The sequence below is a fragment of the Ascaphus truei genome, chromosome 5, assembly GCF_040206685.1.
Source record: "Ascaphus truei isolate aAscTru1 chromosome 5, aAscTru1.hap1, whole genome shotgun sequence".
Lineage (NCBI taxonomy): Eukaryota > Metazoa > Chordata > Amphibia > Anura > Ascaphidae > Ascaphus > Ascaphus truei.
In genome coordinates this window covers 290,014,045-290,249,044 of record NC_134487.1, presented here as the reverse complement: position 1 = coordinate 290,249,044, position 235,000 = coordinate 290,014,045, and the positions used below count along the sequence as shown (strand labels likewise).

General features: G+C 43.6%; 1 protein-coding gene across 3 annotated transcripts; it reads right to left on the bottom strand.

Moving 5' to 3' along the window:
• Window positions 1-29,935: 29,935 nt before the first annotated feature.
• CHRM2 (cholinergic receptor muscarinic 2) lies at window positions 29,936-156,577 on the bottom strand. 3 transcript variants are annotated; one of them, XM_075602588.1, is made up of 3 exons: window positions 155,833-156,577; window positions 155,369-155,495; window positions 29,936-35,168 (listed from the first exon to the last, which is right to left on the bottom strand). In XM_075602588.1, the coding sequence occupies exon 3, from the start codon at window positions 35,113-35,115 to the stop codon at window positions 33,697-33,699; it is 1,419 nt and encodes a 472-aa protein (XP_075458703.1). In that variant the 5' UTR covers window positions 35,116-35,168; window positions 155,369-155,495; window positions 155,833-156,577; the 3' UTR covers window positions 29,936-33,696. The 3 variants fall into 3 exon arrangements, with proteins under 3 accessions (XP_075458703.1, XP_075458705.1, XP_075458704.1); XM_075602590.1 differs by having other exon boundaries at window positions 155,369-155,396; XM_075602589.1 differs by lacking the exon at window positions 155,369-155,495 and having other exon boundaries at window positions 155,833-156,576.
• Between the last annotated feature and the right edge of the window lie 78,423 nt (window positions 156,578-235,000).

Genomic DNA, 235,000 nt, shown 5'->3' with positions numbered 1-235,000 from the left:
CGTCCTTCTCTCCCTCCGCCGCCGGCTACTGTCCTCTGCCGCTGCCGAGCTTTGCTGCAGGATGCCGTCCTTCTCTCTCTCCGCCGCCGTCTGCTGTCCTCTGCCGCTGCCGAGCTTCGCTGCAGGATGCCGTCCTTCTCTCTCTCCGCCGCCGGCTGCTGTCCTCTGCCGCTGCCGAGCTTCGCTGCAGGATGCCGTCCTTCTCTCCCTCCGCTGCCGGCTGCTGACCTTCGCTATATATCCATACATACATACTGTATACATATATACATACAGTATATATAAAAAAATATATATATATATAAATATATATATATGTTCTTCAGTATTTATTGATACCTTTTTTTTATTTGGACCAACAATTTGTGTCATGGGACAAGCTTTCAAGAGTTTTCCTCTTCCTCAGGTCAAGCAATACCATAAATATATACGCACATAAACATGCGCACACAGTGTATATGTTTGCGTGTGCGCATGTTTATGTGTGCGTGTGCGCATGTTTGTGTGCGTGTGCATATGTGTGCGTGTGCGCATGTATATGTGCGTGTACGCATGTATACGTGTGTGCATGTTTGTGTGTGTATATATGTGCGTTTGCGCATGTTTATGTGCGCATGTATACGTGTGTGCATGTTTATGTGTACGTGTGCGCATGTTTATGTGTGCGTGTGCGCATGTTTGTGTGCGTGTGCGCATGTATGTGTGCGTGAGCGCATGTATGTGTGTATGTGTGCGTGTGCGCATGTATACGTGTGTGCATGTATGTGTGCGTGTGCACGTGTATGTGTGCGCGTGCGCATGTATATGCGTGCGTGTGCATATATATCTATATCATACAAACACTCACAAAGGGGGTAAGCGCGGCCCTCCTACCCCAGCCGCCAAAGCTCCCTTACCCCCTCGCCGCTCCCTCCCCCCCCCCCGCCCGCTCCCTTACCCCCCCCCCCCCGCCCGCTCCCTTACCCCCCCGGCCGCCAACTCCCCAGCCGCTGGGGGGCCAAGCAGCCTCGGATCTGCGCCAGTCCCACTCTCCACCACCTCTCACTCCCGTTGTGTGTGTGTGTGTGTGTGTAGGGACATTTTACTCCTGCCAACAATTTGTGCCTCACTTTCACCCCACCCTACCCCTGCCCTTCACCCCCCCTACCCCTGCCCTTCACCCCCCTCTACCCCTGCCCTTCACCCCCCCTACTACCCCTGCTCTTCACCCCCCCTAACCCTGACCTTCACCCACCCCTACCCTTCACCCACCCCTACCCCTGCCCTTCACCCCCCCCCCCACGCCTGCCCTTTGACTGACGCACGCACACACCCTGACTGACGCACACACCCTGAGTGACGCACGCACACACCCTGAGTGACGCACGCACAGACCCTGACTGACGCACGCACACACCCTGACTGACGCACGCACACACACCCTGACTGGCGTACGCACACAAACCCTGACTGGCGCACGCACACAAACCCTGACTGGCGCACGCACACAAACCCTGACAGCCACACGTACACACACTGACAGCCGCACGCACACACCCTGACTGACGCACGCACACACCCTGACTGACGCACGCACACACCCTGACTGACGCACGCACACACCCTGACTGACGCACGCACACACCCTGACTGACGCACGCACACACACTGACGCACGCACACACACACACACTGACTGATTGACGCACTGACTGACACACACACATACATACTGACGCACGCACACAACCCCTCACAGCCGCATGCACACAACCCCTCACAGCCACACGCACACATACACAGACTGACGCGAGCACACACACACACACACACTGACTGCTGCACACACACCCACTGACTGCTGCACACACACACACTGACTGCTGCACAAACACACACACACACACTGACACACACACACACACACACACTGACACAAACAAACACACACACACACACACTGACACACACACACTGACACACACACACACTGACTGACACACACACACACACTGACTGACGCACGCGCGCACACCCCCACACCCTCGCGCGCACACACACAGACTGACGCGCGCGCGCACACACACAATGAATGGTACACACATACACTGACACACACACACACTGACACTGACACACACACACACACACTGACACTGACACACACACACACACACACACACTGACACACACACACACTGACACACACACACACACACACACTGACACACACACACACACACACACACTGACTGACACACACTGACTGACACACACACACACACTGACTGACACACACACACTTACTGACGCGCGCACACCCACACACCCACACACTGACTGAATGACTGACTGACTGCCGCACGCACACACTGACTGACTGAGGCACACACACACACGCACACACTGACTGTGTGTGTGTGCGTCAGTCAGTCTGTGTGTGTGTGTTTGTGTTTCTGCGTCAGACTCACTGACGCGCGCGCGCACACACACTGACTGACTGACGCACACACAATGACTGACGCACACACACTGCATGAAGCTGTAAAGGAGGGAGGGGGGGAACTGGATTGATGTGAATGGGGGACAAACAGAGAGAGGGGGAGGGGTGAGGAGAGAGAGAGGAGCGGGAACATTACATCCCGGGCAACGCCGGGTCACTCAGCTAGTATAAAATAAACGTAAAGAGAGGGTGCATACCATTCAATGATGGATACAAAAAAAGGAACAACAGGACAGTCACTCTTATACTCCCAGAAAGTGAATATATATATCATTTACGTGAATCACTATCCGTATTTGAAGTGTGTGTGTATATAAATATATATATACATACAAATGAGCATACAGTAATATTTCCATTTGCTATTTGCCTTGCTATGGAGGGTTTTTGTCACTTTTTTACTCACATAACTTCACATATACATACATATATAATATATATATACATACATATATAATATATATATATATATATATATATATATATATATATATATATATATATATATATATATATGCAGTGGAAGTGTATTGTGTGTATTTACCTACACACTCACTCCACATTTCAGTAACATACATATACATCTAAATAATATTCACATATACACGTTTGCTATAAATGGAATTATTACAATTTTACATTATATACACGTGCAATGAATGGAATAAACACTGTAATAAGTTTGAAATCGCCTATCCGAGCTGCTATGCATGGCTGATCCCTTTTCTCCAGCTTCCTTGAATGTACTACTGTATGAGGAAGATCATGTGACCAGATGCTAGTGCACGTTTAGAGAGAGGGAGGGCAGTGCTGACAAAGGGGTGTGCCTGGGTTTGTGACAGGCCATGAAGGGGCAGTGCCTAAGCAAATGCTTGTTAAAATAGAATACAAGAAAATTGGTCTTTCAAAGTTGTTTTTTTTAAAACCGAAAATGCTAAAAGTATTTTTTCTTACTACAGAACTGATTTATTAAAAAAAACACACATGCAGGATATAGACTGAACTGCAGCTTTAAGGGGGAGGGCAGGGGGGGGGAGTCTATTTATTGCAAAGTATTGGCTGTTATGGTTTTTTGGCCACACAATTGGTAGAGGCCCCGTATGGGGCATTGGGTGCCAGTGACGCTGCCATTTTTAAAACGTCTGAATCAATAATGGAGGAGATACATGCACCCCATATCTGGGCCTGTAACTCGGGAAGCAGGGGGTCCCCGAAGCTGAAACCAATGCGGTTCAGCTCAGGAGACCCCCTGCATATGTACACTATTAAAATTTATATGTATACTGTACGGTTGATCGCCTGTAAGAGCCGTGCATGGAGACGCAGCGTCTCCATACAGATCTGATAGCCATAAATTGGCCTGTATCTCGGGAAGCAGGGGGTCCCCGGACCTAAAACCAAAGCTGTTCAGCTCCAGAGACACCGTGCACATCTACACTATGAATAAAACACACATATCAATAAACAATCATTCCTTACCTTTGCGGCTATCCGCTATGGTAACGAAGCAGCATGAATGTATTTTTAATAATAGTGTACTGTGAGCAGAGGGTCCCCTGAGCTGAACCGCATTGATTTGTGGATCAGGGACCCCCTGCTTCCCGAGTTACAGACCCCGGTATGTGTCATCGGGTGCCAGTGTCGCCGCCATCTTTATAGCATCCCATACGCGAAGTGCCCGCTATAAATATGGCGGCGACACTGGCACCGATGCCCCAAACCGGGGCCTGTAACTCGGGAAGCAGGGGGTCCCTGAACCACAAATCAATGCGGTTCTGCTCAGGAGACCCCCTGCTCCCGCACAATATTATTAAAATACATTAATGCTGTTTCATTACCATAGCAGATATCCGCTAAGGCAATGAAGGGGTTAAGGCATAATAGCATGTTTATTGGGGACAATTACCCCAATAAACATTGCAATAAACAACATACACCCCCTGTGCCCCCAACAACCCCTATACCCACAGTACATATATTACATTTTTGGGATGCACAGCAATGATACTATAGGCCAGCGGTGGCCCTCGGGTGTTCCCCACAGGCCTGCAGTACCAATTCTGTTCCCCCCCCCCAAATTAAACAACACATAAATACTTTTCAATAAATACCTCCCCCCCCTACCACATACAGTACAGTAATGTGCAATATGACTATTATCCAGATATGGATAATAGATTATTTGCCCATTATGAAACACATAAAACATGCATAAATAAAAACATGAAATGCTAATCTTAAAATCACCACATTGCATCTTACAATTAAACCAGCAGATAGACAAATGTATATCAAATTGCATTGAGTATGTTTGTATCACAATTGCATTGAGTGTGTACATGATGCAATTAATGTGTGCATCATGTAACACTACGCAAAATCAATTTCAAAATAAAATACACTATGCTAGCCACTATACATACAATGCAAGCCACAAATTAAAATAGAAACAAAGCAAGTAAACATAAATACATTTACCATCAATCAATTTCCTACATCAATTACAATACAATCCCAATCAATTATACAATTCACTATTCAATTCCTAAATACAAACCAATGAGAAAATAATTCTTATTCAAAGTAACCCCCATCATACAAATATAACTACCAGAAATAAGCCATTATTCAACAGCAAGACCCTGAAATATACTCCTGCAAAGAGCAATAAAAATAACATTGAACTAAATACAAATGACATTACACACACAACAATGTAGAAATAAAGCAGCTAAATACATTTGAAATACATGAAAAAAACATCAACATTTGCAAATCAATCAATTATTATCCCTGTATGTCTATCCATATATATAAACATAACATACAGGGGCAATACAAGAGCATACAAAACAATGCATTTCCATCAAAAAAAATCACATAGAATACACCCATTCAGTGTCCCTGAATGTATGTATATCCATAGGGACATAGATCAATTCAGGGGCATTAAATGGGAAAAAAAAAACATGAATAAAAAATCAAAAAAAAAAACCTGTAAAAGTTAAAATAATAAACTTTTCTTTTGTTTACTTACCATTGGATGCCCACTCACCGAAATCCAGGTGAACTGGAAGCTCTCGAACCAATCCAAAGGTAACCATAAAAAAATAAACACTTACAATCCACGTGTGTCTTCTGTTCTTATATTTGTAATCCATGTCGTCAAAGGGGGGCTTCATCTGTAATCTGTAATCTGTATTCTTCTTTCTGTCTTCTTCTATCTGTAGGAGGCCCGTCCTCCTCGGCGTCTGGCTTCAAAATGAGACGACATAGGCTTTTAAAGTCCTATGACGTCACATTTTCATCAAATGGTTCCCACGGCCCAATCAGTGATTTGGGGGGGGGGGGGGGGGGGAGCAATGATGACGTCATTTAAAGGCAATGACGCCAGCCAATCAGAATGGCTGAGCTTCAATTGCCTTTAAGATGATGTCATGAAAACAAAGATGGCAGGCGACACATGGTACGGTAGCCAATCAGAGCGTGGGAACAAAATCCCAACTCTGATTGGCTGAAGCAAAGCCTCTGTCACATGGTCTACCAGAGCCAATCAGAGTTGGGATTTCGTTCCCACGCTCTGATTGGCTACCGTACCATGTGTCGCCTGCCATCTTTGTTTTCATGACGTCATCTTAAAGGCAATTGAAGCTCAGTCATTCTGATTGGCTGGCGTCATTGCCTTTAAATGACGTCATTATTCCCCCCCCCACCCCCCCCCACCCCCAAATCACATGGTTTTCACGGCCCAATCAGGGCCGTGGGAACCATTTGAAGAAAATGTGACGTCATAGGCCTATAAAAGCCTATGTCGTCTCATTTTGAAGCCAGACGCCGAGAAGGACGGACCTCCTACAGATAGAAGAGGACCAGGGCGTGGTGCTAGAAGAGAAGAAGACCCGGAAGAAGACAGAAGAAAGAAGAATACAGATTACAGATGAAGCCCCCCTTTGACGACATGGATTACAAATAGAAGACACACGTGGATTGTAAGTGTTTATTATTTTATGGTTACCTTTGGATTGGTTCGAGAGCTTCCGGTTCACCTGGATTTCGGTGAGTGGGCATCTAATGGTAAGTAAACAAAAGAAAAGTTTATTATTTTAACTTTTACAGGGTTTTTTGATTTTTTATTCATGTTTTTTTTTTCCATTTAATGCCCCTGAATTGATCTATGTCCCTATGGATATACATACATTCAGGGACACTGAATGGGTGTATTCTATGTGATTATTTTTTTATGTAAATGCATTGTTTTGTATGCTCTTGTATTGCCCCTGTATGTTATGTTTATATATATGGATAGACATGCAGGGATAATAATTGATTGATTTGCAAACGTTGATGTTTTTTTCATGTATTTCAAATGTATTTAGCTGCTTTATTTCTACATTGTTGTGTGTGTAATGTCATTTGTATTTAGTTCAATGTCATTTTTATTGCTCTTTGCAGGAGTATATTTCAGGGTCTTGCTTTTGAATAATGGCTTATTTCTGGTAGTTAGATTTGTATGATGGGAGTTACTTTGAATTAGAATTATTTTCTCATTGGTTTGTATTTAGGAATTGAATAGTGAATTGTATAATTGATTGGGATTGTATTGTAATTGATGTAGGAAATTGATTGATGGTAAATGTATTTATGTTTACTTGCTTTGTTTCTATTTTAATTTGTGGCTTGCATTGTATGTATAGTGGCTAGCATAGTGTATTTTATTTTGAAATTGATTTTGCATAGTGTTACATGATGCACACATTAATTGCATCATGTACACACTCAATGCAATTGTGATACAAACATACTCAATGCAATTTGATATACATTTGTCTAGCTGCTGGTTTCATTGTAAGATGCAATGTGGTGATTTGAAGATTAACATTTCATGTTTTTATATATGCATGTTTTATGTGTTTCATAATGGGCAAATAATCTATTATCCATATCTGGATAATAGTCATATTGCACATTACTGTACTGTATGTGTGTGTGTGTGGGGTGGGGGGGGTGTATTTATGTATTTAAATAGATAGGACAGGTTTATTTTTTTTTACATACAGGGTTGGTTCCTTTTGATCTGCGGGACCTTTGGAGACCACCTCAGGTCTCCTCGGGCTTCTCACGGGTAAACGGCTGGCGTGTCCACGGGGGACACCTGCGGGGAAGAACCGGTGGCCCCATCTGTGGGGGCACTGTGGACCCTTGGGCCCCCAGACCCCGTGGGAACCACCAGAGGCCCCTCAGACACCTGTGGGTCTTACCCGGGGGCCCCCAGACAGCCGTGGGCCTACCCGTGGGGATCCCATTGTGGCCCACGGTGACCCGCGGTAACCACCTGGTGGACCACGGCGCCTGGCGGGGACCACCCGTAGGCCTCCAGACCCTGTTTGAAACATGGTGCTGGGCTACTGTAGGTCTGTGAGGTGACCCCCGTGGGCCTAGTGTATTAACCCTGCGTTTGTAAAATAATAAATCATGTATTTATGGGGGGCACACGGGGTGGGTTATGTATTTAATAAATATAATGATGTTTATTGTGGGGCTGTGTATTGTTTTTATTGTGGGTACTGGGGGTGGGGGAAGGGGGTATTGGCCCCAAGGGTATGTGGGTAGGCCTCCCTCCTTGGTAGTGGCTGAGGGTGGTTAGGCCTCACGGGGAGGGTAGTGGGGGAGGGTATTTAGGCCTCCCGAGTGGTGGGTGAGGATGGGTTAACCCCTTAATGACTGTAGCGGTTAATAACCGCTATGGTGATTAAGGAGTTAGGGGACATTACATTGGCTTTTGTTATTCTTGTTTATGTTTTGCAGCATCGGAGGGGGCATGGACGGTGATGAAGAAGAGGATTTCCTTCATCGTGGCAGCCGGACAAGGGTGAGTGCAATATGTATTGAATGTTTTTATTATTCTTTATGTATTTTAAATGGACAAATGCACTATTATCCATTTGTGGATAATAGTAATTTTGCACATTACTAGACTGTATGTGTTAGGGGGGGGGTGTATTTTTTTTAATAAGTATTTGTGTTTTGTAATTATTTTTGGGGGGCACTGAATTGGTACTGCAGGCCCGCGGGGACACCTGCAGGTAACACCCGAGGGCCACCGCCGGCCTATAGTATCATTGCTGTGCATATACTGTATGTACTGCATGTTAGGGGGGTATAGGGGTTGTTGGTGTAATATATATATATATATTTATTGTGGGGCTGTTGTGTGTGTATTTTTTTTATTGTGGGTAGCGGGGGTGAGTGAAGGGGATATTAGCCCCAACGGTGGTTGTTTAGGGCTTGGGGGTGGCTAGCGGGAGGGTTTAACCCCTTCATGACCGTAGCGGTATTAACCGCTAAGGTAATGAATGGGTTAAGTCTACCCGCAACCCCCCTGCAAGCCCTAAACAGCCACCAAGGGCCAAATACCCCTTTCACCCACCCCTGCTACCCACAATAAACCTGGCACGGCTGGTTAACCCCATCATTGCCTTAACGGTTAACCGCTAAGGTAATGAAGTGGGCTTTAAATGCATTTTTCCTACCTCGAATGCATGCCGGGGGGCTCCGGTGCTGGTATTAATGGGTATCAGCTCCGGAGACCCCCGGCATCAATCCCAGGCAGGAAAAGGCCAGAATATTTTCTAAGTGCCGTTCCGCCGCTCATCAGCAGCCTCTCCTCAGCAACTTGCCAACTTTTTGGGCCGAGACGGATTGCCGTAAAAATCTCAATTCTAGAGTGGCGAGTAGCGGCGCAAAGCTACTCGCCACTACTAGAATTGAGCGGGTTTCAAAACATGGCTAGTTGCAGCGCAAAGTGCCATTTCGGCGCGCCAATGGCAGAAAAAAAAAAAACGCCAACAAACTTGGTGTTTTTTTTTGCTTTTCGCAAAGTTTTCGGGGCTTACTGAATCGTGGTATGCATTTTTGGCGCAAAACGGGCGAAAGGTTTCTTTGCGCCGCTTACTGCATGAGGCCCTATGTATCACAGTATCCTGGTTTCAAAACAGAAGCAAAAACTGTGGATCGGATTTATCAACGAAGAAAGGTTAGGATTTAATGGGACTTTTTGCATTACTAAATAGGGTGTATTTTTTTTTCTGCTCCTATTTTGCAGCCAGGAGACTTGGTTACATAGACCCCTTGGGCCCTGATCCACAAAAGGGTGCTAAGCTTTAGCACTCCTTTATTCCCATTAATGTGAATGGAAGTAAAAGTATGCTAAATCTTAGCACCCTTTTGTTTATCTGGGCCTTAGGGTCTGAGGTTGAAATGAAGCCCACACTTTTGGGTATTCCAGGGCATCACATCACCATGCCACGACTTGAGCATGAGCCTACTCTGACATTCTTGTGGCCCTACTTTGGTCTAAAGAGCTACTGTACAACTGTGATTGGCAAAAGACCCATACAAAAAGCCTTAACCTTGCACCCTCCTCACACGTCCTTCTGCTGTGGTATTCTTGTAAAAATGCTGTTTCAGTCCCTCCTACCAATGTGACATACAGTAGATGGGGCATCTTCTATCCTCCACCTACTCTACCAGTACATCATTTCACTCAGACACCAGGAACATTTCAGTCACGTTGCTGTGTCCCCTCTTTCATTTCAAGGTCTGTTAGAAATCAATAGCTATTTGGAGGACAGTGGTTTATTATTTCTCGCAAGAAAACCCAAGGGGTGTTTGGGCAACCTTTTACATTACACTGTGCACTGTGCCACTTAAACACAACAACAGCGGGGGACCTTTGGCAAGGTGCTGCAGATTCGTATAATGAAACGGGTTAAAGGGTGAGGCATTAGCCAATCAGGATGAATGCATGGAATAAACGATTAACCAATCAGGGTTGGATGACTGAAAGTCTGCATTAACCATGTTAAGTAATTCAATCCCTTTGCGGTCTTGGGTTCAGCAACTTATGACAAAAAGGGTTTACGCTGCATATGAGTAATAAGCCTTCTGCAGAGAGACTATAAAATTGCATCAGTAAGCAGGGATTTATAAACAGCAACTTAAAGCTGCAGTTCAGGCAATATCCTGCATGTGTGTTTTTTTTTTAATAAATCAGTTCTGTAGTAAGAAAAAATACTTTTAGCATTTTCTGTTTTAAAAAACAACAACTTTGAAAGACCAATTTTCTTGTATTCTATTTCAACAAGCATGCTTGTTCCTATAGCAACGATTAACATTCCCCATATTTAAAGATGTCGCCAAACTTTGCCAATCAATAGACGGGGAACAAATTGACCGGCAGCTATGCAGTTTTTTTTTAGTAGAGTTGCACAACTGAAACTATTGAAGTAAAAAAAAAAACTAAAAAAAAAAAAACGGGAGCCTGACCTGCAGTTTTAACATGTTTGCTCTGTGTTGTACTGTAGGTAGTACAACGCATCTTAACCAGCAAACAAACAAAATTGTGCTCCATGGTATTTTAAATAAATTGCTGTGGGTGAAGTGGGCAAAGTTACATACAACATGTCCAGTTTTCTCAATTTGCAATCATTTTCATGTAATTACAAATCTGCTGCTGCAGAGAGCACAAGGGGCTTTGTGTTAAGGTCTCCAGGAAGCAAAACGGGGGCAGATAAATTCTATTTATCTAAGCATAGTAAATAAAAGCTTATAGGGGTCCATGTTAAAATCAATGAGAAAAAGGTGACACTGTGCTCATTTGCATGTCATTACCCAGAATCCTTGGCTGTGGGGGAAACATTGCATGCTAAGAGATAGTGGGGGAAAGCAGCGTTGCAGACCTGTCTGAGACATATGAATGTGCTCACAAGTGATCGTTTTATTTTCTGTGACAAGTGTTTCGAGTAAATGACGATCCAGGCACTCGGACTTTGCAAAAAGGTGATTTATTACAGCTAAGAAACCAACGTTTCGACTGCCACGCTGTCTTATAAAGGTGGCTGCTCTCACCTTGATAAAGACAGCGTGGCAGCCGAAACGTTGGTTTCTTAGCTGTAATAAATCACCTTTTTGCAAAGTCCGAGTGCCTGAATCATCTTCCTTATCTTGTACATTTATGGGACCTGCAGGACATTCCCTGATTCTGTGAGCACCGGCAGCTGACTTTTGGTTTTGCAAGTAAGATGTGTGCCAGTTATATCTCTATGGATTTAGAGTAAATGACCCCATTCAAGTTCCCAGCGTGTCTAAAAATACTATGATTAGTTTCTGCTATTTGCAAAAATTAACAATTTTTACTGATTATACTTTGTGGAATTGTGTCCTATTATTGGTTACCAACATTGTCCTCACTTACCCACACGTGACCCGTTAGTTGCTAGGCAGCAAATGCTTTCTAAGCTATAGACGTCTGAGAGTTATTCCCTATGACAATGAAACATAGAAGAGTGGGGTGTTCATCGTATAGGAAGAGATAATGAATGAGGGTGTATATTGATGTACTGGCAGGGTTACCATCTTTTGCCCAAAACATGAAACTGACGAAGAAGTGTAGGCTTCATGTTGCATGAATTAAGAATTAGAAAGTGATTCATTATAGTGGAAATGTGGCTTTTATGCCGCATTAGATGTGAAAGAGAAGGTCACAATTGCTTTTGCTTCTGATTTAGATTTACCTTGAAGTCTTACAACTCTTCCAAGGAGGAGACAACTAGAACCTCAAGTCCAAATGGTAAAGATGGATCTGAGATTGAGGTCCACAGGAGTTCTTTACTAGTCTGCCACGTGCAAAATCTGTGCAACATCTGTAGAGAAAACAGCACCGCATTTATAAAATAAATAAAATAATCTCCAATTGGTTTCAATGTGATTTATTTCCTTAGATCAATCTGAATGGTTTGTATGAAGCTACAAGTTGTCCATTTTTTAGGACAAAAACCGGCACCACGTGTATAATGGAAAGAAATCCTATTGCTTCCAAATATACATTTAATGTTTTGCCCCAGATCTGCCTAGATACATGTATTTATTTATAACAACATTTTATATAGCTCCCTTATCCAGGGCGCTCTACATTTAGTAAAACATTGGTGGGGTTATACTGTATATGGAACATTTTACATGATGGGTATAGAGTTATTGTTAAAATGTCTTTGTGGTGGGCAGAGGTGGGAAAATTATGGCCGGCCTATGGGTTAGATGCATTGAGAGCTTACTTGGTTGGTGGGCATGGGTGGGAACAGTATGGTCGGGCTATGGGTTGGGTGCATTGAGAGCTTGCTTGGTTGGTGGGCAGGGGTGGGAACATTATGGTCGGGCTATGGGTTAGATGCATTGAGAGCTTGCTTGGTTGGTGGGCCGGGGTGGGAACATTATGGCCAGGCTATGGGTTAGATGCATTGAGAGCTTGCTTGGTTGGTGGGCAGGGGTGGGAACAGTATGGTCGGGCTATGGGTTGGGTGCATTGAGAGCTTGCTTGGTTGGCAGGGGTTGGGGTCATTTAGTCATTTAGACTAACATAGATACATACTGTAAAGATCTATAATATCAAAGTCTCTTGACCGCAGAAATGGGGCAAAACAGAAGCAAAAGAAAAAGCTCCAGATTTTCCAAAGAAAACAAATCCCATTGAAAACACATGAATTGTTTCTTCTGATGAATTTGGTGCTGTCTTGTTTGAATTAGTGTTGCCCCAGTTTCGAAGGTGGGAGCCTGTGATAAGTAGACCATAGACCCCAGGTATTTGGGAGTTGCAATAATGCTCTGTTATCCATTAATACAGGGGTGTGCAAAGTTTGAGCTGCGCTCCCCTGTGTGCCAACCCCAGCACTCGCGCCCCCCCTCTGTGACCCCGCGGGTTACGTTATGTCACGTGACCCCACAGCGTCATTTGACGCACGTTACCATGACGCGTCACATCACATAATAACAATAATATGTTCTTGTATAGCGCTGCTAGTTTTACATAGCGCTTTACAGAGACTTTTTTCAGGCACAGGTCCTTGTCCCGTGGAGCTTACAATCATGAAAATGATGCCGCGTAGTCATGGCTGAATCCCGGTGAGTTGAGGTTGCAGAGGCCTGGCGCGGTCCCCTGACACTGTGCATGCAATGTCTTGTATATAATGTAAACCCTGTTCACTTATGTAACTGTGTTTGTAACCATGTATTATTTGTCATTTTAACTCTGTGCCCAGGACATACATGAAACGAGAGGTAACTCTCAATGTATTACTTCCTGGTAAAACATTTTATAAATAAAAATAAATACATTTCATTTAAATGCCTCGGGGAAGAGCGCAAGGCCTCTGCAACCGCGCCCCCCCAAAAAAATCCCGCACCCCCCAGTTTGCGCACCCGTGCATTAATATCAGCATGACATCACTACATGGAGAAATAAGAATGATGCTTTATTGTACTCAGTAGGGCTGCATTTACTAAACAATGCTAGCAGCTTTGCCTGTGCTGCTGCCTTTGAAGTGTATGTCAGCAGCGCAAATGTCAAAATCCGCCGTTCCTCGGCACTTAGCTGTTGCGGCCGCTGCCTTACCTGCCGCCCCCCCTCCTCCTTCTAAACCGTCATTTGACGCAGCCATCACCAACATGAAGTCACATGGTGTCATGTCGCCATGGTAACGCGACGTCATTTGACGTCGGTTCAGAAGGGGAAGCAGGGTGGCGTCAGGTAAGGAGGCGGCCGCAACAGCTAAATTACTTCCTATCAGGCCGGCGAGTGCAGAAAAAGTATACGGGCACGGACTTTTTTTCCCGCCCAAAAAAAATTGCCGCTCTAGGCAAGGGCCTAATGAGAAATCCCCCTCTGTATGTCAGTAATTATGCTAATCCTCTCCCATGGTTTGGGGGGGGGGGAGGGGGGAGAATCTGGCCTTTGCGTCTTTGTTTTCTGTTAAAGGTCAATGGAGTGAAATGATCTATTTACTAAGGTTTCCCTGCTACAAAAGTGGCGCAACAAAACCGTACCAGAGTGATCCAGCAGAAGGAATCCTGCGGAAAGCCATTGGATTCTCTCCTTGGATAAAACTGCTATCGTTTTTTGCACCAAAGTTGTCATCGTTTTGCAGTGAGAAGACTTTGATAAACCGCCCCCAAATTTACACTTTAATGTTGTTTGAGGTTTGAGATTTTTTAATGTACCTTCGATGCTTTTGGATAAGACAAAAATCCTGCTTCTCCCAGCCGGTGCATTTTGTTATATCTCCCTTATTTGTTTATCAAAAAGTCACATAGCATATGAGGTTGAAAGAAAGATCTACATAATGTGGATGCATTATGAATGCTCATTTGCACGTGATTACCCAGAAGCCATGGCTGCAGTGGAATCACAGTTTGCTGTGGGATTATGAGGTGAAACTGGTTTGAGGGACCTGTCAGAAATACATGAATTTCCTCATACGTGTGCTGGGGTTTTTTTGCACTGATTTTCCAACCTTAATGCTCGCATTATTATGTATAATTTACAGTAGCTTGGTACCTAGCGCTTACACAAGCCTCTCAGAATACCCGAGAACAGTTCCGCTCCGGGTGGTAATGCAGAGCTGGCTGCATCTGGCCCCCAAACTTCTGCTTCTGGACTTTGTCCAGGTCTCCTACATTGCATTTAGCCCGCTGGCACCTTCTGTACGGATACAGAAAATCAGCACATTTTTAGCTGCTTCCAGGCCTGTGAAATAAAAGCGCAGTTTCTTTCTTCTCCTCCTGTGAGCAGCCCCAAAGCCATAATCAACTGAGACGCAAGGCCTGGAATCCATCTTTGCTTGTAACGAGTCGAGCTGCGCAGAGGGGAGAACGTTAGCAGGGTGTCAGCCTCTTCAAGCGAAAAGGACAAGCCCACACTGCCAGTCGTGGTAAAGCAGGCAAATAATGGTATGTGGCATAAATATTGCACCTGAGTGTAAAAAGTTAATAATAGTTTGCAGGCATTATGCAGCCTGGTGACCAGAACTAAATACGCACAGGTTAATTAGAATTACTGCAGGAAGGTTTTTGGTGCAGAGAGTGTGCCCATTGACTTTTATACCTTTCAAAACACTCCTCTATACAACACGTGGTGAGACTCCCATGAGCATACCTGGCACATATGCAAATTTGGATGTACTTTGCATATTCAACTTTAACAGACTTTAGAAAACATGCAAAGTTAGGGCAAACATCTCACTAACAGCCGTTCGTTAATGCAATGCTCTATATGTGAGAAAACATTACATGACTGATATCAGCAGCAGGAAGGACCAAATCGTTGCTGGCGTTTATTTGGAGATCACCTCACCGCAGGGGAATCTCGCCGCCGGCCGCTTTGCCGCAAAAGTAAATCTCTAACCTCACCCCTTACCATATAACCCCCTAATCATAACACCCTAATACTAACGCTACCCCCAACCTAAAAACCTTAACCCCTTACCCTAATCCCCTACCCTAAAAATATTAACCCCCTTACCCTAAACCCCTACTCTAAAAACCTTAACCCCTTACCCTAATCCCCTACCCTAAATATTAACCCCCTTACCCTAAACCCCTACTCTAAAAACATTAACCCCTTACTCTAATCCCCTATGCTAAAGACCTAACCCCTTACACTAAAGCCCCTTTCCTTAACCCCCTACCCTGACCGCTAAAACCCCTTAAATTAACTTAACTTATTGGCGAAACGGCCGGCGGCTGAGCCTCCAGCAGTGAACCATCTGCGCCGAAGGGTCTCTCGGCTGCCAAATGCCGGCGGAGACTCGGTAGCGGAGAGATGGCCGCGGCCAGATGTTCGATTCCAAGAAAACATGCCTTAATGTCATTAGCCTCCGAAGATGTATGGTAAGGCTGAACAGGACGACTTAACGCTGTGCGGATCGGCGCCCGTGTTGGTACCTCTGATTTTTATTGATTAACACACAATAGGTCTGGCTTTTACTTCCCCAATTTGACGGTTGCTGGACTTTGTCCAACTTCCCTCCTGGAAATTTCCATCCGAAATGTAGAAGAAGAAAAAAAATCAGCGTATTTTTAGCTACTTTTTAAATCTCTGAAAGAAAACCCGAGTTTGTTTCTCCTGGTGTGGGCAGCCCTGAGGTTATAATTAACTGATACACAGGAATAGAGCTTTGCTTTGATGGAGTCAAGTTGCGAAAAGGCTTTAAGAAATGTGTTGACAATGCTGTGATCATCTCAAGAGCTTGTTTGTTTATTTCAGTTTACTGTATGAACAAACCAAAACCCACAGACAGAAAGGCCCCTTTCGAGGGGTTAAAAGCATAGTCAGGCTGTGGTAGACTTGAATGCCAGAGTCTTAGCCAAATTTGGCTCCTGAGTTGGACACAGTGATGCAGAGTGGGGGCACTCAGGAGCAAGGCTTTTCAGTTCCTCTAAGGGCTGGGACCCGCTGCGCGGGCGGCTGCACTGGCTTTAACCACCAGCAGGGGAATCCTCCCGAGCCGGTCCCGGTCCCCCCTGGCTGCACAGCTCACTACACGCTGTGACGCGTCAGCCGCTAGGGGATACAAGAGAATTGTAATCCCTAGCTTCGACGCGTCACGTGGTGTGGCTGTGAGCCAATGAGGAGGGGAGGCTTCGGGAAGATGAGAGGCTTCGGGGAGCGGGGAGGAGTGTGGAGGGAAAGCAGCATGAGTGCCTGTCTGTGTGTGTGTCTGAGTGCCTATATGTGTTTGTGTATGTGTGTGCCTGAGTGCGTGAGTGCCTGCCTGTGTGTGTGTGTGTGAGAGTGCCTGCGTGTGTGTATGAGTGTGTGTGTTGCTTGTGATTCCATTTTGATCAGCAGCTCCAGCCCGAGCCCGTGGAGGGAGGGAGGGGGGGGAGAGTAGCGGGTCCCTCCGCTTAAGCCACGCCCCCTCCCGCTCAAGCCTCCCACTTCCGCCCACCTCCCGCTCCCGCTCCCTACAGACCGCATATCGCGGTCTGTGTCTGTCAGGCCCCGCCTGTCTGCAGTGCGGGAGCGCTGACGGAGGGAGCGGGGCCTTAGCCTAAGGGACAGTTTACAACTTTTGGGCCAGAACATGATGTGTATGTTTTAAACATTGATGCTGGGGATTGAATGAAAGCGTTTGACAAAATGCATACTGACCAAATGTTCCTGTTAGGCTAAGGCCCCGCTCCCTCAGTCAGCGCGCCCGCACTGCAGACAGGCGGAGCGCTGACAGACACAGACCGCGATATGCGGTCTGTAGGGAACGGGAGCCGGGGCGGGAGTGGGAGGGGGGGGCGTGGTTTGAGCGGAGGGACCAGCTACTCCCCCCCCTCCCTCCACGGGCTCCCGCCCCCGCCGTTGATTGGCTCATCAGCGCACCACGTGACGCGTCACCGCTCGGGATCACAATTTTCTTGCATCCCCTGGCGGCTGACGCGTCACAGCGCGTAGTGAGCCAGCAGTGAGGGGGGACTGGGACCGGCTCGGGAGGTTTCCCCTGCTGGTGGGGAACGCTCACGCGGCCGCCCGCGCCGCCGGGCGCAGCGGGTCCCAGCCCTAAGTCAACACTACCCGATACTTCTAACCCATATTCAATAAGTGGTCTTCTCCTTCACCTTGCTTACTTAAATGGAGTTGAAAGCTTCCAATGCAAGGGGAAGACAGCTTCACAACTTACTAACTAAGGGCCTTGGCCATATTTAGAAAACATATACTTTGTCGGTTTTGTTCTCAACCCAAGGCAAGTCCATGGACACTGAAGAGATCATTCTTTGACCGCATCCATTGTTACAGCGCAATCAAAATCATGTGCCTCTATGAGGCTGTCCTGAGAGCGCGTGACCAAAAGCTTCAGTGCTCACGAGGATGGCCGGATCACGTGAGCGGTTTGCCCAATGAGGGGGGCCAACCAGCTCCTGTGATGTCACAGCCATGACACGTCCCCTCGTCGTATCCAACTAGAGGCCATAAATCGCTTAAGCTAAAGGTAAGCGTGAAGCCACTCGGACCCTCCATGGAAGTGGCCTTATTTAATTCCCATAGTTTCCTGGAACGTTTTTGGAAGAAAAGCTGCCCTGCTCATATTGCATTGTAAAGGGCCATGCTTAAATGGAGTATTTTTAAAGGTAGAGTACCCTGCATCTGCAATGCTGTGGGTAAAGCTATAGTACTCACACAAGTACTGGCTATTATTATCAACCCAAGAATAGCTATAATTAGGGAAGGCCTGTGTAGCTGATGAAGGTGGAGGTATTTTCTCCCACTCTAAATGCAAGATTTAACTTTTTACATGTCAGCGTGGTGCTATTTTAAAATTGCTGGCAGCTACATTGTTCATATTTCTATAGATACATTAGCAGCTAAAGAGAAAAAAAGTTGGTGATATAGTGAGAAAGCTTGTATATGGCAGAAATGTACTGAGGAAGTTGCATGTGTATTCAACTTTATGTGGAGTTTCCTACAGAAAAAAAATATATAATGCCCCAAAGAAGGAGGAACATGTATGTACAGATGTAGCCTGCATTATTGCAACCCGTGGCACGCTGCATCAGAACATACACAGCGCGCCAGCGGGAGAAGCATCCACTGTTTTGAATCAGTCACATGTGAGAAGGGGCGGAGCTGTCACGGTACTTCCCATACGGGAACACGCCACAGGTTGCAATAATGTTAGCTACATCTGTATCACCAGTGTCAGGTGTCCATTCTAGTACAGGTAGCAAAGGTAGTGTATAGCTGCTCAAGTACTAGAAAGTACACAATGTTAAGTACTTAAGTCAAGTTTGAATAAGCTGAAATAGTGGCCTCCCTTCTGAGTGGGTGTTATAAACAATACAATATTGAATGGGTCTGTGACCGAGCGGCCTGTAGACGAGGTCAGATCAGATTCCACACATGCAATTTTTAGGGTAAACCAAACATGAATGATTCCACAAAACAGCAACCAAACAGTAAGGCCCCTTTAAGGCACAACATAAATCATAAAATAAATACCAATTCCCGTTAGGGAAAATAACTACACTTTGCTGCAGCCCTTTCTAACGACAGCTGGCCAACTAAACTGGTTACCAACTCCAAAACATATAAACAATATTAGCAAGACAGGGAACAATATTGAACGTCTTATCTGACATTGATGCTGGTCCGGTGTCTCCGATTTCTCTAGCTGCAAGCTTTGAAGTCTTGCTGCTCCCAGGAAGTCTTTTGCCCTTCTTTGTGTGCAGGCTTCTCTGGTGTGTGAGGCTTTGGGTTCCTCATGGTTGCCAGTCAAAATCTTCTGGTAAACCAGCCTAGATCCCTGCGGGATCCTCCTAACAGACTCCAAACAGGGACATTGACAGGTTCTCATGTCCTGCCTTTTATACCTGTTCAATCAGGAGTTTCAGAAACACCCTGTATGAAACCCGACACCAGTGCAGTTTCCTGCCCTGTAAAGGGAGTTTAATCTCTTGACCCTCCTGAATAGGTTATTTGATTGTCTGTAGAGGTAAATGTGTGCAAACTCTAAATGTATCAACACTCCTATAACCTCATAAGGGTACCCATAAATGCAGTACTTCAGTAAGACACCATTTAGTATTTGAGAGCCAGGGCTGCTATGGCAGAAAACAGACAGACGAAAAGACAGACATGGATGTGAGAAGTTGTAAATAAAAAATAAAAACGCGCCTGGGGCGAGTGCATTTTGCCCGCTGTCGAGTGCTTACCAGCGGCTTAGTACGGCATCTCCCGGCATTCTCCTGCAACTCCTGTGTTTCATTCTGCAAATCCTATTAAAATGGCTGTGCGCCGTCAAATGGTGCCGCGTTGCCATGACAACAGGACGCCATGTGACATCATGTTGTCACATAGCATCCCGTTTTCATGGCAACGCGGCGTCATTTCACACCACACAGCCATTTTCACGGGAGTTGGAGGGTGAGACACAGAAGTTGCAGGAAAATTCTGGGAGACGCCGCACAACGCTGCCGCACCCCGCCGCCGGTAAGCACTTGACAGCGGGTGGGGGTATGAGTGGGAGGGGGGTTAAATTTTTGGGGGAAGAGCGACATTTTTTACAATTTCTCGAGCTATATATATATATATATAATGGAAATACAGTATTACTGTGTGCTCATTTACATATCTTAGCCAGGTCTGCAACCCTGCCTTTAACCATTATCGCCCAGCATACATTGCTTCCACTGCAGCAAGGGATTATGGGAAATTACATGCGATTGAGCACACAGTGCCACCTTTTGCTTCAAATCCATTTTGACATGGACACCTATAAGCTTATGCTTGCTGCATTGCACAGCTTTGAGCACAGCCTGGGTTAAGATGCATTGCCAGTAAACCCATCCACAGACAGCAGTTCCGACCTCAATGGGTCTCATCAGTGTGAGGTTCGTTATACTGGCTATGCAATTTGAAGCTTAGGATAGGTAACCACCACAAATTAGATGGGTAAAATAAGTGACAAAAACACATCCACCGTACAGCATATAGCAAATGGAAATATATGACCCCGCTTATAGTGATGGCGACAGTCAAAACAAATGCATTGAATCCGTCGCGTGCACTTATAGTAAGAGCGACGTGACAGCTTGCTTGCGATCGCTGGAAGTCAATTCAGTTTGATTTTGTCAGTGACTGCAGCGTGACGTCGCCATCGCATCGCTGTCACTGTCGCCGGCACTATAAGCGCGGCCTTACTGTGTGTGCTCATTTGCATGTCTTAGACAGATCTGCAACCCTGCCTTTCACCATTATCGTCCAGCATATAGTGCTTCCACTGCAGCATATATATATATATATATATATATACAGTGTTTGACAATTAATTATAACTACTCGCCCGTGGCGAGTGGATTTAGGCCGCTGGCGAGCCGTTGCTGCGGCTCTATGAATTCCCCTGCTCGCGCCAATTTTTTTTTATTTTAAATAAATATGTTTGGGTTAACGCGGGGAAGAGGGCCGGCAGGCAGCGCTGGGTTAGCCCCTTCCCCCGATCTCCTCCCCCTCCTGATCTCCTCCCCCTCCTGTCCCTGATCTCCTCCCCCCCCTGCCCCCAATCCCCGCTTGCTGCCCTGTGGTGTCCGCCACCTTTTCTGCACAGAGGTACCGGTAAGTACCTCTCATGCCTCCCCCCATGTCTCTCATACCCTCATGCCTCGCCCCTTGTCTCTGGTGTGTTACTTTATATTTAGCCCCTGTGGCGGCTGCTAGCACCTCTCACCGTGGCTGCATCCACAGGGAGGAGGAGGAGTGGGGGAGAGAGACTGTTCCCTTGGCGCTCCCTTGCCTCCCACCGCTCCCTTGCCTCCTGCCGCTTGGCAGTCCCTTGCCTCCCATGGGAACACCACCAGGGATGTGGGAGATGGCCGCGGGGGGAGGGGGGGTTGTGTTGCGCGGCTGTGCACGTGGGTGCCATGCCTCAATTTCCTTCCATGCCTCCCTGCCATGAGGCGAATCCCCCCCCCCCTGGGACTGTGTGTGTGTGACTGTGTGTGTGTTACTGTGTGTGTGTGTGTGTGTGTGTGTGTGTTTGTGACTGAGTGTGTGTGTGACTGTGTGTGTGTGACTGTGTGTGTGTGACTGAGTGTGTGTGTGTGTGACTGAGTGTGTGCGTTTGACTGAGTGTGTGTGTGTTTGACTGAGTGTGTGTGTGTTTGACTGAGTGTGTGTGTGTGTGACTGAGTGTGTGTGACTGAGTGCGTGTGTGTGACTGAGTGTGTGTGTGTGTGTGTGTGACTGAGTGTGCATGTGTGTGACTGAGTGTGCATGTGTGTGACTGAATGTGCATGTGTGTGACTGAGTGTGCGTGTGTGTGACTGAGTGTGCTTGTGTGTGACTGAGTGCGTATGTGTGCCTGAGTGTGCCTGAGTGTGCCTGAGTGTGTGTGTGTGACTGAGTGTGTGTGTGTGTGTGTGTGTGTGTGTGTGTGTGTGTGTGTGTGTGTGTGTGTGTGTGTGTGTGTGTGTGTGTGTGTGTGTGTGTGTGTGTGTGTGTGACTGAGTGACTGTGCCTGTTTGACTGAGTGTGTGTGAGTGACTGAGTGACTGTGGGTGACTGAGTGGCTGTGTGTTACTAAGTGACTGTGTGAGACAGTGTGTGTGTGTGTGTACAGACACCCACCCACACCCACCATCACCTGCCCACCCAAAGTCACGTCAACGTCACCTGCTCACAGTCAGTCACCGTCACCCAGTCACCCACCTCCTGACCCTCCCTCTCTCTCTCGGTCACTCTCTGCCACTCTCTCTCTCTCACCCTCTCTCTGTCTCTCTCACCCTCTCTCTGTCTCTCTCTCTCTTACCCTCTCTCTGTCTCTCTCTCTCACCCTCTCTCTGTCTGTTACCCTCTCTCTCTCTGTCTCTCTCTCTCTCTCACCCTCTCTCACCCTCTCTCTCACCCTCTCTCACCCTCTCTCACCCTCTCTCACCCTCTCTCTCTCACCCTCTCTCTCACCCTCTCTCTGTCTCTCTCTCACCCTCTCTCTGTCTCTCTCTCACCCTCTCTCTGTCTCTCTCACCCTCTCTCTGTCTCTCTCACCCTCTCTCTGTCTCTCTCTCTCACCCTGTCTCTGTCTCTCTTTCTCACCCACACTCTGTGTCTCTCTCTCTCACCCACACTCTCTCTGTCTCTCACCCACACTCTCTCTGTCTCTCATCCACTCTCTCTGTCTCTCACCCACACTCTCTCTGTCTCTCACCCACACTCTCTCTGTCTCTCACCCACACTCTCTCTGTCTCTCACCCACACTCTCTCTGTCTTTCACCCACTCTCTCTCTGTCTCACACTCTGGATCTGGATATCTTATTTACCCTGTATATCTTAACTGCCCTATACTACACCGAAATAACTTATACTGCCTTTTTCCAGATCTGACTCAAGCTTCACACAGGAGTCATCGGAACCCCCCCTATCCCAGAAGACAGGTAGGGAACACCTCCCCTCCAATGTATAACATTGCGGGAATGAGGGAACCTGGACATTGAGGGACTGCGGATCAGGTAAGATCCCAGGCGGGATTGCTGCTTTAGATATTGGGAAGTGGGGGCATCCAGACACTAGTTATGGGGTGAAGGAAACGAGTCATTCACATCTGACTTTTTTTTCTAGATCCGACATTTACACACACACACACACACACACACACACACACACACACACACACACACACACACACACACACACACACACACACACACACACACACACACACACACACACACACACACACACGTAACAAGGACTAATTGTAGTATAATGTAATACAATAAATAAACGTATGTCACAAACTAATGTTCTTACTAGGAATTTATTTAATTTATGTATTTTTTTAAAAGCGGGACTAAGGGCGTGGTTGGGGGCAGGACTAGGGCGGGGTTGGGGGCGGGACTAGGTGGCGAGTAGATTTTTTTGGTTCGGCGAGAAGATTTTTGGGTGATTTGTCAAGCACTGTATATATATATATTTTTTTTAAACAGGGCCGGCTGGGAGTTTGGCAGGGCACGGTGCACTGTGTGTGTGGGTACCTCTCACCACCTCCAGAGCCGGCATTGCTTCCTGCTACCACGCATAGCCACGTGATGAGCGGGGCCTCTTGCACGCCCTCGCGTCGTGATGTCACATCGTCAAGGCAAATGCATCGTCGCCTTACTTCTGGGGAGATACCGGCACTTACAGAGAACTGCGCTCTCCCACAGCCATCACGGTATTAATGTCGGGCTGGTGAATTTAGCCACCACAACATTTAAATGGTGATTACGGAGACTGTGCCGGGAAAGAGCGCGGGGCTCCGTGCATTTGCACTGACGGAACCACCAACAAACCGGACGTTGTGCGATCAGGCAGTAACCCACGGAATCTCTGAGTGACTGGATTGGCAGTAATACACTTTAGAGCATAACCCCCTTGGTCGAGGGGGAGAATTAGGTTTGAGGAGACGAAAACAAGTGTTGGCTCTTTAACCACATTGGCACTAACGGGGTTAAGACAGGGTCTTCATTTTCTGTAATACGCAGAAGCTTTGAACGTGACGGCACATGGGGGGTTGAGACAGGCATTAGCAAAATTGTGTCCTCAGTTTGCATCGTTGTTGGCTTTGGTGAGAATAAAATAGCAAAGAAGACAAAAAATTAAACAGCTTCCAACTAATATAAACAGGAGATACATCAAAAACTGCACCCACAAGAGCATAAAAAGCCACACAGAACCCGAGTGATTGGACATTCATTTTATATATATATTTACACTTTAATAATCCTACGCTATTTGTATTACACAAACGGTTTTATTTATTGTAATCATTTCTGTACATGGCAGAGATATTGTGTCAACCAAGTTAAAACACACTACATTATACCTACAGATATTTACAACAAAAAAAATTACTTCTAGCAAATGATTAACCACGCACCTTATAAATGGCACCATAAGTTAAACAATACATTCCAAAGGTAATGTCCCTACAACCCACGGGGCAATGTATCAAGCCCACTTTAATAATGACATGCAGTCAGTCAGTAATATGCTTTACTCCGTTGCTTAGCATCTGCTTTACATGTAGAAAGAAACACTTTGTTACTGGTGACCGGAGGATAGGAGCTGTATTAAGTCTGGGGAGGATGGGAGATCATTGCACGTGGAGATGCCTTTCAACACTTTTATTTGTCAGAAGGTCCACAGCTCTAGGGCCTGAGATATGTTGGGCCAGCTGATCGCTACAGTAGCGTTATGTTCCAGACAGACCCTCCAATATCAGGAACAGAAGTGCTTTACAATCTGAAGCTGTTCTGAGAGCTGTGGGCACAAGCCCCTAGAGACAAGCTGGAGAGTTTCAATGAATGCTCCATCATGTTCACTGAATGTAATTAGGGCCACCAGTGTGTTGACCCATGTGATGTTTATTGAGAGCCATAAGGGAAAACATAAGATTAAGGGACCAAAATGAAACGTATGGGAAGATTATGCATAGCTTAGAGGTTAGCTTTGATGTGGCAGTGGCAGTGCCTTGTAATGATAAGCAAGTCACGTTATGTCCCCGTGCCTAAGCCACCAAAATGAGATTGGGCAGAGGCTTGCTGTCTTTGTGTACCTGTGAAATTGTATGTACTGTCTTCCGTACACTATCAGAGCTCTGCAAGGAACAACAGTAATAATATAATGCACACAACCTTACCACTGTCTTCCTTAAGTGTAACCGCCTGTGACATTTGTTTCAAATATCCGCCACTTTCTCGCAGAAGTGTTAGTAATGAGAATTGGGTCACTCAATGCTTTTGTTTTTCACATTATACAGTATGTGAGAAGGAAACGTGAGGTGACTGGAAAGATTGTGTGCAGCTGCATCTACTAACTGCTGAATTGTACACCTCTGCCACCAAAGAGGTTACATGGGAAAAGAGACTCACGTTTTTGATATGAATAGATATCTACATGATGATTTTTTTTTTAATCTGGTCCTTTGGAACACTGTATATATATATATACGTTTGGCACGAGTTTCTGAGGCATACAAGATTAGTAGCAGTTCAGACCAGCAGTGACACCAAGGAGACGCACATTAATAGACACAGTTATTACACGTGTTACTTATACCATTGACCAGTCTGGTGTGATATGTTGTCATATGTCTTCATACACTATACCAGCCTTATCCTAAGATCCTATAGCAGGGGTGGGATACTCCAGGATACGAACAGGTCAGATTTTCAGGATATCCATGCTTCAGTACAGATAACCCTGCTTCAGCACAAGTGGCCCAATCAGTGGCTCAGCCTGAGCCACTGATTGAGCCACCTGTACTGAAACAGGGATATCCTAAAAACCTGACCTGTCGGTGGCCTTTGAAGACTGGAGTATCCGGCCCCTGCCTTTTGGGGTTTTATTGTGATATGCTATATCATCACAGAGGCTACATGCCCAGTATACACCTGTATTTGTTTTAACCTTCTCACTGCCAGATGGGTCAGCAAGGCATTGTGCTGAAATTCATTGCTGGCTGTTTTGGTTGCAAAGGGGCTAAGAAACCTGTAAACATCGCCTATTGCCCCTTTTACATGTCTCTAAATACCCCCTAAAATCACCTGCTCACGCAGTTTGATACAGGGGGGTCTATTTATCAAACTCTCCCAGCTGCAGAACTGCTCCAAATGTATCACAGCAAAAAATGTGATTGTATCTTATGAGACGTTTTTCCTTTAAATCTAGTCTTGTCCCAGATTTGGGATTGCGAGACTTTGACATACAACTCCCAGAGTGCCTTGGGATACTGTAATTGAGATACCCATGTTGTAAATGAATCTATCCTGCACCTTTTGGATGCCAGAACTATCCACCTGGGAGCACAAACCATACGATAGGGGGGATTCACAAACTCTGATAAGGGTTATTGGAGCTTGATTGGAATAACTACTGTACCATTTAGGTCAAACAGCAGTAACCTCCGGATCCAGCTCTGAAGCTCCTTATCGGAGCTTTGTTATTCCCAGCATTAGAACCCCCCCCCACCCCTCCATACCACCACCCATACCTACTTCCCATCCCCAAACCTATCCACTTCCCATCCCCCAATTCATTAGCTGCTTTTAGTGAGAACAAATACCCAATTTTCATACCTATGGCTGCTAGGAAACCAGATTAACTGAAGATAGAAGAGGGGGGGGGGGTACTATTCATGAATCAAGATTAACCGTGGCACCTACTACATAACCTTGATCCTCAACTGAAATAACTCACTGTCAAAAAAGATACTAAAGTATCACTCCCCCCCCGCCCCCCCATGTACAAACTTTGCCATCTACTTGCATATCACCAGCAGTGGCCCATTGGGAAAGCCTGGATAATTAAAACAAGTTATAGATACATAATACTGCAATATATTCTAATTTTCGGTATTTCTACATTATTCTTTTTGGATGGATTGTACTTTTAAATGAAGAGAGGACATGTTAGGACCCAACTGGAAGGTCCCGTGTGAATCCTCTGGAAATGAATCAATCCTTCAATACTATGGCCCAGATCCACAGAAAGGTGCTAAACATTAGCACTCCTTTACTGCCATTCATATACCTGCGAGCTGAGGCGTGTTAGAGCTTAGCACTCCTTTACCGCCATTCATATACCTGGGAGCTGAGGCGTGTTAGAGCTTAGCACTCCTTTACCGCCATTCATATACCTGGGAGCTGAGGCGTGTTAGAGCTTAGCACTCCTTTACCACCATTCATATACCTGGGAGCTGAGGCATGTTAGAGCTTAGCACTCTTTTGCGGATCTGGGTCTTAATTGGCTGAACTATGGGGGACATGTGGGACATGTGCTGAGTTGTCCCTTCTGCTTTGCAATGTGTACTCTGTATCTGACACTCGTGGGATTACAGGCGGCATCAATACTAAAAACTATTTTTGTTTGATAAAAAAACAGCCAGCTTCAATAATAATGATAACAATTATGAAAGGTAACTTCAGCTGAATTTGTGGCCCTGTCTTTATTCAATATGCTGTGAAGATGTGTTCCTCTAGTTAGTGAATATTCTAATTAAATTCATTCAATGAGCTTCTTCTTCAGCACAGGTATGACGTCCTCACAAATAAACTAGGGTACTGGAAACTCTACCTCTACAACTAATTATCAGCATTTCTCCTGGTTTCATTTGTGTTCAGATTTTAAGTATCTTAATCGTATTTTCTTACAAATTATATTTACAGATGTAGCCAGCCTTATTGCCCCTGTTCATATACTGCAGATTATAGGCTAAACAGGAGGGTATTATTGAAAGGCTGCATGCTAATTTGGTGCCTCACCGGATCCCCCCTCCTCCTTCCTCCCATTCAGACATCTGCCAGGCCCAGTAAATCCCCATCATCTCACATTCAGATGACCGCTTAGCCTGTGGACCACCCATCGCTCAAGAGTATGGAAGGTTAGATAGCAGAGGGGGGAAGGGGGGGTCCCGGTGGGTCCAGGGGGAAGGTGATTCTGAAGTGGCATGTTAGTGTAGAAGGGGGGAGAAGACTAATAAAAAAAATACAAATAAATCTAATTAAAAATGAAGCCTATCATACTATCATAGTCATCGTTCACTCAGGACAGGATCAATGTAGGTTAAACTCGTCTGGGCATTAATGGCTAGGTAATGCCCTATCCTTAGGGGATCATTACTTTAATATCAGAGTTTCCATGGGGCTCAATTGCAAAGCTGGCACAGAATATCACAACATAACCCACTATGTCACAACCAGAAGGAACAACGAAGCCGACGTCTGTAATAATTGTGCAGCCCACCTTAAACTCTGGCGCCCTGCTGTGCATTGAAAGCAAGGGGTTAGGAGGAGGTTTTTTTCCTTTAATCAAAGTCCCCCCCACTGGCAAACGGGGGGGGGGGGGGGGCAAAAAAACTGCCACAGACTTAAGAAGATTCCTATTAAAGCCAATAGCATTTTCTGTTTTGATAAACCTGATGCAGGGTTTGCCCCCATTTGGCAGCCGGGAGAATTTGTAAATAATCCCCTAAAAGATAAGGAAGACTCAGGTTATTTACCTGAGACCGGAGGTTACTTGTCCAAGTCTCCCGGGTGCAACACGGGGGGGCAAAAAAAGCAGCAGCATTGCCAAAGGAAAGTAATCCCATTGAAATAAGTGTTATTTTTGCCATGATTTTTTTTGCTCAAGTATTGCACCTGGGAATCTTTGATTAATAGACCCCCTATGGAAGAGCAGCAATAGGCTATAGGGTCCTATTTACTAAGCAGCGTTAAGCCAAATAGTTCCTCACGTCAGCATTTCTTAGTAAATACGGTTAAATAGCACTTGGCAGGAAAGTGGCAATTTCATTTAAAAGCATCGCGTTGGGACACATTGCGATTGATGCAGAATGTGATCAGATGGATATTAAATGCGTTCTGGGAGGTTGTGCAACACAACAAGTCCTGGTGATTGATTGGTGTGGATGGGATTCTGAGACACCAGGAAAGAGATTTCATATCAGCTCTTTGGTTGTTCAGGTGGCAGATATTAGATAATGTGACTAGCTCTGATAGGAGATTGCATGTGATCTATTACTGTCATATAACACTGCTAACAAATATACTCTAGAAACAGCAGCACCACATGCATTTTAAGGTAATGAACATAGCTTCCAAAATGTTTTGTAACTGTTTTACATGTATAATTATCAATGGTTTATCAGACGATATATTTTTTGGCTTTGTTGTTCTCCAGGGAAACGTTCCCACGTAAAACCCTGATTTAAATATACCGTAGCAGGTGGGACATCCATGAAGCTGGAAAGCTGTACTTTGCAGTTAAGCTCTTCAGTTGCAGAAGGCTGTGTAATGCAAGGCTAGCTCCTTTAGCAATGATGGAGTTAAACTGAAGCAAAGGGACATGTTAAATATACAGTATATAAAATGGTCTTGAAAACCTAGAAGTGGTATGGGTGGGTGCATAGTGATAAGTCCGTATGCCAAAAAGATGGAAAACTGCATAGTACTAATAGTCCGAAAATAACATGCACTCACCAATGCTTCAAGATTTAATATACAGGGTGCCCATAAATTAGTCACCCTATTATAATAAGCCTTAATAAATTAGTTATTTTAGGAGCTATCTTAAAACGTTTTTTTGGCAATTAATAACACAACTCGAGAAATGTTTGTTTTAATGAAGTAGACAACCACAGTTCAATCAATACTTCAGTAAACCACAATTCAGTGAACGTCCACGTGAGTCCCATCAGTAGCGTGCAGAGCATCAAGGCGATAGATGATTTCGTTCCAAACATTAAGAAGCATGTCTTGCGTGATGGAAGCGAAATAAAGAAAAAAAAATGTCTTGAGTCGTGTTATTAATTACCGCAAACCGTCTAAAGCTCCTATTAAAATTAATTTATTAAGGCTTATAATGGGGTGAATCATTTATGGACACCCTGTAGTTCAAGCAATAATTTTGGCCTTGATAAGGGCCCTGTCTTGGCCAAAATGTTGACTGGACTACATTAAATCTTGCCGCATTGGTGTGTGCATGTTATTTTTGGACTATAAATATACAGTATGTAAATGTATATTATTATTGATATTATTATATTATCGAGATACTGCATGTTGTATTGGTTTTTTTTTGTACTGCTTTATCACTTCATACGTCAGCTTGACACGTAGGAGGGGTTATAGGATTAATTTGGGGAGACACACCCCAACACGTATTTTAGTGGGCTGTATAAAATTATACAACTACTAGTTTCACTTTTATTTTTTTTATTTTCCCCATTTATTTGCTTAAAAAAAAAAAATAGACGCAACAGGAAGTGGAGAAAAGCTCTCAGCTTCTCAGCAGGAAGTTTGATTGACAAGAACCTTAACGCATGTACTAAACGCACTTTTTGGAAACTTGCTACACAGCCCATATTGACTTGGGATCTTGCACAAAGGCTCTTACAACACTCTCGGTAGATGAGGGCTTTATCTCAGACACTCTGAGCAGCTTATTATTCATTACTGCTAGAAAAGGTGGTTGCTGTTTTAGCAAGACTGTTAGTATACTTCTGTAACTAGGAATGTTCCATATTCTGTTCTGTGACCTCTACATACTGTACAACTTCGAGAACCGATTACAGCTACAGATGTCTTGCTGGCAAATGTACATATGACCGTTATCAGTACGGTGGCCTGTACAGTATAATAAGTGGTAGAAATGTGATTTATTTGGTTACGATATTGATTACATGTTTATCCTGTTTATACCCTCTTGGGTCCGAGGGGCAGCGTGCATTGCTTTGCAATGTTTTGGCTAGATCAGGGGTGGGCAACTCCAGTCCTCAGAAGCCACCAACAGGTCAGGTTTTCAGAATATCTCTGCTTCAGCACAGGTGGTGCAGTCAAAGACTGAGCCACTGATTGAGCCACCTGTGCTCACGCAGGGAAATCCTGAAAACCTGACCTATTGGTGGTCCTTGATGTTGGAACCTCTGGCAGTGAAAGGATTTTATGCATTTGAGGAGCTAATGGCTGAAAATAACAAGTCTAACATTAGAAAAAGTAATAATAATAAAAGCGTGCATGCATCCTTCACCAATCAAGAAGTGTTAGGATTTTGGACACAAACCGTGTACGGTTTGAACGTTCCATTAAAGGAGGATTTCAGATGCTATATTATTTTATCCTGCTTATGCGATTAATCTTCATCATGCCATGTTGCCTCTGCGTGACTTGGGTTTGTTGCGCCTGCTTGGGGTTGGCAGCTATATACAGTGCAATGCAAATGCACACTTTTGGAGATCAGTTTGGAAGACTAGTAACCATGACGAGGAATTCCTGATCCGCATGTTGATACAAATGTCAGTTTATCAATGGTTCCCTCCCCCCCCCATTGGAAGTTACAGTTGTGATGTCACTATAATGATTTTCCATGTACAAGACACTGCTTTCTGGATTAGTGTGCGCATTTGCATGTCAGTACCCAGAATCCCTGGCTGCAGTGGAAGCACTGTTTGCTTAGCGATAATGGGGAAAGACAGGGTTGCAGACCTGCCACAGACATGTGAATGTGCTCACAATGGTATTTTTATTTACTGGACTAGTGTGTAGAAGTGACAGACTGTCTTTAAAAATAATCAATTAATGCACACGCAGCCCACTGTTTTTTGAAACTAGCTCCATTATATATATTTTGCCCATATAAGCAGTATCTAATAATGAGCCATATTAAGAAAGAGCCAGCAGCTGTGCCAAATGGAAAGATATAAGGAAAATCACTGAGCTAGACAAAGGACTATGGTTTCTTGTATCAGGAAAAATAGCCCTGTTCATCAGCCTTGTGAGTAATTTGTGTTCGCTCAGAATTACATTATGCCACATAGTAACAAAATAAATTTTCATCAGTCTAAACAACTATGCTGAAACATATTAAATATTTCTTCTAAGAAAGTAACAATACATTTAATTTATGGGTTCACAAAGTGAATCCAGTAAAAGAGTTAGGAAATATTGCTTATTTTACTATAGGTATTAGCAGAAAATTACAGAGGGGACTACAGTATACTTGCTGCCAAATGTCAATGAATTCCTTAGCTCAGCCTAAATCTCACACACACACATTATAAATACAATGTGAATAGCTAACCTGCAGTCACATCACTGTTCCATCTGCTGTGTCATGTTAGAATGCATGTTATAAAATATGGTGACTGTTGCCAAGAGGTCTCCTCTGGCCTTTTCTGTTAACCCAGTGTTTGAACATGTCGTGCTCTTTGAACTCATGGCTAATTCGGTTGGCGAGTTTTTCTTCCTTTGTAAGGCTTTGTAATTCAAGTCTGGAAATCTTATACCAACTGATTTACAAACATGAGAGCATTTTTTCTTGCCTCCTTCCTACCGATGATCATCTACAGTATTTCAAGGGTGACCAACTCAAGTCCTCAAGTGCCACCAACAGGTCAGGTTTTAAGGCTACCCCTGCTTCAGCAGAGGTGGCTTAGTCAGCGGCTCAGTCGAAGACTGAGTCTCTGGTTGAGCCACCTGTGCCGAAGCAGGGACTGATTGAGCCACCTTTGCTGAAGCAGGGATGCCCTTAAAACCTGACTTCAAATTACATCATCCCAATAAATGTCAATGAAAGTTGAAGAGATCTCCTGCATTTTCCCCCTGCCTCTGTTTGCAGCTTTCATGTGTATGAGTTACCTGGGTGTACATAGTGGTGGGTAATTATTGAAAAAGGAGGCTGCATAAAGGCTTTTACCATGTACTGTGAACACACAACTTTATATGTTTTAATTGCTTGGCTAGTTTTTTTCCAGGAAGCTCTAAGCCCTGCGTGACAGATGGGCTAATAGTTGAGATATATCGATAGACAGTCACTAAAAACACATAGGCACAGAAGAACCAGTTTTAACGCTATGAGAAAGGTCAAAATTCTGCTTAAAACTTGGGTATTATCAGCATTTCAGTGTCTCAAGTGGAGATATCTCAGAAGTCACCCAGTGAATTTTGACCTTAGAAAACGAAGCAATATAAAGTTAGCTTGCATTTGTTCAATTCTTTATCTTGATTTCCCCTAAGCCCTGCAATGTTTGTTTGATATAATGTGCCTCCTGTAGACAGCAAGACACATACACATGTAAATATTAGTAATACAGATATGGAAATATAGTGGACCCCAAAAGCCCTTTGGAGTTTTCAGATCAAAAAGCATGAAACTGTCCCCGAGCTCACATCTTCCTGCTGTATCAAACAGTCCCTGCTATCTCCTCCTCAATGGTTTGAAAAGTTCTAAGTGCAGCTCTTACAGGTGGAAATGATCCACAGGTCTGTGTCAGAACAAGGTCTCTAGATTGCACATTCCATGTTCGAATGTAAAGTGCTATGGCATAATATTTAAATGGCAGATCTCCTTTCTCCTTCTGCTTCGTTTACCTCGCTGAACCTATGTTTTTGTACTGACACATTAAGAGGTGTTTAAAGGTTTTCTTAAAGGTGGTATTGCAGAGCGCATAGCAAGCAGGGTTGATGGTACTGTTGATATAGCAAAGCCAGTAGCCAATTGTCCACACTGTGTTGGGCACACACACTGCACAAAATGTGTTGATTAAAACCATTACATTATATGGTGTCCAGGTGATAATGAATGCTAGGAGAATAGCCAAGATAGTCCTTGTCACCTTCTTTTCTCTGGAAGGAGGAAGCTTCTTTTTGGCTGGCTGTTTTGTCATCTTTACAATTTTACGTGCTACAATGTTCTGCTGGTCTTCTCCATTCCGACCATTGGCTCCTGGAACAATCTCCACAGTGGTGCCACTGGTAGTGCCACAATCACCCTTCTGAGACTTTGTGACTATTCGTATACAAGTAAGTTTGGAATTCTCCATTTTTGGATGGGCCTTAGAACCCGAAGCCTGTGGGGCATCTTTGGCAGCTCCATCTTCCTTTGTGGTTGAAGCTACAACGCTTATGGATGTAGAATCATTTGAGATCTCTTTTTCCTCTCCTTCTGTTTGAACACAGTTCTCTGTCGTAGAACTGCCAGTGGTTTTGCCATTCTGAATTTTGCTGTGGTCCACACCATCTTCAGTGCCGGAGACATTGTTATTGTTTGGTTTCACTATTTTCCCTTGCACAAGGCTTGGCGAAATGGTGTCATGATTGGGGGCTGGTTCCTTTTTGCCCTTTTTTATCCTACTCTTGCTGGCCCGAGATATCTGCCAGTACAAACCCATCATAATAATGACTGGTAGATAGAAGGCTGCGATAGCGGTGCCAAAAGTGACTGCGGCATTTGAGAAGAACTGAATATAGCACTCGCCCTCTGGAACAGTTCTTCCACCGACAATGAATTGCCAGAAAAGTATTGCGGGTGCCCACAAGATGAAAGACAGCACCCACGCTGCGGCAATCATCATGCCTGCCATCTTGGTGGTTCGCCTCACTGGATATGTCAGCGGTTTGGTAACGCAGAAGTATCTGTCAAAGCTGATAATGAGGAGGTTCATGACCGAGGCATTGCTGACTACGTAATCCAGAGCCAGCCACAAGTCACACACAACAGGGCCTACAGGCCAGTAACCAATCACAGTGTACAGAGTGTAAAGGTTCATGGAAAATACCCCAATAATTAAGTCAGCACAAGCTAAGCTGAACAGAAAATAGTTGTTGATTGTCTGTAGGTGTCGGTTGACCTTGATAGATACCATGACCAAGATGTTTCCGATGACGGTCACCAAGCTGAGGGATCCAGCCACAATGACAATGAAGACCACTTCCACTGTTTTGTAAGGGCTCCCCATCATGGTCTTATTCTCAGAGGACACGTTGAATAGGCTTGAGTTATTCATGTCTGCGTCTCAGACCAACAGCTAGTTGACTACTTTCTAGTTACCATTTATACCTGTGAAAAAGAAGAAAATGCATTACACACCAAGGACTTTTTCTAGTGCAAAGAAAAATACAACAGCAGCAAGAAAAAAAAAAGAAGCCAAGAACACAACCAAAAAGCAGAAGTCAACAATGGGATGAAGCTCTTTGCTGGTGGATCACTCTGTGTGTAAGGAACTTGAACAAAATTTATTGAAGGTGCTTCCATTGTTACATAGTTACATAGTTACATAGTAGATGAGGTTAAAAAAAGACGTACGTCCATCAAGTTCAACCTATGCTAAATTTAGACAACAGATACTTTATTCTATATCTATACTTACTTATTGATCCAGAGGAAGGCAAACAAAAAACCCCATTAAGGGGAAAAATTAATTCCTTCCTGACTCCAAGAATTGGCAATCGGATTAATCCCTGGATCAACATCCTTCCCATATTTACTTATTTGGTATATCCCTGTATACCTTTCCCATCTCAAAAGATGTCCAACCTTTTTTTTAACAAATCTATTGTATCTGACATCACAGTCTCCATGGGTAATGAATTCCACATTTTAACTGCCCTTACTGTAAAGAACCCTTTCCTTTGTTGCTGCTGAAATTTCCTTTCCTCCAACCTTAAGGGATGCCCCCGAGTCCTTTGTACTGCCCTCGGGATGAATAGTTCTTTTGAAAGCTCCTTGTATTGTCCCTGAATATATTTGTATATAGTTATCATATCCCATCTTAGACGCCTCTTTTCTAATGTAAATAAATCTAGTTTAGCTAGCCTCTCCTCATAAGTTAGAATGTCCATCCCCTTTATTAATTTGGTGGCTCTTCTCTGCACTCTCTCTAGTTCCATAATGTCTTTTCTTAGGATTGGTGCCCAAAATTGTACTCCATATTCAAGTTGTTGTTCATTTTAAACACAAATTGTCCTACATTTTACATATGTTGTTTATAGTACTGTGTGCTACAGAATACTTGCGTACCCAGCAACCAATGCAATCAAAAATTATCATTTCCATTGCAGTTCAACTTTGGAACATGACGCTAAATGAAGGGGCTACTGATGTTTACTCAGCTGTTTTACAGAGACTGGGGAACCACTCAAATTGATGGCTTATCAATATCCAACTATCTCTACTGGTATTTTATTAGTGAATACCTACTGTACATTATTTTATTGTTCACTCACACAATGCATGTATTTGAGGACATACTGTAGGGAAGAGGTTACTGCTTGGCTTATGCTGCTCAGTCCTATTGTATCCCATCCGTATCGTAACCATTCCTAGGTATTGATCCCAGTGACATTCACAATAATAATCTCCTTTAGCTCAAACACAACAGTGAGTACTGATAACATCTATAAGCTCCTAAAGAGCAGTGGTTAAAGTCTCATGATACTGGATTGCACTTTGTACAACTTCTTTTTCTTTACAACCAAATTGAACACCCTTCATTTTTTTTTTATATAAAACTCCATGTTTTTCACAAAAGGATTTCCAAATCACAGGTATTTGGATATAATGTATACAAATTAGAGATGTGTGAATTTTTGCAAACCAAGCAACATTTTCCATTTTTGGGGGATGAAAATCTTGACAAAGCAAATTTGAAGACATTTGCAGAACTGGGGTTACGTCAATTAGCTACATTTGATTTTATTTATTTATACAAATGTTTTACCAGGAAGTAATACATTGAGAGTTACCTCTCGTTTTCATGTCTGTCCTGGGCATAGAGTTAAGACAAATAATACATGGTTACAAACACAGTTACATAAATGAACAGGGTATATATTATATACAAGACATTATATATATATATATATATATATATATATATATATATATATATATATACATATACATATATACACACACAAGACATGGCCTCTATATACTACAATTTTTGCAAAAAATATGTCAAAAGTCCCAGATTTTTGCAGTAATTGGTCAACAACCTACATTGGGAACTTTTGCGAAAAATAATGAGAAAACGAGAAGCAAATTTAAAGAAATTCACAATCTCCAATAAAAACCATCAACCGTTTACAATGGCACTCTTGTGAATTGGTTACCTACTTTTGGGATCAATGCTCTCCCTGGCAATCAATCTATTTTCTGCCACTGCCTTTAAGGGAAAACTGGGTTGAAATAGAAGTGAGTTCTCTTACTCGACCACTGAAATATATTAGGATTTTTTCAGAGAGAGAACATATATACAATATACAAATCTATTCTGTACTAAAAATCAGCAGTCTCCCTGATCCTGAGAAACGTGGCATGACAATGACGAGGAGAACTGGGCAGCTCTTTCTCCTGACTATTTTTTTTTTTTATTACTTAAATTTTTATTGGAGATTTTTTTTTTCATACAAAACAAAAATTAACAAAACATATAACATATAAAAGGGGGGATAGGGGAGGGAGGGAAGGGATAGCATTTGTAAAAATATAGCATTGCACACAACAATTTAATTGTCACATATATCACTCTGTTCCAAGTATTCTAATGTATATAGGGGGATATACCTGCATGGCGAAACCAAGGAGCCCAAATCTCAGAGAATTGTGAGGTCGAGCCGTTCAGATAGGCTGAGAGTTTTTCCATATAAACTATTTTTGTTATTTATTTGGTTTAAGGATGGGGGGGCAGGTTGTTTCCAATTTTTGGCTATTGTACACCGTGTAGCATTTAACATTTGGGCTAGTACTCTAGCTTTTTTTTGGGGAATAATGGCCATTGGCTTGCCTAGCAATATATATACTGGGTCATGTGGAACAGTGATTTCTAGGATCTTGTGTATTAAGGTGAACACTTCCGTCCATGTTTGTTGGATTTTGGGACATGACCAGAATATATGCAGAATATTCCCCACTTCACCACAACCACGCCAGCACAGAGGGGAAACACCTGGGAGAAAAGAGTGCAGCCTGGCAGGAGTCATATACCATCTGAATATTAACTTGTAAATATTCTCTTTTATTACAACGCACGATGAATTTTTAGAGGCAGCTTCCCAGATGTCTTTCCAAGTATCGAGATCTATACAGACGTTAAGATCTTTTTCCCAGGATACCATATATTTATTGGGGGTTGGTTGCTCTTGATAGAGGATAAACTTTGATATATTCTGGAGGTAATGCCCTTTGTGTGGGACTGGTGTAGGCACCAGTCCTCAAACAGAGTTAAAGCATGGGGTTGGCTTGATTTGTAGACTGATTGGATATAATGCCTAACCTGGAGAAATCTGAAAAAAATCGGAAGTGGGGATGTCGTGATTCGTTTGTAAAGAAGCGAATGGGGGGACTTTCCCTTGAGTGAGAATATCCTTGACTCTCGTGAGTCCTTTTTGAACTCAGGTATGGGAGATCGGGTTTTCTGTGTAAAAAGGAAGGGAGGGGTCCGAGAATAGGGGTTGCATGAGGGAAGGGGTACCAGTTAGTTGAAACTTGGATTTCATCGAGTCCCAGAGATTACAGGCAAAGGATATCACCGGGTTCTTGAAACTCTCGGGTGGTCTAGACTTTTTGTTGAGCCAGAGAAGATTTTTTATTTTGCATGGGGAACACATCAAATCCTCTATCTCGACCCACCTCCTTTCGGTTGGGTTTGAATGCCAGCTAACAAGTTGCCCTAATTGAGCTGCTCTATAGTAGTTTTGTAAGTTCGGAAGAGCTAAGCCTCCTTCTAATTTGGACTTATAAAGAATATTTTTGCGGATTCTGGGTCGCCTGTTTTGCCAGACAAATTTCAAAATTTTCTTCTGAATATTATTTAGATCTTTCTGACAGATTTTAACCGGGAGAGTTTGAAAGAGGTAGAGGAGTCGAGGTAAAATGTTCATTTTAATAGTGTTTATTCTCCCAAACCAGGATATTATATATGGGTTCCAATTGGCTAAGTCCTTGACTATCTGGTCAAAAAAGGGTTTAAAAATTGCGTTGTATAAAGTTGAATAATTTTTTGTTAGTTGAACCCCTAGATATTTAATATGGTTCGCGTTCCATTTAAAGTCAAAATTTAGTTGGAGTAATTTTACTAATTCTTTAGGGAGGTTTAAACTAAGGGCCATGGATTTGGAATGATTAATTTTATAACCTGAAAGTGAGCCGAATTCTGATAGAACATGAAAAAGGTTAGGGAGGGATGTGAGAGGTTTTGAAAGTGTCAATAGTATATCGTCTGCAAAAAGAGCTATTTTTAATTCTTCCTGGCCAACAGAAATACCCGTAATATTGGGGTTCATCCTTATCTGGCATGCTAATGGTTCTATGGCTAAGGCAAACAACAAAGGTGAGAGCGGACAACCCTGCCTGGTTCCATTTAATATTGAAAAGGGGTCAGACAGAGAGCTGTTCGTCCTCACAGTGGCCGTTGGTGTGGAGTATAGTGTGTTTATACTATTTAAAATTTTGGCTGTGAATCCCATCTGCGAAAGCGTAGCCGACATAAACTGCCAATCTAATCGATCGAACGCTTTTTCAGCGTCTGAAGAGAGTAATAGAGATGGGCACTTTGTGAGATTTGCTACGTGTATTAGATTCACTGTCCTCCTTGTGTTATCAAGGGCTTGTCTGCCCAGGACAAACCCCACCTGGTCCGGATGAACCAATTTAGGGAGGATACTATTTAATCTGTTGGCCAGGATCTTTGCGTATAGTTTTAGATCTGTATTTAACAGCGAAATAGGTCTGTAGCTAGAGCACAGCAGAGGATCTTTCCCCTCTTTGGGGATTACCACTATGGTAGCTTGAAGCATGTCTCTAGGAGGGGGAACGCCTAGTATCATCTCATTGAATACTTTGGTAAGAAATGGGAGGAGAGTTGTGGAATATTTCTTGTAATAAAGATTAGAGAATCCATCCGGACCTGGGGCCTTCCCAATTTTCAGGGATTTTTCTCCTGACTATTTTAATCAGTACATGCAGGACTTGGGCGCACTGTAAGCCAGCCTGTATTATAACCTATTTCCCAAACTAGTCTAGTGTAAGGTGAAGGCGAGAGAATTCAGCTGCCCCTGGCTGAGTGCCGGCTCTAGCCCCTTCAACAGAGCTCCTGACAGATAGTTCAGATGCATGTTCATAAGGGAGCCAAAAACATTACGTAGCCAACACTTTCACAACATGAGCCATGCTAATGAGGTTCCGTGGACACTGCATTTCAGTTCTCAGAAGTCCTCTAGTGACCTTCAGCTCACCTTTACAAGCTCTCATCTCCACTTGGAATAATTAAATGTGCAGTGAAGGCTGATATAATGATGAAACTGTCTCCTTTGCCCACAAACTGCAGGCTTCCTTTAGCAGGTATCATTATGCCAAATGGGAATTTTAGAAAGCACTGTACAGGAGTTTAAAGGGTACAGCTATTAATTCTCCATTGTAATTTTTTGAGAACACATAGGAACTGTTAATATCTATGCATTTGTTTTGATTGTTTAAATTTAGAAGTATTTAGAGCAATAATTATTCTCACTTATGCAAATGTGTTGTAAGCCAACACAAGCAGATATCCCCTGAAGGGAAAGAAAGGAATGTAAAAGAAAAAGGGCTTTTTCAAAGTCTAATACAATTTTTTTTTTAAAACTGTATTTCTAGAAATGGGCAATTGTGTCAAAGTTTGAGCTGTGAATTTTTATCAGGTTTTCTAACAAAATTCAATTTGCAGACGGATATTCACAGACGACTTGGACAGTAAAAAAATTCAGACGAATGTTCCTGAAACCTCCATGGTTTTCTCTTCACCCAAATGTTGCACCATCCACCCTACAAATGTGTAGGCATTCACTTTGTCAGAGTGGGAGAGGTATATGTATTCCCTCAAACCAGCCTTCAAACAACACGTGGAGAGACACCTGTGCTCCAATAGGAGTACACCTGGGATATATGCAAATAGATATGCAAAGTATATTGTAATGACTCCTATTCGCGTATGGGCCAGATATCCCATTTGTACTTCTGGGCGAATCGAATGCATAAACATTCCCAATGAAATGTGCGGTGGCGACCAGCGGTATTGCATACACACAAAGGTACTGTGAGGGGAAGTCACTTTTTAGACCCAAGCCGTGAATATCCACCGCATGCGAAGGAACGCCATATTCGCTGCAAATTCTAATGTCAGCGTAAGATTCGCCCATCTCTGACTGCAACTAAGAATTCCAACATACAGTGTAAGCTACTGTATCACGGAGCTGCCCAACATACTGTGTCAGGGCTGCAGACAGATTTCCCGGGGCCCAGGACTAGAGTTGCATCCGGGCCTCTCCCCCCCCCACCCATTTCACACCTCACAAGCCCCCTCTATTTCCCACCCTCTACCCATGTATTTCTCTCCTTTCTTTCTCACTCACTCTCCCCCACTCCCGACACGCATGTATTTCTCTCCCCTGCGTCTCACTCTTACTCCCTCTTTCCTCAATCCCTCCCCCGCCTCTCTCTCACTCGCCCCTACCTTCCATCAATTACCCCATTGACTCAATCCCCCCCACAAAATACATACCAAAAACTCCCACCCCCCTAGATGCATATAAGCCCACCCCGCAATACATAATAAAAATACCCCGCCCCCGCCAATACATATTAAAAATGCCCCCGCCAATACATATGAATAAGGCCCCCACCAATACATATTGAAAAGACCCAACCGCCCCAATGCATATTAAAAAGAACCCCGCCGCCCCAATACATTTTAAAAAGACCCCCGCCACCTCAATACATTTTTTAAAGATGCCCACCACCTCAATACATTTTTAAAAGACCCGCACCGTCCCAATACATTTTAAAAAGACCCTCACCCCCAATACATATAAAAAAAAACACCCACCCCCCAATACATATTAAACCCCCCCCCCCCAATACATATGAGAAAAAACAGACGTACCGAAGACTTGTGGGGGGGCCTGCACCAGCACCACTACCAGGCGACAGCAGAGGAGCCTGCTGCAGACGGCCCGCGGAGGACAGACTCGGTGCCGGGAAGGTGGGGCAGGGCAAAGGATGCCGGTAGGGTCTGGTGGGGGGGGGGGGGGGGGGAGAGGGGTGGAGAGAGGTTTCCGGTAGGGGGGGGCAAAGAATGCCTATGGCCCGGGTGGCTTTGAGGGAGGGAAGACACATGGGGGGCCTGCAGTCTCCCGACATTGACACATGGCTGGCAGGGGGCCCGGGCCCCCTTACTCACCAGGCCTGGGACACCAACACCGGCTGCCCCCCCCCTGTCGGCGGCACTGTACAGTGTAAGCTACTGTACCACAGAGCTACCCAACATACAGTGTAAAGCTTTATTACAAATTGAACATTAATCTCACTCCCCCCCATTCCTTACCTGGGCCTTCTATCTCACAACACCCACCAGGGTTTAATCAGCCCTGCGTTAATTATAGACATGGTGATACACTACTACTGCTTGAAGTTTTTCAGTCAGGCCAAGCGTTAATTTTAACTGCGCTGTGGATTAAAATGACAGAAATCCATTTACACAGAAGTTGTCACCCCCACACCTCCCCCAGTGCCCCTCATTTTGAACATTTGACAGATCATCCCATGTGCAGTGGCAATTTTTCAAAGAAAAACCTCTCTCTGCCTCTGCCATCGTCTGCTCTTAATACATGTATACAGGCATTGGGATTTGCAGCTCATCATAGCTGCTGACTTTGGCTCTTAAGGGGTTATAATGGTGTAAAGCCTTAGTGTATCTGTTACACTAGAACCGAGTGTTGGCATAATACTAGAACACAGGGCTCTTCCAGACTGTGTGGTTTTGTAGAGTAGTCCAACCACAGTGAGGAATTGCTGAGCTCGTAACTATTATGATTTTGAACGGGGTTTGAATATATAGGGCTATTTCCAAATGGCCCTACTTATGGTTGTCTCCCATCTACAGAAATAGGTTGGGTTTAACTAATTTTTCCCTGTTCATACAGCCATGAAATGGACCCCAAAAATCTATGAATCCAGAGGAGACATACCTCTTTAGCCTCGTAGGTGGGGTTTCCTGGGAGACTGAAGGCCTTGAAGACAATGTTGATTTGGAAATAAAAACAATGCTTTTTTTACATCATGTGTGGCAATATGTGACATATTTGTGCCTCGGATGTCTTCATAGCAGGTTCTTGTATGTTTGTGTCTTGTACATGTGCTCATTCCCAGGTTTGTAATGGCTGGCAGGTCTTGTGGGTGAATACATGCTATGACCTTATGCTTTAAGGCAGAAGCAAAGAAATTGACAATAGATTTTCACTCTTTTACTCGCTCCCTCTGGCTATTCTATTTATTTGCTCTAAAAACTTGAACATACTGTATGTTGGTTTATACTGTTACTCCCTTTTCTCTAGGGCCTGAGAGCACGGTTTTGATTTTTTGCACACAGACACTAGTCCCAAAAGAAGAGTTTGGTTTGGACTAAACTCTGCTCTGATGTGTCGGTTGGGATAGGATTTTGGTGTCTGTCCAGGTTGGTGCTTTGTTTGACTCAGTTGGAATGGGCTCTGTGTGTAGGGAGGCACTAAATGCTTAAAGAATTTGAAAGGATGATGTATCTTTTCTTCCACATCTGTTCATGACATCATGAATTTAAAGGTCTTTTGACCCCTATTCAATAAACTGTTAAGCGTCTTCCCATTGCAGCAGAAGAGTTTTGGTCCATTAAAATGAATCAGACTTAAATGTACGGGCCTTTTTGTACTGTTGCTGTACGTTCTAATAGCCATATTAATCTGTGTATATATGTTGTGTAGTATTATAGCTTCTAATAGATCAACATGGGAATTATTCATGGATTAAAATCATAACATTTAGACCGTCTCTTCTTGCAGAGAAGACCTTGTGCTGGTTTTCTATTTGTGTGAAAATATTAGGCACAATAGCCATAACATAATGAATAAATATAGTATAATACTATAAAATTACTAACTGATTAAATAATTTAATTAAAATAAGAATGTGTCGTTTTCAGTATTATTTATGAATTGTATTCACCTTTACCACTTTTGCTGGGAGGCGATGCATTAAACACATGTTTTTTCTTACAGGGAACTGAAAGGGGTCCTTCTAATCCTGCTGCTCCGACCATATGAGAACCAAAGGGCACGGGAACAATGTATGGAAAAGTGGAATGTTTTTGTTGCCATTGAAATTGTGTGTACAACAGGATAAATTACATTTGTACTCCCCGGGGAGGAACTGGTCTCTCGCTTTCAATGCCAACTATTCCCCCCCCCCCTCCCCATGCTTGTCCCTCACATGAATGATTTATGAACCTGCTTTCTTGGGATCTTGCAGGGTTTCTGAATTCATAGGGCTAGAATCCCATTGCTCCATTACATCAGGGCTCGTAACGTGACGTTACCCAACACAGAAATGGATGATATGTGCCCTGAGTTAACATTGTATCAACAAAGCCAATTGTATGCAAAAACATCTGAACTGTATCTCATTGGTATACCGATGTTAGTGTTGCATAATATTGCTTTATTTTCCGATACGTGACGTTATGCCAGCCTTGACTTTACTCCTATCAAGACCCTGAAATAGTTTTTTTTTTTGCTGTGGTGGAAAGTGAAACATTACACCTAATTGTGGCGTTACACCCAACCACATACAGCACAAACAGTGTTTCAGTGACTGGATAGGAGTAACCCCAGGTTTAGGTATAATGTAAATAACGTAACGCCTTAACCTTAACAGACTTTAGTTGTGGTCAATGTTATAATACTGCCTTCTTTGCATAGAAATGTCACCTTATCACTCACGTCTCTGTTAGAGTTAACACAATGCTCTGTACAGGAGAAACTTTGCTTATCGTTATTGTCCTTCAAATATACCCCATTAGTCTTAACGTGACGTTTGGTATGCTCCATATTCAGGCACTTAACTGAGCTTAGTGGATCTGGACATCGGTGCAGTACTAAGGAAGATAGAAACCTAGAATGACAGTCATTGCTTTATTTTACTTCAGCTGCATAAATGCAAGGTTGGTTAAATGTGGCTGTAATTTGAACTATTAGATACATTAAAGTCTTTATCATCAATGCAGCAAAAAATATACAGCAGCACTTTTTTTTGTATAAGTTATGGTGGGTAAAAAGGGACACAAATACGCCAACGTACCTTGAAAATATTTGTTCGTTTACCTACAGCAAATAAAAATACCACCTGTGAGCACATTCACATGTCTCAGACAGGTCTGCAACTCTGCTTACCTCCTAGCATACAGTGTTTTCCCGGCAGCCAGGGATTCTGGGTAATGACATGCCCATTTTGACATTGACCCCTATAAGCTTATGCCTGCTGCATTACCCAGAATGCTACTTACGTGTAGCATCCTGTTTTCATGCAAATATACAGCACTGCATCTACTTGTCTGTGATGGACGTATTTTATGAAGTGATTGGTAATACTGGCTACATATCATTTGCTCTTTGGTTTCTATGAAACCCCTGTAGATCAGATTGTGTTACTAAAAGGATCATGCTCATCAACACTGTCTGTTCATGGAAAATTCTTTAAAAAAAAAGTCCTGCAAAATGTAAAACTGTTCTAATAACTCCCGACGAAGCACACAGGGCGAAACGCGTAGAGATCACGAGGGGCTGCGAAATGAGCATTCATTGGTGGTGAGCAATACCGGCAGCAAAGGGGGAAGTCAAAGTGAGACGGAGCATCACGAGTCCGGACCTGTACCATCTTTGCCTGTGGCTGTACTCCCAGACGTCCCAGTTCAGCCCATTACCCAGATAGCTGTAAGTTTATTCGTTTGTCATTGTATTGTATTGTTATGTATAGCTCCCTATGATCTTTTTTATTATAAATGCTACTGCTTCTCAGTGCGCCTCTACGCTTTTTCTTTATCCTGTTCTAATATTTCCCTGAAAAAACCCTGTGCAGTGTGAGTCAATAGAAGATGAATTGTAGTAAACAAGTACACCATATCACTGAAATATAACGCAGAAAAATTCCAGATTAAGTGGCTGTAGTATTAGGACATTATTAATCACGTTTATTTGTAAAGTGCCAACATATTCCTCGTTGCATTATATTGTGTCAGCTACATTTCTGTGCACTAAATAATATGCATTTTCATTGGTTTGCAATTAAAATGGATACTTTGCATTTTCATATGTTAAATTAAATGACAGCCACTGGAAACGACACAAAAGCTGCATGAACAGGAGAGAAAAAAAAAACACAGGGATATTTCCAAAATAATTGGCGTGTCCTCGTAGGATGCGATGAAAGGGATCGGTTTACTGAGAGTATCTCAGAGACGTGGTGCTTAAAAAGAATCCCCGTTTACATATCCCCAGGGTGCTTGTTTCATATGTCATTTTTTTTTTTATTTGACATTAGAAGAAGCATGAATTCCATTCAACTGAAATGCGGAAACATGCATCATAAGAGAGGTTTATTATTTCACGCCTGCAGACAGCCACGTTTTATGAGGCCTTCAAGATTTAACTAAGCCTGCACTGCTCAAAGCAAACATCAACAGGGAAAAGGTGTCTGAACAAATGTGATTATGTCCAAAACACTGCAGCCGAAAACCGACACCAGTGCAATCACAGGTATTACACACAGTCTGACCCAGAGTAGCTCGATACCACTATTAAAGCAGCAGTCCAAGCATTATCCTACATGTGTTTTTTTAAAATAAATCAGTTCTGTACTATGAGAAAATACTTGTAGCATTAAAAAAAATGTTTTAAAGACATTTTTAATGTTTCTAATGTAGGAAGCATTTCCAAAATGACAGCCCCCTTCCCCTTCTGATAGGCTTCTGGCTCTTGCGACCCACCCTCTCTCTAGCAGTGCACCAATTGTATCTAGTAACTGCCCAGTCAATCATATTCCAGGAACTACATTGTCCAGAATGCTGTGCAAGAACTGAATTAAATAACCCGGAGCAAGCGATCGATAACAGGAGAACGGATCGATCTGCAGCTTAGCTAACCACTTGTCAGTGTGCAGATTGTATTGATGCGCACATATTGAATGTGGAAAAAATATATTTTTTCTTTAAAAAACGGCAGCTTGAACTGCAGCTTTAACTCTCTCCTGTTTTTAAATTATTCATGCAATTCGTATTTAAAGTAGTGTTATTGGTCCCGGAAGTGTTAGCTTGTTAAAGATTGTGATACATTTTTGGGGAGTTACATAGCTACATAGTAGATGAGGTTGAAAAAATACATATGTTCATCAAGTTCAACCTATGCTAAATTTAGACGACAACTACTTATTCTATATTTTATTTACAGTATTTTGATCCAGAGGAAGGCAAACAAAAAAAACCCAGCAAAACATTATATTATTATGTCTCATAAGGGGAACATTTAAATTCCTTCCTCACTCCAGTAATGGCAATCCGATAACTCCCTGGATCAACATCCTTCCCATGTTTACTTATTTGGTATATCCCTGTATACCTTTCCTTACTAAAAAGGATGTCAAATCTTTTTTTGAATGTATTTATTGTATCTGCCATCACAGTCTCCATGGGTAACGAATTCCACATTGTAACTGCCCTTACTGTAAAGGACCCTTTCCTTTGTTGGAGTTCGTCATATGTAGAATTATAGAGAACAGATCTTTCTAAACCTCACGGGTCTCTTCTTCATGTGCGCTGAATAAACTTGAAGAACCCCAAATACTGGCCCAATAAATAGTATCATATTTACGGAATCTGCTTGAAGAGGAGACCTGTGAGGTTTGGAAAGCTCTGTACACTGTAACTCCAACTATAAAGCACTTTTGCATTGGTCCTTAAAAGGTAACGCAACCTACAATGCATTTAAATGAATCCTAAGAAATGGGATTTTCGTTACGCATTTGAAAAAAAAAAAAACGTAAAACTTGCCATAGCACTAACACAAACCATAAGGCAGTTTTTTGGTACGGCAGTGCCGGATTTCCCAGAAGGCTTGGGGCAGCAACGTTTCAGTTTTTTCCCATATACAGAGACCCCGCTCTCTTCCCACTGATTGCCACGGAGAGTGTGGGGCCCCTCTAATGGTCTCTTACCTTCTCCTTCGCACCCTGCCTTCTGTAGCACACACTGCCATGTCACATGGCGACGCGTTGTTATGACAACGTGATGTCGCATTGTCGTGGAAACATGGCGTTGCGGCGCTGCAGGAGGAGGCGGCAAAAAGGTAAGTGCATATCGCCGGCAGCATTTTAAATCCGCCACTGGGTCCTGGCTGCAAACGGGGGGCAAAAATGGGGCTAATAATAGCATTAGACTTGTCAAATAAATGAGTTTAACATATTCCCTTTGATAAATCCGGTGCTGTTTTTTGCACTAATTTGCCATTTCGAAATGGATAGACTGAATATACCTGTTTACCTTTACCACGTGGTATGAGCTCAACGTCTTTCATTCTCACAGAACCAAATTCTCATAATACAACAGAAGTCTCTGAAGTGTCATCTTCCCTGTTCCTATGATATTAGGAGTCGAGTCGGTTGCCCAATTTCCATGAACGTGTTCGCAAAGGGCTGTGTTTATGGGGGAATACCGTTTCAACCCTTATTCTCTCTCTCTCTTTGCGTCTCTCACTCACTAAGCTCCCCAAAGTCACATGGGAGCATGAAGCCAATGAAGACTTGGAAGATAATCGCGGTCACCAACATCACTGCTGAGACCTTGGAAAAATTCTACCACCCAAACTCAAAGGGGATCTAGGAAAATGAAGCCAATTAAATGTAGCTTTAGTAATGAGCCCCCTCTAGTGTGAGACGCAAGGAACTGTCGTTTGTACAGAACAGATCATGATACCCAGGCAGGAAATGGCTCTATTATGGCTGGGCAGTGGAAAGGCAGATTCTGCATTAGACAACACTTTAGCTCAGGGATGGGCTACTCCAGTCCTCAAGGGCCACCAACAGGTCAGGTTTTCAGGATATCCCTGCTTCAGCACAGGTGGCTCCATCAGTGGCTCAGTTGAGGCTTGGAGTTGCTCACCCCTGCTTTAGCTGGTCAATAGCCCTACTGAAATTGTTCAACGCACAAACGCGTACAACTGTAGTTCTGTATGGCCTGTAATAGTCTGGTAACATAGTTAGACGTGCTGATGTCATTTCCCAATATTCTTCCCCTAGAACTGGTTTTTATATCCAGATGACACTTTTGACGCCCAATTTGGTTAAACTGCTGTTTGGTAATAATGCATCATGCAGCATGACTGGATTGTAAACCTGTATTGATGCTAGAAATAGGTATATATTTGTTTCTAGCTGTGATGTCTCCAAGAAGATGTAGTTATACTGAAGACTGTAACTAATTGCCACATCTAAAGAGATGACTAGGGCCACACATTTCATGGCCAACGACATCTAAGGAGAACTTTCATGCTGGTCCAGTTAACCTCCAATACATCTAAAAGCTCTTCTACCAACTTAAAGAGCTGACCCCTTAGGAAAATAAAGGGCTACATCACTGTGTCACCACTGCATGAGCAAAGGTCAATGTTTCATGTTTTATATGACATGAACAGGTCGACTCTCAAGAACTAGCTACTGCTTCTTTCTGGTATACATAACGTCATGTAACAATAAGTCAGCGTGGCTGGGGTCCTTCTCGTTCTCATGGGAAAGAATGCTTGGCCAAAGAATCGTTTCCCTCTTGTTAACCAGCACTGCGTATATATAATATGTGCAATTGACTGGTGTCAACGTGGAGTTGTGTGCAGATTGACATGGAATGCTTATTTTATTTGCTTCATCTGTGCCCCAGATTCCGACTTGATGAAGCTGCATTAAGCAATGAGTGGGCTAATGCCTTCTGAAACGTAATCGTGTTTATTATTCCAGCTCTCCCTTCTCCTCCCTCATGATGCTGATGGATACTGTTCCTGCTAACTGACATATGCCAGAGCAATGACCTCGGTAGAAGATGGTGTCATGTATTTTTAGGTTTGTTGCCTTAAGGGGTAACCAGTCTCTTTTATCGTAGTGTTGGCAGACATCACGCTACAGAACAAAGTAGTGGGCGAAAAGACAGGCTCCCTCATGCCTTTATTTCTTGGTACAGACTGTTGTGCGCTGTTCTGTTTGATAAATGCAAACAGAACTCAGTTGGCAACAATAGACTAAAGTCTCATGAGAGTAAATACTGTTACACTGTGTTCTAGTTGTTGTATTTGACTTGGGGGGGAAATTGACACTTTGTAGGTTGTCATAAAGTTTAATGAATCAAACATGATGTTTTATTGACAGATCTGGAAATGAGCTTTTGACTAATGCAGCTCAACATGTATAGCTAAGAGTCTTCTTCTAGATTGTCTAAAGCCGCTCTTTTTCGGATGGAAATTGCCATGGATATCAAAGGGGATTAAAGACGAAAACGTCCTCGACGGCCGTTTCGGATAATATTGAATCACCCCTTATGTGGATTGTGCATATCAAAGCTAGAAATAGTGTTTCACAGAGAAAAATACATGCTACAAGAATAGTCTGTGTGTTGGATCATGTAACAGTGGAGAGGGTGGAGTTCAATGCAGAGGTTGGATTTTGTTTAGGATAGGTACAAGGGAACCAACCCCAAGTACAGAAATAAGATGGAAATTAAATTTGTTTTAAAGTTTGTAATTTACAGGGGGAAAAGGGGGGTAATATATTGCCCAAATGTCATTTACTTACCTTCCATTTCTACATTTGGAGAATTCTTCAGGTGTGAATTTTAGCTAAAAGGACACCATGGATTTGTACATAAGCAACAAGTAGCAGCACAACTGCACATATTTGGAAAATATGGATTATATTTGGATAATATGGCAGGGTATTAGGTTTATATTATTAAGAGTAAAACTTTCCAAAACTTACGGGTGAAAGGATTGCTCTCTTTAAAGCTGCAGTTCAGTTAATATCCTGCATGTGTGTTTTTTTTTAATAAATCAGCTCTGTAGTAAGAAAAAATATTTTTAGCATTTTCTGTTTTTAAAAAAACAACTTTGAAAGACCAATTTTCTTGTATTCTATTTTAACAGCCATTTGCTAAGGCACTGCCCCTTCATGTCCTGTCACAAGCCCTGGCACACCCCTTTGTCAGCCCCGCCCTCCCTCTAGCACATGTCAGTGCAGGAGTGCTCATGAATATTCATGAGCTTCCACTGAGTGACAGAGGCAGAATATAAACATATGCCAGCTCTAATGATGTCACCAAATTTCGCCTATCAATACATGGAGAACGAATTGACCTGCAGCTATACAGTTCTATAGGTAATTAGAGATTGCCCACATGAAACTATTGAAGTAAAAAAATAAAAAAATAAAAAAAAGACTGAACTGCAGCTTTAACAATCGTTGTGCGTTACCAACAGTTAAATATTATGGGCCATGTTTAGTAAGTGATGCTAATCCACAAGACACCATCCAGCACAGAAACAGGCAAACAGAATGTATTACCCACATTAATCAGAACGCCAACATTTCAACACACACAGTAGGGGTCTTCCTCAGATCATTGGTGTTCTGATTAATGTGAGTTATACATGGTGTTGGCTTACTTTATTTTGCTGCCCTGCTGCCTTTCTTACTTGATCGATTGTACATAGGGAAGTGTGGCACTTGAAATGTATAGTAATGCAGCTGGTGCCTGATTGATTACTTCAGCTTTACTTTTGTAGGGTGTCAGAGAAGGTGATCCAGGAGGAAGACAAACACAGGTGTAGGGGCAGCGCCAACATCTAGATCAGTGTTTTTAACTAGGGTTCCCAGGGTATCCCTAATGGGTTCCATGAATTTTTAAGGTAATTTAAATATGTTACTAAATACAGAAGAGTTTACAATGCATATGATCTCGGACGCGCTATTAGAGAGGGTTGGGGTTCCTTACAATGCATCTGATCTCAGACACGCTATTAGAGAGGGTTGGGGTTCCTTACAATGCATCTGATTTCAGGTGCGCTATTAGAGAGGGTTGGGGTTCCTTACAATGCATCTGATCTCAGACACGCTATTAGAGAGGGTTGGGGTTCCTTACAATGCATCTGATCTCAGACACGCTATTAGAGAGGGTTGGGGTTCCTTACAATGCATCTGATCTCAGATGCGCTATTAGAGAGGGTTGGGGTTCCTTACAATGCATCTGATCTCAGACACGCTATTAGAGAGGGTTGGGGTTCCTTACAATGCATCTGATCTCAGACACGCTATTAGAGAGGGTTGGGGTACCTTACAATGCATCTGATCTCAGACACGCTATTAGAGAGGGTTGGGGTTCCTTACAATGCATCTGATCTCAGACGCGCTATTAGAGAGGGTTGAGGTTCCTTACAATGCATCTGATCTCAGACGCGCTATTAGAGGGAGTTGGGGTTCCTTACAATGCATCTGATCTCAGATGCGCTATTAGAGAGGGTTGGGGTTCCTTACAATGCATCTGATCTCAGATGCGCTATTAGAGAGGGTTGGGGTTCCTTACAATGCATCTGATCTCAGACACGCTATTAGAGAGGGTTGGGGTTCCTTACAATGCATCTGATCTCAGACACGCTATTAGAGAGGGTTGGGGTTCCTTACAATGCATCTGATCTCAGACGCGCTATTAGAGAGGGTTGGGGTTCCTTACAATGCATCTGATCTCAGACGCGCTATTAGAGAGGGTTGGGGTTCTACAGAATTTCACAATATCATTATAGGATTCCTTAACCAAAAAAAGGTTGGAAACCACTGATCTTGATCATTTGCTCAAAAATCGGGTTGTCTCCATGCAATACAATCAACTACTTTAGAAATGTCTCTTTACAAAACATACAATAACTATTTAATAATTGGGGAAGGAACAACGTTATTTCTTATGAAAAAAAAAGTGCTGTGCGTCGTGTTATCATCTAAGAAAACCGTAAAATAAGACCGCTACGGGTAAAAAGAAAGGATGGAATCACAGTAGAAATTATAAGACTTTTTTTCAAACCACAAAAGTGTTTTCTTAAAGCGGCAGTGAAGGGCGCCATGAATTACAGACATGTGCAAAACACCAAAAGTTGGGGAATTTTGGACATAAACAGTTTGATAAAAAATATGAAAATTCCCCAGAAACCACCAACGGTAAACATGTTACTAAGTGAACCCCTTAAAACCAACTTTCATAAAAGCATTGGTGAATAATGGCAATAACTGACGCATATTGGTGAATTTTGCTAATATACTGTATGCATTGACCCCAAATCTGTTGGCAATTTTATTAGAGGGGCCTGCTGTGTATTAAAAGCATGTGTTCTGCGCAATACTGTATGTATGAATAATGTTCCCATTCTCCATCCAAAGGTATCGGAAACTGCACATACTTCCCATTCACTGGTAAAACGCTGCTCTCAACGTTAGGCTTGAAACACCAATGAGATGCAGATTATGATTTCAAAGATGTAATGTACGTGCACTCATTACTTAAATATAAGGTTCTGGAGCTTGCTGGGTTATTGCAACTGTTGTTTGGAGGTTTGGCCCCTCCTCCCCAGGATTTAAAGCTCCCCCCACCCCACTTTCCATTTAGCCGTTTTTATCATGTCCCTGCCTATCACAGACCCAGTTTGGTTTTTCTCTCTCCAGCAAAAAAAAGAGAGGTATATGAGAATTGTACCAGGTAGTGTTAGGACCTGCAGACTGGTTATGCCTTGATGTTGGCTGCAGCCTTATAACGCTCTGGCCAAAGGGTTTAACGAAATGACCCTTAGGCTGCGCTTATAGTGCCGGCGATGGTGACAGCGACGTGACATCGCGTCAAAACAAATGCATTGTCACCGTCGCGTGCGCTTATAGTAAGCGCGACACGACGGTGCAACGGTTTGGTCGCGATCGCTGGAAGTCATCTCAATTTGATTTTTCCAGCGACCGCAGCCTGAGATCGCCGTCACTATAAGCGCAGCCTGACGTCGCCGTCACTATAAGCGCAGCTTGACGTCGCCGTCACTATAAGCGCAGCCTTTAACTCATGAGCAGATTAGCACTGAAGTATTGTATTATACAGTATGTTGTGTCACTTTGTATGTTGTGCTGGACCTTTCTGTTTTTGTTATTCCTTAAATATGCACTCAATATAAAATCAAATTGGGCATTCACACATAGGAATCCCAATTTTAATACAATGCAGAAAAATACAGCTTTAAAAGACTGAATTTGTTTTAACACCAGTGGGGTTTATGTATCAAGACAACTTGGGAACAAAACTGAATTTTGCTTCAATGTATCAAGATCTTGGCTTCAGTTTTGCTCTATGCATACCACCTAGTGCAGAGGTGGGGGGGGGGGGGGGGGGGGGGGGTGAGGGGGGGGGCATCTCCAGTCCTTGAGGGCCACCAACATGTCAGGTTTTCAGGATATCCCTGCTTCAGCACAGGTGGCTCAATCAATATCTCAGGATATCCTGAAAACCTGACCTGTTGGTGGCCCTTGTGGAATGGAGTTGTCCAGCCCTGACCTGGTGACTTGCGCAGGGTCAGTCGTAGGAGTCATATGATATACAGATTTACGATGAGATATCAAATTCTGCGCTTACGTGTCATTTTTCCTCCCTCTAATCCATGTCCAAAAAGTTTCAGTTAGCAAAGCTCTTTGGATTCTAACACTGCACCACATGTAGGAAACGGTTTCTCACGTGTGACACAACTGGCCTCGAAAACTGGAGCAGTGCGTCTAAACACACATTCCTTCGCATTAATGTATAGGTGCCAGTAGTCTATAAAGGAGCCTAAAAAAAAAAAAAGAGCGAAATAAATGCAATTATAATCAATTACAATACACGACTATATACATATACATAGATACCTTTTTTTTGTCTTAGTACTTTATTATTTTTGGCCAATTCCACAGAGCTGGCAAAAAAAGAAAGAACTCGGCTTCCTAAAACAGGTTTGATTTGTGACTATTTCATTTTTTCTGTGTCCTGAAAAACAAATGCCTTTCACTTCAACAGAAACATAGAACCACATGGCTCGTCTAGTCGGCTCATTCTTACCCGCCATGAAACCTCAGACCCTATTACAACTTTTGATATCTGTAACAATTAGGATCGGCGTGTGTCACTCCCTGGCTGTGTTTCCCTTTACCACCTCAGTTGCGAAGCTAATCCTGGAATCCACAGCCCTTTCTGTGAAGAAGTACCTCATGACATTGACCATATATATGTTATTGTCCCTCCACACTATTAAGCGCTGGGGTTCTCAACTCAGGTCCTCAAGCCCCACCCCAGCCCCCGCCCCCAACTGGTCAGGTTTGCAGGATATCCCAGTTTCAACACAGGTGGATCAATCAGTCCCAGCTTCAACACAGGTGGATCAATCAGTCCCTGCTTCAGCAATGGTGGCTCAATCTTCGACTGAGCCACCTGTGCTGAATGTGGGATATCCGGAAAACCTGACCTGTTGGGGGAGGGGCGGGGGCTTGAGGCCTGGAGTTGAGCCCCCCAGCATTAGACCATGCGGTAACTTTACTTCCTAGGTGGGATTTACATTCATGGATTAAGGGATTTCGGCCACAATTTACTTAGCGGTGTAATGCCATAAGGCAACTTTCAGCACCGGAGAACACGTCACGTGAATGTGCCATAAGGGGTCTTATTGCATAGCACTGCTCAGTGAATATGGGACTGTAAGCTCCTTCATCCTTGAGCTATTACGTGTGCCAGTGTGAGTTATGCGCCTGCAACAAAGCTCAGTATTTCTCAAAGATCAATGTATTGGTTTGCACAGGGAAAGCTTGCCAGCTTCATGCAGAGGCAGCATTGCAGCACAGCATCCTGCGTTGCAGCACAGCATACTGCGTTGCAGCACAGCATCCTGCGTTGCAGCACAGCATCCAGCGTTGCAGCACAGCATCCTGCGTTGCAGCACAGCATCCTGCGTTGCAGCCCAGCATCCTGCGTTGCAGCACAGCATCCTGCGTTGCAGCACAGCATCCTGCGTTGCAGCACAGCATCCAGCGTTGCATAGCAGTGTCTCACGCGGGTAGCTCTTCCATCGGACTCCATACCATTTTAGGCTATCTTACAAACCTCTGCAAAGACGCAGATTGCAAAGTTCCAGCCAAGAGTCCCAGAAAACCAACCCCGTATCAGTGCGTGTTATTTTCTATGCAAGTGAAACAATATTAATCTTAATGTGTTATAACTTGGGGAGCTACGTGCAGTACAAAGCATCGCTATAAGTGATTGTGATGTGAAGCAGACGCACAGAAGAGTAGCAGGTGAAGGTGGGCACTTTCATTGGTGTTTTGGTTAAAAAATATTTTTCTCTGTTTTAGTTTGACAAAACTTGATTGGTTTGGGGTTTGGATTTTTTTAATAAAATTATTAAATACAAAATAGAATTTTGGTTGAAAAAAAGAAAAGAAAAAGCAGCCAAATCTAAGTGTAACCCTCCATGCCCGGCTATAATGGATTTACATAGAGTGGAAGTACATACATGGCAATGTACAGTCTCTCTGGGTCGGTGTAGGCTGGGCGTGGATATGTAGGTAGGATTAGGATGGGCGCCAGGAACTTTTATAGTACAAACAGAGCTTTATTCACATCCGTATATAAGGCTCATCATACAAGGACAGACTTCACGTTAGACATATGAACTGGTAGCAAATCATAAAGTTACTTTGTGCTTTTTCCCCTGGTAGGTCTCTCTCCTACACTGGGGAGGTACTTATGCTTGGTTTCCCTTAGCATTGGTTAGATTGGCAATCTCCTGCATTGCGTCAATAGTGCCGCATATCAAGCGGGCCCCTGTTGGGAATACACTCTGCTTTCTGGGAACAGTATCCCCTTACTGTGTACTGCATACTTGGTCCATGCATATTGGATTAGGCGTTTACCAAGAACCGATCCCATTATACCCCCTCACTGCCACCTACCTGTGGAACTCGCACTCAGAATATGCCAAGCATCTTCTCCCCCCCAACTACAAGTCAAAGCTGAGAATAAGCCTGGAAGAAGCATTTCAGTAGCCTGGACACATGGCTACCGCCCCACATTGACTACAGCTATTAACCACCATCACGGTCAAACACTGCCATCACTTACTCCTTCCACTACTTTCTCTGTGCGATTCCCAATATGCTACTTAGATTGTAAGCTTCCCAGGATAGGACCTATTTTTCATATCATGTTTGAATCTCTTATTCTATTATAATACCCTACATTATCTATTATAATTTCCCACATTCTCCTGTAAAGTGCCTTGTACATTGCTTGAGCATATACAGTATATATATATACACACATACACATACTTTGGCAGTGTGCCTACAACTGTAACCACTCAATGGAACTCCACTACAGGCCTGTCTAGTGCTGGAAGGGTTAACGTGAAGAGCATTTGAAGAACGGAGATCATGGTTGGTGCGTTGGTGCTTTGATAAAGTTCCAGACCATTTACTGCTGTTAAACAATTCATGTTTAATCCCTTTCTCAAGCATCGCTTTCTCTCTCCCGTCTCGCGTGAAGGGCAAACAGCCCTGCTGTAATTCTGCATCTCACAAAATGTTTTATGGGGGTGAAGGGAAGCATGTGGTAGCTCGAAATAACTGATTCTTCTTTCGTATTCAATATGCTGGGACGCTGTTAACCACATGTTGCTTTCTGCTCACTGGAATGAAGGTTAATGCACATGCAACTTGGTTTTCCCATATTGAATAAGCGTCTCCGACACATCACCATGCATCTTAGATTGTAAGCTCTTCCGGGAAGGGACTCTTTTTTCCTATTGTTTTGTCTGAAGCACTTCTTCCCATTGTGTTATATTATGTTATTGTACAGCGCTATGTCCCTGGATGGCGCTATGTAAATAAAGATATACCTACATTGCACCTTTCTGCACTAGAGACATACTGATACAAATCAGATACATTAGGATTTTGGGGGGTGTAGTAGATTTTGGAACATGGCAAAAATTGCTTCTTGGACACTTTGATGCCTTGTACATCGGGGATCATTTGACAAAGTTTCCTGGCTGAAAAACTTGCCCATAGCTAGTGCTAATAATTTATCTAAGATCTTTATCAGATTTACAAAATGAAAAATCCTATTGATTTTAATGGGATAACGTTTGTTGACGAATCTGGAGCAAATTTTTGCCTTAGTTTTACAGCCAGAAGACTTTGATAAAGAGTCCCCATAGACACCAGTATCCTTACCCAAGGCCAGGTGTCTCAAACTCAGTCTTCAAGGGCCACCAACAGGCTTTTATGGATTTACCTGCTTCAGCACAGGTGGCTCAATCAGTTTGCCACTTGTGCTGAAGCAGGGATATCCATAAAACCTGGCCTGGTGGTGGCCCCTTGAGGACTGAGTTTGAGACCCCCGAAGAAGATGATGGCTTTCACAGAACATCGAATAGAAGTTCCTTCCCTATATTCACTAAAGGTCTATGTATGAAAATATTGGCACCCCCAGTGTTGAACACCAATTTTATTTAGCAACCTACTCACTAGTGATAAAGCCGTAATAAGGGCCCTTTTACCATGGTGATATTTCACCAATATATTGAAAGCCACATATGCAAATGAGTACTTAACACCAAAAGACTTATTCACATGCTACTAACTAAACTCACCTGGTAATATCGGTTTACTGCCAAATTATATATAATACCAATCTTTATAACCTGCCCCAGGCTGGCGTTAAGCTGATCTTGCCTATGTATATAGGTACCAAAAACATAGATTGTAAGCTCATCTGGGCAGGGACTGTGTCTGACAATCCTATGTGCTGCGTACTGTGCGCTGTACTGTCATTGTGACGGTCTTTGCGTCCCGTTGGGAGAAAAGCGCTATATGAAATAAAGTTATTATTATTATCTAATAGTCAATATATACTTTGGCAGGATAAGACCAGCCAACCTAGATAAGGTGATAACAATATCCAATATTAAAATTGCAGAACATATTACCCCTTACAAGAACAAATGGCCAGCTAGTAATGGTTAACCCACGACTAACTGGCTACATGGAATACTATAGGCTTATTATTTGCACATATGGATGTTAAGCTTTTTGTCTTTTATTTTTAGAGTGTTTATGTTCTATGTTAACACTTTTGGTGCCTGAAGACATTCCTTTGCAATGCAATTGTTAACCTCAGTCATCAAGGGATTCAATCGTCTTTCACCATAGGGTTTTCAAGGGAATGCTATGGCATAACCCTATCGGAAAAAATATGACATCTCGCACCACCCGACAATTGTATCATAAATGCTATTTAACCGCTTATTTGTATCACTAGTGTTATTTACCGGAGACTTGACCCATTTTTCATGCATGCAAATGAGCTGTATATTGCAACCCCTTTATGAATCAATAATTCATAGTGAATACAGTGGTAATTCCCAATAATATTACAGTGATCCCATTTTTTAATAACATTTTTTTAATGCGCTATATCAGCCTTTACTGCATCCAGCCCTTTGTCAACAAGCAAAGCACAGGGAATTCATGTTAAAAGAAACGAGCCATTATTCATGTTAGAGGGCGAGTTGTTCTTTCTTTTACTGTGAATGATGACTTTGTGAGCTGCAACTATAAACCCCAGAGTTTAATTTCCCCCAGAATCACTATGCGGCCAGAAAGGCCAGCAATGCATCGCACGCTGGGGAGACCGAAATCTCCCAGCTGCAAGCATGGGGCGGTACTGGTGCAAGAGACTACAGTAGGTATATCAAAGGACTAGACGCCCGTCTTAAAGTCCCCCAAAGTCACCCACCTCACTGATCCAATCGCCTCCACTGTCCCCACTGTCAAACCCATCACCATGCCACCGACAAGACTAAATCCAGAGACCTGACCCCAACCCCAGCCCAGAAAATAAGCAAGCTGTCAATGCATCTAACCCGAGGGCGGCCAACTCCAGTCCTCAAGGGCCACCGACAGTTCAGGTTTTCAGGATATTCCTGCGTCAGCAAAGTTGGCTCAATCAGTGGCTCAGTTGTTGACTGGACAACTTGAGTCCTCAAGGACCACAAACAGGTCAGGGTTTACGGATATCCCTGCTTCAGCACAGGTGGCTCAATCAGTGGCTCACTTTATTTGCGCTCGTTTTTCAACCTATAAACTTTGATAAATGAACCACCAAATATGCCAGATGTAGCCAAGGTTATTACACCGACTGCTGCATCATGGTGGGATATCGTGCGTTATTCCTGCAATTGAATTGTATAGAACATCTGTGATATTCTACATAATGAGCACGATACATTTGGACTCCTTGACCTCAGGGAGAAGGAGCGGCTCAGTGAGTAAAGACACCGACTAGCACTGTGTTTGAAGCAGGGGAGCCTGGTTCAATTCCCAGTGCCGGCTCCTTGTGACTGTGCGTGAGTCACTTTATCTACCTGTGCCTCAGGCACCTAAATCATAGATTGTAAGCTCTATGGGGCAGGGACTGTGTCTGCAAAATGTCTCTGTAAAATTAGCAGTTATTATTATTAAAGTCCAGTTAGGAGTTCATACCTAAAAATCAGGCAAGAAAGCAGCAACTAGTTTAGGGATCAGATCTGAATTGGGGGCATCCAGTTCTAGCCCACATTATTACTAGAGATGGGGGAATGTGTCCAATCTCGGTCCGCAAAGAATTAAACACATTTTTGTAAACATTCGCCAATCCGCGAATATTAATCGTCGCGGTTTTCCAATAAGAGACCAGCACGAACGCGCGGAAATCTGACGAAGATTTCATTCGCTTGAAAAAAAAAAAACATTATTTTTTCCCCTTTCCATTTAACAAATGTTTCCAACAATTCTTCACGGAAAATGTATGTACAGTATGTGTGTCTTTATTTATATAACGCCATTAATGTACACAGCGCTTCACAGCAGTAAAACACGTGACAATCATATACATAACAAATCATACAGATAACACATAATGACAAGAAGCGCTTCAGACATAAAAGTAACATTTAGGAAAAGGATTCCCTGCCCAGAAGAGCTTACAATCTAATTGTGAGAAAAGCGAATACTTTGCTCCAACGAATAATAAAAACCCTGCGGGTTTGTCTGGACTTGCGAATAAATGCGTTATTTGCAGTGGATTCATCCCGGTGTAAACCCGTCCCATCTCTAGTTATTGCCCCTGTTAGCACGTAATAATGCAGTAAATACTGCATGTGTTAAGGAGATAATCCCCGCGTCCCCAATGTGTTCAGTGATGCATGCAGTAAATCTTGCAGTAGTAACGCAGTAACGTATCGCATTGCGGTAACGGTGCCATTATGTCTGTTACATCAGTAGCACCAATTTAAGCAGAAAAGCTCACATCAGCAGTATCCGTAGTGCATTACAGTACATAAGCATTTGTAGGTCTGTATGCATCCATCCACCAGTGAGTGGGTGCATTTTAATACATGTACGTCACTGTATATGTCAGTGATGTGTCTGTTTTTAGACTGGTGCATGGACTTTTTTGGGGGAAGGGGGGGAATATTTATTGATACTACCTCAAAACGGAGGTGTCCCTCTGAGTTGATCTGTGGTGTCCTGATATCTGCACACCCCTCGGTTAATGAGATATAATTTTGCTGGGCGGACACGGTATAGTCGCGGGGTCAGGCTCACTCCAGTGGTTGAGTGACCGCGGATCAGCTAGGAGGACCTTCAGGTTTATGTGAAATAATAATAAAAGTAAAGGCACACAGTGGGGACTGCTGCTTAAATGTGTATATTGTACATCAGTGTGTCTACTGTACACATGTATGTCAGGTAGCCAGACGTACTGGCCCAGTAAAAGCAGCGGCTGCCTGCAGGTTTTCTGTTCTGCTGAATAGGACCCCCCCCACAGAGAATTTCTCACCGCCGGGGGAAGCCGTGGGATCCAGACCATGGGTTCTCCCAGCACCAAGGACACTGAGGTTGGCTACATCTCTACATCTGTGCTAAAGTGCGTTGGGGAACTTGTGCAGTGGTTAAAGCGCCTCTGGTTCACATATTAGGGTTCCTAAGTTAGCGGCTACAAATGGCCCCAAATGGCATTGGGATCAGCAAATCACTGGGATTCAAATTTGTGATGACCAAATATCTGCTCTGTCTGATTCATCTCTGAGAAGTGGCTATTCTCATACGTTCTTCAAACAACTGGTTTGCATGTCAATATTTATTTCAGATAGCAACCTACTGGATCTTTTCACAGGATAGTGTGTGATTGAGATGAAAAAGGGGAATACAGGCAGTTTTGTACAGCGTACATAAAACAAGTCAACTTCTTCTTTAACCCCTTATGTGCTTTATAATGCCCCTCTGGTGGCCAAAAAGTTAAGAATATTACATAGTGACCAAGTAAGATTCATGTGTAAACTTAGATTGTAAGCTCTTTGGGGCAGGGAATCATTTTCCTGGTGTTACTTTTAAAGCACTTATTCCCATTATATGCTATATTATTAGGGTACGTGTATTAGAGCTATGTACATGAATGGCGCTATAGAAATAAAGATATACATACTTACACTGATTTTAATAGGCAATTGTCCCCTTGCGTAGAATTTGGAGTACAATCTGTACATGCTACTTAAAGGATTAAGTTGCCCACCATAGGCTGCATAATCTTTAATGCTCTTTAAATTATTAAATTAAAAGTCCAGCCTTAATTTAATCTCAAGCAGTGCGCGAGGATCCTGGCATTTAAACCCTGTACCGGTTCATTACTTGACAATGGGGATTGAAACAGAATTGGAGATATCTGAATCAGTGGAGATTTATGGGCTAAAATCATTCTTGGATTCCAATGCTGTAAGAGCCGGTAAGAGCAGTGCAATGCATTCCAAGGCCCTCTGGCAATAGACAGCTCCTGACACTGGCCTTGGTGGTGGGATTGAAAGAAGTGTGTTTCTGCACCACAGAGTTTACAGTCTAAGGGCTGTTATATACAGCAGGCGGCCGTGCGGCCCTATGGGAACACGCGTGCACGTGCCGCAGGCTTTTCCTGTATATAGTGCCGGGAGCTGCAGGTAATGTATATATGTGTGTATGTGTGAGTATATGTGTGTGCGTGGGTTGTGTGAGTGAAAGGAAGTGCTAGATAAAGTTTTTTTTTCTTTAAAAAAATCTTAATAAATATATATTTTTTTACTTCTGCAATCATTAACACACACAGACACACGCACGCACGCACGCACGCACGCACACTTCCTCATCTCTCCCTGCCGTGCGCGCGCGGCCCTTCTATAGAAAGGCTGACTAATGTCAGCCAACTAAAAATCTGTGCCCGGCACTATAGAACGTGCCTAAAGGATGCAATGGAAGACATACAGAAACACAGAAATATAGGGGGGGGGGGGATTGAAAGGTACTTTAATTAGGCATCTCAGTGGGGTTATGGCAATGGGGGCATGTGTTTGGTACGAGGGTGGATTTTACGTGAGCTGTGAAGAAGAGTGGGGAAGGTCGTTGCAAACACCAATAGAGAGTGAGCTTGTGACAGGGACTAGGAAGCAAGAAAAGCTACAGGTGTGAACTAAAATAAGAGGGTATACACCAAGGGCCACCAACAGGTCAGGTTTTCAGGATATCCCTGATTCAGCACAGGTGGCTCATTCAGTGGTTCAGTCTTTGACTGAGCCATCTGTGCTGAAGCAGGGATATCCTGAAAACCTGACCTACTGGTGGCCCTTGAGGATTTGAGTTTCCCAACCGTGACATACCGTGTGCACTAGAAGGGCACACACAGTAGTTTGACTTGTATTCTTATATAATACATGCATCAAATGTAAGAGACTTAGGCTAAGGCCCCGCTCCCTCAGTCAGCGCGCCCGCACTGCAGACAGGCGGGGCGCTGACAGACACAGACCGCGATATGCGGTCTGTAGGGAGCGGGAGGTGGGCGGGGGGGGCGTGGCTTGAGCGGAGGGACCCTCTACTCCCCCCCCCTCCCTCCATGGGCTCGGGCTGCAGGAGGGAGCTGCTGCGGGCTGCTGTAAGGTAAGCAGCTCCCTCCCCCTTCTAACACACACACACACACACCCTTGAGTAGGAAGCTGCCTGATGACAGTTCCCGCTCCCGCCTCTGCCGCTGATTGGCTCATCAGCGCACCACGTGACGCGTCACCGCTCGGGATCACAATTTTCTTGAATCCCCTGCCGGCTGACACGTCACAGCGTGTAGTGAGCCGTCAGCGAGGGGGACTGGGACCGGCTCAGAAGGATTCCCCTGCTGGTGGGGAACGCTTGCGCGGCCGTCCGCGCCGCCGAGCGCAGCGGGTCCCAGCCCTTACTGTACTAATCGTGCGACACAGATCTGTGCAGTTTATGCCCTGACACAGAATTTGATTTCCCCAATTGCTGTAGATCTCGTAACCGCTCTTATTGGCATTCTCCAAATCCGAAGCCAAATGGCACAGAGCAAAATACCTGGAGACATCTGGATTTAGTCTCAATCTGCTCAATGGGAGTTTCTCTGCGATAGTGACCCGATCTGCACTATTTTAGGCTAATGAATAACGTCAATAATTCTAGTTGGTATCACATGCCTCTGTAGCATTGTACCTTGTTGCCTCCTCAAATACATAATCACCTGGGGAAAAAAAGCGAACCCTTCTTTGCTATGCAAGGTGTTTGCAGACCTCTCAAGGGGTTAAGAAGATGCAGAATAAGAAGGGGTTAAGAAGATGCAGAATAAACTCTGAAGTTGGCTGGATTTTATTTACAGAGGGATGGTCAGATTTGTGGCTGCCTCGATCATGCTCTAAATAAAGCAGCATCCATCACACCAACCACCCAAAAATTCCAACGTCCACTTCACACCAAACCCAGAAAGTTATCAGTGCCGTGGGATTTGCCGGGCTGAGGACTGCGCTAGCTGTTGAGAGTTTGATGGCCGTGGCTCCAGTGAATTGGCATATCTCGGGGGGGAGGGGGGGTGGTGCTGCTCTGTATGCAGATTACATGTTAAGACAATTAGAACGTCTCCGAGTCTTGGCTCCTCTCCAAGTGAGTTCCCTACCACTGTCATTCGGAAAGAAAAAAAGGTAGAAGAGAGGTTGCGGGAGGAGATAAAGTCTATACATTGGGCGTCTATGTATGGAGTGGTAAAAAGCAGCTTTTTTTTGCCATTAAAAGTGATGCAAAAAGGTTTATGTGTTAAGTCTGCAATCATGGGGGTAAGAAAATGGTGCAGAAAGATCACTATCACCAAAATGTAGGGTTTTTCGACCTACAATAAATTCTATATTAAATTAAACTGGATACATAGCGGATTCCCCGGAAACAAAAAGAAAACTGCACAAATGTATCACAGCAAACATTTGTACTGCTTCCTGCGGGACCTTTTTGTTTGATAAATCTGGTACAGTTTGCTTGGTATAGCTCAGGAGTGGCCAACTCCAGTCCTCAAAGACCACCAACAGGTCAGGTCAGTCTTCGACTGAGCCACTGATTGAGCCTCTTGTGCTGAAGCAGGGATATCCTTAAAACCTGACCTGTTGGTGGCCATTGAGGACCGCAGTTTGCCACCCCTGGTCTAGTTTTAGACCCCCTTTTTTTGTTGGTGGTGCAGTGGGGACACTGAGAAATAATCCTATGAAAGGATTATGGGGATTAGGTATCAGTCTCCAGACAGCAACAACTCAATAATGTTACATAAAACAACACCAGATTCAAATCAATGGGATACTATTCTCTGATAAATCTGATGCTGCTTTTTCCTCCAGTTTTGCAACGATAAGACTTTGCTGAACAACTCCAAAGAGAAGTGTTGGGGTCAATGCAAGAAGATACTCGGCACCCATTTATGGTTGGCTGCATCAGCTCTGGGACAGTAAGGGGATGGAGTTTAGCAACAGACAAACGCATTCAATTCTGCATCTCGATTCATTATTGTTCCTTTTAATTAGATTAAGAAAACCTCTATCGGGTCTGCAGTCACGTAAATATCCGAGGCTAAATATCTACATTAAATAAGAGATTTTAACCTGCAAGAAAACCAGTCGTGAAGAGGTTAATCCCTTTTTTTATTTGCAGCCTGTTTTTCTGCGCGGCGAAGCTGCATTATTATAACATTGCACAAACTTTTAATGAATCGGATAAAATTCAATTACCGAGGTTTCGTTTCGCCCACAGGCTAATTGCTGCTTTTTGTTTTATTCTGCATCTGTTTGGCCTCCATAATTAGTAATCCGTCTACACAGGGCATGCCTAGGGAACACCTGCTTGGATCGGATTGTGACAGGAGCCTTCCTGGGTGATAATTTGTGGGTGATATCTCACTTCCAAGTACTATACCTGGGATCAAGTCTCTAATACAGGTTTAGTCCCTTAGACTGATCTTCCAGTTATTTCTTTTTTTATAGCATCTAAAACAGGGGTGGTCAGTGTCAGATTTCCCTTTTGGCCCGGGCCTAGGGCAGGTAAAATGTGTGGGGTGGCGCCAAAATTTTTCGCTTCCATTTGCATTTGCAGCGCTCGTAGGCCAATCGGACCTAATGGGAAGGACTTACCTACCTGGGCCGGACACCTCCGTTCTGCCACCCTGCTTCTCCTTCAAAATCGAGCGGCAAATGCGCCGCGGATGTCACAAATGACGTCGCATGGCGTCTCATTGCCATGGCAACCATGAAGGTTCAATGTAAAATTATGTCACGACGCCGCGTTACTATGGTGGCATCCGCAGCGTCATTTGACGCTGGATTCTGAAGGCGAAGCAGGGTGGCAGGCACAGGCAGGTGCCTAAGGGCGGCGGATTTGTAAATCCGTCTCTGGCGGTGGTCGAAGACTGAGCCACCTGTGCTGAAGCAGGGGTATCCCTAATACCTGGCCTGCTGGTGGCCCATGAGGACTGGAGTTGGCCTTCCCTGCTCTAAAACTTGTTCTAAATAGAATAACAGAAGTGGACTGGATGAATAGAACCATAAAACAGAATTTCACTTGGATGAAAAGCTTACGATCCATCTCAAAGTTGGAAACAAAATCCAATACGGGTCGAAAATTCCATCTGTCTGCAGCCTCAATGGGCGATGGTTCTAGAGATGGGTTCACATTGTAAAGCTATCATTCTGACCTCGTTTGGAAGTTGTTCAATGGTAGCTTTAAAGCAGCAACTATACCCCATAAGCCTAAATGAGAGGAACTCACATAAGATGAAACGTTTTTCTATTGGGTAAAGGACAATCAGTCCTGTTCGTTCCGATTTGCCAGCTTCAAAAGGGCCAATTGTTGATGAGGATGGAAAATGGACAATGGTCACTGGATTGGAAAAATAGTCTGATGTGCAGGCGTGATGGATTTTTTGGGGGGGGGGTAGTGGAAGATATGCACATTCAATTATTTGACTGAGAAATCAGTGTGAGAATCTTTGTAATGCATTCTGTATCATTCAGTACCTGTTAGCTGCAAGTGGCTGAGAAATGAATATTATATGTTGCAAACCAGCGCTGCTTAGCACTGCAAGCTGATCTAAAAATGTTACAGGCGATTGCTCCCTTTGTTCTTTCCAACTCATAAAGGAATCCCCTACAGAAGAATGGAAGGTGTATGGAGAGGGCTGAAAGCATTTATTGATTTGGATGGCCTTGGCTTTTCTCTTACCTACTATAGAATATGTATGGCGTTCACAGTCAGAGTGCCAGAGAAGGAGGGGCAGGTGGTGGTTTCAGCTAAATGCTAGCAGAAGGAGCAATGCTGGTATTCAGGTATAAAAGTCATTAGCCGCGCTGCAGTAAAAAAAGGACTGAAAGCCTGGGGTGATAGCACTACTTGCCCACATGACAAATACAGTATAGAGTAGACATTAGCCTTTCAATGGGGAACAATCAATGCTCCCTCTGCATTGCATGAGAAATCCTTGTTTTCATTGATTTAAAAATGTTTTAATGGCATAATACAGAATGGAATAAGTAAATACTTTACTAAAATGGATAAGGATACAATACTACTTTGGAATGATTCAAGGTATATGTAAGCAAAGAAAAGTATCCCAATTAAAAGCCCTTTCAGACAGACCATGTTCTAAGCAATGCTCTGCAGAACGACACTGATTCAACGAAATACTGTTTGGACACTGTATAGCAGGGGGTGCTCAGCTCCAGGCCTCAAGCTTCACCCAGCAGGAGAATAGGAGACCGGCAGGAGGAGAGAGCGTGACGCGACGCCCGCGCAGCAGCATCACTGTTCCTGCGTCCCTGGAACTCCACACAGCATCTGCCACACGTGGGGACGCCAGAGAGAGAGCTCCGGTCACCATCTTGGATCCACAGAAAGTGTTTCCAGTCCTACTGCTTTCAAATATCCTTTATTGTGTGAGTAGGGTAACGATTTTACCCCCCCCCCCCCGGATTGGTGTGTGACACCCTCCAGAATCCTGCATTAGTTGTCAATAAATAGCTTTTTTTATTATTTTCTGTCTGGCTTGTTGTTGTTGTGAGTCTGTCTTGTATGTTATATGTTGTTAGTGTTATATGTTTTTATGTCCACAATACTAACATACTGCACTATAATCTTCTCTCTTTATTTTTTCATATATCACGTCTCGTCTTGGAGAGAACCTGCATTTTGTTCATCATCCATCACCATTACTAAAGGACTATGTTGTGGACTGTTCACCATATGGTTTGAATATTTTCACTATTTCAATTGGCGCCGACATTATCTTTTTTCTTTCCATGCTAAGTTACTGACTGTACAGTTAGTCTTTGTCTGGCTGCCACTGTTTATCAACTGTCCCAATAGGGGTTTGTGATTTTTAGCGCTGTTTTGCACCGTCTTTTCTGTTTTTAGGATATCCCTGCTTCAGCGCAGATGGCTCAATCACCCCCTGCTGTATAGCACTAGCTGGGATTTTCAGATGCGATCAAATAATGTTTGTGTCTCGTCTGCCTTATTCAATTATGCGATTACAAAAACTATACATTCCCCAGATGGAATAATGCTGCATCTCCGTGCTGTTAATTTCAGGGATACCCATCAGATAACAGGACAGGTCTTGCTGTGACCCATTCTTCTCGGGTGCACTTGTCTCCTGCAGCATGTAGCAGAATTTCTATTTCCAGTCAGACTGAGAATCCAAAATAGGGAACCAGCTCCAACTTAATTACATTGATTGATTAATTAAACCTCAATGAGCATAGCATTAAAGAGTTGTTGGCAGTTACCAGGCTAAACTAGTTAATTATTTCCCCCAAACGCTTTAGTAACAGAATGCCCAGCCTATGGTTTCTATTGATGATAACCACACACCACTGTTCCCCTTTGTATATAGTCCTGTGGTCAGTTAGAGCTGAATTATATCCATCAGAACCATTTCCTTAGCTCTCATTTTTACTACAGGGAGAAAATCTTGGAGCATTGAAAACATCTTGACATTGCAGCTCCAAAAAGTACTTATCACCTACAGTACCTGGGTATTGCAGCAGTCATTACTTAGCTTAAACAAACGAAACAGAATAAATTCTCAGTGCTGTATTTCCACGGTAGGGTCAGAGCTAGGATTCGGATTAGCGTAGAGTTTAGGGATAGCACAAGATTTCGGATTGGAGCTAGTTAGTCTTAGCATTAGTGCTAATGTTACTGCATAAGGCTAGGGTATTATGTAGGGTTAGAGTAACAGTGCAGTTTGCCTAGCTCTTGAGTTGTCAGTACTGGGGTGTGGCACTGGGGTGTGGTGCTAGGGGGGGGGGGGCAACTCCAGTTTTCAAGGGCCACCAACAGGTCTTCGACTAAGCCACCTGTGCTGAAGCAGGGATATCCTGAAAACCTGACCTGTTGGTTTTCCTTGAGGCCTGGAGTTGCTCAGCCCTGTGCTAGAGTACTGTTAGCGTTCACCGTTGCTCTGGGACAAACCATTTTCGATTGGCTCGAGGAGTTTTGCTATTAATCACTGTTCGCAAAATGTACAAATATTCGCAGATTTCTGTGTTTCGTTTCCCTTTATAAAAATACCACGGACATGGGATAAACTCCTTGTCAAGAGCGTTTAATGGTCGGTCACTGTGCATGAAAATAGCTTCAGTTCGTAAAAAAAAAAAAAATCAATTAAAAAAAATCAATTAAAAAAAATCACTTATTTCAAAAGACATTTTGGCCATATTTTCCGAGGTGTACTAAGCCATTAAGAAAGTCCAGGGACTGGTTAGTAAATATGTCCCTTCATCTCTTCACTGCCAGAGACCTTCAATACGGTGTTATTAAATCAGAAATCCATTCATACATTACAGCAGGGGTGGCCAACTCCAGTCCACAAGGGACACCAACAGGCCAGATATTAAGGATATCCCTGCTTCAGCACAGGTGGCTCAATCAGTGGTTCAGTCATTCTGACTGAGCCTCTTGTACTGAAGCAGGGATATCCTGAAATCCTGACCTGTTGGTGGCCCTTGAGGACTGGAGTTGCCCACCCCTGCATTACAGACATTAGATGTCTCTTCTGCTACACCCGAATTATTCAGAGTGATGCTTCAAATGCGCCGGAGTTCCCCCCACCAGCACCTGTTAAAACGTCAGTTTCCGGAATACCCTTTTACATCCCTTCTTCATGCACCTTGAGCTGTAACAGCCCTGCACGGAGGATGTCCCACTCACCAGCAACCTTTGTGCTGTATCTCTGCAGCGAGAGCAGGGGAATAGGAGATCTTCAAAGTAGAGGCGGCTTCATTAAGATTCCTGACACGTCCCAGTGCTATGGTCACAGTCTCCATTACCACAAATAACTCACTTCATAGATACATTATTGTTGCTGTAATGGAAACAGTTTGACCTTGGCACCTGAGGTCTGTGTGATTTAGATCCTGAAGCTTCTTTTATTCGGTGAGGAGCCGAGATGCCAGCGCCCTTTGTATAAGCCAATACACCTTCCAATGAAAAGCAGAGCAGTGTGACAGGGAAAAGATGACAGAATGTTAAACATGCCGTAAATATACCCCACCCGGAGTTAATTAGGGCTTTTGAACATAAGGATCGCTGGCTTCCCTTCCGTCTCCGTTTAAAGGTGCAGTTGCAGAGTAGGACACACAAAAAAAGACACAGTACAAATAACATTTATTTTCCATTTTTATTCTGACCAAACCATTGGAAATCATTCAGTGGTTTTAGGCTTCGTGATACACTGTGCATTTATTTGTACTAAAAATGGAGGCCATTGGGGTTTTCTTAAAATTGCCCCGATCACTGCAGGTTTGGGAATTTTGTTGGGTGCGTCCAACCGTTCCATATTTTCTCTTATGTAGCCCATGACAAAAAGTAGCCCGTATTGTGTACAATATTTGTTATTAAGATTTTGGGCCTTAATACGTAAAGCTAATAATATTTTTCTATATCCCAAGGTGACCAGCCTACACAATAAATAACGTGTCATGGACGCTCTATGGTTTGTTGTTTCAGTATAGGTTGTTACACGGGATTTCCCCTTTGAAGGCGACCCATGTTATTTTTTTAACCAGTATTTGTATGTTATCTGAGAATGACATGGAGTATATGCACCAAAGAGCTTACAATCTATTTTGATTCTAGAAATGAAATCGGTGACTTGCCTAAGGTCACAAAGCTGATGCTGGGATTTCAACCAGGTTCTGTGATTCAGAAGCAGTTCATTTACCCCCTACACCTCTCATCCCCTTCTGGAAGCTAAAACAATATATTGATTTTCTTAATTACACATGCATACCTGAAACAATCTTTCCTTGGTTTTCTTATTTATCACAACTCAATTGATTGTATGAACCTATGAGTACGCACATACATAGGCAGTTTCATGTGAGGCAGGGCGCTCACTTAAGACCGAGGCATATATAGTCTCTCTGTAACACATGCTTATGAGCCTTCGATATGAGCAAAGCATGGTCGGAAGGGTCATTAGCTTATTATGATAGTAACTGCACTGGGCTTTGCCTGGAGACACGTGAGCTAAGCAAATTCAAATGCAACTGCTGCTATGGCATCCATAATGGTGATTTTTTTTAAAGGGTCTATATAAAAAAATAAGATAAACATTTCACCTGAACCAGGTCCAATCACTCAATTTTCTGTCACAGTACATAACCCTGCCTGTCTCCCAAGCACACTGCCTAGGTGAAATATTTTCTCCCTCCCTCTCCTCTCATGTTCATGTGGTTGCTAAATCTTGCCAATTTTTTTCCTCTGCAACATTGCCACAATGCGCTCCCTGTTGCTCCAAAGCTAAAACTCTCAGGCATGCCCTCATTCTCTCCCAACTTGACTATTGCAACCTTCTCCTCTCTGGAATTCTTGCCTCCTGACTCATACCCTACAATCTGTCCAAAATGCTGCTATGAAGTTATCTCTGTTCCAGGTCTCTCTCTGCCTCTTTCTTCCTTAGATGCTTTTAGTGGCTCACCATCAAACTATACAATTCTACTTCTCTCCTTCAAGGCTCAAAATTCTTCTATGCCTTCTTACATCTCAGCTCTAATCTCTGGCTATACCCTTCTACACTGAAGGCTGTCTCCTCTCAGCTTCAATCGTCCCTACAGCAGTCTCATGTGTCAAACCTTTCTGACTTTTGGCTCCCCACCTGTGGAACTCAGTATTCACCAATCCACATCCCAACCCATCTGCAAGCAGGGGAGGGTTGGCAAGGGGGTCATTGCCCCCCTGACTGGTCAGAATGAAACAATTCGGGCCGGTGGAGGAGAGGAGCAGGGTCTGTGCGGAGCTCATCGACCCCAGCCATACTTGGCCCTGCTTAGCTCACCGAAACTCCTCCTCTGTGTGTGTATGTGCATGTGTGTGTCACGCCTGACATCTCACCTCCTCAGACTTGCTTAAGGCTGAGTCCATAGAGACTTCAGCGTGCGGAGGCGCGCGGAGGCTGAGGGAAAGCGGGTGCTTTCCCTGGCCTTAGACCGCGCACCGTCCGTGGGCGTGTCGGGGGGGGGAGGGGGGAACCGCTCACGTGACCGGCCCTGCGCTGCGGCGAGCTCAGAAAATGAAAGATTTGTTAAGACACACGCTTCCGCAAGCGTGCGGAAGTGTGCGCGAGCCCCTGCTAAAGCCGCTCTCATTGCGGCTGCAGGGGCTCACTGCCGAGCAGCAGTGCGTCTCAGCACGGGTCAGCACCTAAGCGCTGACCATGCCCGAGGCCTAAGGCTACGCCTTGTACTCCTGATGCACTCACCTGCCCCTCCAATAAATCCTATACTGCACTTGCCCCTATTGTATTCTGTACAACTACAGTATACCACTATCTCCATTAGATTATAAACTTCCTAGGGCAGGGACCCCCTAATTCCTATTGTTTACCTTCCTATCTGTATATTATCTTCCTCCACTGCCTGTATTATAATTCTGTTAAGTGCTGTGTGCATTGGTGGTGCTATATAAATAAGCATAAACATACAGCACATATACAGAAGTGTGCACATATATAGGGGTTGGTGTAGCCCAAGTATACCTGGTTCAAAACTAGTGTAAATATTACATTAGCTATATCAAAGAAAAACACAGTTTTGTAAGGAATAGGATTTAATGTTAAAGAAATCTGGTGCTGTATTTTGCACCAGTGCTCCCGGCTGAAAACTTTGATATATCACCCCATAATAAAGCAATAACGTAGGAATTGGGACAATACATTTACAAACCAACAATAATATAACAGCGCACATAGCAATACAACTGGGGCTTATAGAACTGAATGGGTTAACTGGGTTCAAATCTCAACACAACGACATTACATATCTTCCCATCTCTGTTTTTTTCTTATGACTGTAATTCCCATCACATCTCAATTACCATTAACCCCCCTTTCCCCCCCCCCTTCCCCCCCCCCCCCCCCCCGCCTCTGACAAATGCAGGAGAAACCAGGAGACTGGCAGCATTCTCCCTTCACCCCATAAGTAGGCAAAAAATAAATAGGAGATAACTACATTTTAGTGGCTCGGGAAATGGAGCGGGTGAGTAACAAAGAACCCTAACTGCATGGATGAATTTAGATTTGATATGAAAAAGAAATGCAGGGGAAGAATAGTGTAATAAGCATGTCACATGCAATCCAGACATCAGTTAGAAGTGCTGTCATCCACGGGCTAAGGGAAACTCGGCATCATTATACAGTGTTGTGTGTTGATATTCAGGATTTCATTTTCTGTCACACAGAAAATTGCAGGAAAGTTACAATATTACAATGTTACGCAAACCGAAGGAGATCCGGGTTTTGTGACAACGCTTTAAAATTTGAAACCAGGAAGGAATCCTTCGTAACGACACCGACGAGACGTGCTTTTTCTTCCCTTCCTTATTCTCCCTTAAATGGAATTCCATCAATTACGTGGCTCGCCGTTTGACAACTGCATTAGGGGAGCGATCAGGAGAAACGCAAACTCAATAAATGCAAGTGAGACTGGTGACAGAGCAAGGTTTGAGGGTGGGAGATGGAGAGGGAGGTAAAGGATGGAACGAGGCAAGAGCCCCCCAAAGCATCAGCATAAAAAATATATATATACTGTATGCACCTCCCGTCAATTCCCTGACAGCTCTCTCTGTCTCTGTGTATTTTCATCGCTCTGTGCAGGAGGCGAGAGAGATTCCATCTTACTCACGGAGACTCAATTAATTGAGGAAAAAAATGACAACAGTCTCTGTATAACGAGCGGAATAATAAGACCGGGAAGGAGTCAGCCACATTACATTTTTTCGATTAAGTTCTCTGCAATGTTGAGAGTTCTGGATTTGACAGCCACAACGAGTCCCTGTACAGAAGAGCTTACACTCTAATACTAATCCCTGAAGCGCAGGGGGGGGAAATAACAACATGTAATGTACCAGGGAGCAGGTATTTAAAATGTGAATAAAAAAGCACTTATCTATGAGTGAGATTCCATTGAAGAATATTAGAAAACTGATATTATACATCCGTGAGACTGATCCCCAAACCAGTGACACTCATAAATAATTAGGAAGTGTGGATGACGTAGGTCTAATGCCCTAGAAAGCAGCTTCTCTCATTTGGGTCCTTTATCTAAAAAGGTTGTGAAGCTGCATCTCTGCTATAATAGATTTTAGTCCCATTTCTTTCTTTTTTAATTATTATTATTATTATCTTCTATTATTTGTATGGCACCAACATATTCCCCAGTGCGGTACAGTGTGAGAGGGAGGACAATAACATTCTATGAAAAGATTACATCTATTTTAAGATAAAGTGAGATAAGAGGAAAGAGCTCCCTGCCCCATAGGAGCTTAAAATCTAGAACAGGGGTTGGCCAACTCCAGTCCTCAAGGGCCAACAACAGGTCAGGTTTTAAGGATATCCCTGCTTCTGCACAGAATGACTGAGCCAGTTATTGAGCTGAAGCAGGGACATCCCTAAGACCTGGTCTGTTGGTGATCCTGGAGGACTGGGGTTGGCCACCCATGGTCTAGATCTAGAAGGTAGGGATTGGAGGCAAAGAATAGCATGTGTGAGTTTCTTAGTAAGGGTTTGGCCATCAACATCAGGACTCTTAATATATGGTTCAAGAATGAAAATAAAAGGAAGGAGTCAAGGGAGTGTTGGATAGGTCTGCTTAAAAAAGTATGTTTAAGGAACGTTTAAACGTCTGTACTGTGGGGGAGAGTCTGATTGTGCGTTGTAGAGAATCCCAGAGTTGGGGGGCAGCATGGGAGAAGTCTTGGAGTCAGAGCAGAACGTAGACTGCGTGTAGGAGATGAGGTCAGAGATGTAGAGGATCGGTGTTATGTATAGCTATGTAGGGTCTTGATTTTGACTTTCTTTAAATGAAGCTGAACTCTTCTCTTGCACGGGGAAGACATCTTTTCAGCATATTGAATAGGGACCTTTGAGTGAGTGATAGGCAGTGTAAGGCAGCCTCTCTTATTTGAAGCTCACTCACAGTCACACTGATTCCCAGTCTCATTCACTGAAGTTAAAATGTATGACATTAGAATTCGAAGGCTAAGGCCGCAGTATTTGCTTCTGCACGCGCGCCTGGTGACCTGGTGGCACGTGCACAGATTACAGCCGCAATCTGCGGTCTGTAGGGGAGCTATGAGATGCGTGGGGGGGAAGGGGGGGAGGGGGGGAGGGGTGTGGCCCTGATGTGGTGCGCGGCCATGGCTGCCCTTCTCGGGCTCCTTGTTCTCGGGCTCCCTGCTCTCGGGCTCCTTGTTCTCGGGCTCCCTGCTCTCGGGCTCCTTGTTCTCGGGCTCCCTGCTCTCAGGCTCCCTGCTCTCGCTCCCTGCTATCGGGCTTCCTGCTCTCGCTCCCTAGTCTCGGGCTCCTTGTTCTCGGGCTCCCTGCTCTCGGGCTCCCTGCTCTCGGGCTCCTTGTTCTCGGGCACCCTGCTCTCTGGCTCGTTGTTCTCAGGCTCCCTGCTCTCGGGCTCCTTGTTCTCGGGCTCCCTGCTCTCGGGCTCCTTGTTCTTGGGCTCCTTGTTCTCGGGCTCCCTGCTCTCGGGCTCCCTGCTCTCGGGCTCCCTGGTCTCGCTCCCTGCTCTCTGGCTCCTTGTTCTTGGGCTCCCTGCTCTCGGGCTCCTTGTTCTCGGGCTCCCTGCTCTCGGGCTCCCTGGTCTCGCTCCCTGCTCTCTGGCTCCTTGTTCTCGGGCACCCTGCTCTCGGGCTCCCTGCTCTCAGGCTCCCTGCTCTCGCTCCCTGTTCTCGGGCTCCCTGCTCTCGGGCTCCCTGGTCTCACTCCCTGCACTCGGGCTCCCTGTTCTTGGGCTCCCTGCTCTCGGGCTCCTTGTTCTCGGGCTCCCTGCTCTCAGGCTCCCTGCTCTCGCTCCCTGCTCTCTGGCTCCTTGTTCTCGGGCTCCCTGCTCTCGGGCTCCTTGTTCTCGGGCTCCTTGTTCTCGGGCTCCCTGCTCTCGGGCTCCTTGTTCTCGGGCTCCTTGTTCTCGGGCTCCCTGCTCTCTGGCTCCTTGTTCTCGGGCTCCCTGCTCTCGGGCTCCCTGGTCTCGCTCCCTGCTCTCTGGCTCCTTGTTCTCGGGCTCCCTGCTCTCGGGCTCCTTGTTCTCGGGCTCCCTGCTCTCGGGCTACCTGGTCTCGCTCCCTGCTTTCTGGCTCCTTGTTCTCGGGCTCCCTGCTCTCGGGCTCCTTGTTCTCAGGCTCCTTGTTCTCGGGCTCCCTGCTCTCGGGCTCCTTGTTCTCGGGCTCCCTGCTCTCAGACTCCCTGCTCTCGGGCTCCCTGCTCTCAGGCCCCTTGTTCTCGGGCTCCTTGTTCTCGGGCTCCTTGTTCTCGGGCTCCTTGTTCTCAGGCTCCCTGTTCTCAGGCTCCCTGCTCTCGGGCTCCTTGTTCTCTGGCTCCCTGCTCTCGGGCTCCCTGTTCTCGGGCTCCCTGTTCTCAGGCTCCCTGCTCTTGGGTTCCTTGTTCTCGGGCTCCTTGTTCTCGGGCTCCTTGTTCTCGGGCTCCCTGCTCCCGGGTTCCTTGTTCTCGGGCTCCCTGTTCTCGGGCTCCCTGCTCTCAGGCTCCCTGTTCTCGGGCTCCCTGCTCTCGGGCTCCCTGTTCTCTGGCTCCCTGCTCTCAGACTCCCTGCTCTCGGGCTCCCTGCTCTCGGGCTCCTTGTTCTCGGGCTCCCTGCTCTCGGGCTCCCTGCTCTCAGACTCCCTGCTCTCTTGCTCCCTGCTCTCGGGCTCCTTGTTCTCGGGCTCCCTGCTCTCGAGCTCCATGTTCTCAGGCTCCCTGCTCCAGAGGTGGAGAAGTACACTATATTTTTTTATTTTTATCATTTACAGCTTTGCAGTCTCATACCATTAAGTGTTTGTTCTGACTACATGTACTGGATTTGTTTGTACTTTCCACTATTACGATTTTTCGATGCATTGGTTTATTAAATATTTTTCTCGTACATTACCATGTGTTTGTCCTGTTTCTGAGAGTATATTTGTACCCCTGTGAGAAATGAGTCTTGTTTTGAGTGCGGAGGATACTTTTCTGTACTAAAGTTGGAATTGTTCCATTCAATTGTATTTTTCTGTATCTGAACCTCTGATTCTAACCATTTTTGTCTCCGGACCTCAACAGTTAATGCCTCAAGTGCCAAATTAGATTGGTCATCTTTACATTTTCATTTTACCGGTACTGGGCCGCTTACGGTATTAGTATTATATAGATGGGGCCACAGTAATGCCAGGCACAAGGACCTAGTGGTAAAGGCGATAGGTGAAGGTCTTTCAGAGATGATGAATCCGGGTTTAAACGCCAGTGTTGAGTCCTTTCCTCTCTCTTTTACAGGCCTAACAATAATAGTTATTAAGCTTTTATAGGGCACACACTGTATCATGAAAAGAAACAACAGTATTTTGCTAGCTACATTAGTGTGTGCTTACTCATTCTCTGCACGTGTAGCAAGTGAATGGGAGAATAAAGCAGCCCCCCAATTTTATGGGCCAGTGAGATGTCAGAGACCCCATCAGGAACCTAACAAAGGCTACGAATATACCAGCTCTGGCTGTGCGTGCGCGATCTCGTGACGTCATCATTGCGATGCGTCCAAGTGGCATGTGCGCTGAAGGCAGCCGGAGGAGACAGGGAGGCGTGGCGGAGGCGTGGCTGTCAGCGGTTCGCCCTCATTGGATGAACCGCTCACGTGACATGTCCGTCGCCTGCTGAAAACAAAATCCAAGGTCTGTTCTGCTGTCTGCCGCGCTGCAGTTCCTGCCCGCGCCCGCGGTATGTAAACATTCATTGGATTGTTGCAATTTGATTTTGAGGCGCGCACCGCTGGCCTCTTTGGGTATCATCACAGCTTAAAGGGTCTATATCTCAAGGTAAAAGAGGAGCTATGCTGAAGCAGAATAAATACACCATGTGTATCACAGAAAAGAAAGTCCAATTTAGGATTTTTTCTGTGATACACCTTTTTCAGTTTATTTGCCCCCAAATATCTTTTTCTGTGCCTTTATGCCTAGGGGTCCAGGATTCTGGAATCTAGAGGAGCAGAGACCACCTCTGGCTTCTTCCTATTCTGCATTGCTGCTGCAGATGTGTATCTAACACGTCCTCCCCACCGGGGTGTGTGCCATAGCGGGAATAATATATGAGATGCAGTAAATTACAAGAAAATAATTCCATTAACAGGTTTTGTCACATTGGCTTTGCTCTCGCAGTTTATTAAATGTCACACTTGGCCGAGATGAAATGATAATCTTGCCTCACTGCTGCGAATCTTATTTTATATCAACCGGGAATAAAAATGCGTAGGATTTATTTTGTACGGCACGTGCAGCGTTTTCCCTCATACAAATGGGGTTCAGTTAGTAACATTAAAAATAAAAAAGCTGCGTGTGCTGTGCACGCGCATAGTAAGTGAAACTTCTATGACTTTTGTCACAGAAATTGACTTATAACGCGCGTGCTCGGCACACATGTGTCAGTCAGTGTATGTGTCAGTGAGTGAGTGTGTATGTGTGTCAGTCAGAGAGAATGTATGTGTGTTTGTTTGTGAGTGTGTGCATGTGTGTCAGTCAGTGTGTGCATGTGTGTCAGTCAGTGTGTGCATGTGTGTCAGTCAGTGTGTGCATGTGTGTCAGTGTGTGCATGTGTGTCAGTGTGTGCATGTGTGTCAGTCAGTGTGTGCGTGTGTGTCAGTCAATATGTGCGTGTGTGTCAGTCAATGTGTGTGTGTGTGTCAGTCAATGTATGTCTCTCTTTCGCTCTGTGTTGTGTGAATGTCTCTGTGTCGGTCAGTGTGTGTGTGTCTGTGTGTGTCAGTCAGTGTGTGTGTGTGTGTTGTCAGTCAGTCAGTGTGTGTGTGTGCATGCGTCAGTCAGTGTGTGCGTGTGTCAGTGTGTGTGAGTGCGTGCGTCAGTCAGTGTGTGTGTGCGTGCGTCAGTGTGTGCGTGTGTCAATCAGTGTGTGCGTGCGTGCGTCAGTCAGTGTGTGCGTGCGTGCGTCAGTCAGTGTGTGTGCGTGTGTCAGTCAGTGTGTGTGCGTGCGTCAGTCAGTGTGTGTGTGTGTGCCAGTCAGTGTGTGTGCGTGTGCGTGTCAGTCAGTGTGTGTGCGTGTGCGTCAGTCAGTGTGTGTGTGTGTCAGTCAGTGTGTGTGCGTGTGAGAGTGTCAGTCAGTGTGAGAGTGTCAGCCAGTGTGAGTGTCAGTCAGTGTGAGAGTGTCAGTCAGTGTGAGTGTCAGTCAGCGTGAGAGTGTCAGTCAGTGTGAGAGTATCAGTCAGTGTGAGAGTGTCAATGTCTCTCTCTCTCTGCGTTGTGTGTGTATGTCTCTCTCTCTGCGTTGTGTGTGTATGTCTCTCTCTCTGCGTTGTGTGTGTATGTCTCTCTCTCTGCGTTGTGTGTGTATGTCTCTCTCTCTGCGTTGTGTGTGTATGTCTCTCTCTCTGCGTTCTGTGTGTATGTCTCCCTCTCTCTGCGTTGTGTGTATGTCTCGTTGTGTTGTGTGCCCCCTCCCCCCCTCACGCAAATTCTGCACACCCCCCCCCATCGCACGCAAATTCTGGACCCCCCCCCCCTCGCACACAAATTCTGGACCCCCCCCCCCCCCACTCGCACGCAAATTCTGGACGACCCCCCCCCCCCTCGCACGCAAATTCTGGACGACCCCCCCCCTCGCACGCAAATTCTGGACCCCCCCCTCGCACGCAAATTCTGGACCCCCCCCCCCCCTCGCACGCAAATTCTGCGGGGTACATGCGCCCGGCACGGGCGTGAGTGACCGAGCCCCTGTGCCGCGCGGGTTGCGCCCGGGTTTGCGCCGTGTGCCAGTGGAGGGCTGAATGGCGCCGCTGCCAATGGGCGTTAGGACTAGGAGCGTGTGGGGGGAACGACGCCGCTGCCAGCCGCTTCTGCGCATGTGTGGCGTCCGTCAGTGGCACCATCACAACTGCGCATGCGCGGCATGGCAGCGGGCGGGGACCAGAGTTACAGCGGCCGTGGAACCATTAGGAGCGGCGGCTATCGCCGCCGCATGTCATATGTCAGCAGCCGGGGGTGTGTTGGGGTGGGGGGTGCGGCGATTAGGAGCGGGGCCGGCGTCTATCGCCGCTGCCGCCGCCGCATGTGACAGGGGACGTGTGAGCGGAGCGGCGTCCATTACGTGACGTCACTTCCGTTTCACATTTCGCCCCCCATCTATTCAGTTTTGTCCCATCAGGACTAGGTGCCACAAAAGAAGTTTCACTTCAAAAAGTGGTGAAAATGCCCCAAATCCTACATACTGCTTAAAATGTGGCATTTTCCAGCAAGATTCAATAATGGTTATAAAGGTAATTATTCAACCCCAGTGTATATTACAGAGTTTGCTCCGAAACAAAAAGCACTCTGATTTTTTTGATTTGCCTTACGACCAAACCAGGTGCTGACTCTGAAATCCATCGCTTGGGGTCATTCCCGAAAACATGTTTTTTTCACAGAGGATTTTCATATTGGGTATTCCTTTATAGTATAACATGCAGAGACTCAGTGTATATACTAGGGTTGCCAGGTGTCCAGTATTGAAACGGACTGTCCTGTATTTGGACGCTCTGTCAAGTAAAATATTAGAGGTAATACTGGACATGTATGTGTCCGGTATTACCTCTCTGGACATAGTGACCTGACCGGCTTGGGGTGGGGTGCAGAATTTTCAGGAGCAGGGAGAGTGCAGGGCTGTTGCTAGGGGCTGGGCAGCTTCCTCCATCCTGATTGGCTGCTGCTGGGTAATGCAGCCAATCAGGAGGAGGTGTCAGGAGTCTGAGGGTGGGGTCAAGGAGAGGATGAAACAGCATGGAGCTGAGAGAGAGGTGAGAGGGGTGTGTGTGTGTGTGTGTGTCCCGAGCTTGTCGCACCTATCACCATTGTGTGCAGTATTGTTGGAGACGCCTCCTGGTAACTATATATTATATCAGCTCCCAGTGTTACATTCACAATCTGGTTTGGTTATGAAGCAAAACCAATCCCTATTATTCGGAGAGCTTCCAAATGCTAGTAACTCGCCAGTGTTCACAAGCGACTCACCAATCTTTTTTAATTCAGACCTTGAAATAGGAATTGGGGAAGGGGGGGGGGGGGTGGAAGGGGGCTCTTTTTTCCTTGTTAATAGAACAAACAAATTCTGGTCAGAGAAAACCAGAAAACCAAAGATCCCCTTATATTTGCACTGTAATAAACCAAAGAATGAGGTATAGTTACATCAGCAAATTGATCATTTACATCGATTTACTTGTGAAATGAATCACATGGGCAAGATGATGCATAATGTGCACGAAGAGAATGGTCAAAATCCTCAAATGTAATGAAAACAATAAAAGTTTATTAATTATGTGCTAAATATTTACAAAGTGAAATCTAAAAACACATGTGGTGAGATTATGAGCCACGGGTATAGCATCGATAGGCACCCAAGAGAAATCTACTGGTGTCTAATTGTATCCTGTTTTCAAAACTCAATTAGTTCAGTATTGTCCCTAAATTAGATACAATGTAGAAGATTATCTCACTTGGGTGTATAGCATATAGACAGAGTCAAAAAGGCATTTAAATAATCACACAGCTTGTCGTAGGACAAATCACCTCGAGCGTACTGTATCCTTGTGCATGTACTTAATTATACAATGGCAACAGATATAGTAATATAGAGATTCATTTCTAGTCTATGTAAGTTACCAATTTGCTGATTTAACTATTCCTCATTCTTTGGTTTATTAAAGTAGAGTGCATAAGAGTTCCTAAAACATTCTACAGACGGATTTTATAAAACATGGGATCCTTGGCTGGGGCACAAAATGTAACCCCAAATTTAATACAAAACAGTCAAACAGAAAACCGAAACGGTCGTGGGGAGGAGGTGTCCCCCCCCCCTTCTTTCCCTCCACCTCCTCCTTGATAAATAGGTTTCATTAGTGGTTTTACTTAAACATACAGTAATGCTTCTACAATACTGAAGAGGCTGGAATAAAAAAAATGAAATAATCACACAATCAAGCTCTAGTCTTGTAAGCATGATATAGTCTTTAAGCTGCAGAGCAAATGCTTCTGGTGGTCTGGGTACACTAATAATGACTTCATAATTACAGTATAGTGAGTGGTACGCAGCACATGGGATTGTTGCACACAGATCCCTGCCCAGGTGAGCTTACAATCTATGTTTTTGGTGCCTAGGGCACAGGGAGAAACGGTTGCTTGTCCAGGGTCACAGGGAGCTGACACTGGGAATTGAGCCAGGCTCAACATGATGCAAGCTCAGTTTCTAGTCAGTATCGCTATGCATTGAGCCACATCTTCAGCCCAGTAAGGGCTGTTAGTACTGTATGTCCTCTTGGAACTGTACCAACTGCAATCAGTTTGTCATATGGAAAATCCAAGTCAATGGGAGTTTGTGTTGTAGTGCCCGCTCTGCACTATTGCATTTTAGTGAATAACCCTTAAATATTTAACTTTTAGCTTCTTCCCTTTGGAAAAGTATCTCAAAGTTATAGACTGTTGCAGTTAGCATCTTGCACAGCTAAGCCTAGGTTACCAATGTAGAAAACCAGAAACCCATATATTATTATTATTATTTTTTAGCATGAATAAGATTGAAGACCTTTAAGAAAGAGAAAGGAAGGGGATTTGCATTCTGCTTTTGTACTATTTAGGGAAACTAAGAGGTAAGCAAGGGACAATCCCAATGCACCGGGACACAGGGCCCTGTCAATGTGATGGATTTTTAATTCTGCGTAGCTAGCAGTTGAGCCAAGCAATTAATAACTTCTGTGTAGCTAGCCTACAGGTCTTGGTCACCAAGGCAGGCTGCTGCATGGTCATCACCATGCCTCTACTGTATAACTCATGGTAAGCACTGTACTTGGAACTCAGCAGAGTGGTCAGTCCATTGCCAACATGGTCTTGAAGGACAGGAACACAAAGCAGGTCATCCATCAAGAACTAAGGAGGATTTTGTTGCAGGTAAAATGGGACAAAGACATTAGCCATATATGCAAAAATGGATACAATATATCTCAGTAAATATGTTTCTTGCTAACACCTCCAACCTCACCACTCACCCAACAAGCTAGGAGAGCCAACTGGATACAAAATATATTCATCTGTTCTAACTAAAATACATGTCTCATAAGGGGAAGAATTTAGGGTGATATGTATAAAAAAATGCAATTTGCTTCAGAACACGCAGCAAATATTTCCATTGGCATCAATTTGCACTAAAGGCATGTTCTATGAAGCCTGTTAATCTTGTTTTTGCATTTAAGAAAAAGAACGCCACCTCAACCAGAAAGGTAAATAATCTGCACAGGTGCGGATTTTAATCTCATTATAATATTGCACTGTCTCTCTCCTCCGCTATCTGCTCCTATATCCCCCTTCCCCCTCGGTGTCAATTTAAAGGCACAATCAGGCCTGCTGCAGACTAGAGAAGAATGCCCTTAATAGACGTTGTTACACATGAGCTGAGAATACAAAGCAAAGTCAGCGCAGTGAGGCACTCAATGAACTAACTAGCATCAGTTAAATTAAACATTAAAACGTTAAATTCCACGCTGGGACTCACATACAATCTCCCTCTTAGGATCTTAGAAAGTTGCTACTAAAGCAAAAAACGTATCTTGTCCCAGCTCGCACATAAAGGTATCAGGCACAAAAGAGTGAAGGTTGGCATTAGATTAATGAAGAAACGGTTATTTTGCACATGCATCTCGTTTCAACTGTTTTGACCAGATGTATGATCCGGCCATTAATTGGTTGCAGAAGTGGTGTTTTTGTAAGGAAAAAAGAATTTCGATTTAAGTGTAGCCCTGGCTGGTTTTGGGCTACCTGTCTGCCCTCCTCCTGGCAGTAAGCCCTACTAGAGCAGGCTCGCCAGGAGTAATCATGGGCTTTCCCCACTCCTATGCAGCTTCAGTGAGTCACACAGGAGGCGGTGCAACTAGGCCTTGTGTCCAATCAGCGACTCAGGCTTGCTTCCTGCTTTATCTGTACTTAAGGAGCTGCACTTCCTGATTTAATCAGTTTGCCTCTACCTTTGAGAGAGGCCAGTCTACGCAAACCTGTGGGCGGGAGACTATTCCTCCTACTCCACCAGGGAGTAGGGGAAGAGCAAGGACTGCTCCTGGTGCCCTTGGCTGGGAGTGAAGGTCCAGTGACATCCAGGGGGTGAAGGCCTAAGCTCTATTGATGGTTGCTGTGTTATGCTGATTGGAGTCTGCAGTGTACAATAAAATGTTCCTGTTTCACCATACCTTCCGCCTGAGACTGCAATCTATCAGGGGAAGGAAGAGAACTCTCCTGCAGGAGATTGCTCCCCTCATGCCAGGGGCCTGCAAGAGATGGAGGCGATGCCACTGTGAATACAATGTCAGTCTATACCCCAGAAGCCTGTTCTGATATCCCCTACCACCATGCAGGAGACTCAGATCAACTGTGAGCAAGCAGGTATGCACCACCACACTCCATGTAGCAGCAACATCTCCCAGGCGGGGGGGGGGGGGGATATGGGCCACATTTGGAGGCGCTGCTGAGTTGATCAGGACATGCTTTCAGCAAATGCAGAAAGGGGCCAAGACCCCTGATGGGATAATGCCAGGGACCCTTGGGCACCCATACTCCATTTGGGAACAGTAGGGCAAGGGGTAAACCCAAAAGTGCGTGGAAAGCTCCTGGGTACCTAGTAGACAGAGTGTGTGGAGAAAGGGGGAATCCCCACTGGGCTAGCCCAGTGAGGGGTACGTAAATCCCAAAACCTTTCTTTTCATGGATGGTGTTGGGGCGCCCCCTGGTGACGTTTAGCATCAGGGTGTGTGTAGACCCATCACTTATTATTTCTATGTTGGGGGCTCTTAGCAGGGCTACGTGTCCTGGGAGTGTGTACCCCAATAGTTGTGAGCTGCCTTTAAAGGATCCCATGTTGCATTAGGCCGATATCAGGGCCCCGATAGCGAATCTGGCCATAAGATGAACGATCTGAAGGTGGCCATACTCAAAGGTAATCTTAGAATGCCGAAAGAGAGACAGTTGCATGAATACAAATTTATGCAACTGTTCGGAACACTTAGCAGTTTCATGTGTCACTACCCTGCCACAAGAGAATTCTCTTCCCATGAGTGCTAAAGACCATGTCTATACATACTGCGCAATATGAATGTACACACAGTTGTCTCTTACACATTCATGAGTAGAATGTAATTCTATCCCTATATACCAATATGGACCACATAGTATCTACACAAATTAATAGTAATGCAACACCCTCTTACATTTCTACACCTTCCCACAACATTGGTATACACTCCCACACACCTTTTGTTAAGCACTGTGTACACTGTGGACGCTTTATAAATTTATATTTACACACACACACACACACACACACACACACACACACACACACACACACACACACACACACACACACACACACACACACACACACACACACACACACACACACACACACACTCACACTCACACTCACACTCACACACACTCACACACCACTAACATTCAGGGACCATTTAACACCTTAAGTCATAAATCGCATACTGCACAGGGGGGAGGGATAGGCTTCAGTCAGATACATTCCAGGATGCATTGTTTTTAAGTACCAACCTTTCTTCCTTTATTCATTGTAACACCACTGGAAGAAGAGATCAGTGATCTCGAAAGCTCGCACAAATAAAAGCATTTTGTTAGCCACAGAACACTATCGTCTATTCGTTTTGAGATATATACATATACATATACATATATATATATATATATATATATATATATACATATACATATACATATACATATACATATATATATATATACATATACATATACATATACATATACATATACATATACATATACATATACATATACATATACATATACATATACATATATATATATATATATATATATATATATATATATATATATATATATATATATATATATATACTAGCTGAGAGACCCGGCGTTGCCCGGGTTGTAAATGCGTAATAGGTAGTATTATTTAGAAATGGTGGAACAATAGGTGACTATTTGGAGGGGATGGGAGGGGGGAAAAGTGGACAGGAGGGGGGGAGAGTGGACAGGGGGGGAGAGTGGACAGGAAGGGGGGGAGAGTGGACAGGAGGGGGGGGAGAGTGGACAGGGGGGGGGAGAGTGGACAGGAGGGGGGGTGACAGTGGACAGGAGGGGGGGGAGAGTGGACAGGGGGGGGGAGAGTGGACAGGGGTCGGAGAGTGGACAGGAGGGGGGTGACAGTGGACAGGAGGGGGGGTGACAGTGGCCAGGAGGGGGGGTGACAGTGGACAGGAGGGGGGGCAGTGGACAGGAGGGGGGGGCAGTGGACAGGAGGGGGGTTGGTTTGGTTTAAATTGACTGGTCCCTCCTCTCCACTCCCCCTGTATCTTTCTCCGCTCCTGACCCCCCCCCACCCCCACCCCCCATGTGTAGCTCCGGTCCCCACTCTACAGTGTCTGAGACAATGTGTAACACACACACACACGCACACAGACACACACACAGACACAGACACACACACACACACACTCAGTCACTCAGTCACACACTCACACACTCACACACTCACACACACTGACCTCTCCTTCTGGCCGCCGCCATGTTAGTTAGTCCACGAGGGAGGAAGGGGTCCCTCCTTCCGCCGCCATCTTAGGTGCCGCGTGGCAGCGGTAGGCTGCCCTGGCCAATGCCTGTCCCCGCGCCAGGGAGGTGAGCGGGAGGTGAGCGGGAGGTGAGGGGAGGTGAGTGGAGGGTGAGGGGAGGTGAGTGGAGGGAGCGGGAGGTGGGTGGAGGGAGCGGGAGGTGAGTGGAGGCAGCGGCAGGCTGCCCTGCCCACTGCCTGTCCCCGCGCCGGGGAGGGAGTTGAGCGGGAGGGAGGTTAGGTGCCGCGTGGCAGCGGTAGGCTGCCCTTGCCAATGCCTGTCCCTGCGCCAGGGAGGTGAGCGGGAGGTGAGGGGAGGTGAGCGGGAGGTGAGGGGAGGTGAGCGGGAGGTGGGTGGAGGGAGTGGGAGGTGAGTGGAGGCAGCGGCAGGCTGCCCTGCCCACTGCCTGTCCCCTCGCCGGGGAGGGAGTTGAGCGGCCCCGCGCCGGGGAGGGAGTTGAGCGGGAGGGAGGTGAATGGAGAGGGAGGTGAATGGAGAGGGAGGTGAATGGAGCGGGAGGTGGAGGGAGTTGAGCGGGAGGGAGGTGAGTGGAGCGGGAGGTGGAGGGAGGTGAGTGGAGAGGGAGGTGAGTGTGATGGGGGGGGTGAGAGGACAGAGAGAGGTGTGTGTGTGTGTGTGTGTGTGTGTGTGTGTGTCCCTGTGTGTCCTTTGGCCCGTCACTCCGCCTCAGGCCAATGAGAGGTGTGCGGGGGCGGGCGACCCAAGGGACCAATGAGATTTCCCCTAGGGACACCGGACATCCAGGCAGGCAGGCAAACATACAGTGCTTTCACTAATATAGTATAAGATACACACACAAAAGCTGTGATTCAAGATTTTTGGACCCTGATAAAGATTCCTATTTAGAACAAACATATATATATATATATGTTTGTTCTAAATAGGAATCTTTATCAGGGTCCAAAAATCTTGAATCACAGCTTTTTTTTATATATATACAGTATACACACACAGATGCAGCCACCAGTATTAGAACACTTACCTAGGAAATTCTTGGAGATTCTGGGGCAGCCTCACAGTAAATGCCTCAATATTGCCTCAACATTTCTGTGAGATTCTTAATGGCCCATTGGATGAACACAGCTGGTGGTCCCTGCAGTCACATTCAAACTGAATGGGACTGCAGGGACCCCTGCTCTGTTAATCCCATGGGCCATTAAGAATCTCACAGAAATATTGAGGCAATATTGACGCATTTACTGTGAGGCCTCGGGCATGGTCAGCGCTTAGGCGCTGACCCGTGCTGAGGCGCGCTTACGCTTGCCAGTGAGCCCTTGCAGCCGCAATGAGAGCGGCTTTAGCAGGGGCTCGCGCACGCTTCCGCAAGCGTGCGGAAGCGTGGGTCTTAGAAGAATTTTAAATTCAAGCGCTCAAGGGAGCGCAGGGCCGAGCACGTTAGCGGTTCGCCCAATGAGGGCGAACCAGCTCTGTGACATCACAGCCCCCCCGACACGCCCCCGGACAGCGCACGGACCAAGGCCAGGTAAAGCACCCGCTTTCCCTCAGCCTCCGCGCGCCTCAGCATGGCTGCAGTCCTATGGATGCAGCCTGAGACTGCCCCAGAATCTCCCAGGCAAGAGTTCTAATACTCGTGGCTGCATCTGTATATATAGTCGTGTACAGTGTCTCTGGAAAGCTTATACTTGGAACGTTATAAATATTACTTATTCGGGTGTCCACTGTATTATTTCCTTGAACTGTTGCGATACATTATACAGTACATTGATATAACACCTCTGTGCTTGAAAAATGACCCCATTCAAAGCAAAGGAAGATGCTGTAGATAGAGCATGAGTGCTGGACGATGCTGTTGTCAGTTATTGATTTGCTAAATACAGAAGGGAATAGGATTTGAGTTGAGCGAATGTTGCATTCTCTGCACTCGACCGCTGTTTTACAGGAATGGAATAATTTGTAATGACAGATGTACTTAGGGGGGGGAATGGGACTATTTATCAGCCTACTTGTGGCAAAACTATTGCATTACTATTATACACACAGCAACAATATCTATCTCTATATCTCTATCTCTCTCTCTCTCTCTCTCTCTATCTATCTATCTATCTATCTATCTATCTATCTATCTATCTATCTATCTATCTATCTCTCTCTCTCTCTCTCTCTCTCTCTCTCTCTCTCTCTATCTCTCTCTCTCTCTCTCTCTCTATCTATCTATCTTGATAGGGGAAAAAAGACACTCCCAGGAACTGTAAATAGTGAACAAATGTTTTTTATTTCATAGATCAACGTTACAGTCCCATTGTAAAGTCCTTCTCAAGATGCTGCGGTGCTGCAATGGGACCAAAACGTTGATCTATGGATTATCTTCCATATCATGAATTGAGTAGAAATAGCCGTGTTTGTCCAGTTGCGATATTGCAGACATAGGGGGCTATGCACTAAGCTCCGATAAGTCACTTTTAGAGCGCAAAGTGCTCTTCGATCGTGCTTTTTGGCTCAACCCGATGCACTAAGCAACGCAAACAGGCACTTTGCGCTCTAAAAATGACTTTTTTCAGGGATTTTTTCTAAGTCCAACTTTGCTCGATCGCAGCCCTGTTTGCGTGAAATTCTGCCCTTAAGCGGGATGCACTAAGCAATGCAACCTTAGCAAACGCGAAAGTTGCGTTGATTAGAACATGTCAGGTCAGAGTAGACGCAAAGAAATCTGGACTTAGAAAAAATTCTGGCTTTTTATTTTTGCATGCGCAAAACCCATACAGCAGGCCGGCGGGTGTCCCCGGCTGACCCCGCGGGGGTCCCGACGGAGCCGGGGGTTGTGCGGGTGTCCCCGGCTGACCCCGCGGGGGTCCGGGGGTCCCCGGCTCACCAAGCAGGGGTCCCTGCGGGAGTCCGGGAGTCCCCGCGGCTGTCCCGGGGTCCCCGCGGGAGTCCCGGGGTACCCGCGGGCCTGCGGTACCAATGTTGCACCTCCAAAAATAAAAACAACAATTCTAACTAAATACACCCCCCTAACACATACAATACACTAATGGCCAAAATTACTATTATCCAAATATGGATAATAATGCATTTGGCCATTTTAAATACATAAACATTACAATAAATACAGCCAAAACATATTACACTTACCTTTTACAGGCACCCACAATGAAGGCCGTCTTCATCCTCATCTTAATCCTGCCCATGACCCCTCCGGTGCTGCAAAACATGCACAACAATTACAATAGCCAATGTAATGTCCCCTAACCCCTTAATCACCATAGTGGTTACTAACCGCTACAGTCATTAAGGGGTTAACCCACCCTCACCCACCACTCGGGAAGCCTACATACCCTCCCACTCTAACCCCCCACCCCGTGAGGCCTAACCACCCTCACCCACTACCCACAAGGGAGGCCTACCCACATACCCTTGGGGCCAATACACCCCCCCCCCCCAACACATACAGTACAATAATGTGCAAAATAACTATTATCCAGATATGGATAATATATTATTTGCCCATTATTAAACACATAAAACATCCACAAATCAAAACATGCATTTTTAATCTTAAAATCACCACATTGCATGTTACAATAAATCCAGCAGCCATTGCAAATATAAAAAAAAACAAATTGCAGCTACACAAATGTCTATGAAATGTCACACAATTGCATAGTGTGTACATGATGCAATTAATCTGTGCATCATATAACACAAGCAAAATATATGTAACAATAACATACACTATGAACAATGTCCCCTAACCACCAATGCCATCCTGAAAATCAATTAGAAACTAACCAACATCAATACAATTAGCATCAATCAATTAATCAATTTCCGCAAACAATTAAAATACAATACAAATCAATTATACAATTCCCTATTCAATTGCTAAAGCCGAACCATTGCCAAAACAATTCTAATTTAAAGTAACCACCATCATTCTAATCTTACTACCATAAAGAAGCCTTTAGCTAAATACAAATGACATTATTAACTACAATGACAAAATAAAGATGCTAAATACATTATCCATACATGAAAAGAATATAAACATGAGCCGAACAATCAATTATTATCCCTGTATGTCTATCCATACAGATAGATAAACATAACATACAGGGGCAATAATACAGCATAAAATACAAAGCATTTACATACAAAAATCACATACAATACACCCATTCAGTGTCCGTGAATGTATTATATACATAGATACATTAACGGGCATTAAATGGTACTGAAAAAATAAAAGACATGAATCAAAAATCAGAAAAACCTATAAAAGTAAAAATAATAAACTTTTCTTTTGTTTACTCACCATTAGATGTCCACTCACCGAAATCCAAGCGACACGGAAGCACAGGAACCAATCCACAGGTAAGCCATAAAATTAAAACCATAACAAATCTACTGTCTGTGTCTTCTTTCTTCTTTTGGGTCTTTTGGGGTCTTCTTCCGTCTTTTGGGGTCTTCTCCGGCTTCTTCCGTCTTCTTCCAGCTTCTTCCATCTTCTTACGCCACGCCTTTCTTCTCTTCTTAGGAGGGGAGATGTTCCCTCCTCTGCGACTAGCTTCAAAATGAGGCGACATAGGCTTTTATAGGCCTATGACGTCACATTTTGGTCAAATGTTTCCCACAATCCTGATTGGGCCGTGAAAAACATGTGATTTGGCCGACCAAAAAAAAAATGATGGCGTCATTTAAAGGCAATGAAAGCACATCCAATCAGAATGGCTTTGTTTCAATTGCCTTTAAGATGACGTCATTAAAAGAAACATGGCCGGTCTCACATGGTACGGTAGCCAATCAGAGCGTGGGAACTCCATCCCAACTCTGATTGGCTCTAGTACCATGTGACAGGCTTTCAAAGACGTCACATCCGTTCTCCCCCAAGCCTATGTCACATGGTCTACTAGAGCCAATCAGAGATGGGATGGAGTTCCCACGCTCTGATTGGCTACGGTGCCATGTGAGACCGGCCATGTTTCTTTTAATGACGTCATCTTAAAGGCAATTGAAGCAAAGCCATTCTGATTGGCTGTGCTTTCATTGCCTTTAAATCGACGTCATCATTTTTTTTTTGGTCTGCCGCTACGGCAATGAATTATTGTTTATTGTTATGTGTGTTTTAATACTAGTGTAGATGTGCAGTGGGTCTCCTGAGCTGAACCGCATTGGTTTCAGGTCCGAGGACCCCCTACTTCAGGATATACAGGCCCCTTTATGGGGTGCCGGTATCCCCTGCAGAATGTAAATAACCCGGTCACGTGACGCGGGAGCTTTAAACTGCAGGGGATACCGGCACCCCATAATGAGGCCTATATCTCCTGAAGTAGGGCGTCCTCGGACCTGAAACCAATGCGGTTCAGCTCGGGAGACCCCCTGCTCATGTACACTATTATTAAAATGTATTTATTTAGTGTACGATCACCTGTAACTTTCTTGCATGGAGATAGCAAATCTCCATGCAAATGTTACATGCGGCTTTTTTTCCTATCAGCTAGCATACAGAAAGATTCAGAACGCTAGCAGGGGGAAAAAAAGCAAACCGGACGCTGTGGCTGTTTTGAGCTATTTTGAGCAGGTACGTTAAAAAATGGCCTCAAGGCCTTAGTGCATCGCGTCCCATGCTTCACTTTTTAACAAACCTGCTTTTTGGCCAAATCAGAACGCAAAGCCATTGAGCTTAATGCATAGCCCCCTAAATGAGTACTTCAGTATTAGAAGATACCTTTTTTTATTTGGACTAATAATAGATATTATAAGACAAGCTTTCCAGAGTTCTCCTCTCTTCCTCAGGTCAGCGTTACTGATTTACAAAATATTCCATGAGTTAAACACAGATGTAAAAAAACAAACAAACAAGGCAGATGATGTACTATAGGAAAGGAAGGGCAGAGAGAACAGTAAGCAGACAGGGCAAAAAATGGATGAAAGGGGCAGTGAGACCAGGCATACATCAGCAGTGTGAAGGGGATGGGGTGCAGGGGGGAGAGGGGTGATTGGTAAAATTAGATCTGTGTTAGACTGTTATCTTGTTTTTTTTTTACATTGTTGTTTAACTCAGGGTTGCGCAAACTGGGGGGTGCAAGAATTTCTAGGCGGGACGCGGCGGTTACAGAGGCCCCACGCTCTTCCCCAAGGCATTTAAATTAAATGCCGGGGGAGGCGTGATGCCTCTGTAACTCACTTACCTGCTCTCAGCCGGCTCTTCAGCGACGCGTCGCCATGGCAATGCGGCGTCATTTGACACCGGGTCCTTGTAGAGGGGGGCTGGGGGGGCGGGGGGGGGGCGCTGCAGCTGGGGGGAGGGCGCTGCGGCTGCCAGGCAAGAGGGCGCAGCTGAGGAAGTTTGCGCACCCTTGTTTTAACTCATGGAATATTCTGTAAATCAGTATTGCTGTCAATCTCAATTGTTAGTCCAAATAAAAAAGGGATCACCTAATACTGTAGTACTCATTTACTCTGCACTATCGCAACTGGACTAACACGGCTATTCTCCCATGGGACTGGGTGGCTGGGGTGTGGGGGTTAGATATTCCGTATTAGCATGGTGTAAAAGGGAGGGAACTTTTTATGCGTGTGTTTATGAATATACTGCATTCATGTTTTATTATTTTATCGCCATTACCCCTTAGTATAAATAAACCTACCGCTCTCCCTTTTGCTGGTTACAATGGTCTGCGGTTTATTTGTAAGTTCAAAGAGTTTCTTGGAGGTTGGCACATGGCTCACACCCCCGATGATGCCCCAGGTGGCAGCACTGAAGCGCAAAAGTGAATAAGAGTGTAATCAGAGACGAGAGCTGAAGGGCGCTTTACCCCTAAGACAAAGACCCCAGGAGCTATTAAAGGGTGACCCACTTGGCATGGTATAACAGCTGCGTTTCCCGTTCTAGGTGGAAGTGGGCATTACATTGAATAAGGGGCGATAGTCTCCTCTGTGTTTTAACTCTATGCAGTTTCAGTTGCTATTCCCGTGCAGTCAGAGCCCTGCAAAGGATAAGAGGAAGATCAAATGATTATTATGTGGGGATGACTTATAAAAAGGGATTTTAGCATATGTTTGTAACAGGGGCTGCACCTTTAACCAGCACTGCCAAGGCGCCTGGGTTCCCTCTACAGAAGCTGACGGCATTAAGCTCTTGCCTGTCCTTCTGTAATCACTTAAATCCTCTTTCAGCCTCATTTGCACACACGCAGCATTAGTGCGAGGTGATTGATGCGATTGTTGGACTTGCCTGAGCAGTTAGTGCTTGGTAAATGGGGATTGAAGCAGGGAAAGCTTAGGAACACATGGTGACAGTGAAAGGACAGGAGGGCCTTTCTCAAATGGTCTAGGAATTTGGTTGTGACTGTTTTGCCACAACCATATGGCTGCCGGCGCTGTGCTGCCCCTCACCCCGTTGGTAGCTGCCACCGCCGGCCACTATGCCGCTAAGGTAAGTGCCTTACCCTAAATCCCCCTACCCTACCGCTAAAACCCTTAAATTAACCCGCTACCCTAAGCACTAAAACCCCTTAAATGAACCTCCTACCCTAAATGCTAAAACGCCTTAAATGAACCCCCTACCCTAAACAGTAATAAAACTTACCTTAGAAGCAGCCGGCAGCGGAGATTTCTGCGGTGGATCGGTTGCGGTGGCGGGGTGAGTCGCAGCAAAGCGCCGGCGGCCGTTTGGTCACGGCAAAACGGCTATGACGAAATGTCCCGTTCCATATCTCAGAACACTCATTGGAGGTATGGTGTGTTACTGTGTGGGATACTGAAAGCACAGCTCTGTGAATACGCTCCCGGGCGAACAGCCTACAGATGTGCCCGTGTTCTTTGTGATTTCATTTTCTTTATAAGCCCTTTGCTGACGCTCAATGCGTTTCAGGTCTTGCTAAAGGATTAATAAAAACAGGCCCCCAAATAAATTCAACATAACAGATTTTATATATATATATATATATATATATATATATATATTTTTATATATATATATATATATATATATATATATATATACATATACATATACATATACATATACATATACATATACATATACATATACATATACACAGTGGTTGACAAATCACCAAAAAATCTACTCGCCACACAAAAAAATCTACTCGCCACCTAGTACCAAACGTGTGCTGCTTGGGCCAATATTTACTAGCCCGGGGGTTAAATCCACTCGCCCGGGGCGAGCAAATGTATAGGTTTGTCGAACACTGCATATACATATACATATATATATATATATATATATATATATATGTGTGTGTGTGTGTTTCTTATTACAGAAGTTCTGATCGTTTCTGCAGTACGGCACATAGAATTTCTCATGCACAATCAGCTAATTCCCCCAAAGCTCGTACAAAGCAGACCCCTAACTTAACCCCCCCTCTCATATGTTTCCTCGTGGTCTGCCCCCACTCCTAAATTGCACATCCTGCGTCTTTGTGGGCCACAATGCAGATGAGTAGAGAAGATGGGGGAATGTTGGGACTTGGAATGACTGCACAGGAGGGGGGCACTGTTGCTTTCTCTGGCAAGCCACTCCAGCCCTGCACTCGCTTGTAGGAGAAGCCTTTATAACTCAATGAAAACTTAGCATTTCCCTCAACCCATTGTCAACTCAGTGGAAAATGAATCAATCTTACACGTCGGTGTTCCTAATCTTTGTGAAAAGTGTTTTCGTATCTTGGCCGGTATGTTTGGGAGGGAGGAGAACAATAATTTGAGAGTGGCGACATACATCCCAATGGGGCCTGGATTAAAATTGGCTGCAAACCTCACCCAAACCTATTAACAACTTGTGGGATACATTTTTAAAGGAAAACTATCCACACGGGTGGGAAACCGTTTCAGGGAATAGTACAATGTTTATCACACTTTTTTTTGGGGGGGGGGGGGCATTATCATAAAATAAGCACCGTATCAAAAATACTTTTTTTTTTTTTCTTAGCACCGCTGTATAAGCGGCAGCTATGTTAAACTCATGAATTATTAAACTCTGAAAATACGCTGCCCTATACAAATGAATAAACACATCCCGGTAGGAAGAATAAATGTACTTATTACTTAAAAAAAAAGTGTAGTTTAAAAATTGAAAATGTAAGGCGCTAATGTGTGGTATCTACAGAAAAAGGTTTCTTAAAGTAATAAATAAAAAAAGTGTATATTAAAACAACTAACCTTGTCAGGTGAATGGCTCACTAGTGGAGTTCTGCAGCTGGGGTGATAGGGGACTCTAACCCCCTAGAAAGGGATACAATAGATAGGAAAACCATGGCACATGAGTTTAGGTATCTGGCAATGGTATTTGTATTACAAGCAAATGTCGGTAGACCGAGGTTCCTGAAGATAAAGCATATGAAATCTTATATTTGCATAGCAAATATTTCCATTTATTAAAATACAGAAATAAAATAAAGTTGTTATAGAGTATATAATATATCAATTTATCAAACACAAATGTGTACACCTGAACCTTGATTAAGCTTAATCAATATACCTGAAGACATTTAAATAGAAATAAGATATCCTGTGTGCAACTAAAGTCCAGAAAAACTCAATATGACGCTAGAACTGGAAAGAGGTATGTCCACAGAGAATGATTTTCTCAAATTGCATCTATTGTAAGTCTAATATGTAATGATTAAATCCTTGTACAGATGCAGCCACGAGTATCCGAACACTTGCCTTGGAAAATCTGGGACAATCTCCCAGTAATGTTGCAACATTTCTGTGAGATTTCTGCAGACAGACTAATGGCCCATCGGATTAACACAGCAGGGGTTCTTGCAGTCCCATTCAGTTTGAATGGGACTGCCAGGGACCCCTGCTGTGTTAATCCGATGGGCCATTAGTCTGTCTGCAGAAATCTTACAGAAATGTTGCAGCATTAGTGGGAGATTGCCCCAGATTTTCCAAGGCGAGAGTTCGGATACTCGTGGCTGCATCTGTATTTGGAATTTGCACTACGACTTATAGGTAGTAAAGATCAGTCTAAAAGTGGAACAGGATTTACAACATCTCTATTAGCACTGATGTGATTAGACCATTGCAGTGAGGTGATCCTCCTTGATTGAAGGTAATATCAGTTATACAATGGCATATGACACTCTCTAGGTGATTCGTGCATGGAAAAGGTTTATTTTTTATTTTTTTTAACTTTTTGGTAAATTCTTCTATATAAGTGATAGCTTCTCACCAGAAGGTATATGAATGTCACCTCTGCTTAGGTTATCCAAATCTTAGAAACAAGCAAAAAAATTGGAGCACACAAAAGGTTTTGATGGTGTCAAAAGACTTCCAAGTGTATTAGTACATCAGAGTCAGTACAGGTAACGTTTCTGGACACCAGGTCCCTTCCTCAGACCGAACACTAGGAAGGGACCTGGTGTCCAGAAACGTTACCTGTACTGACTCTGATGTACTAATACACTTGGAAGTCTTTTGACACCATCAAAACCTTTTGTGTGCTCCTTCTGTTTTTTTTGCTTGTTACTGTTACGTAGGATCCAGCTTTGGGACGCCGGGATCAACAGGAGGTAAGCACCAAAAGGGATTTTTTTGTTTAATTTGTTTAAAGCAGTGGTGTGCCATCTATACCTTCTTCTATACTGGTATCCAAATCTTAGAGTTGTTTTTAGAAAGTAGTGTCACCGTGTCCGGGGCGTGCTTTCTGCTCGTAGCCTTGCCATGGCGACGCGTCAATAGCCCTTCTGAATCTCGGTAAGGAATAGGTTGCAGAGGCCTCACGCGATCCCCCGGCATTTCATTTACATGCCGTGGGGATGAGCGTGGGGCCTCTGCAACCATCGGCCCCCCTACAAAAGTCTCCTGCTGCCCTTGGAGGGCGTGCCCCCCAGTTTGCTAGCCCCTGTCTTTAGTCATAAATCGCATAGTGCACAGGGGGGAGGGATAGGCTTCAGTCACAGATACATCCCAGGATGCACTGTTTTTAAGTAAAACCTTTGCTTGCATTATCCATTGTAACATCGCCGGAAGAAGAGATCAGTGGATCTCAAAAGCTCGCACAATTAAAAGCATTTAGTCAGCCACAGAACAGTATCGTCTATTCATTTTTTATTTTATATATACACATACATACACACACTATATATATATATATATATATATATATATATATATATATATGCAAATATAGCTGTATGCTCATCTGCATGTCTTAGGCAGGTCTGCAACCCCACCTTTCCCCATTATCACCCAGCATACAGCACTTCCACTGCAGCAAGGGATTCTGGGAAATGACATGCAAATGAGCACACAGTGTCACTTTTTGCCTCAATAACCATTTTTAACATGGTTCCCTATAGGCTTAAGCTTGCTGCATGGTCACAGCTTTGAGCACAGCCAGGGTTAAGGTGCATACCCAGAAAACCACCCACAGACAGCTGTTTCGACCTTGATGGGTCTCATCAGTGTGGGGTTGATTTTACTGGGAATGCAAGAGAGGCTTATGGGATAGGCCAAACCATAATACTGAGTTAAGTTATGGTGAGTAAAAAAAGTGACAAAAACCCTCCACAGGAAAGCAAATATGCAAATATAGCTGTATGCTCATCTGCATGTCTTAGGCAGGTCTGCAACCCCGCCTTTCCCCATTATCACCCAGCATACAGCTATATATATATATATATATATATATATATAAAATATATATATATATATATATATATATATCCACACACACGTAAAGAGATGAAGATGCATTTGGACCCAGTTTTGACCTGAATATTTTACCATACATGTCTTCCGCACTTGACTGCTTCTCACTGACACCCCAAGCTTCCTGTCTTGCCTTTATTTCATCATTGCAAGTGCTTCCAAATGGACAACAGACAAGCCACCTCGCTCCCAGACCATTCAGTATGTGCTTCACGTAGGCACATCAGCAGCAAAGTGGAGAGAGCAGGGATCCTGTAATTCTGGGTAAGGACAGCAGAACACAGCTCAATCAATACAGACACGCTGCTTCTGTAAACCAGTCATATTCCTTTGCACATTTTCTTTCTGTTTCCAAGGGTGCTGCAGCTGCTCTTCACCAAGCAAAGGGATTCATACCACACCACAAAAACCATCTCCAAGCAACATTATGTATCAAGATGGTGCAATTTGATTCTTCACGTGTTAAAATAATTTGTCACTTGTGTCAATCTGTTCTGTTGCCAAGAGTAAAAAACTTATTTGACTTTCTTATGTCAGACGCTGATTGCGTAGTCTCCGAGGTTAATGTAGGGTCGCCACATTTAAATTTGTATCATACGGGATGCCGAAATCCAGTTTGAAAGTACGACGTCATAATGAGTCATGAAGGATTTGTAAATGCTTGCAGTTAAATGGTATCTCCCACTTGACCAATATATTGTTTGGTTTTTATCATCTCTGCGCTTGGCCGGGCGGGGGAACGACGCACACTGAGTAACGCCTATAGGGGCGGGTGTCATGGTGTTGAGATGACCAGGCAGTGTCCTAACTTTATTATTTTAATAATTTACTACGGTGACATCTATCACAAAAGGTAACTATTACACTCAAGTAGAAACCTATTATGTTTTTAGAACCGGTTTGATTACGGTCATTTTAAGCTCAAACATTTCCCGTCAAGAAACTCAAATATGGAACAATAATGCGTCCCGACAGACCTTTCCGGACAACGGACAGGTTAATGAAATAAGTGACAATTCCGTATACGTACAATTCCAGACGTCCGGCAACCCTAGGTTAATGGCACTTGAGAACTGGCAGATTTCACTGACGAAAATTATTAGGAAAAAGGTGACTTTTCCCTTATAGTTTTCTTTATCTGAATTACTGGTGCAAAGTTTGTCCCATGATAGTATTATTACACGGAGCGTCTGCTAATCACACCCCTGGCATGAGCAGTTTATACAAAGAATCTTGATACATTGACACAAAGGCATGCAACATAAAATTAAGCCTTGACATTAATTTAATGCCCCGTGCCCAAATAACCCCTGTTGTATGTAATTAATTTCTGCAATTTTAGTAGGAAGTTTCAGAAAAAAGTCATAGACAAAGGCTGAGTCCCCGGCGGCCACAGCTGTGCGTGTCAGAGCGTCTGGCGGCGCGTGCACAGGTAAAAGCCACCATCTGCGGACTAGGAGTAGTGATGGGATGCGCGGGGGGTGCGGCCATGAGGGGATACGCAGCCATGATGGACAGACGGGGGCGCGGCCATGACGGGGCGTGCGACCATGACAGTCTACACTATCTGCGCAACAATTGGTTGCTAGTCAACCATGTGACCGCGTCGCTGCAGGGAAAGACAAAATCCTTGTCTTCCCTTCCAGTGGTTGCGTCATCGCGCTTTGCGCGCCCATGAACACACGGCGGCTGGGGTCTGCCCATAGAGGGCAGTGCTCTGGTGTGGCGCGCACGCCGTAGGTCGCGCAGCAGCGGCCACAGGGACTTTAGGCTAAGTCCCCAGTGGCCACGGCTGCGCGCACGACGGTGTGCGTGCCGCACACAAGGCACAGCCCTTTATGGGGCAGGCCCCAGTCGGCGCGTGTGCGCACAACGCGTGATGCGCGACCGCCTTGGCCAAAAGACAAGAATTTGGTCAGCCAATGAGGGCGAACCAGCCGCGTGACATCATGGCCTCGCCCCCGCCACGCCTCCCTGTTGCCAGTAGTCCACCTGGTCGCGCTGATCCCGGGAACGAGCTCCGCCAGGTACCCCTTCGCGCGCGTCGTGCACACACTGAGGCCTTAGCCTTAGGTTCCAAGACTCCTGAGTGAAAATGATAAAGGCAGTGGGAGGCGGGACCAGGCTGACGTCATGACGCATCTCCGTCGGGTTGTGGGTGAGAGGCACTGCTGAGTGCCGGTCTTAGCCGCGAGCTGCTACCTTGCAGGTTTGATACATACATACAGTACTCCCTGAACCATTACTAGCAGCCGAATGTGATTTCATAGCAAGGTATGCGTACGTCTTCTGCTTTTGGTTACTACATCGTGACGACGGTGCTCTAAGTATAGTAGCCATCTGACCGTGTATTCTTGTGATATAAGCAGAAGTTCTTTGTATGTTGCGACTGCAAGCGTCAGAGTAGCAGCTTCTTAGATACAATGTATATGTTACTCTTGCGGCTTTCACCCTACCCATTGATAGATTGCTCCTCCAGTAACCACTTTTTGACTTTGTAATAGTGCATTTCTTTAGCTTAGTATAGGAGGCTATAACTTGATACGGGCTAAGACCCGTGCCTCAGGGCCACGTTAACACGCTTTGTGGGTCATTCTACACTTTTTGCACTGTGATGCACTATATTAATGTGTATTTGATAGCCATTGTGACTATTTTGCAAATACTACTCTAGATGTGTAAACATTAATTGTGTGATTAGTGTTTGATTTAATGCACTAGATTTATATATTCGGTCTGATATTTATCTTGCGCTGACTGTGGTTTTCTGGGGGAGCATCCATATATATGTGCATTTCCTGTATTCTGAGCGTCATGACGGTCAGTCCCTAGCTACCTGTCTAAATAGTACAGGTTTTTAACATAATTGTTCAGTGCTGGACTTAGGGATTTTTTGATAAGCTACTGTGAGCTATCTCACTACTAATAAGTACTTACCTGCCAGTAAATTTTCCCCTCGTTCCAGTTTATGTTTTATGTTTGTTGGTTTGTTTTATATGTTATGTCACTGTTGTTTATCAATAGTATGTGTTGAGATGTATCACCATTTATTTTAATTATTATAATAAAGTATTACTTATTAATCTTAATTCATCATATCAATCATTACAATGAGTGCTTGTTAAAGGGTGTTTCCTTTCTTCCCCTTTCATTATTACTCCCATTCCCCCTTTGCACCTTTGTTATCATGTATTAATCTGTACATTAGGCTGAAGCGAGAGTCACCTTCCCTCCCTCCCCTTCCCCCCTCTACCCTACCATTACCCTCCCGCGTCGCTGCAGGGAAAGACAAAATCCTGTCTTCCCTTCCAGTGGTTGCGTCATCGCGCTTTGCGCGCCCATGCACACACGGCGGCCGGGTCCTGCCCCATAGAGGGCAGTGCTCTGGTGTGGCGCGCACGCCGTAGGTCACGCAGCAGCGGCCACCGGGGACTTTAGGCTAGGCCATGGCGGCGTGCATGCTGCACACAAGGCACAGCCCTTTATGGGGCAGGCCCCAGTCGGCGCGTGTGCGCACAAGGCGTGATGCGCGACCGCCTTGGCCACAAGACAAGAATTTTGTCTTTTGGCGCGGCGGCCGAGTATTGGCCACGTCACAGCGGCAGTTCAGCCAATGAGGGCGAACCAGCCGCGTGACATCATGGCCGCGCCCCTGCCACGCCTCCCTGTCGCCAGTTGCCGTAGTCCACCTGGTCGCGCTGATGCCGGGAACGAGCTCCGCCAGGTACCCCCTCGCGCGCGCGTCGTGCACACACTGGGGCCTTAGCCTTAGGTTCCAAGACTCCTGAGTGAAAATTATAAAGACAGTGAGCAAAACTGCTGTTTTCTGCCATCGCTGTCTGCACGTCATTGTTTCTAGGTGGAGAATGTTAATACTGTGAAGGAATTTAAAACTGCGTCGGAATGAATCAGTGGGATCCTACGCATTGAAACGATCCAGAGATCAAATAGGATCTGAAGCTTAATAGCATCTTATCAAAATGTGCAGGCCCCAACTGGTCCTTATCTCCCGTCAATTGCTACGATTCTGTGTTTATCTACATAGTTGCAGTGCCAACAAATAAGGATTGGGTTCAGCACAAAGAAGAAAAAAAACCCGATGGTAGTGATGATGTATATTCCAGCTGAAGGGGTTTTCCAATGCACGGGAATTGCTTGGGTTTCTTTACCACAAATAAATGAACTGAATTTTCTGCACGCAAGCATGTTTCAGCATAATAATGCAAAGAGACAGAGGGACTGATTAAATGCCTCATTTCAGAGCGGAGGCAAAGGGTTTCCTCTAACCCACAGCTCTGATTGTCACTCTGCAAATTGGGCGTCGTGGAATATTATTAAAAAAAAAAGGGATGGAACTCGCATGATGAGGGGCATTCTCTGACCTCTCCGACTTAACCACCGCGCCACCAGCAACGTGTTAAAGGGCCCCGCGGTCATTTTAATCAGTGCCGTCTTAACGCACGGGCACGCTGGGCAGTAGCCCGGGGGTCCCACGAGCATAGGGCCCCCATGCTAATCTATGCACTGACCAGAATTTAACTAATTTTCCGATCACCCGCCTCAACATTCAAATCTCCCGCTAACTCGGTAGAAGGAGAAAAATTACGACTTGGCATGTCTGCATTCGCGAGAGAAATTTTGCAGGGCCCAGTGCACTGCTTTGCCCGGGGGCCAATAATGCTGTTAAGACGGCCCTGATTTTAATTGGTTAACAATGCCATTTATTCAAATTGCAACAGTGTGAAGGCCCGTAATGTGAACCCTTCTCCGGCAGGGTCATTATTTAACCCCTTCACTGCCAAGAAATGCATTACACAGTGGAGGCATTACGTTGAGAAAGCCTTAATAACAAATGTCACACTGATCATGGCTATGTTACAGCAGCAATCACCCTAATTTTTTTTTTAAGGTCGTTTTTTTACATTATTGGATTAAAGGGTCCTTTGGATCTGAGTTGTGCTATTTTAAGCTCAGGGGATAGAGGGGTAGGGGGGCACGGTTTCTAAAAATAAATAAAAAAAACGTACCAGTTTAGTTGGTGGTGTTTCTGCTCCATTTAGGGAAATAAAAATGGCTGACAAATCACGCATGTCCTTTGGGCCAATTGGAAGCATTGGGGGTTAAGGGGGGCGACATTGCAGCTTCCTACTTAATGACTGCTGGCACCATCTTTAAATGTCGTGGAAGGAGCACCGGCAACCTGTAAATATCTTAAAACCCAGAGGGTTCCTGGAGATTCAAATTGTGTGGTTTAGCTCTGAAAAGCCCCCTAGTCAGAATGCTAGAAAAAAAAATCAATAATCAAATTTGGGTAGTAGAGTAAAATATGTAATCGAGGTAAAAGTGATCACATATCTTGTGCCAGTCCCTCTGCTCATATTCATAATATTGCTTATAGCTTTCCTCTCCAACTCTACGGCTAAAATCCTTGTCCACACCCTCATCCTTTTTCCCTTGGACTTCTGTAACATCCTATTAATTGACCTTTCTGTTTCATATCTCCCACTTCCAATCTATTCTAAATGTTGTGGCTAAGATCATGTCTTTAGGCTGGCTCCTGCATTTCCTTCAGTCTTTCGTTTGTGTCCTTCAAGGCGCTACATTTCTCTGCCCCTCTCTATATCTTATCTCTAATCTCGCTCTACACCCTTTCACGCACACTCTGCACAAGCATACCAGCTCTTTGCTCAACCCCTAGTTCCTGCTCTGTCCCATCTAAAAGCACCTTATATCTGGAATATCCAGTAAACCTCCATTCCCCATCTTGCTATCTTCAAAGCTCAACTTTTAGAGCAGGGGTGGGCATATATTTTAGATGGAGGGCCACTTGACAAGCTTTGGTAAGCTTCACTGGCCACTGGCCTCCTCACCAGCTTCTCCCCCCCATACTCCCCTCTTCTCCTGCGTTAGCCTACATATCCTTCTTACCTGAATCTCCCCTACCCTTTCTCTCTTACTCCTCCACTCTCTTTTATCCCCCTAATGCCCCGCCTCCATTTCTCTCACTCACTCTCCCCTACTCTCCTTTCTCTCCTGCATTCTCACACTCCCCTTTCTTAACTTTTAATCCTTCCCCATCTCTTGGTTTCCCCCCTCTCTCACTTTTCTCCCCCACTCTCTCTCTCACTCTTCCTCCCCTGTACCTTAGTCTTATTGCCCCTCCTCTCAATTTACTAATCTCACCTCTCTCTCACTCTTCTCCCCTCCCTCTCTTTCACTCGTACTCCCCCTCTTTCACACTCACTTCACCGCTCTTCTCTCTCCATCCCATGCCCTACCTGTAGCTGGGTCCTTACGCGTTGGCAGGAGACCACCAGGCGGTGATTACGAGTGTTGGGCCCAATCTAGCTGTGCTCCCACCACACTGCCACCTTTGCTGCCGCTACCTTAGCTGCTCACACCACTGGTAGGGTTTGGGGAGAGGGTCACCGCCTGTGGCAGGCTGCCGGCTGTACTTTGCTCATCTATGTTCTTGAGAAATCTTTTTAGTAGAACTTCCACCAATGATAGCCTCCTTTTCACAAATCTGTATTGATATATTGCACTTTTACCATCTTCTTATTATACCATGTGTACGTACATAAAATCCTGGTGTATCTGTTCATCTCCCACCACTCTGCTTAGATTGTAAAAGAGGAGATCCACTACACATTTTGTCAAAGATATACTAAAAGTTGCTGAGACTAAGGGGCTTATTTCATAAATAATTGGGTCTTTTTGACCGAAATCCTCCATTGAAGTCAAAGGGGAATTTTGGTCAAAAACGCCCGACCGACCACTTCGACTGATATAGAATAATTTTCTTATTTTTCATTGACTAAAATGGGCCTTAAAGCAGCAGTTTTGCCTATTTTTTTGTCTTACCGGAACCCCCGGAGCTGGTTAGTGGTCCCCCAACATCCTAAAACCTCCCAGTTCCCAAGATATTTGTCATTTTGTTTGTACTGGTTCTTACACACACAAACAAAACTATGGCTGCCAGGTTACAAACATGGATCACCAGTAGAAAGCCCCAACATCATCTCCCAATGACGTAACATGTTTTCTATTGCATGATGGAGCAAGCCTTAACCCCAGTGCCATCTGGAGGGGTGAGGGGGTCCTTGAACATTTGGCGACAAAACAAAAGCTGTGGGTGGGGTGACCAGATGTTCTGGTTTAGCCGGGACAATCCCGGTTTTTCGGGCTCTGTCCCAAATTTTTCAGGTTCTCTTCTGGTTTTCTGTCCCACTGGCGAGGGCCGACTGTGCATGTGCAAAGAGCGCTTGCCGAATCTGCACTTCCAGACTGCTCGTGTGCATGTGCGATCGGCACTTGCCGGCTGCTCTTGCGCATGCGCAGTTGGCGATTGCCGATCACGCATTTGCGGTCGGCAAGTGCTCTGCGCATGCGTGAAATTTGTCCCTGTTTTTGCCGGGACAAATCTAGTCACCCTAGCTTTGGGGGACCCTCATTTTAGGTAAGTAAAATTAAAAGCTTTGTACAATATATGTGGTTATTTGGGGGGGGAGGAGGTGGGGTGCAACTTATTGTTTGTTTGTTTGTTCCTAACCCTTTTATCTAGTAAACTACCTGTCATTGTTCTCAATGCCTGGTTTACATTACTCCAGTAAGGGAATTGTGACTATATATGTGTATTAAGGTTACAAGTTGTTCCACGGAGGTACCAGTGGTGGCCTCATTGCCCATTTGCTGTCCAATCCCCAAACTCCTATCTGCCCTATTCTAACACTCCCCCCCCCCCCATCCCCCTGCTCTCATGGAGCTTATCCCCTCAGGTATATTGATCAGGACACTTATCATCTTATACGTTGGGAAGAAATCCACAGAGCCACTAAACCACGACAAGTATCCTCGACCGCCAAAGAGCCCAGGTCGCTCGCCTCCCTTCACCCTGGGAGGTGGGGGGGGGGGGGTAGCTTGAAAGACTCCTGTTAGCACCAATCTATAATATTACCAATCGCCCAAATTCTACAAACCTGCTACACACTGCTAGCTGCATGTTAATCTTAACATTATAAGCAATACCCAGTCCCTAATTGAACTAAGTTGCACTTACGTGAGAACAGAGATACTGCAATAAACTAGCCAAACAAACACATGCACACAGATAATACATTAAATTGAGACAAACACTCGGCAGGCACAGCTTTCACCCATCAAAACAATTGTTTGTCAATTAGCCTTCCCCACAACGATTGCACATAACTGTGCAGCTGCATAAACCTATCACGCCTGCGGACGGGTTCAGTCCTGGACAACCTGCAGGCCCATGGAGATGAGAGATTCAATCCGCAGCCCTGGGAGGAGGACCAGTGCTGTCCCCGTACAAGCAATCATGAATACACAATGTTTGGAGTTACTTTGCTCAAGTGAAAAACTCCCATAATGCAGATTTGGAAGATACATTTGTTTTGGGCTGAGGGAACTTTACTCGGGGAATGATATACTGTGTCAGATACTTATATGCTAAAATTGTTCCATTACATGTGGCCCCTACAATACAGAGATCTAGGACAAGGGTGGACAAGTCTTGTTGGTGGCCACTTGTTGGTGGCTACTGCCCACACAGGCAAATTCATACACAAAATTCCTAGATATGGGGTGGCCAAGTCCAGTCTTTAAGGGCCACCAACAAGTTTGAAGGACATCCCTGCTTCAGCAGAGGTGGCTCAATCAGTGGCTCAGTCGAAGACTGATTGAGCCACCTCTGCTGAAGCAGAGATATTCTTCAACCCTGACTTGTTGGTGGCCCTTAATGACTGAATTTGGATCTAGGAATTTCGTGTATGAATTTGCCTGTGTGGGCAGTTGCCATAGGGCAACTGATGGCATCAAGCTTTCAGTGTCAATAACTGTCAGGGGTAACAGGTGTTGGGCAGCTTCAGTAGCAAAGGTGCTAAAACAGAGCAATGTTTTTTAAATCATTCTTTACAGATAAGAATTATTAAATGGAAACAGTGTTTGCTGTTTAACTTTAGTAAATAGACTTGGATGTCTCTCCATGTGTTGTCTATCTAGGTATTTTGCCGTTATTTTGCTCTGTTTGAAGTAAAAAAACAAGCCAAAAAACAGAAATCCTTGAGTGGGGTGCTGTAGTAGGGGAATGGATATATACAAACAGAACTCTGTAATCCACTTTATCTAGAGGGAGGCGATGGGCCAGAAAGTCCCCAGTTTACATGTACTCAGGCTCATACACAGGGCTGCCAAAAGGGTGGGTCTGCCGGGGTTGGCGTCCTTGGGCCCGGTGAGTCAGCGGGGCCAGCCGTGCCCATTAAATAAAAAAAAGTGTCAGAAAAGCAGGGTGTCCGGCCTGCTGCCTGTGGGCCCGCTCCCATCTGCTCCCAACATGGGATGGAGGGGAAGCGCAGTGGCGAGCCTGCACCCGCCAACCCATCTGCCCCCGCGCCGCCTCCTGCCTCAGCAGCCGCAGGGACCAGGAGGGAGGGGGGGGATGCTGCCTGCCAATCTCGCTCCCCCCCTCAGCCTACTTCCCGCACCCCCCCCCCCATTTTTTTCCGTGGTAAGTGCGATATGGTTTGGGAGGGGGGGGGGGGATCTTCAACTTTCATTTGTCCTGGGCCCCATGATTTCTGTTGGTGGCTTATACATTGTTGTATACCAGTATTAACACTTAGGCTAGCAGTACATGCTGTGACTCTCTTGCTCTCCCGGCTCGAGCATCGATACACTCACTGTTCCTACCACGGTGCCGGGACATAAGTATATACCCTGAGGCGCTTCCTGCAGCTGCAAGCACCCACCCTGTTGCTGTCTCCGCTCCGGTGTACAGCTACGAACCGTTACTACCACGGTAACCTAAGAACATATAGTAATATTGTAGCGTGGCCGTGGAAGGGCGAGTTTCTTAGAAATTCCCTTCCTTCTAGTAGACTAATTTCACTGGGTCTCGGGTTCCGTACATACAGGTATTCTCTAACCATGGGCCTCCTGACCTTCCGCCATTGGGACATATGCCTGCATGCTGAGGCATTCAGTATTCACTACCATCCTTGCTCGGGTGTGATACACAGACCGTTAATACCCCGGTATATGTTATAACTCTCCCATAAGGGTCTAGTGGGGCAGTGAGGTATATTATTATTAAAAGGGAGGAAGAGTCTCTCCTTTATACATACCCCTTTTCTTCTATTAGGCTCACTGTACTACGGTCCATATTAATAAAGGTTCATTAACAGTATACTACAGGGATTACTCAACCACTACTAGTGGACACCTATTAAAGCCTATTATCCAACTACATTGTGGATACTTTGTAGCTTCTCGGTGTAACTTTGACCTCCAATTCTGTTTCTCTAGGCTAGTTACATTTAGACCATACTTGCACCACTACAAGCATTCCACTTAGCAACCATATATAGGGCTTGGTTTTGCAGTGTTACTGAACACATTGCTACACTTAGATACCCTGAAGTAGTCTACTGACAGTATCTCTCTATGTACACAGCCACCGCAGGTATACTCTGTACTGTACTACAGCCAGTGTCGTTGTCTGCGGGACATTCATTCTACCCCTTGTATTTGATCTATTATGTATTAACAAACTGGTTCTTAATTTAACCCATTATGCTATGAGTCTGTCCTGGGTTTCTCTAGCAAACGAGCATTCACCTAAAATGCCTTCACTTTAACTATTTACATTCACCTTTCGGCAATAATGCTATTCCTGTTATACAACGATGTATGACTCTGAGTGCATGTAAACAGGGGACTTTCTGGCCCACTGCCTCCATCTGGATACCGTGGATTTCAGAGTTCTGTCTGTTTGAAGTCACACAGATACAGAGAGTGGCTACACGGACCCAAAGGAGGAATTAGGAGAGAAGTGGCTTGATTTACCCATGCCTCGAACCTGTCACCTCCCCAAGGTCCCAAAAACCATGCCACACAACTTCTTGGGAGGATAAACTGGTCACAGCTTTACTAGACACAAACCAAACATATGAAACAATTGAAATAACCTAGGGACCCAGCCGGATTGCTCCGTCATCACTTACACAAGACCCCGAGGGAGACCCTGGACTCATAGTCACATCTCCACTAGCCACCAGAGCCACATAGTTAAATATACAGGGAAGGACACTATCATTTCGGACACCCCAGCTAGACATGACACTGTTTACCTCATCAATCCCAATTAAGAGGTCCAACACATCTCTCTTAAAGGAGCCAATACTGACAGAATCCACCCTCCGCATGCCACACTACTCCTGCCATTAAATGCCCCAAAGCTGCAACAATCCTGTTCATCAACACTCAACCCCAACATCCTTGCCCCAAGCCAATGAGTAAATCATGGGAGGGTGTGCGGGAACTTCTCTGGTGTGCTAGCAGGAGGAGGGGGTAAGAACCCTAGTCTCCACCCCCTATGACCTCACAATCCCCCATGAGAGGAACCCCTCATGCCGCCCCTTCCCCTACTGGTCCAGGGTTCTCTTTACCCCATATGACAATGTATCTTGGAACGTATCAAGATCTGCATCTTAAAGCAGCAATCGAAGTGGCCCATTGTTATTTATTTTTTTACACAGGATTGAAGCAGTGGGTTATTGGAGCTGAACCCGATTACGTTTAGCTCCAGGAATACCCTGCTTCCCGAGATACATACCTCTGTAAGGGGTGCTGGTATCTCGGCGCTGTTTGAAGGTCCTGGTCACACGGGCCAATACGAAGCCGCACTTGACGTCACAGCTTCCTATTGGCTAGAAGGACACGTTAGCTTTGAACGCCACCATTATAAGAACCCCAGCTACCCCAGCTGCTACTGGCACCCCCTACCGAGGTAATTATCTGGGACTGCAGGTGGTCCCCTGAGCGGAAATTAATGGGGTTCAGCTCCTTTCAGAACCCTTGCTTTAATACTATTTAAAAAAAACAAACGGACCACTTGGATTGGAGTTTTAAGACTCCATTTTCGCCCCACTTTGCTGCTTCAGAAATACTGACCCCTTCTGACGTGGTGGGAACCATACCGGTGAACAGGTCTGAGCCAAGAATAAGAAACTCAATATACAAAACATTTGATGCAGGTGCAATCCAGCCAAATGAGATAAGACAGACAAGGGTACAAGTGCACATTTTGGGAGTCTAAAATTAAATCTGAACACTTATAACCGGTGGCTAAGTGCCATTAAAAAAAAAAAGCAGGGGCGCCGTGTGTAATCGTAATCGATTTATCATGTCAAAAAAAAAAGAACAGCTCGATTGGATCCCATTTTGAAAGGCTGGGGCTATATCTGCAAAAATGGAGAGGCTATTTAATGATCCTTCTGTATCTAGAACAGAAATGTAAATGTATGTTTGTAAATCCAAAAGAGAACTTAAACCGACATGCCATCACTCTTTGATCACTGCCCATAATAGCAGTGTCATATGCATGGAAGACACTCGCAATTAAACTGATGCCCATCTATCTATTGAGAGCCAAGGGCACAGAACCTTGAGGCATGAGATTATTAGCAAATTAAGCCACACTCTGCTTTGATTGTCACAGGGACATTGTCCTTATCACATTGTCTTCCCAGCCTTGTGGGGTGTATTGTCTCATGGCTACAATTGTAACGGAGATGAGAGAAACTCTCTCCTACTGTGAGATGCTCATATTATTATTATTTCTATTTGTGGTTTTTTCCTTATGTGCTGCGTCATTGCACAAAGTCCATTATTAATCTCTTTACTCCTAGAGTTGTGCAAAACTGTCTATATTTTTCTGCAATTCCCCTTAGAAATCACATTAAAAAAAGAAAGTAAAATGAAACAACTTATCAATGTATTTGTCTTCCCCAGGAATAGGTTTCCTTATTTCAAACTAAACAAAGTTGCCCGCACTCTAATAAAAAGACACGGGAGAATCACATCGTCAGGCGGCGCAAGGCGGTGAACTGTCCAGGCGGCAAAGTGTCCAGGGGCCAGACAGCCGCGGCGACTTGGAGAAAGCGGAACGGCCGTGGTTATCTGTCCTACCCCACATCCTACCTTCCCCATTAACGATTATATTGTCTCTGGATACAAAATCATATATTCTTCATGCACTTCCCTAAAGATTCACACCTTTTTATCCCAGGTAAATTGTTGGGTCATTTCCAGCATCGAATCCCGACTGCTCTTCTGCTCTGGTCCAGTTATTGCCACTGCACTCAATCATTAACCTCTCCCTAATGGCTAGCAGCATGAAATGGTATATTGTGTTCTAAGCCAGTCTGCACCAGTAGCTACTATTGTAATAATGGGTTAAATTGGCTAATTTTGGGGATTTTTGCCAGGTTGCTATAGCGATCTGGCTGAATTGACACAAACGTTTCTAAGTACAACTACTTTTAGACCCTAAGAAGTTACCCTCACCTTGCTTGTAATAATAATAATAATAATAATAATAACCTATAGTAAGCTATTAGTATCGGGGATGGAAAGGTGTAAAGCACACATGTGCTTATCTGGATTTTTAAAACATCACTCAATCAAACCAAATTAAGAATTTGCTGTTGTTGACTACATTTAACCCCTTCACCGTCAAAGGGGCCAGTATGTAGGATTTCCTGAAGTTCAGGGTTTGAAACTCTCGTATGTTGCTGTTCTGTTCTATGAGCTTTTGATGGCCAGATATTTGATAGACATACATCTTCCACTTCCCAGAGACATGGCACTCTGCTAGAAGTTGCGGTCTTTCTGCTGAGTATAAATGTTTTATGTACTGCAGCCTGCTTGGGCTTAAGGATTCCATTACACAACATTCATACATCTTTCTGTTTAAATACATAACGTTCCACCGCAAGTCACAGCCGAATGTTATCTCCGACTGGCAAATTTTCCCATGGTCTGTTTAAATCCTGCGATATTATGGTCATGCCTTGAAAGTGGCTCGCAGGCTTATATGCTTTGGCCAAAGGGTTAACTAAATGACCCTTTTTTTCCCCAAGAGATATATAGGTATTTCACTGTGTATGTTTGTCACATTGGATGTTGCTCTGGACTTCTTTGTTTCTTGAAAGTAGGACACCCATAATTACTAGAACAGGAGAGTACACTGTGGGTGTGGGGCGACTGCATACAGTATATAGTCTGACATCAAAGGAGTTAATGCTATATGGGTTTGTTTGAAGGTGAACTGTTTGTTCATAGGACGTTTATAGGGTACTAGGATTGACTGGAGTTCATGAAATCTTTTCTCTGTCTTTAGCTGTGGTCAAATCAAGTCAGGTGTTGCACAAGTCCAGCAGACTCTGGATTTAGGGTCCACTCCACATCACAGAACACAGGTTTAGCTGATGGGCACTTTCTCCCATTACTAAAGCCATGAAACCGTATGCATTATTTCCCCATGTTCAGCCACTGCCACTGGCCAATAGCCATGATTGGCGCACTGGAATAAGGGGCATTTTTACATTGATACATTTTGATAATGTATTTAATATTTGTGACGGTAGGGGGTAACCAGGCTATATAAAAAAGGTTAAGCCCTCTGGTTACCCCTGAAACCGTGGGGTCCCTGGTAGCTACATAAGCACCATAAGTCAGTGACCAGGGATAATACATGCTGAAAATTAAGTGACCCCTGCTTTTTTCTGGTTTCATGTTCCCTTAGGCCTAGAACTGTGAGATTTCTTGTGTGTCAGTTTTAGGGGGGATATTTGGGTAAAAATACAATTATTTTGTTTGCAGGAGTTCGGTGGCCGAAGCTACCAGTAGTCCTTTAATTCTCCCCGCGAGCAGGCAGGAATTACACCGGGGCAACCCAGTTTCCCCCAAACTCCTGGATTTCGAGCCCAAATATCCCAAATCCATTACCCTTATAAGTATAAGGTTCCCCAATGTGTATACTTTATTAAAGTGTACTTTATAATGTTTTAGACATTTGCTATGACCCTATACAGTCAGCCAGGGCATCAGCATGGACACCGGCATGTCTGTATAGAGTCTGTAGTTCAAAGAGGAAAGGATGTCCAGAGGTAAGAAGAGCGTTTGGTGGGCGAGGAAGGGCGAATTGCCAAGTCCGGAGAACAAAGGGCATCCTGTTGGGACACCTTTTGTATCTGCCAGACTTAGTGGAGCCTGCCCAGTGGGTGGCAATTTAGTTAGTCCGGGAGATACAGCTTGCAGGCGCTTCTCCCATCGGCTAAATCATATTTCCCGCTCACCTGGCTTTTCGAGCCTGCTTGACACACCTCCTCCTCTAACATCAGCCCAGAGATGAGCCCCTATTTCTATTGGCTGGCGGGGAGGAATTCCCACACTCTTGTCGCTCCTGCTTCCTCCATGCTGAACATAGCTCAGCAGAGGGTATGTAAGGAGAAGCCCCAGTCAGAGAACCAGACGATTTTGTGGCTTGAGTCGATGAAATTATTGCAGGCTTTTCAAAGTTGCTCTGTTCCAAATAGCAGAGCAACCGGCTTCGTTTTGAAGCTAGGAAAGTCTGCCCTGCAGAGACTAAAGCCAGTAATATAGTGGCTTGTGCACATGACGCACACGTTTTGTGTGTACGGTCCGTGCTGCTGTGAGCGACAGGCTTGGAAGGTACTGTGTGTGTGTGTGTGTGTGTCACTGTGTGTGTCACTGTGTGTGTGCGTCATTGTGTGTTTGTGTGTCACTGGGGAAGCTGTGTGTGTGTGTGTGTATGTACTGTAGTGCCGACGAGTATTCTAAAACATATCTGGGGCAATCACCAACAAAACCCAGGTACATGCTGGGTACATGCTGGGTACATGCTGCAACATTTCAGTGACATTTCTGCAGACAGACTAATGGCCCATCAGATTAACAGAGGGGGTCACTGGCAGTCCCATTCTGTGATAAGAGCCGGGTGCCGAGCTGCTGCTAGGCACTGTATATATCCCCTGATTTTGGATATGCACTAAAGAATTGGGAATTTGTGAGTACAAACTCTGCTGGACTCTGAAAATCAAGTTTAATCAATTTAACTCGAACCTCTGAAAGAACTTCGAAGTTCAGGTTTTATGACCGCAAATGTGCCCATTGTTACAAGCATTGGGGGATACTTCTGACCATCATTGGGTTGCAGAAGGGAGGCAGCTACACGTGCAGTTTGTGTCAGCAATATAGAAGTGGTTCAAGCACAGATTCTCTCCACTGCACCTATACAAGAGACTGATTGTAAGTAGGCATTATTCTTGTCTGCCTGGGAGGGTCCGAGTTCTGAGGTACTGTGCAATGGTATGCTTTGTCTATCTCCCATAGGAGGAACCGTCAGGATCCCTTCTTTACTTCCACCAGCTTGGATTCCAGGGGAAGGTCTTCAAAAGGACTGTAATTACCCTATGGACTTTGCGTCTCTAATGCAGAGTGTTTTTAAGCGCCAGGTATCTGTGTTTTATTTGCAATACTGTATATATCCCCGCTGCGGCTGCTCCAGCAGCGCCCCCTTGCAGACTGTTTTTTTAAACACCGATTCTAAGACGCATCCCAATTTAAGACATAAAAATGGGAAAAAAAAGGTGCGTCTTAGAATTGAGGAAATACAGTAATACAGGTTTTACTCAAATATACTATATGTTACAAGTGGCAAAATGAATATTACATCAAAGCTGCTACATCTGTATCTATATTGATCTCTCTGACTTGATTTCTCTGCTACTTTAGATACTTTCAAGATGTGCAAACTTTTCAAACACTTTAGAGAAATTTTACCCTTTGGCAATTTTCCAGAATCCCTGGCTGCAGTTTACGCACTGCACTGTATGCTAGGAGATAATGGGGGAGTCCATGTCAAAATGGATTTGAAGCAAAAAGTGACACTGTGTGCTCATTTGCATGTCATTTCCCAGAATCCCTGGCTGCAGTGGAAGCACTGTATGCTAGGAGAGAATGGGGAATTTCAGGGTTGCAGACCTGTCTGAGACTTGTGAATGTGCTCACAAGTGATATTGTCATTTGCTGTACTCTTTAGAGAAATAGTTTTCTTTGATACAAAATGTCTCAACAAGTTTGCTTACTGATAATAAGTTAATGTTCGGTGCATTCATTCGATTTATTTTGATTACTTCCACTTTTAAAATTCGATCAAACTTTTGAGAGAAAAAAAACTTTTTTTTAAAAGTCGCTGGGCTGCTATTTTGTCACGAAAATAGCAAATGTTTTGCCAGAACATTTGGCGTCGATTGAAATTGTCATGTTATTTTCGAACTATTTTTGGAAGGTTTGATTGGAACATTGCTGAAGCGAATCTCAGCAGGTTTACACATCTCTGCTGTTGGCAACTCTCTTCTGGTTCAGATTCTACACTCTATTGGCATCCATAAGAAAGCTCTATTCTGCTTCTTTTCATACCTCTCCCACTGCTCCTTTTGTGTCACTTTTGTTAACAGGTCTTGGTCCCCTGTTACTCTGTCGGTGTGCCTCGTTGGAATCGCTCCGTTGTGCCACATCTCTTTTTCTCACTCTAAACACTATAATTTTGGTGACCTTATCAACTCCTTTGGATTTAGGTATCGCCTCTAAGCAGATGAAACACATACAGTATCTAACCACCCCTAACCTCACACCTGCAATCCAGTCCCAAGTCTCTGAATGCTCTTGGCTATATCCTCATGGATGGTGCTCCAGAGCCTCAAACTAAATACTGTATGTCTGAAACGGAGCTCCTCATAGTTCCTCCTAAACCTAGACCAATATCCCCTTTTTTCATCCCAGTAAACAGAACCACCATCTATCATGTAACCAAAGTGCATTGCCGAGTTGGGACATTTGACTAGACTAGCATTTCAATAGCCTGTGTTCATTGCTGCTTCTCCACACCCACAGTAATGTTTACCAACCAATGTGGTCACGCGCTGCCAGGGAGAGGGAGTGGCTCAGTGAGTAACGACACTGACTGATACTGAGATTGCTGCAGGGGAACCTGGTTCAATTCCCAGTGTCGGCTCCTTGTGACCTTGGGCAAGTCACCCTATCTCCCTGTGCCCCAGGCACCACAAATATAGATTGTAAGCTCCACGGGGCAGGGACCTGTGCCTGCAAAATGTCCCTGTAAAGCACTGCGTACAATTAGCAGCGCTATACAAGAACATGCTATTATTATTATTATTATTATTATTATTATCTACTGCACTTACTCCTCCATCTATGGCTCTTTGAGTCTCCTAACATACCATTTATATTGTGAACTTTAGGAGGGATGGGATTTCCTTTTCTATTGCCTGATTTTATGTTATTTGTTGCAGTTATTGTGTTTTAGTGACATTTCTGCAGACAGACTAATGGCCCATCAGATTAACAGCGGGGGTCCCTGGCAGTCCCATTCTGTGATAAGAGCCGGGCGCCGAGCTGCTGCTAGGCACTGTATATATCCCCTGATTTTGGATATGCACTAAAGAATTGGGAATTTGTGAGTACAAACTCTGCTGGACTCTGAAAATCAAGTTTAATCAATTTAACTCGAACCTCTGAAAGAACTTCGAAGTTCAGGTTTTATGACCGCAAATGTGCCCATTGTTACAAGCATTGGGGGATACTTCTGACCATCATTGGATTGCAGAAGGGAGGCAGCTACACGTGGAGTTCGTGGCAGCAATATAGAAGTGGTTCAAGCACAGATTCTCTCCACTGCACCTATACAAGAGACTGATGTGTGGGTGTCCAGGTATACATCAGCCCCTGATTAGCAAAGGTGTTAATCTCTGAGCACACATTTTCCCTCCAGACCTAAATAAAAGGCCTCTCTCTAGTGATGGATATTATAGAATACTCACAGCCTTTATACAAGGAACTCCGCACAATTTTTGTTTCTATTATCTCTGGACGAAACTGTACATCATTAACCACATGCGGTTCTTGAAGCATGGACAATGGACATTTGTTGTTTTGTTATTCTACAGAGCAGATCATACTGCAGAGGGGCGGAAAAAGTGAGAGACACAGCAGCTACTCAGTCTGCTCTGTATGCTCTTCTCTACGATATATAAATATAATTATATATAATTTATTTATATTAAATATAATATTAATTTAATTAGGTTTATAGGTATCATATTACTGGTCACAGATACAAAGGACCATATGACCTCTCTCTATGAAGTTTGTACTCTCTGCTAGTATACCAGCCAATCAGTGCCTGTTGGTTCAACACTTAAATTACACCAGTGTTAGGTAAAGTGTTTGGTATACACACAGCACCATAAACTGTGCTCTCTGTTAGTATATTAGGCTAACATTTCCAGGTGTTACATTACACCAGCATTGAGTAAAGTGGTTGATTGGCACACAGATAGTATTATCTACTCTCTACTAGTATATTAGCCAATAATTTCCAGATGTTTCAACACTGTGGTATTACACCAGTGCTGGGTAAGGTAGGTGGCATACAGATGTATGTATGTATATCTTTATTTATATAGCGCCATTAATGTGCAGAGCGCTTCTCAGCAGTAATACACGTGACAATCATAGAAATAACAAATAATACAAATAACACATAATGGGGAGAAGTGCTTCAGACATAAAAGTGTGCTACGTGAAGGTGAAAGAAAACGGCGCTAACTCTATTAGTGTACACTAATAATATACAGTGAATATTTTGACCAAATCAATTAATTGTTAAACAGTGATATTGTGTTCAAATAACGTGATAATATTATTAAAAGGTTCAAACCCCCTGCTCAAACCCAGCTGGTGGGGACTGGTTTCGCTAGTCCCACAAATCGTCACTCTCCAGTTGTAATCCAGGGGGAGCATGAAGGGAAAAGAACATAAAACAGGAAAAACAATCTAAGTGCAGACAATAAAATTCAAGTGATATAAATTCTGCGTTCTTTCTTGGCTCATATGTGATGTCTACTTACAAGATGTAAGTCAAAATCAAGCGGTTTTGACACTCAATGGTCTCTGCTGTGCAGGTATTCCCACCAGGTGATAGGGTCTCCAGCTCTCAGAATAAAAACAAGTATTTCAGGCATGTACCACAATCATTGTGATCAAAGAGAGAAGATTAATTGGTTTACACTTCAGGCTCACCCGCCTCCTCCGGTGTGACTTGGTGTGGACCACCACTCTCAGGGACTTTGTACCTCCAGCGGTGGGCGCATTGATCCAGGTCTCTCTCCCCTCGTGGGTTCCCTCTTCTGTGGGTCGATCACCTTCCCATAGCAGCTGCCCGCAGGCACTGTGGAGTTCTTCACTGGGATACAGCCTCTCTGATGGATGTTTCAGCTTCACTTGTACAACGATGCGTCACTTCCGCTCCGTCCCGATACGTCACTTCCGGTCGCGGTTCTGTGAGTATCTGTCAGTAAATTTCTCCTCTCTTCTCTCTCCTCTCTGGGCGGCTACCACTCTACGCGTTTGGAGAAACGCGTAGAGTGGTAGCCGCCCAGAGAGGAGAGAGAAGAGAGGAGAAATTTACTGACAGATACTCACAGAACCGCGACCGGAAGTGACGTATCGGGACGGAGCGGAAGTGACGCATCGTTGTACAAGTGAAGCTGAAACATCCATCAGAGAGGCTGTATCCCAGTGAAGAACTCCACAGTGCCTGCGGGCAGCTGCTATGGGAAGGTGATCGACCCACAGAAGAGGGAACCCACGAGGGGAGAGAGACCTGGATCAATGCGCCCACCGCTGGAGGTACAAAGTCCCTGAGAGTGGTGGTCCACACCAAGTCACACCGGAGGAGGCGGGTGAGCCTGAAGTGTAAACCAATTAATCTTCTCTCTTTGATCACAATGATTGTGGTACATGCCTGAAATACTTGTTTTTATTCTGAGAGCTGGAGACCCTATCACCTGGTGGGAATACCTGCACAGCAGAGACCATTGAGTGTCAAAACCGCTTGATTTTGACTTACATCTTGTAAGTAGACATCACATATGAGCCAAGAAAGAACGCAGAATTTATATCACTTGAATTTTATTGTCTGCACTTAGATTGTTTTTCCTGTTTTATGTTCTTTTCCCTTCATGCTCCCCCTGGATTACAACTGGAGTCAGACATAAAAGTGACATTTAGGAAAAGGAGTCTCTGCCCCGAAGAGCTTAAAATCTAATCATATTGTCTTCTTGTATACTAGTCAATAATGTCCATTTATGTTACCACCATTACATTACACCGGTGTTTGGTATATTGGTTGGCATACATATAGCAGCATCTACTAAATGTTATTATTCGAGGCAATCGTTTCCAGTTGTTTTAACACTGTTACATTACACCAATGTTAGGTATAGGGGTTGGCAATTGGCATAGCCTGGTGATACATGTTCTGCAGCTATGGCCACAGGCAAAGCAAAGCCTGAACGAGGTGTGAGTACTGCAGTAATACATGATGCAAAAACCCCGGCGCTTAAAATAACAGTTTACCCCAGTCCAATGAAATGTCCATATAGCTTTAAAAGTACTCTTAGTAATTCAAGCGAAAATGAAGTGGTGAGTCTGCTGCTGGCTGGCACCCCAACGATCCTCCTACAGATGAATAGATAAGGGGAAAGAGACCATTGCGCAGTAACAAGCACCAGGTTTCAGTTCTATGGACTAGAAGGTTGTCAACTTACATGAGCTGAGGTGTCCGTCGGCAAGGAGGGTTGTGGTGGCGCCATCGTGTGACGTCAGTCAGTTGCGCGGAGGGCCGCGCCGCCAATGCAGCTGTGAGCAGTGAGAGCGCTTGCAGCTCAGTGTACCATACCATGTACCTGATACAAGCTGCGGACGCCACATTGTCAGTCGTTTTACAGCAGCTAAGTTTATGTAAGTAAGCTTTTGGCTGTTTTTTTATCAATATTAAATGTTCTAGCAGTCTGCACTATTATCTCCAATTGTCATTTCATTTCTGGGGATCCACGGAGAATACTATTGGGTACAAGCTGTGGTGAACCAGTAGATGGGGCTGACTAAGGATTGACAGCACGGGGGAGTCCAGGAGAAAACGTGGGCTAAAGAACAGATTCGCTCAATTGAACATAACATTATTATTCTTGTAAGTTGACAACCTTCTAGTCCATAGAACTGAAACATGGTGCTTGTTACTGCGCAATGGTCTCTTTCCCCTTATCTATTCATCTGTAGGAGGATCACTGGGGTGCAAGCCAGCAGCAGATTCACCACTTCAATATCGCTTGAATGACCAAGAGAACTTTTAAAGCTATATGGACATTTCATTGGACTGGGGTAAACTGTTATTTTAAGCGCCGTGGTTTTTGCATCTGTATGCAAATTTGTGAGTAATTTGTTAGGTAGGAACCCCACGGCAGCTCTACCAATCACGAACAGAGTTTGGTCACGTTCACTACATTTCACATTACATTTGTATTCATCACATTTAATGGTCATAGCGCGGAGTTATAGGGTTTATTAGTTAGCCACCTTAATTCACAGTGAGTACTGCAGTGATGGAAAAAAGTACATTAAACACAGAAGCCTCAGTGGGTAGGAGAGAATATCAATATGCACCCATAAGGTGCCTTCTGACTGTGAATCCACCACAAGCACCGCTTTTCTTCACTCAAACAAAAACTCAGGTGGTACTGGCAATAGTGCCAGAGATGATTGATCATGAAGATTGATGATTGATGGATGATGGATGATGATTGATGGATGATTGATGGATGATGATGATGGACGATGATGATGATACCTTGAATTGTAGCCTCAGAGTCAGAGGAAGAAGAGCAGCGTGATGTGTTTGCTTCTGCTGTTATTATTATTATTATTAGTGGTAGTAGCACTAAACCTGGAGAAAGTCCAGCCATGACAAGGGAAGTTACAGACACTACAAAGCAGTGGGGCACTGACAACTCTACTCCTGTGGATCTAGCAAAAATCACCAGTATTACTGAAGTAGAGCGGCATAGTAGGTCAAAAAGGGACAGGAAGGGATAGTACGGGTGGGATTTCCACTTACTTTTCACCATATTCAGAATCCTCTACTTGACCCAGACCCACTGCTTCTTTAGATGATGTAGTCCTCTCCCATCGTTTTTGCTCATCCTCTTTGGCATACTCCCCTCCTGATGAAGAAGCATCTCTGGAGATGATTAACACTTACTTAGGTCCATCACAAAAGCTGGTAACTGTCAGGGAATCCTGCCATAGAAAGCTACATTTAATCACAGACACCCTGCAGTACAGAATATAAGAAAGGCTATGGAAGTTATGGTAGCATTCAATATGCGCCTGCCATTACTAGGCTGGGTTTTTGCAGGCTAGTATGCTCATGCTATCAAGGTCCATCCAGAAGAAGTTTAATCAGAAAAACCATCCAAGAGCCACACAGAAAGGTCCTGAAAACTTCCATCGAGACATGTGTAATTTAATCACAGATATGTGGACCAGTGGCCCTGGCCAGAGTAAAGACAACAGGACATCTTACTCTTTTCGGCACTTACATAGACCTCGCGCTCTCCCACAGTTACATAGGACTTGATCGCTCTCTCCCACAGTTATATAGGCCTCACCCTCTCCCACAGTTACATAGGCCTCGCCCTCTCCCACAGTTACATAGGCCGCGCTCTTAATCACAGTTTAAATGTGTAATTACGGAAGTTGGGACAGGGGAGAGCGCGGGACCTCTGTAAACGTAGGGATAGATGCAAGCCGGCCCTGAATTTTGGGGAGGAGAGGAGGGGAGGAGAGGAGGAGAGGGGGTAGGAATCTGGCATGTCCTGGGTAGATATGGACAAATGTTTTCCTGCTAATTTGAATCTGACGCAGATATGCCAGTTCCTTTCAGCCGCAGAAGTCCATGGATCAGTGTCAAAGTCAAATGTGCCGGGTTTTTTCTATGACTGAAAATCCATCAGATTAGTAATCCAAACCTGAAAACTGAATCTAAACCCAAATCATAAAACAGACTTATAATAGGGGTAGGAGGAGCCGAGGATGAGGAGGAGCCGAGGAGGAGGAGCCGAAGAGGAAGATAAATAGTGGTGCAGGCTGAAGTTAAAGCCATTGTGTTGTAGGGTTTAGCTGTGGGTTGGTTAGGCTATTGCTGCTGTAGTATTATAGCTCAAACATTTATACATTATTTACTTAATAAAACATGTAGTTTAACTATTAACCTGTGAGTGACACTACTGAACACTGTCTGTGTGTGTCCAGTATCCATTCCTGGACTTAGTGGTCTGTGCTCCTGTACTGTTTCTGTGTCTAGTAAATACATTATATAGCAGTAAATTAGTATTTAATAATCATAATATTAATACGAATACTGGCAATTATTTTCAAAGAGTGTTAACTGATACACATTTTTTGACGGCAAATGGAATCCATCATTTTATATATATATTTTACAATCTGACATCAGATTTGATATAAACACGATCCATCTACTGTAGTTCTGTTAAATTCGAGACGTTGGATTATTTAACGTCCGAGTAACCGAGCCTTATGGATGAATTTGGAGAGAAAATCCGGGAAGGGGATTTGGACCAGTCCGGCCACCTCTAGTCCTGGGCAAAGATCGAGGGGAAATGGTGGGGCACTGTACTCAGATATGGCCTGGGCCACGGAGAAGAGGTGGGGGAGAAAATGGCGGGGCCCTGTATAAAGTATGTCCTGGGCCTCTATGAGTTTTAGAGTGGAGTAGAGGGGTGGAGTTTGGAGGGTGTAGTATAGCAAGGTCCAGGACTATGCAGTGTCCGTGTCATGGGTCTGCAGTGTTTCCTTCTGGTAATCTTTGAGTGTGTGTGCAAAATCCCTAAGACATTGAGTGGTGTATTGCCATTTCTTACATTTTCTATGTTAATGTATCTTTAGACTTCTCATTCATGTATTCAGTCTTTCTATATTCAGTCTTCATATCCTATTCGTCAGTTTACATATCTTCAAGCACCGCTCCTTCTATAGTGCCAGTGTTTCTCCTGGTTGAGATGGAAGTATTTGAATGTGTAGGCAAAATATCCAGAACATTGAGTGGTGGATCTCCATTTACCTACCTACTAAAAGGAAAAAGACCTGCTCGATGCTGACTGGCACCACCGGAGTGGAAAACACGGGGTGTTTCCATATCTTTTTTTTTAATTTTTTATTTTTCCGTTATATTATTTAAGCAGTATTATAGATTTTTCCAATGTCTTTATACCCATTTTAAGCATTTTTTCATGCGTTATGTGATTTATATACAACCAAAGCAATGACCTATACCACTCTATCTATTACATTAAAAAAAATATAAGAGAAGATGATACTCATTTCAGGGTGCAAGTAGGAAGAAATTGAACAAATTTACAATAGGACCCAAGAGGGTCCAAAAGAATCCTACAAAATGCCCTCGCTGTGGATAACAAAGTAATGACCTTATAGGTCCTTCAGATATATGTAATCTTGATCACTAACAGTGATTGACAGGTGAGTGATCTAACTAAAGCACAACCATCTATGTCATGTAGGATAGGACAAAAAGAATTAATAGTTTTAAAGTTATATGATTTCTCCAGCTTATTTTTTTTTTTCATTTTTGCCATCATTTTTGTAACAAATCAAAAACCAATAACAAAAGCAAACAAATCAAGTTTTTGCAAAACCAAATCCAGACCCCAAAAACATTTAAAAAATGTGAAACCAAAACTATGTCCAAAATCACGAAATATTTTTTAGAACCAAAGCACCGGTGAAAGTGCCCAGGCGGCGCTGAAAAGCCGTGTAATGCGGCAGGCATACGCTTATCGGGTTCCATGTTAAAATGGATAAGAAGTAAGGAGTGACACACTGCTCATCTCCATGTGATTACCCAGAATCCCTGGCTGCAGTGCAAGCACTGTTTGCTAAGAGTTAATGGGGAAAGACGGGGTTGCAGACCCTGTCTAAGAAATGCAGATGAACCACAAGTGGTACAGTAATTGTATTTGCTGTACAATGTATGGTAGAGATTTGTCCCCTTTTTTTTTTTTAATGTCACCCTTATATATAAACCCACTTCAGTGATGAAGCTATGAATTTCAAGCTCCTCCAGCACTGACAGGGTTACTGAAGCCTTATGTTGCACTGATCATTTTGATATTGCTACGAACATATGCGCTTTGTGTAAGGCGACCAGATGTCTGTAAGTCATCAAAGACAGGATCTCACAGATTTGACTGACAGACTGCACAGTTATGACTAAGAACTGGCATCTATTGGAGAGATACCACACAGACATGGAACAGAGATCACCGAGGTCAATGATGGCATTCCTTTACTGAAAGTAACATTGCAGGTTTTTCCCATGTAAAGTTCAAACGTACGCTTTTCATATCATTTGAATGGCTTGTAGCGTCTCTACATTGCCCATGTGTTATATAGTCAGTGAAATATTTGTATGTGTTGATGTTTTGTTATACGTTGTTATTTGTGACTTCTCTTTAACTCCTCCGATTGCTTCATCGTGTATCCACTCCACATACCTACTCAACTGGAGAGATAGAAGTGGTCGGGTGGAAATTTAGTGCACTTTTTGCAGGTTAATCTACTTTACGTTTCTGTGTTGGCTCCTTCTGATTTTAAATAAGTCCCTTCTTTAGCTCCAGTTCTTCAGGCACTAAGCTGGATTGCATGATAGCCATGTTCAAAATGCATCATTGCACTTTCCCCGTGCTGGAGGAGATGTTAGCAAGCAGCTTCACAGCATTTATTGTATAGGTGCCCTATGCTGTCAATTGAACGGCAGTTTTAACACAACCCCCCTCACTGAGCATATAGTTCTCAAACCCTGCCAGCAGTGAAAAGGGTTATACGTTCATCCTGAATCTTCCAGTGGCAGAATTTATCCCAAACACCAGGGGAAATAATGAGCAGACTTCAAGAGATCATTTCAATAGCAGTTGAACAAAGGAGCCATGAAATGCTGTCTCTGTAATGACAACTAAGTTCTAGTTTTAGAGACACGTTAGGTTTTGTCCTTTCACTCTGAGACTTCACACACAGATCCTTCTGCTTCAGTCCCCCGCTAAGCAATGCAACCCCTATGGGATGCCAATAGGATGTATCTGTCTGAGACTGAATTTAATTAAATGTTAAGGACATCATCGCAAGGGTATTTCACTTGACGGCTCGGAAAAGGTGAGACTACACAATCCAGTGTGGAATTTAGGGTGTGAGACAGAGGCAGTGCTAGTGAACTGTAGTTCCTTCGACTCCCAAATAGGAATATATTAATGGCTAAAGCCCTGTAACCAGCCCAACCCTGTCGATAGTTGATGTATGGACAAGTGCCTTCATATACAGTGAGTATCTATAGTAAACAGGGATGGACTTATAGGAAAGGCACAGTTTCTCTGTCTTTATATTTTTCTCCCTTTATATCACTCCTACTGTCTTCTACTATCTCTTATATTAGACACAAGCTCACCACATAATTTCTACCTCCATCAATCTATCTCTTTTTATGTTCTTTCTGTTCAGCTGACTCCTCTCCTACTTTATATCTCTACTTCTGCTCAACTCTCCATCTTCATAAACCTCAGGCTTCTCGTCTCTCATTGTCTCTCGGTTTACAATCGCTGTTTTTCCTCATCATCTATTCCACATTTGTCTCTTTCTCCCAGTTCATCTCACATTCTTCCTATCCACTAGTGACTCCAGGAAGCTCATCTCAATAGGACATGTGATGTTGCCATGTGAGCTACAAATTTAGGGACACACGTCCATGTACTGTAAATACCATTCCCAATTAAAGATGACACAATAGAATAGCTTTTAATCGCATATCTGTCACACTCCTGTTTGTTTCTTTATATGCTTCTTGTTTCAAATGAACGTCGATATACAATGTCAATGGATTATTTGCAAGTTACAGTATGATGCCGTTCGCTGGGTCATCATGAAAGTTTTACCCAAAAGATGGTATACATGAACATTTAAGATCACTTCAATCTCACATTATTGTCACACAGACCTTCTGAAAGAGGTAAACATCTGAAAAAGGTTCCTTGTCCTTTCCAAGGCTCACGTGCAACAATGTAACATGCTCATGTTGATCCAACAATAGGTATCTCGGCAGCAAAGAATTAGATTTTTTTCCCAGAACCAATTATTTGAACAGTAAAATACAAAGGAAGGAAATAGGTATAGTTCAATATAATGTTTTGTACTTGTATACAGACATGAATGTAACAGGCCCTCTTCTATACTGGAGAAAGTCCCGAATAACGAAATACATTCCATCTAATATTTTCACCCCAAGGGCATAAAGAACACAGAGTATAATGGAAAAAAGTTGGGTTCACAGTCTCAACATTTATAACCGTTGTGCACTAGATTAAGAGGGTCATGTCCGTAGTGACCTAGCTTTAGATATCTTCAGGTTTTGGGGTCAGGTCTGACATTTCTGCTGTTATAGAGAAACAAGCATCCAGTTAAAACCCTGGGGGTTTAGTGGGAAAAAAAATGAGTTTGAATTGCATCTCAAAAAAACAAAACAGCCTCTCTTTTGTATTCTCTAAAACAGCAAGATAATGTTATTTATGGCACGGTTTACTTTAACACCCCCACTTTTATTCATGTGCTGTCACTGTAATACTGGCTGCTTCCAGCTATCCATGAACTTTGGATAATTTGACGCATCTGTGGTCCTTTTGGCTTACGAACCCTTGTCCTCTCCCTGCATACAGTCAGCCGACTTGACAAGCCGTGCTTGCTCCTGAATGTCACCCTGCTTTCGGTGGAAAACTCAAAGGCACAAGGCCAGTTCTTTATATTTTTGGGTTGGTTTGCAGATGCTTTACTGTGCCAGTTTCAGAGCAAATTAGATGCTTGGTAGGTTAAAATGAAGATTTTATGACCAAAAAAAAAATGTATTTAAAATAGGGTTCTGTATATGAGTTGTGTTTGTCAAAAGCTCAGGTACAGCAACATTGGTATAGAAAGCTTGCATTCATGCATGTACTATAAAACAAAATGTTTCAACAGTTCTGTTCTGAGTGATATCTTTTTAATGGACTGACTTTTTTGACCACATGAAATAATGTTAGTGATCTAAGTATATGATAAAGGGCCATATTAACAAAACAGTATCCGGGCATAAGGCCCCTACCGATGCTGGAAGAGTAAGGTGTCTTTTGGCAGACGACATACCGTATATACGGTACATATCCGTATAAACTTTATATAATCCATTAAAGAAAGGTGTAACAGACAAGAAAAGTGTTGATACACTTTCTTTCCTGGACTATAGCAGAGGCTGCATTTTCGTGGTCTCTATCAATTTTACAAAGGTTTTCATCTCATCCCAAGAATGCAGTTACCTACACAGGTACAAATATACAAGATGTTTGTTTCAAGTAAAGTGTAGTAATGTCATGTAGAGTGTGAGTGATTAGCTATTCAGTCTGTTAGCACATGTTGCCATTGTGAAGAAAAAAAAACATTGGTGCACGTTTTTTATGGTACTGACAATGCCATCATGGCCCCGGCAGCTTAAAGTAAAAGCAATCCCATTTGTGCTGAATGAGGAAGAAGCTGGTGAACCCTATTATTGTGTATGCTTCAAACAACTGCCACATCATTTGTTCATATAAATAACACACATCCAAATAAATGTAATACTTCTACAGTACGCTATATATGTTAGATGATTCGCATATGCTCTCTGTACTGTAGTCTCTACACCAACTTGTATCCTTTAGGAACGTAATCCTTTAGAAAAACAGCAATAGTGTCCCATGGTCAGATGTCAAAAGCTTATGTAAGTCTTGGGCTTTAATTACAGATCTTGTATTTAGCCTGCCAGTCAAGTGCACTAGAAGAAATGTAAGCATTGTCATTGGTGATGCTGTATAGAAAAGCTTGAAGGCCTTGCAAATATCGATCTGACTTGACGGTCTTTCTGTCTTACAGCTATAAAACCCTCAACCAAATAAGGTGGAGAACAATATCCTCAGCTGCGCAGTGGATTAGAAGCCAGGATATCATATTCACTTGGTATGACCTTGTTCCGGGCCCGTTTATGTACTTTTCAGGATTGAAATATTCAGTGTGCATTTACAGTACCTCTACAGTTGACATAATGTAAGGTAAAATGGAGCCTGACTCACAAGGACACATCTTGTAGTAAAAACTATGGTTGGAATCCCCCTCCTTTTCCAAGCTATTCATCATAACAGCCTTCGCTGTCACCACCTCCCACCTGAGTATCCCCTTCTGTTCTCCAGAATCAGCCATGATTAAATCTCTGCACATTCCCCACCTAAAGAGAACTCACTCTACGGACTGAATAGTGTCGTTTCTGTTATGGGGAACAGCAGGGGAAATTGCTTTCATATGGAGTACCCATGTTCTCTGCTCTGCATCGCCATGGAAACGGGACCAGAATAGATTATCATTCTACATATAGGTCACAATTATCAGGAGGAAGTTTGTTTCTTGGGGGGGGGGGGTGAGATATCCAGAGGGCTGGCAGGTATCGAACCCATGAGGAGTCAGCATTCCACATCATCAGGATGTTCAAAAGGAATAATGTAATGCATTTGGAAACTCAAAGTCACTGTCAGGCAGGCGGTTTCCAATGCTCTCTTGGGGCCTCCATCCAGCCTTGGGGGGTAAAGCACATGCAAGAGTCTCTCCAGGTTCTGCACTGTTCACTAACTCTTAAATGTAGCTTGACACTGATATCATCACATCTGGGGCAGGACGGTGGACCAGTTTGTGCGTGGCGGCCAGACCAGGTTTTAGGAATAGTCATTGTATTTATACACCGGTGAAGGTGCCTCATTTGCATAAGGATTGGATATTGGTTGGTTAACCCAAAAACCTGGTCTGAAGCTCCTCATTTTGGATTTGCAGTAAAGCATAGCCCTATCAGCTTGGGCAACTTGACAGGGTGGGATGGGGCATTACAGGGAGGGAGGGGTTATGGGAAGGAGGAAAGGGAAGGGTCACTCAAATCATGGCCTCAGGACAGAGCAGGAACACCTACCCTCCCCTTGAACGAATGGTGAATACATTAAAAACAAAACCCTTCATATTAGATGCGGAAAGTGGAATTTTCTGTGTGTGACGCTGCTGGGTGGGGCGGCTGTTGATGGTGCAGACTGAGCCCATTAGTATCAGGTTTGAGCACATTGCCCAGTTAGGAATCAGTGTTTATCCCGCTCGGGACCACTGCTGTTTGTGAGCATCTTCCTTGTTGGGTTGTCTGACAATAGCGGGGGTCACAAGCCTCAGCAACGCTGGGGGTTCTGGACATGGTACAGGCCACTCTGGGTTGAGTTATAAATGGTGTTGTATTATTAATAAAAGCTATGGCCTTGTTCCTCCAGTATGTTATCAGTTGTTTTTTTTCCGGCAGTCGAAGCCAAATAGGCCTACCCTAGTCAAGTGTGATCTACTTTGTAACTGGTGACCTTTAACATTCTGTATTATTAAGTTGCATATTTAAGGCGAACCTTAACCCCATGTAGCATAAGAAGTTTCCTATTCTTGACTTTTAGCATCAGTTTCCAATAGAAGCAGAATATTTATGACGATTTTCAGGTGAACATTATACCATTATACTTGGTAATTTTATTAATGTAGGAAGTGAGGGAAAAGGACCTCAACAAACACTAACTGCATACATACATACACAATGAAATGTGTGCAAACGAACACTTATGTGAAAAACTCTCTAAGGCTGTATATAACCCCTTGCCATACAGCACATCAACACAAAGTTACAAGCAATTATAGGAAAGATCATTTGAGCACTTGATGCACAGTTATTGACGTTAATACAAGCAAGTAGGGCAAGTATATTGCACCCCATAAAGTATTACTAGGGTGGTAGAAAGTCAAAAGGGTCCTATTTATTTAACAGAGGTTGGACATCTTTTTAGAAAGGAATGGTATACAGGGATATACCAAATAAGTAAACATGAGAAGGATGTTGATCCATGGATTAATCCGATTGCCAATTCATGGAGTCAGAAAGGAATTTATTTTTCCCCTTAAGAGATATCATTGGATGATATGTCACTGGGGTTTTTTGTTTGCCTTCTTCTGGATCAATAAGTAAGTATATATATATATAGGATAAAGTATCTGTTGTCTAAATTTAACATAGATTGAACTTGATGGACGTACTGTACGTCTTTTTTCAACCTCATCTACTATGTAACTATGTAACTATGTAAAGCAGCACCACCGAATGTACTAAAGAAAAAGGGGATTTTTCTTTTTAGATAATACTATTTTCTAAACCAGTAATTACCCCATGGGAATACTTTTAGAAACAATTATCTACATCAAATATAACATTCTGGGAATTAGGACTGATAGTTAGGTGAACCTAAATTGTAATGTTTCCCAGTCTTCACTTACATGGGGTCTGATAAACTCTGCATTCAATAAACATGATACTGTTTATTACTTGGTGCCAAACTGGAGGAATTTTTCTTTTAGAAACAAAATCACATAAGATGGATGTTTTGGTCGTGGACCCAGTAATGTAGCTGACTCTTCCCAGAGACATATTAAAGACAACTACAGAAGCACCTGTACACGAGTACTATTAAGAGTACAACAAGGAGAATTATAGAGGCAGAAAGCAAACCCTTCAGTGTGCAGAGAGAGAAGCGATGTATAGTCCCCATGGAATCCACCAGCTGTTCCCTGACGCCCTTCAAAGAAAGCGAAAAGCATTTCACATACACTCTTCAGTCTGTCTGGGTTCTTTTTTCATCTTCAGTTTATTAGCTAGAGCTTCCTTTGATGGCTAAAAATATACTGTATGCAAGCAGTTAACCCAATTATCCCCTCTCCTGTGAATGGTGGCACCCTCATGGATTTTCTGGGGATTTTGACATTTGTCCTTTTACATGTTTTATTCTTTTTTTACTTAATTATTTTTAGTTGGACCCGAAAATGTTAACTTTGTGCTTTAGAAAATCGTAATGAATTGAATTATTATTATTATTTTTTAGCATTAACGCTTGTAATTCCCTATTTCTTTTCAGTCCATAACCTAGGACGACAGAAAGAACTGGACAGATTTACATCTGTGAGAAAAACGTGTGTTGAAAATATACAGAAAATATCCGGAACCCGTGTTAGTGACTTCTTGTCTCTGGGTGGCAGACTTCCTTTTTTTTTTTAAATTGATTTTCTCTCGTAACTCTTGTCTCTTCACACTGATGATGACTTTTTGCTTTCCAGAACGGCTGCCGGTTACATTATAGTGTAGATGTCACAGTGACCGTGATGTCAAGAATAGAAGAGAATGTGCCACCTTTCTGTTTCTTGGCCATGACTGTGGATTTTAGAGAGGCGCTTTCGCAATCTCCCCTACAAATGTCAGACAAAGGCAGGACACGGAGGGAATGTTATAAATAGTGCCAGTGCAGTGGAAATACTGCCAATCTAGCTCATGCGATCATGACATCTCGTCCTGTTTCTACAAGTCCCCTTTCTCCATACAAATGCAGTGCTATTGAGAACCAGAATGCACTGGAATCAGAGTAAGAAAAACCAGATCGAAATCTCATGTGTCACGAGGAATTATAGGGATTAAATGTAGTCTACGCCCTTTTTAAAATGTAGGGGTACAGTAAATGCAATTTAATCGGAAGTGGCCGTTCAGGTGAAAATTCCCATTGACGTCGAGAAGCGTATTCGCAGTTTAGCAGGATTTTGACTTAAAAGTCGAGAGGGCTGATTGACGCGGTATAGAACATCCAGCGTACATTCCAAGGACTGCACAGAGCCAGCGCCATCTTAACGCATGGGCATGCTGGGCAGTTGCCCGGGGGCCCCACGAGCATAGGGCCCCCACGCTAATCTATGCACAGACCAGAATTTAACACTAATTTTCCGATCACCCGCCTCAACATTCAAATCTCCCGCTAACTCGGTAGAAGGAGAAAAATTACGACTTGTAGCGGAGAGTTGGCAGGTCCCAGTGCACTGCTTTGCCCGGGGGCCTATAATGCTGTTAAGACGCCCTGCACAGTGCACATATAATCAGGTTGCCAGGTTTTTAATAATTACGCTCACCGGGTTTACAATATATTGTAATGATATGCATTTGCCTGCAACTAGTGACGGGAAAGCTTACCTTCCCACAACTATATATGGTGGTTTAACATTGTAACAGGACTGACGCTGAGTTCAGAGTCAGAATGCTGAGTTCTTAAATAAAAAGGGATTTACTAGAGTTTAACATAAAACTGGTATTTGTCCAATGAGATTTACTAATGAGTACTAATGGTCCTGCACCAGTACAGGACTTCACACTTTGGGATATTTTAATTTCTGTTAGGAGCTGGTCCCTAAAGAAGTGGATGATTCTCAGGATGCTTTAATTAACCATTAGAATGGAAAATCAATGTTTTTTTTTTTTTTTTTTTAGAGAAGCAGCGCTAACTTGATACAATTAAAATAAAAAGGTTAAGCTATTTAACTAGTAAGTTAGGAAATGGCCCGGATGGACTGTCAGAGTTCAATTTTATAACGAGGGCTGAAGAAGTAGCTCAGTAAGTGTCAGCTCTTGTGACCTTGGGCAAGTCACTTTATCTCCCTGTGCCTCAGAAACCAAAGCAAAGATTGTAACCTCCACGGGGCAGGGACCTGTGTTTGTAAAATGTCATGTACAGCACCGGGTACTGTGCGCTATATAGCAATTGTGAAGTGCTTTAAAGTCCCATTAGCAGTAAAGCACTATATGAAATAAAGTTAATATTAACAATGTTTGACACAGTATATCACAGATGTATCTTTCCTGACACACTGGTAGTATTCATATACAGGCATACCCTGGTTTAAGGACACTCACTTTAAGTACACTCGCGAGTAAGGACATATTTTCACTTATTCTGCCCTACAGACCGCCGTAGTAGTGATGCGCTGATTCCCCTCGCCCAATAGGCAAACGGCAGCTCACGCATGCGCCTGTCAGCACGTCCTGAACAGCAATACCGGCTCCCTACCTGTACCGAAGCATCGATAAGTGGGAAAAAGGCAGTGCTTCAGTTTAAGTACATTTTCGCTTTACATACATGCTCTGGACCCATTGCGTACGTTAATGCGGGGTATGCCTGTATGCTGTTGCTCAAAGGTATTGCTGTTGCTGTAGCTATTTCCTTGTGCCTGCAGTTTTCCACATCCAGTGATGGCTACTGCTAGATATACGGAAACCGCTGGTGCTACATTCCCAGAGCTGTGGCAATTTGTTTTACCGCTGCTGAAGGGAAGATGTCTTGGCCTACATCTTGATATGGCTTACTCAAAACTTGTTCTTCCCACTATCTTGCATTTTCAGAAAAAACGGGTATCTATCCAGCACCTAATCCCAGTTCCCCAGTAGCGTTTTTTTCCCCAGCCCATATTAACCCTTGCTGACTGTATGCGGGATATGTATCAACGGTCGCACATTTTCATTTTGAAGCTAAGTCTTGGTGTTTCCCGTGGAGTCACTGTAATGAGGTCCACAACATTCCTCCACCTGTATCAATTAGTGAACAAGCAAAGTGCTCATCTGAGCTATTAGGGGAAGCTTATTAGTAGTGGTAGGGGGCAGATCCTTATCTTAGCAGTTAGGGGTTCTGAACTACGATGGGATATGTCAGTAACTGATGGCATTTTCATTTTTCTTTGTATGAATATTTCTGCAAATCCAGGAATTGACAGCAGTTGTAAAACACTTTAATAAACTTCATTCATTTGTTGCTGGTACAAAATGAATCAAGTGTAAATTGCTTCATCTTGATACATATCCCCCAGGGTGCCAGTATGCAGACTATGAAAGCGTGTGAAATCATCCACTTTCAGGTATGTACAGAATAAGGGCCATTGTATGTAATATGTAGTAAGCATATCTTACCACTTATGAAACGGATATTATGTGGAACATCTGACGTAATATATGCTTATATAAAAACCTCCATTGAGCTAAAAAGCTACATTATATACTGCAATTATTAAACAAATGTTATTCATAGCAGTGAATGTGTTTTTACTGTGTGAAATAATTTTATTGCAGTTATCAATATACAGTATGTTGATGGAACTGGACCCTTGTTCCCTTATTCACCAATAAATAACAAGGTGCCTGGGAAAGGTGGTACGCTAAAGTAAGCCCAGCACAAAGCTACAACATTTAAACACTCATAGTGAGTAGCATAAGAGCTCGTATTAAATGTTGTTTCTTTAATACTAATTTTGTAGTGTGCTGGGCTTCCTTCTTACTTTGATACGTTACATTCAAGCCAGGGTGATTCTGACCATCTAGCACCTACTATGTGTTTACTGGTAGTTGATTGGTTATCTTTTTTAGTAATTTCCGCTCTTACGCTTATTTTTGTGTTTTCCAAAGTCGATACAGTACAATGATTAATGCAATTAATTGAGTACCAAGTGCCACTGTGATTGAACGGGACGTCCCTGCAGCACACAGATGAACGCAGCATAGGGCACCTTCTGGCACACGCGTGAAGGGTTAAAAGATTCCCTGATTGTAGTGAGGTCTGCTCCCTTGTATTAACCAAACACATGTACCATACTGGGAACCCCCCTCCCTCCCCAACCCCCCCCACCACCACTTTCACAAAGACCCTGCTACATTGTGGCAGATGTTACAAGCACATTCGCACACTGTGCAATGTCACTGCGACTCGGAAATCTGTCACCGGAGACCTTCTTCAGCAGGAATAGAAACACCGGCTGATCTGCTTTTAGCTGTTGAAGATAATTCTGCAAGTAGGTTTTTGTTCCAATGCCAATAACGGAATTCCCGTGGCTAGAAAAGGCAACTGGAACAAAAAGGGAGAGGAGGGGATAAAGGGGAGATATTGAGCATGAATGGTAGTTTCACAGGAATCAGATCAACATATGTTAAAAGAACAGAGAAAAGATCATAGTACAATACAGTTTAATAAACAAAAAATCCTTTGAGCAGTGAGCTCCAGTTCACTCACATGCTCCACGATAATAAACAGCTGTGTAACCAACTCAGGGTTTGGAGCGACGCCGATAGTACAGCTGCACACGAGTCCTCTGGATAGAATCTGTCTCTTCCGCATCCAAACAGCGTCTGGCGTCACAGAACTTCCTCAGCTCTCCTCCAATGGTAAGGGAGGTGGCAGGCTACGGAGACCGCATCAGCGGCAGTGCGATGGTCTTTACAATGGAAGGACAGCTGTTTCACAGGGAACGGCAAGAAGCTCCACACAGCTCACGAGTCTCTGCGCAGTTTCAGATAACCCTACGCGTTTCACCCGGGTATTCGGAATTCTTCAGGGGTGATACGCATAGGGTTATCTGAAACTGCGCAGAGACTCGTGAGCTGTGTGGAGTTCTTGCTCTCTGTGTACTCCTCCTGTTGCCTATTGAGGGATTGAGAAATTCCTCACACCAGCAGCATCTCCTCTTGGTGATATTCATTTATTTAATTAAAAAATTTTTGTGTGATATATTATTGGGTTTGCGCTTACTTTTTCTTGCACCACGAGATATTGAGCATACAATATATTTCCCTGGGTTTCACCGTCAAGTGCAGTGTTTTTCATGCAGGGTTCTCCAGGCATCACTAAAGGTTTCCCTGTAATTTTCAGGTAATTTGAAAATTGTATCAAGTACAGAAGAATTTACAATGCATCTGATCTCAGATGCACTATTAGAGAGGGTTGGGGGTTCCTTACACTGCATCTGATCTCAGACTCGCTATTAGAGAGAGTTGGGGTTCCTTACAATGCATCTGATCTCAGACGCGCTATTAGAGAGGGTTGGAATTCCTTACACTGCATCTGATCTCAGACGCGCTATTAGAGAGGGTCGGGGTTCCTTACAATCCATCTGATCTCAGGCATGCTATTAGAGAGGGTTGGGGTTCCTTACAATGCATCTGATCTCAGACGTGCTATTAGAGAGGGTTGGGGTTCCTTACAATGCATCTGATCTCAGATGCGCTATTAGAGAGGGTTGCGGTTCTGCAGAATGACACAATTTAATTATAGGATTCATAACAGAAAAAGGATGGAAACTACTGTTCTAGTGATTAAGCCCTTTTATTTGGAAGTGCTTGCAATGTATTACCTCTCCCATCATACTTTCAGTGTCTCTTTTGCTAACACCTCCTCCTCTATCGATCTCTCTGTGGGGGTACCCCAGGGCTCTGTCCTGGGACCCTTTCTCTTCTCTCTTTACACACTCTCTCTTGGTGACCTAATCACATCTTTTGGGTTTAAATATCACCTCTAAGCTGATGACACACAAATTTACCTTTCAAGCCTTGACCTTACACCTGCTATACAGACCAAAGTTTCTGAATGTCTGTCTGGAATATCATCCTGGATGGCCATCCGCCAACTTAAACTTAACATGGCAAAAACAGAGCTCCTCATACTTCCTCCCAAACCTGGCCCTACTACCTCCTTCCACATTACTGTTGGAAATACGATCATTCATCCAGTAGCCCAAGCACGCTGCCTAGGGGTCACACTCGATTCCCCTCTCACACTCTCTTCTCACATTCAAAACGTTTCTAAAACTTGTCGCTTTTCCTCCGCAATATCACAAAGATACGCCCTTTCCTCTGTTACTCGTCTGCTAAAACTCTGACTCAGGCCCTCATTCTCTCCCGTCTCGATTACAGCAACCTCCTGCTGTGCGGCCTCCCTGCCTCTCACCTGTCTCCCCTACAATCTTCACCTGTCTCCCCTACAATCTATACTAAACGCTGCTGCCAGAATCACTCTACTCTTTCCTAAATCTGTCTCCGCGTCTCCACTCCTGAAATCCCTCTCCTGGCTTCCGATCAAATCCCGCATCTCACACTCAACTCTCCTCCTCACTTTTAAAGCTTTACACTCTTCTGCCCCTCCTTACATCTCAGCCCTAATTTCTCGCTATGCCTTGCGGTCTTCTCAAGGATGTCTTCTTTCTACCCCCTTTGTATCTAAAGCCCTCTCCCACCTTAAACCTTTCTCACTGACTGCCCCACACCTCTGGAATGCCCTTCCCCTCAATACCGACTAGCACCCTCTCTATCCACCTTTAAGACCCACCTTAAGACACATTTGAAGCATATGAATAGCACTGTGGATAATCCTGGACACATGATACATAAAGCTTGGCCCCCTGCAGACGCACTTACTAGAATTCCCTCCTACTGTCTCAGACCGTTCTCCCAACTACCAATTAGATTGTAAGCTCCTCGGAGCAGGGACTCCTCTTCCTAATGTTACTCTTACACTGGCGACACACTTTATTCGAGCTCGGCTTGTCCCACGAATTCGGGTATACCCGGGTGTATTGAGGTTTGTGACTGTTTTCTGCCCGAGTGCATTGAGTTATTTTCCGGCAGGGATTGAAGCATTTTATTCCCGTTGGCTGCAATACTGCACAGTATATATATATATATACTGCATTACAATTCATGAATTTATGCCATCTGGTAGACACGCGAAGCATTGCAGCCTATTAAATCCTAATCATTATCATTTAACAGATCAGCCGCCCATCAGCCAGGCATGAACCCAGGCTGGGAAGGCAAATGCAACGGGGCTTGTCAGAGGTGAGGAGCGGCGCATTCCAGGTATCTGCCAGGTACATACCGGGTATTTGCTCGAATAAAGTGTGTCGGTGCAGTATGTCTGAAGCACTTATTCCCATGACTTGTTATTTATATTATTTGTTATTTATATGATTACAACATGTATTACTACTGTGAAGCGCTATGTACATTTATGGAGCTATATAAATAAAGACATACAATACAATATTGCAAGAACCCCAGTGACAATGGGCTTAAGAGAGACATTGGCGATTCCTTTCTCAACATGCTTTGTATTCTAACGGTTCTCAGATGGAGGTCAGACAGGCAGAGTTTATGTAAATCAATATACAGTATCTTGACCTTAGTGTATCTTCCACACATTGATCCATATTTATATCATCCAGTTGCTGATGGTCCTTATCAGTTTATCACAAGTTACATTTAAGAACCAACAAATGTTAGAAACTGAAATGAAACACCCCAGCGTTTCAATAGAGAGTTGTTTGTGCGTGATTTATGGTGTGCAGTTTTTTCTGCTCCAGTTGGACAGTTCAGTCTTTGACTCCTTCCCCGTGTTCCGATGGGGAAGGTACCAAGGTGTCACATGTTTCCATAATTATGGTGTTTGTAAATATAATTGCCAAGTCTTATTTTTCTTATATTTTACATGTAAACCATTTCATCAACCATACTCTATAATGCCAGCCTAATTTGTTTTCTCATGTGGAAATTGTCTGGGACACCCCTTGGTAATGCAGTACCCTAGTTAAAAACATTTAAGTATGTATTCTCACTTAGTGAAGTGCTTTGTTAATCACAATGATGTGGATTCAATGTTGTCAACACGGCTCCGTCCCAGCATTCGTCTTTCATCCAAACCTTGTTTTCTAACCTTATGCTTTCTGGCTAGTAATATAATCCTATATCTCAATGATATAACAGGGACTTGGAAAACCAGAACTGGGCTCCAGTCTTGTAATGACATAGATACATCATGCTGGATTCTTACTAGCCTCCATCTCCAGGGCTGTTACTGTACATCATTGCCTGACTGAGGGACAGAAGAGGTAAGGCAAATCCTGTTCCCTTACTGTATTCAAATCTGGGGGTTGTCTGGTGTTCACCATTCAATGCCCTTTTGGAGGTCAAAATGATGTCAGAGTGACCTTATAGAAACAATGTAGGGCTTCTACAGGCCTGTGGGACCTGCCTTGATTGCATGTGACATGATGAACCATAGTGGAGCCATCATGCAAGCAAGCTTGACCCTACCTGTCTTTCTAACTATCGACCTGTCTCCCTCTTGCCTTTTGCCTCTAAACTCCTTGAACGTCTTGTATTCTCTCGCTTGCTCCATTTTCTCAACACCTATTCTCTCCTAGACCCTCTACAATCTGGCTTCCGCACTGCTCACTCCATGGAAACAGTCCTCACTAAAATAACTGACGACTTCCATGCTGCCAAAGACAGAGGTCATTACACTCTGCTCATATTACTCGACCACTCTGCAGCATTTGACACCGTGGACCACCCTTTTCTCATTCACATTCTCCATACTCTTGGTATTCGGAACAAAGCTCTATCCTGGATCTCATCCTACCTCTCCCATCGTACTTTCAGTGTCTCTTCTGCTAACACCTCCTCCTCTATTGATCTCTCTGTGGGGGTACCCCAGGGCTCTGTCCTGGGACCTCTTCTCTTTTCTCTGTATACACTCTCTCTAGGTGACCTAATATCTTTGGGGTTTAAATATCACCTCTATGCTGACGACACACAAATGTACTTTTCAACACCCGACCTTACACCTGCTGTACAAACCAAAGTTTCTGAATGTCTCTCTGCTATATCATCCTGGATGGCCCTCCGCCGCCTTAAACTCAACATGGCTAAAACAGAGCTCCTCATACTTCCTCCCAAACCTGGCCCTACTACCTCCTTCCACATTACTGTTGGAACTACCATCATTCACCCAGTAGCCCAAGCACGCTGCCTAGGGGTCACACTCGATTCCTCTCTCACATTCGCCCCTCACATTCAAAACATTTCTAAAACCTGTCGCTTTTTCCTCCGCAATATAACAAAGATACACCCTTTCCTCTGTTGCTCGACTGCTAAAACTCTGACTCAGGCCCTCATTCTCTCCCGTCTTGATTACTGTAACCTCCTGCTGTCCAGCCTTCCTGCTTCTCACCTGTCTCCCCTACAATCTATCCTATCTATCCTAAACGCTGCTGCTCTACTCTTTCCTAGATCTGTCTCAGCATCTCCCCTCATGAAATCCCTCTCCTGGCTTCCGATCAAATCCTGCATCTCACACTTCATTCTTCTCCTCACTTTTAAAGCTTTACACTCTTCTGCCCCTCCTTACATCTCAGCCCTAATTTCTCGTTATGCACCATCCAGACTCTTGCGTTCTTCTCGAGGATGTCTTCTTTCTACCCCCTTTGTATCTAAAGCCCTCTCCCACCTTAAACCTTTTTCACTGACTGCCCCACACCTCTGGAATGCACTTCCCCTCAGTACCTGACTAGCACCCTCTCTATCCACCTTTAAGACCCACCTTAAGACACACTTGCTTAAAGAAGCATATGAGTAGCAGTGTGGACATTCTGAACACATGATACATAAAGCTTGGCCCCCTGCAGATGCACTTACCAGAACTCACTCCTACTGTCTCTGTACATTCTCCCTACCTACCAATTAGACTGTAAGCTCCTCGGGGCAGGGACTCCTCTTCCTTAATGTTACTTTTATGTCTAAAGCACTTATTCCCGTGACCTGTTATTGATATTACATGTTATTTATTTGATTACCACATGTATTACTACTGTGAAGCGCTATGTACATTAATGGCGCTATATAAATAAAGACATACAATACATACAAAACAATTACTGAAGCAGATAATAGTTTATGTTCTTGAGTATATAAATGGAGAAGTTAAGTGAGACCGTACATTTCTGCTGAATAAAATTGGATCATACAGTATGGGGTATTTGACAACAGTGTGAACAGACAAAGCCCTTGAACAATAATTCAGGCCATCTCTTTAATCACGACTAGAGATGTGTGAAACTGTCCCGCTGTGTTTACAACATTATCTCATGATTATTATTTTGTATCTAGTTTTGTGGCATACCAATTGCTTTGTATGCAGTACCTCCCAAAACACTCCCCTATGCAACATGTGGCAAGACATCTGTGAACACACCTGAGATACTTGGGATCCAAGTAACATTGTATATGCAACTAAGATAAATTAAATATTCAAACTAGCTTATCAGGTGTGTTCACACGTATCTCTTCACATAGTGTTATTGAGGAGTGTTTTGGGATGTTTGTAAGTCAATGGGTATCCTACTAAATAGGACTAATTCACTCTCATTTTCATTCAAGATGTGGCTCTCAGTGCTGTGAAGTTTTGCAGATGCCTTCAGCATTGCTGTGAAAATCTCTGACTAGTCACTGTAAACTGTGGGTATTCCTGATAAATAAGGACCTCTGGCTGTCCATTTTCACTACTTGCGTTAAAGCAGCAGACTCTTTTTTGAGATATGGTTCCATTTGCTATCTTTTCCCAACCTCTCTAAAGCACTTCTATGGGAATATACTTCTGCTGTGGGAGGGGAAGCGTTTTACTTGCAAGGTTTTCTGGAAGAGAAATACCTGAAATACAAAGTCGAGTGTTTCACATTAAAATGTCAACTGAATCTCTATGAATCGTGGATGAATTTAACAATCCAATAGATTTATGGACAGGTTCAATGTATCCATGAAAATAGCCAGAGCCATTGATTCCTGGAAGTCCTATGTATGAGACACCTGTAGTGGGAAGATGATTCACTGTGAGCTCTGCTGGTTGGTTGATTCTGATGCTCTCACAGCTTTGATTTATAATGCATATGTACCGTATACTGTATCCGTAGCCCCTGTTATTCTACTGGCCTCTAACCACTCTTCTCTTCATGTTTATCAGGGTTTTTGTCCTCCTGGTCTTTAGCCTACTGGACACATTCTGGATCCCTGGACCACTCTCTGCTTTTTCTGGAAGTACTGCACCGACACACTTTATTCGAGCAAATACCCGGTATGTACCTGGCAGATACCTGGAATGCGCCGCTCCTCACCTCTGACAAGCCCCGTTGCATTTGCCTTCCCAGCCTGGGTTCATGCCTGGCTGATGGGCGGCTGATCTGTTAAATGATAATGATTAGGATTTAATAGGCTGCAATGCTTCGCGTGTCTACCAGATGGCATAAATTCATGAATTGTAATGCAGTATATATATATGTACTGTGCAGTATTGCAGCCAACGGGAATAAAATGCTTCAATCCCTGCCGGAAAATACCTCAATGCACTCGGGCAGAAAACAGTCACAAACCTCAATACACCCGGGTATACCCGAATTCGTGGGACTAGCCGAGCTCGAATAAAGTGTGTCGCCAGTGTATCTAGCAGGACTTTGAGCTACAGTCAACGTAAAGCATACTGTAACCTGTCAAATTCATGCTGTTTCCCTTACGTGAGCATTATGTTTGTTCTGCGCTAATCTACACTTAACATTTGTCACTATCAAAACTGTTTTACAAATGCAGCAAGAGATGTCAAATAGAAAAAGGTCGCCAGCTGTCTGTTCTTAAACAGCCTGTCTTAAAGGCAACATCACAATTAAGAGGAAGGGAGTGCGAGATAACTCATTAATCCCTTTGGGAATTTAAGGAGTTTGGTCGCCATCAAATATTCAACTCCTTACAAATCAAGATGCCACCTAATATCAATCAACGTTATTTCCATTTCATTATAACCACATATTCAACTCCATAGGAGCCATTTAATTACCATTAAATATTCACTCCATGAATAGTAAACTGGTTAACATTCTAAAAAACCTCCTGGCCCCGGGTATCGTCTTTTGTATAAGCTAAGCATTTCTTTTCCTGCATCACTGCAGATGTGTGCATACAAAATGTGCCATTCATGTATCTCTTTACTCACTGGTTACTATTTATCGTGTTATACGGCCCTAAGTGGGTGAGTATTTAATGGTATTTCTGTGGTGACATACAGTAATGTCACCAACTGAACTCTGTGTAACAGCACATTTCAACAGCAATAAAATGAAAGTACTCAGCCATGCAACGTGTTCTTTACCACTCGCAGATATCATTTAAGGTCATTGCAAATACAGGCCAGAATGCCTACATTTGAAATGTACACAAGGAACGCGTGCACATGCAATGACACGTATCATGTATTATGTAGCGTCTGCAAACTCGCATAAGGCTAAAGCCCCGCTGCCCCGCTGCACGCGCTGGCACGGCGCTTCACCGCGATCTGCATGCAGCATTTTTAGGCGCGGGGGGGGGGCATGGCCAAAACAGGTTGGGGGCGTGGCCATGATGGGGAGGCCATAGAGGAGAGGCGGGGAGCAGAGGAGAAGCTCTTGTTTTCTGCAATTCACACACCAAATGCCTTGCAGTAATTGCAGCATTTTTTTTTAAGTGCCCGGTTCTGTAGCCGTGTGCTGGAGATCTGACTGATAGGATCTATGTTTGTGAGCTTTGACAGATAGAGAGAGGCTTCTTGGCATGTAGACAGTAGTGGAAGGTTATTGTGCGGCTCCTTTAAATCTTGCCGTGTGTGTATGTATCTGTATCCGTATCCACACCCCCTCCTCCCATTTATGCCAGGCTGCCGGCGATCTCCCTTCCTCATTGGCTCTCTGCCACACCACGGGACGAGTCGCCACTCGGGATCCCCATCCTATTGTAGCCCTTACTGGCTGTCACTGTGTGTAGTGAGCCTGGACGCAAAGAGGGACTGGGGACATCTAGGGAGGAGATAAGGGGCTGGTGGGATTCGCGCGCATGGCCCTGTGGACCTAGCCTAAGGGATAGTTAGGTATCCAAGCGGAGATTCACAAAAGTGTAATAGGCAGTGAACGTGAGACTGTGGCTATCACATGATTGTATGCAATCTCCCCATAAGTGAAGAAATAATGCAGCAGCAGTTCCAATCTTGCAGTGATGAGAGTTGAGTTACCCAGCTGTTTTTTCAAGATACACAACTTAAGAGAACCATTATATAAAAAAAATAAAATCTCTTTAAATGTTTCAGTAAAGGCAACAAACGTGTGGAATGTATTTCCCATGGAGACTGTGATGGCAGATACAGTGGATACATTTAAGACATTGGACAACTTTTTAGGAAAGAACGATAAACAGGTCTACATGAAATAAGCTAAAACATGAGAAGAACATTGATCAGGGAGCAATCTGATTACCATTACTGAAGCCAGGACGGATTCCCCCAGCTCTCACCTCTCACCTCTCACCTCATGAGACATAATTGGCAAATGTGTCACTGGGGTTGTTTCTGTTTGCTTTCTTCTGGATCAATATAACATTAAATATAGGATAACTAGTTAGAAGTTAACAAAGGTGGAACATGATGGACATGCAAGTGTAGGACTCATTTTAATGGAATATACAATGTCCCTGTGTTACCAGCATGGGATCAAGATGAGAGAGAGCATCTGTGCAAACAAACTGGGTCCATCCAAGTGGCACGGGAGATGTAAGCTTCTGTGTTCAAAACTAGTTGTTAAATAACACTGTCAAAAATCTACATTATACAGTGTTGCTTTTATAAATACTAAGGTTGCTGATCCCTCAGACGAAGCATATATTGGAAGCAACATGTTTGTTTCAACTAAGGGACATATCCCCTTAACCCTGGCAGCTGTGAGAGTCTGGACTAGGAAGTTAGATTGCAGTGCAGCTGCCATATGCCAGATCCATAAAGCCATGACTTTAAGCAAAAGACCAGTTAGACAGAAATAAGAATTCGGAGAAGGATCAGAAAGAATCTCTCTGATCTGATGGTCTGACAAGTTAAAACTCAAAGGAAAGGCTCCTGTCCAGCATGACTTTTACTTAATTCTCTTTCTCTGCATTCAACGTGATTTATCTTCTCCCCTCCCCCCCCAACAAATCCCTCTGTATACCCTAATCCAGCACGCTCTGTCTGTTACAATCACATGAAGTCTCCCAACAAATTGGATTTTCCATTTCCAAAATGCACACGAATGGAGACACAAGAGTCTCCATGCGATATATTGATCCTATTTATAAAACCCACCTTGAAATCAGTGGGATCTAGACGTTTCCTAATTGGTTTATGTGATTTAAAACAGGTGTATGGTTCTTTGTAGGTGGAAAATGTCCTTGCACATAATGAGTACATTTTGAAGCCACATATTTCTGATGTCTGCAGGACAGAAGGACTTAATGATTTCAAAGAGGGGTTCATGCTAATTTGTTTTCATATAAATAGAAAGGGAAAAACTTTCTGTAAGAAAAAAGCAGAGTGTAAGGTTTGTAAATACAACATGTTGATAACATGGAGGCCGTCAATCATTAATCTGTACCCCAATAGCTTACCAACAAACTATACAATACATAAGATACTGTGGAATTGATTTCAGAGTGAAAAGGAATTGAATAGTGCAGTGTTTTTCAACCAGGGTATCCCTAAAGGGTTCCCTGCAATCTTCTGATCATTTGAAAATTGTACCAAAAACACAAGAATTTACAATGTATCTGATCTCAGATGTGTTACTAGACAGCAAGTATCCAAGGCGTGGAGGACCGGTGCACAGCCAAAACGGGAGCAAGAGCTGGATGATATGTTCGTAGAAAAATGTATTGATAAAAAAGCATCACAATAGAGTCCTGGCGGATCCTCTAACGCGTTTCACGCCAAAGAGCTTTGACAAAGCACTGTGGCGTGAAACGCGTTAGAGAATCCGCCAGGACTCTACTGTGATGCTTTTTTATCAATACATTTTTCTATGAACATATCATCCAGCTCTTGCTCTTGTTTTGGCTGTGCCCCGGTCCTCCATGCCTTAGATACGTGCTGTCTGCTATCTACCAGGGAGCACGCCGGTTGCTGATTGCGTGGCACTGGACATAGTCCCGTCGGATGCGTATTGCATGCTGCCTTCGCTGAGTCACTCACGGACCACTTAATTTTCTATCAGGACAGGAGGAATTCATCCCCATTTCCAGGACTACTAAACTGTGAGTGTATGTACAACGCTGATGGTGCTTATTGCTAAGCCAGTGGTTTACTTACTCAAGCAGCTTACAACCACATACGGGCTGCCCCTACGTCATTCACTCCTAACCACCTTATAACAGGGATACAAGGGAGGGTATAACTTGTGCCAAAGAATCCATAGCCACATTTCAGCACCTTACCTCTGTTTGAGCACCGGAATAGGTGACTGGTTCACAGTTCACCATACAATTTCTGTGCTACTAGAGAGGGTTGGGGTTCCTTACAATGCATCTGATATTAGACGCGCTATTAGAGAGGGTTGGGGTTCCTTACAATGCATCTGATCTCAAGCACGCTATTAGAGAGGGTTGGGGTTCCTTACAATGCATCTGATCTCAGACGTGCTATTAGAGAGGGTTGGGGTCCTTACAATGAATCTGATCTGACGCGCTATTAGAGAGGGTTGGGTATCCTTACAATTAATCTTTCTCAGATGCGCTATTAGTGAGAGTTGGGGCTCCTTACAATGCATCTGATCTCAGATGCGATTTTAGAGAGGGTTGGGGTTCCTTACAATGTATCTGATCCCCAACGCGCTATTCGAGAGAGTTGGGGTTCCTTAGAATGCATCTGATCTCAGACACGCTATTAGACAGGGTCTGGGTTCCTTATAATGCATCAGATCACAGACATGCTAATAGAGACAGTTGGGGTTTCTTCTAATGCTTCTGATCTCAGACGCACTCTTAGAGAGGGCTGTGGTTCCGCAGAATCTCACAATATAATTATAGGGCACATTAACCAAGAAAAGTTTGGAAACCACTAGAATGTGCTATACCTGCATTGGTGTCCTGCAGCATAGATTTAAACTAGCAAGCTGTTCCAAATTTTGCTTTGAAATAAGCTGTTTTCATTTTTTTTTTTAGGTTTAAGAGATCCAGACAGATAATAGCTCTGCAGCAAGAAAGCTTTGCCTAGGAACCATTAGAATATTAATTTATTTAGAGTTTTGAGTCCTTTCCAAGTTGGCATATCTGCCTCCATAAATCCAGAGATACACACGCATCCTGCAGGGCGAAGAGAATCATGCAGTATAAATTCCGTTTGTTTGTTTTTTAACAATGATATTTCACTGTCACAGTACAGGGCCCCCTGCCAGTGACAGGGTTAGGCTTGGGATCAAAATGCTCTGCATTCTCCTATGACATTACAGGGGCATTTTTCTTCACATTACGTTGTGAATACATATTTCCAGTTTTAAGTGAGTTTTGGACGTTTCTTTATTCTTATTGCTCGCAAGTGTGAGGTTTACTGGAACCATCATATTTTGACATCATTAACATCATGCAAAAAATATACACATATTCTTTTTCTCTTGGATGTGTAATCAACATGGTTTCAGTTAAAGAAATATGATGTATCTAACAGATTACACAGTTTGGAGGGGATACAAGGTTTGCAGTTGTAACCTTTACACTCTTAATCTTTTCACTGCAGATGAGTTAAGGTTTGGCTTGCCATGTTACTGTGCGTGAACCTCTTTAACTCAATGGGTTAATGAACATGTCACAATGGTCCAGCCTGCCACCCAATCAATACAAAAGTGAAGATGCCATTCATATGCTGCAAAAGAACCAACAAACAAACACTATGGTGTTGTATGATGAGTTATTCAAATCCCTTCAATGTGCTTCACAACATATGTTGTGTTTTTTGCAAAAGTTCGCACTAATTGAAATGTTGCCAATTTTGCCCGAACTTCACCACTTTTTTTTCCGACAGAAAATATTGCAGTAGATGGCAGATTATAAAGGGCCGTGTGACTTTGCACATTGATTTGTCATGCTTGCCAAATGTTTTTCCTACATTTTTCTCAAACCCCTACCCCCCAGCAAATGCTGCCTGATTAGCGAACTTCAGCGACAAAATGAGCACATCTCTATTTATGATACCATGATCATACAGTAAGTGGGTTGTCATGTAGTAATACTAAATCATCACTCCATAGGACTAAGCCTCACATGTTGAGATCTCACCCCACTTAAATGAGGAGTCTCTCTTCATGATTGAGAACAATATTTCCAACCTCTATTAATTCCAGTGGCATTGCACTTATTGACATCCCTGCTGTGGGCTTTCTGTTGTCTCCAATGCTGATATTTACATTGGGGTTAACAGGATTCAGATCTTGAACCAACAGAGTGAATCCCTGCGCTTCTTCCATTGGGCCAACAATAAATGGGGAAATAAATATACCTAGTGAAACCTAAGTCTGTAAGACAAAGGAGACTTTTGGTTACATCATTTGATCACATAATGACAAACCTGCAAACCAACGTCAAGGTAAGTCTCAGTAGCAGATCCCTATGCTAAATGCATACAAATGTTCTGTGAAATATACCCTGAAGGGGTTAATAAACTAAGCATAAGCTTATGTAACTTAGTGCAGTTAAAAACTGGTATATACCTGTAAAGATACTTACATGCATGCAAGTAAAGTGAAAAGTGAATTTACAGGGACCTTACTGGGAGATTATATACCTTGAAAAGGAGGGACTAACCTCCCACAAGCTGCTACATTAGCAGTTGCAGGTGGATTGGCTAAATACATTAATAACACCCTAATAGTGGTGCCCAATCTACCTGTAACTGCTTATTGAGCAGCTTGTGGGAGGTTAGTTCCTCCGTTTCAAGGTATATAATCTCCGTTTCAAGGTATATAATTCCTCCGCTTCAAGGTATATAATCTCCCAGTAAATTCCCTATAAATTCACTTTACTTGCATGCATGTTCTGTAAGTATCGTCACTGGTATACTGTATACCAGTTTTTAACTGCACTAAGTTACATAAACATATGCTTACTTTATTAACCCTTTTGGGGTATATTTCACAGAACATTTGAGACTTACCTTGACGTTGGTTTGCAGGCTTGTCATTATTTGATCAAAGGATGAAACCAAATGTCTCATTTGTCTTACAGACTTAGGTATCACTATGTATATTTATTTCCCCATTTATTGTTAGCCCAATGGGAGAAGCGCAGGGATTCACTCTGTTTTTACACATGGCAAACAAACAATTATAAGCCCTCTAAAAAGCGCTAATCTACACAATGTGAATGAATAGTGATTACAAGTTAAGGTGAATAGCCCTAAAGTGATCAACAAATATATGTGAAAACCAAATAGATAAATGAAAATAGTGAAAAAAAGCAGCCTATGGGACAAAAAATCAACAGGTTATTCCAAACCTGTACAAGCCAAAATACATACAAATAAATTGTCCCAGGCGCTGTGAATAAAGTCCAATGAACCCCAATACCGTGAACCAATTGGGCAGTCTTTGGTAAGGCTTCCTATGCCAGATAGATGATCTTGATAGTTTGGTGGACAGGCAGGGGTGTTGTCTGATCTGGTGTTATGATGCTTCTGTAATCATAGAGAAAAAAGACAGCAGGACACGCACATGGCGTGGTATGGCTTTTTCAATCACCCCCCTTGCCTAGAACCCTGAAATCCTACTTACAGGATGAGGGCTCTCATGTACAGTTGAGAGAATCTGTGCCTCACGTCTCCATCCCTCACAGCGTCTCACGGATCCACGTGGTCTGGTCTGCAGGGATCCCCTTATTCGGCGTTGATGGTACCAGCACTCCCACAGATGTTCACATGTGGGGGAAGGGGGGGGGTTGGAGACGGGGAAAGATTGTAGAAATAGACTAGTGTGATAACGTTCAGGGTATTTATTAACACACACAAACACAATAAAATCACACTTACAGTCTAAAAGAATGGTGAGCTCCGCTCAAAATGCCGTCCGCAGCTTGTGCAGTTTCCAGTGTTGCTCAGGGAACGGTCACCACGCGCTGTCACTCCGGAATCGAGTACAGCGCGTGGTGACCGTTCCCTGAGCAACACTGGAAACTGCACAAGCTGCGGACGGCATTTTGAGCGGAGCTCACCATTCTTTTAGACTGTAAGTGTGATTTTATTGTGTTTGTGTGTGTTAATAAATACCCTGAACGTTATCACACTAGTCTATTTCTACAATCTTTCCCCGTCTCCAACCCCCCCCCTTCCCCCACATGTGAACATCTGTGGGAGTGCTGGTACCATCAACGCCGAATAAGGGGATCCCTGCAGACCAGACCACGTGGATCCGTGAGACGCTGTGAGGGATGGAGACGTGAGGCACAGATTCTCTCAACTGTACATGAGAGCCCTCATCCTGTAAGTAGGATTTCAGGGTTCTAGGCAAGGGGGGTGATTGAAAAAGCCATACCACGCCATGTGCGTGTCCTGCTGTCTTTTTTCTCTATGATTACAGAAGCATCATAACACCAGATCAGACAACACCCCTGCCTGTCCACCAAACTATCAAGATCATCTATCTGGCATAGGAAGCCTTACCAAAGACTGCCCAATTGGTTCACGGTATTGGGGTTCATTGGACTTTATTCACAGCGCCTGGGACAATTTATTTGTATGTATTCTGTTTTTACACATACTGTATGCATGGCCAATCTTTTCACCAGCAGCATGCTCCTTATGCGGAGATGAGTGGTGAATATATATATATATATATATATATATATATATATATATATATATATATATATATATATATATATATATTTTTTTTTTTTTTGTTTTTACAGATCATGAACCAGCTCCATATTAAGATGGAAGCCTAGAGTCTATACAATTCCAATGTAAAAACTCACACTGAGACAAACTGGTTTTTAACCTTGTTGCTCTGCCGCCTGCAATGTGGGCTTAATCCTTTCAGGATGCTACTATATGGGTCAACTCCAATCATATCATTGACCTGACCCAAAGAGGCTGGCAGTACACAACGAAGCAAAACATTATCAGCTCCCCTGACAGCAAAGGGGTTAATCAGAATTGAGGGCAGTTCATGGAACATTGCCATGAAAAAATAAGTGGTACTGTATTTGAGTAATATATGTTTAAACAACAGGATACAGCTATCTAGTTACAACGTATACTGCACAATATGTATACTCAATCACTGCAATAAGAGACCCTTTCACTGTAACTTCAGATCATGACTGAGTGTCTTCTGAGGCAAGGAAGGCACTTCTCTACACCTGACTTCGGGATCCCTATTTTTTCCTCTCCAATTCCAATTGTGACTGCTTATTTTTATTGTATTTGCCTAAAACTACTATTTAAACCAGTAAAAAAAAAAAAATTATATATATATATAGTGTTCGACAAACCAATACATTTGCTCGCCCCGGGCGAGTGGATTTAACATCGTGGCGAGCTCCTATTGGCCCAAGCAGCACACGTGTGGTACAAGGTGGCGAGTAGATTTTTTTGTGTGGCGAGTAGATTTTTTGGTGATTTGTCGACCACTGTATATATATATATATATATATATATTACACGGAGAGATGCATGGAGAAATCAATGTTGTGTCAAGCCTGAGAAACAGAAGAAGCACACAACGTGTGACTGTGCTGAAGGTGTAATATCTGTGGGTGTCTGATACACCATTCCAAGAGCAAGGCACCTGGTGTGACTGGTTAGATGATCGGGGTGGTGGGGGGGGGAGGGGGGGGCGGGGGGAGGGGAGGAGTACTTCTCTTGGTGAAACCTGGCTAACTTCACCAGGTTGTTTTTGAAGATGAAACATGAAATATATAGTTGCATTGTTACATAGTAGATGAGGTTGAAAAAAACATACAGTATGTCCATCAAGTTCAACCTGTGTTACATTTAGACGACAGATACTTAACCTATATATGTATTTACAGTATTTTGATCCAGAGGAAGCAAAAAAAAAAAAACCCAGTGACACATCATACAATGAACATTATGGATCCCATTCAATGTTGTGAAAAGTGGGGTAATGCAGAGTAACAAGAGTAATCAACTTACATTTAAGGGAATAGAGCTTGATGGTTCCTAATCAGAACGGTAATATCCTGCTTCTCTGTATATTGACTTGGGCAGTGTTTTTCAACAAGGGTACTTAGGAACTCTTGGGTTCCCCGGGCATCCCTAAAGGATTCCTTGTAATTTTCATATCATTTTAAAATTGTACCAAATGCAGAAGAATGTACAATGTATCTGATGTCAGGCGCGCTATTAGAGAGGGTTGGGGGTTCCTCAGAATTTCACATAGGGTCCCTTAACCAAAAAAAGGTTGAAAACTACTGGACTAGGGGCTGTGGGTATATTTGGGTTTTAAGAGTAACCATCCTATTTGAGCAAACATAACATAGGGATAGGTGTTCTAGCTGTACAACAAAACAAACATTTCATAAATAGCACCACAGACTGGGAATTTGTTTTGTAGCAAATAGCTAGATTTGCTTCCTCGAAGGCTTGGTGGTATTGGTCATAGGGTATTGGTCATACTTCCTACCTATATAAAAATAGAAATATCAACCGTTTCATGGAATAAATAAGAAATCCAAGCTCCCAATAATATCTTACTTCAACCAGCGATTATTTTACCAGATCACTGAGAAAGCTCTGTACCGCCAGACTCAAAATTTAATTCCATCAACTTTGATGGAATAATTTATCCCCCATCATTTGTCACAGTGTCCACTGTTCTGTGGTGCTCCTAATTGTATAGACATTGTGCAAGATAGGATTGGTACCATTCATAAAAAAACAAAGCATAGTAAATAAACTCTTAGCTAATGAGCTTTTAAAGGTAATGGTTTGGTTTGTTTTTTATATTCGTGTTTGAGATATGTTTTCTTTTATGCTATATTTCTGCTCAGTGTGTGTGTTGTGTGTGTTGTGTGTGTTGTGTGTGTTGTGTGTGTTGTGTTTGTTGTGTGTGTTGTGTGTGTTTAAAGAAGGCACTCCAGGACTTGTAGATAATGCAAAAAAAACATTCTTTATTGGTCAATGTTTCGGTTCTCATGGAATCATTTTTTTAAGTGTTGAAATAGGATCCCTTGAGAACCGAAACGTTGACCAAAAAAATAATCTTTTTTTGCATTCTGTACAAGTTCTGCATTGCCTGCTTGACACTTACTGTATGTATTATTTTCTCTTATGCAGTTTGCACTGCATCCAGGCGTGTACTATTGCTCAGTGGACTGCTGCTTCCCAATATATATATATTTATATATTTATATATTTATATATATATATATATATATATATCAACATATACATGCACACTTGTACATTAATTTTTTATTTATATATATGTGTCTGTGTCTGTGTGTGTGTATATTTAAATATGTTGGCGTTATATATTGGAGTGAAAGCAATCAGCCATGAAACATTGTAACATTAACGCCACAATTTTTTACGTTTGATAATAATAGAATCAATGTTTCACAGCATGTCAGATTAAGACGAGATTAACACCCCGAACACAACAGTTATCCCTACTGTATAATGGTATGTACAATATATGCTGCTTTTGTTATTTGCAAGCTAGGGGGCTATCCCTAACCGAGGAAATAATGCTGCAGAGATTCCAGACATGCATTGACCAGGGTTAGGCTATAAAGCAGGTGTTAGAACTTCACAATGTTTGTTAGGAGTCCATCAATATCTGACATTACATTAATATTTCTCACTAATAACTGGATGGTAACGTAAAAGAAAACATCACATTAAAAAGAAAACTCTGTGTGTGTGTGTGTGTGTGTGTGTGTGTGTGTGTGTGTGTGTGTGTGTGTGTGTGTGTGTGTGTGTGTGTGTGTGTGTGTTTTGAGCCAGCTTTGGGGGACTACCCTTTCAGAATAGTACATTCAGCATTCATAAGCTTAAAATAAGTAAAATAAATGGGGCAATAAGATGAAAGCCTGTAGTAAATAGTCCCATAACACCAACAATTTGTCCACTTTTAAGGTGTCTTTTTGTGCTCAGAGCTAGAAAACCCCTAATGGATAAAGTGATCATCAGCTAATGATCCTAAGAGGCATCATGAAAGTAATCTTTTCCCCTTCTATAAATCATTTACTGGCAAAAATGTGGTTTGAAATATTTTTTATGCTGCTAATTAGGAGATCAGCAACCCTCACTTAATTGTCCATATAGCAAGTGCCTTCAGCAAGTCCATAGGAGCTCAGAAATGGGACTTTTTAAATGTGTCAATGCTTAGAAACTACAACGGTTTGGGCATAGGTCTAATACTCAATGGTTTTAATTAACTTGTCCTAACTAAGCCCCCATCAGCAAAGAAGGTGATCAATTGTACATTAGGAAATACGATTAGAGATTGAGAAGACAGAGAGGAGAGGGAAAGGAGGGAGAGAGAGAGAAAGTAGAGACACACTCAAGGATATAGAGAAGAGAATGAGGGAAAATGCAGAGATAAATGAGAGAAAAAGAGCCAAAGAGAGATAGAGAGGGGAGAGTCTTGGAAGAAGGGGGAGAGAAAATCAGAAAACGGAGAGGGAAAACAAAGAGACGAATATGGAGAGAGAATTATAGGAGCAATAAAGAGTCACAGGGATAGAAGGAAAGGGGAAATGTGGGATGAAAAAACAAGCAAAGGGGGAATGAAAGATAGAGCAATTTAAAGGAGATTATTATTATTTTAAACAGGAGACAGCGGAAAGGGGGATAGAGAGGGTAACCCCTTCGCTGCCAGAGAAAACGATAAGGAAAATAGAGGGTTTAGATAAAATTAGCAAAGCCAATACTAACACAACCACCTACCGCTAGAAAACATTACCTGGGTCCAGAACTCATCAGCAGGACATCTGCAGCACAGTAATCAGTGTGAGGGATGGACAGACAGTCACTACTTAGCAGCTGGAGTATTTCACACCAGTTGAGTGGTAATATGTTAAAATGAAGTGCTAAATGGGTGAAAATGCTCTTGGTTATTAGCAACTCGGTAATTAAATTGAGCAATGTCGTTCTTCTGTTGCAAAATAATGTCGCTACAGTTGATAAATTACTTCTTTTTTTTTTTTGCATTGGTTTTCAAAGCCACAGCAGAAGAGGCTGAAGCGCCTGGCAATGCATGTACAGTATGCAGCACACCCCTTCTATCACTACAGCGTAATGTGCTATTAAATGACCCTAGTTACTGTTGATGCCCCTCTCTGTGCATGGTGTGTGAGTGGGATCCCAAACTAGGCATGTAATGCAGCTTTGCAACAAGACAAGATCACACCGGGAGAAGCAGCCTACCTGTGACAGAGTTACAGCAAGTAGGATTCCTCACTGGCAGGGGTGTTGGTGTCAGAGCAGGTAGCACCCAGTCAAAAAGCAGAACAGGGACCTTTACCTTCCTCTCCCATATCTTCCCGGAGCAGAGGTAAGTGGGTGCTGTGAGTGACACTGGCAAGGGAGGGCTGTTAGAAGCGTCGAGCAAGAGATGGCATTGTCCTGTCTGATGAATGATCTTCTCTGTCACATCCCTGCTGGTACTAGGGGACTGGTGTGATACGCCTCTGCTAGGGCACTGCCAAGTTACTTCATGTGCGCTCAGAGAATGCAATAAATGTGAAGCAACAGTACTGTTCTAATGCTTCAGAAAGAGAGAGAAAGAGAGAGAGAGAGAGAGCTGCCTGGGTACTAGGAGAGGGTGCATCTGGCTTTACTTCATTCTTCATCCATCTGTTTTGAAGCCAGGGAGAGGGGAGCTCCCACCTCTGCAGATACAGTGTCTGAAGGTCCTCTTGGTAGTCCTGGCTGGGGAAAGGGGGCGATTGGGATCCCTGCTGCCTTGCTGTATGGGTGGCAATGATTTGTGTCCGATTAGCTGCAATGGGCAGGCTGTCTGGAGAGAGCATGTACAATTGTCTTTCAGTATGACAGGATTAGTTGCTGTTGAATGCTCTCCTCCTCCAATAAGATCAACACGGCTTCCTGATTTGGTGGCTTCTTCTGAATAGAAAAGACTCTCTCTCTGTCACTCTCTCAGTCATTATATTCCTCTACCCCCCCCCCCCCCCCGTACCGTTTAATCCTTCTCACTTGTTTCTCTTTCCCTTCCTCCTCTGTTCCTCTCCATACCTCATCCTGCTCCTTCCCTGTGTCATTGACTTGCCCTCCCAGTCTTTATTACAATCTCTCCCCCACCTCGTTCTCACCCTCCACATTTCCCCCCCCCCCCCCAGCTCCTTACCAACCCTTCTCCCTGCTTCTCATTTCTCCCCCTCTCTCTTTTCTCCCCAACTCCCTCCCCTTGACATGTCTCTTTCTCCCTCCTCTTTCCCCTCCTTCACTATTTCCCCAACCTCTCATTTTTTTTCTCCACCTCCCTCTCTCATACCCCTTTCTCTATCCATTTCCCCCCATCCCTATTTTCCTCCAGCATATACTTGGCTAGTTTACCCCTCCCTCTCTACCTCCTCCTTTTCTCTTTTCCCCCACTCCTACCCTTCTCTCCCTCTCCCCCAACTTCTCTCCTTCCCCCTCTAGAGAAATTGTCACAGTCTCACCTTCTCCTTACACACCAGTAGCTTTACTCACAATTGTCACATCAAACACGATATTTTCTTTCCAGTTGCCCACTTTGCATCTTGCAATCATGTTAATGTATTTGCATTTATTAGGTTAGCTGCTGTTCTCGTATGTATTGTGGGGATCTGCAATAAAAGAATAGAGATGTGACATTATTGCTTCCACTTGCGAAAAGATGATGATCATAATTACATATTCATGGGGAAAATGAAGAAGAGACGACAGCATGCTATCGCGTTTCACTGGGGAAAACATATTTTTGTCTAATTAGATACGTAAAGTAACAGCAGTATATTTGGCAGCTCACGAGAGCCTCTTGGCAGCAGGGAAGAGGTTAATTCCTATTTTCTACCTATGTCAAACTACACTATTAAGCCCTCTTGTACTGGAACTGTGCTCCCCCCCAGCACTGAAGGGGTTAAATCCTTGTTGAATCAACTGCAGATATGGTGTACACGTAAAATAATTAGCTGGCTGCACCACCGCTCAAATGGAAGGAAAGTCAGCTTTCACTGTGCTGGGAAGAAGCCCCAAAGAGGGGATTTCACACAGGGGAGGACCCGGGGATCCCACTCCCCTAGTAAGTTGCAACGCTTCCTTAATTTGAGGGGTGGCTGTGTCCACGAATTCCCAGTGTATGCTGCAGTGGCTTGTCTGGGTGCTGCTTAAATAAGTGCAATAAGTGGGTTTCGTCAAGTAACCTGTATGCATTTCTTGGGGCCGAGGGGTTAATATTTGTGTCTTGTTAATTCTATTGTTTATTTACCTATTTCCCCTGCCTTTCATCAGTTAAGAAATATAAAATGTGTGTGCATCTTTAGCAAATTTAAGGAGGTTAAGGCACATGACCGGGGAGGGGGTTGTTGATGAATTCAGAGGAGCTGTATTTTCATGGCTTGTTTTGTGTATGAGCGCAGCTGGGCTCTTCATATCAACTGTACAGTATATACTAAGTCTGCATTGCAATAGTGAATTCAGCTGCCTCCCAATAACCTGCATGATATATGAATATGTATATGTTTGTTGAAAAGGTCTAGTTCTCTTCAAAAAGCCTTCACTGCTGTCTCCATCACCCAAGGAGTTAAGATTAAATTTAAATAATTACTGAGCATTACAAGGTTTAACCACATAATTGGATTTTGTATAGGTACTAAGTGAATGTCATTTTCAAATGGTGTTTACATAAGAGCTGTGTTCTTATACAATACTTTACTTATATTAGTAATGCTTGTTCTGAATCACAATGCTTAGTATACTGTATTTTAGTCGAGCAGTGGGTAAAGTAATTTTTTTCATGTCTGTTTTAGGTTAGCTGTGTTTTCTGCTCTCTCATAGCTGGAATTTAGTAGATGAAGGTATATAATTTAATATAATGTCTAGTTAAATTCTGTAGAGGTCCATGAGATGTAGATGCTGGAAATTTGTGTGTCTGCATTTTAACCAGGTATTTTAACTATAACCATGTACAGTATAACAGCTCTTAATGACAACATGCAAATGCAAATGTCCAGCTATCTTTAAAATCACAGCCCCACATAACACAGATGAGGACTTGTTACAACACAATGAAGGCACTTTGCTCTTTAACATGGTTTGCATTTGTCTAACAGTTGTTTCATAATTTAGCATTTCTGGTAGGCATGTCACTCCAGGTTTAAAAGACTAACTGCAAACAACTCCCCAGTAATAGATACAGTATGATGGATTATTATAGGATTGCCCTACCGTTTGATTAGGGTTTATACCCCCCACTAAACTGGGGAAACTATGTACTGTAGCAGCAGGGTGATCTGGGCTGTACTCAGGAATCAACCTCCCCCCCAAATTTTTTTTTTAAACAATAATAATAAAAAAAAAGTCAAACTGCAAATTCCTGGTTGATTTGAGAGCGGCACATGGTTAGGATAAGGACATAAAGTCAAACAATGTGTGAGCATAAAGGATCCTTTTAAATGTCACAGAGGGCAGCAATGTGTTACAGGACCATTTCCTCCTGCATGGTTATTTATCATTATTTTTTAGATGTTATTACAGTACTTTATAGCCTGTTTTCATCACTCCAGTTTCTTTTTTGTGTTTTGTTTTACGCAGTATTTTTTATTCCTAACACATGTGTAAAAAGTGCATTTGGCAGGCGAGTCGTGCTCACTTAGTGATATTGGTAGACCTCAAATAACCTTATCTGATAAGACATTTAAAAAAATAATAATAATAAGATTCTTTGCCGTGTGCATGAAAAACAGCTCTGTGCTGCCCTGGTGGAGTGGAGAGAGGGAGAATGCACTGCAGGGGTTTGCATGTGGGCCCTTCACTGCAGACGTAGAGCCTTTTGTTAAAATTCAAATCAAATTAAAAACAGCTGGAAAAAAGTAAATAATATGATTGTTTAATCCCCTTTAAAGGGCATCAAGCAGAACTCACTTTCAAAATGGATTATATTGGGGGACATCACACCATAATATGAGACCACGGTGGCTTTAACCCCATCAATGCCAAAGGGACCAGTAACACATTGCAAAGCATCAGCAGTGATCCAAACACTGTTGATCAGAATCGTCAGTAAGTGAAGTAGATGACAGAGAGCTCACAATTCCAGTAGTTCTTTCTGCCATGTGGGGGGGGGGGGGGGGGGGGGAGGGGGCACATCCTTCCTAAATAGTTTGGCGAAGTAAGGTCAGAATAGCTGTCTTTCAGTAGGTTTGCTGGCTTTGCACTTCTTTAACCCAGGCCGTGCTGGAAAGCTGTGTAATACAGCAGGCATAAGCTTAGAGGGTTCTGTGCTAAAATGGATGTGACGGTAGGGGGTAGCCAGTCTTCATAATAAAGATGAAGCCCGACCGGTTACCCCTGAAAACCGTGGGTCCCTGGTAGTTAGGTAGCACCATAAGCCAGGGACACTGTATGTATACCAAAAACCTGTCCTGATGATGTGTTTTACCTTTTTCCCTTATACAATAAACATGGGATTTCGGGAGTGGGAGTTTCAAGGGGGATATTTGGGTCAAGGTGTGTTTAGATTAGGTGTAGGAGTTCGGGGGACACAGTTACTGGTAGTCCAGTAATTCTCCCTGACGTGCAGGCAGGATCTGTGGGTGCACGAGGTGAATTACACCGGGGCTACAAAGTGTCCCCCAGAATCCTGTTTTTTGACCCCAAGTATCCCCGACCCATTTCCGCCATAGGTATATTGTTCCCCAAGAGTTAGAAGATTAATAAAACCATGTATTATGTTTTATGCTGTATGCATTAATCTCTATACACAGCCCGGGCATCTACATAGGTGCCGGGATGTCTGCATAAAGATCATGGATCAAAGGGGAGAAGGAAAGTCCAGAGGTGTCGGAACAGTTTGGTGACCTGGGAAGGGCGCAGTTCTGGGTCTGGAGAACAAGGGCTTCCCGCAGGAAAGACACTTGGACTGCCAGACCTGGTGGCAATGAGTTTGCTGGGGGAAGCCGCTGTTCGTAGGCACGATTCCCAATGGCCAATTCATATTTCCCGCTCACCCAGCTTTTCGAGCCAGCTCGACACACCTCCTCCTCTGACGTCAGCAGACGAGCTCCCATTCTGATTGGCTGGCTGAAGAACGATCCGTTCTCTGATTGGTCGCCAGCTCCTGCTCCATGTTTAGACAAAAAACACAGAGGTCTATGTAAGGGGATTGGCCGATCAGAGAATTAGACGATTTCAGGCTTAGGCCTCGGTCCCGCTGCGCTCGGTGGCTCGGGCGGCCACACGCGAGTTCCCCACCAGAAGGGGAATCCTGCGGAGCCGGTCCCGGTCCCCCCTGGCTGTAAAGGTTACTACACGCTGTGGCGCGTCAGCCGCTATGGGATACAAGAGAATGGTGTTCCCTAGTGTTGACGCGTCACGTGGTGTGGCTGTGAGCCAATGGGGAGGGGAGGGGAGGCTTCGGGAGGAGGAGAGGCTTCGGGGAGCAGGGAGGGAGTGTGGAGTGAAAGCAGCGTGAGTGCCTGTCTGTGTGTGTGTCTGAGTGCGTGCGTGCCTGTCTGTGTGTGTGTATGTGTGTGCCTGAGTGCGTGAGTGCCTGCCTCTGTCTGTGTGTGTGTGTTGCTTTATTACCCGAGCCGTGGAGGGAGGGGGGGGGGAGAGTAGCGGGTCCCTCCGTCAAGCCACGCCCCCCCTCCCGCTCAAACCTCCCACTCCCGCCCACCTCCCGCTCCGGCTCCCGCTCCCTACAGACCTCATATCGCGGTCTGTGTATGTCAGCGCCCCGCCTGTCTGCAGTGCGGGCGCGCTGACTCTGGGAGCGGGGCCTTAGCCTTAGGTCGGTGAGGTGCTGGCGAGCTTTTCAGAGTTGCTCTGTTGCGATTAGCAGAGCAACCGGCTTAGTTTTTAGCTGGAGAAGCCTGCCTAGCTGAGACCAAGTCCTGCATTTTGTGGCCTAGTTCTATTTTCCGCTTTGCTCGTGGTTAGTGGCTATAGCCTGGAATCTTCCCGAAGGAAGGTACCGTGAAGTTTCTGGACCAGGAGCGGACAGGGTAATCCTTCTGAAGCAGGCACCCTGCACCTCGTTAGGCTTGTCTCCCCCCCTCCCCCCCAGTAAGTGTATATTATCTGTATTTTGTGTACCATTTGTGTGGCTGCTGGTCTCTCCAAAATAAACCTCATTTTATTCCATTACCTTGTTTTGCCTAGTGAATGATCCCAAAAGGTGTCACTGTGTTCATTTGCATGTTATTACCCAGAACCCCTAGCTGCAGGGGAAGCACTATATGCTGAGAGGTAATGGGGAAAGGCAGGGTTGCAGACCTGTCTGAGACATATGAATGTGCTCACAAGTGGTATTTTTTATATATATATTGAGACTCATGTTTCTCTTTGTTATTGCTTCTCAATAAATAAAAATATCACTTGCTACATACATGAGTGGCACCCAGCGGTCTTGTGTAAAGAATGTTGCTATTTATTTTGCGCCAATCAGCGTACTCGGAGTGCCGCTCATCTGTTTCTTTCCCCCTTGTCAGAACCGTCTGCCAGCTGTTGCTATTTAAACCCCCTGTTTTGCACGGTTCATCATTTTACAATTGTACATAGTATCCAACTGAAACGGAGCCTGTGACTAATTGTTTTGAGGATCTTTCTGCCAAGTCTAAGGAAGATTTGTGTGGTAGATTCTGAGAGCAAAATAAGAGCGAAATGAAATCTATGGCATAACTTTTCTGTTGTTGATGCTCGTCTAGAGGAGGGGCGCTCAACTCCCGTCCTCAAGAACCCCCCAACAGGCCAGGTGTTTTCCGGATGTCCCTGCTTTAGCACAGGTGGTTCAATCAGTCCCTGCTCCAGCACAGGTGGCTCAATCGTTGGCACAGTCTTTGATTGAGCCACCTGCGCCGAAGCTGGGATATCCTTAAAACCTGACCTCTTGGGAGGGTCTGGAGGACTTGAGTTGAGCACCAGTGGTCTAGAGCAGGGGTCTCCAAACTCCGTCCTCAAGAGCCACCAACAGGCCAGCTTTTCAGGATATCCTTGCTTCGGCACAGGTGGCTCAATCAATGGCTCAATTGAAGACTGAGCCACTGAGTGATCCACCTGTGCTAAAGCAGGGATATCCATTAAACCTGGCCTGTTGGTGGCTCTTGAGGACTGTGTTTGGAGACCCCTGATCTAGAGAAAAAAAATGGTTGAATTGGTTTTCCAGTAAACAACGACCCGAGTTAGACAGAGTGCTCCTCTTTGGTGCAGAAATCCTTTGTATATCTTTTATTATTTTCAAGATATTTGAGTATTTTGGGCTGGGTTTTATGCTGAGCATTGGAACAGTCATCTTTCATGTGGCGTGTGCAGTATTATTAAGGCTCCGTTCTTCCATAAGTAGAAATCATTTCATGGCCATGGAGCAGCTTGTGACGGAAGTCTAAGTACATTTGTGCTCTGTAGGGGCCCCTTCAAGGATCAGTTGTTCCCCTAAATCTACATAGATTTATCAGGTTTCTACAAAGAGATTTAAATGCCTATTTTATGCATGAGCGATAAAATGCTTCCACATCAATACTAATAATATATATATATATATATATATATATATATATATATATATAGTGGTTGACAAATCACCAAAAAATCTACTCGCCACACAAAAAAAATCTACTCGCCACCTAGTACCAAACGTGTGCTGCTTGGGCCAATATTTACTCGCCCGGGGGTTAAATCCACTCGCCCGGGGCGAGCAAATGTATAGGTTTGTCGAACACTGTATATATATATATATATATATATATATATATATATATATATATATATATATATAATATTGTCCTTAGTTCTGCACTCTGGTCTAAAATGATATATAAACCCCATTGGTGTCTTATGGAGTAGAACCGCTTAACAAACATGGGCCTACATATCTCCCTGGTAGCTGGCAACGAAAGAGTTAATGTTATATCCCAATTCTATCATACATGAACGTGTTTAAGGCCATGTCATTTTGGGACTACCTTTGTTTAAAATTGGGGTAGATGTTCACGCATAACTCGGGGATATCATGTTTTACCCCTAAATTTGCAGATTTATGGAATCTGTTGCAAAACTTTGCAGTTTGTGTCACGTTTCTCATTTCTTTTTATACAAGAGGTGTAACCGCTCCACTTTTAGTCCTTAGACTTACAACTATCGCTGAGGCTGGGGCCTGAGTCCCTTGTAACTTACAGGACCACACGTGGCCTATGGTCAGACAGCAGGAATAAGACAAACACAGTATGGGCAATTGTTTAGTTTACTATACACTTATTAAACTCAAGCACCTTGTGATCCTCAGCAGAGGATCACTGCACACTGTACACAGATCACTGCACACTGTACACATATACAACACAATGCCCAAATAGTGCGGCGCGGGTGTGAGTCAGTGTCAGTGGTGTAGTAGCCACCCAATCCTGGGTATGTTGGCTTATGAGGGTGCCGGCACACTGTGGGAGCTCGTGTCGTACTGAACCTGTTGCAGACCTGTTCTTCAAAAAGGTGCTTCAGTACCGCTGTGTCTTTATAGACAGTGAGGGTCCCCTCCAGTGGCGTGCGATATCCTTTCCACTCTGGAGCTGTAATTCAGTAATCTAATCTGCTGTCATGGCTGCCCCCTCGTAAAATCTCCTCTCCCTCTTAGGCTGTGCTTATAGTGCCTTGTGATGGCGATGCGACGTCGCTCCGAAACAAATACATGGACTCCGTCGCATGCGCTTATAGTAAGTGCGACGGCGAAGGAACGACGTCGCAACCAAATATTTTGAAGCTGGGTAAATTTGAATTTTTAGAGACAGTTGCCAAACCAATCAAATTGCGTGGCCCGCCTCTTTTAGTGACATCACTGGCCTTGTCGCCAGCAACGTCGCTAAAAATCAAATTACAACGTTCGTTATCGGTGACTTCGCCGTTGCCAGCACTATAAGCGCGGCCTTAGTCCCTCCTTCACCAGCCTTCCTACTGGCTCATCATTGTCATGTCTCTTGGTGATGAACATGCTAGGGGGCAGTGGGCCTGTGTTGTTTGGCATTTACAGGGGGATAGATTTTCCCCCTGCTAAAATGTTTATGTCCCCATAAACCAGGATTAGACCATCTCCATACATTTATCTAAGCTAACAAATACGTCCTCTCTAGTTACCCAGAATCATGGGTACAGTGGAATCAACACACAGACTGTTCTTACAGATAGCATTATTTTTATACCATATGGCCCATAGCTTCAAGGGTCACCTATTTCTAATGTCAGTGGTAACACTCATTCAGCAGTACAGAACTTCAGTAGACACCCCAGGAGAATCATATGTCAGTCTCATTGGGGGTATTGTCTCCCTTTTGAGACGTGGGCAGAACACTGAGGATACTACTGTTATTTCCCCTTGCTTTTCAGAGGATCCACATGGTACGGGTGAATTGTGTTCTGCGGACTCTACACTTGAATGCAGCTCGCCACTATCTATCACTGCTGCATCTTCAGCTTCACTGTCCTGTTCATTGGGATCCACTGAGGTGAATTCATCTGCCAACGCAATGCTAACATCTCTTTCTCTGTCCTGCTGGTCACATGGGGGACAACTGTTGAGCAGGAGGTCGCTCTTGCCTATCCAGGATATTAGATAGATGCCCTAACATTCTCCTTCCTTGGTATCCCTCATCCTGATCTGACTCCTCATCACTATCCTGCCTATAGTGGCTTAGTGGGATAGTCCCAGGACTATGTCCTCTGTTCAATCGATCACTTCTCCTAGGTTGATTTGCTATTCCTGGAATACATTCTCAGGGCTTTATACTAACTGTTTTTACAGAGTTGATCTTAAGAAAGATCAGAAAGATTTCCCATATCTCTAGCACTCAATGCTGGATAATAGTGGAGAGACAACAGTGGTCTTACAGATAATTACTGTAGATTGGTCTGATGACCCATGAGAACCAGGAAGATCAAATAATAAAAATAATAACGTTTTATTTCATAATCACAATAGAAAAATCATGTAAAGGTGTAAAAACATATATGTAACGATAAAATCCCCATAATCAAGTGGTTTATAGAGAGGCTGTTCAAGGTAAGTACACTTCCAGTGAATTAATAATATACAGCCTAATCTATATTGACATCAAATAACACTATAATAGTTTCTGCTCAGGATTGGCAAACCACCTATGATATAATGTATCTCTGTGAGAGGGTATCAAAGGTTATAGCAATGACAGGTGTATTAGTGGTATATCCCCAAAAGAATATCACGGTATACATATACCATCCTATGTACAAAATCCGCTGTAACAATGTGTTATCAAATCGGTCACACATCAATAATTGTGTCCCATAGTCATCTAAACAAACTTAGCAATACCTCACGGTAACCCAGTTCAAAATAGCATATCCATTGATGTACCAGTAACAAGATTGCTGCATTATGCTCTGGCAATATGTATATTCAGGAGGTAGATGTCAGTGACATGGGAGTGATCAAGATACACATTATCCTTCATTCTCAATTCTAGATATTAGACAGTAAAATAGAATGTGCAGTTCAGTGGTAATTCCTGGTGATCTATCTGTATGACCATTAGCCCGTCATAGTATTAAGGTGTCTCTACATAAAAACACACAGATGTAGTATCACCTTCGGATCAGAGATCAAAAGACCCAACACTATGTGGATGCAGGAAAATAACCCAAACATGTATCACTTGCACAATAAAGGTAGTTAGAATTAAGATGTAAATGTGACCACAGCGGATCATGTGTGAGGAGCGACAGCAGCCGCCGATACAAGCCTGTTAGCTTCCTGAGCAGGGAGATATTGCCACTTCAGATGACGTCACATGCGTGACGTCCTACGTATCCTGTCGAACGTTTCGCGTGTACACCACGCTTCTTCAGGGGGAAGCTCTGGTTTCTAGCGATTCGCTATTTTGATTTTACCAGGTATCGAATACAAAACCGACAAAGTAACCGAGTTCGGGCACTCTTACATCACCTGGATGATTTGATGAGTAGTCTAAAACTTATATCTTTATTATTATCCAGTTAAAATAATAGTGGCTAAAAAATGATTAAACACTTATCCTGTTGTAAAGACACTGGTGTTGTGTCCAGGATTTAAGGATTACATTTAATCATTTTTTAGCCACCATTAAATTAACTGGATAGTATTAAAGATATAAGTTTTAGACTACTCATCAAATCATCCAGGTGATGTAAGAGTGCCCGAACTCGGTTACTTTGTATGTTTTGTATTTGAGTCATTTATTTACCTAGGGAGCACCAACATCACACACTACACTTTGAGCTGCTGCAGGGGTCTCCCTTCTAGTTGCTTTTACCAGGTTTCCCCAGGTATCTAAACATTTCAACATCTGTCCATTGAGTTCGGTGGGATCTCTACAATGTATAGCGCTTGAGCATATTCCGCTACCTCCTCGCGGAGGAGATAGGATTAAAATCTTGCATCAGCGAGAAGCGCATTGGATCTTTACGCTTAATACATTGCAACCCAATTGACTTCATGTAGAATGGGATCTGCGTCGTTTCTTATAATCATCTGGTATCATTTAGATTTTGCTGTTCATCATCTATTTTATTACTCTTTATTTTTCATTTATTATATGTTTAAATGATTTGCAGTCCTCATCAATATATGTGTCTTTTTACTCCTGTCCTTTTCTTACCCCTTCCCTTCCAGTCCCCTCCCCCTTCCCCCCTCCTCCTATTTACCCTCCCCCTTACCCCCTCCTCCCCTTTCCCCTCTCCCCCACCTCACTTTTCTCCCCCCCCCTGTTTTCCTCCATTACTGGTTTTCCTTGACGCAATGTATTATGACTGAGTTTTCCAATTCTCATTATATCAATACAGAGATTTTTGAAACAATTGGCAATCAATTATGGCTTAATTTTGCTCAGGTTCTATAGTATATTAGTATATAATGTTTATGTCTAGGCTGCCAGTATACTAGAATTATGTTGTGACGTTTTTTTATATATCCCAGTGTTACAATTGCACCTTAGAATAGTTCAATTAATATGGATCCTATCTACTGTATGTGGAAAGAATGATATGATCACTTTAATTATATTTTCCTTAAAGCCATAGGATCCAGGAACTGTCTAACATCTGTTGTTAGATATACAAGTTATGCATTTGTGACAAGGGGTTAATACTTAGTCCGTTTTTCGCGGGCTTTTTTTATTCAAATGTACAGGCTCAGACCTCACCTTCCCAATCCAAGACGAAGCGCTGTTCTATAGCGTGAAATGCGTTGAGGGGGAGATCGTGGTGTAGCCTTGTGTGTGTGATGTTCCAATAAAGTTTTTTCTATCAACCCGGAAGTAGCCTGGATATGTCACTTGCAGTGGCGCCGGATCTTCTTTCTTTGCATTCGATTCCTCTGAAGGCAGCACACAGGAAACGGAGGACAGAGGAGAGCAGGACCCAGATCGGGGAGCACATAGAGGTAACGGACTTCCCTCCCAGCCGTGATTATCTTAGAGGTCTTCAATTGCACCCTTCATTCCGTTCCCAAGTGACCACACTGACACCTATGGGTGCTGGGACTATTTACCGGAGCGCAGGGCAGTTCTTTTGTACCCCAGATTTCAGATAAGGACTCTGTCCTGTTCTTATAGTTCTTGTCCATGTACTCTCTTGTCATAGCGGCTTTTATTGCCCCAATTATTCATATCAGCAGCAGTAGTGGCGAGCCTGTATGCTTCTTGCAACTGTTCCTTGAGCCTCTGTACACATTGCATGTACGTGGTCGGGATGTGCCATCTGCCGCCACTCCAAAACACATATCGATGGGTAATCAGGCTTCCCGTCAAAACATCAGGTAATAGGGCAAATACCCTGTAGAGTAATTCCTGGTGCAGTTATATGCATGTACTAAGTGGTGCACATGCTAACTCCATCATTCCTTCACTTGAGTCTTTGATGTGACCATCATATCCAATAGGGATTGAATCTCTCGGGTTGCAGTTCCCTGTGTGGGTGGTAAGGCATTGTTCAAGATTTCTCTATTCCACAGATGCACAGAAATTCCTTGAGTAGGCTTTCAAAATTCCATCCTTGATTGGAATATATCCTAGCTGGCAATCCATAATGGACAAAGTACTTGTCCCACAGAAGCTTGACTACTGTTGTAGCTCGTTGATCCTTTGTTGGGAATGCTTAAGCATACCGGGTGAAATGGTCCGTAACTACTAGAATATTACTGGTATTCTTGCTGTTTGGCTCCAAGGACAGGAAGTCAATGCAGACCAAGTCCAGTGGTCCACTGCTTTGGATGTTTCTCAATGGTGCAGACCCCGTAGGCAAAGTCTTTCTGAGCACGCACCTTCCACAGTTCTTGCAGTATTCTTCAACATCCCAAGACATTTGGGGCCAATAGAAATCAATCTCGCACTAATCATAATTTCTTGTCTGTGCCCAGATGGCCATGATTGTCATAGAGAGAATGTAGTACCACCGGTCTGTACTATTATAGGCTGCGGCCCCAGTACCATCTATAGCGCACGCCTCGGCGGGCGTTCAAGCACCACCCCCCCAGTCAGTCCGGTCCCACTTATTACCTTGTCGCGCACCAGCGGTGCACGACCGGTTTTCAGTAAAGACTGCAAAATTGAGTTTAGAGTGTGAGAGAGGCGTGGCCATGCCCCCACCGGCGATACAGCAAATGAGGGCGAACCAGCCGCGTGAGGTCATGGCCACGCTCCTGCAAACCCCCCGCCACCCCCTCCCTGCTCAAACTCTCCCTCTGTCCCAGGACCGCAGATCGTGGTGCATCGTTGTGCACGCGCTGACCCCTCCGCCGGGCGCACGTGCTACAGTGCTGACTGGGACCGCACCCTAAGGAAGCACCAGTTGCTTATTTAGGGTGTGTTGTGACTTCTTTACGACTCTGACCATCACTCCGCTCTTGATCACCAGATTAGCCCATTGCTTTACGAAGAGTTAACTTTTGGGCTGCTTTCCAATTACCGCCTTGGCCAATTTCTGGTCCCTCAAGGCTGATCAAACTTCTTTCAAACCTGGGTTTGTCCATTGAGCTTGTGAAAGATCCTGCCAGTTTCATCGGGGTAACCCCTCCATAGTCAATTCTGCAGGATGAAAGTATACGAGGGGTACTGCAGTAGGAGATATCCCCAGACTGCCAGCCACTCTGTTTAGATTTGCAATCATGATCTGTCTTGGCACCTCAGTTTTCTTGCACAATGTGCCCACTCCTGCTGTGGCAATTTCTTCCCAATGCCCATCCCTATTTCGAGCATCCCCGTGAATTTAGGACAGGGCGTCAGCATCAATATTTTCTTTCCCTGGTCTGTACTTCATGGTGAAATTGTAGTTAGCCAACGCCGCTAACCACATGTGATCAGACGCAACTTCGCTGATGATAGAATGTTGTCTGTGTGTACTACAAGAATTCTAGTTTGTGCCCCGGGTATTTCCACTCCAAAGGCGCTAACTTCAGACTCATGAATGTTATGATTCTCAGGCCCTCAGTGTACTCCTGATACAGAACTATTCCTAACCCCTCCAGGCTGGCATATACATGTAGCACATAGGCTTTTTGTGGATCAGCCAATGCAAGTACTGGCGCATTTATAAGACGGGCCTTTATGGTTTGGAAAGTCTCCTCGCACTTAGGAGTCCATCTATCTCCAAATGGTTCATTCATTTTGAAATGCTTGGCCGCTCTTCACTTGACCTATCAGGTGTCATGGCCCATGTCAGTTCTTCCTCAGTGGGCCATGTACCTCACTGACTAGCTGCTGCTAGAGTTAGCGGACCACCCTGCAGCCGGGCGGAGCACCATCTGGTCTTCCTCATCCCGTATTTTGCGTTGCAGCTCTGGAAACTTTGGGGGAGACTCCCTCCATTCCCTGAGTCGCAAATAGAGGGTCATTATGTCCACAGGTGGTGTCCCCCGGATCAATTGGTCTTCCCAGGTGTGATCCACCCGATCACGTGGGATACACTTATTCCTCACTACCTTCAGTAAGGCCACCTTCAGTTTGCACAAGAACTCAGAGAGTTTCTCCCTTTCCTGCTGGTACATTCTCCGGAATCTAAAATACATTTGCTCCCCATTTTCAGTGGTGCCAAATGTATTTTCTAATGCCCTCAGGTAGTCGCTACGGGTGATAACCGCATTTCCTTCTCTGACAGCCCTCACTATGGCTAATGCAGGCCCTTTTAGGCTTTCTGCAATCCGGACCTTCTTGTCTTGGTCTGAGCCCCCCCATTCCTGTACCATCTGCGTGGCCTGCTCTATCCAACTTTCAAAATCGTTCTCACTATGGGGAGTTGGGCTTACTCCTGAGAAGCTTCGTAGCCTCCTATAATTTTTGTTCACCCCTGCAGGGTAGCTGACAGGGGGGAGGAGAGCTGCGGGGGGCCCAGCCGGAGACACTGCAAGTTGGCCTGGCTGATGGTCCTTTCATTGCAAGTTCTCCCCAGCTGTGGGCCTCCCTCACTGACATCAACATTGTCCCACACCAATAGAATGATGTATTTAGGGCTCTGTGGTAGGACAATGGAACACCCCATTAATTTTAGTGCAAGATATAGTGGCATTAGCATGTGCACAAATGCCATCTTGGCCTTCAATAAAGCTTCCCTAAACACCCCCATTTTGTTCTCCATGTGCCCATAATTCCCAGACAGGAAGTGTTGGCCTGCGCTGGAGACCTTCTCCTCCTTTTCCTCCTCCTCCTCCTCCTCCTCCTCCTCCTCCTCCTCCTCCTCCTCCTCCCCTCCTGCTTACGCTGTGCTGTTTAATGTTTGTCACTGTCATATGTGTCCTCCGCTTTTTATGGCTCGACCTGACATGTTCTTGCTAAATGAATAAATGGTAATATGATTCAAGCTGAATTATTCATTTGGCAATTGATTTATTCAGCAATTCAATTAGACATTGCATCTTGCTTCACTGTGCCCAGAATTTTTTTTTTTTCGGCTGGAGGGGGGATGCAACTGAAATTCAACCTGTTACCAGATGTCCCCTTTCCTTTATCCTTATCACTAATGTCATGTATTTCTTTTAACTCCCTTGCTTCTAGACGGCTGTGCCATGCATTGCAATGTCAAGGTATTATATGAACAAGAGTCTTTCAGCATGAATTTCCTCCATGCGGTATCTAAGGTACATTCCTGTTGTGAGCCGGCCTTGTTGTTAAGGAGATATTGACCATTTTTTTGGGTCGACTTCCGGCCGACAAATTCGCCCATCCAGGATCTGAGGCTCAGGATCTCAGGCTAGGATCTCAGGCTCAGGATCTCAGGCTCAGGATCTCAGGCTCAGGATCTCAGGATCTAGGATTTGGCATCTCAGGAAAAAATGCCAACTTAAAATACCCAAACAGCTACAGCAATTCATGTTTTAAACCAGGGGCACTTAACTCAGTCCCCCCCCCCCTCCAACAGGTCAGGTTTTTAGGATATCCCTGATTCAGCACAGGTAGCTCAACCAGTGGCTAAGTCAAAGACCGAGCCAATGATTGAGCCACCTGTGCTGAAGCTGGGATATCTTGAAAACCTGACCTGTTGAGGACCCTGTTTTAAACTCATCCCTTCCATTCTGTATCATAATCTAAAACATTAAATACAGGGGTGAATGACTTGGCATGAAATGTTTTACATCAATTTCATTCTCTGCAGGGTGGCTAGCATTACAGGACATATTGGAAATGGTTTTATACAACAATATGTGGCGTTAGGTGGGGGAGTTGGCAGTTTTGAGCTTGCTTACCTATGAAACATACTAGTTATATTTATTTATTTTATTTATATATATATATATATATATATATATATATATATATATACACAGGTCTGCCAACAGCTTTTACTGGGCTTACTATTGACTTGTCCCCTCCATGTTGACCAGGGAGGATGTCACCTAGAATCCTACAAATATACACCTTGACAACAGTTAAAAGCCACAAGTCCCATCTTGTCAGCCAGTTCCTCGTTTCTACTAAACCAGGTTCTATCAGAATCCATTTTGTCAACTGTGTATGTGCCCAAAAGTTCTTGCCTACAGTTGAGCGTGCACAGCTGCAGTGGGAAATGACAATGGTAACATTTTGGCAGAATGGGTAAAGTAAATTCCTCCAAGAGAATTTTCATGAGCAGTTACGTGACTTTTAATAGTACACAGTCTTCACTAATCTTAACATGACATAATGTCCTACTCACAGGTCTGCACATCTCTAATGAGCAGTTACTGTAGGTTATATAGAAGCTGTATACTATTACAATGGGCCTTGTAAGGTGACAAGTACTGAGATGACATGCATCTAAGTAAAGTTAACATCTCGCCCCTCTTCTGGTCCCATTGCCCCAATTAATTCCTGTACTTCTGCCACATTCTCCCAGCTCTGTCCTCTTTCCTTATTTCTTCCTACTGTACATTCCCTCTCCTCACCCCTGGCTACCTTTCTTTGCTTTACTCATTTCCAACCCAATGTGCTCCTGTTCACCAATTACTCCTGATATACCTCCCCCCCCAATCTTCCATCCTAACCATCATATTTTTCTTACAAATAATTCCTGATACTTGGCTAATATAAAATGTATCCCCCCCCCCCCAGTTTTCTACTTTGCTAAAAGTTCCTTCACCCCAATGCATGCCAACTGAAGATGTGCCAAATTCCCCTATTTTTCTCCAACATCTCCAATAGGAGCTTATCTCTTATAGGAGCTTGTATGCGCACACACATACATACACACATACATACACACATACATACACACACATACATATACTGTACATTGCGGTAGCAGCGCCAATACTTACTTTTCGAAGCCTTCGCCGCTATAGCCCGGCCCAACGCTCACTGCCGTGCACGCGCGCGGCCCTAGCATACAATGGCTGGCTAACCACCGCCAACTATAACTGCTGCATGCGCACGGCGCAGCGCGCGTGCCCACTATATTACGGGCCTTGCAAGTTGGCCAAGATGCACAGCACTCTCTGTCTTTATCGCCATTCCCCTTATCTCTCTCCCCCCCCCACCACCACCCCACACTCAGGTTGCAGTCCCCTTGATCTCTCTCTGCACTGTTAGCCTATACAAAGTGTTGTTATTACCGTAAGATACTGAAGTGTGAGTGTGTAGAAGGAGGGACCCATGTGGTATGAATTTGGAAATGGTTACAGTGCTCACAGCTGCCGCGTTCCCCGCACGCGGTGTCATTTTTTTTTTCTCTTAGTGGATTAAATCTTGACAAAGATTATGCAAGTTGGAATGACAAAGCAATCAGCCTTCAGGGTACATGCCTGAATGGATTTCAGCTGCTCCTACACAGAGAAATAAAACTGCTTCAGTGATTTGTGCCTCTGTGTGTGTATGGGACATATCGATGGTGTGCTATTGTATACATGCTTTTTATCTTCATGAAACCACACTTCCCTCCATTATAGCACAAGCAGTGGAGTGCCGTGCCGCAGTCTTCTGAAGATCTGATTGTTTATACAATGACTCAGTCAGCACTGTACATTCCATTTTTGGCAATAGGATTTTCCTCTGGTTTGCCCCTAAAGATTTATGCAGCTTCTGATGTGTTCTTTTTGCTTGTAAATAAGCCAATATGAGCTGATAGTTCCCTTGTCTGTCTTTTGTTAGTTAAATCAGTGGTGTTCGACTCCAGTAATCAAGACCTCCCCCCCCCCCACCCCAACAGGCCAGGTTTTCAGGATATCCCAGCTTCAGCACAGGTTGCTCAATCAGTCAAATACTGAGCCACGGATTGAGTCACCTGTGCTGAATCAGGGATATCCTAAAAACCTGACCTGTTGGGGGGGTCTTGGTGACTTGAACCCCCCTGAGGTAACGTCCGCTGATCCTTTTTTTATTTGGACTAACAATTGATATTTTAGGACACGCTTTTGAGAGTACTGCTCACCTCCTCAGGTCCCGCAATACTGATTTTTAAAAGTTTCACAGAGTTTAACACAGATGCAAAATAACAATCTAAGGAAGAGGACGTAGAATCAGAAGGAATGGCTGCAGGGGCAGCAGCCAACATGTAAAGAAGCCCATCTTTAAAGTGGCCATTTTTTAAGTGCCACACAGTATGGGCGTTTACAGGGAGCTCAACAGGAGTGGAACATGTGGACAACTTCACACCTATTGGCTTTAATTCTGTCGTAAAACTGCGCAGGAAAGGAAGACATTTTCACGGAAAGACTCATGGAGACGTAGCTCTCTTTACTCTAGAGCAGGGGTGCGCAAACTCGGGGGGGGGGGGGGGGGGGCACACGAGATTCTCTGCGGGGGGCACAGGGGAAAAGATTGCGCACCCCTGCTCTTGACCACCACCATTCATATATTGAATTTCTCAAAACTTCCATTTTATTTTCATACTAACTTAATTTTCACTGCCCAACCCTCACTCACCTCTCAACACTAAACTATCACTGCTGCTGCCTCCTCTAGTATTTCTATATGCTCTGACCTCACTTCTGTAACTACACATTTCGTTCGGGGTGTGTGTGTTACCGTTAGCAATAAAGCATTGAATGTTATAAAAAAACAAAAAAAACCTTGGAGATGTGTGCCGCCCACGTGGATGCAGCTTTATGAAGCAGGGAGAGAACTGCAGATTCTGGGTAAGTCCTTGCGCATTTCGCGATCCGGTTAATGCGATCTTGTTTATAACGCGGTCTCATTATGTGGACCCCGAGCACCACGTTATAACGTGTTCAGCGGTACTATACACCTCATACATCGACCATGACCCTTTGCAGGCGCACTTACCAGAACACCTTCCTACTGTCTCTGTACATTCTTTCTACTTACCAATTAGGTTGTAAGCTCTTTGGAGCAGGGACTCCTTTTCCTGGTACTTTTGTGTCTGAAGGGCTTATTCCTATTATGTGTTATTTGTATTATTTGTTATTTTTGTTATTATGTCACGTATATTACTGCTGTGAAATGCTATGTACATGAAAGGTACTATATAAATAAAGATATACATACATACATACATGCATAAATAGGGGTGAATAGTAACTAAACAGAAAAGGCAATACATGGATGAAAGGAACTGCTGGCTATTTCCTGTCTGAGGTTTGGCGGTTGTCAGAGGTTTATGGAAAATATATTTTAATGTGTGTAATACTCTGTCAGTATGGGTTGCAGATCTTTGATTGATTGTTTTTTCGCATTTCCTCTACATAAGGTTGTATGGGGCCACTAGTGGTATGAGCGTGATTGTTTTTCTTATTTTTGTATTGGAGCAGGTGTTCTTGAGGGGCTGTCAGTGCAGATGGGATTGTTTTGGTAATAGTCTTTGGCTACTATACTATTTAGCGAATAGTCTTTTGGAAATGGATATTGTGCTCACAGCTGCCATGTATGCCACTGTAATCCCTATTGGTTGACACGTGAAACATTCAGCTAATTAGAACAAATGGGACAAACCTATTTATGCAAAGAAACGTCAGTGAAAGCAAGTATGTAGCACACAAATATTTCTCAACATTATCCTCCGTCCACCCAGGTTTTCTATTCATAGCATATTATCCCCCAAAACAAACTAACACTCTCCAGTGACCCCTACCACCATCTACTTATTTTTGTTTAAACAACTATGGTTGTAGAAGGCTAAAAACAAAGCAAAGTTGCCACTGGAGGGGTTAAAAAATGACCGTAACATGCATCACAAATGATGTAAAGGTTTTGATTCTATTTTATTTAATGTCATTAATATTATAATGTACTGTGGAAAGTTCCAGTTACAGTTTCACTTGATTTATGAATTAGGATTCAGTGGGTCAAGTGGCTTGGCTATGATTCTACTCTAGAATCAGTGAATGTATAGAGAAGTTGTATGGAAGAGGACTTCCCTTGTTCGCCCATTACTAGAGATGGGCAAATGCTTTGCTGGTTTTCAAATAAAATTCAATTCACAGATTAATATTCATAGGCCATTTAGAAAGTAAAAAACGTATAAGAATACTCCTGAAACTGCCATCTGTTTCCCTTCACACAAACATCATAACAGCTTTTTTTTTTAAATTCCTTCCCCCGTGAACTCAAGGCACTTCAGCGGCTTGGGTGCTCTTGCTTGAGACTGTCCTCCCGAAGTCGAACAAGTCCTGTTACTGCTCCCAAGGATCTTCAGCCTGATGGCCAGGAAGTTCTGAGGGTTTCTTGATGCCGTCCTCCATCCGGGTTCTGGACGTCCACTTCTTCCTTTCTTCGGCCAGAAGGCCCGCAAGAAAGTCCAAGACTTTGGTTTTCGGCCGGAGCCTACTAACCCAGGTCGTTTTCTCTCCGAAGAGAGCCGGTGACTAGCTGTGCATAACTCCATCTCCTCTGCACACACAAACACAAAGTAAGTGCTATGTGTAAAGTGGGTGCACTGCTACAGTGACCATAGCAGGGCACCAAGTGCTGCGTGTCTGTGCCGGAGCACCCCGGCCAAAAGGCCATGACAGGTACAAAAATATTCAGCTTCCTCCCAGCCAAAAGGCAAGGGGAGGTGCTAGTGCACAAAAGTAAAAGTCTCACCCAATCAGTCTGTGTAGGTGCTCTAGTGATGCCAGTACAACATCACAACCCGAAGGTGCAGTGACCTGGACCTCCACCAGGTTTACAAGACCTGGGGTGCCCCAGACTAAAAAAAGCTTGAGCTTCCTTGTGTCCGCTTCTCAGCCATGGCCATCAAATCAAGTGTATACCAGTAGGTCCATCCTTCACAGGACAGACCCTACACTTGATCTTAGCCAAAAGGCTGAGAAGCCCATACAAATGTTGTAATACTTAATTCACAGAGACCTATTTACAGTAGCATCCCAAGTGTTATAGCCCCTGAAACCTCCCTTCAAACAACACGTGGAGAAACAACAGTGCTCATAAAATAGCACACCTGAGGTACCTGGGAGATAAGCTAATGCAGTATGCAAAGAATATTTTAATGACACCTATTAGCACCGAAGGATTAATACCGTGGGGTCCCATTTAGAAGTATGGACCCCCAGGCTCCATCATGACATACTGTCCCCGGCACTGTGGCGCATTTGTCTGTTATGCCAAGTACAGTAAGTCTTGTTACATCTGTATACAACTTGCCATAAGTCAATTATTGACTTGACCTTGAAATTGCATGTTACCTAGTTTATATGGTATGCTTTTTTAACACCCTGTACCCAACTTACCTGCTTGACTCTACATTACACTGTTAAAATGAGCTTCAGGTAATGATTACACACAGGTATATTATATGGAGTTAATACATAGATCGCCACTCGCAGTCTAAATTCCCGAATATTACCAAACAGTGATTCCCTATTCTCCATAAAACACCTAACTATAGCATACATTTGCATAAACTGGAAATAAACTCTATATAGTTTTATAAATCCAGTAGTAAGCAACCGTTCAGTACAAGCTTTAAACTAGGGGGAAAAAAGTCCTTGCGGTAAAGAACACTCTTTAGAAGACAAGGGCCCATATCCACAAAAAAGTGCTAAGCTTTAGCACACCTCTGCTCCCATTCATATGCATGGGAGTAAAAAGCTAAGCACCCTTTTGTGACTTTGGGCCAAGGAGTCTTGTCTTCTTGTAGGAAGTTGCTACCCTAATACTCTACTGTAGGTTTCCTTTCTTAGCTTAGTTGGGTGCACCTTATACTTTCCTTGGTTGATTTTGCTGGGTGTTTCTTGGTTAACCCTTGAACTTCTGGTTTCATTTTTTGGCTTTCCAGAATAGACTGTGCTGTCATTGTTTCCTCTCTGGATTTTGTTATCCTGTGTTGGCTATGTCAGTGTTTTAATAAAAAAGATCATTATCAGTGACCGGGATGATCTAAGAAGAGACATGCCCTTACCCACTGGTTTATGCAGTGCTGCCAGGTTAACTTCTGCTTTATGTCAACTGTAGTTAAATTAATAGTAGAAATGCTTAAAGTAAGCTGCTTTCCAGGCATTGCATTTGTGACCAAGATCTCAGTTGGCTCATAAGCACTTTCTCTGGTTTTCACGTAGAGCTCTCCTGTTAGAGATTGTTTCCTCTTCAGGTTTACAATTTCTTCTCAGGTCATGCATAGGACAATCTTAGTCTGAACGTGCAACAGGGACTGTCTCCCTTCAGGCTGAGTGTGGCTATTGCCTGCATGCTGAGTGTCTGCAGACAGGTCGTCTCTGTTCTGCAGCCAGCCGCGCTCCTCTCCGTGGTGTAAGGCCCTCGTTTTTCTAGAAACCAATAAGATTGCAGTGTCTCTCTTAACCAATCACAAAACAGATGATGCAGCATGACACACGGGCTTAGGTTCTGGACATCTGAGTTGAGATGTTCAAATGCTGGGATTCGCTTCTCTGCAGTTTCCAACGATCTATCCAAAAGTTTGCAAAACTTGCGAATATTGTTAGCCAAAACTCTTGTAGTCATCCGTTCTAACAAAACAGCCAAACGTGTTCAAAATCCACAATTTCACTATGTAAAAGTGGGGAAACATCAGCCCCGTGACTTACAAAAAGGTTTTATTTTTTTTAGCAGGTACAGCTTAACCCCTTTATAACGCGATCCGTTACAACGCGAATCTGCTTATAACGCGATGCAAGCTTGGCTCCCAATTTTTCATATTTATGAATACTTTACAACACGATTATTGGTATCTTAAATACTTTATTGCACAATGCATACAATTGTACATTATTTATAATGCGATCTGTTAATAACGCGATGTGATTCTTTGGACCCCAAACACAGCGTTATAAAGGGGTTGGTTGAGCTGTATTTTGAATGCCAAAGTACTTGGAATGAATTGAACCTGCGCTGACCATTGACCTTTTTAGCATTAAGTGAACTTTGGGCTCACAGCGAACTTTTTTTTTGCAGAACTGAAAAGGGTGAAATTTGCAAAGCCCTGCGAAAAGTTTGCACATCTCCACATAGGAACTCGTTTTTTCTCAGTGAAGCCCATCATTTAACCCCTTCCTGTACCATAGAGGAACACCGAATATAAGATAGCCCTTTACACCCTCTGTGAATGTTTTTAATTCTTTTCGAACCAGCAATTTAAATTGCTTCCCTTCTTTCCAGAATTGGTATTATTTGTTATTATTTCAACAGCATGGGGGTTTTGGTGCAGAACCTCACTGGTATCAAAGCATGCAACTCCATCCCTCATATGAGAGTTTAGTGCTTGAGTCAAATTTGCTACCAGATTCCTTTTTGAGAACATTTGGAAACAAGGGGGGACACTTTTTTGTTACCATAAAGGAAAAAAGTGCAAAAAGGGGGTCACCATTGTAGCGTTCCAAACGGCAGTCAAACCTAATCAAATCAATCTTTTTCAAATATGCGGGGGACGGCACTTGAGGAAGGATTCAGATAAGCAGTATTGGATTCAGAATAGCAGTATCTGAGTTCGACCAGTATCATTCAAATCAATGGCAGTTAACGTTGATTAAGCTCTGATACCCTGTATTGGATCTTTGTGAATCCCTTCGTTGGTTTCTTATGCTGATGGTGAGTGAAATCCTATTGAGCTATTTGCCTGGCTTGTACATCCTACTGAACTGTAAAAACCAAAGCCATCTTGTATCTACACCATTTAGTTGTCAGTGCAGAGGAAAGCAATGCAGTGCGTTAACGGTGCTGACAAACTTGCACTATATTACTTATTAATTCCTGTTTATGTAGAATATTTATTTATAAAGTGCTAGCCAGATACACACCTGTTTTTACAGGACAGAGGTGATTAGACGTGTTACTACATGCAGTGCATTTAAATAAAGTACAGTACACATTAAGAAAAAGAGTTCCTGATTGAAGGGAGTTTACCATCTAAGAGGTAAGTCTGGAGTTTAACTAACACTAATAGGAGAACGTATATATGCACAGTGGTGTGTGGTACCTACTGTATGACTTTTCATTTTAATTACTACTCTGTGGGAGGGTCTTGAAATTTGCATTAAACATGCCTAGTACTGTAATCTGTATCCAGCATTGGAAAAAAAAAAAGCACAGCCACGTCAGAGAAAGCAATTAAATACATGCAAAATGCAACAGAAAATAAATACCATGGCATTTTGCAACAAAGCGCTTCAGAAAGATAAATGGGAAGCGCTTTGGAAGTGGATGTGCTCTATAGATGCACAGCTAGTTATGCTTTCTCCTCCGTGCAAAGAGACCTCCTTTTGCACATCCAAAAGAGCACGCTAGTACAGGGGTGGCCAACTCCAGTCCTCAAGCTCAAGGGCCACCAATAGATCAGGTTCTGAGGATATCCCTGCTTCAGCACAGGTGACTCAATCAGTGGCTCAGTCAAAGACTGAGCCAATGAGTGAGCCACTTGTACTGAAGCTGGCTCTTTGACTGAGCCACTGATTGAGCCACCTGTGCTGAAGCAGGGATATACTTAAAACCTGACTTGTTGGTGGCCCTTGAGGACTGGAGTTGCCCACCCCTTTGCTAGCACATTGTAATATTTGCACTTAGCAAATGTAGCCTTCTGCTCTCCCCGAGCTCTGTTTGGTAAACAGTGCCATTGGATTTGACTTGCTGCCGCTGATAAATACCATCTGAACTGCTGGTCTCTTTGTTACAAAAACTAAAAGCATCTCAAACATTGACGGCTGCGACCTGCAACGTGTGTGCACTGCCATGTTCCATCTCGAGGCGGATCCAAAAGAAATCCTTTGTAGTATGTTTGTTTGCGACGAGTGCTACAGATAAATCACCATTAGGAAAACAGAAGTGTGAAACGTGCAAAGTCAGCACAGTGAGAATGTATACATGCTCTGTTAGTGGTAACCCCCTCATTGCTAAGAATTCACTGCAGATCCCCCCAGCTCAGGAGAGGTCCCTTCCCCACAGAACAACTTCCTGCTAAGCTGCAACAAGGTAATGCACTCATACCCCTACACCCAACTAACCATCTATAATCCAGAACACAGAACCTCAGAACAACTAACAGGGAGACAGGGTTGGGTTACTTCAACTGACCTAGAAACAAGAGGTAGGGGTCACTCATCCTTAGATTACCTTTTACTACCTTCACTAACCTAGCTACTCAGCATTATTCCCCCATTCTTGATAGAGAAAGTCATGTCACCCCTCCCCCAGGGGCTCAGTCCATGCTCTCCTGTTAATTTTGAGATGGACTTGTATGTTGTGTGTGCCTCTGTCCTGAGATTTCATAATAGGATTGACATATATACTAGAGATGGGGAAAAAATGTATACAGAATTTGAATCTGCCACCGATTGGCTGGTTCCTTTTTTGTTTGTTTGTTTTCTATTTTCAAATTACAAAAATCCACGCAACAGATTTTGGCTCTTTACAAACAGATATGTGTCTCCTACACTATTTTATTAGTGCCTCTCTCAAGGTAGGTGTACCCCTTTCCCCCCAAGGGTGGGCTGACCTCTTTGATAGAGATGGGGCTCTCTGACGTCAGCTGAGTAAGCTTGAGTCAGCTTCCGGCGCTCCGTGCGCTGACGTCAGAGAGCCCCGTCGTGCGCTGGCAGTGGAAGCTCGGCAGAGTGGGGCAGAGAAAGGAAGAGGCTTATAGGCAGCTAAGAGTTGGGGCCCGGCCGCGACCGACAGCAGGGCCTGGCCAGAGGTCGGAGGAAATGTGCAGCGCCAGCCGTCCGGGCCCCTCTAGCCAGCGAGCCCGGGACACCAACCCCGGTAGACCCCCCCTGTTGGCGGCCCTGATTGTATTGTCTTAAATTACATCATAAATCCTAGGTCCAAATTCACTAAGCTCTGTTAAATAAGAGGAAATGACAGACGTCACTTTCTCCAAGTTAACGCCGTATTTACCAACCTAATTATATACAAAAACCACATCCGTTACAGAGCTCTTAAGCGCACCAATCTCCTGTTACACTTTTTGAAGATAACACAGCATTACTCTAAACTAGGATTACTCAACTCCAGTCCTTAACGGCCATCAACAGGTCAGGTTTTCAGGATATCCCTGACTCAGCACAGGTGGCTCAATCAATGACTGAGTCACTCATTGAGCCACCTTTGCTGAAGCAGGGATATTCTGAAAACCTGACCTGTTGGTGGCCGTTGAAGACTGGAGTTGAGTAATCTTAGTTTAGAGTAATGCTGTGTTATCTTCAAAAATGGTAACAGGAGATTGGTCCCATCTCTGACACTGAAACAGGGCTTTTGCCCTAGCTGAGTAGAATGAGAGAGATAGAGAGAGAGAGAGAGAGAGAGAGAGAGAGAGAGAGAGAGAGGGTTGCTTTAGTGAATATTGCATCATGCTTAACAGGCGTTATCATAGGTTAACGTCACGTTAATTAGGCTAACGGAGCTTAGAGAATATGGGCCTAGATGGCTGCCTCCAGGGAGGGGTGTAGTCGACCTTTAGAGAATTTATGAATATGGTAATTGCTGATTAAACTGCTAGCGTACGGGGAACACGGAGTAAGCTTTCCAGAGGAGGTCAGCGGAGACGGGACGTGAATTTTTTATTGTGAGAAATGCAGGTTCAATATCAGAAAGAGAGCGATTCTGCCCCCCACCACCTCCTGGGAATTAAACCAGCGTCCCTCTAGTGGACTGTAAGCAATTTTTTTGACCTTCGTAATTCTCCAAAATGGAAAACTACTGGCGTACTGCGTGTCACAATGAAGTACGTGATCAGCATGAAAAGGGGAAGACGGGGAAAGTTATCATGTATGGGGGGGAGAAACAACTGAAAGTGTAACAGCCTTTAACCCTATAACCACATATAGGCATGTAGAGGTACGAAGCCATCCCCCAGAGTTAAACTGAGCTTTTTTCCGCATTGGCGACAACCCACTTCCAGAGCTTTAGTTACTCTGGTTACTTCCTGGTTTTTAAAGGTGATTTAAATAGCCAATCAAAAGGAAACCACAACCGATGATGTTGTGGCATCCTATTGGCCCAATTTTTCACCGCCATTTTGTTTCCCCCGGAGGGCAATTTAAACCTGGTAACTTCACCGGTAAGTATCTCTGAACCAAGGGGTCCCTGGTATTGAAAATAGTGCGGTACAGCTTCAGGGGTCCCCCAAGTTCCCATCCTGTTAAAAAAATAAAAATAGGGTAAAATAAACTAATAGAGAAGGGGATTGCTGCTTCAAATGGCAAATAACGCAATTCAACAAGTAAGGAATGCAGGAGAGCCTTTGACTTTCTTTAACCCAGGCTGTGCTGAAAACCGTGTAATATGGCGGCATAAGTTTGTAGGGGTCCGTGTTAAAATGGATTAAGAATTAAGGGTGACACACTGTGCGCATTTGTATGTCGCTACCCAGAATCCCTGGCTGCAGTGGAAGCATTGTACGCTGAGCGATAATGGGGAAAGGCAGCGTTGCAGACCTGACTTAGACATGCAAATGTACCCACAGGGGGGTATTTTTATTTAGCGGTTCTGATAAGATAACACCTAAATTAACATCAGCCAAAATGGCATGTTAATAGCATTGGCAGAAAATATGTTAGGAGAGAACAGCCTCCAAGGGCACATTTGATATTTTATTTGTATTTATTGATTTTGCAGTTGACTGGAATATGTCCTGTTTGGGACACTCTATGGGGAAAGGAAACCTTTTTCTTTTTGTGTGTCAAATTTTCTTCTGACCGCTTTATGTGCGCAGTTAGTCAGTATGGAAAAGGGTGATCTGATGTGCAGGTAGAGAGCTCAGGTCAGGGCGCCGGTGACCCTGTACCTTGCTATGCCCCTGGCTGTGTTCTAGAACCGTCAAGTGTTCAGCCCGCGGCGTCCTCTGCTTGTTTAATTACTCCCCAGTCCGCTGCGGACAAGTGAACTTTCTGTCTCCTTGCCGAAGCCCAGGTGAATTTAAAAGTAGGGTCACACAGAGTTTTTAACAGCCCCCGGCTATACTAATCTCCTGCTTCATTTTTAATACTTCTGTTCAGGAATACTGTTGTGGGGTGAACATCCCAGGAATTAGTTTTCCCCCCCCATGTTTCTAGTTAACAACCCCCCCCTAAATTTACCGGTTGTGGAATTATTAGGAATGACAGGTGAGTGCGCAATTGCTTCCCTGCCAAACGTCCTTATTGAAGGCTGGATGATTAATTGGAGTTTAGATGGGAATTTATTCTTCCTTTGCTTAAGGTTTCCAGCACTTTTAAAAAAAACCTTTTAAAACCACAGCTGTTTAACCCTTGCTGTGCTAGGAATCCGGATTCCGGGCACCCGTCGTGTCATGTGATCGCCCCAGGACCGGTCACATGATGCTGAATTGCCAGGGGTCCAGTGACACTCTGATGCCGCTGGACCCAAACCTGTAAAGGTTAATTATATTCAGCGCTGAAAGGATTAGCGATGCATTTCTCTGCGGTGCTGGGCCTTTCAACCCTGATGGGGTCAATTAGGTGTGTCCCCTTTGTTTCCAGTGCTCAGTGTGCCACCAGGAACATTCATACTGTCCCACAGCTCAGAGTTTCTCAACTCCAGTCCTCAAGACCCCCCCAACAGGTTAGGTTTTAAGGATATCACTGCTTCAGCACAGGTGGCGCATTCAGTCCCTGCTTCAGCACAGGGGGCTCAGAGGCTCCGTCTTTGACTTAGCTTCTGATTGGGCCACCTTTGCTTATGCTGGGATATCGTAAAAACCTGACCTGTTGGGGGGTCTTGAGGACTGGAGTTGAGCCCCCCTACCACAGCACACTCAACAGTCTTTTTCAGATCTGTGCCAGGGTAAGAAAGGGCATATACACTACTGTGCTCGTGTGCCCCAGCAACATGTGCCCTCTAAGAGAACCCCACATATCTATACATTACCCAGTCCTGTAATATTATAAGGTGGGTAACCACTATATTTCTGCAGAATACTTTCTTTGGTGCTTATTCAAAAATACAATTCCAAATGTGTCTCTCTCGCTGCACTCATGGACATTGATTTATTGCTGGTTTTTAACTGTACTTTAACACGTTTTATGTTTTTTTATTGATCCCTTCTTGGCTTAATTACTGTATATTTAATGAAGAGAAATATAACAGGCAGCGCTAAAGTAAATCTTCCTAAACCCCATCACTGCCAGAGAGGCCTGAAATGTATTGCAGTGAAATGCGTTGCTGCCCCTCTGGAAGCGAGGGGTTAAATCCCGATCGTTTTCCTTGAACATATTCCATGTGTTACTCTATAAAGCAGCATCCCCATCTTTTTTATAAATGGATTTTTTTTGTTTTTTAACAGAGATGATCCACGTTATTTCCAACTTCAGGGTCCCGCCGGTTCCAGAAATACATCCTGGTGAACTTACCGGTGTGGAAGTAGGGGGATTTAAACGGCCGTCCAATAAGAAACTTATGAGGAGAGGCTAGCTAAATTAGATTTATTTACATTAGAAAAGAGGCGTCTAAGAGGGGATATGATAACTATATACAAATATAGTCAGGGACAATACAAGGAGCTTTCAAAAGAACTATTCATCCCACAGGCAGTACAAAGGACTCGGGCCATCCCTTAAGGTTGGAGGAAAGGAAATTTCACCAGCAACAAAGGAAAGGGTTCTTTACAGTAAGGGCAGTTAAAATGTGGAATTCATTACCCATGGAGACTGTGATGGCAGATACAATAGATTTGTTCAAAAAAGGTTGGACATCTTTTTAGATGGAAAAGGTATACAGGGATATACCAAATAAGTATACATTGGAAGGATGTTGATCCAGGGATTAATCCGATTGCCAATTCTTGGAGTCAGGAAGGAATTAATTTTTCCCCTTAATGGGGTTTTTTGTTTGCTTTCCTCTGGATCAATAAGTAAGTACAGATATAGAATAAAGTATCTGTTGTCTAAATTTAGCATAGGTTGAACTTGATGGACGTACGTCTTTTTTCAACCTCATCTACTATGTAACTATGTATGTAACTATGTAACTATGAAACCAGAAACAATGATGTTGTGACTTCCGGTTGGCTGTGAAGAGTCATTTTGTTTGGCCTGACTTCAACTTTGGTCACTTCACTGGCATGTATCTCAGGAGCCAGATGGATCCCTGGGGCTGTAAATAGCACAGTTTCACTCCAGGGGAATCTACAGTAGTTAATAATAATTTTAAAAAACAGCCAGGATTGCTGCTTTAAAGGTCCAGTTCCACCCGCTCAGGTTTTGTCTTCAATATTTCCATAAAGAAGGCAATCATATGTCCCAGAGTCGTCGTCTTTTTTTTTTTTTTTTTTACAAGCCTTTTGATACCATGGGATAGAACAAGATGGCTGCTAGAAATGGATATTTCCAGGATGCCATGATGCCAAACATTGAGCATTTTCAATACCTTGATTAAGAAATTGTTGAAATTATAAGTAATCCCAGGGTCATGGCCCGAATGAGTCTTCCCAAACCTGCTGGAGTCTTCCCAACCTTGTCCCACGTAACACAGGGATTGAGGAATCCTTTATGTGCAGATATTTGAATGCTCCTGTGTGTTTAATGCACAGTACAGCATATTCATTGTTTTCACCAATAGTCTGAGTGGCGAGGTCTTGGAATTCTACAGTGTAAGTGGCTGCTGTTTCCCCCTGCCATCTCGGTGCATAGATAAGACACAATAAAATGCTGAACTCCATATGAGGCTACAGTTCTTCTGAACACTGTGGAAATTCATGTACAGTATAACCATATGTCTAAAGGACCCACAAGTTAGATCAACGCTGGGTATCACATCCTTGAAACAACAGTACAGTTATCCAAGATAAGAAGTAAAGAACGAGAAACTGTGCTCACTTGCCCAGAATCCCTGGCTGCAAGTGGAAGTCATCTTTGTTAAGTGATACCGGGGAAAGACAGGGTTGCAGACTTGTCTGAGACATGCAAATGTCCCACAAGTGGTATTTTTGTTTACTGTACACTGTACGGTGGAGGGTTTTTGTCACTTTTTTGTTTACCCATCATTACTTTAATAACGTCTAGTTATCCAGGACAAAAGTGGGTCCTGGGAGTCACCAATATACCATACTGTAAGAGGAGAACAGTAAAGCAGAACTTGACTTATAGGGCAATCTACCATAGACACTATAAGTACCAATTTTTGAGAAGTTGTTTTAAGTGATGCTTTATACACAGAACCCTTAGTGGTAGCAGACAGACATATTTTTTTATCAGCTGTCTACTCTGTACTGAAGATATGGAGACTCCCAGCTACTCATGGAGAGGGGGTGTAAACAAATACAAAACTGGGAATATTTTAATGAGCAGGATCGTTATCAGAGAAAACAAATAGGCTAGGTTCCAGTAATGTTATCATTTTTAACATAAAAGCTTAAGAATAACTCTGGAGGAAAAACAAAACCATGGAAACATATTATTTTCTGCAGAGTTTACGCAGACACGAAGCCATTTAAAAAGAAGAGGGCTTAAGTCAAAAGGCTATCACTCATAAGCTTAATTACTGATAAAGTTAATTCATGGCTGCACTATTATTAAATGCAGCGTTTGTATGATAGAAATGTTATCTTTGGCTGTTTTAAGCACAGATCATTGATGGAATCTTAATCACATTTGTCTTCTACTTTCTGTCTTAATGTACTGGTTTCTTGATCTTCTTTAATGAGAGTCTGACTTTATTACCCCGAGACCAGGACATCTGTGCCTTTAATGTAGACTTGGTGATAAGGTTAAACTAAAGCCATGAACCGTGGCGATTTCTAGATAGCAGTAATATGTAATTTTACAGTAGAGATGAGCGGAATTGTCTCGGCACTTTGAGAGAGATACCCACTGCACAACCACACGGGGCGCCCCAAAACTATTCATCCAAGAGTAAATATTTATTACACTGCAAATATTTGACAGTGGGTGGGGGAGTGGGGAATGTGGATGGACTGGGCGATTCCCAATTACTATTTGATTGGTGTAACAAGTGACACACCTTAGATACACACAATAAACCTTACACCACAAAGTGATAATAAAAATAAAAGTGTACAAGTGCAGCTCAACTTCCTCTGGTGGGACAGTTCCAAGTCCCAGGATGTAGAATTTTCTTTTCTTGGGGTTGAGGAGGAGAGCAGAATAAGTTCGTGATATGTGAAAAAATAAAAATATATATAGTGCAGATGGTAGATCACTGCTAGAAAGATAATCAATAAATGAAATGAACTCACAAAAATCGTATTGTATTACTGCATGTCAGAGATCCATCTCTCTCTGACTGGAGCCCTTTGTGTAGCTGGGGTCAGGATGCCTCTCAGTGGAGTGGATGATATGCAAGTGAAAGAAACCACAAATAGTGCATACTGTATAAACTATAAATATGTATTAGTCACAAATATTAAGGAAACTCACATTTTCCATAAATTCAATGGGTGGTGGAGAGAACCGCCGATAGAAGGGTGGTGGGGTGTAAGGCTGCTGCCCGGTGCTTCCTTTCACTTACACCTCACAGTGTAGACTCTAACTCTACGCGTTTCGCACACTTCTTCGTCAGGAGTATATACTCCTGACGAAGCAGTGTGCGAAACGCGTAGAGTTAGAGTCTGGAGAGAATTTGCTCACTGAAGGACTGGCAATCTACTGCTGACACCAGACCCATTTTGGCTTCCTGCCCTCACTTGTGACGCGTAACCGGAAGTGACGCGACGGCAGAGACTGATGCAGAACTACACTGTGAGGTGTAAGTGAAAGGAAGCACCGGGCAGCAGCCTTACACCCCACCACCCTTCTATCGGCGGTTCTCTCCACCACCCATTGAATTTATGGAAAATGTGAGTTTCCTTAATATTTGTGACTAATACATATTTATAGTTTATACAGTATGCACTATTTGTGGTTTCTTTCACTTGCATATCATCCACTCCACTGAGAGGCATCCTGACCCCAGCTACACAAAGGGCTCCAGTCAGAGAGAGATGGATCTCTGACATGCAGTAATACAATACGATTTTTGTGAGTTCATTTCATTTATTGATTATCTTTCTAGCAGTGATCTACCATCTGCACTGCAAATATTTGTCACAGAGCCATCAAACTTGAGTGATACATACATCAACTAATTCCTTCTGTCCAATACTCAACATGTTCACTGCATTGGAGTCGGTAAAGTTCATAGCGATGTGCAAGTGATTCCCATGTGTTTCTCAGCATCGTTGGCGTTAATCGAGCCCAAATCAATTTGGTTGCACATGTGCATACAGAAGTCAGAACATTTCCCCTTATTGGTTTCATGAAGGGCATATAGCCATTGGACATGAATACGGACAACCCGCTGACAAGTAGCAACAGGCACATTCACATCCCGCAGTAGCCTTCACCCAGATTTGTTTGGGCTTGTCGTCATTGTCGCTTGAATTCCATCCACGACATCAGCAGGCGTACGTGGCCTGTCTGCTCCCTATCGATGAGTTCATGTTTCAGATTCTTCAAATCGCCGGAACCAATGCAGAATGCTTGGCGACGTTGGAGCTTTTTGAATTCACGCTGTACAATACAGCTCAGTTTTGCATACAATATCACACACTTTGCTGTCTGTTGTATTGTAGTTGCCATTTGGCTTTCTCCTGTGGTGCCAATCATGGGGAATGAAAAGTATAGGGAGGGAGGTTATTCTGCTCCCAACTTTCATTGCTCCCTACGCCAACTCATTTTCAAAAGATAAATATTTACCTTTGGATGAATAATTTTGGGACTCACTGTACTATACAGGGTTTTTTCCACAATTTATATAGATTCTGAGAAGTTGATAGCAGATCAGGACCACTTTATACATCTAGATGACCTATTTTTCATATTTTCTTTAGCACTTTTGACCTTAAATCCTACTTGTGCAGTTACGTTTGTGTCAGTCTTCCAGCTGCGGAAACCAGGGCAAAACTGAAGCAAAGATCTGCACTGGATTTATTCAAGCAAAACAACAGATTCCTATTTTTTTTATAAATCTGATGCAGTTTTTTTTGTTTACTTGCCCTTCGGTTTTAAAGCCAAGAGACTTTAATACATAACCCCCTTCATCTCTGGTTTTCACAAAGACTCCCATTTCCATATGCAAAACATCTTGAGATTTGCCTGAAGGCACAAAAATGGTAAAGTTCTGGGGCAGGATGATGCATGGGTGAACCAATCAAAGAATCTGATTGCTTTCCATTAGATATTTTAACAGATAAACCTCCCCCAGTATTGCACCAGTTTGGGCTTTAATAAGAAGTGCTATTCTATAATGCACCTTCTGTGCTAAAAAAAAACAAACACATTATGGCCCAGTCTCTCGAAAATGAAGGTATCTGGATTCCAGTCGTGTAGTAAGTCATGCTGGTAGGTGTCTTATGGAGCAGCACTGCTTAGTAAATTTGCCCCACTTATGTTCAAGTCCTGTTATAGGGTATAAGCACTTGTATGTTTATTGCATGTTAACAATCATTTACTGGCAGCACTTGAATTTTTGCCATCTTATGTTCAAGGGTTTAAATAGTACATTGATGAAAAAGAACACTACACAATTCACCTATGTATACTGATCCGTATGTAACCCTCCTCACCCAGGAGTTTACATCATACTGTATACTGTACATTGCAGTGATCGGCCTCTTATACCTTTTCCAGGGTGTTGGGTGTGAATAAGCAGATAGAAAAAGGATGGGCGCCAGGAACTTTTGTAAAACATAAAAAGCGCTTTATTTGACATCCATCTATAAGGCTCCACTGGTATTGACATACACTTCACCTGATAGAAACTCGTGGCAAACATACATTCCCTCTGTAGCTCTCACTACTACGCTGGGGAGGTACAGTAATTGGCTTGTTACCCATAGTAAAGGATAGATTCGATTGTAAGCTATTCGGAGCAGGGACTTCTCTTCCTAAATGTAAATTTTGAAGTCTGAAGCACTTATTCCCATGATCTGTTATCTGTTATTTATATGATTGTCACGTGTATTACTGCTGTGAAGCGCTATGTACATTAATGGCACTATATAAATAAAGACATACATACATACATAAATCAGCAGTCTCTTGCATAGAGTTAGTAATGCCCTATATCAGATGGGGCTTTCATGGAATACACTTCGGGCTTCATGTTAAGCAACCCACAACTATGTACCGCATACTTATTCCATACCTGTGTGATCAGGATTGCACTAGGGACCGTCTGGTTGGACTTATCCAAACAAACTCCTGAGTTACTATGCCAAGAACGTCTAACTAAATGCATGCTTTCTCCTTTTCAATAGTAAGAACAATCTTGGACCATTTGCAGGACTCACAGTAAGGCCCCAGTCTGAACTCTGAACAACCAATTTCCACAACATTGGGTGGAGCTAAATATACCCTTATATCTCCCTATGGTCACATCACTGGTCACAAGACATGCAAAGGAGTGGCAATTCCTTCTGCACAGTCATACTACATCACATGATAGGGAGGGAAGAAACCTGAGTGAGCCAACACAGTTAACCCATTAAATTAGATAGTAGTCCTAAAGGGGGTTACATGTATTTAGTCTAATATATTTTAAAGTAACAAAAAGGACTTTATCCTAGTATGAGAGCGCACAGGAGACAAAACCCAACATTTTGGACTAACAGTGTTCTTTCATCATATTCACTTTTAATCACTTCCCTGCTAGAGGAGCTTCAAATAGAATGCAAGGCAGGGGTTACGTTTCCTCTACCAATACTAGTATGTATTTGTTGTTGTGCTCCTCCTGTGTATTTATCTACCTTCAGTATTATTGTTGTCATTCTTCTAAGTGGGACTGCATCTTTAGTAATATCAAGAAGTACACTTTCACGGAAAAAAAAACTTTGAACACCAAATACACCCCAGAGTCGCCCACATCACTGGTTTTGAAATATTGCTTTGCAAAATATTATAAACATCAACATTTTATTGCTACTGTAGAAATGTTCCTTAGCTCTGCACACTGGGGAGTTCTTGCCCTTTCAGCGATAGTACTTAAAGGATATTTGTTTGTTAATGATTAACAACAAATGCTGACGTTTTTAAATACTTTTTATTTTTTTAGTACAATTGGGGATATGTGTCAAGGTCCTTAACTGTCAGTTTTGGGGATTAAAATAATTCACCGCGGATGGGATTCACTAAACTCCAGTAACGGCAGCGAATCCCAATCAAACATTGACTGCCATTGACTTGAATGGTGGGGATCCTGGGATTGAGCTACAATCGCCCGTAATCATGTCTCTAGTATTTATTGGAAGAGGGGGAGAACTAAACAAAAACAAACAATGTTATTTGAGTTGTCAATTGCTTATATACTGTACCACAAAGCAGACATTTTTTGGATGAATTCGCTGAAATTTGGCCTTACAAAACCCCCTCAATTTTTGCAGAGGATTCGAACTTTGAAGAAAAGTTCCCTCATCTCTAAGTCTTGGCACATGAAAAGCATGACATCTTATCCTTACTTACACTTGATGTCCATGTTCAAAATAGTCAATCACATTCTTCATGGCCTGATGCCCCAACCGTTTGCAAAACAAAAAAAGTAGACTTCAGAAAATAAATCAATGGGCCAGTGGAGGAAACTTCATTTTTTGTTGTTTCCCTGCAAAAAAATGTTCAGGAGACCACTAAATAAAAAAAGAATAATTGTTTCCACCGGGGTCCACATGTCAGCGGTCTTGCGAGCCCCTCCCCCTATCACACACGACCTTGCTCTTACAGATTCATTCCCCCTATGTATTTCTCTCCCTCCCACACACTTCCCGCCCCCCCCCACATATTTCTCTTCCTCCTTCCCATCCCCAACATGTATTTCTCTCCCTCCCCCACACTTCCCCCCATGTATTTCTCCAACTCCCTCACTGTCCCATCTGCCCCCCTTTTATCACTCCCTTTAATGCTAACTCACTCTCCCCCACTTCCTCTCTCCCTCACACAACTCCACACACACATGACTTAGTCTTCGACTGAGCCACGTGCGCTGAAGTGGGGGTATCCTGAAAGCCAGACCTGTTGGTGGCCCTTGAGGACTGGAGTTGCCCACCCATGCTATAGTGGCACTAAGCCATAATACACCTTACAGCCTATTCCCGTATCTCATGGCTTAGCACCGCTTACTCAATATGAGCCTTCCCCCCATCCAAACAAACATAATATAAATGGAAGGTTCTATTCCATCTCGCAGGAGACTGTCAGGATCCTGTCCAGTGTTACTGACAATAAGGAGCACATAACCAGTAGCAATAACTTGTGCAAGGACCTAATTCCAACGGCACCTACTGTATCTATCAGGAAACAGGGGGATTGCAAAGTAGGGTTTGGTGTAATGGAAGAACACCAATGTCATAATAAGAGATGCAGGGCTGATTAACTGAGTAATCAGGATATGCAAAGTATATTCAGAGGATTGAAATTTGCATTCTCTCTCTCTCTATCTCTCTCCATAGAACCCCACAATCTCCTACAGTATCACTACGCACGCGGAGAGGTACTTATGACATCACGGGGACTGACCCCGCCTCCTGTTCAGGCGCTGCGTACACGTGACGCGTGTGCACCGCTCCCCAGCAGCGTGTCACCAATCACTAACCACCTTCATCACTCCCACCTGTCTCCTGCACCGCCCCACCTATCCCTAGATCCGCTGAGGCCGCACCTCTGCTCCTCCCCTCTGTCTCATTGGTTCCTATCACCTATATATGCTCAGCTTTGCCACTGGCACTTTGGCTGAGCATAATTCCTTGTAGCCTGTGTGTTCCCTCTTCCCTGTTCCTAGATTTGTCTTGTCTTGCCTTGTCCTATCTTGTTGCTGTTTGATTTCCTATGTACCGACCCGGCTATACCCTTGGACTCCGCTCTTCTGGATTATTGACCCTGGCTTACATCTGACCTTCCGCATCTCTCCAACCCCTGACCATGGCACCCGGACAACGACTATTCTACTGGCTCCAACCCCTGACCACGGCACCCGGACATCAACTATTCTACTGGCTCCAACCTCCGACCTCGGCAAGTATCAGGACTGTTCTCCCATCTCCAATACCGACCCAGCTACCTAGACCCTCTACTCTCCAGACATGCCCTTGTTGCTGTGGGTGGCGTTTATACTTTCCCACATCAATACCTGGGTCCCGCCTTGTTTATTGTGAGCATCAGCGTTACACAGTCCTATCGGGTGACTGTTTTCCTCTATAAAATGAAACACTCTATCTTAGTGCGCCTTTTCCGCTTCTTTTCGTTTTATTGAGCTTTGACAATTACTGATACTACACATTAAGGCGTAACATCACGCTAATGTAGGACTCGATTATATCTACAACACTACAAAACTGCAGAGCAGCAGCGCGATCCGGTGACATCATCATAGCGACTTGTGCATAATCAAAAGGGATCTGTAGGATCTGTAACGATCTGCAAGGAGACGTGGCCTGATGTGAATAGCTAAGAATTTGGGGCCTGTGATTGGTTTGATAGGGACGCACTGTGATTGGCCTTTCAAATCACGACCCAGCCGTCGCTTGGGAAAAACAATTTCACCTGTCTCCTGGGGAGTTTGCAGTACGTATGTGTGTTTACATTTGGTTTGGTGTATTTGTTTTTCGGACGCGTAGCAGCTGGCGATTTTGGGTATAATCACGGCCTTAGGTTAAACGTCGTGTTAAGTCCCAAAGCTCTGTGGATCTTGGCTTTAGATTGTGATTGAATACATAGTTTTATGAATAAATGAACCTACATACCAGTGATAGTGAAGCACCTGCTACTTTTCTCCGCTGTAATTGTTTTGCATTGTGGCAAGAGTAAGCCGCACCTGATAATGCACGGAAAATTGTTAGCTGAAGAGACTTCAATGAAGTTTGATAAGAGAACTACCCACACAAGTAGCAGAATGTATTTAAAATTACTTTTTTTTTTTTTAATATGGTATTGACAGAGTATTCACAAAATACAGTAGGAACGTTGAGCTCCTCTCTGCCACAAAGAGCTTACAGTCTAAGTGGGGTGTATGAGGCACCAGAAGATAAAGTGACTTGCCCAAGGTCAGAACAATGAGAGATAACCCTCGGGATTTGAACTGGGTTAATCCACTTCAAGGTCAGTGTTCTTATCTTGAAGATAGTCCTTCTGTCCATGTATTTTATTCCAATGTACATGTTGAAAAGCGAACAACATTATCTTGTATTTACAGTAGGGGTACATTTGTTCTTTTCTGCTACAAACAGGGTTGCATCTTTGCCTAAACTAGTTCCTTAATTGTCTAAATTGATATCATACTAAAATAGAACCAACCACACCCAGATGTCACTCATATGCACAAATATTAATTTACTTTGACTTCTCTTCAAGTGTATTTCCACTAGCTTAGTCCATCTCCTGTCACCATATGCAAAACTAACAGCGTCCTGGAGATGTTTACCCCTTGTTACAAATGTCCACCACAAGGCTTGTCATTGGTAGAACCTCCCTCATCTAGTATTGGTGCGATAAGCTGGAGACCTGTGAGACACGGTTCCAGCTTCTCTGAGCTGGTCTTGCCTCCCTCTGTTTGCCGCTTAATTGTCAGTATATGGGGAACAGCCACAGTAGCCATCATGAATAATGAGAAGGGAGCAGAGAAAGACACACAGTAGAGATAGGGACAGTAGTGAGCGAGGATGAGGAGGAAAGGAGATAGCTGGAGGTAGGGGGAGGGAGGAACATTAAGAACAAATTAGAGGAGGGGGTAGGCGAGAGAAGTAAGGAAGATGGATGAAGGACAGAAAAGAGAGAGGGACAAGTGTAAAGAGAGGGGGAAAATATTATATAGAGAAAATAGAGAGGGAAGGGGAGAATATAGAAAGGTTGGGAAGAAGCACTTTGTAGAATACAAATTTTATTCAAACTTCCTGTAGCCGTCCAATTCAAATGAACTCATTCAACACACCCGCTTTAAGTATAAAGGCTGCAAACGATTAATCATCAATCTATGCCCACACCAACATGACAAAGAAATGGCTGCATTAGATTGTGGAAGTACTGTATGGAAACCTTTTGAATCATCGTTCCAGGTTACAGGTATTAGCTTCAAATCAAGTGAAAACCTCACAGATTCCAATCTACTGAAGACAGGGAGCCCCTAAAGTACAGGAGCAAAGCAATGTCTTGTTTCCCTGGGGTAAGGACATCAAACACGGAATTAGTAATAGAAAATATGCTAGTTTTTTTCTTTGCTGATGACAGTCCTTTATCGTGCACATTTTGAATGCAAGCCCAGTGTGTGTTAATGGTTCAAACCGGCTCATCAAATTGAAATTCGCTGCATTCTTGTTGTCAAGGATGAGGGTCAAACTTTCAGTTCCTATGCCAAAGCCATATGATGTCGCACAGAATGGGTCGGCGATGAATTGGAAATGTTGAATCTGAAGTTTTTTTTTTAAAGGTTATAAATAGAAGCTAAACAAGGCACTTGTTGGAAGACAAAGCTAGCTGGACATGTAAGGTATTTCTCTGTTAGCATACAGAGTGTGTTTGTACTCCAATCACCGAGACATACACATCACACCCCCTCCAGAGAGTTTCCAAGCATGCTAGCTATTTAATGTTTCTATGTGCAAACAGCCTGTAACCCCAAGAATATTAAATATGTGTCCCCAAGCGTTTGTTACAATCATCCGAAGCATTGCTGGATTTGCTTCGGCACATAGCAAATTAAACTGTGATGCAAATGTGTGTTCAATAAAAAAACAAAACATTAACCTGCAGAAATAATGACATGTTTTGCTTTGTTGACCAGACAGGAGCAATACATTTGCCTGGCAGTTAGAAATGAAACAGACATTAAAGACATCCCCTCGTTCACCTGTTTTAAAATGCCTCCTTGTATAGTTGCATAGTTACATAGAAGATGAGGTTAAAAAAAGACATGTCCATTGAGTTCAACCTGTGTTATATTTAGTCAACTGAAATACTTGTCCTATATTTATACTATATGGTGATACAGCAGGGCCCCGCTTCTCGGCGCTCCGCTTTTTGGCCATTCGCCAATACGGCGGTGCCGAGAAGTGGGCCGCCATGTCACCGCCATGTCTGCGCATGTGCAGAATGGGCCGGCCAGGGGTCGCGCATGAGCAGAAGGGGCCGGCCAGGGGTCACGCATGAGCAGAAGGGGCCGGCCCGGGGTCACGCATGTGCGGAATGGAGGCGTTTCCATCTGTCGCGCATGCGCAGAATGGCGCATTGCCTGTCTATGCATGCGCATCTAACGAAAATCGCCGGTTCCACTTTCCGGCGATTTTCGCTTTTCGGCGAGTCCTCAGAACGGAACCCGCCATATTGGTTGGGCCCTCCTGTATCAGAAACATAGAATTTGACTGCTGAGAGGAACTACTTGCCCACCCCTATGCTGCCTATTTTTCTACCTGCTGTAAATCCCCAGACCCTATTAGATCCTTGGCTTTTTTTTATATTTAGGATAGCCTGATGTCTTTGTGCACTATAAAAAATGCTTGAGAAACACAATTTCTTTAATTGGAAACATAGACATGATCTGCAGATGAGGACATCTTGGCACCCTGAGCCTGCATATGTTCTCCTTGTTAAACAATAGAGCTCTCTTGATTCCTGGCTTTCTTCTATATTCCGTCTATAGAAAATGGTCACAAATAGCACTGAACACACCAATGTTGAGATAACAGCACAAAAGAGCTAGAATTGTCACGGCACTACAATAAACAACACCTTCCAGCACCACAGGACACGTTATGACCCTTTGATGTGACTGAACCATAAGGTATCTTACCGTGCTATAAGGCTTCTTCTGAAATAGCACTACTTAGTTATTATGGCCCAGTATCTGCTCACTGATACACTTTTAAATAATATATATTTGTATAATTTCATAGAAAACCGAAAAGGTCACGGCTACTCATGGTGGTGTAGTATTTTAGGATATAATAGGCAGAAAAGGTAAGTAACGCAAGGAAATAATAAAAAGATAAAAACCACTTATCGCAAGTCTTCTGGCAGGACACTCGCCCACCGGGACTCTCTCCGATCTGATGTCTTGTCTTATGGAACTACAGAGGCGTCATACGGTCCTTACTCCTTCGCGGGCGCATCGGTTCAGTATAGGCTTTGAACTGTGAAGTCAGTCAAAATCCCCACAGAGGGTCACTATTCCGTTTAGGCAGTACAAGATAAAAAGGCCTCACAGTTTCCAATAGACTCTGATAACAACAGCAATATTATCCGACGCATTTCATGGCTATAATGCTTGCCGCTTCCTCCCTGATGAAACGTGTCTATTATATCCTAATATACTACACCATGAGCTGTCATGTGGTTTCCTGTTTTCTTTGAATTTAAACAGGTCTAAGATGTATGTATGTATGTATATCTACATATCTGAAGAAAGAAGTTAGGTGCACTCACTGGATTTATGTAACTGCCTCAGGTACGCAGAGATCATCCCCCGCTAGGGAGACTTATAGACCAGGACTCATCGTCCTAAATTAAGTATGAACGGGCGCTCCAAAGGTCTACATACAAAAAAAAAGGAATTTTAATCCACACAGATCAAGATTTCGGTCAAACAAATTTTGACAAAGGTCAGTGTATGTGACCGAAAAATTGATCTGTATGAATTAAAATTCCCTTTTTTTTATGAAGACCTTTGGAGTGCAGGATCCTTCTAGTTTTAGGAGGTTGTGTCCTGTATCTACATATCTGTACAATATAACTGTTTGAAATGAGAAGCCATCTTTTCTGAAGAAGCTGTAGACCCCATATTTTTCCAACAATCACATTTCTACACTGAGGACTTTAACCTAAAAACAGTTTGTAGTTTGATTGATTTTTAGGTGAATTCACATTTTATTTATTTTTCAGTGCACTTAACCTGGGAATATATCGTTTGTTGTAGAACTATTATATATCTTTAATACCACTCTAAGAATTATTTCCTTGTTATACTTTGATTTTCTATATTCACTGATTTTTCTATATTTACCATTTTCACTTTTCAATATCACATGGTGACCGGTGAGCAACTTTTCTACATATTTCTTTCATTGTTGCTTCTGTTGTCCATTGATAAGTGTTGCAGTTTCCTTGTATCATGCAGCTTCAAGTACCAGTTTTACGTTTAAAAAAAAATATATATACAGTATATTTATTTTCCAGACTCTCAATCACTTTTCCTGTCCCATCCATACAGCTACTCTGAAGCTGCCCGACTCGTCAGACAGAGGAGGCTCTGCCAACACTGGACCTCTTCCAAAAAACAACAGATAGTTGAGTAAAGATAACTGAAATCGAAGGCAAATAGTACTTGGTTATAAACCCACAGTTTTTTCCATGGCTACCACCACTCTCCGATGTCAACACATTTCTCTGCTTCCGTTCTGTACTTTGTTAGCAGATTTAATGTTTTGCTGTTAACCATTTCCATCATATTCCTCCACCCACTTCTCTTCCCAGCCTCACATGCTGAGGTGCCTTAATCATTCTTGATACGTTTTTTTTGTTATGATCCAAACTATGCATTATTTCCGTTGCTCTTTTTTTAACCCTCTTGAGTTTCCATCATCCTGTGGCCTCCAGTACTCAACCCTGAACACTGTACGGATATAATATGACTTAAGGATCCTGAAATGGAATGGGACATTTGGTCACAGCAATCTGGCCGTAACCAAGTGCCCGCCGGTGTTTGGCCACAGAGGTACCTCTGCCGCTGGACCCTCTACTGCCAGACGCTTCTACGATAAGGTAAGTTTTAGGGTAGAGGTTATTTTTAGGGGTTTTAGTGGTTAGGGTAGGGGGTTAACTTTAGGGGATTTCGAGGGTAGGGGGTTATCTTTAGGGATTTAACAGTTGGGGTAGGGGGTTAACTTTAGGGGTTTAGTGGTCAGGGTAGGGGATTATCTTTGGGGGATTTAGCGGTTAGGTTAGGGGATTAACTTTAGGGGTTTAGTAGTTAGGGAAGGGGTTAATGTTAGGGGGTTTAGCGGTTATGGTAGGGAGTTAACTTTGTGTCTAGTGGTTAGGGTAGGGGGTTAACTTTAGGGTTTAGCAGTTAGGAAAGGGGGTTAACTTTAGGGGCTTAGCGGTTAGGGAAGGGGGTTAACTTTAGGGGGTTTAGCGGATAGGGTAGGGGGTTAACTTCAGAGGGTTTAGCGGTTAGGGTAGGGGGTGAACTTCAGAGGTTTTTGGTGATTAGGGTCAGGGATTTTAGGCTACAGGGTTAATGTTTTAGGCTAGGAGATAGCGTTAGTATTAGGGGTTAAGATTAGGGGTTTTTTACGGTAAGGGCTAAGGTTAGGAACTTACCCAGGCAGCAAAGCAGCCATGCAGTGTCCCTGCAGTGAAATCACTTGCGGCTAAATGTCGGTGGTCACTTGGCAAAACAGCCACGACCAAATGTCCTAGACCGTCCTGAAATCCTGGTTCTACATGGCTGTGATCTCTGCAAAGATTTTAACCACCTCAGATATCCCTTGATGAAGCATAACTCTGAGAACATGGAGTCTTGCTCCATCTGTACTCTAGGCAAAGTCTTACCAATGATCTACATATGTAGCCAATATTATTGCCTTAATTAACATGTCAATGTTGTAAAAAAAAAAAAAAAAAAATTAAATGAAGCCAAGCAGAGTACCATTTCGCACGCATAAACATTTGTTTTAATGGTGCGGCGTCAAATCCCGTGTTAAATAACGTGTCAGCTCTGACAGGGTGCCATAACTTTGGCTACGTCTGTATAGTGTAGCATTACCATCTGCCTTATTCTTCTACTAATACTTTTCCTTACACAGAATCCTGCTTGATTTCCCTATTACTTTGTTACATTATTTGTCTACTTTTAAATCATCAAATTTTTACAGTACTGTACCATCAGTCAGGAAGATCTAGTCAATATAGTATAAAAAGAAGTGTATTTAAAGAGAAGACAGTCCTGATCTAGAGCAGGGTGGCCAACTCCGGCTCAACGGCCATCAACAGGCCATGTATTAGGTATATTCCTGCTTCAGCATAGGTAATTCAATCTGACTGAGCCACTGACTGAGCACCTGTACTGAAGCAGGGATATCCTTAAACCTGATCTGTTGGTGGCCCTTAAGGACTGGAGTTGGCCACCCCTGATCTAGAGCATTGTACTAGAAAAGGTATAATTTCCAACTTGTCTGACCTAAATTCCTATTGTAAGCGAGTCATTATAAACTTACTTGATTGTGTGAAGCAAAGCTTCAAACCACTCAGAGCAAAACGAAAATGAGAGCTGAAGCAACTGCAGGATTTTAGGCTCTGTGATAAGCAGCAGGTCTGGTCATTAAGGTTGTTCAGAACCCTGGATAGCATCCTGCTTGTCCGGAGAGTCATGGTTGAGTTCAGCACCACGGCCAGGGATTAACTGAGATTTACAGTTAGATTTGCCAGAAAGTACATGTACTGTAATTGGCCAGGTGTGAATCTGTACATCGCAGCCGTTTCACAAAGCCATACTCATCTTAAAGGGGATACTCTAATTAAAAAAAAAAAATACATGTTTTATGTCCTACAGGGATAAGGAGCTGCTCAGTGAGTTAAGCACTGACTGACTGGCACTGAGTTTGAAGCAGGGGAACCTGGTTCAATTCCTGGTGTCGGCTCCTTGTGACCTTGGGTAAGTCACTTTTATCTCCCTGTGCCTCAGGCACCAAAAAACATAGAGTGTAAGCTCCACAGTGCAGGGACATGTGCCTGAAAAATGTCTCTGTAAAGCGCTACGTAAAACTAGCAGTGCTATACAAGAACATGCTATTATTATTATTATTATTATTGCAATAACCTTTTTTATGCACCCTATGTCAGGGGTGCTCAACTCCAGTCCTCAAGAGAAAATGAGATAAGCAAGAGTTACGTAGAGCAGGGGTGCACAACTCAAGTCCTCAAGACCCCCCAATAGATTAGGTTTTTAAGATATCCCACCTTCAGCAAAGTCTTCGACTGAGCCACTGATTGAGCCAATTGTTCATGTATGCTCTAAGTTTAGGTAGAAATTGTATAAAACAAAGTACTTTCTTTTTCTGGGTCTTTTTCAAAACCTTTCTTGGAGGGATTTACCTTTAACTCCCTTTGACACCGGAGAGAGGCCAGAAATGCATGCGTTGCTGGCCCCTCTGGCAGCAAATGGGTTAAAATAATTGAAAAGAATTGGTGTCAAAGATTTTGGTTGCAGATATGATCTGAAAAGCATCATTCTTTCAAGGTTAAATGCAAAAGTACTATTATTTATGCAATTCCTTACTTTTTGTCATGATGTCAAATTCATTTGAGGCTGATTTACAGCAGCACTCAGTGTCTTAAATGCAAATATAAGCATTGTTCATGTAACCTTTTAGGAAATACAATGGTTATGACATAATAATGAGAATTTCTTGCAAAAATCGCTACTTCTAGAATCAGTGGGACAGTGTGCAATGTTTGGGATTTAAATTATACTTGTATATACAGTATTATGCACTAAACATAGATCAACATTGTGTTTTAACATGTGTACTGTACATACGATTTACATGAAATAAATGGATACAGCCTGTTTAGAATTGTAATTCTTCCATTCACTTGTCATCTGCTGCTAATGCTTTTTTGTTTTTGTTTTACTCTCTTGCTGAAACCCAGTGTCATTCTTGGTTTGTTTGTTTGTTTAATTACAAGCATCAAATTATAAATATGACCAAGTGGGCAGAATTGAAATCCCAACATTTAACCCCGACAACTGCTGAGACATACATGGCTGGATCTTCCAGCAGTGAAGGGGTTCAAAATCAGTTGAAGTACTGTACGCTATTAATATTATTATAACCCCAGCAATGGTAAAGTAGGATTTGGATCAGGCGCCGGACCCGGTGTATATTCTCTATATTAGCTGGTCGGGTGCAAATGGCAGATGGATTGTGGGGCAGTCGTTTTCAACCTTCTGAGATCTGTGAAACCCTTTAAGAATGAAGTGTTCATTTTCGAAACCCCTTAACAATGTTTCGTGACTCTGATGAACCCCTGCCCACCTCTTCTATGCTGATAAAACATCATTTGGTTGTGGTAGAGCAGGGATGGAAAACTCCAGTCCTGAGGGGCCAACAACTGGAATATCCAGGCATCAGCACTGGTGGCTCAATCAGTGGCTCAGTCAATGACTAAGCCACTAAGCCACCTGTGCTGAAGCAGGGATATCCTTCAAACCTGACCTGTTGGTGGCCCTTGAGGACTGGAGGTGCTCACCCCTGTGCTAGAGCATATGTATTCTTAGAGAAACTGCCAGCGTTCTCTATGATATAACTGATATACCAAGATATAAAGAAGAAAAAAAATATGATTTGGTCTTAAAGGGTGGAATGTCTCAGATGACCAAGTTTTCTTAGATACCCCCCTGGTAACCTTCCACAGAGCTCCGGCTGAAAACAATGTTACAGCAAAAGTGTAATGAGGTTCTCACCTTTGCTCTTGGTAAAACTGCATCAAGTTCTGCTCTGTTTATCTTAGAAAATAATGGGATATTACAATTATTGAAGTTGCCACTCCCTTTGCGGCCATAACCCACCCACCCCCTCAAAAAAAAACTACAGTACAGCACATACTGTATATTATAGATTACAAGGCAGTGGTTATGTAGAGAAGAGGGTGTCAGACCCTAAGCAAAGTATAATTCATTTATATTGAAACTACAATCAATAACTTGGCTGTAAACAAAGAAATGTGGTAGAAAAACCACTCCTAATTAGTATTCCAGCTGCATTCCTAATAAATTCATGATCATTATATGACGTTCCTTGTTGATCCCTTAAAAAGGTGTCCTAACTCAGAAAAAGGGAATAAACTCCATTCCTTTGAGCTCTCCACAAAATAACCATGTTACATTGTATATTTGACTGTGCTGCGCAAGGGTTAAAAGATATTGAACATATCAGTTCAGTAGAGATGGGCGAAATTTTCCTGCGCGTTTGGATCCGCCTCAGATCGTCCGGTTCCTTTGGTCACCGGATGTCAGGGGATCAATCTCAAAAAGGCCAATCTGCATTTTCCGGAATTTTGTTTCCCTATCACTGACAACTCACATTAATAATCTGTGGTCACATTGATATTAACAATCCACGGTTTTGGATTCTATATGAAATCTGAGTGTGGATTCTTAAAAAAAATCCACCCGGATTGTATCCAATTCGGATTATTTAATACCCAATCTGCAGATGGATTTACCCCCCCCCCCCCACCACGGAACGGATTTAGATGGCAAAGCCCGGGAAATTCCGGGGAATGGATTTGGACAGTTCCGCCCATGCGAGACACATGCTAGAGTTGATGCTACATGGCTAATCGCTTTCACTTTACTGCGTCTTCATCATATGTTGGGAAGTGACACTGGACAATTTAATTATCTTTTCTCCATAGTATACTATTTGGAGCTTTGTCCATATTAAATAAACAACCCCAGAGGTTGCAATATATATAAACTCGGTTATACAGGTCAGAGTAGGTGGAGAATCTATACACTGCTACTGATGATAAAATTAATGCTATTGTCAATAAGGATGAACTATACAGATAATTATACAGAGCTCGGCAGATACCATATTCCCCTCATATATTTTGAAATGTCTTCCTTCTAATTATATACAGAAGACATACTAGTGTGAAAACATGTGTTTCAGAAAATAAATAACAAATGATTAAGGCGACTGTGCGCTGTATGGGCAATTACTTGTAATTATTTTTGTACAACAATAAAAACCAGAGTTTGAATAGCAAGATAAGGCATTGTGTTGGGAAGAGTATGTAATGGTATATTCTTGTCAAAGCTGCATGCGGAACAAAGGCACAGAAATAAGGCCACATTGTAAAGGAGGCTTTTCACAAATGTACTTGTCTTTTTTGAAAGGGGGGGAATGAAAGATCCATATACAGTATATTATTACTGCCATAATTCTTTAGAGATAACGAAAGCATTTAGCAGACACACATATGGCAGTGTATGTGTTTGTGTGTCTTAAAGGGGCCTCGTGTGTGTGTGTGTGTGTGTGTGTGTGTGTGTGTGTGTGTGTGTGTGTGTGTGTGTGTGTGTGTGTGTGTATAAACAAATGAAGTAGCGCTAATCCTCAAAAATGAATAAATAAAATAAAATAAATAAACTCTATATATGAAATGCCAGATGCTTGTTGGTTAGGAGGCACACAAGGGGTTAATAACAGAAGCAAGCACAGTAACACATTACAAGCAGGACATATATGACACAAACAACACATAACATAAATAACCAGTCCCAAATGTTCCTTCCAAAAGGGTGAAATATTAAGGTCCAATTCTTGCTGTGGGGATAGGATGCTACTCTCATAAGGATAAACCAAATCCTATAGGTAACATACTGTAAAAAGAAAAAATAGAGAGCGCAACCCCATAGTGCAATATCAAATTTATTGGGGAAGGGAGAGGATGAATAAGGGGATCAAGCACACTTACAAGAAATCAAATTAACTTTCTCTCAAGACAACACGTGTTGCGAAGAATTTGTCTAAGTTAGAGTTTGATGCTATTGACAATCTCAAAAATAATAAGGGAATTATAGTCAGACAGGCCGACAAGGGTGGAGGCATTGTCCTTCAGGATAGCGCAGCCTATTTGTTAGACTCATGGGGGACACTGCCTCCTACTCTGTTCTTATGGAAGATCCGACTAATCTATACCAATTAGAATTAAAACCATTTTTGGAGCAGGCATTGGCAATCGGAGTCATTTCAAAATTGGAATTTAAATTCTTATATCAAGAACATCCAAGTACTCCGAGTTACTATCATCTTCCGAAGATACACAAAGCTTTGTTCAACTCCCCTGGAAGACCCAGAATCTCGGGAGTGGGGTCGATGGCGTCCAACTTGTCCCAGTATGTGGACTTCTCTATCTTCAACCTTTTGTCATCAAGTTGAGGTCCCATATGAGGGACACTATGCACGTCATTGACTCCACTTTAAGATAAAGTGGCACCCAACATTTCTATGGACGACATGTGACGTCACGTCACTTCATACATGCATCGATCATTCTAGTGGGGTTCAAGCAATTAAATGTTGGTTTGATCTGGACGAAATTATCCCACAAAGACAGAAGGAGTTTTTGTTAGACAGTATTAATTTTATTTTAAAACGCAATTATTTTATATTTGATGAGACTTTTTTTCTTCAGATTTGTGGAACGGCCATGGAGAAAGGTTCGCCCCGAGCTATGCAAACCTCTTTATGGGGTTTTGGGAGGAATCCTCCATCTGGAGCCCGGGGTGGGCCTTGTATACTATGGCCGTTTCATCGATGACATTATTATCATTTGGGAAGGTGAAGAGGAGGCATTTAAAAATATTTTAGAGTCATTTAATGATAACCAGCTGGGACTCAAATTTACTTATAGTATTAGCTCGGTGTCAGTGGTCTTTCTTGATCTTCTACTCACTACAGATCAGAATAAGATTATTACACAGACCCACGTTAAACTGGTTATGGTTGATAACTATATACATGCCTCCAGTAACCACCATAATCAATGGTTAAACAATGTACCCATTGGTCAGTTCCATCGTATAAAGTGGAACTGCACATGGGAGTGTGATTTTGTGTCACAATCTGAAGTTCTTGGCAAGAAATTCCTAGACAAAGACTATAGCAAATTATTTATTGATGAAACATTTAATAAAGTTTTGGCAATGGACCGTGTGACTCTATTAAGTAAATCAAAAGAAAAAAAGATTGTAAAGGTCCAGTACTGCTGCTAAAAATAATTAGGAATTGATGTTAACTCAGCCCTTGGGTTTATTACTACATATAACCAGTACCATAGAGCAATAAGGTCAATTTTGAATAAACACTGGAAGATACTACTGTGTGATCCACAATTAGGACACATTTTTCCCAAAAAGGTTCCAGTCTTTTGTAGGAAAACAAGGAGCCTTAAGGGCACCCTGGCTCCTATCAAAATTCCATTGGTAGCTCCTGCTTCAAACACCATGATTGTGAAATGTGGCAATTATAAATGTGGTCGTGGCCGTTGCATTACATGCAAACACCTTATTCAGGCATCTAGTTTCACCTCATATACTAAAGGTGGAACCTTTAAGTTAAAGACTAATATTAACTGCCTGAGTACAGCTCAACCCTGTTATAGTGTGATCCGCTATAACGCGGATCCGCTTATAACACGGTTTGAGCGTGGACCCCGACATTTAAAAAACAAATTGCACACTGCACACTGCACAGACACTGCACACAGACAGGCACTCGGCACACAGACAGCGCACAGGCAGGCACACAGACACAGCACACTGCACACTGCACACTGCACACTGCACACTGCACACAGACAGCACACTGCACACTGAACACAGACAGCACATAGCAGACAGCACACAGAACACTGCACACAAAACACTGCACACAGACACAGGCAGGCACACAGACAGCACACAGGCAGGAACCCCTCCCCCAACCCCCTACCTCTGGTAGTTGCTGCTGCTGGGTGGATCATGTGCTGCTGCTGGGGGCATCGTGTAGGGCAGCTGCTGGGGGAAGTGCAGGGAAGAGTGTGGGGACTGCTGGGGGAAGTGCGGGGGAGTGCAGGGACTGCTGGGGGAAGTGCGGGGGAGTGCAGGGAATGCTGGGGGAAGTGCGGTGGTGCTGTGGGATCGCTGGGGCTGCTGGGGGAAGTATGGTGGCTGCTGGGGGATCGTGTAGGGCTGCCAGCACCTCACTCCACCTCCTCTCCCCTCCTCCTCCCTCCTCCCGATCGGGCGCGCAGCGGCCATTTAAAAAAAATAGCGCGACGCCGGTTATATCGCGGTCAGATGGGTGGCCCCAGAGGGCCGCGTTATAACGGGTTTGAGCTGTACTCATATTGTCTATATGCTATCATGTAGTTGTGGCCCACAATATGTGGGCTGTACTATTAGACCTATGAGTACACGGTTCCTTGAACATAGGAGTAATGTGGTTAATGGCAATAATGCACACAGTGTGTCACACCACTTTAAACAGTTTCATAATAAGGACCCTAGTTCATTACCATCATTGGACTCGAACAAGTTTCTCCCCTTACCCTAGGGGTGATAGGTTTAGGACATTGTGCAAAAGGGAAACCTTTTGGATCTACCAGCTGGGCACATTGGCCCCTGGTGGATTCAACAAATGTATTGACACAAGCACAATAGTCTAATTGTCCTTTATTATTTAAGCTTGAAGTGGTTGTTTGTCAGTTTTTTAATTTCTCGCTCTCCCATCCATTCCTGAGCCCTTTTGATACTTTTTATATATTTTTAACTAATATTTAAATTATTATATTTTAATCAATAGTTTTATATTAATGCACATCCAGTTTTTGCTTTTAAAAATTTGCTGCTTTGTTTAATCCCACCACGTTATTCTTGTTGCTCCTTCTTTCCCCTTTACCCCTATTTCCCTTCCCCTCCTTCCCTTGTTTTTTTCCCTTCTTCCTTCCCTCTTTTTTTGTGAATTCACTCTCATTCCCCCATATTCACATCCCTTTATTTAATGTTGTATTGTATGCATGTATTATGTATTTGAGTTGCATTAATATGTTGTTTGATATGTCAAATATGTTGTTTAGTTTTAAAGATTCGTATTAAGAGCGTATTAAATGTACATTAAACTTCCAAGGTTATTCAAACCTTGAATGGCCATTGGTCTATGGTTGTTAGGCAGTCTTATTGGCCAAATAGTGTTGAGCTTGATGACGGGGAGTACTTCAGACGCAGAGGTATGATGCTACCCATAAACCCTCTGAAGAAGTCGCTGACAGCGGCAAAACGCGTTAGGAAGCACGTGACACCCGGCATTACGTCACCTACCTGCGACACAATCGTGGCCGGATTGTACCGCGTTTATTCTCTTGGTTGGTAGCTGTGAAGTGATCCACCTACATCGGGGCATTTCCTACCTTGCGACGGGCGATTGGAATCTGGAGGAGCTTTGATGCAGTCCTGGGACAGTCCTCCTGCATCGTGGGCGGTGATATTATGCAAACATGCTTGTTTGTATTTGATTTCTTGTAAGTGTGCTTGATCCCCTTGTTCATCCTCTCCCTTTCCCAATAAATTTCATATTGCGCTATGGGGTCTGTCTGTCTGTCTGTCTCTCTCTCTTTATGTATATGTATATATATATGTATATATATATGTATATATATGTGTATATATATATATATATATATATATATATATATATATATATACACAACTCAAAGTATGAGAAGTTCATGTTGGGTATTACTAGAAGAGACAGGGATTAGAATAGATGGATTCAAAACCACAGTCTGTGACATCCTCACACGGGGGAAGAAATGTAAAAGGTGGTGGGCCAGACATATCGCAAGAAGAAATGCCCATCATTGGGCACAGATGGTACTCGACTCCAAGGGGAGTGAAAAGACCAAGACGACGACCAAAAGAAAGATGGGAGGATGACATCAGGAAATGTGTTAGAGCAACGTGGAGAAGAGAGGCTGCAACTGCAGTACCTGGGAGATCCTTGGGGAGGCTTCATCCAGCAGTTGGTTTCTCTGGCGTTGCATCTGATTCCCATGCTGTGTTTTAAAGCTGTGTCAACAGCGAGCATTAGCTTATATGGGCTCCATATAACAATGGTTTTTCAGGCAAAAGGTGTGTGACACGGTGTGCTCATTTGCATGTAATTTCCCAGAATCCCTTGCTGCAGTGGAAGCACTGTATGCTGGGGATAATGGTGAAAGGCAGGGTTGCAGACCTGCCTAAGACATGTGAATGTGCTCACAAGTGATCTTTTTATTTGCTATATGCAATACGGTGGAGGTTTCTTGTTGCCTTTTTCGAGAAAGAGAGAGAGAGACTCAATCTATATGAAGCCTCTTCAATCATACAATGCATTGTAAAAGATGCAGTCGGATGTTTTATAATTCAACATTAAGGAGAATAAGAGAGAAGAAAAGAGAGAGTATGAGAAGATGGGAGGTTACAGCAGAGGTAAGAGAGGGAATGTACTGTAAGAGGAATAAGAGAAAATAAATGGAGGGAGGAATGGGGAGACATACAGAGAAAGCTTGATATCTGTGTCACAATACTGACACACTCTTCGCCTTCCAAATGAAGGCTTCTTTTTAATGCATTTTATTACTGTGAAGGTGACAGAGGAATTGGGTAAATACCTGCCAGCCAGAGCTGTACAAATGGATGCAGGCCAGACAGCAGAATGTAAATACCCTGACACAAGGCAAGCATACAGTAGGTAAACACATGAGCTCAGTTATACTTAAGCACTACATATATATTACATGCATGCAGCAGGGGTGGGCCACTCCAGTCCTCAAGGGCCACCAACAGGTCAGGTTTTCAGGATATCCCTGCTTTGTCACAGGTGGCTCAATTGAAGATTGCACCACCTGTGCTGAAGCAGGGATATCCTGAAAACCGGACCTGTTGGTGGCTCTTGAGGACTGGAGTTGCCCACCATTGGCATACAGCATGGACCATTCCCTTTAATATAGAAACGGGTGCCATGCTACAGTGAGAGAAGCCAGCCACACAACTTATTTATCGCCTCCACTGCTGGATGTAGCTGATGTTGCAGGCTTCCCAGCGCAGTAGTGGTTAAGGATTTCCATGTGCTGCTTGAATGAAAAGGTTAGCTTGCTTCCTTACGAAGAGAAAGATGTCTCTCCCAGTCCACAGCACACAAACATATCACAGCCTGGTGCATTAATGAAGCAGGGGTTGGCTGCGCAATGTGGCTGGAAGCGCACTGAGTTTTCCGTGTGACTCCCAGGACTGCCTTACGCACGTCCAGGGATTTTTAATCTCCTTGTCCTGTGTGTGTATATATAGATCCCATTTATAGAGGAGTTTGTATCGATCCCAAGTGCATTACAGCTCAGTTCTGCAGTAAACATACATCTAATTAGAAGCTGGTTAACTCCTACGTAAGATATTGCTATTGATAACTTATAATTATTTACCCTTAGTTCACTGCTTGTCAATGTGCCTCAACACACTGCCCATATGAGGGGTTTTCAAACCTCTGATAACTATTTTACTGCTGGACATATTCAAGACAATCAACCCATCACTGCGGGACATTCATGTGTGGACAGGTTATTCTGCCAGCCCTCATGATATCAAACCTAGGCGCCTATTCTAGTAGCTTCGATAGCGCTCAACCTTGCGATGTGCATGGAAAATCCCATTGACTTGAATGGGGAATTCCGTGGAGATCGCACGACTCAGCGCTATCGCAGTTTACAGAATAAGCCCCCTAGTCATTACTCAAGGTCTTTAATCGGCTCCCTGCCAATTTGTAGGAATCTGGCTTTGTGTTAGTTATCTTTCTTCAAAATATCTTATGGCACTATATACTGTATATATGGAACACAAAACACATTTTTATCTTCAGTACTGTATTCAGCCTTAGACCCGGAATGGCTAACACATACTGTACATATACACAGATGTAGCGAGATTTAGGGGCTTAGGCTAAGGCCCCGCTCCCAGAGTCAGCGCACCCGCACTGCTGACAGGCGGTGCGCTGAGATACACAGACCGCGATATGCGGTCTGTAGGGAGCGGGAGCGGGAGGTGGGCGGGTGGTGGGCGGTTTGACAGGGAGGGGGGGCGTGGCTTGAGCGGAGGGACCCGCTACTCTCCCCCCCCCTCCCTCCACGGACTCGGGCTAGAGCTGGAAAGTAAAAGTTTAAACACACACACGCAGGCACTCATTCATACACACACACACACACGCGCGCGCACACACACACACAGGCAGGCACTCACGCACTCATACACACACACGCGCGCACACACAGGCAGGCACTCACGCACTCATACACACACACACACACACACACACACAGACACTCACGCACTCGGGCACACACATACACACACAGACAGGCACGCACGCACGCACTCACATACACACACAGACAGGCACTCACCTGCTTTCACTCCACACTCCTCCCCGCTCCCCGAAGCCTCTCCTCCTCCCGAAGCCTCCCCTCCCCATTGGCTCACAGTCACACACGTCACGCGTCAACGCTAGGAAACACCATTCTCTGGTGTCTCCAGCGGCTGACGCGCCACAGCGTGTAGTCAGCTGTGCAGCCTGGGGGGACCGGGACCGGCTCGCGAGGATTCCCCTGCTGGTGGGGAACTCGCTACATTGCCGCCCGCGCCAACGAGCGCAGCGGGACCGAGGCCTTATTCTAGTAGCCTCGATGAGTTCGCTGCTACCTCGCAAGGTTTGGCATGTTCTCTCCAAACGGTTTGTCAGTTGAGTTATCATGATGTTCAGAAAGAATCTGAACCCAACTGAAACTGTGAGGCAGGAAAATGCCTAAACCGCTCGGCGAAGCAGAAAAAGTAATCTCAGCCTCTCTCCAAGTTCTCCCCGTGCGATCTGGCTGCAGAGCTGCACAGAGAGAGCCGCCTCTCCCTCCACATATCTCGCCAACAATTGCAGTGTTTTAATTAATATTTTTAGAATAGAAGGAGCGGCTCAGTGAGTAATGACACTGACTCTGGCACTGAGTTTGTAGCAGGGGAACCTGGTTCAATTCCCGGTGTCGGCTCATTGTGACCTTGGGCAAGTCACTTTATCTTCCTGTGCCTCAGGCACCAAAAACATGGATTGTAAGCTCCACAGGGCAGGGACTGAGTCTGCAAAAATGTCTCTGTAAAACTAGCAGCGCTATATAAGAATCAAAAATTACAATACTTGTGTACTTGAGAAGGAGGTTTCCGGAGCAGAACCGTGTTGATTTCAGGTCCAGGGATCCTCTGCATACATAAATACTTTAGCAGTCAATGGGCAATCAAAAACATAAAATGAAAAAATACAATTAAAAAAACTGAAAAATTTAAATTGCATACATTCAATATTTGTCTTACTTTTAGAAGTATCCCGGTATATCAGGAAGCTCTCGACCAAAGACACAATCCTCCGACATCCTCCCCGATCCTCCGCGAAGCTCCACAATCAGGTAAAAACAATTTTCTATCAACCTGGCTATTAACCTCTAAGGTAATGAAGGGGTTAACCCCTCCCGCAACCCCCCCCCCCCCTGCAAGGGCTATACACCCACCGGTGGACCAAATACCACCTTCACCCATACCCACAATAAACCGGGCACTGGTAGTTAACCCCTTCATTGCCTTAGCGGTTAGCCGGTAAGGTAATGAAGCTGCCTGTAAATGCATTTTTATTGCATCAAATTTATGCCGGGGTGCTCCGGTGCTGATATAAACATGTATCGGAGTCTAAGTCCCTCTCTCGCTCCCTTCTCATCAGCTTCCCGCCATCTAGGATTAAATCGCACTTCCAGAGCCACGATAAGATAATTGAGGCTACTAGAATTGCACTATTTTATAAAAATTGCAATTTGGGGCTTCTCGCTGGCTACCGCACGGCGTGTTTGGCCAGGAGACAGAAATCGTGATAAAATGCTCTCGCTACACGATTTAACCAACTTATCGAGGCTTTCTGAATAGCTACCTTACGGGAACAGCTCAAAAGCCTCGATAAGTTGGTTATCGAGGCTACTAGAACAGGCTCCTTAATGTTTTTGGCACCGGGGGAAAGCGACTGCCGCGGTGCTGGCGATTTATCACTGCAGGGGGGGTGGGCAGGGGGTGGGGGGCACCCGGAAGCATTGACCACCCAACCGCCTGACCACAGCAGCACTATATCTGAAGCTGCGGCTGTAAGCTTTTTCAGCGCCGGCTCTGGAGACGTAAGTCTCGCTCCATATACACAATATACATAGCATAAAATGGAGCCTGTGTGGGAACCCACAGGAACAGAGTTATAACAGCTGGATGGACATATGTATTTTTCCAACCTCATCTACAAAGTTACTATGTAACTATGATATCGTAATTATAAAATGAGGAATGGTGCAGTTATACTGACTGTTAGAAGCTCACCATTTCTTCTGTCAGACTTCCTTAGTTAAAACTTTCTGTAAATAAGATACAGTACAGGTCCATATATCTTTACCTAAAACAGCAGTCTGTGCTAATCACCATTTGCCTTCTGTTTTTTTTTCTTCACTTTAATAAAAAATCTTCTTGCCTTTAACAATGCTGTTTAAAAAAAAAAAACTATCTGATGTCCCATTCCGGAGGTAACCACATTTAAAATATTAAGTGCCCTGGGAGGTTAAAATGGAGCTCTCCCCAGAGCCCAATGCAGTCTAAAGCTCACCATGGTAACCTGAGATGCAAGAGATTAAGAAAATCGTGATTGTTTTCAAAAACATTTACAAAAAGAGCAGGGCATGCTCAGGGTACAAGATACTAACATTATATGAATCGAACTCATATAGGCGAGTGGGGGATCAGTGCTTTAAGGCACTTTCGCCTATAGAAACATCACTGAATGTGAGTGAAATCAGGAAGACTAGTAAATCGGATTAGCTGGCCTTTTGCAAAGTTATTGCAGGCTAGAAAATCGCTTCTTTTGTTAAATCAGAAACACTTCTGCCTCGCTTCCTTTCAGTCACATCTTCTATTCTCCATGTTTCTGCTGGACTTCAACTAGCTGAACTATTCCAACCTCTGTAAATAATATATTAACAGTTTGGTCATTTAGATTACCTCGAAGTTTAATGTTGTAGGGGTTACGTAGTGCCATATACATAGCAGCCTAACTGGATGTTTCAATGAGGAATTTATTTTGCTAGACTCTCTTTTCAGTTTTGATGTCATAAATATTGTATAAACATTTCTAGAGTGAGATCAAATAAGACCCAATGTTTAATAGGTCGATGGTTCCTTGGAAACAGGTGCAGAAATCTCATCCTTTTGAAGACCTGTGGATGACTGCTGTAGTTCTCTATAAACAGAGTTGTTAGATGTATTGGTAGAATAAAAACGCTGGAACAGAGCACTCAACACCAATAGATTAATTTTCTTTGTATTTCAATACCATTTACAAGAGAAATAAACACAGAATTGTATCGACTGCTAATTTGCATCTGACTCTCATGACAATCAAACCTCCAATAATCACATGGGTAGGGTAATGTCGAAAAGGAATTAAGAGGTTTTGGTGCCTCTGACTCAGACCATCATAACTATCCATACACCTGGTATTTTGAATATTATGTACTCCTCACTGGTTACAGCAGTCCTCTTATACACATCTCAAATGGTTACCTATATCTACGATCACTCAATCTATGTTACCTACACTGGCGACACACTTTATTCGAGCTTGGCTAGTCCCACGAATTCGGGTATACCCGGGTGTATTGAGGTTTGTGACTGTTTTCTGCCCGAGTGCATTGAGTTATTTTCCAAGCAGGGATTGAAGCATTTTATTCCCGCTGGCTGCAATACTGCACAGTATATATATATAAACTGCATTACAATTCATGAATTTATGCCATCTGGTAGACACGCGAAGCATTGCAGCCTATTAAATCCTAATCATTATCATTTAACAGATCAGCCGCCCATCAGCCAGGCATGAACCCAGGCTGGGAAGGCAAATGCAACGGGGCTTGTCAGAGGTTAGGAGCGGCGCATTCCAGGTATCTGCCAGGTACATACCGGGTATTTGCTCGAATAAAGTGTGTCGGTGCAGTATATCTACGATCAACTCAATGGCATCTTCCTCCAGCAAAGTCTGGATAACAGTTCACCTTATAGTCACGCTCTGTCATGCATCACAAACCCAACACGTTTTAACTTTGCAGGCTTTGTGGTTGCAAAACTGAGGCAAAATCAGTGCAGACAAATTACACCAGATTTATCAAAGCAAGAACACCAATTGCTTGTAATGGAAATCCTTTGCTTTATTACATCTGGTTTTGCCGCTGGGAGGATTTGGTGAATAGATTAAACACAATGTGCATTTTAACCCCAAGAGGTGATACAATTATCCATTACTAAAGCAATTTTGCATTAAACCCTTGAAGAAGGGCCTGTAATGCACTGTAATGCAATATTTTCCCATGGGGCAATTCCGTTGCGACCATTGTAAATTATATGTATATAAAGATGTGACAAACGTAACCCTCAGTTGTAAAAACTGCTTGGTCCCGTTTTGCAGAATCGATGTACTGTCCTTTGTTATTGCTTTGTGAATTGCGATGAGAAATCACAGCTCTAAATAAAATTGTACAATATTAGTTTTATTGATAAAGAAATAACAGAATCAGACTGTGAAAGCACAGAAGTCCAGGGCTTAGCTATGCAGAGTAATATTTTAAGGGGTGGGAGGGAGGGGGAGAGGGGCTGACTATTTTAGTAGAACCCCAAATGTTATATCGCCTAGCGGTTTGAATTTTGACACATACGCCCATCTCTAATGGTCAGAGGGTTAGTGGCACCTACTTCCCATATGGCAAAGGGCATCTCACATACAAGATTCCAGGGTGATGGGAAGAATGGATTTTCTTATGTAGGTGCATCAAAACCTTTTATCTCATTGCCAGCTCTGCTGTGTTGAAAGAAACTGGAACACAAAATAGAAGTTGGCAAATGAAAATGCAAGGGGAGACCATCATGATTTGTGGGCAAATGGAACATTTTTAAATGCTGTTTGAACAGGATCAGCACAAGACCAATCAAATGATCTTTCGATGTATGACCCATACAGGGTCAAATGTTGCTGCAAATATATATTCCGAAACAAGACAGTATGGTGGTTTATGGCAAAACCTAATTTGTTGATATTTGAGGTCAATGGGACATTTCATTTCAACTGTGTATAATTGGTTGGGTGCTGATTCTTGGTTGGCTGATTGGTGGTGCTTAATTAGGTTAATATATTCATGTTATACCCGCCTAACAAATGCATTTTATGAGGATTCGTTTTATTATATTTTTTTTTACCATGGTCCTTCAATATTTCTTTCAGTCTTTGTTTTATTTTGTTGGTTTGAGTAACATTTTGTGTTGCAGGAATTTTCATACAATTCTTCTTCTGCACTGATCATTTTACTGCCTCTTGAACAGCTGCATTGATTTAAGACTGTAGTAAATGTATATAAATTACAGCCATACACTGCCAATGAGGACACATGCAATTTTTCCACACACTGGAACAATGGTGAGAAAGGTATGTGTGTATACTGTATGAATATGTGTGTGTGGGGGGGTATAGAAGAAAATCTACACTCACATGACTGCTGAGTACCTGTTGGTTCACAGAAGCTCTGAGGTTCCGCTGTTGTTAGTGGGAAAGACAGGACAGGCTTTTGGGGTGATAGCTGGTTCTCTCTCACTCTTGGTTCAGTGCCTTCATCTCTTGCAGGCTCCAGGAGTGCAGGAGGCAATCCCTGCAGGAGAACTCTCTGATACTCCCCCTGATAGATTGCAGACTCAGACAGGAGTATATTTTATAACTGGAACAACTTTATTCTTGGAACCGAACACAGTCAGCACACACTGCATACACATGGCCTCCAGCCTTCAGATTCTCTCTGGACTCAAACCCTCAGGCAAGGGCCCCAAGGGTCAGTCCTTACTCTCCCCTGCTCCCTGATGGAGTAGGAGATATAGTCCTCACTCCCACTCCCCTAAAGGAGGGGTTGGAAGGTGGCCAGAGCCCTGCGCACACTCTTCCATGGTACACTCTCTCTCAGTGGAGAGACAACTGACTAAATTTGAATCTGCTGCCTCTTAAGTACCGTGGGGGAGGGGCTTAGGTCTGATTTCTGATTGGGAAGAACAATGGCCTCAGCCCGCCTCCCCCCTTTTCACTCAAGGGAGCTGCTCACTGCGGGGGAAAACCCGTATTACGCCTAACACTGCCTGCTACCAGGATTTTCATGTTAGGCAGGGTTGATTAGTAGCCAAAACGGACTTGGCTACACATATGTATCAGCCAACGGAACTACCCAAATACTTCACTAAAGAGGTGTGTTTTAAGATGAGTCTTTAAGGTGGAGAGAGAGGGTGCTAGTCGGATATTGAGGGGAAAGTCATTCCAAGGGTGTATGGCATGTATAATATTTATATATATTATGTGTGTATATAATAGTTTTTTTCAGTGTTTACATGGTTGAGACAACAATGAAGAAGATTTAGCAAGCATGTATTGAATTATATATATATATCTTACAAATTGTAGTATATGTAGGGCTGCATATATTAAAGCCCACATTAAGAAAAGCAGAGTGCCAGAGAAGGAGCACAATGAGAGCATGGGGGTTTCTGAGAACTTTCTAGCAGAAGTTGCTACGCATTCAGTAAACACAGATGGCTATATATAAGAAAAGTCCCAATCGCGATATTTTTTTAATTTGTATCTCATCATTATTTCATTCACATTCAATAGTTATGTTTTCATTCATGAGTCATCTTGTTATTTTGCACATGTTCTTCTTTTTGAAGGACAAGTGGTATCAGTAGCCACTTGCTTTTAGTGTATTTACATTGTTCTCATATATATTAGCAATCACTTTTTATTAATACATCCATGTCCTTATTTAAAATTCTCACGTTTATGCATTCATGCACTTTTGCACTTACATATTTGAGAATTGTGCTCTCTCTTGATGAATGTTATCTTAATGTTGATTATCTGGACTGGGACCATGTGTACCAGACTGTGTATGTTCACGGGTTGGTGATTGATTTACTAATGGATTAAATATGTATTTTGGGTATAAATGAGAGGGTTCACCATCTTAACAAAACCCCTGATGAAACATGTTAAGCATGCAAAACGCGTTGAGGTGCTGCTGCTACGATTGCCACGTAGTGTATCTCACTACTGACATAACGCTCTTGCATCTTTTGCTTTGATGCGTGTATGCCCCTGCCTTTTCTGGAGCTGCAAGTTGTGGTCCTGGGACCTGGTGCACCAGGCCCTTATGGAAATCGATCTATGGACTGCTACTCAGAACGTAGTGTGCAGCATATTTTTACTTATTCAATTGAAAGTTACTGATGCTTGTTGTGTTTACTCAATACAGTTATTAGCAACTCGCCTCCAGTGCGCGGAGTCTTCATGCACTTAAATAGTATAGACCAGACGACTGGCGCTTGTGCTGCTATCAGAATACCTATAAGGTACTGTACAAAAATAACAAAGGGATAGGCACACCAAATAATGTGCAAACAATTATTTTATTGGCCCAACATTTTGGCTACCCTGTGGAGCTCTTAATACAGGCTACAGAGGGCAACCGAGACATTGGGTCAATTAAAGAAATGTTTGCAAAATGTTGGTGTGCCTATCCCATTGTTATTTATATATACAGTATATGTGTGTACACTGTATGTGTGTATATATTGTGATTGTGATACCATCAGGTATCTCTAGGTGCTGGAACAGTGCAGTAAGTGTGCTTTCCAGTCTACAAAGAGTTAATCTTCCCCAGAGTAGCCAGTAACAGCTGCTGCATAATTAATCAGAATGGACTCCTTGAGTGAACAAGGAAGTGTTTAAGGAAAACACAGAGAGCTGCCAGAGTGTCACAGAGAGAGAGATTGCTGTCCCAGAGAGGGGGACAGAGACGTGCTCCCCAACAAGTAAGGCTGGCACAGTTTCTTGGACCCGCTGGATGGTGATCGCGGAGTCCGCTGGGACTGCATGGGTTTGAATTCCAGAGGAAAGCAGAAAAGACGACAGACCGTGCTGAAGCAGAGATGTCATGTCCTTGACATTGGACATACAGAGGAGAGTTTCTCTGAGCTCACATGGGACCGAGTTCCCCTAGGAGGAAAGGACACAAGGCAGTGCTGAAGCAGGGACGTCTGCTCCAAACAGATAAGGAAAACACTTTATTGATGTGTAAAGAGACTGTGTACATGTTTTCTTATGCCAGGGCGTGTTTTGGAGGTGGGAACCAGCTTAGCTGGCCATACAAGTAGTGAGGGTGACAGCTATGGTGTAGTTGGCTTTCCCCAAAGGGAATAGGTATTTTATTTTATGATTTGTTTGACTTAAAGGGATGGTGGGCCTGTTGGTATATGATTTAATCTCTGTTAATAACCCCCATATAGAGAATTACCATGTTTCCTGCCTTACATTGGGACTAAATGAGACTGCAACGTGGTGTGGGCAGCACAATATGTATACATAGTATACACTAGTGTCTCTTAATGGTGAGAGGGTTAATTCTGTTTTTCACTGGAGGTTGTGTCTATTAGCAATAAACAAAACAATAGCTAATGATTGCTTTATCTCTCCATTGAATTATGTATGTCTTTTCCAGCTCTGCTCACTCAAGTCTTTATCTCTTTCCCAAGCAAGCAGATTAGGTCTCCTATCTTCCCTGAGGCAGAGAAAAAGAAGAGGAGAATGGGGAGGAATTCTAATGGGAAGACGTTTCAGGGGACAGCTTAAGAGAACGACACACAAGTTACAGCTTGGAATGGCAATAAGCTGAAAGAATTTAGCCATGGAAAATCCACTCTACACTACCATTTGCATCCGTGCTTCAAAATGTAAGTTACAAGTATAATGTTTCAACTTTTGCGATGGGAGGCAGAACTCTGAAAAGCCTAGTCCCTGACAGCCCACAATGTTTAGTACTGCTTTTGCTAGGAACACATAGCAGAGGAGAAAATGCTGTAGAGAGTCCAATGTTGCGATGGTCAGGAGTAAGATATTAAGGGGTCTATATATCAACGCAAAGAAATGTGTGTTTTGGTGCACTGCCCTTTTTTTCTTGAAGCACAGCTCTGGCATTTGTAAGAAGTGTTTTACATCTGATTTTAGATTTACGCCCCTTCATACGGCAGATTTCTTGGGGCAAATAAAAGAGATAAAGAATGGTGCAGAGAGACGCAGAATGTAATATGTCTGATTATAATCTGTGCACCGTGTAACTCCCCCCAACTCCTCCTACGGACTCTCCCCAAGGTGCAAGCTGGGGCAGAGATGCAGAATGTGATACATCTCATTATAATCTGTGCATCATGTAACTCCTTACCAACTCCTCTCACTGACACTCCCCATGGTGCAAGCTGGGACAGGGACGCAGAATGTGATACATCTCATTATAATCTGTGTGCTATATAACTCCCCCTCCCCCCCCCCCGTAGAACAACAGCTAAATTCTCTGCAAAGCAGATTTAATTCTAAACATTATTTCACTTTCAGCCGCAGGCGCATCAAGGTGACAGGAGGGGTCATTTACAATGCGTGTAGCGTTATGATGAGTATGACACTGCAGTCACAATGCACCTTTTATGCTGCTTGAGGGCATAAATTGTGCCAGACAGTTGAGGTCTTTAAGCAAAAATATGTATTTGGGGGGGCAATCATTTTACCCACCAGTTATAACCCTAAAGGCAATGCATTTCATGGCGCCTCAACACTAAAGAAGTCAAATTTAACCCTTCAGTGCTGCAAAGCTTGCAGCGGGTGTAGGGTGAATACATTGCTCTTCCCGCCTCTGCAAATACACGGATTTAGATGTATACTGTAGTGTTTCTGTAGGGACAAAAGGTGCCCGAATCCAAAGCAAATAAAATCTACTTTGTGTAACATCTTCCATAAACAATCCAGCTTTATCCGCATTGCTGACAGAGGGTCCAGCAACACATCCCCTTTGGCAGAGACGGAGTTAAATAAAGGAGTGTGAAAGAAAGAACATGGAGCTTTTTCCTGTAAATATACCAGCTTTATCCTTATTAACCTTATAATCACTTTATCAAGCTTATCGATGTTCCCTAAATTCAAAGTGCTGAAACGTAGTTCCTGTGAATTCGCCCACAAAATAGCCCTGGATATATAGAAATAAATATATCTTTTTTTTGCTTTGTGACCAAAATGCATTTTCTGTCTGGCTTCACACTCGCAGCGCAAAGGTCTTTAAACGCTCATTCAACACTCACTGCACTTGTCCTTCAGTGCCAAATTCAACGATGTCCCAATTATCCTTTACTGGGGTCTAGAGAGTCTCTTTTTAAGGCACTACTTATCTTATTCAGGAAATGTTATCTGAATGTTATGCTTCCCAAATCCAGACACAAAGGGGAATTTGGGAACCATAACAATTCAGACAAAGGGATATCTATAATAAAAGAATCAACATTCAGTTTAAAAAAACAAGTGAATTTAATTAAAGTTAATGTAGGTTGTTATTACCTAGAGCTGTTGCATTCTATTACTCCAGTTGCAGGAATACGAATTAGACTCCAGTCAGAAGAAAAAAATCGGAGAGTGGGGATTTTGAAATAAGACTTCAGCATAAGCAGCAGGCTGCATTAAAAATGAATGTGCAAGATGAGAGTTTAATGCATGAAATGCCCTTGGATGTTAAGGGGCTCTGTGTCAAACATTCACTGGGGAAATAGTTGCACGATAAACAGCATTAGATTTATCAAAGAAAGAAAATATACAGGTAATCATGATTTATTTTCTTTTGATGAATTTGTTGGTATTTTGTTGATTACTTTTGCACTAATAGGACTTCGACACATGCTTCTTTTGAGTTGTAAATGTCTCTACATGTATCTACGGTAGAGGTGGGTAATAGAGATGGTGAATCCGTGCTAATCTGTTACCCAGTTTTTGGTGGATTTTACGCCCAAAATCCGTTTCGCGGTGTAAAATCCACAAACGGGATTGGTCGGATAAAAATCCACATGGATTCATCAAAACCCGCCATTTTGTACGACTCGTTGACGGATTTGTAGAATCCAATCTGCGAATTCGACAATCCATTGGTGGAATTTTGAGAATCCGCCAGCAGATTGCTGAATGCGCGGATTGGATACTACAAATCCGTCCACGGGTTTCGGAATCCGCGGCGTGTATTGACAATAATAATTAAAAATCCACAAAAAGTGAATCACCCTTTTTGAGATTAGTCGGCACAAATCCGTGGACCAAATGAACTGGCCAATCTTCTGTGAATCCACATGCACCAAAAAGCAGAGGTGGTTCAACAATGGCTCAGTCAAAGACTGAGCCAATGATGGAGCCACCTGTTCTGAAGTATAGATATCCTGAAAACCTGACCTGTTTGTGGCTGTTGAGGATTGAAGTGGCCCTCCAATCTCACTTTATCCAAAGTTTGCAAGGAGAATGCCAAGTATAAAATCTCCAGAGCTTCAAATATGGGAGGGAGAGGGAGAGGGAGAGGGAGAGGGAGAGGGAGAGGGAGAGGGAGAGGGAGAGGGAGAGGGAGAGGGAGAGAGAGAGAGAGAGAGAGAGAGAGAGAGAGAGAGAGAGAGAGAGAGAGAGAGAGAGAGAGAGAGAGAGAGAGAGAGAGAGAGAGAGAGAGAGAGAGAGAGAAAATAAATGCTTTCATTCACTAATCTCACGTTTTTACTTTAATATTAATTCTCCTTTTTTAAATTAATTAAATTTTCATTGTCTACACATTAAATATCAATTCACACCTTAATTTAACAAGTAATATTACGTTAAAAAATCTTAAGCACTTATTAGCATGTATAGTACATTTTTTGGTTAAATTCAAATTAAGCCCACTTGTGCCTTGATTTAATGTATTCAGCAACATTTTGCCTTGTATGTTCAGAACCTTCGTGATGTGTAGATGGAGCACTGTACCAGGCAAAAATCACTCGGTGGCTCTGTAAATCTCGAAAGTTTTATTAAAGTCTCATGGAGAAACAAGTGCACACACCAACATGTTTCGTATCGTATTGGCTGTTTGGGGCCATTTTAACTCACCGTTAACCCCAACACGTGATCTTCTGACGAAGCACGCACTGCAAAACGCGTAGAGCTCACGAGGGGCTGCTACATGAGTCATCATTGGTGGAGAGGCAGATCGGTAGAAGAGAGGATCGTACAACTGACGGAGCTCCGTGGGTCCGGACCTGGTAGATCTGCTCCTGCGGCTACACTTCCGGATCTCGCGGTCATCTACTCGCAAAATTTAGTTAGTTGTAAGTTTATTTTATTGTCATTTATTCTTGATGTTATGTTCAGTCCTATCTGACTGTTTTCATTTTATACTGTATCTCAGTGCGCCTTTCCCCCTTCTTTTCATTATAGGAGATTGTGGAGTTTGCCAGCGGACGGCAGCAAGAGATGTGCAGTTCTTCCGAAACACATGGGACAGCGCGATCGCGGATATCCATACATATTGTCAAAGCTCAATAACACTGCATTATTAAGTCCTGTTTTTTAATGTGCATTGCGTTAAAGCTGCAGTTCAGGCAATATCCTGCATGTGTGGGTTTTTTTTATAAATCAGTTCTGTAGTAAGAAAAAATACTTTTAGCATTTTCTGTTTTAAAAACAACAACTTTGAAAGACCAATTTTCTTGTATTCTATTTTAACAAGCATGCTTGTTCCTATAGCAACGATTTACATTCCCCATATTTAAAGATGTCGACAAACTTTGCCGATCAATAGACGGAGAACAAATTGACCGGCAGCTATGCAGTTCTTTAGGTAATTAAAGATTGCCCACATGAAACTATTGAAGTAAAAAAATTAATTAAAAAAAAAAAAGACTGAACTGCAGCTTTAAGTGAGAGAGAGTGAGTTCGATCAAACATTTTGGCGAATTTCCAAACTTTTTCCAAAGTTCGAGCAAAAACATAGGTGAAGAGAATTTTGACAAGTTTTCACATCTTTCTTCTGTTGTACCTCCGGTACTCAAAGAGTTAAGAAACCAGGAAGGAAGTCTTTATAAATGTAAGTGTGCACAGAGCGTTCAAAATGTGGCAGGTCTCTTTATCATGTGAGCACCCATATACTTACTAGAACATTTCACTGCGTACAGTAAATGAAGGAGAAGTTGCTGTTTGGCGATCAGATAGTAGCACTTTGATTCAAGGAGAGATTTGTAACAAGCACCAAAACCCACATTAAAGCATGGTGAACAGTAGAATGTGCTTCAACATGCACAAATACATCAAGGTACTGTGCCTATATCATAGACTCCACGCTGTAAAACAGAAGTAAAATCAGTACAACAAATTGCACCAAATATATATAGTAGAAGTAATACCATTGCTTAATCTGGGGAGCTGAGTTTTTCACCAGTTTAGAAGCCAGGAGAAGGATAAATAGACCATTCATGTCACTTTTAGCATCATTTGTGTCAGAAAATTAATGTGATTCACATATTCAGATGGGAGGCATTTTTTTTCTGCTGCATGAAAATTCTTCCATTTTTCAAGAATCATTCAAATCACAAGCTCTTACTGTAGTTCATCAAAGAAGCATTCATCAAAAGGTATCAAGCATGTATTCAAATTGATGCCAGAGGAGAGACTGTTAGCTTATTTGGACGATACATGTCTTTGCCACATTGTACAAACAATACGCTTGATACATGGTAACCATTGTTCTTATAATGATTGACTGTACCAACTCTGAATTGTTTAGGATAATTGATATGGGTTCATCTGTGCAAATAATTCAGAAACATGAATGACAACACAGATGTGTACCACACAATCACAGTTCAGCTGGTTTGAAACACAATAATTGAATTGCTTTCAATTTTATTATTGCTACTTTTTTCTATTTGGCATCTGAACCAGTGCAGAGGAAGGGGCGAATGGGGGAGATTGTTTTGTGTATCTGTTGTTTTTCTCCTACCTGTAATTTGCAATTACTGAGGTTTCCTTGGAGCACACACTGTTCAGACCCACATACAATGAAATGACAGACGACGTTAGGAGAAATCCCTTCATTTGCTGGAAGAGAAACCTACACTGACTGGCTTTCACATTTAAATTGGGTTACAGCTGAGCACTGGGTCAGGGTGAATGTTGCTGCCAAGAGAAAATCCAGGCGACTGAGAGGCAGCACAGCATCAATGTCAGGAGCAGAGCTTTTTGGTTGCTGACCATGGTTCTGAAAATGTTCATCACATAGATAACATCAGTAATCTCTTCTGCTTTGTATCCCTTACCCACATAAAGTAGAGATTAAGCAATAGAGAATCTATAAGGAGTATGGGTGGATACTGTAGCTTGTCAGTTGTGCTATGACTGCTGTTTTAAAACAAAATGACATGATTGATGCCATGAGGTAAGGGATTATATAAATAATATGTTGCCATTATGTTCAAGGATTTGACATTGCAGTTTAATAAGCATCATGCCTCTGACAATGCTCATCCCAGAACAAGAAGCCGACCTGCGGGCTGAGGAAGGAAACTGACCACAGGCCTCTGGGCTGAGTCCTGATAGAGGTGACAAATCCTGGTAACACGCCAAAGTCTGAGGTGGGTTGCAGATATCAAAGTCGGGGTCATGGTCATGGTTCAAGGTCATGGCAGGTGGAAGGCAAGGTGAATTGTTACGGAGCACCTTTGTATGGCAAAAATGTTGGTTACACACATACTGTAGCAACCAAACTTAAATCACCCTTATATGAGAAATGGCTTTGTACCAAATAATCCCGCACATTTATAGTGTATTTCAGAGTCATCAGCACCCAAGAATATCAAGATTTTACCAGGTTCTCATTGGTGAGAATAATTTTCTAATGTTTTAACAATTAGAATTCCATTGAGTATTAAATGTACTAATGAATCTCAGTACATCACCATCTGTTTTACATTCTATCTTTGTTATAAGTAATGTTTCCCATTTTAGTAATCTTAAGTGAATGTAGGTCTACAATAAATGTCTATTTGAACAACCTGCTGCCTCTCTCTATGTGGAATGGATTGCATATACATTATATAAAGTCGTCAAAGGTGTAGTAGCCAAAAGGTAAAATCAAGCTCCTTTGTTAGTCATTGTTCCTGCCACTTTGCACATTGCAAATGAATGGGTGCACATACAAATAGGAAAATTCAAAAAAGTGGAAAAGGACAAGTTTTCATAAACCATAAATGCCCTCCCGGAGAGACACAGTAATTGTCATCCTGTAAGAAGGATTCTATTAACATACATGTTGTGGACTCTTGGAAGAACCTACTGCATCTTTTTTTCTCATCTATTATAGAAGACTCAACATTCTTCTGTACACAATGTTAAATAATGTTTGCCATCAGACTGAGACAAAATAATACAGAACCACATGGGTTCAACAAGCATCAATAGCAAAATGGATTGAATGTAATATGCCAAACTGCCTGGGTATGTGGTATGGACAGATAGGAAATCAATGCACTGACCAAGCAGAGACGATAGGGCTGCCTACAGAGATATCCTGTGGACCCTTTCTGCTTTGGTAAATTTGATATCATGACTTTAAATCATGTTTTATTTTTAATTAAATGTTATTCCCAGTGCCTTTAAACTAGCATTCCTCTGCCCAGACATTTTGTTTATTTTTTTTTTTTTACATTGACTTGTACAAAGGTTCTACCACAGCTGAAATATCCAAGTGTTACTTACCTGGAGACCATTGGTTCCCTAGATATAAATCAAATTATTAAAATCTAGCCCTAAAGTTATGTCCACTAAAACATTTAGACGTTTTAATCTTCAACTATTTCTTGCTGACCTTACCAACTGCCCTTGGTTCAGAATCATTTTGATACTAGACCCTGATTTTGCACTCCACTATTTCCAGTCTTGGGGGCCTAATCTAGTAGCTTCGATAAGTGACTCATCGAGCATTTTGGGCACTTCTCAAAAGAGTTTGCAAGTGTAGCTATTCAGAAAGCTCCAATTACATGCGAAACTCACTCGGGAAGTGCTTGTCCCCGATCAGTAGCGCTCCTGCTCAGAGAAACCAAGCGGTAGCGTCCCAAATTTTCTAACTCGCATTTCTTGTGAAATCGAGCTATTCTAATAGCTCCGAGATGCACATCGTGGCTGCAACTCGCAGGTTCTCATCTCACCACCTCTAGGGTGGCGGAATGGGATCCGCGATGTGACTGAAGAAAGCATTTATGTTTACTACATCGGATTGATGCCGGGAGTCTCCGGAGCTGACTCTCATTAATACCATCTCCGGAGACCCCCTGCTTCCATCCTATGTAATACAAATACATTTACAAGCAGCTTCATTACCTTAGCGGCTAACTGCTAAGGTAATGGAGGGGTTAAATACCAGTGCCCGGTTTATTGAGGGTTGAGGGGGTGGGTGAAGGTGGTAGTTGGTAAATGTCACCTGACACAGGAGATTTAAACAATGCAGAGAGATACCGGCACCCCATACCAGGGCCTGTAACTCGGGAAGCAGAGGGTCCCCCGGGGCTGAAATTAATGCGGTTGAGCTCCAGAGACCCCCTGCTTCAATACTCTGTTATTAAAATAAAATACCACCCCTCCCACCCTTCTTTTTCTTCTTTTCTACGTTCTTCTCTATCCTTTGTTAAGCTCATGAGAGACGCGTGTTATATCAATTATTTTATTTCAGATGACGAACTGTTAATGCTCTTTGTTGTATGGACAATATATTTGTTATGTCTCTCTAAAACAATAAAAATAAATTGAAACAAAAAAAATAAAATGAAAACAGTGGGATCGCCTGTAAGAGCTGTGCAGGGAGATGCAGCTCTCTCTGTGCAGTTCTCGCAGTCTGCGGTCAGATCGCACGGGCAGAACTTAGAAAAAGGCTGAGATTAGGACGCGGTATTGGCATTTTCCTACCTCACGGTTTCTGACTTGCAATAATTCTTTCTGCATACCGTGAATATCAGACCGTGAGGTAGGATCAAGCCAAACCATTCGATTTGGCAGTGACTTTATTGCAGCTACTAGAATAAGCCCCAAAGAGTTCCTAAAGATCTGCAATATCCATACTCCATTGTGCACAGTGTCCGTGGGGCTTTTGATACTGTTGACCACGCTATTATGTCAAATAAGCTCCAGTACTCTGGTATTGGACCACATGCTCTAAACTGGGTTAAATCCTATTTATCAGGAAGATCCCAATATGTGTAAATCTCAGGCTCCAACTCTAACCAATTGGATATTACCTGTGAGGTCCCGAAGGCTGTTACTTTTTTCTGTCTTTATAAATGACCTGCCCACGGTTTGTAAGACAATTTCTCAGCACGTGTACAGTATGCTGATGTTACCATCCTATATGAACCCCAACCTCCCTGATGTTGAAATATCTTTGCAATCTCATTTTTCAAAGGTTGAAAACTGGATCACCCAAAAAAAACTGTTTTTAAACAATGACAAAACAGTAACTATGGTACAGTATTTGGGACTAAGGCTACATTTTGTAAGCTTCCCATGACAGAGCTACTGATTATATCCGGCTCTAACACTGATCTTGCCTCAGGTACTAGCTTTAAATATTTGGGTATAATGGCTTGACTCCCATTTAACATTTGGTTTGCATATTGACAAACTGACATCCAAAATCTATTCCACACTGGGTGTACTTTATAGAAATAAATCCTGTCTAAGCTCATTGGTCAGAAAGTGCATTGCACAGCAGATACTAATGCCAATTATTGACTATAGGGATGTAGTGTATAGTACAGCACTACAAATTCAACTCAGCAAACTTTTAAAATTCTTTACAACTCAATATGTTGTTTTGTCTAACTATGTAACTTTAACCGCCATCATTGTGCTATTGACTATCCCTTGAGTTCCGACGCCACATTCATCTTTCCTGTCTCACCTTCAAATACTTTCGGGATAATTTACCCAATTATCTGAGCAGGCTTCTCAGCCCTACTGTACATAGCACCTATGTCTTTAGATCCGCCTCCAGAAACCTGCTTATAGTCTCTTAGGGCTATACGCAGGTTGCTGATGGGGACTCTTAGGAGATAAGTGCTGGGTACAGTGGGTGGTTTGATACCTGTCATAAGATGAATAACCAGGTATTACAATAACTCTTTGAGATACTGAGACTCTTTACGTGTTGATTAAACTTGTGTTCTTGTGATTAGTGAGCAGTTATATGGTCCCCAAATAGGCAAAGGATATTTATACTGATTGCTACCTTACTGCAATGTGCAAGGCATGGCCTACAGTGTTTTCTAATCTTATGAGTGCACACGTGTGAGCGTGTCACATATGTTATTTTGAAATCTATTCAACACCTGTATGCGTGACTGCACTGCAAAAAAAGACTTTCAATAAAGAATTTGATTGCTCTTCCTCCTCATACTGATCACCCCACTACTGCAACAATTTACCTTAGTCGCGCAAATTCGCTTCTTGTCCAAGTTACTTTCAGACTTTGGCTGTTTACTACAGTACATTAAACATGTTTGTAACTATAAATTGTAATAGTGCTTACTTCAGCAAATAAATAGATGTAATGGTCGTGACTGGTGAGCAGAGAAGTGCAAATCTTTAAAAAAAAAATGCTTTCCCCATATCTTTGGGGAATTTTTTCCCATACATTTTTTTTTTCATATTGCTCAAAAATTAGCAACATTTTGGCCCACATTTTGTGAAATGTTGCAAAAATAATTGCAAATTTTAGCATACCAAGGGTCACGTGACCTTGCAGGGTTAACTCTGTAATGCTTGCCGAATCCTTTTGGCGAAGTTTGCCGATTTCCAGTAGCAATAAGGTATCCACATAGGTGATTAGCATTACGATGCCCTCACATTACATAGTTACATAGTAGTTGAGGTTGAAAAAAGACATATGTCCATCAAGTTCAACCTACAGTATGCTAAGTTTAGACGACAGATACTTATCCTATATTTGTATTTATGGTATATTGATCCAGAGGAACGCAAACAAACCTGAAAAATATTGGATCGCTAACGTTTAATGGACATCTTTCATACACGTGTGCAAATCATATACTAATGAGCCGTTAACCTAAGGCTACGGCCCCACTGAGCACGTGCGCGTGCGAGCAACAGAGCGGCTGGCGGCGCTCGTGGCCTTCAGCCGAGCGATCTGAGGATTCAGATCACTCTCAATGGGGGGGGGGGGGAGGGGAGGGGAACGGTTGTGGCAAGGGAAAGCCATGACATCACACGTCTGGTTCGCCCTCATTGGATGAACTGTCGCCGTGAGGTGGCCTTCGCTTGGCTGCCACGCTAAAAAGTAAAATTTCTTGCGTTTCCAAAATGTAGTTGCGCAACTCGTGCTTGATCCTGTACGCGCACGCACTTACTGGGGCCTGCCCCATAGAAGGCCGTACCTTGTTCGCGCCGTGCACGCCGTCGCGAGAGTAGCTGCGAGCAGTGGGGACGAGGCCTAGACATGCAGATACACAAACCTCTGTTCATGATAATTAGGTCACACCAGAACACGCCATTACTCACATCCAGACCCCAATTATAGTGTTATTTCAGGGACTAGCCTGCAAGGAAAAAGGGATGTCTAAGATGGTACTCAAATGATTGTATTTAGTGTAGGACTTAACCCTTTTATTACATATGTTATACAAAGATATATATATATGATGGAACATATTAACGTCTGAAACACCAACAGATGCATCTGATAATGTGTCATTTTCATGTAATAAATTATACTGTTGTTTTTAGTATTTAAAAGAAATGTAGGGTATGATTATCTGGACTATTATGGTATATAATATGGACTGTATTCAGTATGGGTGTACAATAATGTGTTTACATGTGTAATGGTGTTTCCCACACCCGGTGGGAGATTTGGCCATTACTGCATATGTGGTGCATGATACTGCTGGTAATCGGAGGGCTGAGTCATCCGCTGATGGTAGTGGGGACACAGGACTAGGCTTCTGGGGTTAATACCCTACATATGCTTTAGCAGTGCAGCGCCTCCATCTGCTGTAGGCTCCAGGGAACTGATGGTGGTCTCCCATGGTAGAACGATTACCTCTCTTCCCAGTAAGGTCACGCACCAGGCAGGAGGTATAACAGGAATGGTTTATTGTCTTCACTGTACAGTACAGTAACAAGGTAGATTTCTGCCCAATGCAGTTTCTCAGCTATCACTGAAGGATGGTCCCTGGACCTTCACTACAGGCCAAGGGCACCCGCAGCAGTCCCAGCTCTTCCCTGCCCCTCTAGCAGAGACAGAGGTATGGTACACACTCACTCTCCCTCGGAGGGAAGAGGACCAGAGTAGGCCCAAAAGAAAGGCTCTTGGCTGTGTGACTTGCCCCTCTCAAGTAGGTAGAGGCACTCCAGAATTTGGGGCGGCCCTGCCCTTAAGTACAGCCAGGAGGAGGTCATCAGGTCTCATAATTGGTCATGCCCAGGCCTGATGACACCACTTCCCACTGTCACTCAAGTGCAGAACCTCGGAGGGGGGAAACCCCATATCACCTACTGGCAGCCTAATTGTACCAGGGCTTACTGCCAATACAAGGGCAGAATAGTAGCCATCAGGTGACCTGTATACACAAAGTATTACAAGAATTACCAAGACACAAACGTTGGGAACAAAACTTTTATTCACACACAGTTAATTCACTGTATCTGAGCACAACATAACAAAAGATTAAAAACAACAACATTAACAAATAAAATATGTACAGTGCACTTCCCATCGCCTCTTTGCAGCCTTACTGACAGGCTCATTTGGCCCCCTGGGGCAAAGCCTGCCATGTCTCAACCTAGGCACCCGCACTGTACATGGCATGGGTGATGCAGGAGCAGGAGCAGCAGCATTGGGAGCAGGAGCATGGGCAGCAGGAGAAGCATCATGGTCAGCAGGAGGGACAGCAAGGACAGCAGGAGCAGCTGCTGCATGGGCAGCAGAAAGAGTAGCACGGTCAGCAGGAGCGGCATCGCAGCAGGAAGAGAAGCACGGGCAACAGAAGCACCAGCAAGGGGAGCAAAAGCAGCAGCACAGATTGCACAAGCAGCAGGAGCATGGGCAGCAGGAGCAGCAGCAGCATGGGTAGCAAGAGCAGCACCCCGAGCAGCAGGAGCACCAGCATGGGCAGCAGGAGCAGAAGCAGCATGGGTAGCAAGAGCAGCACCCCGGGCAGCAGGAGGAGCAGCATGGGCAGCAGGAGCACCAGCATGGGCAGCAGGAGCAGCAGCCACATGGGTAGCAGCACAAACAGCAGCTTGAGCAGCAGCACGAACAGCAGCAGCACAGGCAGCAGGAGCAGAAGCATGGGCAGCAGGAACAGCATCATGGGCAGCAGCACGGGCAGCAGGAGCTGCAGTAGCACGGGCAGCAGGAGGAGCAGCACGGACAACAGGAGCACCAGCATGGGCAGCAGGAGCAGTAGCCACATGGACAGCAGCATGAGCAGCAGCACGGACAGCAGCAGCATGGGCATCACGAGCAGCAGCGCGGGCATCACGTGCAGCAGCATGGGCAGCAGGAGCAGCAGTGCGGACAGCAGGAGCAGCAGCGCGGACAGCAGGAGCAGCAGCGCGGACAGCAGGAGCAGCAGCATGGGCAGCAGGTGGTGCGGCTATGGCAGCTAGGGCTTCAGCTGGAGTAGCTGAAGGAGGCACATCATACTCCTCTGGAGGAACCTCTGTGAAGAATAGGGAAACCGTCTCCTCACCCAGGTCTTCATCGAGTGGCTCTGTAGCCTAAAAATAAAATAATATAATCAAATACAGTTATTGGATAGATTTGGTTTGCATAAACCACCATTTTTTAGCATCTCTTTATTGAGAGAACATTTTATATTTTAAAATATACAGGCCTTGATCCACAAACTGGTCCTAAATTTCAGAAGGCCTTTACTCCCATGCACATGAATTTGAGCTGAGGCATGCTCAGTTTATTACCCTTTTGTGGAGCAATTACATTTAAAGTTAGCTCTCATTTTCAAGTATGTTCTGGGTGCTAAGTTATGTTAAGTACTTTAAAAGTGAAAGTGGCTACTTCTACCATGTTTGCAATGTCAAACATCAGAAGTCTGGAATGATTTTAGACAGGAAGAGGATTTGAGGGACACAGGTCAATAGCTAAAGCAGTGGGGTGATCGTTAGCAGAAGGAAGAGCAACAAGATTCATCAGTGAACCTTAAAGCTGCAGTTCAGTCAATATCCTGCATGTGTGTTTTTTTTAATAAATCGGTTCTGTAGTAAGAAAAAATACTTTTAGCATTTTCTGTTTTTAAAAAAACAACTTTGAAAGACCAATTTTCTTGTTTTCTATTTTAACAAGCATTTGCTAAGGCACTGCCCCTTCATGTCCTGTCACAAGCCCTGGCACACCCCTTTGTCAGCCCTGCCCTCCCTCTAGCACATGTCAGTGCAGGAGTGCTCATGAATATTCATGAACTTCCACTGACTGACAGAAGCAAATAAAAACATATGCCAGCTCTAATTATGTCACCAAATTTCGCCTATCAATACATGGAGAACGAATTGACCGGCAGCTATACTGTTCTTTAGGTAATTAGAGATTGCCCACATGAAACTATTGAAGTAAAAAAATAAATAAAAAACAAAAACAAAAAAAAAAGACTGAACTGCAGCTTTAAGACTAGAAGCAGGTTGCTGATGGGGACTCTTAGGAGATAGGTGCTGGGTACAGTGGGTGTTTAGATACCTTTTATAAGATGATTAATCAGGTTTTCCATTAACTATTTGAGATACTGAGACTGTTTGTGTTGATTAAACTGTTGTGCTTGTGATTAGTGAGCAGTTGTATGGTCCTCAAATAGACAAAGGATAACTTTATACTGATTGCTACCTTACTGCAATGTGCAAGGCGTGGCCTCTAGTGTTTTTTGCTAGGCTGCGCTTATAGCGCCAGCGACGCGACGGTGACGTCACGCTGTGGACGCTGGAAAAATCAAATTGACTTGGC

Bases quoted from the DNA above. Each gene is read 5' to 3' on its own strand.
- CHRM2 (XM_075602588.1), bottom strand. From the start codon at position 35,115: ATGAATAACTCAAGCCTATTCAACGTGTCCTCTGAGAATAAGACCATG.